Below are 264,503 nucleotides of genomic sequence, written 5' to 3'. Positions count from 1 at the left end.
CAAGGACTGAGTGCAGTGTTTAAATACTTCTGATCACCACAGCTCACACATGGCAGTCCATGCTGGTTCCTGTGGCTAACAAAATCCATGTACTGTGTGTTACATACCACTGGCTTCCTGCAGTAAGCAAAGGAATGTCCAATGGTAACAGTACATAGTACCTAGATTATAGTTTGTCACCTTGAAATTCCAGTACTAGCCTGTGAATATGTACACTCTAGCATCATGCCGATATCCATGGAATTAGATGAGTGTGTTTTCAGGATTAAAGCAGCACACTGGATAAGACTAAGCACTCATCCCATTCTTGATCCTTTATATGGGCCCTAAATTTATTTCTGTTACTGGATCACTGCCTTGTTGTGGCGAAGGGGCTTGCATAACTCAGTGAAGCCATAAGCTATGCCGTGCAGGGCCACCCAAGACGGACAGGTCATGGCGGAGAGTTCTGACAAAATGTGGCCCACTGGAGAAGGAAATGGCAACCCACTCCAGTACTTCTGCCAAGAAAACCCCATGGAACGTATCATGGGGCTAAAGGAGATGACGCCGGAAGATGAGCCCCTCAGGTCAGAAGGCGTCCAATATACTACTGGGGAAGAGCAGAGGGAATTTCCAAGGAGCGCCAGAAAGAGTGAAGCGGCTGGGCCAAAGCCGAAAGGACACTCAGCTGTGGATGTGTCTGGTGGTGAAAAGAAAGTCCGATGCTGTAAAGAACAATATTGTTTAGGAACCTGGAATGTCAGATCAATGAATCAAGGTAAGCTGGAGGTGGTCAAACATGAGATGGCAAGATTGAACATCGACATCTTGGGAATCAGCGAACTAAAATGGACAAGCATGTGCGAATTTAATTCAGGTGACCATTATCTCTACTACTGTGGGCAAGAATCCCTTAGAAGAAATGAAGTAGCACTCATAGTCAACAAAAGGGTGGGAAAAGCAGTACTGGGGTACAATCTCAGAAACGATAGAATGATCTCAGTACGAATCCAAGGCAAACCATTCAACATCACAGTAATTCAAGTCTATGCCCCAACCACTGATGCTGAAGAAGCTGAGGTTGATCGGTTTTGTGAAGACCTACAACACTTTCTAGAACTAACACCAAAAAAAGGTGTCCTCTTCATCATAAGGGATTGGAATGCCAAAGTGGGAAGTCAAGAAATCACTGGGATAACAGGCAAGCATGGCCTTGTACAAAATGAAGCAGGACAAAGGCTCATAGAGTTTTGCCAAGAGAACACGCTGATCATAGCAAACACCCTTTTCCAACAACATAAGAAGCGACTCTACACATGGACATCACCAGATTACCGCCAAGCGGAGCTACGAAGAGATCACGTCAGACTTTGAAGCTTTGGGAAGGAAACTCAAGAACTTTGGGGCCCAGATAGTTTTCTCATCCATCCTTCCAGTACTTAGAAGAGGGATAGAAAGGGAACGAAAAATACTCCGGGTGAATGACTGGCTACGAAGGTGGTGCCGACGAGAGAGATTTGGATTCTGGGACCACGGGCTATACTTCCTGGAAGATGGGCTGTTGGCTAGGGATGGGTTGCACCTCACAAAGGCTGGGAAGAATGTGTTTGGCCACAGCATGAAGAACTTCATCAGGAGGGCTTTAAACTGAATCCTACGGGGAAGGGAGATGTAATGTTGGGGGTAACAATGGACGTAGGCGCATGCACTGCAATGGAGAGAACAGCTCTGATAGCGCCCAATAATAGTCTTCAGACACAGGTAGGAAGAAAGCCAGACTATGAAGCACATGGTCTTCGATGTCTATATACTAATGCCCAGAGTATGGGAAACAAACAGAACGAACTTGAACTCTTAATACAGGAGGGAAATTATGACTTGATAGGTATAACTGAGACTTGGTGGGATGACTCTCATGACTGGAATACAGCAGTTGAAGGATATAACTTGTTCAAAAAGAACAGGAGGAACAGAAAGGGAGGCGGGGTTGCACTGTATGTGAAAAATACATATCTCTGCACAGAAATACAGGAGGAGGAGCTTGGTAGCCCCATCGAGAGCATCTGGGTTGAAATAAATGGAGCAAAGAATAAAAGGAACCTGGTGGTCGGAGTCTACTACCGGCCACCCAATCAAGGAGAAGACAAGGATGAAACTTTTGAAAAGCAAATAGCCAATGTTTTAAGGAAGCATGATGTAGTAGTAATGGGGGACTTCAATTTCCCCGATATTTGTTGGGAGACAAATTCTGCAAAACATGGCCCCTCCAGGAAATTCCTGACTTGTGTGGCGGATAACTTCCTCCTACAGAAAGTAGAGGAAGGAACTAGAGGATCGGCTATCCTTGACTTGATCCTAACCAACAGAGATGACTTAGTGGATAAAGTAGCAGTTACAGGAACTCTGGGGGAAAGCGACCATGTTGTACTTGAGTTCTTGGTTCTAAGGGAAGCAAAAGCCGAGTGTACTCAAACGCGTACCCTGGATTTTAGGAAAGCTGATTTTAATAAACTCAGAACAATGATCAGTAAGGTCCCATGGCAAGCAATGCTAGCGAGAAAAGGAGTCCAAGATGGGTGGGAACTTTTAAAAAAGGAAATTCTCAAGGCACAATCACAAACAATTCCAACAAGAAGAAAAGGTGGAAGACAACAGAAGAAGCCAATGTGGCTTCACAAAAAGCTTAGGGATGACCTGAAAAAAAAAAAGGACACATATAGGAAGTGGAAAGAAGGCCAAGTAACAAAGGAAGAGTACAGGCAGGTAGCACAGAATTGCAGGGATGGCGTCAGGAAGGCTAAAGCGGAGAACGAGGTGAGGTTAGCGAGGGATGCTAAAAACAACAAAAAGGCTTTCTTCAGCTACGTGCATAGTAAAAGGCAGAGGAAAGAAATGGTTGTTCAGCTATTAAATAAGGATGGCAAAATGATAACAGAGGACAAAGAAAAGGCAGAGGTGCTCAATTCCTACTTTGGCTCAGTCTTCTCCCAAAAGAGGGTCTATGACCCCCCTGGCAAAGGCGAAGTACAGGTTGAAGGGGCAGGATTGCAGCTTGAGATCGACAGGCATATGGTCAAGGAACACCTCATTACTTTGAATGAGTTCAAATCTCCAGGGCCAGATGAACTGCATCCTAGAGTCATAAAGGAACTGGCAGAAGAACTCTCAGAACCGCTGTCTATTCTCTTTGAGAAATCATGGAGGACCGGGGAAGTGCCAGATGACTGGAGGAGGGCTAATGTTGTCCCTATCTTCAAAAAGGGTAAAAAGGAGGAACCTGGGAACTACAGACCAGTCAGTCTGACATCAATCCCTGGGAAAATTCTGGAGCAGATCATAAAGCAATCCATCTGGAAGCACCTTGACAACAATGCCGTGATTACTCGAAGCCAACATGGATTTGTCAAAAACAAGTCCTGCCAGACAAATCTGATCTCATTTTTTGATCAAGTCACCTCCCTTGTAGACCGTGGGAATGCTGTAGACATCATATACCTCGACTTCAGCAAAGCTTTCGACAAAGTGCCCCATGATATCCTGATGAGCAAACTAGCTCAAAGTGGGCTAGATGAAACAACGATCATGTGGATCCACAGTTGGCTACAGAATCGGACTCAAAGAGTGCTTATCAATGGGACCTTCTCAAGCTGGGGAGAGGTAACGAGTGGGGTACCGCAGGGCTCAGTCCTGGGCCCAGTGCTCTTCAATATTTTTATTAATGACTTGGAGGAGGAGGTGCAGGGAATGCTGATCAAATTTGCAGATGACACAAAATTGGGAGGGATAGCTAATACTTTGGAAGACAGAAACAAAATTCAAAGTGATCTGGATAGACTGGAGTGCTGGGCAGAAAACAACAGAATGGCATTTAATAGGGACAAATGCCAAGTTCTGCACCTAGGAAAAAGAAACCAAATGCACAGTTACAAGATGGGGGATACGTGGCTCAACCACACTACGAGCGAGGAGGATCTTGGAATTGTCGTCGATCACAAGCTGAATATGAGCCAACAATGTGATGTGGCTGCAAAAAAGGCAAATGCTATTTTGGGCTGCATTCATAGAAGCATCGATTCCAAATCCCGGGAAGTACTAGTTCCCCTCTACTCAGCACTGGTTAGGCCTCATCTGGAGTACTGTGTCCAGTTCTGGGCACCACACTTTAAGAAGGATGCAGACAAGCTGGAGAGGGTTCAAAGGAGGGCAACAAAGATGATCAGGGGACTGGAAACAAAGCCCTATGAAGAGAGACTGAAAGAACTGGGCATGTTTAGCCTTGAGAAGAGAAGACTGAGGGGAGATATGATAGCACTCTTCAAGTACTTGAAAGGTTGTCACAGAGAAGAAGGCCAGGATCTCTTCTTGATCATCCCAGAGTGCAGGACACGGAATAATGGGCTCAAGTTACAGGAAGCCAGATTCCGACTGAACATCAGGAAAAACTTCCTGAGTGTCAGAGCAATACGGCAATGGAACCAATTACCTGGGGAGGTGGTGGGCTCTCCCACACTGGAGGCCTTCAAGACGAGGCTGGACAGCCATTTGTCAGGGATGCTCTGACTTGGATTCCTGCATTGAGCAGGGGGTTGGACTCGATGGCCTTGTAGGCCCCTTCCAACCCTACTATTCTATGATTCTAATATCGAAATCAGATTGATTATATACTTTGCAGCCAAAGATGGAGAAGCTCTATACAGTCAGTAAAAACAAGACCTGGAGCTGACTGTGGCTCAGATCATGAGCTTCCTGTTGCAAAATTTCGGCTTAAATTGAAGAATGTAGGGAAAACCACTAAACCATTCAGGTATGACCTCAATCATATCCCTGATGAATATACAATGGAGGTGAGGAATAGATTTAAGGGATTAGACCTGATAGACAGAGTGCCTGAGGAACTATGGACGGAGGTCCGTAACATTGTTCAGGAGGCAGCAACGAAATCCATCCCAAAGAAAAAGAAATGCAAGAAAGCCAAGTGGCTGTCTGATGAGGCTTTACAAGTAGGTGAGGAAAGAAGGGAAGCGAAAAGCAAGGGAGAAAGGGGAAGATATATCCAACTGAATGCAGAGTTCCAGAGAATAGCAAGGAGAGACAAGAAGGCCTTCTTAAATGAACAAGAACCTGCAGGAGAGGCCACCACCACCAGCGGGGAAGAGGCGGGCCTGCTGCTGCTGGGCCTGCCGCTGCCGCTGCCACCAGGCCTTCCCTGGAGACTTCTGCCTGGCAGACTGCCAGTCCCTGCAGGACCAGGCCCCCAGGTACTGAGCCAGCTGTGCTGCTCCACCTGCCCTCCCTGGAGGGGCTACATAAGCTGGCTGGCTGAGGTGGCCTGGGAGAGCCAGGGCCTGCAGGAGAGGCTACCACCATCACCGGGGAAGAGGCGCGCCTGCTGCTGCTGGGCCTGCGGCGGCGGCTGCTACTGCTGCTGCCGCCACCACCACCACCACCTGGCCTTCCCTGTGGACTCCGGCCTGGCATTATTTTTAAGGGGATTTTAATTGTTTTTTTGGTTTGTGTGTGTGTGTGTTTTTCTGGGGGATTTTGTTGTGTTTTTAGGGGTGGGTAGCCCCTGATAGGCGGGAGCGAGGGGGCATGTGTCCACCTGGTGGGGGGAGTGTTGGGGGCCAGAAGATACCGAGGCTGGGCGGCAGGCGCTGGCGGAGCGCTAGGGACAGGCCGTGCCAGGTAAGGGGAACGAGGGAGAGATGTGTAGTATCTGACCCCTGCTCCGGGCCTGTCCAGAGCCAAAGGATGGCTGGGGGAGGCGTGACCCCATCTTCTGGCCTTCGTTTGCTGCTCTGCAATGCCTGGTCTGTTACCCAGAAAACCTCCCTCATCCATGACATGATCCTGGATGAGGGTGCAGACCTGGCATGTATTACGGAGACCTGGCTGGCCGAGGCTGCTGCTCCAACCCTTGCACCCATGTGTCCAGCTGGATTTTCGTATGCACAGCAGCCGAGGGCTGGGGATCGGGGAGCGGGAGTGGCTGTTATCTACCGAGAGTCCTTGGTCTTCACCAGACCCCCTCTCCGGGAGACCAAGGTTGCTGAGTGCATGTACTGGAGGTTGGGCCCGAAGGGCAGTCTGGGGATTCTGCTCGTGTACCGTCCACCCCGCTGCATGACTGACTCCCTGGCCGAGGTGCTTGAGGTGGTCTCTGATGTGCGTGTGCAGTCCCCTAACTTACTGGTGTTGGGGGACTTCAACGTACATTCGGAGGCCATCCTCACAGGAGCATCTCGGGACTTCATGGAGACCATGGCCTCCTGGGAGCTGCACCGTATTCTAACTGGGCCCACCCATGTAGCCGGTCATGCACTAGACCTTGTGTTTGTTTCTGGAGAAGCAGGGAGTGATCTGGAAGTCGGGGGTATATCCACCACCCCCTTGTCATGGTCAGATCACTATCTGGTGACGTTGGACTTCTTGGTTCCACAACCCCTCCGCAGGGGTGGAGGACCCATTAAAATGGTCCGCCCTAGGCGTCTTACGGATCCAAATGGATTCCTGAACGCGCTTGGGGATTCTCTGGGGCATGCGAACGGCCACTCGGTCGAGACCCTGGTGGGTGGCTGGAATGCCGCAATCACTGGGGCATTAGATCAGGTGGCTCCGAAACGCCTTCTCCCCCTGAGGGCTCGGACTGCACCATGGTTCAATCCGTGGTTACGAGCTCTGAAACAGGAGGTGAGACGGCTAGAGCGCCGGTGGCGGAAGTCTCGCTCCAAAGATGATCAGACACGGGCTAGAGCTGTATCTTCAGCCTATCACGTGTCGGTGAAGGCAGCAAAAAAGGAATATTATGCTGCCTCCATCGCGTCTGCAGAGTGCTGTCCCAGGAGGCTGTTCCAAGTGGTCCGGAGCCTGGTCAGTCCTGTGGCTCTGGAACCACTGGAGCATTCTAAGGCCTCCTGTGAGGCCTTGGCAAGGCACTTTGCAGATAAAATTGATCAGATTAGGTGTGTTACTCTGCACGCTGTGGATACAGTTAGTGAGCAAGAGGCGGCCTGTGGCAAACCGGTTTTGTGGGATCGGTTCCAGCTTCTTCCTCCTGATGAAGTGGACAAGGTGCTTTCATCGGTATGGCCGACCACCTGCTTACTTGATCCTTGCCCATCTTGGCTCTTTATGAGCTGCAGAGAGAGACTGGGTGAGGGGATCAAGGCAGTGGTGAACGCCTCCCTTGAGGAGGGAGTGATGCCATCAGCCCTCAAGGAGGCAGTGATAAGACCGCTCTTAAAGAAGCCCTCCTTGGATCCTCAAGTTTTGAACAACTTTCGGCCAGTCTCAAATCTGCCATTTTGGGGCAAGGTGATTGAGCGGGTGGTGGCGGTGCAGTTGAAGGCACACTTGGAAGAAACTGATTATCTAGACCCATTTCAGTCGGGCTTCAGGCCTGGGCATGGGACAGAAACGGCCTTGGTCGCCTTGGTAGATGATATGAGGAGGGCTCTGGATAGGGGTGAATGCTCCTTCCTTGTTCTCCTCGACCTCTCAGCGGCTTTTGATACCGTTGACCACGGTATCCTCCTGGACCGCCTGGAGGGGTTGGGCATTGGGGACACCGTATTGCGGTGGTTCCGGTCCTTCCTCTCTGGCAGGTACCAGAGGGTAGCACTGGGAGAGGAGGTTTCGGACCCTTGGCCACTTACTTGTGGGGTGCCACAGGGTTCCATCCTCTCCCCGATGCTATTTAACATCTATGTGAAGCCGCTGGGGGCTATCATCAGGAGGTTTGGGGTGCAGTGTCATCAATATGCGGATGACACGCAGCTCTACATCTCGTTTAAATCTTCACCAAGGTTGGCCGTAGAATCCCTCTCCAAATGTCTGGAGACGGTGAGTGGCTGGATGGGGAGGAATAGGCTGAAGCTGAACCCTGAAAAGACCGAGGTACTTTTGGTGGGAGACAAGAGGAGGCTGGGGGATGTTGACCTGGTGTTGAATGGGGTATAGCTACCCTTGAAAGACCAGGTCCGCAGCCTGGGGGTTAATTTGGACTCCCAGCTGTCCATGAAGGCTCAGGTGTCAGCTGTGAGCCGGACAGCGCTGTATCAACTCCATCTGATACGGCGGCTGCACCCCTTCCTTCCCGACCATTTGCTCCCATCGGTAGTACATGCCCTGGTCTCCTCTCGTTTAGACTACTGTAATATGCTCTACGTGGGGTTACCCTTGAAGATGGTTCGGAAGCTGCAGCTGGTACAGAACGCGGCGGCTCGCCTGATTAAAGGCAGCCGCCGGCAAGATCACATCACTCCAGTGCTGAAGGAGTTGCACTGGTTACCAGTTGTTTTCCGGGCCAAATTCAAGGTGTTGGTTTTGACCTTTAAAACCCTATATGGTTCCGGCCCAGCCTATCTTAAGGAGTGCGTCCAGCAGCACCAGACAGGCGGCTTAACAAGATCAGCCTTGGATGGCCTTCTCTCTGTCCCATCAGCCAGGACAGCTAGACTGGTGGGGACAAGGGAGAGGGCCTTTTCTGTGATGGCCCCCACTCTGTGGAACTCCCTCCCTAGGGAACTCCATCATGCCCCCTCTTTAATGAGCTTCCGTCGTGCATTAAAAACGCTGTTGTTCAGGCAGGCATTTGGGGTGGGTTAGGGTATTTTAGAAAATGTTTTTGTTGTAGAATTTTATTGTTTTAAACTGTTTTTATTGTATGTTCTACATCGCCCAGAGTGGCTGGGTGACCAGCCAGATGGGCGATTAATAAATTTAATAATAATAATAACAATGCAAAGAAATCGAGGAAAACAACAGAATGGGAAAGACTAGAGATCTTTTCAAGGAAATCGGAGATCTCAAGGGAACGTTTTGTGCAAAGACAGGCATGATAAAGGACAAAGAAGGCAGGGACCTAACAGAAGCAGATGAGATTAAGAAGAGGTGGAAAGAATACACAGAAGAACTATACAGGAAAGATCGTAATGTCCCTGATAGCCATGATAGTGTGGTCACTGAACTTGAGACAGACATCCTAGAGAGTGAAGTCAAGTGGGCCTTAGGAAGCATTAGTAACAACAAAGCTAGTGGAGATGACAGTATTCCAGCTGAGCTATTTAAAATCCTAAAAGATGATGCTGTTACAGTGCAGCACTCAATATGCCAACACATTTGGAACACTCAACAGTGGCCACAAGACTGGAAAAGGTCAGTTTACATTCCAATTCCAAAGAAGGGCGATGCCAAAGAGTGTTCAAACCACCGTACAGTTGCGCTCATTTCACATGCCAGCAAGGTTATGCTCAAAATCCTACAAGCTAGGCTTCAGCAGTATGTGAACCGAGAACTACCGGAAGTACAAGCTGGGTTCCGAAGAGGCAGAGGAACTAGAGATCAAATCGCCAACATTCGCTGGATCATGGAGAAAGCAAGAGAATTCCAGAAAAAACGTCTATTTCTGCTTCATTGACTACGCTAAAGCCTTTGATTGTGTGGAACACAACAAACTGTGGCAAATTCTTAAAGAGATGGGAGTACCAGACCACCTTACCTGTCTCCTGAGAAACCTGTACGAGGGTCAAGAAGCAACAGTAAGAACCAGACATGGAACAACCAATTGGTTCAAAATTGGGAAAGGAGTACGACAAGGCTGCATATTGTTGCCTTGCTTATTTAACTTCTATGCAGAGTACATCATGAGAAACGCCGGGTTGGATGAATCACAGGTCGGAATTAAGATTGCTGGGAGAATTATCAACAATCTCAGATACACAGATGATACCACCCTAAAGGCAGATAGCGAAGAAGATCTAAAGAGCCTCTTGTTGAGGGTGAAAGAGGAGAGTGCAAAAGCTGGTTTGAAACTCAACATTAAAAAAACTATGATCATGGCATCTGGCCCCGTCACTTCCTGGCATATGGAAGGGGAAGAAATGGAAGCAGTGACAGATTTTATTTTCTTGGGCTCCAAGATCACTGCAGACGGTGACTGTAGCCATGAAATTAAAAGACGCTTGCTCCTTGGGAGGAAAGCTATGGCAAACCTAGACAGCATGGTAAGAAGCAGAGTCATCACCTTGCCGACAAAGGTCCGTACAATCAAAGCTATGGTTTTCCCAGTAGTAATGTATGGCTGTGAGAGCTGGACTATAAGGAAGGCTGAGCGCCGAAGAATTGATGCTTTTGAACTGTGGTGCTGGAGAAGACTGTTACGAGTCCCCTGGACTGCAAGGAGGTCAAATCAGTCCATCCTAAAGGAAATCAACCCTGACTGCTCATTGGAAGGACAGATACTGAAGCTGAAGCACAAATATTTTGGCCACCTAATGCAAAGAGAAAACTCCCTGGAAAAGACCCTGATGCTGGGAAAGATTGAAGGCAAAAGGAGAAGGGGACGGCAGAGGATGAGATGGCTAGATAGCATCACCGATGCAATGAATATGGACTTGAGCATGCTCCGGGAGAGAGCGGAGGACAGGAAGGCCTGGCGTGCTATGGTCCATGGGACCACGAAGAGTCGGACATGACTTAACGACTGAACAACAAATTTATATTCTGCCCTTCCTTCACAGAGCTCAAGGCAGTGTATTGGCTGTTATCCCACTGTGAGGTTGTTAGGTGAGAGACTAGCAACTCTGTGAGGTAGTTAGGCTGAGAGAGACTAACCTGCCCAGGGTCACCGAGGGAGCTTTAAGGTGCAATCCTATTCATGTTCAGACAGAAAAAAAAGTCCTACAACTCACAGCATTCCCCAGCCAGCCATGCTGGGCAAGGGTGCCAGCCAGCACCCTTGAGTGTCTTGAACCCAGGTCTCCCCAGTCAAAATCCAAACTGCTGTTGATTATGCCATGTTAACTCCTTGTTTTGTATGGAAACCATACGGACACATAACCTGTGCAAAGTATTCATTAAACTTACACAGAACCAACAGAGTGCCAAGAGCTGTACAGAGGTAACACACGCTCTTTCCTGAAGGCTCTAAATCTTATGGCTTGCACCAGTAAAGTTAATCAATATCCTATTTCCAAGTAGCATCCTATGACCTGTTTAGGCTACATGCCTTGGAACAATATTTTGGTGTGTTTCCAGTTTTGTGACTGTACAGGGGTCTTTGTTATTTATGGATCGGGGTTGCAATTAATGCTGCTCCTTTCTAGCTTACACTTACTTATAAATAAATGCTACTTTCTTCCAAATAAATGTATGTAGGAGAAGGATGCCAAGACTGTAGTTAAGAAAAAGTGAGGCTACTTGCATGCAGGGTATCCAGCTGTATTATTCAGTTGTGAATACACAGTTTTTCTTGTGTAAGTACACAAACAGCATTTCATACATAGGGACTACTTGGAGGGCCGAAAGGCAGGATAGAAATGATTTTATACATAATTTTTTCTCCATCAAAATGGATTGTATAAAATCACCTATCATATACACTGTTGTGAGACTCTATTTTTGGCTTACTGAGGATGCCTCTTGAAAAACTCACCTCCATTTAGTTACAGCTCTGAGGAAGAGAAATCATAGTTTTATTACAATACAGTGCTCTTCCACAATCCACTAAATATAAATATATCACTCTCATCAGAAATCACCCAGACCATATCTCCTTGAGTCATGGTCCATTATAACACCTATGCAGTTCTGGAGTTTTAGTATCATGCTCAGTGTGCACTTACCTTATTTAAGAGGAAAAGCCTACAATTACCTGGCTTTAAGTTACCCTGTGGAAGTAAGCCCCATTGAACTCAATGGGACTTACTTTCAAGAACACTTGTATAAAATTGCACTGTAATCCAGGGATTCTCAGTTCAAAGTAGATCTCCTGTGGATGGTGCTGTCCTTGGAGACCTACTGCAATGAGTAAATATGATACATTTATATTTTTCCCTGTTAATTAAAGCTTGGCATATGATTGCCATCTCTATAGCAAACACTAATTACTATGATGCATTTAATTGTCACAGGCATTAGAATAGTAAAATCTTTCTTGTCTGGCCTTTCGTCTTGACAGTTTAAACTAGAAGATGGCATCAAAGGCACCCAAGCAAAAATAAAAACAACTTGTCTGACACTCTTCCTGATGGTTAGAATCATAGAATAGTAGGGTTGGAAGGGGCCTATAAGACCATCGAGTCCAACCCCCTGCAGGAATCCAAGTCAGAGCATCCCTGATAGATGGCTGTCCAGCCTCGTCTTGAATGCCTCCAGTGTGGGAGAGCCCACTAGGGTATGTGACCTTCCAGAAAATGGTCCACCTACTTCTAAAACAAAAGAATTGTGTCCTTGAAGAGCTAAAATATCTCCCTGGTTTCCAGTCTGAATAACAGACATTGGATGGCTGCAGAACTACTACATTTTAGCAGCAAAAATACGCAAGGCAGCTTAAAATACAGTTTATCTTCAGAACTGAGGTTGCTGATGCAGTCTGCACACATGCTTGAGAGTACATATGTAAAGCAGACACCTAACAATCAGCCAATGGACATAAATCCCTTAGGGCACAATCCTATGCATGTTTAGGTAGAAAAAAGTCCTACAGCTCCCAGAATTCCTCACCTACCTATGCTGGCTGGGGAATGTTGGGAGCTGTAGGATTTTTCTCTCTGTAAACAAACATAGGATTGTGCCTTTAGTTTTATTATAAGTTAAGGCTAGGTTACAACAGCCCAGACATCTTCCATCCTTCCCAAAATGAATAAATATATTGATTATATCAAACCAACCTTATGAGCTCAGGGTAGAGTACAGCAATTTCACCAAATACAGCATATGAATCCTTGTCCCCAAAGGGAGCGGAAAAGCAAAGGAGGGGATTAATAATAATAAACAATTTTAAAACCATTTCATAAAGATAATTCTATGGCCTAGCTAAGATAGAGAGCTTCGGCTATTGGGCGGTATAGAAATGAAATGGAATGAATCAATGAATAAATAAGATAGCCACTGCTATGCTGGAGCTTACACTGGTGTGACTAGTTGATTACTTATACCTTTCTTTCTAGTAGCAACACCAGAAGTACAATAATAGCAGTAGAAAAAAAAAATAGCATAGAAACAGTGATGGCCACTCGCATAAAGATTTTAGCAACACTATCACCATCCACCAATCATGACATCACTCCTGTTACCATCCCAACACTAGCCATCCATAGAATGCCATGGTGACATCACTTAACCCATGGCATTGCTGCTGCCACCATCACAACCATCTGTTTATTGTATGCCACTTTCCCACAAGATTGTGCCCAAAGCGGCTCACAATATATCATCAAATGAACAGAATCAATACAAAATTAAAAAACATAATAGAAACATTCCAGATAACCAGAGTGTCAATAGTAAAATATCAAACAATACAGTTTTGCATAAAATACAAAGAAACTAACCTAGCCCTACAACTTAAAACTAAACAGAAGAGAAAAATAAATCCTAACAGAAATGTTAAATATATTAATACAAGGCCAAATGGCTTTCCATTTCATAAAGGAATCATAATATTAACATCCTTAAAATAGTATGTGTTGGATCCAGCATTGCACTGGATCAACTGCATTGACAGAAGTGGACTTCCCCACCCCCTCCTTCCCATGGCAGCCCCTCCAGCCACCTGAAAGTGCAACACAGGGAGTCAGGAGACCCCACTGAATGAGGAGGTATGTGCGGGGGGGGGGGCTTCTATGAGTAGGCCGCTTCGCCTTGCAGAAGGCAGATCCTGGATCCAACCTTATATATATATTACATGCTGTGATGGAACCCTCCCCCATGTCCGTCTGCCTCTGCTTTGGGACAGCTGTCCTCACTGTCCCACAGGCCTCAGCCCCTAAATTTAGCAGTTAAAAGAGACACCCAGTATGCCTAATTGGTTCCCTTTACCCAACCAGGAGAAGTACCCAGGAAATATGAACGTTATTAGTAGTGCAGAAAGATGAACAAGAAGTGAGATTTATAATTTAAAAACAAGGTAACATTTATTTTAAAAACAAATTAACAATTTAACATTTATAACACCAGAGATGTTATATCTTTATAATTAATCACTCAGTTCTCAGTTTACCCTGCCTTCTCTACCCCTTCTAACTCCTAACCTCACAACCCCACTATCTAGATGTAACTTAATCAAACCCTAAGACTCTGTCTCAGCCCCGTCCAACCAACCCTCTGGTCACGCACAAGCCCCTCCCACCTTTCACTCACTCACTACCAAACAGTAACCCTAACTTACCTGGGTTCTATTTAACACAGCAAACACATACAAACATTAATAGAGACTCCATATGGCAAGCATTGTGATTTTGTCACGCATGCTCTCTCCCAAACACAAAGCACAAGCACTCAGCCAGGCCAGGAAGAGCCCAGGATACCTCCTTCAGCACAGCTAAAGCCACAGCTTAGTGTTTGAAAAGTGGCAATGGAAGTCCCAAGCCATCCAGAAGTTCAAATGGTAGTACAGATGTAGGCAGCCTACACACAAATACCCTTTTTCCAGGGGAAAAATGTCAAGAGCTGCATAGAGAGGAAAGGACTGCCAGTTCTTTCATAAGATGGCAGTGATCAGGATTCAGACTCTGGTTCACAGGAATGGGGGTTTACCCCTTGTCCTGAGACCATGGTTTCAGTGAAAATCCCTCCTCCCTCACTGAAACTGCTGTTTACACCAGGAGAGTTTACTCCACTGAGTTACTGGCATCAATGGACGCTTTCTTCCCAAGGTGAATAGTAGTTTTGGGGAGGAGCAATATTCATCATGACTGCAGCATGGGGGGAAATGTTTTTTTTTAAGAAAACCTCCCTGCATGGCACAGTTCCAGTCCTGATCACCACACCTCTCCAAGGCTGCAAATGTAATTTTTTAAAAATAGACATGTCATTTGCAATCATGTAATTAATGTCATGCCTAGTTTGGCTCTAAATCTGCTGCAGGAGCAGGACCTCCACACAGGCACTCCTCAAATCCCCCCATGCAGCACAGCTGTACAGCTGCCTGTGTGAAGGGGTTAAGCTCTTTACAAGAAAGAGGGAAGGGAACTACATGAACTAGGAAGAATGGAAGTTCAAACAGCAAGCCCCGTGGCAGGTAGCTCAATGGACTTTTCAGCAACTCAGTGGGAAAGAACACTGCAAAGGGAAACAGATAGGGGGAGGTAAAAAGGTGGCCACCTCCAGACAAGGCCTGCCTTTTGGGTGGTCTGGCAGGCAACAAAAAAATTAGATAGAAAAGGGGGAAGGGAATACACTCCTCGCTTCTGTGCACACTGAACAACTCCACAGTGGCCTGTGGGGACAAGATGAACATGGGGAGAAGATACAACAGCTGTGACTAGGTGCTCATTAGGTGTTATTGACTTAGTAATTGCGGAAGAATACTGCCACATACACGCTACTTTATTCCAGAAACCTCAGCCCTGCTCTCCCATCGGGTGTGCCATCAATTGTCACTAATATCTGCTGTGGTGTTAATCTACAAGGGGAGAATATGGTGCTGTCAGGACAGTAATTATCTACCTACTGGAGGCCATTGCAAGCATCTTCATCTGCAGTTGCTGTTTGTTCTATTTCATGTAACTTGGCTCTAATCCTGATATCTAACTTCATATTAGACATGACTGCATGGCAGCAGTATCAATAGTTACAGTCAGGGACATTGTTAGGGAGAGGCCCACCTGGGCACCTAATTGCCTTTTTTTTTTTTTTTTACATTTTCCCATTGACTTGCATTGGAAAACAAAAATGGCCATATCTTTTTTAGTTTGTATGATACATTCATTTGGTAGCCCCCATGGAACTGACTGAATATGCCAAATTTCAGGCAGTTAGGTCCAGTGGTTTTTGTGCTAGTCACAGGTAAAATTTGCTATTTTCAAGAAAGTCTGTCAAAGCAAAGAGCTTTTTTTTGTGTGTGTGTGTGCTTCCACATACATGCATGGAATTTTGAAACCTGCCAGCACCCACAGAGCACCCACTGAGCCTGCCAAATTTCAGATAGACCTAGTGGCTTTTGTGCTAGCCACAGGTAAAATTTGCTTTTTCTAAGAAAATGTGTCAAGGCAAAGAGCTATAATTTCTTTGTTCTTCCACATAAGTGTATGGAATTTGGAAAGTTGGCAGCCCCCGTAGAGCTGATGGAACCTGCCAAATTTCAGACAGTTATGTCCAGTGACTTTTGTGCTAGTCACAGGTAAAGTTTGCTATTTTCAAGAAAATGTGTCAAAGCAAAGAGCTATATTTTTTGTGTGCTTCCACATATGTGCATGGAATTTGGGGACCTGGAAGCCCATATAGCGATGACTGAGCCTGCCAAAGTTCAGACAGGTGTAGTGGCTTTTGTGCTAGCCAAAGGTAAAATTAGCTTTTTCCAAGAAAATCTGTCAAAGTAAAGAGCTATAATTTTTTTGTACTTCCACATAAATTCATGGAATTTGGGGACCTAGCAGGCCCTATGGAGCTGACTGAGCCTGCCAAATTTCAGACAGGTCCAGTGGCTTTTGCACTAGCCATGTGTAAAGTTTCCTTTTCTCAAAGTCTAAAACAAAAAGCAAAAACTGTCAAGTCACCCAGGGGATTAGAGATCCTAATCAGAAGGTGTTCAAGGTGACCACTAGGAGGTCACTATCCCTAATCTCTGGTGTAGGGTTTTTTTGAGGTGCAAAAAACCTCTCTTCCCCCTACTTTTCTTTTCTGCTCTTATATGCCCACTGTTGTGAGCTTGCCTGCAATGAAATTTTGAAGAGGAAGAAGGAAGGGAACAAAGAGCTCCATGTGAAATACTGGTATTTCACACAGCATCAGATTTTACTGCCCCGAACTGGAACCTTTGAATTCTGCAGAAGTTTAGTAGCTTCAGTACAGCAAAGGATCCAATCAGCCTCCACAAACGTCTTTCTCCCCCTCCACTTTAATTTCTCCTAAATAGCTGTAGGACTCAAATAATCCCAAATGGAGGGTTAGAACTATGTGGCGTCAGGATCCAGAAACTGCTGGGGCTACCAAATTGGTTCTACAGTTTTTAAAAGGCTAGAAAAAGCCCTCAGCCACCTTACCTCATAAAGTTCATTTAAGTACGTGCAATCCTTACAAACCCTCCACAGCCTCCCAAATTCCTCTGAAGTACTACCTCTCTGAAGGAGCCATGTTTTGTCATTTGTGGGGGGGTTTCATTTTGCATGAACTCTAGCTTCAGTGGTGAGGGAAAGGCACTTAGTGCATGCTCAGAGTTTCTCCATAACTGAGCCCTAGTTTTGAAAACAGACTCATTGGCTGAATCTTGGTGAAGTCTTGGCACAAACGAAGTTATGGGGCGGAAGATACAATGGGAGCTTGTGCATAGAGAGGAGTTGCACAAAACAAGGCATCTGTTTTTATGAAAAGTTGCTGGAGGATGAAGAGGGATGGTTGCATGGAAGGGAATAGAGTTGGTAGGGGGAGAATACAAGTGCTCAGTGGTGAAAGAACATTCTGCACATGCTCAGGGGCCATCTCTATTTAAAAACATAAGAAGAGCCGTGCTGCATCAGACCAAGCTCCATCTAATCCAGCATTCTGTTCACACAGTGGCCAACCAGATACCCATTGGAAACCCACAAGCTGGACATGAGTGCAGTAGCACCTTCCCACCTATGTTCCCCTGCTGCAAACATTGCTGAAATGTAAATAAATTCTAGTAATTCTAAATTAGAATGCATGTATATCCTTCAGAAACTTTGCAGATTTCTTGCCTGGGGGATACCTGTTATGACCTGTGCATTTTCATACAAATTTACCCAAAAACTATTGGGGAAGGGGTGAATGGAAGGGAAAGCAAATCTCTCCCTTCCCCAAATGGGAGAATTCCCCTTCCACATGAACTGCTGCACCTATCCTTCTGAAACTTTGCTGGTTTCTTACTTAGGGACAACTGTAGGCTGTCTGTAACTTTCAGAATAATGGTCCACAAGGAACGTAGGGAAATAAGTATGTCCTCTTTTGGAGACCTCAAAATGTCAAGGCCACTCTTGCACAAAAACCCTTGTTGCTATCATTCTGAAATTTGGCAGACATGATTTCCTCTGATGGGGTAATGAATCCTGAAATTTTTATCCAATTCTTCCAAGGAATTAAAATGTTATTGGCGGTTCCCTTTCAAAGAAAATCAAAATATAAACCCTGCACCTATTTTTCTGACATCAGGCAGGTGTAATCCCCTTCTAGGGGGCTACTATGCCTGAAATTATCCAGTTCTGACCAAGAGAAAAAAGTTACAGGGTTTTTTTTTCTAATTTCCCATGGTAGTCAACAGGAAGCATAAAGACTTATTTTTCTCAACCTTGACTCAGGTTTGGTGCTGAGCTGAAGTGGTCCGACTACAAACTGGCCCGAGCAGAAGTTGGATGTTTTCCAAAATGCTGAATCGGGGTCTGAGTTGAAGTGGGGTGGGGGGTCAGTGTACACTTCTTATGTATGTATGTAATCTATACACACACGCAAGCACACTGCATGCACGCACCACACACACACACACACACATATTAGACGTGCGCTTAGGCTTGTGTGTGTGTGTGTGTGTGTGCAAATTTGTGTTATGGGCCTGTGCCCCGGATCTTTTAAGACCCTAGCAATGCCCCTGGTTACAGCAGAGGTGCAGTGTTCACCAACAAAGATTGCTCTTTTTCTATCCTTAGTGACTGGAGTTGTGAAGACTAGGGGGTGATCTTCTAGGGCTCCCCATTGGCTTCAATGTGTTTGTATTTCATTAACACAACTTTTTACATTATTTTTTAAACTGGCAAAAGAAGTGAGACTTTGCCTTGTGGAAGGATGAAAGGGGCACGAGAGTGCCCTTTTTGTTAAGGTGAACTGCAAAAAAAAAGGTTCCACTGTTATAAGCCTCAATTCTACTGCTTATAAAAATGACACCTGTTTAGTTAATACCATGAAACTTGGCATGCTTTTTTTTAAAGCAGGGAAATTCAATTATTTAAAATTCTGCCAGTTTAAAAGCGAAGTAAAGGCTATCTCATATTGGCTCAAGTCCAGAAAGGCTGACCCCTTAACAGATGTGTCCCGTGATCAGTAATGATGTTGTGCAATGTCACAAACGGTGCTTGCTTATGAGCAACAAATATATTTGGGTCAACTCACGGGACGAGGATTCCTCTAGCAATACCGTAAGGCTCAGTTGCTTCCTAAGGCAAGACAAGACTAGGACAATGTGGGACATTTTTGCTGGTCCCAGGCACTCCAAGACCCAGGGAAAATGTAGCAATTATGGTAGTGTAACAGTTTGCACTGGCATAAAGTTATTGATTGATTGATTGATTGATTAAATTTCTGTACTGCCCCATAGCCAAAGCTCTGTCAGTGGTTATGACAATGAGTGCTTCCAGATGAGGCTTTTATTGTGCAATTGTCCTGTCTTATTCATCTGATTTTACAGGGGTCCAGATTACATTGTCTTTCACTTGTAACTCTTCCATATTTTCCCTTCCTTCTTCCATCTTTTTTCTTTCCACATGAAAAAAGTTAAGGAGGAAAAAACGGATAGCTGTACAACTTCTTTTGACTGGAAGTGCTGTCTGGAAGCACCCATATCTCAGAATACCAGTTGTTGGATGGGAGCAACAGCAGTGAAGGGCTATTCAGGCCCATAGCCAGGGGTGGGGTAGGGGGGCCTGCTGCCCCCTTAATTTTCTCTGTCCCCCTAATTTTTTTTTTACAAACAATGATTTTTTAAAAATTTATAATTTTGTCTTTAAAAGGCCTGCAGACCAGATTAACTGCCCCCCTTGATTTTTTGGTGCCCCCCAACTTTTAGGCTGGCTACAGCTTTTGCCTTCATGTCCTGCTTGTGGGCTTCCCAGAGGCATCTGGCTGGACACTGTTAAAAAGAGGATGCTGAATTAGATGGACCCACTTTGGTCTTATCCAGCAGGGGTCCTCTTCCGTAATATAATGTTATTGTTGTTGTTCAGTCATTAAGTTGTGTCCGACTCTTCGTGACCCCATGGACCATAGCATGCCAGGCCTTTCTGTCCTGCGCTGTCTTCCGGAGGGTGCTCAAGTCCATATTCATTGCATCGGTGATGCTATCTAGCCATCTCATCCTCTGCCGTCCCCTTCTCCTTTTGCCTTCAGTCTTTCCCAGCATCGGTCTTTTCCAGAGAGTTTTCTCTTTGCATTAGGTGGCCAAAATATTTGAGCTTCAGCTTCAGTATCTGTCCTTCCAATGAGCAGTCAGGGTTGATTTCCTTTAGGATGGACTGATTTGACCTCCTTGCAGTCCATGGGATTCGTAAGAGTCTTCTCCAGCACCACAGTTCGAAAGCATCAATTCTTCAGCGCTCAGCCTTCCTTATAGTCCAGCTCTCACAGCCATACATTACTACTGGGAAAACCATAGCTTTGATTGTATGGACCTTTGTCGGCAAGGTGATGTCTTTGCTTCTTACTATGCTGTCTAGGTTTGCCATAGCTTTCCTCTCAAGGAGCAAGCGTCTTTTAATTTCATGGCTACAGTCATCGTCTGCGGTGATCTTGGAGCCCGAGAAAGTAAAATCTGTCACTGCTTCCATTTCTTCCCCTTCTATATGCCAGAAAGTGATGGGGCTAGATGCCATGATCTTAGTTTTTGTAATGTTGAGTTTCAAACCAGCTTTTGCACTCTCCACTTTCACATTCAACCAGTTGGGTTTTCCTTTGTTTAACTGCAATTTGTGGATTTAATGTATCTGCACTTTGTTCATATCATGCAGATTTCAAACCCTCAAATATCAACATTTTAATTTGATAGTGAACTTTTCAGCACCATATAGAAGAAGTTTAGACATAACCTTTCACTCTCACATGATTTAATTCTCATATGCCATTTTGAAGAAGAAGACGAAGACGAAGACGAAGAAGAAGAAGAAGAAGAAGGGAAAATTTTGCAATGGTTTCGTCAAGGACGTGATTACAAATATGTTTGGCCCAAGTCATTATGCTCTTGGTTGTTCCTTTTCCTTTTGAAATGCCAACAAAGTTGTGAAACATCACAAAGCAGCTAAAGGGAAAAGGGGCAGTTAAATGAAGATAATAATTAAAGCATGTATAAACTTTGTTCTTTCACAAACTGCAGACATTATCTTTCCACTGAGTATTAGTTCTAGAACCCAGTCAAGGGTCCAAGCATCTCATATTGGTTCATGCTAAATGTTTTGCTGTGGTTATTTGGCTTGAGTGACCATGGAGGTGAAAGGGAAGGGCTGGGGCATGGAACAAATCAGGGAGCAGAGGTGGAACCATGTCCAGGGATGAACATGGATTCAGAGAGTGAGTGTGACTCCACCAACTCAGGATGACCAAGCAAAGTTCAAAAATAGCAGCATCCACTATTGCACAAACAACATACATATAATTTTGAGGTAATTACTGCAATATAATTAGCAGTGCTGGCTTTTTATGCCCTGCTTCAGATCTGTCAGTGCTGCTGCTTCTTACTGTAACCTGGCTTCATGCCTAACACACAGAGTGGAAGCAAGAGAATGAATGCATTTGAAAGTTAGTAGAATAAGGAGATAATTTCTGGGAGTTTGGCAAATCAAGGATCTAGATGAGGGGTGGACAACATGCCCCCCCCCACCACACACACACATTTCCCCCAGCTGTGCTGCCAATTAAGAAAAATAGGAGAAAGTAGCAGTTTGCCACCAAATTTTAGTGGCAAACAGCTACAGAGGCTTAGATAATTTAAAAAATAATTTAAAAAACTGTGAACATCAGTGAATATTAAAGACTGTTCCAGTATAAAATTTATCTGTGTAATAACCTCATCCCCAAAAGAAGCAACTATGGGACATTGCCAAAACATATATTTAAAAGAAGCATTAACTGTATTGCACTGCCAGCAATTAGCTGAATTAGACAATCCCTTATGAAAGAGATGTTGTGGTGTCCAATAGACATAAAACAAAAGTTTTTGCTGAAAAAGACACAGCTTAAGATCCATAGACATGGCAGGTAGACGCCAAAGCAGTGATCCACTGATTAGGCATTTTGTGGTGGTGCCCACAACAGTTTCTCACATTCCCAAATATGCCCACAGGTCCAAAAAGGTTGGGGACTCCTGTCATATGCAGCTCTGCACTGCAAAACTAGACAGCTCTTGGTTCAACACATCTTTGCCCCCCACCCCTGGCCCACCTCATACTCCCATAGCGTTGGCCACTAGACAGGCATGGGAAGCAACAGTGAATCAGCTTAGTTTCAATGCATATGCCCCCAACAAGCTCACCATCTGGGGCAACCTTCACATTCTTATCACCCATAAGTCAGTTCTATAGAAAGCCTGGTACAACGGGACCATCCTGCAATTTTCTCAGCTGCTGACAAATAAAAATATAGTTAAGTCCTTTAACTTGCTTTAGGAGGAATTGCAGTTGCTTCTCACAATTGCATAGCAATACCTGCAGCTCTGCCATGGCTAAGCTATCCCTGCCCAGGAACAGCCAGAGCTGGCATATGAAAGAGGTTAGGAGGAGGGAGCAGAGGGCATTATTGGGGTAAGAAAGGAGGGGATTGTTGGGGAATTTTGTGTAAAAGAAAAGTTGGAAATGTTGAAATAAACTATTTATTAAAATCTGGGTAAAATAATTATCTCCTCTGTTTGCTAGGCATAATAAGACTGAGCTTCTGACACTAGTTTTTAAATCGTATCAGATCAAAATGAGAGCTGGGGAAATATGAAGCATCATACACTAGTCCCCAACATACCTCCTTATAATTCTTCTTATAATAACTTTCTTCCATAAACACATCCATTTGAAGGAATCGAGATACAACTGTTTAAAATGCAATGTTGGCTTTAAATGGATTCATTTCATGTGGTTGAATCTCTCAGTCTCAACCTCTAGAAGTGCATTTATAACAGTGGAAATTTACAGTGTTATTTCCTCATCAAACTTAGGATTGTCACCCAGTTAAAGAAAGTCAATTTAGGGTGCAATCCTATGGCTGCTAGTCAGCAGCTAGACGGCCATAGGATAGGTTGGTTCCTGGGAACTGACCTCGGAGCCCACGATCTGAGGTTGGTTCCCTGAGAACTGACTTCCACCCCGTCCCGCACTGCCTCATAGGCAGCGCGGAACAGCCCCACACTCCATGCTCGGAAGAGGAGTGCAGAACAGCAAAAACGGGGCATTCCTGGGGGTGTGCCGGGGCAGGGAAGTCGGAAATGCCAGTATGACACATCCTATGTGTCGTCCAGCTGCTGCTTTCCGCACTCCGAGGCTTCACGGCTAGACAGCCGGAATCGAAGAAGGAGAAGGAGAAGAATTATTTGTTTTTAAATGATACCTGCATCTGTTCATCGTGCAGGCCCGATCTTAGAAGAGGCATTCCTCCTGTGTATGAGACAGAAGGGGAAGATGCCTCTTCTAAGATGGTGCTTCCTACCACCCACAGCTTATGTTCTTGTACTTAAAATAATTAACATTTTAAAAGTGTGCTGCCCAATTAACTGGATGCATGTTTTTAATTGATTATCAGTGCAATCCTATGCATGTTTACTCAGAGGTAAATCACACTGTGCTAAATGAAGTTTACCCATAGGTAAGTGTTCATAGGATTGCCGCCCAAAAAGTTTTTAAGTGATTGATCTAACTATTGTATTGACTAAACACTGTAGCCCTTATTCAAAATTGAATACAGAAATTAATTACAGGAACATGAATCCTTAGACTTGGACAGATATGTAGGGCTGGTGTACAAAGAGCCTCATTCTCTTGAAAGCTGCTTGTAGTCCTCTCTTCTCCTCACCCCACCATAGCATCTAATGCAGCTTGCCATGTGGATTCTTCAAACTGCATGGAGAATGTTGTTTGCTAGCAACCTCCAAGATACATCCAACATTAAGCAAGGAATCCTTCCTTGGGGTTAAGGAGGATCCATGTGGCAAGCCACAATAAATGTTATGGCACCATTTTTACACGGTAAGGGGAGTCACCACACACTCACAGAAGCAGTTTCCCATAAAGACACAGCGTGGGGAGGGGAAGTAAGCCACTGTGAACATGCGAAACAGGCCGTAATATGTAGAACAGTCCTTAGAACAAAAGATCAGGTCTTACTGGGAAGTATTGTTGGGCTAGGATTGAGTTTTCAGCTCAGCTATGGACAGAGCAAGGCCCTCTGTCCCAATCAGATTACTATCAGGCAGTGGGAATATTATTATATAGCATATAGTTAGTGTATAGTGTGAAGATCAATAAAGTTCAGTTCATATCACTATTTTTAATGTGCTGGAGCCATTAGAACTCAATCCCCACCACCACCACACACACACACCTGTCTACTTTGTGGTTAAACCCAACATGATGAGGCCACCGCTTTTGCCAGCTGGGATCATAACATCCGTTGTTTCTTTAATCTTCAAAAGGAGACTGCTTAAAGCTTTTGCCAGCCCAGTTCAAATACACCAGAAAATGGAACCTTCACCAAAGCTGGTTTGAACTGATCTTGAAATAAGCATTGTAATGAGAGTTGCACACTATACATGACAACAGGAAAAACAGAGTATCATAAGCAGGACACAGCACTTCTAAAAGGCGTTCCTACCATTGCTTTAAAAAGAAATGTTAAGAGTACCTATTCAAGTGCCAGACTGATCTCCCTATCATCATCTCATGAGGATTCTGCCAGTTTACCTTCAAAGTAATAGTAAACATAGTGATCTGTCAAACATCTCATACTTGGCAACATTTGTTCAACAGGAGTTAAGACACAGAAGGAGGTGTTTGCTTAGCTTCCTGTCATGTCTTCCCCAGGCGGTCTGCCTCCTCATTTGTGGATTATTCAATCAAAAACACTTAACCCGCACCCTGCTCTTAGCCAGTGCACCAGTCAGGGGGAGGAAGTGGCCTTCAACAGCTCATTGCCACCCCCACTCCCACCCCCTATGTTCCTTCTGTTCCTTTTGGTATGACAAGCCCTGCAGTTGGGCTACAGCGAAGATGGACAGGGAAAGATGGATCACAGGTCCGGTGTGAAAATAACCAGCAGTTATTAGCAATTAACCAATGGCACATAAGAGAGATGTGGCAGGATGAGAGGAAGGGGACTAGGCAAGATGAAAAGTAAGCTTCCTGTCCAAAAAAATTGCTTGCTTCACATAGACAGGCTGGGAGGAGCAGTATTGTTCATTTGTATCTGAAACCCTTTGTCCCTCAACAGGCCTTGAGCCCTTCTCCTGCAAAGCCACTCAGCCGTGGCTTCTGCGTGTGGTTTTGTTATATATTTAATAGATATTCAGCCCACTTTTCAGAGTAAAAACCTCACAAAGCAGTGTCACGCAGACTTCCTCCCAGCCAAGGGCTATGGAGCTGTCTGACAGTTGGGAACCCCCCTTATCATTGTGGTCCTGGTCATTTCTCGAGCAACATGGTTCTATGGCTGCCTCTGTGTTTGAGTTGCCATGGGTTTTGGGCAGCCTTAAAGAAGCCTGAGAGCAGGGGCTGGGAACCTCAGTACCCCGGGTCAAATTGGGCCTTTTGAGGTTCCCCAGATGGTTATGCCCCCTTTCTCTCTCCCCCACCCACTGATCATTTGGTGTTTTTCCTGTGGTTTTGCGGTCCCCCCACCCCCATTCTAAATGGATGAAGTGCCTCTCCTTACTGGCAGTAAGAGCTTTAAGCTAAACTAAGCGGGCATTTTTGGGCCCACCCTTTTGCCTTCGGCCCTGCCCACCACTGGAACGCAGCCCCTGAGAGCCTCTCCAAAACTGAATTAAGCCCTTGGGCTGAAAGAGGTTCCCGAGCCCTGCCCTAGAGCTTGTTCTCTTACCACCGAGCTATGGCATTAGCTGCCCTGGAAAAGGGGTTGTGGGTTTTTCCTGGCAGCATGTTTACGCACTGTGGGTGGAAGAGAGTCTGGGATGGGTTGCACACTGTCATCGTGGCATGAGTGCTACCACTGTGTGTATATTGTAGGGGCATCGTCGGGAGTGGTGCTGGGATTAGTAAGAGTTACTAGAACTTCTGTGGGGGTGGCTGTCATAATTGCTATCTTGGCGTAGGATGTCAACTATGTGCGATCTGCAACAAAATGTTGCAGCATGGAATGCTCCAGTTTAGTGTTGCAGTCAGCCAGCCATGCCCTCCTTCAGGACACTCCACTCCATTCCATTCCCCTTCCCACTTGATTTTCCATTTTTCCCCTCAACTGTGAGTCAGTCAGCATTCTGTGGCAACTGAGCATAAGCAGTTCTCATTGAGTTTGGGGGGTTTCCCCCTCAGGTTTTTTTTCTTCTCTAAAGATGTTTTGTACTTCTACAAATGTTGGCGTTCCCAAAGCCTCCTGATACCTTCCTCTTGTGCGTGGATGGTGCCTATGGGGCTACATAAACAACAGCACTCACCGTCTCAGCAATGGAAATAGAGGAAACGAGTGGGACACTGCAACAAAATGTTGCACTATATCCTGGTGTGTGTATGTGTCAGTGTGAACCAGGAAATTATCTATCCTAGGGGTCCCTAACTGTTGTCTGGTGCAGTGGACGACCGCTGGTGTTCACAGAGAAACGTCTTGTCCTGAGATGGCAAGCTACAGATACCTCAGATTGCAACTGGCGGGCTGGGGGCACATCTGAAGCCACATGCTGAGAGAGACATTAACAGGCCCCTTCCTAACTCCCAGTAGACAATCTTGAAATTTGGCATGAAAATGAAAATTGTGAGGGACCAACCCAGAAACTGTGAAGAAATGGACTTTGAACAGCATTTGGCAATTAGCTGAGGAGGAGCGGGAAAAGAGCAAATGGTAGAGAATTAGTGGCCAAGATGGCTGAGACGACTGATTTCTCCTTTCATGTGCAGCAGTAATGTAAGACTCATGCATGATCTAATGCTCTGGATTTTGATTTAAGCACACCAGTATGTTCAGGACACTGTGTCCCACGAACAAACATAAGTAAATAATTTGTCAGTTAATTAGAGTTTGTCAGTTAATTACACCGTACGTCTCTTATCAGGTCTGTGCTGTTACAGAACATAACTTTATATACTGATCCTTTACAAAAAAAATTATTAAGAACTGATAACCATGTGAAAATGAATTTCCCTCAGCAAAGTTTTACCCATTGGCTTTAAGAAGCCACAATATATCTCAAATTGGAATGCTACAGGGATTTTATGGCATCAAAAATTAAAATGGGGTGCATCCCTTCTCTGTATTCCATGAGTGATCATTGAACAGTGAGGATTCACAAAGCAGTGTTGGTGATAACACAAAAATCCAGGCTTTGATAAGTTAATTAACATATGTAGTGTGATAAAAACCCACTATCCCTATTCAAGCCACAGCTGACAAAATGGAACCTCTTGATAAATTGTAACTCTGTGGTCTCATGTTGCAATCTCCCATCATTATTATTATTATTATTATTATCATCATCATCATCATCATCATCATCATCATTTCCATACTGCCCCATAGCCAAAGCTCTCTGGGTGGTTTACAATGATTAAAAACATAAAAATACAATATGCACAATTTAAAAACATAAATCACACAGACAATATACACAGAGACAACATATATCTAAAAACAACTTTTGAGAATCAGCCAAACCTAAAACAAATCCAGGACCACTTAAAACTTTGCATGCTGTCAAGTGCCTGGGAAAAGAGAAAAATCTTGGCCTGGCATTGAAAAAGATAATAATGTTGGCATCAGGCGAGCCTCATCGGGGAGATCATTCCATAATGGGGGGGCACCACTGAGAAGGCCCTCTCTCTTGTTACTGTCTTCCGAGCCTCCCTCCGAGTAGGCACCCGGAGGAGGACCTTAGATGATGAGTGTAGTGCAAGGGTATGTTTGAGCCAGGAGAGGCATTCCATCGGTATTCAACTTCCTTTGAAGTTTCTTTGCTTGAAAAAAACCATTGTAAGGTCAGTGGCAGGTTGTCCTGGGAGAATGAAATGTTCCCCCATTGTTGTTGTTTTTAAATATTGCTATTCTGATATCAGATTTGTTTCTGTTTATTCTTTTGCATAGAAACTGATCTGTTTGTCTTAATGGAGAATGCAACACTGCTTTGTGAATGATCACTGTTAATAACATAATTATCTCTGTCTGTACTTTCTGCATTTCATTTCCCCCTGACTTCCCTGCTTGTTTATGGTCACTGCCCCGCACCTTCCCTGCACATCAGGCATCTGATGAAGTGGACTGTAGTCCACAAAAGCTTATGCCCTAATAAATGTGTCAGTCTTTAAGGTGCCACAAGACTCATGGTTGTTTCTGCTGCACCATACTAACATGACTGCCCCTCTGGAAATTGTATTCCATGTGTTTCTTCAGCTGCTGTAATTGAACTCCCATAGGGAAGCATTTTTCTTTCCACTGCCTGGACCCATTTTTTCCCCTGGTGGCTCTTCCTAGCTCTTCCCCTCATGGTTGCTTCTTTGGGAACAAATATATTGTAGAGTTTCTCCCCATACAGAATTATATGGTTTCTCCTACTGCAGCACCATCTAGTGACCCAATATAAGTATTACATGTCATTATGACACCACTTGAAAGAAAGGGTGAGGAAAACAACTTAAAAATAGAATCCACAATCATCTGTTTGTCTGTTCCCAGATAAACCGAGATATATAATCACGGACATCATGATTATATGCATTAATGGCTACTAGTCATGATGGCTAGATATTACCTCCAGTATCAGAGGCAGTATGTCTGTCTGTAGTTTAATAAGACCTACCACCCCCTCCCTCCCAGAATCCCGCCTGGCCACAGTGCTGGCCTAAAAGCAGAGGTTCCACTAGTAAAGAAGATCCCGTTGACACGAGGCTTCAGACTGCGTAAGAGAAGGAAACACCCTCTAGTTTCCCTCTCTTCTGCAGTGTGAAGCTTCGTGTCAACAGGATCTTCTTTACTAGTGGAACCTCTGCTTTTAGGCCAGCACTGTGGCCAGGCAGGATTCTGGGAGGGAGGGGGTGGTAGGTCTGATTAATCTATCGTACATATTTAATGCTGGTTTGGGGCTCTCTTGTTCAGTTTGGGGCATAGACAAACAATGTTTTATTTCTTCAGGACCTGCCCAGCCAGTCAGTTTGTGGCCTCAGTTTGTGGCACGCACACATACACATACACACACACAGAGGCAGAGAGACAGAGGGAGTTAGTTATATTTCTCAGGCTCCTGCCCAGGCAGAAAGGCAATTTATGCCTCTGTCAGTTTGGAGCAGAGAACATTGATTATTCTTATTCTGAAGGCTAGACTGAGTTGTTATTTTGCACGTTATTTAGTTCACATCGACTACTTTAAAATTCCTGTTCCCATTTGGCTTTTTTCTAACAGGGTTCAGGTGCTTCTGCTCTGCCATCTCGGTTTGGGAAACATTATAGTCACACAGTTCTTGGGCAGTGACAGTCAGTAGCACTCCCTGTCCTGGCTGCTTTATTGGGGAACTGCTCTCTCAGTTTGGGGTACATTACATTCATTATTGGGCATCTTGTCCAGGCAGCTTTTCATCACTGTAATGCGCTCCGTGTGGGGCTGCCCTTGTGACCAGGGGCGGCCCTAGACTAGCTTGCCAGCAACTGGCACTCTAGGCAAACCATGCATTCAGCACCCCCAAACCCCAAGAGCAAATCTAGGCTGAGGTTTTTGGTAAACTGGGAAACATTTTGCCCCTATTTTCCATTTAATGTTTTTAATGCATATTTATTTAAATAGAGTCGTAATTATTCCTTTTTTCCGTCCATCTGTCTGTCCAACCAGTGTTTCTGAGATGAGATAAAATAGAGACATGAAATTTTCATTGTCATTTGTGTTTTTGTAATGTGTTCCCCCCCCACTCAAATTTGGCATCCCACTTAACTTGGTGCCCTAGGCAGCCACCTAGTTCACCTATATGGATGGGCTGCCCCTGCTTGTGGCTGGTTTGGGAGCTGCAGCTAGTGCGGCCCCTCTGCTCTGGCTGTGTATAGCGACCGAGCCACGTTCAAGTGTTGCTGTTGGTATACAAAGCCCTGAGCAACATGGCACCAGGAGACCTCACTGGCTGCCTATGTCCGGCCGACTCCTGAGGTCTTCCGAGGAGGCCTTATTGGTCATTCCGCAACCAACAAAGTGTCACCAGGTAACAGCATGCAAGCGGTCTTTGCGGGAGTGGTGCCCCCCCCGGAACACCCTCCCACAAGTAGCTTGAAAGGCAGAAAGTGTGGCAAGCTCTAAACGCCTCTTGAAGACCTGTTTATTTACACAGGCTTTCCCTGACTTGTGATGGATTGTGACACTGCACCATTTTACGATTTTGCTGTAATGTTTTAATTAGTGGTTGTTTTTATTTTTCTTATGCTTTTTTTTTCATTGGTTTTATACTGTATGTTATATTTATTGTGACCTGCTTAGAGATTTTAGGATAATCAGCAGTATAAAAGTAGCAGGTATGTATGTATAAAGAAATAAATAAAAATACTACATCCCTGTTTCCCAGCTGGACTTTCTGTCATGGACAGGTTCTTAATACAGGCTGGCTTCTGAGCACTTCCCTGCTCTGCTGCACAGCCCAAGGCCAGAGGGGCGGCAGATGCTCCGTCCGCATCCCAGACTCTGAAGGGAAGGGCTCCAAAGTATCCTGAGGACCCAAGCAGCACGCAGCCTGCGCAACCGCATCCCCCCTGTTAACCCAGTTCCACAGAGGGAGGTGGAGAGCTTCTGTACTGACTGCTACAAGGGGCAATCCCTGGCTGGAATAGTCAGTTTCCAGTGACAGGGTTTTCTGCTACTGTTGCAGAATATATTCAAAGGAGGAAGGTGGCACCCTTCTCTGTCAGTGGTTTTAGTAAAATGGAGGACTGCTCTAAAAAGCAAAAAAGGCATTTCCATGCATTGCTCATCCGAACCTCACACAATAGGGTGGGAAGAACAGGAGCAGAGGTCAAGTGCCGCATAACAAGGGGAATGGGTTGGAACTAGAGCTGTGCGCAAATGGCCTCATGAAATTCTCCACTTTACTAATGGGCAGAGAAATTTGGGAGACACTTTCACCGAATTTCTCCAGGGGAGGAGAAATTCTTCACAGTTCCTTCCAGGTAGGACTCCCCATTGGCAGGGATTGTAGCATACCTTCTTTCTTTTCTGGTAAGGGTTTGGAGGTCTTCGTGCTGCAACAGCCTCCACTGTCTTGGCAGGCTGGCCCCCAATTTGCATCCACCACAATGCAGATGGGGGCAGTGCTGTGTCGCTCCAGGGATGAGGTGGAGTTCGTGCTCTGCCAAAATCTGTCCTCCCATTTCCTGAAAGTTTTCTCTCCCCATGAAAGAGGCTTCCCTTGTTCTGTTTCATTCAGGCTGTCTTATAGTTTATTCTTGTGGCATTTCGGAGCTTCCCAGATCACAGCCAGCCTCCCAGGCTGCCTGCATATACTGATCTGAAAAAGCCCCATGGGAGGAATTACCTCATGGTGCCTTAAACTGGGCTTTAATTGAAGTGTAGGAAGCTGAGGAGGCTACAGGCGGCCAGAGAGATGATTGTAGAATGAAAAACAGGACACTTGTGCCCACTTCTTGGCCACCTCCTAAGTAAGGTAAGCCCAAGAAACCCAAACCCAACCCATGAGTATTTCTCCAAAATTTCTTCACCATCGAATTTCTCTTCGAAAGCAATTTCTCTTCTATCAGATTGAATGAGTATGGTCAAAAAATGTGGGAGAAATTTTCAGCACAGCACTAGCTGGAATGGTTTTATACAAGTCTACTTTTATTGAATGTCTTATCCAGACACTGTTCAACAAAGGGAATGCACTGGGTAGCCTCATCGGAATAAAGTTTTGTTGGAGTTCATGCTATGTGAAGCTTGGCTATGACACTCTTCTGACACTCAAATTCCTTGTCCTGCGGATTCTGTGCCATTCTGTGTTGGTTTCTAAAACATATGGAGTGTGACTTTAAGCAACAAAGCATGGGCATGCACACACAAGGACAACACACAGGAAGGCTGGAGCAGCAGAGGCCATGAACTTGCATCATAATACATCCCACTGTCCACTTCCAAATTTTCCTTTTAAAAAGCCCTGAAGTAGGCAGTCTCCTGATTTCTGAGGCTCCACCCATATTAAGTGTTCAGGAGTGCATGCATGCACACTTTGTCCAAAACAGACTGTCGCAGTAGAATTTTTTGGGCCCACCAAGACAAAGAAAAGGCAGAGGTGGTCAATTCCTACTTTGGCTCAGTCTTCTCCCAGAAGAGGGTCTATGACCCCCCTGGCAAAGGTGAAGTAAAGGCTGAAGGGGCAGGATTGCAGCTTGAGATCGATAGGCATATGGTCAAGGAACACCTAATTACTTTGAATGAGTTCAAATCTCCAGGGCCAGATGAACTGCATCCTAGAGTAATAAAGGAACTGGCAGAAGAACTCTCAGAACCGCTGTCTATTCTCTCTGAGCAATCATGGAGGACGGGTGAAGTGCCGGATGACTGGAGGAGGGCTAATGTTGTCCCTATCTTCCAAAAGGGTAAAAAGGAGGAACCTAGGAACTACAGACCAGACAATCTGACATCAATCCCAGGGAAAATTCTGGAGCAGATTATAAAGCAATCCACCTGTAAGCACCTTGAAAGCAATGCAGTGATTACTCAAAGCCAACATGGATTTGTCAAGAACAAATCCTGCCAGACGATTCTGATCTCATTTTTTGATCACGTCACCTCCCTTTTGGACTGTGGGAATGCTGTGGACATCATATACCTCAACTTCAGCAAAGCTTTCGACAAAGTGCCCCATGATAACCTGATGAGCAAACTAGCTCAAAGTGGGCTAGATGAAACAACAATCCGGTGGATCCACAGTTGGCTACAGGATCGTACTCAAAGACTGCTTATCAGTGGGACCTTCTCAAACTGGGGAGAGGTAACAAGTGGGGTACTGCAGGGCTCAGTCCTGGGCCCAGTGCTCTTCAACATTTTTATTAATGACTTGGAGGAGGAAGCGAAGGGAATGCTGATCAAATTTGCAGATGACACAAAATTGGGCGGGATAGCTAATACTTTGGAAGACAGAAACAAAATTCAAAGTGATCTTGAGAGACTGGAACGCTGGGCAGAAAACAACAGAATGAAATTTAATAGGTATACATGCCAAGTTCTGCACCTAGGAAAAAGAAACCAAATGCATACTTACAAGATGGGGGATATGGGGCTCAACCACACTACAAGTGAGAAGGATCTTGGAATTGTTGTAGATCACAAGCTGAATGTGAGTCAACAATGTGACGTGGCTGCAAAAAAGGCCAATGCTATTTTGGGCTGCATTAATAGAAGATTAGCTTCCAAATCCTGGGAAGTACTAGTTCTCCTCTACTCAGCTCTGGTTAGGCCTCGTCTGGGGTACTGTGTCCAATTCTGGGCACCGCACTTTAAGAAGGATGCAGACAAGCTGGAGAGGATTCAGAGGAGGAAAACGAAGATGATCAGGGGACTGGAAACAAAGCCCTATGAAGAGAGACTGAAAGAACTGGGCATATTTAGCCTTGAGAATAGAAGACTGAGGGGAGATATGATAGCGCTCTTCAAGTCCTTGAAAGGTTGTCCCAGAGAGGAAGGCAAGGATCTCTTCTCAAACATCCTAGAGTGCAGGACACGGAATAATGGGCTCAAGTGACAGGAAGCCAGATTCCGGCTGAACATCAGGAAAAACTTCCTCACTGTCAAGAGTAATACAAAAGTGGAACCGATTACCTAGGGAGGTGGTGGGCTCTCCCACACTGGAGGCATTCGAGATGAGGCTGGACAGCCATCTGTCTAGGATGCTGTGACTTGGATTCCTGCATTGAGCAGGGGGTTGGACTCGATGGTCTTGTAGGCCCCTTCCAACCCTACTATTCTATGATTCTATGAAATGTTCTGGAGGACTACAACATTTCTGGAAGTAGAGCCGACTTGGCAATACAAGCAACCCCAGTGTCATGCCCCTGCTGGATGGATCCTTCTCTGATGAGCAGCTAGAACTCCCAGAAATGGATGATACTATGGATCCACCCCTGTCAGGAGACATGGGATATCCTTGGTCCTCAAGGGAGAGGACCACAGATCCATCTCTGCTGGAAGAGGGAAGTTCTGCTTCTGAGATGGAGGCTAAATGACCACCCAGTCCCCAAGAGCATCATTGCTTCAAAAGGCAGACCAGGAGCGCTCCTTTAAATGCTAGACTCCAAAGGAGGACTCCTCAGGAGGAGGGAACTCCTCAGAAGCAGGTCCTGTAATGAACTGCAGCTGAACCCTGAGTGAGGCTCAGGAGGATCTGGTAATATAAGCCTGCAGTATAAATCTAGCTGTTGCTGGAAACAGCATCATTTCTCCAGCTCTAGTATCCTTTTACCCAGACTTGTGTTTGGACCTCCATGCTACTGACCTCTGAACTCTTGCCTCATGCTGTGTTTGGATGCTGATACCCATGCATTTGACTTTGGCTGCACCTCAGACCTCTCTCTGGAAAATCCCTACTTGCGTGATAAAACTGTACTTCACTATTTGCCTGCTAAATTGACTTCCTGATTGTATTCATCCCTGTATTTGTACAGCAAAGAGCTGGACCTAGTTGGAGCCAGACACCCAGGAGCTGCTTGGGTGGCACCATCATTTAGCGGTGCCAATGAAGCAGCCCTATGTAACCTGAGAGGTGCATCACAGGTCACGGTGAAACATAGCAAGGGATCCTGGAGTACACCTCTGCGGTGGAAGGATGGTAAATATGATGGGAAGGACTGAAACATGACAAAAATGGGTGGAGTAAAGGAGGCAAGGGCTTGAAGGAGGGAGGGGGCCAAAGACAGGAGCAGGGGACCAAGGAATGGAAAATGCAGAGAGAGGATGAGAAGAGAACCAAAGGATGGAGTAGCGAAGTGGACAGGGGCAGGCCAAGAGGGCAGGAGAAACGGGCTGAAGAAGTGCAAAATGGGAACTAAAGAAAGAATGGAAGAGGCAGAGGGAAGGAGGCTGCTCATCTTCATCATGTACTGATTTCAAATAACTAACCCAATCTTTGGACCAAGGTTTCTGTTCTGGCGACAAACACGACATGTGCTACATCCCTCATTTTTCCACTCATCTTGCCAAAATTAAAAATATTCATCAGCCTGGATCACATGCACTGTGTCAGCCTCCTGTGTTAGGGTGCACATTTATGCCTTTTTTCCAGAAAGCAGGTGGGAGGAGGAATCCATTCATCTTTGGCCTCAGACTTTATTAAATATTTTACTATTACGAACTCAAGACTTTTTAATAACCCCTGCCTCCATTTGTGCTCAGGATCTGTTTAAGGCTGGGCAGAAATAACAAGCCAGTTCTGAACAAAAATAACATGGTATAGCAGAAGAGCCAGGGTGCACAGTAATGTTTTGTGTGCTTTTTGTCTCCAGAGCACTGCTAAAACATGTCAGCTACTTAACCCTTGCAATGCTATCATGAAGCAAAGGCAGAGACGGAATACTATTTTTATGAGTGCAAGTTCTGGGGTGCAAGTTCTTGCCAATGCTTTCCTGCCTTGTCACAGGGCAGCTGGCTGCCAAGGACCCTGGCTCAAGAGAGAGATGGCACTTTAGAGCTGCTTTTGGAAGGGCTTTGTTAGAAGGCTGGTGCCCATCTCATACCTGCCACGTGGAGGCCACTTCAAACTGTTCTGTGTGGCATCTGACACCATGTGGTATGTTGGGTGGATTTCTGTAGGGGTGTTTTTGAAGTCTCTGGTGGAACTGAGACACACATAATGAGTTGCTGCATACTAAGCACCATTCGTTTTGGACCATGCTGCTTTTCAGGCATGTGCAAAGTGCTCTTTCCTCAATTGCCCCTGCTCTCCCCAGATATCTATGGTCCGTGGCAGTGGGCGGGGGGAGCAGAGATGTTGACTTCTAGGCAGACACACCTTATATCTCTCTTTTTAGAAATCCAGTTGCTCTGGAATTAAAATGTCAAATTAATCAAATTAAAAATTTCAAATTCAACTTAATCAAGAAGCAATTCTATTTTTTCATTATGGATGAGATATCAAGATCATATGAAAGAGTCCAGCACATCCCATTCTTGATTTTAAATGTTAGCCTCCACTTTCCTGGCCAGATATTTCAAAAGCAGCTGCTTATTTGGACTCCTAAGGGAAACTCGGCAAGAGTTTCAAGGCTGGCTTTGTTTTTTATTTTATTTATTAAATTTATTAATCGCCATCTGGCTGGTCACCCAGCCGCTCTGGGAGATGTACAGAGTACAATAAAACAGTTTAAAACAATAAAATTCTACAATAAAAACATTTCCTAAAATACCCTAACCCACCCCAAATGCCTGCCTGAACAACCACGTTTTTAATGCACGACGGAAGCTCATTAAAGAGGGGGCATGGCGGAGTTCCCTAGGGAGGGAGTTCCACAGAGTGGGGGCCACCACAGAGAAGGCCCTCTCCCTCGTCCCCACCAGTCTAGCTGTCCTGGCTGATGGGACAGAGAGAAGGCCATCCGAGGCTGATCTTGTTAAGCGGCCTGTCTGGTGCTGCTGGAGGCGCTCCTTAAGATAGGCTGGGCCGGAACCATATAGGGTTTTAAAGGTCAAAACCAACACCTTGAATTTGACCCGGAAAACAACTGGTAACCAGTGCAACTCCTTCAGCACTGGAGTGATGTGATCTTGCCGGCGGCTGCCTTTAATCAGGCGAGCCGCCGCGTTCTGTACCAGCTGCAGCTTCCACCCATCTTCAAGGGTAACCCCACATAGAGAGCATTACAGTAGTCTAAACGAGAGGAGACCAGGGCATGTACTACCAATGGGAGCAGATGGTCGGGAAGGAAGGGGCGCAGCCACCATATCAGATGGAGCTGATACAGTGCTGTTTACAACGGAGGGCTGAACTACGGCCTGTAATCCATTCCCTCTCCCTCTGAACAGGCAGGAATGCTGCCAACGATACCCTCATAAGCGCTGGACACCGGGACTGGCCTAACCAGCCAAGTTACCACGTTTGCAGGTCAGCACCAGCAGGGGGCTCTTCTCCTCCACACTCCTCTTGGATTGGGTGCTGGGTCCCCAGTTGATTTGGCCCTGGGCCTACCTGTCCTGTCCCAGACTTGCAACGGTACTTGAGCGGAGGAGGCGACCAGGGAGATGGGCCAGCGGGACTTTGCCTCCAGACATCTGATGGCCCAGTCTGAGGAAGCAGAGGATTCAACAGCTGACTGCTCCTGAGGCTGGAGGTTCAAGACCCTCAAATACTCCTTCACATCTCCATTCATCCAAGCCCTTCACTATTCTGTAAGCTTCTGGGACAGAAGGCAGAGGGTGTGGCTGGAGGCTCTCCAGCAATACTGGAGTGCCAGAGAGCTGCCCCTTTACATATTTGCTAAACCTGCAGCCAGGGATGGGGCACGAGCACTTGGTGGGGCTCCGTCACTTTTTAGATGCTAAGCAGAAGCCAGGCCTTTGTGAAAGCAACTTCAATGACAGAGTTTGTGCCAGGAACTGTACCTGGTCCTGGCTTGCCACCTGGGTGATACCTGCATCTGGACTCGCACTCCAGATCCATCTCCTCCAGGCCTTGTTCAGGATCTTGTAGCTTTGCTGGAACAGGGCTGTGCCCAGGCCAGATTCCTACTCCTTAGAGATCCTGGCTTGCTTCTTAGCCCCAGGTGGGGAAACCTGCTGTCTCCTGCTTCCTGGTCCCTGTTCTCAGTGCCCCTTAGATCGACTGCTCCGTTGTTGACTCTGGCAACTCCCTGACCACAGCCTAATGTCCACACTGGGCTGCTCCTTGGATGGGAGCACCGACTCAGTGCCTGTCTCTGGCTTCCTCCTGGCTCGATCAGGGGCAGGCACCCTGGCGCCCTCCAGGTGCTGTGGACTACAATGTCCATCAGCCCCAGCCAGCATGCCAATTGGTGGTGGTTATTGGAGTTGTAGTCCAAAATATCTGGAGGGCACCAGGTTGCCAAGCCCTGTTCTGGATTGTCCCTGTCCACACCCCAGGCAGCTTTCTCAAGGACGTCCCCCGCCCCCGCTGCAATGGCGTGGCAGCTCTGGCACAATGCTTTGGAGATGGAAGCCATGCCTGACCCTGGAGGAGCCGGAGGTCAACGCCAGAGCACCTGGCTGCAGGCAGAGGGGGCCCAGGCTCAACCCACCCCATCTCTAGTTCACAGAGGTCTCAGGTTCGGTCCATTGTGGCTCAGAACAGGGTCTTTAGTGTCCAAGCGCCCACTCCCTGGAACGCCTTACCACTACAAATGAGTGAAGGGCACCAGCCCTTCTGGGTTTTCAGCATCTACTGGAAATATGACTTTTCCAACAGGCGTTCTTGGAGGTGCTGGGGAAAGAAAGAAAAAAGGTCAAGGCAGGAGTCTCCGGTGCAGCACCCATGGGTGCTGCTGTTCCCACAAGGCCAGGCTGAGGTGTCCGCCAAGCTATTCCCCCCCCCCCGTGCAAGTGAATAGAGAGATTCCTCCATTCACTTCTGTGGGATGAGGGGGAGTCCTCGGTACCAAAAAATGGCTGGACCCTTGGGGCAACAGGGTCCTTGGTGGGGGGACTTTCACCCCCACAGCCAATTTTTCGCAAGGGGGCTTTTTCTCACCGCATGCGAATGAATGGAGAAATTGCTCCATTCTCTTGCATGAGGAAGAGGGGGTGGGGGGAGGAGAGAAAGAAAGAGGGAAAGAGGAGCCAGAGAGAGAGAGAAAAGGAGGACCCCCCAGAAAAACGGAAGGGAATACAGATGAGGGGATGATGGCAAATGTAGTCCAACACATCTGGAGGGCACCAGCTTGGGGAAGGCTGACGTAGACAATACCAGGCAAGACAGACCAGCACTTTGAACCAGTTCAGGGCAACTTCGTATGAAGCACGTTCCTGGGATTGTGGCAGGTATTATTACCATAGATGACTACTGGTCTGTAGCACATCTCCCATTCATGCAAATATAACTGGTCAAGAGAATTCCTTGGTGGGTTTAACTTTTGCCCTAAGCGAAGCATCTCCGATGGTAAATATCAATTTGGCTTCTCCGATTTGAAGCCGCACTACTGAAGCTGTTGGGGTTTCACTCATTCATATGGGGTTGCATTGCCCTCTAGTGGGCGATGGGAAGCGTGCAACAGTCTGTTCACAGTACACAGCACCAGCTACTTTCTCGAGATCTCATCCTCTTGAACAGGGGTCTCCCATTGATTTGGGCCTGCGGGCACATTTGGCATTTTGAAAAAGTGCCCTGGGCACCACCACAGATTGGATGCTGTAGGGTGGGAGGAGTCACAAAAATGATGGGAGCACCCCCACTATCTATGTTGGTGTGTATGTGCATGATTGTGCACTCACTCTGGCTCGTCTCCCCCTCTGGCTCCTCTCTTCTCTCTCTCCCTCTGGCTCTGCTTCTCTCTCTCTCTCTCCCCCCTCCCCTTCTTTCTCTCTGTTGCTTCTCTCTACTCTTTCTCTCTCTCTCTGGCTCCTCTTTCCCTCTTTCTCACCCTCCCACCACACCTCCCCATCCCCATGCAAGAGAATGGAGCAATTTCTCCATTCATCTGCATGGGCTGAGAAAAAGCCCCCTTACCAGAAATTGATTGGGAGGAGTGTGGGTCACCCCCACCAAGGACCCTGTTGCCCCAAGCGTCCTTGGTAGGGGGTGGACCAAGGACCCTCCAGCTATTTTTTGCCAGTGAGGACTCCCCCCACTGCCAGACACACACCATACAAGTGAAAGGAGGAATCATTCCATTCACTTGCAGAGGGGGAAAATAGCTTGGTGGGTGCCTCAGCCTGGCCTTGTGGGTGTGGTGGCACCCATGGGTGCCACATTGGAAACCCATGCCTTGACCGACCTTTCTTTCTTTCTTTCTTTCTTTCTTTCTACAGCACCCCTGGGAATGCCTTTTGGAAAAGTTATATTTTCAGTAGGTGCTGAAAGCCCAGAAGGGCTGGTGCCTAATTTGTAGTGATGAAGAGTTCCAGGGTGCTCTGACACTAAAGACCCTGTTCTGAGCCATGATGGGGTAAACCTCTGAAAACTTGAATACCACCAGGTTCTCAGAATACTGAAAAATTGGCATTCTCGGTCACGAGGAAGGCCTCCACAGGTTCAGGAGGATTCAGAAAGCTCTTCAGAAACCATTACAGGGTGAAGGACACCCACAAGGAGGGGGTGGGACGAGAGTGCTCCCCCTCCTCACATGATTACTGTACACAGATACAAAATGCCTGAATAGGGCTTGAGTGCCTGGCCGATGTCTTGTGAGAACTCCCAAGCAGAATGTGAAGGCAACAGCCCTGTTCCCCCCACCCCCCGCCAACACACTCTTGTTTGTCCCCAGCACATGGTATGGAAAGTGTGTGAACTCCCCATGTTGAAACAGCTTCATGGGCTTCTAGTTTGCTTCCAGGCCTAATGTAAAGTGCTGGTGATGACCTTTAAAACTCCTTACAGCTTGGGACTAGGTTAGCTGAAGGATGACCTTCTCCTGTATGAACCTTCCCACTTGCTGAGGCCATCAGCTGAAGTCCTGGTCATCTGTCTTGTCAACTGGGAGAGGGCCTTCTTGATAGCCACACTGAGGCTGTGAAACTCCCTTCCTGGAGAAACCCATCTTGCCTTCTCCATCCTGGCCTTCTGCTAGATGGTTTTAGAAAGGCCCCTGGGTGAGCCTTTATTTTAATCCTACCTGGGAACGATCTAGGTGCTGTTCTTTTTGCAGCCACTTCTACAGGATATGCTTTTATGAATACACCTTTATGGGAAAAGTTTTGACTTTGCTGTTCTTAAGCTGTTTTAATTTAATTTTTAATAATTGAATTTTTTTGCTCTTATCATATGCCATGAGCTATATTGGACTATTGTTTTGTTTTTAGAAAAGGTAGGATATAAATCTTTAAAATAAATATATATTGAAAGGATTGTTGCATTGGAGGTTCCATTAGGAACCTCCTAATGGAATCTAATCTATCTAATCTATCTAATCTTCCCATCTAATGGAACATTGGAGGTTCCATTAGGTGAACATGGCTAATGGCCATTGATAGACCAGTCCTCCATGAAAGGCTATTTTCCTAGACAGCTTTGCATCCCTGTGGTTCTGTAGAAAATCAGCACCAACAGCCACGGTCCAATTCCAACCTCGGGCATCCTCCCTCCCCTCCCCTCCCCTCCCCTTGAAATTTATCATGGTTTCAAAAATGGCCCTATTTCTCTGAGGTGCTTCTTTGGCACCTTACAGCACAGTGTCATACAAGTATACTCAGAAGTAAGCCCTATTGAGTTCAATGGGCTTACTTGCAAGGAAGTGTACATTTTATTTCATTCCACTTCCAGGGTCTTTTGTCTCCCTCCAGCTATTTGAAGGCACTAAGAAGCCTTGCTTTTCCCTTCACTCAGCCACTGACATCTCATTCCCCCTAATTATTTCATATTGCACAGGGTAAATCAGTTTCATAATTTCTAGTATATTAAGCACTTAATATGTTGTGTCATTTGAAACCACATCTTACAGTCAGCAAAGTACATTTTAATGAGAGCTAAGTGGTGTGAAAATACTAATCCCATATAACAGTTGGGTTTTGTTTTTTGTTTTGTTTTTAATTTTAACTCTCAGATTTTATAAGCTTTGGCACCCTGCACAGAACATTGTTTGAGCAGGTGGTTATGTCAAAATAAAATTGAAAAGTGTGCTTTGCTAAAGAGTGTATCATAGTGCTGTATAGGGTTGCCAACTTCTTTACTGGCTTCTGCTCCTGCACCTTTAACAGCAGCTTCATCTGCACACACTAATGCTTCAGCATCATAACATTTCCCTTATACCACCTAGCAACTCATTACCTGCACTGACTGGCAGCAGCGGCTCTCCAGGGTTTCAGACAGGAGTCTCTTCCCCAGCCCTGCCTGGAGACGCCGGGGATTGAACCTGGGACCTTCTGTGTACAAAGCAGCCATGGCCCCTCCCTTGGCAGAGAGCTCTCAAAATGACTTGTGTGCATATCACTAAGCCTGCAGAAACAAGGGATGCTGCCATAGAGGGAGTCAGGTCACCAGCCCATCTAGCTCAGTCTCTGGATGGCAACGGCTCTCCGGAGTTTCAGACACAATTATATACTTATGCAGAAGGCCTTTCCCAGCCCTGCCGGGAGCCGTGGAAGCACCCTTTGCGTGCAGAGAATCTGCTCTGCCACTCAGCTACAGACCTTCCTCAGTGCTTACTGCCCAATCCATCCACCAGCTCAGGTGCACAGGAAGCCATGACCTTTGACCAGGGTTTAATTTCAGCCCTGAAACCCATGTACAGCCTACCCTGGACCTACACCCTGGCTAGCCACATGTGACCCTCTGTTCTTTCCCTCCGAATTAGCTCCTTACTTATTCTGCCACCTGAGGAACTGTGTATCTCAAAACCTTGCATGCTTGAACACCAGCAGCCCCCAGCCTCATAGAAGATGGCACTTTATCTAGTTCTTAACTTTAAGAGGTTGTTAAATCCTTTTGATACCAAACAACACAGTACGAAGAACCCAGCGTCGCCCTCCTATGCACAAATGTGCTTGCGAACAAGTCCCATTAAGCTCTGTGGGGATTACTTCTGAGCAAACATGGATCAGGCAGGAAATGGGAATCTCTCAGCCCCTAAGAAACAGGCTACAAGTCCCCACAGTTCTTGCCTGGATTCACTAGATGGCAGCCTTGTGATATGAAACTCAATTAATATCATCCGATAGGCACAGTGGTTTGCTTTTGTTTTAAATGACACCATATTTTTCCTATTAATGTTTCATTTTACTTAATTAGAATTTTGGAAGCTAATTAAAATAGATACCAGAAACTTCAATCAGCAACAAATTGTATAATTATCAATAATTATGCACATTCCAATAGTTTGGCTGTTAATATTTCAAAGAGGTGACATTTCAACAGCATTAGAACAACAGGAGCTGCCTAAGAGGTGGGACTTGGGCCTCCTTATCACAAACTAAATCTTTTAAGTCTTAAAATGCTTCTATGTTGTATGCAAATGTGAAGTAAAATGACAGCAACAAGAAATGCAAGAGGCAAACTGGGAAACCATGTTTTGCCCCCTGATTCGGGGTTGCCGCGCTCTCCCTGGCACACACCCAGTGGCTTTAGCAGCTTCAGGTTAGGTGGAAATTTAGCAGGTGATGCTTTCCCCAGTACAAGGAAGCGATGAGAAGACACAACTGTACCACTGGATTCAGCTTGTTGTACAGCTATTAGAGCCGCATGAACTCTATCAGGGAAAAGGTGGCATCCAAAGCCATGGATTATTACCCTGTGGAACTCCACCCCACTTGGGTTTCCAGATTTTTGTCTAGACAGGGCGCCCACTGGATGCAGTCCTTGCTGTCCTCCCATCTGCTGCAGCAAACCAGTCTTTACTTTTGCCAAAACAACAATTGGGGAGTGGAGGCGAGTAAAAGGAGGACCAACAAGGTCAGAGATGCAATGGTTAACTTAAGTTCCACTAATTTAAGCACAGTTTACTTTCTTCGGAATGAGATCCATAAGTATATACTTGTGAGTGACTGGTGAGCATGCTCATGTCACATCTAGTTACATTCACATATTATGATTTGCTTGTTGATAGTTTGGATGAGTAATTACAGGAAGCTGATGATCAATACATGAGCTGATTGAGAAGGATGCTTGATGTGGGGCTACCTCCACCCCAATTCTCCCATTGGGAAGGCAGGAGGGCCCCTGTGTCTTTAGGATAATGTGGGCGGCAATGAGTCAGCTCACAGTTTGAGCACCCAGAAAGTGCAAGTGTGAGAGGTCCACAGATGGCATGGGCCTCTCTCTAAGCAGCTCCCACAGCCAATCTCTCCTCGCAAACAGTATAGTGCCCTCTGTTATACTGAAGGCTTGACTGTGGAAGATAACCCCCCCCCCCCCGCCGTCCCTGCTCCTTGGGCATTAACTGTGCCCTTGCTCTGTCCTAAAGAAGTCTGCTTTTCTCTTGCTCTGACAGGACTAAGCAGTTTTCATATTTGACCATGGAAATAGTGGATTGCAAGAAACTATTGCTCAGCTTAATCAAGAGAGACTCAAATAATTCAGCCAACAACCACCACATGACAACATTACAAAGGCCAATTCCAGATAAATGAAGTGTGTTTAGACAGGAAATCGTGCTCCATCTTCACCACCCTATTTTGTGCTCCCAACATTTTTTTGGAGGGGGACCAATACCACACTTCTCCAGAGTTTGTGGGTCTTCTACATGGGGCCTGGAGGATGTCCTAATTATATCTGCAATAGTTGGACCATTAAGACCACCCAACTTGTCCCCTTGTTTGGCTTGCAGAAGATCACAGGCTTTGCCAGTTCCAATAACTGGAGCCAGCCACAGCTGGGCCTTTGGAGGACTGACCCTCCCCATTTAACGTAGACTGTTGCACTGGGTATAGCAGTGCCGGCCCTACCATTAGGAAAAGGGGAGCAACCACCTCAGGCAGCAGAAGCTGCCCGCTAGCTATTCCCCTCTCTTGGAGGACAGAGTTGTGTGTGCTACACAAAGCCTATTCCACACCCTCTAAACTAGTCTTTTGCCCTTAGGTGAGGTGGAGGACACCTGTCCCAGTGCCACCATGGAAGTAAGATTCAGCCATCAGTCCAGTCAGCTTTTCTGTGTGGGGTGGGGGTGGGGGGTGGGGGTCTTGTCCTTTGTGGCAGGTAGCAAAATGTTTTGGGCCAGCCCTGAGGTACAGGCACCTGGGGTATCTCATGGCACACCCAAACATACCCATGATGGCACAGTGGTTCTGAGCTAACCTTGAGGGCTATTCCACACACTTGCAAAAACCCACCCCCAGAGAGAAGTCTTATCTCTGGGGATAACACCGGATAGACAGGCCACATTGACATTCACATCTCCAGGTGAACACATGATAACTGAAACTGTCACTTTCTAATCATGACTGTGTGAATCAACTTCCCTTTATATTTATTTGTGTTGACTCTTCTCTCTTTCTCCCCCCCCCCCTTCTCAAAGACTCAGGATGGGAAACCATTTTAGTTAAAATATAAAGGCTGCAGTCCTATACCCACTTAGTGATTTTATTTATACCCTGCCTGTCTACCCCCCCCCCCAAAGGAACTCAAGGTCTCTCACTTATCTGAGAGTACATCCCATTGAACTCAGTGGGGCTAACTTCTGAGTAGTCATGTATAGGGCTGCACTGTAGCATTGCACGCCTATGAGTGTCTAGTCAGAAGTATGCCCCACTGAGCTCAATGGGAGTTTCTCCCAGGTAAGTGGGCATAGGATCTCAGCTTAAGCCAACCAATTATTTTATCTTTGCTGTTTACTGCTCCAAAACATTTTGATGTGGAGTGGTATATAAATATTTTAAATAAATAATAAAATAAATACATCTAATGGGAAAGGAAGTGTATTTTATTTCTGAAGAGCAGAAATTGACCCCACAATGTCCTTCATGCAAATCCTTGGAGGAAAGGGAGAAGGAAACGAGTCAGCCTCCAACAACCAATCCATCGGTCAACCAACCACCCGGCCAGCAAGCCAGCCAGCCCCGCAAGGAAGGCTCCGCTTCCACCTCCAGGTCTCAAGTACCCCAACTCTGAAAGAAAGGGGAGGGCCTCTGCCCGGGGCATGCAAGCAGCCCTGGCTTTGACCAGCAGCAGCGGCACTCAGGCCAGCCTTCCCAGGCCGGTGCCCTCCAGACGCGCCGGACTCTGCCGCAGCATCCCCAGCCAGCTAGGGAATGCTGGGCGCCCACCGCGTCCGGAGGGCCCCTGTCGGCACGGCCCTCTGAGGAGCTGCCGGTGTGTTTCAGGTCGAACGCTGAGAAGGTCCCGCTGGGGCGGCGGCTGCTTCTGAGCGCCGGGGGAAGCTGCCTGGGGAGGGGGTGGCCTCCCCTCCCTTGAAGGCGTCCCCAGCGGCCTGGGCCGCACCGCGGAGGAGGCTGTGCTGTGCGGGGGCCTGTTCTGGGCGGGGGCCGACCACGCCAGGCGCAGCCGGCCCTGCCCCGCTCTGCTGTCCCGGCGGGTCTCGGGGAGGGAAGCCGCCGCACGAGCCTCCGCGGGGCCCCCGCGGCGCTGCCCTTCCAGGACGGCCCCGGCCCTCAGGCGCACGCCGCCGGGAGGTCATCGCTGCTAGGGGCTTGTTCCGACGTCTTGGCTGGAGCTTGTTTCTAACACTAGTCGGGCGGAGGGAGTCTAGACGGGATTGCTCCGCGTGAGAAAAATATACTCTGCACGTGCTCGGAGGTGCTTATTGTGACACATCCCGCGGGTAAGCCCTGCCCTTGTCAACGGGCAGGGTTTAACACCCACTGAAACTCGGTTCCCGTCCAGCTCTGGGTTAAACACGGGGGGGGGGGGGGGGTGCGCGTCACTGGGGCACCGCCGCCTTGCCAGGCCGGAAACGTTGGGCGGAACAGCCAGGCGTCGCCGCCCCAGTCACCCGATTCCAGCGCCCGCTGCTGGCCAAAGGGAGACGGGGCCTTGCGGTCAGAAGGGGGGTGGGGTGGCGCTTGACTCTGGGCATTACTACGCCAGCCTAAAACCCTGCATTTAAAACGGGGCTTTCTGCTTCCGTTTTAAATGCAGGATCACCACTGACTCCCTTTACACGCGCCCCCCCTTCCCCTCTTTCATTGATCTCGCTCCTCTTCCTGCCGCTTTCCATCTTTTCACGGAGGGAACTCGAGCGCAACACAGAACACAACGGGGTAATTTGATGGCTCATTATCTGCGATGTATTTAAAAACGGAGCAAAGGGCATTTAGTGCAGGAGACGCCTTGGAGGATCATGGCTTCATGTAAAGAGCCCGCAGACTTCCGTGAAGGAGCCGTCTCAATCGCAGGATAAAAGCTCCGTGTGAAGCCTCCGGAACCCGTGTGTAACGTCCGTTTTGGTCGCTTGCGGAGCGTGTGCGTGGGTGTGGGTGTGGGTGGGGAGGGCAGCAGTAACCCGATTGCAAGCAGGCAGAGATGAGCAGAGGACCCGTCCGGAGTTATTTAAGATTACAAAGCCTTTCCTGGGACCCTTGAAAGCCTAGGTAATGGGGGAGGGGCGAACCAATTGAAAGAGCACAAGCAGGAGAAGACGGGTCCCTTCGTTCTCGCTTTAAGTCGGAGCAAGGGCCTGGACGGGGTCCCTGCCACGGACAAGCAGAGCGTGCATACGGCGGGGCAGACGAGCGTGGGAAAGCTTAGACCGTCTGAAGGAGGCCGCTCCCGAGACAGGTCCCATCACGCCATTCCACCTCGTAGGATCTCCCCTGGCCGGCAGCGGCTCCCCGACTCGGCCCGAGCCGTTTCGAACTGGAGCTGGGAGAGACCCTCCTTCCTTCCGCCTGCTAAGCTCACTCTCCAGTTCCGCACGACTTTCCACCCGCGTGTAGGGCTACGACATCCCCTCACAGGTTCGGTTTCAGACAAGACGCAGGGCGAGAGACTTTGCCGGCAGCGACCAAACGGTGCTTGCCCCATTCGTCGGTGACGCGTTTACTTTTATTTTATTGATCTACTTGGGAAACGCAAACCACGTTGGACGCTCAACATCGTCAGTGCCCGCGTCGCCCCGGAGGAATAAATTCAGCGCCGGCCAGGCGGCCCGTTGAAGTCCGTTGATTTGTTCAAAAGTCTGATTTTATTAAAGAATAAAACGAAACGAAGGAAAAAAAATCACCTGACAGGACGGGCATTTTCTCCAGGAACCACAACTGAACGTCCCGGCCCTGAGGGCCCCGCTGTTGGCGAAGGGCTCAAAGGCGCCCCGGGCCCTCGTCCGAAGCGGCCTCTTCCTTTAAAGTGCTGTTATACATCAACCGTTTACAAGGGATGGTGGTCAAGGTGGGAGAAATAAATAGACAGCATAAAGAAACCAGGAAAGAAACAGCCAGATAAGAAACAAAACGCAACCAAGACTGGACCAAGAGAGGGAAAAAAATCACAGTACGCTTCTATCCATTGCACATCGCCACTTTGATGGGCCCCTCCCCGCCCCCGCCCCAGTCTGAGCGAGGGGGGAGAAGCGGGCGCCCAAGGTGGAGGGGGCCGGAGGACGGCCAGGTATCGGGGCAGCGGGGGGGGAGACCTCCCTCAAGGTAGAGGATCTGGCGGCCTACTCCCCCCCCCTCGCCCTCCGCCCCCCCCCCTCCAGCGGCTCTCCTCCCTCTCTGAGGTCTTTGAATCTGCAGACGGGCCCAATCCGATCGGCGGAGCAATCCGACGCAGCCTCTATTTACACGGCAGGGAAAAGGGCGCGCAGCTCACTCCGGATTCCCTCTTCTGTCTGCCATATGTACACGTGTCTTCTTTAGATTCGGACATGGCTTGTGTCTTGCGGGCGCTCCTGCCCTGTCCAGGATTTCTTGTGGGGAGGGGCATTGTGACCCGCACCCCTACAGCAGCGGCGGCTTCGGCCCAGACCTTGGCGGGCTCACTGAGGCAGCAAGGGGGGCTTGAAGGAGCAGTTGCCCGTGCAGTGGCGGGGGGTCAGCATTTTGCAGGAGAAATGGTGCAGCGCGTCGTGTGCCTCTGTGGGGCGGGGGGGGCGACAAAGAGAGAGAGAGGCGTCAAACCCGGCAGCCCCAAGTCCAGGCGCCCAGCACTGTTCCTCTGTCCAAGAGCCCTGCCGGAGTGAGGGGTGCGTGTGATGCAAATGCTCACACACGCACCCCTCCCAGCACGCCTCTGGAGCAACGGGGCGCCGGGTGGAGGCGGGGGGCAAATCCCTGGGAAACCCATCTCCTCCCGTCTCGAGAGCTGCGCGCCTTCCCGCGGCGATGCGCACCTGCCTTGACCTGTCTCCCGCAGCCCGCCCGCCCGGCTCTCTCGCCGGCCTCCCCGCCGACCCCGCGCCAAGGACATCGGCCGACGGAGGGCCAAGGGGCAGCGCTGTCCCGGGCGCGACCGCCCCCCGCCCCGCGCGGCACTGCTACGGAGGAAGCGCGCGCAGGGGGCCGCAGAGCGACCCCGCCACGAGCCCTGGGACCCGGCGAACGGGCCGGCCCGGCCCGGCCCGGCCCGGCCCGGCCGGCGGGCGGGCGGGCGGCGGCACGCAGCGCGCGAAGGGCTGCGATCGAGCACAGAGGGCGGCTCGTTACTCCCACCCGCACTGCGCCCCGGAGCTGAGCACCATCGAATGATCCTCATAATCGACCTATGGGAATCAGTGGGCGCAATAATGGCCACAGTCGACTGAACATCTCGATATCTTCGTGATGGTTGTTGCTATCAACAGCTATATTGATGCTAATGAGGCCAGTCCGCGGCAGCCTTTTGGCAGGCTGGGAAGGGGGCACGAAACCGGCGCCGGAGCGGGCGTGGAAGACTGATAAGAACGCGGGGGGGATGCTGAATGCTGGATTCTGGGAAGCGCCCCCCCCCCGTTCCTCTCCACCCCGACCAACCTTTTAGCTTCTGTTGAATGGCATAGCGAGCTTTCCTCTCCTGGTCCAGCTCATTGCACAGGGTATCTGGAAAGCAAAGGAGGAGAGGTTGGGGGCTGGGGCTGGGGCTGGGCGGGTCTGCCCCCCCGTCTTTCAGCGCCCAAAGACAAGAGAACCACCAGACATTCCTCGCCTACACTTTGGCAGCCGGGGTTGCTGGGGGTCAGATTGCAGCCGCCCCGCCCGCAGCCCAAGTGGCCGGCGGGGGGTGTCCTCGGAAGGAGCTTTGCCGAGGCTGGGCCTCGCGGGCCTCGAGCCAGGATCCCCTTGCGGCAGGGGAGAGCTGAAGCCCGGGAGGGGGCGGCGCTGCCTTGGAAAGAGGCCGAGGCACTGTGGGCTGGGGGAGTCGGGGTGGCGCGTTGCATTGTCGACGGGGACGGATCGGTGGCTACTCTTGGCTCGGCTCGGCTCGGCTCGGCTCGGCTCGGCTCGCTCGCCGTCACGGCCGGGCTGATGGCGGGATGCGAAGGGGCGAGTCGCGGGGGGAGACACCCCCTCCGGCCAGGCGCTCACCCCGCACGATCTGCAGCTGCTGCACCATTTCCTCGCGGTAAGAGAGCTCCCTCTTCATCTGGTCCTGGAAGTTATCTGCGGGGGTGGAAAGGCGGCGCTCAGGGGATTCGTCCTGCCACTCCAGGAAGTCCCCAGGCGGGAAACCGGGCACGAAAGCCAAGCGACCCACCCGCAGCGGGCTTGCAGAAGGGGAGGGGCACACTTTTCCCGGGTCTGCTAATCCGGATTAACTGGTGGGGTCCGCCCCCCCCCCCCGCCACCTCCAGGCACGCCGAAAGCATGTCCTCTGCGCGTTTTTATGGCATTCCAGGTTCCTGCTGCTTCTACATGCCCAAGCCGCGGGTGCCGGGTGCTAGAGATGGGGGGGGGGCGCGGTGCGGGGCTTCCTTCGAAGGCGCAGGGGAAGCCGCCGCCGCCGCCGCCTGATTCGAAGGAGATGCGGAAAGGGTGTGAAGGCGACCCAAGGACCAGTCTCCCATCGGCTCCCATGAACTGGCTGCCGCCTCTCCTCCCTAAAGTCCTGGGAGGCGGAAGAAGGGGGGAGGCAGCACGATCAAATAAAAGTGACCCCCGTGGAGCCCCCTCCTCGCCATAAAAGTTCCCGGTCGGAAGGAAACGCATTGAAAAGATTTCGGGAGTCGCTTCCTAGATCTTTGGATCGCTGAACCCAATATTATTGGGCGTGGGAGGCCTGGGTGGCTGTGCCACCCCCCAGCTAAATTTAAGCCGTCTCAAACCCCTTTGCTTCCCACGGGAGAGAGCGATTTCCGTTGATCCGCTAACGAATTACGCTAAAGGCTGGCCCAAGGGGCGGACGGAGGCGGTAGATGGGTATCCCACTTCGCATTTCTTGCTTTGTTGTTCCCGGCGGTTTTAAGATGCCATCGTTCCATTGAACACTTCAGTGAAAGTGGTTTCTTTAAGTGAAAGGGGCCACCCACCACCCACCCCCAAATTAGGAGGCCAGGCACTGGGCCCGTTGCTTGGGAGTGAAGCCCGTGGCTTCCGAGGGAGCTCACTTGGAAGTCGCGCGTGAGCCCAGAGGCGCCAGCCTAAAACTGCACGCCTGTACACACTTACCTGGGAGTCAGTCCCACTGAACTCAGTGGGAGTACTTCTGAATAGGCATGGATCGGATTACAGAGACTGGAAATGAAGCGTTAAGACGTCTCCTCTCCTCCCAGCCCCGTGGCGAGGGACCGGGCGCCTTCTACGGGCGCCGGCTTCGCAAAGAGCCAGGAGGCACCTCCCAAGGTTGGGAAGAGTTGACCCATCGATTAGCGAATTAATAATCGATTGGCTGATTGATTGCTCAGGAGATGGCGAGGGCCTCGCACCCCAGGCAGAAGAGGCGCTCTCCACGGGCGAAGCGTTTCCTTTCCGCCCTGCGATTTCTCGCAAAGGTCCCGCATCGCCTCCGGCCAGGAGGCTTAGGGAGAAGCGTCGCTCAGAGCGGCGTCCGGCCTAATGGCAAACGGGCTTCGGCCGCAGAGACAGGCGCCTTTGGAGAGGGCCATTTCCCCCAGCGCCTCGGGCAGCTCCCGGCAAACTTCCCCGCTGAAATCCACCTTTTGACCTGGCAGCCGGGAAGGGCAGCGCCCAGAGCTCTAGGCCCGAGCGAAAGTTGGTTTCCAGCCCTTGCAGAAATAACCCGCGACGGCGACGGAAGGAGAGCGAGCGAGGGAGGGAGAGAGATACCTTTGAGACTTTGGAATTCGCGCTCCAGTTTCTTCCGGACTTCCATCTGTTCCAAGAGGAGCTTTTGCAACTCATCTGTTAGAAAGAGAAGATCTTGGGATGAGCCAAGGGGTGTGTGGGGTGTGTGTGTGCGTGTGTGCTAATCTCCTCATGGCCAAGGGGGAAGGTGGCTCCTACCGCCAGCACGGGAAGCAAGCCAGGCCTGCTCACCCCAGAGAGCCCAATCAGGGCGCAGACTCGGACGGAACAAGGCCTTTTAATTCCGTCCGAAAGAATGCAACTGTCCCAGGAACGGCGGGGGCGCTTTCCAAAGACAAAATTAAATATTCCATCTCCATACATCTAATGGCCATGCCGTCTGGGGATGGTGGGAGTTGTACTCCAACACAAGGCTAGTTTGGGAAAGGCTGCCCTGGTTCCAGGACTGAGCATGCAAGCCTATGCACGTTTGCCCAGAAAGAAGTTCCACCGTGGTCAGTGGGGCTTCGCTCCCAGGTAAGTGTGCAGGGGGATCGCGGCCTTCGACAGCGAGAACCCAGCTGCAAAAGCTGAAGGGGGAAGAGGCGGAGAGAGACTGGTTTGCTTCCAAATCCTTCCGTAGATCCTTCATCCTGTGCAGAAGACATCGTCGCTCCTGCTTTGACACTTGCAAATTAATAATAATAATAATGGAAATCCCCCTCCCGTTTTAAGAGTCGCCATAAATTACACACCACCCCGCCCCTACGTCCTAAACATCCACAGGCCCCGGGAACCCCGAAGCGGCTAAACTGCCCGGGAGCGCTGGGAATGACGTGGAGCTAGTCAGAGAGCGCCCCGAGACCAGGCGAGACGGTGAGCGACACCGGCGCCGCTGCGAGCCTGTCCACCGGCAGGAAGGCCGCGGGCGGGCCTGGAAAGGGGCGTGAAGAGGGGCGCGCGGTGCGGGGGGAGGAGACTGAAGAGAGGCAGGCAGCTCTCGGCAGGTGGCTACGGAGCGTCTGGAAAGGGGCAAGAGAGAGGCGCTCTGGAGAGATCGCAGCGACGGGAGCGCGATGGACAGACAGACAGACAGACGGACAGGCGTTTTCTATCACGGAATGGCCACCTTTTTGTTTGTTTTTGAAAGACTGAAAATAGCAGAAAAGAGAAACGGGGCCGATTCCCTCTTCGTGGAAAGTCCACCGCCCAGCGATCATACCTGTTGTTGGTGTTTGACCGATGGCGTCTGGGCACAAACCCTTCCTTGCACAAGAGGCTCCCCGCCCCCCCCCCGCGCACAGCCCCCCCCCCGCCCTTACCTCTTGCCAGGTTGCCAATGTCCTTCTCCCCCAGTGGCGTCCCGGTGACGTCGATGCTGACCACGTCGTCACCTGCACCCCGAAAAGAAGGGCAGAGGGTGGAAGTCCCGGCCTCGCTGGCATCAGGCAGCCAGTTCTGCCCCCCGCCCTCCTCCTCCAGGGGGAGGGGAGGAGCCCAATGCAGGAGACCTCCTCCCCACCCACCGCTCCGCGTGAGAGAGCAACGACCCTGCTTGGAGGAGGCTATGAAGAAAACTAGAGAGCCCCCTCCCCGCCAGGGTACAAAAGGCATCTTGAGAGCCGTCGCCCCTGCCGGCACTTCCCTCTCGGATCAATAAAAGGGCTGGATCACACCTGATGGCTCATCACGCGATAACTATAACGTCAAATGACGACATACACGTGTGAACCGATCTGACGTGATCAATGTTTAACAGCGCAAAGCGAACTTCCGTTTCACCCCACATAACCTCAAGCGCTGTGCTTTTCTAAGGCGTCAGTTCACACATAGCTCGGCCAATTACTCGATGTTCAGTGGTCACATGCAGAGCAATCGAGTTAGGCACACGCATGTGTGAACCAAGCTTTCCTTAGCACTGCCATTGCTTCCAGATACATCCTTTTGCACAGTACGAACATCTCCTCTGTGTCCTGCTGGGGCCAATTTTCTTTGTCTTATTGTTTTATTCATAATCTGTAACTGTGCCTATATAGCGATCGACTTGCCTGTTCTATTATTTTTTCCAGCATTAACAGCATCATAAAGTGTACACCACCGGATTAAAAAGTTAGACATGAACCTGACACTGTTGGAAATGGAGTCCCTCATCTAATGGACTCTTTCTTCCTCCTCCATAAAATGAGAATAAGGATGACCTCAGGTAGTCAGGACAAAACTATTACAGATGACTTTGAAAATTAAAAGTGGCCCCCACCCATTTAAGAGGAAGTTCGTGGCTTCCCAGAAGAATGTGTCTGCTTACGTCCAAAATAAACACCAGCTGATTAATATGCATGTGTGAATGGCCTATAACAGATATAAACACCACAGCCAGGATCTGGATATTGCCTCAAATGCTTTTCTTTTGAGCCCTTGATTCCTACGACCAGCGAAATGTGATTAAGTCTACAGTGACCAACACAAGAGAAATAAAAAGAGTTTTGTGGCAACTTAAAGGCTAACAAATTTATTCTGGCATAAGGTTTGTTAGTCTTAAGTTGCCACGAGACTCTTTTCGTTGTTTTCGCTGCAGCAGACTAACAGGGGTCTTGCTCTGGGAAAAGAGAAATCACTCGAACTGCATTCCCGTTTGAAACATGCCACGGCTGAAGTGGTTTCCAGATCGCCTGCCCCTCTGTGGCAATACGACCTGCAGCACGCTCACTCCGAAAGAGGGGCCACTAGGCCAATGGGTCCCACTACCCAAGTCAGTGTGGATCGGACTGGCGCCTTCAATTAAGCCTGCAACGGAGTTATCCAACAGAAAGTCCCATTGAATCTAGCGGGATTTACTTCCGAGTAAACCTCTTTGGGATCGGTTTGTAAATGGGTTTAGGGGTCAGATGCCACAAAGGTGGTGGACTCAGGCAGAAGAGAAATCTCGAAATAGCTCGATGAGAAGATGAAGGAATCACCCTTCTGCGTTAACCACAGATCGCGTTGAAGGAGGTAGGTTTGGTTTGCTCCAAAAGCCGCTGAAGAATGGAACGGGCCTTTCCACAGCCAAATCCCGCTGCTATTTTGCGCGTAAAATTTATCACCGAAATTACAGAACCTCGTGGACGGGGGCAGAAAGAAACCCAGCGACTCGAGGCCTTTCACTGTAAGGACGGCTTGATTTGCGACAGCATCTCGTGTCTCCCCCCCCCACACACATTCTTAAATATTTATTTACCCGGCGCTTGCCCAGTCTCCAGATGTGCTGAATCGCACCTACGCTCACCGGGGGATTCTGGGGGCCCTGGCCTAACACCTGGGTTGGGGAAGAGCCTGTTCCTGGGGCCTCAGATTGCGTCCGGGGTCTGTCTTTCTTTTAATGGAGGGAGGGCTTTTTATTATTTAACTTCCGGCCAAATATTTCGAGCTTCAAAAAGGTGGAATTGTGCTAAAGCCTCGCTGTCCCCTCCCCCTTTCTTTCACGTTCTACCCTTTGGGAGTAAAAAACTTTAATCTGCGACTTGAGAGGAAAACTAGGAGGGGCCCCGAGGCGGCGGCTGCAGCTCAGCGGAAGCGTACAATTGTGCTGGCTTGCGGAGGGCTCTCATCTGGAACTTGCTTCCAAAACTTGGACGCGCAGGCCTAGGGCCGGGCTGCTTTCATAGCTTTTCACCCCCAGCCATATGGCCTAAGCACCATTTGCTCGGAAAGTAAGAGCGTTCCCAATAAATGACTTAGTTCCCAATAAAATGCTTCGGGTGGCAGCTCCTTCCCCGCCAAGCAAGCCCCGCCCGCGGTTAAGAGAACGCAGGTGAAAATAGGGCGAGGCTTGACCACCCACTAGAAACATAGACGGGCGTACAGAAGTTCAGTGAAACCTCTGGCTAGAATATTAGTCAGAGCAGAAGAGGTTGGATCCCTCCACTACCTTGATATCCATCTTGTCCTAATCTTGTTGTTTTCGGGGCTACATCACACCAGATGTCCCTCCAGATCCAGGCCATGCATCATTCGCTAACAATCCGCATCGAGAAACGCTTCTATCCCCTCCCTTTTCAAATGACCAGGAGCTCCTGATTCTCTCATTTCCAGCAGGACGAGCAAGGGCCCCTCGGTGCTGCTTGACGCCCCTGGGGAGGTCTCCTTGAGTGCAGCTGCTGAGATGAGCGGGGATCTTTCAGATCCAGGGACAGTCCGCCGGGTGGGGAAGAGGCTGGGCGGTGCCTTCTCCAACCTGGTGCTCTTCGGGTGGCTTTTCGCATTGCCCATCAGCCCCAGCCAGCCTGGCCAATGGCTAGGGATGCTGGGAGTTGTAGTGCCAGACATCTGGGAGGGGCAGGTTGGGGCAGAGCTCCCCACCACCACTCCCCAATAGCCTCGCCCTGGCCTTGCTCTACTTTTCGAGATGGGCCCCTGCGGGGCAATGGGCGCCTTTATGTAGGGGTGGGGTGCAGGCCCCCCCCCCCGTGTTACCTCGGTCGGCGTGAGCTGGGCTGGCCTGAGAGACGCTCCTTTGGTTCTGGAAGGATTTCTTGCTCTCCAAATCCTCAGCTGTAGAATGATTGTCTTCTTTATCTGGTTCTTAGAGAGAATAAACCGATTTTCAAGCACAAGCAACGAAAGTATGAGCCTGATATACCCTTAATTACATAATTAAGGACAAAGTCCTCGTTACAGCCTTCTTAGGGGACAGCCTAATCGCCTCACCGAGGAAAGGAGCTTGCTGCTTCGGAGGCTTTCATCCCAGCGCCCCCCCCCCCCAACGCCTCCTTCCTTCCCCAAGCAGCGTCCCGGCTGCCCCCGCTCTGAACTGGGCAGCGCCTGCCACCCCTTCGATGAGCAGGCCACCCGGGGAGGCAGTTGGCACAGATCTGGGGAGCCGAGATGCGTCTCTGTGAGGCGGGGGGGGGGGCAGTAAGGCTTCCCGCCCCCTTTGGACCAATGTCAGCAATATCCCAAGGGGGAATCTTGTGGGAACGTGGGCGACCAGGAACAGTGTCCCAGTGCCGCCGCCGCGCAAGGCCCCGTTTGTGGAAGGAAGCGCCTGCGCGGCCACGAGCCCTTTCCCCTCCTTTGGGCGCAGGAAGGGAGCCTAGCGAAGCAGGCGGCGGCATCCAGACTGGCAGGTGGGCGGGGGCCCTGTGGGTGGCCTGAAAGGACCCCCGCTTCTCTGGCCAAGTAAAGACGGGCGACGTAAAGACTTGGAGACCCCCAAGCAGGCCGTTCTTAAGCGGGCTGGAGGAAAATCGCGGGGCACTTCCACGCGCCCCCCCCCCCCCGCACTGAGGCTACAGGCTCCCTTTCGCCACGTGGCGCGCTCTCGCTCTTTACCATTCCTCTCCGGGGTGCAGAGGTACGCGGTGGCCTGGGGGGGCAAGGGGGCGCTGCTCTTGAGAGCTTGGGCGCAGTCCTCCCTGTCGTGGGCGGGGTACACCTGCAAAAGAAACAGCCTGAGAGGGCCGTGAGGACGTCTCCTGCCCCCGTTTTGGGGGAGGAGATCGGAATCCCTCAGAGGCGCCCGGTGCGGGGCGCCCCACCTCGAGGGTCCCTCTGCTCCCGAGCCCACCGCCCTGGCACATTTTCGGCAATCTCGTGGAAAGGGAACGCCCCCTTGTCATTTGGGGAAGGGGATGCTTTGTCAGGAGGGCCAAAAGGCCTCTTGGGCTGCCCAGGAGAAGCCGCCGCAGCAGCGGAGAGGCCTCATTGTGGGCGCTCTCGAGAAAAGGCGCCCCTTCCAAGGCACCCCGGAATGCCAGAGCTTGTCACGGCCTTCAAGGCCCCCCCCCGCCATCACCCCCCCTCGTCACCCCCTACGTCTTCCAGCTCCTCCAGTTCAGCAGTACTTTAATTCCAGACCGGGGGGGGGGGGTGTCGCCTGTCCCTTTCTGTGCCTTGCCGGGGCTTGGGTCCAAAGAGCCAGCAGCAGGGGGGCGGATTTAAGGGAGTTACTAGGGGGCTGCTTTGGATCAACTCTCATCGCAGGGCGAGGGGCTCAGGGCCTGTGGGGTAGGAGAGAGAGACCCACTTCCAGTCCTCGAGTCCTGCCTGAAAAATCCGGAGGCGCTCGAAAAGCGGCAGTCGCCGGGGGCGGGGGGTGTTCGGCTGGCAGCCTGTTGATCCCAGGTCATATTATATTAGTTCGATTAGGCTTTCATCCCCCCCCCCCCACGCATAGATGATTCTCCCGCTTGTCGGCAGTTTTCCGCGGTGGGGGGGGTGCACCGCCTCGCTCCTGGCACGCGCGCTTGGCGGCGGATCCCCAGCTGGCCTCTTTCCGACGACTCTCTGGCTCCCTTGGTAGCTTTTGCGGCTGGATCTCCAGCTCCTGTCCTCCCTATCCGGATTGGGCCTGCGCCAAAGGGGCCCGTGCAGGAAAGCGATGCCCCCTCCCCAGAATGGTGGCCTTTGCTTTGACGCCGCCGCGCCCGCTCGCAGTTGCGGCATATCTGGGCCGGGGTGGGGTGGCGGGTTCCTCCGGCGCGCTCGTTTCGTGGCCGGGCTCGCTCCTGCCGCGGAAGCCAGCATGCCCGCGCGCGGCAGGGCGCCAAAGGCCGGCGGGGCTGGGATCTGTCCGTGGTGCTGAAGCGAGCCAACGGCCGGCGGGGCTGGGATCTGTCCGTGGTGCTGAAGCGAGCCCCACGCCCCGCACGGGACAGGCAGAGCGGAGACCGGGGGGGCTGCGTCTGTCTGGGTGGTGTGCAGGGCGGGGCCCCCGCGCCGTGGGGCGCCCAAGGCTGGGGTTCGGGAGGCTTCACGGGTCGGCTGCTTGCTACAGTTGGGGCCTTCGCCCGGTCTACACGCTGGAGCATCGGGCGGGTTCGGGGTTGGGCGGACCTCGTGCGTGTTAGATCGCGAACGAGCGTGCAGACTCAGGAAGGCGTGCCCGATTGGCGCTTGGCGCCCTGGTTTTGCACGCCAGCTTAAGCAGACACGGAGGGCCTTGCAGGATCAGACCGTAGTGCAGGAGTCCCAGCAGTCGGCAGGCACTGGAAATTGGACTAGACTCATCTAGACCCCCGTCTGCTCACTCCTGGTGTGCCCCCCCCCGCTCCGGGACAGGGCGGCCTGTGCCCGAATCGTTGCTGGCAGGGGCCTTCAGCAAAACACAAAAGGCAGGCTCCCCAAACCTCCTTTAGCAGGACCGGTGGACTTGGGAAAGGCTTCCCCCAAAACGGCCCCCCTCCTACGAAAGCTCCCTGCCTCCCCCTGCTCCCCGGGGGCCAGGGGCCCACTCTTCTCTCTGCTTTCCTCCGAATCTGCCCTGGTGTCTCCCCTCCGCGATCCTTCCTCGGAGCGCAGTGAATCCTCCGGCTGCCGCTGTCCCTCCCCCCGCGGCCCCCTTCCACGCTTGCCAGGCGTCCGGGGCCATGCGCTCCCGGGCGGGAGGCCGGGTCCCGCAGCAGCGCCGGATCCTCCCTCCGCTCCACGACAGAACGGGGCCTGCCTGCTCCTGGAGGACTTTCCCCAGCGGGGCCTAGCGTGAGGCGAGCCGGCCTGGCCCGGAGTTCCTCCCGGCTCCCCCCCCCCTCCTCGCACCTCATAGCCGCCCCGGCTGCCGCTCCTCTCCGGGGGGCTTCCCGCCGGCTCAGGCGCCTTCTCCGCAGCTTTCTCGGCTGCTGCCAGGCCGCCGCCCGGGACTGCCGGAGGCTCCTCCGACGGGGGCGAGAGCAGCTGCTGCGGCGGGGACGCCTCCTCCTCCGCCGCCGCCTCTTCGACGGGCGCCTCGTCCTCGTCCTCGTCCTCGGCGAAGCGGTTGGACTCCACGTCCACCTCGGGCTCGTCCACCGTGTCGTTGCCGGGCGAGAGGGAGCGGTAGCTGGAGCTGCCCTCGCTGAGGAAGTCCGGGGAGAGGTAGCCCGGGCAGCCCCGGGGGCCCCCGTAGGCCTCCCGGGTCCCGTACAGCTTGGCGATGCTCTCCGCGTCTTTCACGACGGGCCGGAAGGCCGAGAGGTAGCTGCCTTTCCGGGGCAGGGGCAGCGGGGCCAGCAGCGCCTCGTCGCCCGAGCGCTCCTCTTCCCCGACGGCCGCGGCGGCGGCCCTGGAGAGGGCGCTGGCGCACCGCTCGCCCTCGGCGGCCCCCGCGCCAGAGCCCTCCTGCGGGGTGGCGCTGCCGCGCTCGCTGCCCGACGGCTCCGAGCCCTCCAGCTCCACGTGGCCGTGGCCGTGGCCGCGCAGTCCCAGCGGCTCAACTGCAGCTGCCGCGGCGGCTGCGGCGGCCGCCACCACCACCGCCGTGGCGGCCGCTTTGGCCTGACTCTGGGCGGGATAGGGCGGCACCGGGAGGCTGCCCGAGGCGGGCCAGAACATGGGGAAGGACGGGTAGACGCCGCTGTCCTTGGCCGAGGCGCCCGGCTGCTGCTGCTGCTGCGGCTGGGGCGGGTGCGGGTGCGGAGGCCCCCAGAACATGCCCTGCGGCAGCCCTCCAGCCTTGCCCGGGTCGCCCCCTCCAGCTCCGCCCAGCGAGTCGTCCTGCTTCTTGGGGCACAGGCCGAAGGCGGCGGCGGGGAAGCCGTAGGGCGGCGGGAAGAGAGGCGGGGGCAGCTTCTGCAGCATGCCGAAGCCCTTGCTGGGCACCGGGATGACCGGGTAGCTGCGCACGGCGGCGGCGGCGGGCCCGTGCGCCCCGGCCGGCAGGCCCAGCCCCCCGCGCTCGCCGGGCGGCTCGTCGGCGCCGCTGCAGCGCAGGCTCTTGTGCACGGGCGCCAGGTCGGCGGCCGCGGCGGGCGGCGGCGGCGGCGGCTGCAGGGCGCTCTTGGCGGCCGCCGAGGCGCCGCCCGCGCCGTGCAGGGAGAAGGTCCGCTTGCGGGTGCCGCCGTTGAACATGGCCTTGACGTCCTCCCAGGCGTGGCTCAGGTCCTCGGTGGCCGTCTTGTCGCTGAGCTTGAGGTGGCGGCGCCACGAGTTGAAGTTGGCGGCGTCGGGCTGCGTGTACTTGGCGTCGGGCGTGCGGTGCGAGTGGAAGATGAACTTGTTGGGCGAGAAGTACATGCTGCAGTAGCCGCACTTGATGCACTTGGCGCGCGAGCTGTTGTAGCGCGCCGGGATGAAGCTGCCGCGCGAGCCCCACGCGCACTCGTGCACCACGTCGAAGGCGAAGTTCTCGGGCAGCTTGGGCGGCTTGTGCTCGCCCAGGAAGGACTTGCACAGGCGCTCCGCCTCGCGCTTGGTGATCATGCCGCAGCGGCGCGACGAGATGGGCATGGCGCCGGCCCGCCGCAGGATCTCCAGCTGCACCGGCGTGCACTGCACGCACGTGATGCCCAGCGCCACGCGCCGGTTGTGGATCTCATTGTAGCTGTAGTTCTTGAGCAGCGTGTTGGAGATCTGCGCCAGGCACAGCCGCTCCTGCCCGTCGATGACCAGCGACACGATGGGCACCCCGTACAGCGACGTCTCCCCGACCTGGTTGGGCTTGAGCGGGCTGGAGCCCGAGTACGGCTGCAGCTCCTGCTTGGAGTTGGGCGACGACGAGGAGGAGGAGCCTGAGTCTCGCCCCGTCCCCAGCTGACTGGCGGCGGCGGCGGCGGCGGCCAGCGACTCCATCTCCCCGCAGACGGCCGAGCTCCTGCGGAGGGAAGAGGAGGGGAGGCGCTCAGAGGCAGCGGCCGCGCAGACGGGCCTGCCTTGCGGCGGGGGCGCCGGGGCGCGGGCGGGGCGGGGCGGGGCGGGGGCGCGGGCAGGCTGGAGCCCCAGGTGCCCCGTCCGGCCCCAGAGAGGCGGGCGCAAGAGTCCGGCGGCGACCGTCCCTGGCCTCGGGGGAAAGGGCCCCGTAACCATCCCCCGTAAGGTGCGGGCTGCGGGGACCCCGGCAGAAACCGGCCCCTCCGCCCATGAGCCACTTGGAAAGCCACGAGACGCAGGCAAAGAGGGCAGCCAATGCCGCGGGGCAGCGGGGAGGGGCCCTTTGCCAGGGGCTCCCGGGCGGGCCCTCAAGGGCGGCTTCCAAGAACAGCGGCAAGAAGGGCGACACACACCGACGTCCCGGGGCGCCACATGAAGGAACGAACGCCTGGGCAGGGAAGTCCCGGGAGCCGTCTGGCCGGAAGCCCCCGGTTCCCGATGGCTCACCCGCACCCAGCACTAGACCCTGTCGGAAGCCGCGAGATACATGATATCGATATGTCACCTCTGTCTGTATCTCACCTTTGTCTACATCTCCCTTCGAAGATGGTCTGTTTTTAAGCCACGACTGGGGAAATGGCCATTGTTCCAGCGGGAGGGGCGGGGGATGCTTTGATTAGAACAGCCCGCAATTGTATTTACACGTTAGAGGAGCTGTCCAGCGAATCGGGGGCCAAAGTGCCCGCTCCCGCTGTAGCTGACCAGGCCGGGGCTTAAGGGAACGGCTGGTTTAAATACACTCACCGCCTTTCTCAGCCCGAACAGTAATCCTACCCAACATGGTGCCAGATGTATTTAACCCAAAATGCAGGGTCCCTCCTGTTCGCAAGGACTCCCCCACTGCCAAATCGAACCAGGAATGAAAATTAGGAAAAGATCCAGAACCTTCCAAACTACACGGGGGGGGGGGGAGCCGAAAACCCAGTCCGAGATACTTTCATTCCCCCCACCCACCCCCGCCTCATTGCGACTCTGTAATTTCTAAATAGGGTTGATGGACTAGACCTGAAAGTAGTTGAGCATCCGTGGAAAGTCCCCCCTCCCCCGCTTTTCCTAATGTCTTTACAGGAGATTAGGAACAAGGCAGATTACTTAACCGTGCCAGTTAAAGACTCCACCAGCACGTTAAAGAAAATAACAAATGGGGGAGCTGACCAGAAGGAGACCCTGAGCCAAGCCAATGAGCTTACCTAAACAGGATCTCCACGGATTAAGTAAGAGGCTTTCGTTGTAATTACACAAAATAGTCCAAACGGTTGCGTCCCTCTAAAATGTGAATACAAACTTCTCATTCTTCTCCTCCTCCCTCAGTCTCAAATCTCTTTCCCCTTATCTTCGATTCTCCCCCACCAAAATCAAATAAGCAACAACCAGATTTTAACCAGAAAACTGATTTTGAAACAACAACAAAACAACGCAACAACAACAACAAATTTACACATTCACATACAGATTAATTACATTTCCTAGAGGCATCGATGCGCAAAGAAAGGAATGCTTCTCTTTGCTTGTTTTTATTTATTTCTCCTATGGAAAAGTGACCAACCCCCAACAGCCGGTCTCCGCCGCGGAGCCTCTATGAAAGCCAGAGCGAACGCCGAAGCGAAAAGAAATATTCCGCTACCACCGCCGCACACCCATGCAATGAAAATAAAAATTGCACAGACAACCCGAAGTATGTAAAAAGCGAGGAAGGCCGAGAGACGGAGAGGCATAAAAGCGACGAACGACCCAGGGGAGGGCAGGCCGGGCTGGCCAAGGCGCCGCGCGGAAACCGGGAGCCTGCGGGAAGGAGGAGCGGGGGCGACAGAGCCCCTCGCCTCTGCGGAACCAGCCGCGGCGCCCGCCCGGGGAGGGGGCAAGGAGAGGCGACCCCCGACCCCGCCGGAGGGCCGAGGCGAGGGACAATCGCTTACCGTTGCCAAGGGGCGACTTCCCCTCGCCCCAATCCGGCAAGAGGCAGCCGGGCCGCAGGAGCGCTAGGCGCGGCGCCCGAGCCCCCTCGCCCAGGCGCGGCGGAGTTTCATGGAGGGGCGTCGAGGCGGGCTCCTGCCCTTCGCCGCCGTCCTCCGGGTTGGAGAGGCAAGCGGGAGGCTGGCCACATGGCCAGGCTTGCAAAAAAGCGAGAGAGGCGGGAGGAGAGGCGGGGGGAGGGGGAGCGGAGGAGGAGGAGGAGGAAGGAGGATCCTGATCCTTAGTTGCAGACGCCGCACATTGATCCGGTGACAGCTAAAATAATAGGGAGGCAACACCCACTTAGCAGCACCAACATATTTACACGAAGTGCCGTCGGGACTGTGGCGCGTGTCAATCATCCGGCGGCGCCCGTCAATCACGAGGCAGACGGGCTTCTTTGGGAAAAAACAGATTGCTGGCTGGGGGTGGCGGGGGGGAGGAGAGGACGCGGTACGAAGGAGCCGCCGGCGCCGAGCAGGTAAGCGCGCTGCCTTTTCGCCAGGCCCGACCTGAGTCAGGTGCCTTGGGGGGGCGCCCCTCCACCATGCCACTCAGACGCGCCAGGCTGTGGAGCCCCCTCCCCGCCTGCCCGAGGTCTGGCCAGCGGGGCTGCCCTCCGACCGGCGTGTCGAGCTCTCCGCGCCCCGAGGGCAGCTGGTTTTCTTAAAGGCGGGGGGGGGCTGAGATGGGGTGAAAGGAGGGGGCGGGGGAGGATCAGGCTGCGGAGGTGGGCTGTGGGGCTTCGGTCCTCCCCCCCATCCGACGGAACTTTGTCAGAGCCCCCAGACCTCTCTGCCCCGCGGGACGGCGCATGTTCCCCGCCCCGCGGAGAGGATGGAGGCTGCGAGGGCGCCGTGAGCAGGGTGTCGCTGGGCCCAGCAGCCCTGGCTGCTCCGCTGGTGCTCAGACGCCCCAACTCGAGCGCCTGCGGCAGCGGTTCTGGAGTGCCTTGGAGGGCTCCAGATGGTCTCTGCCCCGCAACCCCGACTTCGCCTTTTCACCATCCAGGTGGGACCGAGGCCGACCCCGCCCTGCTGCTGCTGCTGCTGCTGTTTCTCTTTCTTTTTCTTCACGCTTCTGACCTCTTCCTCTTCTATCTACTTTCCACATTCCCCCTTTTTCCTTTCCCTCCCTACAAAAGGACCCCACAAAAAGGTTGGGGGCTCTCAACAACACTTCGCCCCCAAACGAATTCGTTGCTCTTTCCTAAATCTGGAGCAGATTTTCCCGGAAATGGGACTGTCCCTGGACCTGACGGTCGGGGTTGTTGAGGGTTTGGGCAGGAAAAGCCTAAACCCGGGCGGGGCTCGCGGCGGGGGGATTCCGGCTGGTTCTGCTTCTGTTCAGTGCTCAGGGCGACCACACACGTCCCCCCACCGCTTCTGGCGAGGCCAAGGCGCCGATTTAGCTGGTAGTATTCTCTGGCGGGGGCGGGGAGAGGGAGATGCAACGAAAAAGATGCCCAATTAACTCTCCCGGCGGCGATCAATAGGCAGCCCCCCGCTCGGGGGCCTGTGTGAGGCCGGCTCAGTGAGCCCCTCGCTGTAGAGGAGGTGAGGGCCCAACATCGCTCCTCTCAAGGCCGTCCGGAACCCGCCGCCGCCACGGCACAGCGTCTGGCCAGCCGCAGAGTGATGTGAGCGAACCAAACTCTGGGGAAGGAGGCGGCGGCGGCGCTTAAACTCAGTGTTTAGAGCTTCCTTTGTCTTGTTTGCATTCAGGACATGTAGATAAGGAAGTAAATATATCTGCCTATACATTCATAATAGACACCCTGCGACTTAAATTGAAAAGTTTCCCCTTGTTGGGAGTGTGTGTGTGTGTGTGAAGAAAATCATTTGTCCTTAGAAAATTATCCTAAAATAGTGGTCGCTGACATGAGATATAAGTTTCATTATCTACATGCCTTTAAAAAAAATTATCTGTCTTTCTGGATTTTGATGGATACATGATAGATTGATTTATTCCCAAGAAACACTTTGCTACATAAAATATATCTTTATCTTTAATCTAGATTTTAATCTACATATATGGGAGGGCAGGGGATACAGCAGGCAGTTTTCTAGTGCATTTCCATTTAAAGCCAAAATCCCGTTATATTTCCCTCTTGCTTTACTTGGCACTTTCCTAAAAAAATGAAACCATTCCAATCCTAAATTTGATTTGGATGAAATCAGTGGGACTTCCAGTATATAGGCTGTTCATATAAAATATCCCTATTGAGATATGCCTGGAACTACATTTCCACTGGAATCAATGGGACCCCCTTCAAGGAAACTGTATTTAGAAAGGTGCCTGCAAATCAAACACGGGATGTATAAGCCATCTCAAATCAAGGCTGGTTGCGACTGTTGTTAAAAGGAAGGAAAACATTTAGAAATCTTGTATTCAAGTAGATATTTCGATATTATTATTATTATTATTATTTCTAACCAAGCGTGTCTGTCGTTTCCTTTTGTATCATCTACCTCCCCTCCCTTCCTTAACATGGAAATCTTTCGGGGGATTCCCCCCCAAAAAACAAAATAAAATCCTGGAAAAATTAAAATGAAAAATTCCTCCCTCCCCTTTTCTAGAGCTCCATTCCTCAGGCTGTTTCTAAAAGCATCGTGGCATTAACTGCTCTTAATGGACGCGTTAATTAAACTGTAATTAATCATACTGTCCGGCCCCAAATTTGAGCAATTACACTAATCAAACAGAAGTTAATAACGGCCCAGGCTGGCGCCCTCGGGCGAGCACTTCGGAGGAGCGGGCCCGGTCGTCCTCCTGCAAACAGCTTTCGCCCTTCGCCCAGCATATGGGCTCCATATTCGAGCGCGCATTGTTATGAAAATGCTGTCGCCTACTTGAGAGTTGATGTATCATTAAACGCACTTTGTCCTTGAAAGCAGATTTGGGGGCATCAATCTCTTCCCAGGAAAATGCGGGGGTGGGGTGGGGGACCTGGATTGAAAACATCTCTTTCTTGAAAGGGGCAGGACAGGGTTCATTACGATCGGCAAGGGGGGGTTAGCTGGAAAAACACAGGGGGGGGGCGGGCGATCGTTTGGGAGAATTTGGCTCGCTCAGGTTGGAGTTGAGACTTCTTTCGCAGCAAATTCCGGGCGAGGTTCCGAGGAGGCGGCTTTGGGGCTGGCGCTCCGGCCTAAGGAAGCCCCCCTTGCCCCTCGCCCCCTGCCCCTCGCCCCCTTCCTCCAATCTCGCCTCTCTTCTCCCGGCCACCGCTGGGAGACAAAAAGTGAGCTGGAAAATTCGCGAAGGCACTTCGGTAACCCGGCCCCGCTCACCCCCGACGCGGCTCCCGTTTCCAGGAGCGGATGGCTCGCCATAATTACAATGTGATTCGGTAATTATTCCTCGCCTTTTAATTATTTAAAGCCGACACACTGAATCCTGCATTGTGACCAATAAATGTGGCAGCCCTGGACGTCCCCCCCACACACATTTGCCTTTAATTAGACTTTGCCCTTTGCAGAGGAGCGAGCCCCTTTCTGTGGTACCCCCAGCCGGCTCCTGAACCCCCTGCAAACCCAGTCTCCTCCCCCCACCCCCCAAAAACCAAACGTGTAGTTAAATATTTATTAGCCGTTATTATTGTTGCGCCAAGCGCCGGGCCCGGCTGCGAAGCGAAGCCGCCCGCCCTGGCGAGGAACTTCAAAAGATGGAGCCCTTTCATAAGATCCAGCCGGAGAGGTTGGGGAGGGGGGCGCAGGCCGCCCCCCACGGAGACAGGCGCTTTATGCATTATTTTAATATGTTTTTTTTTAAGACAAAAGTGAGGCTTTTGGTATTAATTTGATGGAATGCTTTTTTGATTCAAAGGAAGGGGTGGTGGGGGTGTTTCCTTCGTGTGTGTGGAATGTTAAAAAAAATTATTAGAATAATTCACAAGCCTGGATGGTATCATGAGCTGGTTTGAGTTGAATATCTATGCAAAAAACCCCAACAACAAATAAACCTGGAGATTAAATATAATTTTAAATACTTACAAAGCGCCCTATTAATCCGATCTCCCCTCTCCCCCTCCCTCGCCCCCCCATCCCCGCCCGCCCTTCGCCCCAGGCCTCTTAACCTCTGCAGAGCAGTTGATATTAGACCCGTCTGTTAGCCCGGAGTGTCAATTGCAAAAGCAACCCCGAGAAGGGGTGGGGGTGGGGTGGGGGTGGGGAAGCGCAGAGGGAGGGAAAGTTTGCAACACGGAGGGAAGTTGCTCTGGCTTCCTGACAGACGATCGAGTCATCAGGGGACCCCGAAGTGTTTCAGGGAAAACAATTTAAAATCGTAGCAGATCGTTTACTCCAGTGCCACCCCGGGGCGGCCCATTCCGAGGAGTGGGGAGGGCAGTGTAGCCTCAGGAACGAATTTGGGAGGCCGACGAAGGGCCACAGACGAAGCAAGCGCCGCGTGTAAAGAGACCCATACTCCTTGCTCACGTTTAAGTAAAAATCTTTTTCAATAAACAGCTCACGAAGATCGGCCACGAAGCCCCCGACCCGCCCTTGAACTGCCCGGGTTGCGTGTCAGGAGAGGACTCGCGAGTCTGGCTGAAGGGGTCGTGAGTCCAGACAAGTCTGGGCACAGCTCTGTAGCTCTCTTGGGAAAGGGTGAGGCTCTTAGCTACCCCGTGGAATATCGCGGGGAGGCGAGGAAAAGAAGCAAACGCCACCGGCCGATCGGAGCATTCTCCTGCCAGGTCCCGAAGGCCCGAGATGAGAAGCAGCCCCGGTCCTGTTGCGGGTGAAACCACCATCGGAACCCGAGCACGCCCCGCCCCGCCCAAAGCCCCCAGGCGAGCAAAGGCCCCGCCAGAGCAGCCTTGCTCGGAGGCAGGCCTCGGCTCGGCGGCTCGCCCAGCGACCAGGAGGCGCGAGGCAGCCAGCCAGCCGGCCAGCCAGGCCTGTACGCTCGAGCCGCGGGGCTTCGCTTGGGCCCGCCAAGGCCTCGGGGTCTATTCCGACCCCGTCTGGGCAGCTTTGTGGGGGCGCGTCGCGGGGATGATGGGCCGTCCAGTCCCAGAGGCTCCGAGTGGGTGGCGACAGCGCAGCGGGAGGCCGAGGCCGAGGCCGCCGGCGCAGGAGCTGACCGGCCCTTCGGAGCCGCCGCAGGAGGTAGCGCAGCCCTCGCCCTCGGCGCGTTGCCCGGCGATGCTCTGTCCCAGGTGCTGAAACGAGGCGCCGCCAGGCCCGGGGGGATGCCGGGTGGGTCAGGCGAAGGGCTCTGGGTCACTTGCCTCGTCCCCTTAAGAAAGGACGCGACACCCCCACCCCCAGTGCTTTCTACGAGCTCACAAAAGGGGCGAGCAGGACAGGCACTGCCGGGCCACAACGCCAGCCTTTTCAGCCCCCCCGTCTCCCTTACACAGGGATTTAGAGGAAAGAAAGTTTGGGGACAACACAGAATCCAGAATACACATTCTGCGGCCCCTCACCAACCAAACCCGCAAAATATGCCATGCTCAGGGAGGGATGGGAGCGGGGGCGGGGTTATACGCTTGCTTGCGTTTCTTTCGCCAGTGCTAAACCGCAGGCTGAAATAAACTTATTTCTAATTCTGTTTCAGGATTATGGGGCGGGGGGAGCAAAGCGGGGGCGGGAAGAATGAACAAGAAGCCAAGCAAGGAGTATTCAGATTCTTTCTTGTGACCTTCCCGCACCCCGAGCTCTTGGATTTCTATCCAGGGAAAGCCAACAACAGCAACAACCAAGGAGTGGAAACCTGTTGTCTTGGCTAGCACAGGATCGGGGCCCAGCCTTATGACCCTCTTCCCTGCCTCCACCCAGAGCACAGAGGAAGGGGGGGGGGCCTGGGAAGGTGTCCGCTCCCTGCTTTCGTTTCATTGCTTCTCTTAAGCTCCTTGCTATCCCATATCTTTTAACAGTTGAATTAACTGCAGTTTTTTTTGTCAGTTAATTAGGTTTAATTTACATAATTAGTACAGTATAAGGAGTATTGGGGATAATCAGGAGGTACGTCTCGCTTACTGTGTAAACACGGATTCGGAATTAAAAATCAGATGTAATTAAGGCGTGGACGTGCGCGTGCGTGTGTGCTGGATTTAATTGTAACAATTTCTAATTAAAACTCAATGATCACCCAATGCAAAGGATTGGGGGGTGGATATACATTTGGTGGGGGGAAGAGTTGAGGAGATGGTGAAAGTCTCCAGTTTTATTTCTTGTTTTGAAATATGGGTGCTTGGAGCTCAGGGGACTGGTACATGAAGACCAGCGAAGTTTGGGGTGGGCTGGCCCGGGCCTAGGTCCTGTATCTTTAACCAGGACATGCAATAAATATGAACTTGAGCACGCTCCAGGAGAGAGCACAGGACAGGGAGGCCTGGCGTGCTACGGTCCATGGGGTCACGAAGAGTCGGACACGACTGAACGACTGAACAACAACAAGGGAAGAAAGTGCAGGCATGAGCTGGGCCTCTTGTGCGCAAGGAAGACAATCTTTGCGCAACATGTACAATTAATATAAGGGAGTCATCACCTCAAGATGCTGCAGTTGCAACCTGTGTAAATGGATTTTCAAAAGGTATTGGATGAATGTAAGAGGGACAGGGCCTCAGTTGCGACTAGCCAAAATAACCCGAAGTGGAACTCAGTGTTCATAGACACAAGTCTGTCTCTAACTTCCAGATGCTGGAAATTAATAGCAGGGGTGGAATCTCTGGACCTTCCTGAAGAATCTCTTTGCCCCATCAGATGAGGAGGGAGCTGGTCTGACTCTGAGGGCCCATGGCCACTCTTCAGGCTTGGACACACAGACGCCATCCTTGTTGGTATACCCTCCCCCGGGACAAATTAATGTCCCTCTAAATGGACTGACTTTGAAAGCCAGGGAGGCTGCTCGTCTGGTGTACAACTGAAAGGAAAAGTGGGGCCTCTCCCACACCTCTCCAGTCCCGCCTCAGCCAATAGCCTATACATTCCCACCATCCATCCATCCATCCATCTATCCATCCATCCATCCATCCATCCATCTATCCATCCATCCATCCATCCTTCCACCCACCCATCCATCCATCTATCCATCCATCCATCCATCCATCCATCCATCTATCCATCCATCCATCTATCCATCCATCCATCCATCCATCCATCCATCCATCTATCCATCCATCCATCCATCTATCCATCCTTCCATCCATCCATCCATCCATCCATCCATCTATCCATCCATCCATCCATCTATCCATCCATCCATCCATCCATCCATCTATCCATCCATCCATCTATCCATCCATCCATCCATCCATCCATCCATCTGCGATAGAAAAAACTACTCCGCAGTGCCCCAGGCCTGTCAGACTGATGGGGCGTGTGGCACCGGGCTCGGTGGGCTGGAGAGCCAGAAAGGGGGGGGGGGTGCAATTCATTCCCTCATCATGATGGCCACCTCTGGCCACCCATTCAGTCGCAATCTGATGGTGTCTGGATGGTTGAATTCTACCACCACCACCACCACCCCTTTTTGGACGAAGCGGCAGGGCCCTCGCTTCTCGTTGCCTGGGCCCCGGTCCTCCTCTTGTGGGAGGGTAGTTCGCACAGGGGAATGGATGAGGGGTTTAAAATTTGTGGTGCTAGCCCTTGCACGTTTGAAGCACACAGGAAAAACCGGTGTTAAATGCAAATCGGCGAGGGCAGGGGCAAGGGATTGTGGCCTCGGTTTTGCTGTGTGCACTTCAAAGGCCCGACCGTTAATTGGGAAGGTGGATTCTCTGGGGGGTTAGGGGAAGTTTCAAAAGTCCCTTATTCAGATTTTAAAAGGGGTGAGATGGGGATGGGGGCTACGTCGCCTATAAACTGCTTCGTATCTTTCAGCTCATCCTGCATATTCAGTGTGTGTGGCGGGTGTGTGGGTCTGCTTTGAACCCTTTCCCTATTCGTTTGTATTCCAAAACAAAGCAGAAGGGAGTATGGAAATATTCCTACGTATAAATTCACACTCCTTGTATTCCCTGTTTATTAATCCAGCAACCCTTCTCCCCGGCTGGTAATCCGTATTTTTTTAGCCATTATGGTAATCACAACAACAGCAACAACAACAGCTGCAACGACATTTGAAAACATACTGCATAGAACTGAAATCTAGAAACTTTCCCCTCAAATCCGTTGGAGGGGAAAGTGCCAGTGGGCGCCCACTCTTATTAGCGCCGATTGACAGTCCTTGGTGTGGGTTAGACGTCTCTGCAGGCCCATCAGCATGCACTGAAGCACAGTGAGGAGCTCGTCCTGGTATTATGCTTTTGGTGCCGAGTGCATATAACGGGGTGCTAAAAGGCTGCCGTGGGGGGCACGAACGGGTCTCCTGACTTTGCCCCTAGAATGTCTGGGCTTCAGCCTCTCCGTGCTCACTCAGAGGCAGGTTCAGCGGAACTTGCATTGCAGCAAGCCTGTTTCGGACTGCAGGCGTGCAGTGCAAGTCTAGGCAAGTTTACTCGGAAGTAAGACCCGCTGCGCTCAATGGTACTGACCAGCAGGCAAGTGCGCTAGGATTGGATCGCAGCCTCCCTTTATTGCCCGAAGAGGATGAGGCACTTTGTCGTCCTTGGGGGGACTCTCACGCTGGGCGCGGGGGGGGGGGAGTAGAAGAAGGGACTTCTAAGCCCCCGGAGCCCCCCGCTTTCCCAAGAGCTGCGACCTCCCCATCCCCCTGAAGATCTTCCTTCCTTTCTCCGGGTTAAAACTCAGGGGCCCGTGTCATCTCTGTATAAATATCCCTCTATCGCGGGGGGGGGGGCGGGGGGAAGGCCCCCCTCGCGCCCTGCTCGTTCCTGGAGGGGCTCCGCGCCGGCGGGAGATTGGCCCATAAATCACGGCGGTCTAATTCAGTGGAAGTTTAATAAACGCCTCCTATTGGAAACGAATGTTCCCCATTTAACAGTTGTATCAGCACCATATAAAACCATGACCCCAATAAATTTCATTTTAGCGGCAGATCAATCCAGCCCTCGCCGATCGATCCGCGCTGGGGCCTCGCTCCGCCGCTGCTGCCCGTCTGCCGGGCCGGCTCCTGGCGGGGAAAATAGCCTTTCGATTAGACTCTTTATTAGGAAAAGATTGCTCCGAGAAGGCCTGAAAATTAAACGCTGACATTTTAATTACTGGACATTGATAAAAGAATCCGGGTAATGGCGCTTCACAGCCTCGGCACACCCGGCCGGGCCTGATGGAGTAATCAACCTGGACGGGGCGGGCGGGGGTCAGAGGCGCCGGCAGGGAGGGGGGCGGCGCGGCGCGGCGCGGCGGAGACCCCCGGCGGGGCGCGAGGGAGGAGCAGCCCCCTGCAGCTGGCCGAGGAGCGCCGGCTTCTGCCTGGCCCCAGGCCCAGACGGGGCGGGCGGGGGCCTTTCAGCACGTTGGAGAGCGGCGCGGAGACCGAGGGGCGCGGGACGGCCCGAGCCTTGAGCAGCTCCGCCTCCCCCAAGTCGGACGCTGCCCCTTCCCCACCCGGCCCTGCCCAGCTCTTCGTGCTTGTCCAGTAGGATGCGGGGGGGGGGCTGCTTCCATCGCGGCCAGCGCCCCTCGAAGACTCGTACAGGAGCCCCCCTCCACCTCCCGCGGCCATTAACTCCTCCGCACAGCCCAGAATTACTTCGGTGCCTCCACGCCCGCCCCCCGGGGGTCGAGGTTTAGAAACACCGTCTCCCGTAGTGGGAACCAGGAGAACTCTTCGAGGACCGCGACTCAGAAGGAGGCAGGGCCGCCGCCCCCCAGACTCCTCCGGGAAAGTAGCGCCCCCCTCGCCCCCCCCCCACGCCCCAACTGCGACTTGGCCCCCGCCTCTCTGACTGCTCCCTCTGGCTGGGAGAGGCGCTGCGGGAGATCTTGGGAAGTGAGGGTTGCGAAATGAAATTTACACGATCAATGGACAAGAGTTTATTGATTAGGTTAAAACAGCGCCTTCTTCGGCAGCCGGGCTAGGCGAAAACGAGCTAAAAGGGAACAATTAATGCTTTCGTTAGCCCTCCTTTCTACACACGCACACACACAGAGCCCTTTGACACGCGGGGGAGAGATGGAGGTGCGTGAAGGAATGACCCCTTGGGAGGAGAAGAGAACGCTTGGAGAGGTGGCTGAAAAACCAGGAGAGGGGGAAGAAGAGGGGAGGAGGGATGCCAGCTCTTCTAGTCCAGGATCTGCTGGAAATCGGTGCTGGGGCCTTGGTACACATAACCAAATATGCAGAGACAGGCAAACCAGAGGTGGTCTTTCACTCACCTGTCTTTAGAGTTGGTTCATCTAGTCTGTCTGATTGTCTCTCTCCCTCTCAGCTGGAATGTGGAGTGGATCAGCTGTTGAGAATTCCTCCCCCCACCCCAACACAAGCCTTTTAAAAACCCTAGACATTCATTTTCCATTAAAAATCTCTTGGGCTGACCAGCCACTTATAAACCTTGAACTTTCTCTCTAGGATTCCAGCTCAGAGCTGCTGCGGCGGTGAAAAAGCTGGGGTGAGCGGCAAGGGTTTGTTCTTCAATAGCAAGGAAGGCTCAACTCATAAATCCTGTCTTTAGCTTGCACTTGTAGTTTATGGGCCTACCCTTTAGTGAAGGTAAAGTCCCCAGTCAGTACAAATCTTTGGCAATTGTACAGCCACAATCCCACTCCTATAAAAATTAGACCAGGATCGTCCACAACTCTGCTGAGAAAGGAAAAACAAACAAACCGTGACTACAATTACTGTGGCAGCATCCTGTTCAGAATGTTAGATAAAGGTCCCTTGCCCCTTCTCACCTCACTTGCTGCCCTGAACCAGTTCCCAAGTGGAGACATGGTGCATCCAGCCCAGGACTTAATTTGGGGCCAAGGCTGGCCAGGTGACAGTCCTGGAATCTGTTTCCAGTGCCTTGGATCAGGTAGCAACAGTAATAATGTGATACTTAGCATTTATATAGCCCTTTGAACACTCAAAGACATTTAGATTTTATCTTATCCATCTTTCCAACAATCTTGTTACAGATCGCAAGTTCTGTGCTTCCTGAGGTTATGGCAGAGGTGAGATCTGAACTTCTAGATTCACAGTAGAGTCTCCATGTCACACTAATTCTGTCATTTGAATGCAAATAGGAGTACCACTGCGCATGCGCAGAATGAGTACTTCCACCACTAAATAAGCACAGCCGGCTCTCAGGCAAGTAGAATTCGGGGGCTGAGCTTCCAGGTCAGAGAGCACGGCCATTGGGCCTTGGCGCCTCTCTCATGCGATATGTCCTGATCAGGCCTGCGTAATGTATACTTACCCGGAGTTCATCTGCACTGCAGATAGGGCTGGTGTAGGGTCAGCGCTGCAGGAGCAGTGTTAGCTTTTTTTAAAAAAGGGAGAGATCCCATTTGTGTGATGGGTCCTTCTAAGGCAGTCTCAAGAGAAGATAATTTACAGACATGGCCTCCAGTGTGAATGAGGGGTGGGGGGGGGACAGGGACGATAAAGAATGATGGAATTTAAACTGGAAAACACCCAAGGACCATCTCCGCTAACTCTGTGCCAAAATGCATCCACTGACTCCCCAAAGATAAATCCACACGATCCACTTAAGGGTTTGTGTCAGACTAGGGTAGGCTAGAATAACTGCTGACATGATGCAAGTTTTTTTTTTTTTTAAGACTTTCTTTAACATTAAACTTCTAACTTCATGAAACCTGGCAGAAGATGAGTTCTGGATGAGAAGATGCAGAAACAAGAACAGAACAAAACAAACCTCAGCTCAGGGAAGATTTGACCATCTACCTACTCACCGCATGGTGAGTGCCAGTCGTGGTGCCTGGCCGACGCTCAGCTAGAATAAGGGGTTATTATCTGGCAGAGTGACAAAGTGCCAGCGGACTCACTTTGTAACATTTTTAATTCCAAAGTAGCCTCTTGGTTGTAAAGTATCAGAGCACTGTGGATTTTGAAGGCCAAAACTTAATCATTTAATCAAATTAATATTCTAAGAAGCAACTAAAATAACACAGAGATGACATCGTCTAAATAACTGGGTGGGATTTTATGAGGACAGATGATACTTTATATTAAATAAAGGAGTTTTATCTTCCTGTTCAGAAATAAAGTGAAAAGTAATCTTCCTCCTCTGACAGTTCTGAACATTCTATCACTGCCCCATCCCTCTTGCTTAGAAAAATCAGGGTGTTTCCCATTTGAATAGGCAAGGAAGCATTCCTCCCAACCCGGGATGCTTCGTGTGGATCTGTTACCCTGAACACTTTTTAACTACCTTCCAGTCCTTGCATCTGAGGAAATAGATTCTAGGCCACAAAAGCTTATGCAACAGATCGGGCCTCAGAAGTTTGCCATCTAGTGGAGTATATTAAGCAGGAAAAAAGCCCAGAAAGGCTGGAGGGAATTAATGCGCTTATTTCAAATTTCTTTGGTTTGTACAAATATACAGGTGAGTGTATAATGTGAAGTCATGTGGTGTTATGCTGTGCCATGTTTTGGAGGGGGCAGTTGTATATGGGGCCAGTGTGGGTGTGCTGGCCAAGGTGGGGTTCTGAAGCTAAAGTTCTTGTCCAAAGGCTTTTTGAATCAAGAAGAGCAAAATGGACAGAGAGCTGCTCATTACAACAAGAATCCAGGAGGTTGCTCCAGTTTCTTGGAGGGTTGAGATTTATTGCTTTACTTTCTGGCAACACTGCTGCTGCCTGGGCCAGGACCTGCGTTGTTTGCTTAAGGGAATAAGAGCACCACCTGCAAGGAGCCAGAACCCATTTTCCAGACCAGGGTTTTGTGTTTTCTACAGAGCAGGAGTCTGGTGGCCCCTGAACCACGGCTGAGAGTGATTATCTCTTTTTTTTTGGTGGTGGTGGTGGTGGTGATGGTGGTGGGGAGCTACTAGGCTCTGGTTTGTGACATCTGTGGCCCATCCACAGATGGAAAATCTGGAGAATTTTGTTAAGCTGTAGTTGGTTGCTCCATGAAGGACTCACCGAGGTTATCTCATTATGATACTCAGCTGGATGGGCTACATGTGTTTAATGTTGTCTTTTAGTCAATCTTTTGTAATTACTTTGTCCTTGTCCACAGAATCATAGAATAGTAGGGTTGGAAGGGGCCTGTAAGACCACTGAGTCCAACCCCCTGCTCAATGCAGGGATCCAAGTCAGAGTATCCCTGACAGATGGCTGTCCAGCCTCGTCTTGAATGCCTCCAGTGTGGGAGAGCCCACCGCCTCCCTAGGTCATGGGTTCCATTGTCGTATTGCTCTCACAGTCAGGAAGTTTTTCCTGATGTTCAGCCGGAATCTGGCTTCCTGTAACTTGAGCCCATTATTCCGAGTCCTGCACTCTGGGATGATCGAGAAGAGATCCTGGCCTTCCTCTCTGGGACAACCTTTCAAGTCCTTGAAGAGTGCTATCCTATCTCCCCTCAGTCCTCTCTTCTCAAGGCTAAACATGCCCAGTTCTTTCAGTCTCTCCTCATAGGGCTTTGTTTCCAGTCCCCTGATCATCTTTGTTGCCTTCCTCTGAACCCTCTCCAGTTTGTCTGCATCCTTCTTAAAGTGCGGTGCCCAGAACTGGACACAGTACTCCAGATGAGGCCTAACCAGGGCTGAGTAGAGGGGACTAGTATTTCACATGATTTGGAAGCTATACCTCTATGAATGCAGCCCAAAATAGCATTTGGCTTTTTTGCAGCCACATCACATTGTTGGCTCATATTCAGCTTGTGATCGACAACAATTCCAAGTTCCTTCTTGCTTGTAGTATTGTTGAGCCACATATCCCCCATCTTGTAACTGTGCATTTGGTTTCTTTTTCCGAGGTAAAGAACTTGGCATTTCTCCCTATTAAATTTCATTCTGTTGTTTTCAGCCCAGCACTCCAGCCTCTCAAGATCACTTTGAATTTGTTCCTGTCTTCCAGGGCACTAGCGATCCTGCCCAATTTTGTGTCATCTGCAAATTTGTTCAGCTTTCCCTGCACCTCCTCCTCCAAGTCATTAATAAAAATGTTGAAGAACACTCAGCCCAGGACTGAGCCCTGCGGTACCCCACTCGTTACCTCTCCCCAGTTGGAGAAGGTCCCATTGATAAGCACTCCTTGAGTCCGATTCTGTAGCCAACTGTGGATCCACCGGATTGTTGTTTCGTCTAGCCCACTTTGAGCTAGTTTGCTCATCAGGATATCATGGGGCACTTTGTCTAAAGCTTTGCTGAAGTCAAGGTATATTATGTCTACAGCATTCCCACGGTCCACAAGGGAGGTTACTTGACCAAAATATGAGTTCACATTCATCTGGCAGGATTTGTTCTTGACAAATCCATGTTGGCTTCGAGTAATCACTGCATTGTTTTCAAGGTGCCTACAGGTGGATTGCTTTATAATCTGCTCCATAATTTTCCCAGGGATTGATGTCAGAGTGACTGGTCTGTAGTTCTCAGGTTCCCCCCTTTTACCCTTTTTTAAAGATAGGGACAACATTAGCTTCCTCCAGTCATCTGGCACCTGTCCTCCATGATTTCTCAAAGATAATAGACAGTAGTTCTGAGAGTTCTTCTGCCAGTTCCTTTATTACTCTAGGATGCAGTTCATCTGGCCCTGGAGATTTGAACTCAGTCAAAGTAATTACGTGTTCCTTGACCAATCAATTTCAAGCTTCAATCCTGCCCCTTCAGCCTGTACTTCGCCTATGCTAGGGGGTCACAGACCCTGTTTCGAGATAAGACTGAGCCAAAGTAGGAATTGAGCACTTCTGCCTTTTCTTTGTCATCTGTTATCATGTTGCCATCCTTATGTAATAGCTGAACCACCATTTCTTTCCTCTGTCTTTTACTATGCACAGAGCTGAAGAAAGCCTTTTTGTTGTTTTTAGCGTCTCTCACTAAGATCAGCTCGTTCTCAGCTTTAGCCTTCCTGACGCCATCCCTGCAATTCTGTGCTACCTGCCTGTACTCTTCCTTTGTAGCTTGGCCTTCCTTCCACTTCCTATATGTGTCCTTTTTTGTTTTCAGGTCATCCCTAAGCTTTTTGTGAAGCCACATTGGCTTCTTCTGTTGTCTTCCACCTTTTCTTCTTGTTGGAATTGTTTGTGCCTTGAGAATTTCCTTTTTAAAAAACTCTCAGCCATCTTGGACTCCTTTTCTCGTTAGCATCGCTTGCCATGGGACCTTACTGATCATTGTTCTGAGTTTATTAAAATTGGCTTTCCTAAAATCCAGGGTATGCATTTGGCTACACTCAGCTTTTGCTTCCTTCAGAACCAAGCACTCAAGTATAACATGGTCGCTTTCCCCCAGAGTTCCCATAACTGCTACTTGATCCACTAAGTCATCTCTGTTGGTTAGGATCAAGTCAAGGATAGCCAATCCTCTAGTTCCTTCCTCCACTTTCTGTAGGAGGAAGTTATCTGCCACAGTCAGGAATTTCCTGGAGTGGCCATGTTTTGCAGAATTTGTGTCCCAACAAATATCGGAGAAATTGAAGTTCCCCATTACTACTACAACATGCTTCCTTGAAATATTGGCAATTTGTGTCTTGAAAGTTTCATCCTCGTCTTCTCCTTGATTGGGTGGCTGGTAGTAGACTCCGACCACCATGTTCCTTTTATTCTTTGCTCCATTCATTTTAACCCAGATGCTCCCGATGGGGCTACCAAGCTCATCCTCCTGTCTTTCTGTGCAGAGATATGTATTTTTAACATATAGTGCAACCTCACCTCCCTTTCTGTTCCTTCTGGTTTTTTTGAACTAGTTATATCCTTCAATTGCTGTATTTCAATTTCTGTTCCTTCTGGTTTTTTTGAACTAGTTATATCCTTCAATTGCTGTATTCCAGTCATGGGAGTCATCCCACCAAGTTTCAGCTACACCTATCATGTCGTATTGTATCAAGAGTTAAAGTTCATTCTGTTTGTTTCCCATACTCTGGGCATTAGTATACAGACATTGAAGACCATGTGCTTCATAGTCTGGCTTTCTTCCTACATTTTTTTGAAGACTGTTATTAGGTGCTATTAGAACGGTTCTCGCCGTTGCAGTGCATGAGCCTTCGTCCATTGTTACCCCCAACTTTATGTCTCCCTCCCCCATAGGATTCAGTTTAAAGCCCTCCTGATGAAGTCCTTCATACTGTGGCCAAACACATTCTTCCCAGCCCCTGTGAGGTGCAACCCGTCCCTTGCCAGTAGTCCATCTTTCAGGAAGTAAAGCCCGCGGTCCCAGAATCCAAATTTTGTATGTCGGCACCACCTTTGTAGCCAGTCATTCACCCAGAGTATTTTTCTTTCCCTTTCTATCCCTCTTCTAACTACTGGAAGGGTGGATGAGAAAACTATCTGGGCCCCAAAGTTCTTGAGTTTCCTTCCCGAAGTTTCACAGTCTGACGTGATCTCTTCATAGCTCTGCTTGGCGGTATCATTTGTTCCCACATGGATGAGAAGAAAGGGATACCTGTCAGTGGGCTTTATGAGTGCAGGCAACCCTTCAGTCATGTCTCTAATCTGTCCTCTCGGGAGACAGCATACCTGGTGAGTCCATGGGACTTCGCAACATACTTGGGTTTCAATCCCACGCAGCACGGAGTCTCCCACTACTAGTCGTCATCTCTTCTTGTTGCTGCAGGCCTTGGTTTCTTGCCTCTGCTTGACTGACTTTCAGTCTCTTGTCCAGAGTGCGAGTGGGGTTGGCTGCCTTGTTTGTCAGTAGTGGGGCTTGGATTGCACCTAGTCTTAGTCTTCCAGGTGCTACGTGACTGCCGTTTGTGCTCTGATGACCTTGTCCCTGAAGAGCAACCCCTCCCCTTTGACCTCTCACAACCTTTACAGTACAGATGGGCTACTGGCAGCCTGGGAGCTCAGTCTTGTACCTCACCCCAATCCCAACAACCCCATCATCATTCACCTCTACCAAACTGCTCTCTCCCCCACATTGGCAAAGGCCTCCTTGGTCCCTTCCCTCTCAAGTGTGAACAGCAGCAGAGTCTTGGGCAGAGTTCATGCCTTCTTTTGCACCCCACTTACTGACTTCCATGCATAATCCCAGCCCAGGAAAGTGCCTAGCGGAAGCATAAGGGCAGAGCTCTGCCCAAGCCACCCTGGGCAGGAAAGGGTTAAAGAACCCTCTGATTGTGCAGAACAGACATTGCCGGCCTTTCTGCCTTTGCACTGTTCCAAATGTGGCCTCTGTGAATCATTACTTGCAGACTGGAGGTCAAGAGCAAAGCTGACTCCTAGTAATGCCCAGTGTCCATCATGTGTCAGTTCTACACTCAAAGACAAGTGGACCTGCACTGGTGGCCGCTGCTCTCCCTGGCTTTGGAACTGTTCCTCAAGTGCCCAAGCCACAGTATACTCCTGATGCAAGAGCCCTTTTGGAGGTAAAGTTGTGCAATTCTGTAGCGAGAGATGAGCAATGGCTCTTTCAAGAAGACACGTGTAAGCTCTGGGGGTAGCACTGTAGAAATACTAGGTATTGTTGTCTGGGGACAGAGTGGCCAAAAAATCAACATAAATAATTCAGAATATCAAGTGATAAACTGCAGTTATGACATGGCAGATGTAACCTGTCAACTTGCCCTAAGGAGGAGAAATTGGCCTCAGCTGGAAGAGTTTGGGTGTTGTTTTTTGGAAGCTACAGTTTGATCAATTCTGTGAATTGTTTTCTTTGCCAATAAATCCGCACACCAAGAGAGCTTTTTCAAACTGCTGTTGAGAAAACAAAGAATGACGCTTTGCCCTTGGCAAACTGACAGCAGGGCGCCTGGAAAAAGAAAGGAAGAGACATTTTTTTCCTCAGCACCCTGCTCTTGAAAACAACAAGGCCAAATCACAAGCATTTGGGGGCTTCAGGGAAGAAAGTTGCATCTTTAAAACAGTTTCTTTCTTGGGAGCACAGTTTTAGAAACAGCAACATTTCAACCCATTTGGAATGTGGCCAAAACACCTCTGATGACTCTGTCCACACTTCACTCATGAGCGCTTCCACCACAGAAGCGTGGATTAAAACAAACACAACAACAAAAACAAACAACAACAACAATGGACAGTTAAGTGAGAAGTGGTGATTCTAATCTGTAGCAGGGATTCTGAGTACAGATCCAGGGACTAGTACTTAACTGAGATTAAACTAATGCGCAGTGGAATATGCTATTCTGGGTGGAGGTATAAGGCATGAGCAGGACAGGCAAAGCAATATTTACAGTTGTAGAAGATGTTATGGGACATAAATGCACCTGTAACAAGAACTGGTGAGAAGTCATTGAACTTTTGCCCCACCTCCCCCTGAAATATATCAGCCATTTGATTTGCTAACATTTATTGATGGCTAGCAGGACTGCCATTTCAGATTTTGATATGGGGGTGGAAAAAGAGGATTTGGCTGGGAGTGGTCCAGATTCACAGCATGGTTCAAAGGCCTGCTCTGGGATGTATTCAAGATTAAATTACAAAAGCAGTGTCCTTTAAGGACATTTGTTGTGCTTATTTTTATACCCTACAACCATGGAAGATATAAGGGCTCCTGAGTAATAATCCCACGTAGTCTGAAAACAGAGAATAAAGAGGTTGGATTCTCTGTGTAAATGGAGGCCTTAATAACAAACTGAATATCTGCACTAAGAAGGGGGGTGGGAAGGGGAGAGAGACCGTTACTCTCAAATTGCCCTGCAGGAGGCTGAGTGGTAATAGAGGGTCCTGAGCTTTTCAGGCATTGTCATTTGGCCATCATTGAAAACTGAACTGAAATTATGGTCAGATGAAAGTTTGTTGAGAGCTTTAGAGCTGTAATAATTCGGGAGGGACTGATAGTGTAGGGCCACAGTTGTGGACTTATAATAAGGGTGGATCAGAAGAATCACATCCTGCCATTATAACCAGAAATGGGGGAGGGGGCTCTATGGCTTATACTCAGAAAATGGCCCAATGGATTGATCTGAAACTTGGCAACGCAGGAGAGGCCCATTTGAGGATGGTCTGTGCTGATTCTGAGGTAGAAAGGATAAGAAATGGCTTAATTGAAACCTGATGAGTGGCTTCCATCAGTTTGACAGGTATCGTTTGGGGTTTTTTCCCCCCCTCATAGTCTTTTAGGTAAATGGCTGGTTGTGTCAGGTGAGAGAGAAGGTCTAGTACACGCTCTGGCCTAGTAACTGTGTGACGTGTTTGCAGTTTTTATTTTAAAAATTTGATTGCATTTATTTATTTGGCCCATTTTATCCCATGGGAGCTCATGAGGCAGGGCTGGGCAACTGGGATTGGGTGGGCAACTGGAAGACCCTCCACAGGCCAAAGGACATAGAAGGGGGTGTGGCCTCCTGACATCACTGGGTCCCCAGCAGGGGCACTGCGCGGATGTTCCCCTGATGCATTTGCCGGGAGCTGGTGTTGCTGTGCGCGGCCTTCTCCTGCTGTGGAAAGGACATGGGGGAGCCACACTCCACCTGTCCTTTGTGCCCCCCATGCAAGGAATATGAAGGACAAGTGACGCTCACAAGACAAGTGCCTGCGGAGAGTCAGTGGCTGGGCCCCCCCGCCAAACCGTGCCACATAGAATCATGGAATAGTAGGGTTGGAAGGGGCCTACAAGGCCATCGAGTCCAACCCCCTGCTCAATGCAGGAGTCCAAGTCAGAGCATCCCTGACAGGTGGCTGTCTAGCCTCGTCTTGAATGCCTCCAGTGTGGGAGAGCCCACCACCTCCCCAGGGAATGGGTTCCATTGTTGTATTGCTCTAACAGTCAGGAAGTTTTTCCTGATATTCAGCCGGAATCTGGCTTCCTATCACTTGAGCCCATTATTCCATGTCCTGCACTCTGGGATGATGGAGAAGAGATCCTGGCCTTCCTCTCTGGGACAACCTTTCAAGTACTTGAAGAGCGCTATCCTATCTCCCTTCTTCTCAAGGCTAAACAGGACCAGTTCTTTCAGTCTCTCCTCATAGGGCTTTGTTTCCAGTCCCCTGATCATCTTTGTTGCCCTCCTCTGAACCCTCTCCAGCTTGTCTGTATCCTTCTTAAAGTGTGGTGCCCAGAACTGGACATAGTACCCCAGATGAGGCCTACCCAGTGCTGAGTAGAGGGGAACTAGTACTTCCTGAGATTTGGAAGCTATGCTTCTATGAATGCAGCCCAAAATAGCATTGGCCTTTTTTGCAGCCACATCACGGAGAAATAAGAGAATTCCAGAAAAATGTCTATTTCTGCTTCATTGACTACGCTAAAGCCTTTGATTGTGTGGATCACAACAAACTCTGGCAAATTCTTAAAGAGATGGGAGTACCAGACCACCTTACCTGTCTCCTGAGAAACCTGTATGAGGGTCAAGAAGCAACAGTAAGAACCGGACATGGAACAACCGATTGGTTCAAAATTGGGAAAGGGGTACGACAAGGCTGTATGTTGTCGCCCTGCTTATTTAACTTATATGCAGAGTACATCATGAGAAACACCGGGTTGGATGAATCACAGGTCGGAATTGAGATTGCTGGGAGAATTATCAACAACCTCAGATACACAGATGATACCACCCTAATGGCAGAAAGTGAAGAGGATCTCAAGAGCCTCTTGTTGAGGGTGAAAGAGGAGAGTGCAAAAGCTGGTTTGAAACTCAACATTAAAAAAACTAAGATCATGGCATCTGGCCCCATCACTTCCTGGCATATGGAAGGGGAAGAAATGGAAGTAGTGACAGATTTTATTTTCTTGGGCTCCAAGATCACCACAGACGGTGACTGTAGCCATGAAATTAAAAGACGCTTGCTCCTTGGGAGGAAAGCTATGGCAAACCTAGACAGCATAGTAAGAAGCAGAGACATCACCTTGCTGACAAAGGTCCATCTAATCAAAGCTATGGTTTTCCCAGTAGTAACGTATGGCTGTGAGAGCTGGACTAAGGAAGGCTGAGCGCCGAAGAATTGATGCTTTCGAACTGTGGTGCTGGAGAAGACTCTTACGAATCCCCTGGACTGCAAGGAGGTCAAATCAGTCCATCCTAAAGGAAATAAACCCTGAGTGCTCATTGGAAGGACAGATACTGAAGCTGAAGCTCCAATATTTTGGCCACCTAATGCGAAGAGCAAACTCCCTGGAAAAGACCCTGATGCTGGGAAAGATTGAAGGCAAAAGGAGAAGGGGACGGCAGAGGATGAGATGGCTAGATAGCATCACTGATGCAATGAATATGGACTTGAGCACGCTCTGGGAGAGAGTGGAGGACAGGAAGGCCTGGCGTGCTATGGTCCATGGGGTCACGAAGAGTTGGACATGACTGAACAACAACACATTGTAAACTTATATTCAGCTTGTGATCGACAACAATTCCAAGATCCTTCTCGCTTGTAGTGTTGGTGAGCCATGTATCCCCCATCTTGTAACTGTGCATTTGGTTTCTTTTTCCTAGGTGCAGAACTTGGCATTTATCCCTATTAAATGTCATTCTGTTGTTTTCTGTCCAGCACTCCAGTCTCTCAAGATCACTTTGAATTTTGTTTCTGTCTTCCAAAGTATTAGCTATCCCACGCAATTTTGTGTCATCTGCAAATTTGATCAGCATTCTCTGCACCTCCTCCTCCAAGTCATTAATAAAAATGTTGAAGAGCACTGGGCCCAGGACTGAGCCCTGCGGTACCCTGCTTGTTACCTCTCCCCAGTTTGAGAAGGTCCCATTGATAAGCACTCCTTGAGTCCAATTCTGTAGCCAACTGTGGATCCACCAGATGTTTGTTTCATCTAGCTCATTTTTAGCTAGTTTGCTAATCAGGATATCATGGGGCACTTTGTCGAAAGCTTTGCTGAAGTCGAGGTATTTTATGTCTACAGCATTCCCACAGTCCACAAGGGAGGTTACTTGACCAAAAAATGAGTTCACATTCGTCTGCCAGGATTTGTTCTTGACAAATCCATGTTGGCTTTGAGTAATCACTGCATTGTTTTCAAGGTGCTTACAGGTGGATTGCTTTATAATCTGCTCCATAATTTTCCCAGGGATTGATGTCAGAGTGACTGGTCTGTAGTTCCCAGGTTCCTCCATTTTACCTGTTTTGAAGATAGGGACCACATTAGCCCTCCTCCAGTCATCTGGCACTTCACCCGTCCTCCATGATTTCTCAAAGAGAATAGACAGCGGTTCTGAGAGCTCTTCTGCCAGTTCCTTTATTACTCTAGGATGCAGTTCATCTGGCCCTGGAGATTTGAACTCATTCAAAGTAATTAGGTATTCCTTGACGATATGCCTATCGATCTCAAGCTGCAATCCTGCCCCTTCAGCCTGTACTTTGCCTTTGCCAGGGGGTCATAGACCCTCTTTTGGGAGAAGACTGAGCCAAAGTGGGGATTGAGCACTTCTGCCTTTTCTTTGTCATCTGTTATCATTTTGCCATCCTTATGTAATTGCTGAACCACAATTTCTTTCCTCTGTCTTTTACTATGCACAGAGCTGAAGAAAGCTTTTTTGTAGCTTTTAGCATCCCTCGCTAACCTCAGCTCGTTCTCAGCTTTAACCTTCCTGACGCCATCCCTGCAATTCTGTGCTACCTGCCTGTACTCTTCATTTGTTGCTTGTCCGTCCTTCCAATTCCTATGTGTCCTTTTTTGTTTTTTCAGGTCATTTCTAAGCTTTCTGTGAAGCCACATTGGCTTCGTCTTCCACCTTTTCTTCTTGTTGGAATTGTTTGTAATTGTGCCTTGTGAATGTCCTTTTTTAAAAGCTCCCACCCATCTTGGACTCCTTTTCTCATTAAAGTCGCTTGCCATGGGACCTTACTGATCATTGTTGTGAGTTTATTAAAATCAGCTTTCCTAAAATCCAGGGTACGCATTTGACTACACTCGGCTTTTGCTTCCCTTAGAACCAAGCACTCGAAGTATAACATGGTCGCTTTCCCCCAGAGTTCCCGTAACTGCTACTTTACCCACTAAGTCATCTCAGTTGGTTAGGATCAAGTCAAGGATAGCCGCTCCTCTAGTTCCTTCCTCCACTTTCTGTAGGAGGAAGTTATCCGCCACACAAGTCAGGAATTTCCTGGAGTGGCCATGTTTTGCAGGATTTGTCTCCCAACAAATATCAGGGAAATTGAAGTCCCCCATTACTACTACATCATGCTTCCTTGAAACCTTGGCTATTTGCTTTTCAAAAGTTTCATCCTTGTCTTCTCCTTGATTGGGTGGCCAGTAGTAGACTCCGACCACCATGTTCCTTTTATTCTTTGCTCCATTTATTTTAACCCAGATGCTCTTGATGGGGCTACCAAGCTCATCCTCCTGTATTTCTGTGCAGAGATATGTATTTTTAACATATAGTGCAACCCCACTGCCCTTTCTCTTCCTCCTGTTCTTTTTGAACAAGGTACCTTCCTTAATGGGGGAGGGGCTGCACAAGCCCAGTGGCCACAGCTGAGTTTGGAGCTGGAGGAGTGCTCTGACTGCTGGCTCAGCTATGGCTGCTTCACTCATGCGGTGCCTTTCCCATGGAGGGAGGCGGCACACAGGGGAAGCATCTTCCCCACACACAGTGTTATCTCCAGTCTGCTCATGTGCAGGGGCATCCTGTTATCTCCCATAAGAGATCGCCACTGTTATCTCTGATGAGGGATAACTAGGGATGTCAGAGAATTTCGCCACGAATCTCGGGGAGGCCGAATGCCAATGCATTCGGCCCCCCGAAATCGGTGGCGAAACAGTCTGCCCCACCCACCCACCCCGGACGGGACTTACCTTGGGCGAATCTCCCTGGCGGCGGCGGCTTCAGCGGCGGTTCGGCGGCGGTTCGGCGGCGGCGGCGGCGGCCGGTCTTCCGACCGGCTGCCGCCGCCACCATTTCCAAGTTAAAAAAAAAAAAGACGTGATAAGCTACGTAAAGATTTACATAGCCTATCACAGCTAGATGTTTAAAAAAATACCGTGATAGGCTATGTAAATGTTTACATAGCCTATCACGGCTGAGTTTAAAAAAAAACAAAAACCCGCGTATTTGCTATTTGCGTTCCCCTTATTTTCGCCATAGTCTACGTAAATGTTTATGTAGACTAGACGTGCCAATATAAGGAACGCAAATGGCGGCGCCCATGGGCGCCGCCATTTGCGTACGCGCGTTTTTTGTTTTTGTTTTTGTTTTAACTCAGCCATGATAGGCTACGTAAACATTTAAGTAGCCTATCACGGCTGACTGCAGGGATGCAAATGGCGGCAGCTATGGCTGCCGCCATTTGCAGACCCGGCCGACCAGGATTCGTGGCGGGAGGGACGGGGCACCTCCCCCCCGGCCAGAATTTCAGGGGGGGGAGGGATGGGGCACCTCCCCCCGGCCAGAATTTCAGGGGGGAGGGATGGGACGCTTCCCCCCCGGCCAGAATTTTGGGGGGAGGGACGGAGTGCCTCCCCCCCCACCGCGAATCAAATTTCGTAAAAGGTAAGGGACTTTCGTACATCCCTAGGGATAACAGGATGCCCCTGCACATGATTCCTGCAGGGGGTGGGGAGATGATGGCTCCATGGGCTGGCTGGGGAACCACCACGGACTGGATTTGGCCCACAGGCTGTAGGTTTCCCTCCACTGTCACAAGGTGTGCCATTAGGAACCCTTGGAATGATCCCCCAGGAGGGAGGGTACAGAACAGGAGTGTCTGTGGTTGGTTCCCAGAGAGATCAGACAGAACACAGGTGAGAATGTCAGATAATGTTAGTCAGTCCGAAAAGAGTGCTGTTTATTCTACTTTAAAAATTGTTGTTGTTGTTCAGTCGTTCAGTTGTGTCCGACTCTTCGTGACCCCATGGACCATAGCACGCCAGGCCTTCCTGTCCTGCACTCTCTCCCGGAGCGTACTCAAGTTCATATTCATTGCATCGGTGATGCTATCTAAAAATATATGCTATTTATTTATTTGTTTGTTTGTTTGTTTGTTGCTGTTATACTGCAGGGGTGGGGAACCTTTTTCAGCTGGAGAGCTGAATTGGCCCTGGGCAACGTCAGGGGTCATATCCCAACAGTGGGTGAGGCCACATTCCAAAGTGGGCAGCGCCACCCCATGTCCCCCCCCGAGGAAACACCACCAAAGGATGGTCTGGAGCCCCCTGAGCCAGATATCCCTGGGGAACAAGATGCTTCAGGGGACCCTGGGGCTGACCAAGATGCTCCTGGGCCCTTGGGAGAGATGGCTTCAGGTCTTTCCCCTTGAAAGGGGTAGCGCTGTGCTTCTGAGTCAGAGGGGGTACTGAGCCTCCACCTAGCCCCCAAGAATGCCAGCACCTGAAGGTGCAGGCTCAGACCATGGCCAGGCAAAGGAGTGCCCACTTGCAGAAAAGGACTCCTCAAGAATAAAGGCATCCTCAGGAGCACAGCCCTGCTCATGAGTAGGACTGTTGCCATAGGGCCCATGAGGAACTGCAGCTGAGCCCTGAGTGGGGCTCTGGAAGCTCCGGCTGCATTAGCTCTCAATGGGAACTTGAGACCTGCTGGAAACAATGCCTTTCTACCAGCTTCAGTGCCCTGTATCCTGGACTTGCTTTGTGACTGATCCTCTGTGCCGCTGACATCTGGACCCCGGCTGGCCTCTGCTCCTTGGACTTTACTTGTGTTGGGCTGCTTGCTGTGCTTTGACCTTGGCCATCCTTCTGACCCTTGTCCTGGAACCCTCCTTCTTGACTGGCAACACTGTACTCTTGACCTTTGCCTGTTTACTTAGTTTGCAGGACCCCCCTCTGAGAACATTGGCCCCCCTCATGTAGCTTCCCAGACCCCATTCACACTCATATGCAAACACTCATACTCAAATGCGCTCTCTCTCTCTCTCTCTCTCACACACACACACACACACACACTCTCTCACTCACTCACTCACTCGCTCACTCATAACTCACAAGTCTGAATATTTGGTCTGTCTGATTCCACCCCACCCCTGGAGGAACTTTGTGACTTCAGAGTCAACAAGGAGTGAAGCTGCTTGAACTATGTAATGTGGGTCCTGTTTTGGCAGGATTACAAGTTTGTCTCTTATCTCTCCCCCCACCCCCGGTCACCCCCAGTTCTCTTCTTTCAACTAAGGAGAGGATTGTACATGCCATTTGAGTCACTCTCCTTCTGCTGGCAGTTGAGCAGTTCAGATGTGGTTTCTCTGCTGTCTAATGTGGGGTTCTCAAACTTTCTACCCCCAAGGTCCCCCTGAGATAGCTGCGAATTACTGAGTCTTCCCAGTCACAAAATGACCGATAGAGTGTGGTACTAACAACACCAAGATTCATGGGTTCAATCACTGTACAGGCCAGGAGTATTTTTTTTAATCAGAGAAGCTGTTTTAATCATGAGAATTAACAGCAGGGTAGGCCTTTCTTCAAGTCAGTTGGCAGAACAGAATTAACTTTTGATTTTTGAGAATATCCAAGAAAAACTTGCAAAGGATAATTCTGAAAAGACCTGGAACAAATACACAATTAACCAAGTGAACTTTATTTATTTGTATTTGATAGATTTATATACCACTTCCCATATTTAAAAATATCTCTAAGCTGTTTACAAAGACAGTACATTAAAATAAAATATTTATAAAAAGATTAAAACCAAGTACTCACAGTACCATTGTTAACAAACCGGGGAGCACGATCCACCAGGAAATGCCTGGGGAAAGCAATGGGTCTTCAGCTGGAGTCAAAAACATGCCACAGTTAGTGACTCCTGAATATCGAGGGGAGGAATTTCATACGGTGGGTGCCCCTATGGAAAAGGCTCTCTTCCGAGTTGCCGCAAAATGGCAATTTGCAGGTCATGGTACAACCAGCAAGTCCTCCTCCATTAATGTAATAATATTACAGGTCTATATTGGGGAAGGCAATCTGCCCTCTATTAAAAGAGGGCAGCTCAACAGAGCATGTGCAGAGTGTCTATCCTGAGACCCTTGGGAAGAATCTGTTACATGTTTAAAACATGGTAAAAACTATCTCTGCTAGCAGTTTTCAGAGTAGTGTTGTTGGTGTGTGTTAAGATGTTCCTGTGCAGCTCTGCCCAATCGGACCACTTGTTGTTTATTTCCAGTCCCCTCCCTCCCAGCTCTGCCCTATCAGCTCTCTCCTTTTGGCCATGAAGAGTATTCTGGATTCTGTCTGAGTTCGTCTTCTCCTGTTGGTGACTGAGTGATTCAGATGTGATTTCCCTGCTATCTAGTTGCTTTGTACTTCGTAGGCAGAGACTGAGAAAGCAAGATGGACAGAAAAATAGGAAAACAATTTTAACAATCCTATACATGTCTACTCAGAAGTAAGTTCCTGTGATTTCAATGACACTTACTGCCAAGTAAGAGGGTATAGGATTATGGCCTAATTACAGGAGAAATTCATAGAAGTGTGTGTACTTGCAAAATGTCATTAGTTCAGATATAACCACCTGAATTGAAGAGATTGTGGGAGAAACAGAAAATATGACAAAAAGTATGTGTGTGCTCATGAATTATTAATAATTCATATATTCCTATCTGTGTTGGTAGTGAGTTCATTCAAGTAAAATTCATGGGAATAATTTTATGCACAGAGCAATTATACATTTAGTGACAGTGTGGTAGAGCAATTCATGTACTTTTTGTTCAGTCAACAGTTGTAAATTAGGGATGATGTACATTAATTTAATACCAAAGAAAAATAAATATGAAAGTGCCCTATTCATATTTAGGAAAGGAAAGTTTCCTCCTGTGCAAGCACTGGGTCAGTACTGACCCCTAGAGGGCCGCTGCTTGCACTGGCGTTTTCCTGGCGGACTGTAGCGCGGTGGTTTGCCATGGCCGTCCCCAGTCGTGACCACCTTTCCCCCAGCAAGCTGGGCACTCATCTTACCGACCTCGGAAGGATGGAGGGCTGAGTCGACCTGAGCCGGCTACCTGGGACCCAGCTTCCGCCGGGATCGAACTCAGGTCATGGGGAGAGTGTCGGTTGCAATACTGCCGCCTGCCACTCTGCGCCACACGAGGCTCATTCATATTTAATTTGGATGTAATTAATATGAATTAAAATTAATCTGAATTAATGAAATATGAATTTAAATTACATTCTTTCTGATTTTTCTTAATATTTATTTTCATTTGGATTAATTTCTCTTGAAAATGTTTTGCATTTTGCACAGTATTGCATTGCTTGCTCTTCGGCAGTTGGAAAAGTTGAAACAATCAAAAGTTAAGAGGGAGGAAGCTACTCAGCCAGGTCTAAAATGGACAGACGTGTTTTCCAGTGTGCAGCATCAGGAATGCATTGGTCTCATATATACCAAAAAGTCTCTCACCATTTGACCGTTGTCCTTCCATGTCTCCCAACCAGCAGTCCCAGTGCAAACTTCCCCACCACCTGTACAGGTGATCTCCTGGGGCGCCCCTCCCGCAACGCCTGGCTCTGAGGAAGAACCCCCTCAGAGCCAGGCAGTCCAACTTAGCTGGGTCTCTGAAGAGCCATGCCAGTCACTTCCACCGGCCAGTGCAGCTCTCCAGATAGCCCGCCCACCCTCTGGCTTGTGGTGAGAGGATTCAGCACGAGGATCCCCTGAGGCTCCTCAGGCGTAAGGATTCCCTCAGAGCGGAACAGAGTGTGGGTGGCTGCTCCAGAGACCCCCACTGGCTGTTCTCTTGCTATGGCATTTGCCTCGCAGGGAGAGTGGGAACAGCAGGGCTCTCCGGGGCACCTGCTAGCATCGCCACTCTGGAGCACTCTGCAAATGCCATGGCAGGAGGACGGTTGGCGGAGCTTTCTGGAGCACCTGCTGGATTTGGTGGTGACAGGCCCCCCGGCAGGGGCGGGAGGGGGAGTGGTGCAATTTGGCACTCCTCCCACCCCTCTGCCTGAAGTGGGGCATTCATCCCACCTCACGAAAGGCCTGGCCCTGCCAACCAGACCTCTTCCAGAATCTCTCCAACCACTGTGGGCTCAGGGTAAGTTGGAAACGTCAAATGCCAGGTTCTTCCTCTGCTGCCAGGGTCTCTTATATCTTAGGGCTCTCCAATATTTTCAGATTGCTCCCTAGGGAAATAGGGCAGGCTGCTTTATCTGGGGCCAACCCCAAATCAGACCATTTAATATGGTCAGAGTCATAACAATGTAACGATCAGTCAGATTGGATATTTGAAGATACAGGAAGGTGATCTCTACTGAATGGTACCAGCTTCAACCATGTACCCTATGACAACATTAACAGTCCCCTTTCTGGAGGGGTCAGAAAGGGGGTACACCCCAGCAAAGTCAGTCAGATTAGACAGTCTGGAATTATATATACCATTCTGCAACAGATGCTGCTCGTTTCATCCATGCACCTTATGACATAATCACTGGGACTGAACATGGGTTTTGGGGGGCTGCCACCCGCTAAACCCCCAGCAATTGCTCATAAGATGGGCAGTTTTGGATATGCCCCAACTTTTATAAGATGTCCAGATAGTCAAACCTTTTGTACCTACTAACGTTATGTATTTTGAGATGGTTTCTTGGACTATTATTTCATGCTGGCATTTTCTGTGCATTTGAAGACATCAACAAGGCAGCCAACTGGCTGCAGACAAGGGAACATGGACAGCCAAGCACAGGCAGTGATTCTAGTAAGGGGTGGGGGGATCAATTCTGCTGCTAAATTTACAGGACCTAGAAGATATGTCCAGAAAGGGGACTGTTAATTATGCCATAGGGTACATGGTTGAAACTGGTACCATTTTTGGTAGATATCCCATTCCTGTACCTTAAAATATCCCTAATGCACAAGTTTATAAGCCTATCAGGGTTTAATGCCAGTGGGCTTTTGTAATAAAAATTATTTCAGAATCCTGGATATTTTTAGTGTAGTGTTTAATTTCCTGGAATAATAATCACCAGTTCATATTAAAACACATGCATCATTATATTTCTTTATTCAAATGAATGTGTGTTTTAAAAATGCATATTAAAGTGCCTTTATGTAAATTCTTACCCTTCTAAATGGTGTGTGATTTCTTATTATGATACTTCTTCCTTTCTTTTTCCATTCAGATTCTCATTTTTGGTTTCAAGTTAGCCTGATCAGAGACATAGCCTTGTCAAAACGCAATCAAACTCAATTAACAAAACCCCTTTTGGTTTAACATGTTGTGTTAAGGGCTTTCAGTGCGACAGTGCTGAACTGAAGTCCCAGGTTTGTTTGTTCACTGGAATAGACACAAGGAGTATGTGCAAGGAGAGCTATCATGAAACTGAAGCTATCATTCCACATTACAAGTAGCCAACTGGCAACCAAAACCATCCACATAGAATGATTGAGTTTAAAGAGACCTGTCATCTCCCTTCATTTTGGAGCTTCAGAGAACATAGAAAGCCCTTAATGCACGTTAAACTGAAAGTTTTTTTGTTGAGTATTATCATATTTCAGCTTCCACCCCCTTTGCTGATCAATTGTGTACTTTTTTCAGAGAAGCACCAAATTCACATCACTTGTGGAGTAACACATGGTGATCATTTTCAAATATGGAGGCATGTGTTATTGCATACCCCCAGCTGACTGACATAGTATAAAACACAGTAATTCATATAACAATTGTTTAATTAAAGGCACCAAATGTACAACATATGTAGATTAATATGATTATATTCAGATATGGAAGGATGTGGTATTGCACGTGTGTGCTAATGCACAATTAGCACGTGTGTGCTAATGAGCCAGGGCCTGCAGGAGAAGCCACCACCACCACCGGGGAAGAGGCACGCCTGCTGCTGCTGGGCCTGCTGCTGCTGGGCCTGCTGCTGCTGCTGCTGCTGCCGCCGCTGCCACCACCACCAGGCCTTCCCTGTGGACTCCGGCCTGGCATTATTTTTAAGGGGATTTTAATTGTTTTTTTGGTTTGTGTGTGTGTGTGTTTTTCTGGGGGATTTTGTTGTGTTTTTAGGGGTGGGTAGCCTGCCTGATAGGCGGGAGCGAGGGGGCATGTGTCCACCAGATGGAGGCAGTGGGGGGAGCGTCGGGGGCCAGAAGATACCGAGGCTGGGCAGCAGGCGCTGGCGGAGCGCTAGGGGCAGGCCATGCCAGGTAAGGGGAACGAAGGAGAGATGTGTAGTATCTGTCCACTGTTCCGGGCCTGTCCAGAGCCAAAGGATGGCTGGGGGAGGCGTGACCCCATCTTCTGGCCTTCGTTTGCTGCTCTGCAATGCCTGGTCTGTTACCCAGAAAACCTCCCTCATCCATGACATGATCCTGGATGAGGGTGCAGACCTGGCATGTATTACGGAGACCTGGCTGGCCGAGGCTGCTGCTCCAACCCTTGTAGCCATGTGTCCAGCCGGATTTTCGTGTGCACAGCAGCCGAGGGCTGGGGATCGGGGAGGGGGAGTGGCTGTTATCTACCGAGAGTCCTTGGTCTTCACCAGACCCCCTCTCCGGGAGACCAAGGTTGCTGAGTGAATGTACTGGAGGTTGGGCCCAAAGGGCAGTCTGGGGATTCTGCTCGTGTACCGTCTACCCCGCTGCACGACTGACTCCCTGGCCGAGGTGCTTGAGGTGGTCTCTGATGTGTGTGTACAGTCCCCTAACTTATTGGTGTTGGGGGACTTCAACGTACATTCAGAGGCCATCCTCACAGGAGCACCTCGGGACTTCATGGAGACCATGGCCTCCTGGGAGCTGCACCATATTCTAACTGGGCCCACCCATGTAGCCGGTCATGCACTAGACCTTGTGTTTGTTTCTGGAGAAGCGGGGAGTGATCTGGAAGTCGGGGGTATATCCACCACCCCCTTGTCATGGTCAGATCACTATCTGGTGACGTTGGACTTCTTGGTTCCACAACCCCTCCGCAGGGGTGGAGGACCCATTAAAATGGTTCGCCCCAGGCATCTTATGGATCCAAATGGATTCCTGAACGCGCTTGGGGATTCTCTGGGGCACGCCAACGGCCACTCGGTCGAGACCCTGGTGGGTGGCTGGAATGCCGCAATCACTGGGGCAGTGATCCAGCTTCTTCCTCCTGATGAAGTGGACAAGGTGCTTTCATCGGTACGGCCGACCACCTGCTTACTTGATCCTTGCCCATCTTGGCTCTTTATGAGCTGCAGAGAGAGACTGGGTGAGGGGATCAAGGCAGTGGTGAACGCCTCCCTTGAGGAGGGAGTGATGCCATCAGCCCTCAAGGAGGCAGTGATAAGACCACTCTTAAAGAAGCCCTCCTTGGATCCTCAAGTTCTGAACAACTTTCGCCCAGTCTCAAATCTGCCATTTTGGGGCAAGGTGATTGAGCGGGTGGTGGCGGTGCAGTTGAAGGCACACTTGGAAGAAACTGATTATCTAGATCCATTTCAGTCGGGCTTCAGGCCTGGGCATGGGACAGAAACGGCCCTGGTTGCCTTGGTAGATGATATGAGGAGGGCTCTGGATAGGGGTGAATGCTCCTTCCTTGTTCTCCTCGACCTCTCAGTGGCTTTTGATACCGTTGACCACAGTATCCTCCTGGACCGCCTGGAGGGGTTGGGCATTGGGGACACCGTATTGCGGTGGTTCCGGTCCTTCCTCTCCGGCAGGTACCAGAGGGTAGCACTGGGAGAGGAGGTTTCGGACCCGTGGCCACTCACTTGTGGGGTGCCACAGGGTTCCATCCTCTCCCCGATGCTATTTAACATCTATGTGAAGCCGCTGGGGGCTATCATCAGGAGGTTTGGGGTGCAGTGTCATCAATATGCGGATGACACACAGCTCTACCTCTCGTTCAAATCTTCACCAAGGTTGGCCGTAGAATCCCTGTCCAAATGTCTGGAGACGGTGAGTGGCTGGATGGGGAGGAATAAGCTGAAGCTGAACCCTGACAAGACCGAGGTACTTTTGGTGGGAGACAAGAGGAGGCTGGAGGATGTTGACCTGGTGTTGAATGGGGTACGGCTACCCTTGAAAGACCAGGTCCGCAGCCTGGGGGTCATTTTGGACTCCCAGCTGTCCATGAAGGCTCAGGTGTCAGCTGTGAGCCGGACAGCGCTGTATCAACTCCATCTGATACGGCGGCTGCGCCCCTTCCTTCCCGACCATCTGCTCCCATCGGTAGTACATGCCCTGGTCTCCTCTCGTTTAGACTACTGTAATGCGCTCTACGTGGGGTTACCCTTGAAGACGGTTCGGAAACTGCAGCTGTTACAGAACACGGTGGCTTGCCTGATTAAAGGCAGCCGCCGGCGAGATCACATCACTCCAGTGCTGAAGGAGTTGCACTGGTTACCAGTTGTTTTCCAGGCCAAATTCAAGGTGTTTGTTTTGACCTTTAAAACCCTATATGGTTCCGGCCCAGCCTATCTTAAGGAGCGCCTCCAGCAGCACCAGACAGGCGGCTTAACAAGATCAGCCTCGGATGGCCTTCTGTCTGTCCCATCAGCCAGGACAGCTAGACTGGTGGGGACGAGGGAGAGGGCCTTCTCTGTGGTGGCCCCCACTCTGTGGAACTCCCTCCCTAGGGAACTCCATCATGCCCCCTCTTTAATGAGCTTCCGTCGTGCATTAAAAACATGGTTGTTCAGGCAGGCATTTGGGGTGGGTTAGGGTATTTTAGGAAATGTTTTTATTGTAGAATTTTATTGTTTTAAACTGTTTTATTGTATGTTGTACATCGCCCAGAGTGGCTGGGTGACCAGCCAGATGGGCGATTAATACATTTAATAATAAATAATAAATAAAAAACAAGCACCACATTAACACCAATTGTGGACTAATACATGGTGATCATTTTGGGATATTGGGGCTTGTGGTATTGCATTTATGTGTGGATGCACAGCCAACTGAAATAATTTTTCTATTTGAGCATGTATAAACTGGGGTGGGGAACCTGTGGCCCTCCAGATGTCTTGGCCTACAGCTCCGGTGATCTTTCACCATTGGCTAAGCGGGCTAGGGCTGATGCAGCTGTACGCCAAGACACCTGGGGGACCACAAGTTGCTCACCCCTGGATAACCGCCCAGTAACTTTGCATACCGCAAACAAGATTTTTAGAAATCTGACATAACAAGTGTGTACACAGGCGCCAGGGACAAGGCCAGATTCCAGTGGCCCCTAGGCACAGTGTTGCCAACGGGCCCCTGCCTCTGCCAAAGCCCCCGCCTGCCCACACGCCTGCCCACCCGGAGAAGCCCACCACCCACCGAAGCCCCGGCCCACTGCCTGCCGAAGACCCCATCCTCTGCCTGCTCGCCGCGCACTTCCTCCTGCCTGAGGCTTGCTTGCTCCACCCACCCCTACTCTCTGTGTGTTTTTTAATCTGGTGGGGAGGCAGCAGTGCTCCCTTCTCCTGCTCTCCCTCACCTGGCCTGTCTGGCCCTGCTGGCAAAGTGCCACAGCACCCAGCTGGCTGAGCCTGAAGGCCCCAGGCGTGCTTACACTTTTTAAAAAAACTCATGTTTTGAGTAGCAGCACTCTGAGCCATTCAGATGCTCCTGGGAGGGGGGGAATTACAGGAGTGCCATAAAGACTGTGCTGTGCCCTCATTGGCCAGGTCATTCCCAAAGGAACCATCTGATTGGTTCAGATCTCTGTCACTAAAAATGTAAGTTTGTGGGCAGGGGGGGGGCTTAGTAGCACTCAGCCAGTGTGCTTCATCCCGCCAGCAGGGCTAGCTGGCTGGCTGGGAGGGAGAGCGGGATGGCAGCTGCACAAGCTCAGGGGAGGAATGGGCCCTTCTGAGCCTCTGGGCCCTCGGCAGCTGCCTGCCCATCCTGATCACTGGCACTGGGCCTGAGAGGGACAAACGTTTGAAACAATACGCCTATGTTAGCCACACATAATACTAGACAGGTTCCTAGAACTCACGTCCAAATGTGAACATTCATTGTTCGAAAGTTATAGTAGTTCTTAACAAACATCTGAAAAATGTTGTTTCGGGTTATCAAATGTATGAAAAAGCATATAATTGTTATGAGTCACTGTGTTCTATACCATGCTCAATTATGTGGTGCATCATGTGCCCCAATACCTGAAAATGGGCACTGCATTTCAGTCCACAGCTGGTGTAAATGTGGTGCTTTTCTGAAACATGCACCCCACTGGCATGCCTATCCAGCAGCTGTTAAACACATCACTCAGCCATCTGTCATGAGAATCATGGCTTCTTTCGATGCGACAGCAGTCACGTGGAAACTGCTGAGAAATTATTCCACGAAGTTGTGTCACACCACGTAGCGCCACTTATCACTATTTCCCAAAGTGCATAGAGAGCTCTATGCCAGCATCAGCCCGGAAGAGGAACGTGCACAGAAATAAGAAGGCACTGGAGGGCTGTTGGATTTCCCCCCAAACCTCGATCTCCTCTGTTAGGGCTGGAGTGTTGAACCTTTTTCAGCTTGAGGGCCGAATTCCATTTTGGAGAAGCTACTGGGGGGCCCATCCCAGGCGTGGGCAGGGCTAAAGGCAAAGCGGTGGGACCAAAATACCAAACATACCAGCGTATTGTATATGAAGAGAGCAAAGCTAGAGTGGCCCAGGGACCACGGGGCTTCTCATAAAATCCTTTGGAGGCTGGAGACAGCACCCTAACCTTGGAAGGAGGCGTTGGAGATCCAGCCCCCTCCCCTGCCTCCTTGCAGCCAGCGTGGAAAGACTCACACTGGCTACCTCTCTGAGGTTGGACAGGGGGAAAGGGGAGCATTCCAGTGGACAGGGAGGGGAGGAGACTGAAGAGGCCAAGACATGGTCTATCCTGAGCCTCCTCCAGCCTTCTTCCCTCCCCCTCTGAAGTGCCTGGGCTAGATGGCCTGAAAAGGCTGGCTAGCAAAAATGCAGGAGATCCAAGGATGGGGAGGTGAAGATCACCTCTGCTGTTCCTCCTACTCTGCCGGCTTCAGCCTGGCAGGCAGGGCACAGGAATCTTGGAAGCCTCCAGGTTTGGAGGCTTCTGAGCAGTGAGGGTGCAGTCCATAGTATTGCACCCTAGCACTCTTATTGCCGGTCACCAAGCCTTTGGAGAGGCACTTCAACCTTTTAGAATGGGGGGAAACTGCACTACTGTTGGGAAAACACCAAATGATCGGTAGTCAAGGGGAAAGGGGTGGGGCCAGGGGGAGGGGGCATGGCCATCTGGGGATGGGGCATGGCCATCTGTGATAGGGGCTATGCTTATATATCCTGGGAAACATGCAGACATTTTAATATTTTCTTAATGATGAAAGGCCACCAAAAGCCAATTTCTTCTGCTTTGTTCTCCCTTTCAGTAAATTTCACAGCAGACCTAAGTTAAACAGAAGTCTTGAGGCATTTGGCCCAAGTGATCTTAAGTAGCACATTTCACTCACGCTAGGAAGAGGAACATCAAAGCAATTATGACAATGCATGTATAGTCTTTCTGGAGAACCAGAGAAGAGTTTTAAATGCAGTTAACAGTGGCAGTTGGTACAGGCCACACCACTTCCCTTTGAGGCTGCCAAAGAATGGTCAGATAATGGTCCAAAGGATCATGAAACAGTTGCACTGTTAAAACTAAACAAAAGTGTTCTGCTGGTCTCATAAGCAGTCTGAGAGATTGCCAGGGAACCATAACAAGGCCCTCAGAGCTCTTTGGAGGAAGAAATGCATATAACAAACCAGTAGAAATTCATGTTCATTCATAGTTATATGTGTAAACTGTTCTGCTTGTGGAGAGAGATGGTGTAGCTGTATCAGCACTCCTTTCAGAGAGAAAGAGACGAACACCGAGGGCTAGTTCACAAATGAAGTTGGTATGACATAAATGTGGGCTGAGTAGGTCCAAGTGATGCTCAGCAAAATTGTGTGATGGTTTCAGCATTTCCACTCTCACTCTCTCACTCTGTATATAAACTTGATGCATACATGTAATTTTTTATACAATTTATAAAGGGTGAATGCATGCTTGATGAAGAGCTGTTTGAGTAAATGCCTAAATAATTACTATAAATTATAGTCAAGTTGAAAAGGTCATTTTTAACCTTGTCACCACCTTCTCTCTAAAACTGCTAATGGACACTTTTAGAACATACACTCTCCACTTAAAACATGCTTAGACCATTGATTTGGATTCTTTATCAATCTTTGATGTACGGCTGATAAATGGACATTGGTGTGTAAAAACTATAGTCTCGCCAGTAGGCTACAGATTAAGAACACAGTATTCTTGGAAAAAATACTTACTTAGACGAAAGCAAAAGGAGAACACTATTTAGGTGGACTTCTGAAGTAAATTTAATGGAAATGCCTTTTATATAGGAGTATATGCAAAGTGTTTGGAAATAAATAAGTGAAAGAGCTGCCTCAGCCCAGTTCGCTCAAAAGAAATTTGTCTCACTTTTAGAAAAAGCACCTGCAGCTACTGGTCACATCGAGTCATTCATTGTACTGTTATCTGCCAGAAAGGTTGTGACATTGGAGCAATTAAGACAAACTTTAGTCTATAAGTTCATGCCTGCAATCTCTATCCTTCACCTGAAGATTGATGATCCCTCCAAGGAAGGAAGCAAAGTATTTTCCAGACTACCTCTGAAGTAATGGTTAGGATTTGTAATTGTTCAGCAGATATTTTTCACGACAAGAGGCCTGTGTACCTCCAATCCTTTATAACCCTTCTCAGATTTTTAATGGTATAGCAGTGTAAATAGCTACTTCAGTGTAAACACTTTTTATGCTGTCATACAACCACCCAAGTCAGATTTCTGAAGAACTTCCTGAGGAATAATGGTTTAAGAAAAAGGAATTATGAGACATTTTAAATATATTGTTGTTGTTCAGTCGTTCAGTCGTGTCCGACTCTTCGTGACCCCATGGACCATAGCACGCCAGGCCTTCCTGTCCTGCGCTCTCTCCCGGAGTGTGCTCAAGTTCATATTCATTGCATCAGTGATGCTATCTAGCCATCTCATCCTCTGCCATCCCCTTCTCCAAAGTGGAATACTTGTGAGAGTGTTTATAATTTTTCAACTTTCAAGGCAGTTACTAACTTGAAAGTCTCGTATTTGCATGATGGAAATTAGAAACCTTTTTTTTTTTTTAGGATATGACACTGTGACTGTCTCGCATGGACCTCATAGTCTCTGCTTTAGGGCAGGGGTGGAGAAGGTTTTTCCTGTCAAGGGCCACATTCCCTTGGGGGTAATGTTTTGGGGGCTTGATGCTGGTAGTGGGTGGGACTAACCCCTTCTCTTTCTGCCGCCCCCTTCTCTTTCTCTCTCCTCTCCTCCTTGCCAGCAGAGGGGCTGATGGCTGTTGCCAGAGATCTGAGTGGACTGCTTGAAACTAGGCTGAGGGCTGTAGGTTTCCCACCTCTGCTCTCAAGAGACGTCCTCCATTTGGCACATTTCAGTACGGTGGACCATTCATGCACACCACATTACCATACAGATCATGGCGCCCACTGGTGGTTTATCTCCACAGAGCCAAAAGCCACTGCTAGAAATGCCTGACAGTATCAAGGAGACATAATGTGTGTTGGAGGCTGATCTGCATGATGAGCTGGCCTTGAATGGCAGAGTTGCTGTGAAGAGACATGTCCAGCCATGTCCATGGCACAGACATGGTGTGAGATGGTGTCCTTACTGTACACAGCAAGAAGTATGGAAACAGCTGAACTGAACAAAGGAATGATGTGACACAGGGATTTCGGACCTTTGTGCTGAGTGTATAGCCCAAACACAGAGTTTGCAATTTCCTGCATTTGCTGTGTGGACACACAGGGAATCAGCTGGTCAGGCACAAACTTTCTGGCTAGTATATCTCCTATGTGCTGAATGAATGCACTGACAGGCATCTGGATAGCCAGTGTGCGAAACAGAGTCCTGGGAGGTATGGACCTTTGGGCTGATCCACCAGAGGAATTGCTACATTGGTACTGGACAACCCCCCCCCCCCCAACCAACCACCATTAGGCTATTCCACTAAAAAGGACACGGAACTGTGTGCTGTCCTCATTTCCCTCCACCAAGCACGCCTCCTGGGGATACTCTGATTAATAGCACGCTCATCTATAATGAGTATGAATTTAGCACACATGCTGCAAATGATACTTGTTATACTTTTTATTATTTCAAGATCATTATTGTCACATTTCCTCTGGCTAGTCAATATCCACTTCGTTCTGATATTTACAATTTAAAACCAAAGGAGATATATTACTGAGTTCACAGGACAGTTAATTTTATGCCCAGGAATTTATTCATGCTGCCGATGTATTTTTTTAAGCTAGCAAAAGAATAAAAGGTGTATAAAAATACTCTGAAGGAACATACAGTAAGTTTAATAAAATATATAATATTGTCTTAAGGATGCAGGATACAGCGTGAAGGATGATGGTCAGAGGGTGAGGTGTGTCTCTGTTGAATCTTTACTGCATAAAAAGCCACCACACACATATCCAAATGCCTTCATCCAATGAAATTCAACACGCAAAGTCTCCCATTAAAGCATTATGAGTCCAGGTGAGCTTTGGCTCACATCAGAATCTTGTTCCATACAGTATTCTCTTCCACTCACTGAGATCCCTGCTGCTGCTGCTGCTGCTGCGAGCGCCTCTCCTCCAACATCCGGCACACCCACATGGAGACAACCTCGGCATTCCCGTCATTGTACTGGACGATGAAGAGGTGGCCCTAAGAGAAGCAAAAAGGGACTCAGCCAAGGGGCCCGAGCGTCTTACAAATGTATGTAAGAATACATACATATGAAGATCTCCCAGTCTTGTACCTAAGACCCTTCCAACTGGAGATTCTAGGATTGAATCAAAGACCTTCTGCAATGCAAGGCCAGTATTCTACCACTGAACTCTGGGCCCTGCCTGGTGTGCTGTCACTGAACTAGGATTTCCTTTTCTGGGGAGAACATTTGTTTAAGTTTTAAAAACATATAACTGGGATTGGTTTTTTTAAAGCCCAATATGAGAATGGGAATCAATACATTGTAGGAAAAGAATGTGTTGGGTTTCCGGTCCAGCTGAAGGGCAGAAGGCAAAGAGGTTTTCCAAGTGCCTAAAATTACCCTATCTTTTTACTTAGGGGCAGGATTCCCAGGACAGATGTTGCTGCTGTGAGGCAGGTGTGTGCCACGGAACTTTCCCTTTAGTCATCCCCTGGCACATTCTCATATTTCTTTATTTCAAAAAATGCAGGGTAGGCTAAGAAATACTGACTTGTTCAAGGCTATTGTCTGAGCTGGGAATTGAACCTGGATCTCCCATGGCCAGACCTAACATGCTGCCTAGTGCGGGGCTCATAGCCTTCCCAGGCCTCCTCTACATGGTCTTTCAACCCAGCAGCACACAGCTCCAGATGAACTACGCAAGATCAAAGGACAACAAAACAAAAGTCAAGATGACTGCACTCTGGAATAATTATACCAACCTCATCCATAGTCTGAGGAAACCGCTGGCTCTCATTTCCTTTGTTCCCCAATAGTTAGTTGCAACAATTAAACTGGTGTGGACTGGAGCAATATGGCCCCAAAGTTCTTAAGATAAATCAGAAGTGTAATAAGCAAAAGAGAGGTAGGTGGATGGGTGGGGGAAAGGGTGTGATTAGCAAAAAGCAGATAGAGACAGAAATGGTAGAACAGATGGTGGAGGGATGGTAGGAAGAGGTTGGAGATGTAATCACATTAGCAAGATGGAGATTTAGCGGTTGACCCTTTGACATGAAGAAAAAACCCTATCTCTTGTGCCAGAAATACTTCACCTGCCTGTTTGCAACTCTGTAACCACTTATTTTAGTGTTAGCGTTTAGGCAGGCAAGTCCCTTCCATGTCTCCTCTGATGTATTTATTTTTTAAGCCTCCAATCATTCTGGATGACACAAAGACCCCAAAGTATTTTTAGGTTCATGCTAAATTTACACCAGTTCTGCAATGTGAATCTGACTAAGAGACAGACTTGTCCCTCCCTCCTCTTCTCTACCTCCCAATCCCGGGCCAGGGGCTGCACGCCTCTCCCCCTTTGGACCAACAGTGCTGGGAAAACCTCTTTCTTCCTCTAACCCCTAAAGGCTAATTCCTTTTTTCTCCTCCTCTAGTTCCTGCTAAGAATATCAGCTTTTGACAACAGGGATTAGGAAAAATAAACAATTCTGCATTATTTTTCAGATTGCCCATCTTGGTATTTGTGGGTCAAAATCTGCCCCCTCCCTAGCACTGCCCTGGTCAGTCTTGGTGCTCAGTCTTTCAGTACCCAAGTTTCTTACAGTAATTACTCTTACTGACTTCACAGAATGCCACAAGGTTAAATTCACTTAAGTGTTTGTAAAACTCTTGGGAGATCCCTGGAGGAAACGAACGAATGTCCTTATTCACAATAAAGCCTACAATTACCTGCCTGGCCTTTTAAATAAGCCAACCACAAACAAAACTGGCAAACAAGGGTCAGGGAAGAATTGAGAGAGAAACAAATCAAGATCCTGGAGACAAAAGGAGAGCACATGCACTGGGCCAGTAAAACCAGCCATTAAACTAAGTCAGTCAGTTTCTACCATGAATCTCCTTTACAATGGAGCAGCTCCCTGCTGCGGAAAAACCCATCTCACACCAGTGAAAAAGGAACTTGCCTTCTTTAGTATTAGCCATAGCACATGAGAGAGCAAGGAAATCTGGAAATAAAGTGGCAGCTAGCAGATCTGAGTATGCCATGGAGTGGAAAGACTTGGCTGCAAAGATTAACCTGAACGGCAAGGAGTCTGAGCTTAAGATAATTTCACACATTATCACATACTCCTTCCATGATCTCATACTCCCACAGTCATCATTTGAAGACAGGAACGCTTGCTTGACATTGTGCAAAAATACTAGTTCCTCTGAAGGAGGTGGAGGAAACCTGCTGTTTTCATGGAGCCTGGTGGCTGGCAAACTCTGCTTAAGGATTTTGGAAAACCTTCCCTTCAAAACAGATGTTTCCTTACCATTTAGAATAGCAGAAATTCATGCCTACAAATACTACAGAAACTTTCCTTGGGGAGGGGCCACAGCTCAAAGGTCAAGTATATGCTCTGCATGCAAAAGGTCCCAAGTTCAATCCCTGGCATCTCTGAGTAGGGCTGAGAAAAACAAACCCATTTTCAAGATATGGATGATGCTAAACAAAGCTTGGCCAGTACTGGTAGTGTACGCACCAGGCAACACAGTGACTGTAGGAAAGAGAGGACTGCTCTGGCTAGGAATTTGGAGGGGGTTGTAGGTTTTGGTCGACGTCGTTATGCTTTGCAGGTCAAAGTGATCCCAGACCAGCGAGAGGGGCCTTCTCCGGGTGGGCAGACAATTGTGGAAAGCAGAAGGATGCTAGGAAAGGTGGAAACAGACACACAGAGCAGCCCTCTTGATTATACTTCTTTCAGTGTTTCCCCCACTGCTGAATAGTTTCCACTGAGGCAGAAGAAAAGCAGGAGATAACATGAGATACAGCTAGAGGGACTGAAAGAAGGCGGCGGGGGGGGGGGGGGAGAAACAAGCCAACTACATCAGAAATGGAACTGGCAGTTTGTGCAGGTATAATGAAGTTCCAGGCTGTTAGAAAGAGACAGAACCCATTTGTTAACCAGGCACTCTCATTCCTAAGGAAAAAAGAAACAAATACAACACAGGGAAGGAAATAATTAAAAAAAGGGAGAGAAACAAGAATGTAAATTCCAAGGGAATCTTGGTCCTTGTGCATTTCAGCAGCAAATAAAAGTCACCAGCATCAGTGGGACCCACTTTATCCATAGGCAATATTGGTCAAAAATCAGATGGCAGCAAATCTATGGCACTTAAATATTCCCATATTGATTTCCTTCATTTTTCAAGGTAACGTTGCAGAAACGTAAATGCATAGAAGTTTGAAACACGTTTTTTCTAGCAGTGAACACTTCCCCAGACAAAAGGTGACCTTGAATTATCTGCTTGGCATGGGGTCAGGACCCACCAGCATCTAGAGCTCCATTAGGACCAGACATCCAACTTCAGGAGACAGAGGATCTCACCACAAGGCGTGGGGAGAGAGACTGGGGTAACACCATCCTATGGGGAGGTATCCTGGGACAGCATCCTGGAGGATGCCCCACAATCAGAATCTGTGGACCCACTGCTCCCCCTCCGCCAGCTGAGCTTGTTTTCTACTTTAGGACCCCCCACTTTCCCCCCGCCGGGCCCGAAGAACAAAGATGTATATGAGTACAAGTAGGAGCCCACACCAGGAGGTGGAGCATTGGCCTAGCAACACAAGGTCTTCCTTCCCATTGCACTAGTACTGTTCCTGAGGAGAGATTCCCTGCCTGAAGTGCCTTCAGGTTCAGAGACCCACCAGTGCACCCTTGAGTTGTTCCCTGAAAGCTGCTAGTGCAACATCCATATAGCCCAGGTCCTTGTGCCTGACCTTAGCTATCAGTGGGCAAGCTCCCTTGGTGTTCACCTGTCTCTCACCTTCGCCCACCTTTCCAGCAGAACTGGACAATGCATCTGTATTTCTTGAGAGTCGTGAACTGACCACACAGCTCCAGCAAACTGGCAGGGTTGCAACACATGGTGGTTTAAAAAAATGCCAGATAGAGTTAATTCACAAGCATGAATTTCTGTAACTAATCTCTGCCTGGAAAGGTCATAGTCAAAGGTCATAGTCATAGTACTACTGTACATTGTATGAGCTTAACCAAGAAAGTGGAGGTGGGTGGAATAGGGCTCCCAGCACTGAGATGAAGAACCCCATATGTAAAAGAAGCATTCTAATATCAGTTCTAGGAAAATGAAATGAAGAAAGAATGCCAACATTTGTTAAATTGCTAAGAAATGTTAAGAAGCTCTATTTATTTTTTGTTCATCTTCCTCCTATTTCCTTTGGCCAGTGCAGTTCTTACACCTACAAAATAGATCCATTCCCTTAGCCTCCACCTCAATACTTCCAGGAGAATCGGGAAGGAACACACACAATTATTATACTGTCCACCCATATTTAAACAGAGAAAAATATTGCAATTTCCCCAGAATTTTGCTCCTAGCTTATCCTGGGATCACAGCCTGGCCAGAGTGATGGCCAGAGCATCTCTGTTAGAACAACTTAAAAGACTCTAGGGAAAGTTCACTCTTCCTGCAGTAAGAGGTTCAGCCCTGGGAAAGGTCAGGTCAGATGGGTCTGGGGGTGGAGGTGGGTGAGTGTCAGCCAGCCTAATGTTCTCTGCCAGCTCTGAAAATGAGATAAACAATGACAAACCGGGCATTTTAAATGAACTTGTCACATCTCATTTTCTTGAGCAGGGCTGCCTTTTTAAAGCTGCTGGGTTTGTGCAAGAAGATTAACCCGTTCCAAGATGAACACCTATTGGTGGATGAGGACAAGATAGTCCAGGGCTGTCTGGCTTCGTTTAGTAATGACTTCAAAGTGATACTTTATGGATTCCCTGCCTTTGTGGGTTTCTCCTTACTCCTGGCTGTTGCACTTCCAAAGGGAACATATATATTTAATTTCTTGCTCTGCCTGTGAAGGAACTTTCTTGAACTTGAGTTTCACCAACAAGGTCTTTAAACAATTAACAGTGTTTGCACGGAGTTCCTGTCTTCTCCTCTGAGGACAAGGCAGCTGGGAGCTGCTCAGTGAGATGGCCTGGTGTATTCTGTCAGTGGGTGAAGACCTTTTCATATCCAAAAGCTTTCCCTGGCTAATGATAATGGATGGGAGTTGACTTTATTTAAGGCTGTTCTGCTCCTATTTTATTCTTACTGACAGTATATTTAAAAGTATTCTTTCAATCTTTGCATTTATTACACTGTATACTACATTGCATCTTGGTTTGTGTTTATTTGTAATGGTTTATGAATCTTTTTTATAGAAGAGACTAATCTATATATGAAATAAATATATGGATTAAGACAGTCATATATGGCAGGGGCAGGGAGTGTTTTTCTCTCTCGAGGGCTGTGCTCCCGTCAGGGTCTGCAGGCTGGCAGTGAGCAGGGCTGCAGCTGAAGTGGGCAGAGTTTGCCAAGTGGACTGAGGCCTACATGAAACTTGGCTACGGTCCACATGTGGCCCTTGGGCTTGCAGGTTTCTCACCTTGATGTACAGAATTCTTCAGAAATAAATAATCGAAGTGAAGGCTCCTCTTCCCTCAACTGTCATCTCCAGAAGCCATTCCAACAGGCTGTATTGAGGGAAATGAGGAGGGGAAGCGGGGCCATTCCATGAGCCCTGCTAAAAGACTCCCCCCGCTTCCCTCTCAATTCCTTTCTCCTTGTGTGTCGTGTCTGTTTAGACGGTAAGCCTGCAGGCAGGGACTGTCTTATTTTACGTATTATTTGTAAGCCGCTCTGGGAGCCTTTTTGGTTGAGGAACGGGCTAAAAATACTCTAAATAAATAAATAGAGTGGTTTATTACTCAGCATAAACATTTGAAAACACATTTTGTTATAAATTGTACAAATACGATTTAAGATGTTAAATACCTCAACAGCATCTACGAAACTACAAAGCCGAGGGCAAGCCAAAAGTGCTTTTACAAAAAAAGAGGAAAAAAAGGGCCTTCTCTTCACATGCGTCTTAAAATGCCCCTCATGTCAAGGAGACCTTGGGCAGCCTCCTCCATGAGACTGGAGTCATCACAAAGAACACCCTTCTCCTAATCCAAGCAGATGATATTACTCTAAGTGAGGGAACTGAGAGCAGAGCCTTCCCATTAAAACTGTCGGAGCTCACATGGGGAGAAGCATTCCCTAAGGTCGGGTGGAACAGGCTGCTTAAGGTTTTAGAGATCACAACTAGCATTTTGAATTGGCCTGGAAACTATTTGGAAACCAGTGCAATGCAATTCTCGAGGACTGCATTGATCCCACTAACTTCATCCCATCAAATATTGAGCTGAGGTACACTTGACTTCCCCAGAAACACCCAGTGGTGTCCACGGCTGCTGTGAGTTTTAAAAGCAGGACAAGCGCTGCCAATCAACCAGACAGATTCTCCGTATTTTCAGAAATGGTAAATAAAGAATAAATGGGGCTGACTCAATTTACCTATAAAAAGGGCCAGCCCACGACACTGTGTTGCCTGAGCCAAAGGACAAGATGCCCCCCAGTTCACTTACAGAAGCCAACTGGGCTGGCAGCTGAATCTTACTTCAACAGTGGTTGAACAGTGGTTCGTCCACTGCGCCTGAGGGCAGCAGTCTAGCTTAGGACGTGCAGGACAAGCTGCCTGGAACATAGAGCGGTGTCCTCCAACAGAGAGGAGTGGACAGGGGGCTGCCACCATCTTACCATCTAACATCTGCTGCCCCCGGCAACCATCTCAGTCTGCCTAGTGGTAGGGCTGGCCCTGGATAGAACAGAGGGGACAGCTGCATTTTCATTAAACCCAGGTCTGAGGAAACATCTGGCTCCAAAACAATAAATAAAATGGAAGATCCTAACTGTTGCAGTTGGAAGCAACCTTATCAGAAGGATCGTGGTGCCCTCCGACGGCACTTCAAGTACAGTTTATTAGTGTGTGATATTAAAAGGGTGTTTGTATTGCATGATATAATGCAATGGGACCGTGGGCACTCTGCAGAAAGACCTTGCACTCAGAAGCGTAATGAACCCAGAGCCCAGCAAACATTATACTGTACATTAACCTATCGTTAACAGCACATTAGGGCTAGGGGCATCGCACGCTTGCTGGTCAGGACTCCAGTCAGGACAGCACAGAGAGAGAGAGAGAGAAAAACACACCGTGCCTTCATAAGCTTAAAGCAAACAGAGAAAATAAGTATTCCTTATGACTACAGGGCCTGATTTGTAAAAGGATCTTCTCACAGCTTAGAATGTGATTGTGAGACTCTGTTCTTCTCACTGAAAAAAGAACAGAGCAGTTTGACCTGAAGTATTCAGAACTGGTAGGCTGGTGTTCTCTGTGTGTGCAATAGTGCAGTGTGTGGGGTTTTCATTGGACAGAATATGGTAGTCGCAGGGTCTTTTCTGCCTGGAACTTGCCGCGCGTAGCTTATAAGCGTCTTTGGCTCAGTCCTGGCACATTTCTATGACTATCACGCTTTCCTGTCCTGCTCGGATTCCAAAAGCAGTTGGCTTTTGTTTTCTCCTGATCAGCAGGCACAAGAATTGGCTGAACCTCAGTGGAAAGGTCACGCGGGAGTCAATTCTAGTATTGCCTTGGAGATGTCCTGAAGAACACGGGGACACTGCTGATGCCAGAGACCTCCACCAGCTGGTTGTCAGCACCCTGTTGCCGCCGCCTCCTCAAACTCCTGCCCTGTGCCTCCTGTGGGACGGCTTCATTTGACCAGAGAAGCATCCCCTCCACACACATACAAGCCGGGTAAGCCACTTCTTCTCATTAATTCAAGTCCCTCTTTAAAATCCAAAACATTTTAATGGCTTTCCTGAGCCATCTCACTCTAGTTTGGTGGCAGTGAATTTCTTCACTGCCACCAGATCTCCACAAATAAGTGTGTATTACTCATTGTCAGTCTATAGTTGCTCCCTCAAATGGACTATAGGCACTGTCGATATTGCATGAAGGTTAAACAGTATCCATACTAGTAGTCAAAATCAACAGCATCTGGCCTATTGTATGAGTATGCAGCTAAATATAGACTTTGCTATTGCTATGCTTGCCCTCAGTACTAAAGAAACAGAGCAAGCAAGACAATAATAGTTTATTTGGACAAATTAGTGTTCCGAAAATTCAGAATGCAAGTTTTTGAGCGACACAACACTCTTCAGAGGGTTGGAGGTCTGCAAGTCAATGCTCAAAGCAACAACAACAAAATAGAGCAACCAAGGTGCAACCGACTTCCTTCCACTGACATTTTAAAATTGTGGCGTTGGCCTTTTGCACAGTTCAGTGCCCTACCACACACTGTAATTAAAATGTTCATTAGCACACATGAGAGACAATAGATTTGAATCATCCAGTAAGCTCAAGATGAGACGTCAAGAGTTGCCATTTTAAAATCTCTCCTTCAAAATCACTGCAAACATTAATCATCCCCGCACTTCAAATGTTCTGATATCCACCTGGCTACACTATTAAAATAAAACTTGCTGCCCCAGGGAAATCCTACTTATTCTTAATTGTTTTGAGGCTTTGATGGGCTTTTAATCTAAGATTAATTTATGCAATTTTAAATAACTCTTCTTATGATTAATAAGCTTGAAAATTAAAAGCAGTCTAAAGCAATTATAATGAGCATTTGGTCATAACCTCATTACGAGAAGGAGTGAAGGATACAACGCTGGAATTCTTACAAGATTACAATTTAAGGTTACTTCCAGAGAAGTCACACAAAACTCTCCACATTGCAAAGGCAGATTAGGCCAGGTCAGTTGGGGAGAAAGAGTGACTATGGATCATCGTACTAATGGTACTGTCTCACAGGCACTGTAAGACTCAGTATTTCAGATGTCCGTGTGTGTTTGAGAGAGAGGGGGGCATCTCTAGGTAGGGTTGGCAAAATGCTGCCTGGAATCCCAGAGAGCCACTGTTGTCTGCCCAGGTTGACAATGCTGGGCTAGAGGGACCCATGGGCTGAGTCCGTAGAAGGCAGGGCCCTGTGTCCCTATGTGAGTAGCATGTCCTCTTTCTCTGAAGAGCCCCCCCCCCCCCACGCACACTCACAGAGGACTAAGTACATGCTAATAGTTGTGGCCGGCAGTGTCAATGGCTGTGTCTTTAAATTATAATGAGCCATTTATATCGGTAAAAGAGGAGCTAATTCAATTTCTCAAATTCTATTCCAAATAAACAGATTAATTTTAATGACACAACCAACTTCTATCAGTAACTCCCAGTGCCTAAATAAATCCAAACTTTATGGTGCTGCTTTGCCTTGTCCTCAGTGGAAGTTAAAATCAGGGACCTGAAACAGGCCACACCACAGCCTTTTTTATTTTTATTTCTTAAAACATGTTTAATTTAAAAATCAGAAAGTGGAGCAGGCTGCAAACACAGAGGTTGACTGAAACAAAATTGAAATTCTCGTCAAGCCCATTTAAACACAGGGGCCCTTCATAGCCAATTAGTTGCTCCGTGTGAATGCAGGATCATCTTAGGCCTGGTCACTGTCAGAAGACAGCCAGCCCACTGTGAGGTGCTGGGGAGGGAAAAATTAACTAAAATCAGGAATGTACAAAATATTTATTCTCTCATTTTATCACGATGGGGTTTGCAAAGTGTAAATGAGACAAAAATCGATTCCTTGTCACCCTCAAATCAATCCCCCCAAATGGTTTGGGGCATCTGTTTCCACTAAATTTTGTTTACTATGGCAGATTTTGCCTTAATTGTAGTTGTTTATCTCTCTCAGTCCCTGGGGCCCTAATCTCCCGATAACTAATACTTAACACTCATTCCACATCTAAAGCTACTTCGAATCCTCAACAGGTTTTGGGGGCTCTTAAAATTATTGAAACGGTGGAGGCAAGAGACAGAGTTGCTTTGTGAGAGGAGCATTCTCTTATCTACAACCAGCTGGGTCCAATCACCACAAGGGATGGCAACAACAAAGGTGCTAAAAGGCTCTTTCACAATTGCGATTGCGCCACTGGGAATTCAGGGGATAAAAAAGAGCTTTGATGGAGAAGGGGGGGGGATCCAAACAAGATCCCCCCTTCTTTCAGCCTTCACTCTAGCCAAAGAAAGTTACTCCCATAATGAAATGCTGTCAATCACCATGAAAATCCAATTAAGAACCTTTCAGCATAAGCTCCCTATAGCAGAAATATTTAAGATGTAATTTTGTCAACTCTACAAATTAGATAGTGCTTCCGAGGCATTAAAAAAAGATTAGGAGCTCCTCCCACACGTCCTGTGTACACACATCAGCCCCCCACAGGACAGAAATGTTTCAAATCCACACACACGCACCCACTTTGTGAATGTTGGAAATGCAACCTGATTCTGTAACTAGATCCCACCCAGGACCAGAGGGCTCATGCCTCAGCCCAAAACTTCGCTCAGCAATGTTTTAAAGGCATAGCACTGTATTAAGACAATACAATAACTAATACAATACAATATTAAGACAAGACAATAACTGATTAAGACCTTTCTTTAATATTTACATTGCCCAACGGGACATGAAGATCCATCACAACCAGGTTTTTGTTATGTAAAGGAAAAATGTCTATCTCTGCAACCAACCCACCCACCCCACATTTAGTATCTGCCAATTCAATGCATCCCGTTCCATTTGAAAGTCTATTTTTATCTGTTTATCTGTTTAGACAAATCATTAAGGGACTTGCATGCAAATGCTGTTAATTTCAGTGGGGCTTGTGTAGGAGGAGTCCCCAGTGGACTGTGTCCTAGATTAACAAGTAAGTGTTGGCTTATCTATCTACTGTAACAGTGCATGCTTTCAGACCAATTCACACAACCATACAGGGAGTTCTGTGAACATTACAGCATGCCATATGGCACAATGGTGGCCTGAATGTGCCCTCACACAGCTAGACCAGCTTTCAGCCTTCAGTGAGATGTGCAGAAAAACCTGCCATATGAGGCACAGTGGGTGGCTATTGGGGAAATGGTCTTTTCGGTGGTGGTGTCTCTGCTGTGAAATGCTCTCCCAAGGAGCTTTGCCTGATAATTAATCTGTTATCTTTCTAACACTAGGTGAAAACCTTGTACTCCCTGTCAAACTGATGTTATGCGGCTTTTATTTTGTTTTTAGTTTTAATTTTTTTAACTAATTGTTCTGCTTTATCTCTTCTTAAGCTGCCTGCAAAGATCTTTTTGAAGGGCAGGATACAAATATTATAATAAATCAAAGAGAAAAGGTAACCTTATAATGTGTTGCAAATCACCCCGACCTCTTGGCAGAATAATCAGCCAATTGCTTTGCTACGCAGCTAGCAGCAATGACTGAACTGGTTATACAGCCATGACTAGTTTTCAGCTGCACAAATCAGATCATGTAGACAGCACTCCGCCCCCTGCCCCCATTGCAAGTGTGGCTATTTTTTGATTTTCTGATGTTATTAATTCAAACTGGTAACATGTGTTTTTAAAAAGCACAGGCAAAAGCAAGCCTGGAATTATATTACATAATTCATCAAGTGCAGGTTTTAAAATGTGGGATTTAATTGGAGAGGTTCCATTTTGATGGCACTGTGGTCAACGACCTATGTACAATACCCTGCCATAAAGATTCTTCTAGACAGTCTATGGGGTTGTATCAATTCTGAGGGGAGGAAAGGGCTGTTTCTAGCACTCAGAAGGGTGCCAATGAACTGGAGTCCCCATTTTGCAAGATATAAAATAGCTCATCACTCTGCATCTTACTTCCTGCCCCTTTAGCGTAGGTGGTGTTTACATACAAAGATAGGGCAAGACGGCAGAGGATCCTTTGCTGCCTCCCGTCACTAGATGAATTGGCTTTTGTAATCCAAAAAGTAGGCTCCATTCTGTTTGTGTTCCTCTGTCCTGTAATTATATAACAGAGCCTGCCTAAGAGTCTGAAACGTATTATTTGCCAGCACTGCATATATCACAGATTTAGACACCAGCTTTTGCAGTCACACAGTTTATGCAACTACAAACTTTTAATGGAAGACAGGGGATTACATTACTTCCTCTCTCTAGCGAGCTACAAAACTGCACGGACTTCCCAGTGGTTTTAAGGGAAGATAATAGCATTTGGTTAGCATGGGATCCCACAATATAAAAACATTAAAGAGGGCAGTAAAAATAAAAATAAAAATGAATATGCAACTAGCTAAAAATGCTTGATCTGTGAGGTAAACTAATCTAATCAAAGGCTGTATCTGCAATATTGTTTTGGCTCGTCTTCTTAGTTAGAAGTATCTGCAATTGGTAACTGTTTCCCAAGGTTTTGTAAAAATTAGATACATTTTGATAATCACATAGGGATTGGAAACAGATAGGACAATTTTATTTCGTTAAAGGTGTATTGGTTTATTATTATGGCAGATTTTGCTAGGGCTGGTGTTCAAAAAAGCTACCAGAGTGCAACAAGGAACATCGGCTCAATTGCATGGGCAATGGGAATAAGGCTCCTGACTCAGAGTGAGGGTTTCGTTTGCCTCGACTGGCCACATGAAACCATCTTACCATCATGTCCACTATGTGATCCCTGACTGGCTGGGATGATGCAGTGAAGAAGCTCTTTCAAGAAAAAAGGCACTGAAAAAGCAGCAAATTCAGAAGTGTGAAGAAATGTGTGAAAGAGCAGAATGTGATGTGTGTGTGTGTGGGTAAGAACTCTTTCATACCCACCCACGAAATGGCAACTTTTGTAGCACAAATCAACCCTCGTGCAAATTTGGCTCAGCACATCTATAACCCCATAGCCAACCCCTTCCATCCCCCTCAGGTGCCCAGCTCATCCTGCTCCTGCACTGAATTCTGGGTGAATTCCTTCTGCTGAACTGTGGGTCTCTGGAGTACAATCTGGCAGGCAGGAGGTCCTCCACATTCTCCTTCCCTGTGGAATTTCTCGGTAAGGGAGGGAAGGCCTCCCCCTGGAGAAGCAGCCCCAACAAATTCATATGGACAGACACACGTGAGCGAGACCTGGAGCAAACAAAGGGCAAGAGGACAGAAGGGGCCCAGACCTGGCCGTCTTCTGTGGGGGACAGATAGGCGGAGGAGTGGGAGGAGGAGGAGGAGCGAGGGCTAAGCTGCTATCCTGCTAGGGGCTCAATGAATATATTCCTTCTCCGCCTCTGGTCCTGAAGCACAGGGTGGCTGAGGTGTGGGACAGCTTTAAGGAAAACTCTGGGTTGCTCTTAACTTTCTAGCAATAGGACACGCTTCACTAGGAAACTCACCAAGGGAACGCAACAGCGTCTCAAAAACACGGCCATGCAAAACCCCCAGAAACGGGGCCATCTTTTTAAACAATTCTCAAAAGCAGGCTAGCGCTACTGGGAGACAATTTCCATGTTAGCATGCTTGCTGAAAGTCTCTCTGCCACTGAACAGCGAGAACAGATAATAACCATTAGTAAATCAAACTCCTTGGCAATATCCAGCTGTGCCTCACACATTTACATACAGATAGAATGGGTATATGTTTTTAATATGTATGCGATAACGCACTTTCCCCACAGCTGAAGTGTGTCTTACAAAAGGAGGAGGCGAATGGGAACGGCATTGCCATGAGATAATAAAGTGACCTAGATAAAGTATTAGCCAGCGATTGATCTCAAACAGGGGAAGACTGCCTCTCTTTGACCTGGTTACTTACTATGCATAGATTCCATTAAATAGAGCTTAGGAATTGAAAGCTTCGTGAAAATGGTGCCACCGAGGCCGAGATCAACGGTGTCCAGATCAGAGTGCGCAAATGCATAACCTTGGGTCCTATGCGAATCCCTGTGGCCTTCAGCCATGCCTGCAGAACCACACCTGCCTGTCTCTTCAGATAAAAGCAAGAGGGAAAGATGGCTCTCTTTCATTTAATCAACCAGTGATTTAAGAATGAGGCAAGGTTTCAAGGTTCACAGACTCTTCATCAGGCAAAATGAGTAAGTAGCATGGGCGAAGCAGACAGTAAGGCTTGGAACAGAGAGACTTAACTCTGAATGTCCATTTAGATATGAAGCTCACTAGGTGACCGTGGGCTAGTCACATACTCTTTGCCTTGCCCACTTTGCAGGGCTGTTGTGAAGATATGGAATAACTGTCACTGTCCTATCCTTCCTTAGGGAAAGGATAGGATACTAATATGAACAATAAACACATGGAATGTGCTCTAATGTGACCAAGTCTGGGCTGGTTCTGAAATCAAAAGGCAGACATAGTTGCTAATTAGATTTCCTCAGGAACTTAGGTCAAGGTGGTTGATTTTACTGCTTTTCAGGTTATTCACTTTATATTCAGATGAAACTTGCATTAACGCTCTCAAAAAGCTCTCTTTGATCCTTTCAGTTCAAATACACACAAAGAAAGAGATAAAACAAAAAGGACTGGGTATTACCAAATCATCTTTCTATTGCCTTGCTTCTGCATTTCAATCAATCTTAATACAGAACATTGTGAAGGAGAACTTCCTGATAGATCGTGCCCATACCAACTCCTGGTGGAACTGATTTCACTGACTTTGATGGGAGTTGCAGCAGGAATGGATTTTGAAATATGAGGGTATGAGCATTTAAAAACTTGGCTTTTTGAAATGCATTAAATAATTTAGCAACCGTTAACTGAGAGTGGGAAAAGATTGGAGCTCAGCTATCTTCATTTTGCTGGCACTCTTTAATTGTACTAAATTGCCTGTACAATCCCAATATCTGCAAGGACTAATATCCAGAGAGCCAGGAGCAGCTATTTTTATCCTCCCCTTCCCACCTCACTCTGTATGAATGTTTTACAAAGGACCTAGAGTGTTCCTTTTATCCAGGAAGCTTTCAAAAGTTGGAAAGTCTTGGCTTACCTCTCAGCTCCTGCCCCTCCCTTAATCTGTTGACCAGATCACTGACCATCTCTCTCCGGCCAACTCAAAGGCTGTAGAATGTTTTGATAGTCATGAGCTATGGCTTTCCAAAAGGTTTAGAGTGATTCATGGAGGCAAATATGTCAACAGATATTAGCCATGACAGCTCAAAAGAGCGTCTAGGAAATATATCTGAGGGCTGGGAGCAACAACAGGGGAAGTCACTTCCATCACTTTTATGCCCTACTTGTGAATAACCAGAGACATTTGGCTACTCACAGTTGTAAACAGAATGCTGAACTAGATGCACCCAGATCTGATCCAGTATGGTGATTCTTATGTTCTTGCTGGGGCCAAACATCTGATCTTATTGACGCTTATGCCACTTCAGTCCCAAAAAACTCCTGGGGGCTTGACAAGCCAGCAAAATGCAGAGAGGTGTGTGTGTGTGTGTGTGTGAGTGAGAGAGAGAGAGAGAGAGAGAAATATGTATCGAAGGGTTGCTTTTCTGTTATGTTCAGTAAACAGACCTATTTGAACACATCATGATTTGTGTATTTCCTTAAGTTGGGAAAGGTGGCAAGAATAGGAAACATAAATTACGGGTCAGTAATTTACTGGTTTCTGAAGCATAAACAAGAATGCTGAGCCAAGCCAGGAAGAGGGGCATAATCCACCAGGAACATCTTCCCAAGTCCCACTGGAATTAAACTGGACAAGGGCCATTTGTGGCCCTGCACGAGCAATATTCCCTCCCCCTTTTGGGTCTGTAATTGCAGAATCAAGCAAGGCATCAACTACACTTCCCTCCACAGCCAGGGCCTCCTCCCAATATTGAATGACCAGGCTTGCTGGCTAAGAAGCCCATCTTCAGGGAAAGGAAAGCAATGTGGGAGAAAGTACTAAATCTTTAAAAACCCATGTCTCTTTTTGGAGCCGTCATGCTTTTTTTAATTATTAAAAGGGGCGAAAAAGATACTGTCTTTTGAGTAGAACCAGGCACTTCAGGGCAGGTAGTTGGAAAGATATATAACTCGGCGTCGCTTTTCCTATAGGCACTCACCCCTTGGCCTCCGTCTTTATGACTTTACACCCTGGAGTGGTGTTATAGCTTCTGAACACGCACATATATATTGAGGGTCGGAAGTGCGATCTGCAGATGTTTTATTTATAAGTGGCAGGCCTATTGCATCACAGAAAACATGCATTTACCAAGAGAAACAGGTTTTATGAAACCCCATTCTGTTGGTTTAATAGTCAAGCTACCCAGCCATAGAATAATAACAACGCATAAGGTAAATGCATCTCCATCTCTAGAACCTGTTCCAAGTTCTCTCAGATGTGACTAAGTGCAGGAACCTTCCAACCATCAAAAGTTAATAAAAAAAGGCAAATTAAGGCAGCCTCAACCATCACTACCCAGAGAGAGAATGGACAGTGTGGAGAAAAATACAAAGTTCCACATACTAAGGTGTTTCAGCAATTGCCTAAATGCTCTCTTCAACATCAACAGAAATTACTGGCATCCAAATTTAGATACATGGTCAAATAACTCACAAACATGATGCACATCCAGAAGGAGGGAGGGAGGGGTGTGGCATCTGTTGGAGGAACACAAGCTGAACGCTTCCCTTGAGAGTACAGGACTAGTTGTGCAATTCTGGGGATCCTGGCCACTGTTCTTTAATTTTGATGGGGACACGTAACCCATCTTATCTTCCCACCACAGTTTTATTTATTCACTTACTGATATTTATGAACTGTTTACATTAAAAGAAACAAAGATAGTTGTGCTTGTCTATGAGAAAAAAAAACACCAAATCCACAGTTGGGCAATACCTTTATTAGGACCTACCAACATTCCACAAAAATGTGCAAGTTCTCCATAACTCTTCATCAGGCTCGGTGGTACAAAAAGCAGGGGATGGGGAACGAAATAGCAAAGTCCAAGAATGTGGCCAGGTGTTTTGGCCATAAGGTCTGTAGTATAGATTGACCTAGTCTCAAAATAGAAATCTGCAGTCTGAATGAATTAGTCAGTATTAAGTGTTGCAGGTATCAGATTACACATATCTCAATTTCTGTAAACACTAAAGACTGGCTGCAAAGGCTGGCAAGAGGCAGATCAGAGTTGCAGCCAACGTTTAGCGTTCACAGAAATTGAGATCATTACTTCACTATCCCAAAATGCATTGCTAGGTGTAATCTGATACCTGCAACAATTACCACTGACTAATTCATTCAGATTGCAAATCTCCATTTTGAGACTGGGTCTATCTATACTGCAGACCTCATAGGCACATTCCTGGACTTTTCTGTTTCTTCCCCCATCTCTTGCTTTTTGTACCATCTAGCCCAATGAAGAGTTCTGGAGAACCCAGAAGCTTGCACATTTTTGCTGAATTTTGATTGGTCCTAATAAAGGTATTGCCCAGCTGTGGATTTTGGGTTACATTAAAATAAATGTCTAAGCAATATTCAAACAATATATAGTAATAAACATAAAAATAATGTATAAAACGTAGAGGAGATAATAGACCTGTTCGCACATAATGGCAGCAAATCGTGGCTTATTTAACCCACAATTTGCCATGGGGCATTCTGGGTATGTTCCATACCCTTTATGAATATTCAACCTCCAATCGGGTTGACTGGAAGTTGCTACGTGACATCTGAACTTGGACATTATGGTTTGCATGATACAGCTGGCTCATCGTGGGTTATTTAACCCATGATGAACTGTGATGTGTGCTGGACATGTGTGGCCACCATTTTGAATATGCAACCCCTGATCAGAGCAGTCAGGGGTTGCGCTGTCTTGTGTGAACCTGGCCATTATGGGTAATTTGAGGGTTAAACAACTCTCACATAATCTTACTACTAATTGAGGGTTATGTGAGGTTTGTTTCACCCTTGAATAACCAACAATGGCTAGGTTTGCATGACACAGTGCAACTCCTGAGTGACCAGATGGTGGCTGCATGTGCCTGGCATGTGCCATAGCTCATCATGGGTTAAATAACCCTTGACAACCCAGCTGTGTTGTGTTAAACAACCCACAGTTAACCTAACTACTAATTGTAGGTTATCTGTGGGTTGTCTGACCTATGATTAACCTATAGTGTCTGGGTTCAGATGTTATGTAGCAACTGCCAATCAGCCTGATCGGAGGCTGAATATTCAAAATGGCTGCGGAACATGCTGGCATGCACCGTGGCAAAACATGGGTTAATTAACCCATGATTTGCTGCCGTTACATGTGAACCAGGTCAACAGAATGACAACAAGGAAAAAGACAAGCTCACAATTCTGGAAAAGCTTGTTGGAACAAGTAAACTTTCAGTAGGTGCTGAAAACTCAGAAGGGTGAGTGCTTATCTTGTATATACTGGTAGGGAGTTCTGGAGAGTGGGTGCTTTGATACTCATAGAAACATAGAATAGTAGGGTTGGAAGGGGCCTACAAGACCATTGAGTCCAACTCCCTGCTCAAAGCCATCATGGACCGGATCTTTGATACCCTAGGCATCACCAGGAGGGCATCTCCTGCTGAGTGCAGAAACCAAACTGGCAGGCAATCTCTTAAGCATCCTGGTCCTGAGTTGTTTAGGGCCTTGTAAGCAAGTGCCAAAACCTTCAAATCTTATCCACTGGATAAGTAAAAACTACCCACTCATCCCCTACCTAATAGGGAACAAAGGTTATTTATGGGTAGATGTGTATTGATGGTATCATTTTTAAAAAGGAAGAAAATGGTTCATTATTACATAATGTTAGCAACCTGGAGAAATAGAGACATTCCTCTTGGAGCTTTGGCTAGGCAGAACCTGGCTCTCGCTTAATACGGTAATCTTAAACCCAAAGATCAGTTTTATAATAGGAATGTAGACTACTGCCCATCCCATGAATGCTATAAAAGCTGATGCGAAGTTCATAGAAATTGCCGTCAAATTCAAGATTTATTTATTTATTTATTTTTAAAAACAGTTCAGTAAATTAAGGAAGAAATCCGAATACCTTCTAATACAGAAAGCCTCTTGGTTTGACCTGAACATAGACCATAATTAATATCAGCAACAGTCCAAGTTTCAAAAAGCCTTTTGCTGAAATTGTCCCATACTCACTATTACAATCTTTATGGAAGAGAGCTTAAAACGATAATGAAACTAAGAAATAAGTTTATGTGTGTCTCGACAACGTCTGCTGGCTGTCAGAGCTGGAAGCAAAACTTAGATTTAACGTTAGTCATCTTATGGAGAAAAAACAATCAACAAACTTTCACGTGTAATAAATTAGTAAAACTTTTGTTGTTTGTATCTCAGGGAGAACACTGTAGATTTACTCACCATTAACTCTTCCGGGGCTGGCCGTTCCTTTGGTTGCTTTCTCATACTGTACACCAAAAGAGCAAAATAGATGATATATTAGGCAGCTTAGAATACTGAAGAATTTTTAGTCTCTGATTATGGTTGACCAATGGAAACAAAGTAAAACAACCCCCAAAGGTCTTATGTATAAAGCTTGAAGAATGGCTCCAAATTGTGCTTAAAACGTTACTACTATTCTTTAGCTTGAAAATTTCTGCCACAATGAAATACTACAACCAGCCACCATCTCCCTCATTTCGCTTGTTCATGGGCCATTTCATGCATTACGTTTTTAAGTGTTCACTTAGAACCTCTTAGGTGTGCATGTAAAATGTGTGAAGTGTGAATGTGACAAATATGTGTCATACAAGTTGACTCATCAGGGAGCTCTGACTGCCCAACTCAGGTTTGCTTCTGTGTAATGTATGAAATGGCCCTTCAAAATCAGCAGACTAAGAGAAGCTTCACACATTACCTTTTGCCATTTATTTCAAATTTTGAACTCTTATGAAAATGGATGAGCCTGCTTGCAGGAGCTGTACCATGTGAAAAATCACAGGGAGGTCAGCTGTGCTCCATTAATTTTTTTTCTGATCAAGGAAGTTGTAGCGATCAATGTCTGTCTCCTCCCATATTAGAATACTTACAATAGGCACTTATATTTCAAGCTTTCAAACAATTCACACACATTATCAGTTCAGTAATCCCTACAACAGCCTTGTAAAACCCATATTATTATCCCCCTGTTGCAGATGAGAGAGTGAGATTGAGTGAAAAGTGGCCTAAGGCCAGTCACTGAATTGTGGGTGATATGAGATTTGAACTGAGAGCTCACCTTGCTTGCAGCTCATACTCGTAACCACTATGCCACTATGCTACACTTGTGAGAAGCAAAGAGAGAAAACAGGCAGGTGAGCACATGAATTGGGCAGCCTCACCTGTCACAAAACCAGGAGGCCACAGAGAACGCTGCCCCTGGAAGGGTCTACGGTGCTATTAAGGTTGCACAGGGCAACCATCCCCCACTGTATATAATGCACCAGGTACCAGCGCTTTGTAATTTCCATTCATTTCAGGAGATTTGTGTAGCTCTCAGGAACACAGGAAGCTGCCTTTTACTGAGTCATGGATCCATCTCCTGTCGATACTGACTGGCAGCAGCTCTCCAGAGTTTCAGGAAAGATTTGTCCTGCAGCTCTCCAGAGTTTCAGGAAAGATTTGTCCTGCCCTACGTGGAGATGCTGGGGATTGAACCTGGGACCTTCGGCATGCAAACCATGTGCTCTAACACACTGAGCTATGGCCCATCCCCCAGCTACAATCCCACACAAGCCCCAGTGAACTGAAAGGAGAACTGGGTGGCGGCAGCAAGAGCAGAAGCACTTGGTGGGTTGCTCCCCTTCTAACTAATAACCATGCACAGCCCAACTGAGGGTTGCATTCTTGCAAGCCATTCAAAGCTGCCTTGGCAACACTCTTAATCTGACATTCCAAAGTAGCTGGATCTCGTGGGAGAACAAGGCCATTATCTGCCATCATTTATGCTTCAGCCTGACATCTGTGGACATTTCTACAGAGGTTAGCCCTCCTCCTGCCTCAATTAAAAAAATATAAAAACGATATGCTCTCAGATTAATCTCTGGGTAGAGACAGAAAGGTACAGCCCCCTGCACCTCAGTTTGCAAGAGCAGGACAGATCACCAACAATTATGACTCCAACATAAAAACTTCATCTATCTCAAACTGGATCAGTTTTCTAATAAACATAACATATTTATGGTTTCAATTAACTCTAAAGTCACACTTTTAATGCTTTTGTCAGAACACCAGCCTTTGGGACATGCCGGGGGAGGTTCTCTCACATTAATTTTAAGTTCACATCATCTGCATTTATCCAAATACTTCTTCCTCTTAGGAACAAATCTTTGGCTGCCTCCCTGGGGTTCAGTTGTATTGGCATTAACCCAACTTTTACTTCCAAAGAAAAGGGAAATTAGAATCAAGGCATTAAAGGTGTTTTCAGTTTTGACTGTCAGCATCAGTATACTTTCACATGCATATCCTATCAACACTACAAACGCTTGGCCCACTTGTGATAGTGAGCATCCTTTTCCTTTACTGGTATCTGCAAGAAAACACTTCTACCTCTCCCATAAAAGAGAGCAGATCCTTAGTTTACTTAAAAGTGATAGAACTGGATTGGCATAAACTGATGACCTTCTTATTGCAACACAGGGGGTTTTGGCTCTGCTAAATTATAGCACTGAAAAAATTTGTCAAGTAAGCTCAATTTGACAGAAAAAGGAGTAATTCTCCACAAAATCCACGAATTTAGACCATTCTGTATCATCTTTTATCACTCAACTTCCTGCTTATTAGTTTTCCATAGAAATGAGGCATTAATAACATATCATTATAATAGCTTGTACTTAGATCTTTAACCTTTTGGTGCTCAGGAGATTCCTTTTTTTAAACTAGTTTCCTTTAAAAAAATCCCCTAGTTAATTTAAGTAGTCTTCCACTGAACAAGGCAGTTTGTCTGGAAGAAACAAAACATGCCTATGGTGTGGTTTAAAATACAGCCCCTACCAACAAGACCACCCTCCTAAAGAAGAACCCCATAAAACCACCTCTAAATGAAAAGCCCACGAATTAATCAAGTGCACTGTTTAGCCCATTTTAAAAGCGGGGCCTGTTCTTCTAAGTAATATGAGAATGCCTGAATAATGGAGTTATAAATATGATTATCTGTCATCCTTCTTCTTCAAGTGATTTAAAACACACACACACACACACACACACACACACACACCACCACCACCAATTCCTTGAGAATACACCCAGATCCCCAACCGTTTATTAAAAGGGGTGGGGGTAAAAATTCCCCCTCTGAAGTACTTTTATGACCCTTTGTGTAAATAACGTTTACATAATTTAAACAGTTTGCTTAGCTTTGCTGGCCCAGCTGCCCAAGGCCTGCCAAGTCCCTCTGGAAGGATGCAGAGAAAGCCATAAGGTCCTGTGGTACTGTGGAGTTAATGGCATGTATCATTTACATTGAGGGCACGGCACATTTGCAAACGAAGCTTACCATTGAGTGATGAAGTGTACAAACGGCTCCGAGAACTCCCCAACCGGAAGGACAGGCGATTCCTGCAATTGAGTTTGGATTGGGTGGAGGGGGGGGGGGTTGGAGGGAGAAAAATAATCAGAAAGTGTGAGCCCAATTTGTTAATTGTATAGTTTTTCTCAGATGGAAAAAAGCAAGAGATGATGCTGATTTCAAAAAATAGGCTTTGTGTATGTGTAAGAGATGAAAAGAGATGAAGTCTTGGGAACGTGTTAGAAATCCTGCATTTAGAAGTAATGAGTGTTATACAATGGGAAAAACATGTAGAAATAAGACTGAGGGGAGGTAAAAAAGGGACAATGATAGCCACAGGGCAGAAAAGAAGGTAGGGAAAGTGTAAATGAGAAATTAATGATTATTTAAGTAACACCCAAATGGTCTTGTAATTAACAAAGAGCTGGGAAATTATTCTTGTGTTGACCTTTGCTTCCTACATCATAGTTGCTATTTATTTACACTTAGCAATCCCAAATCTTGTTAGATTTAAGCAGGAGAGGCCAGGAGAGTATGGAGAACTTAAAAACAAAACAAAAAACAGAAAATTGCGAGTTGAGCCAATTAACAACAAATCCATCCAAGCACAAAGCTACAAATACATTCAAAACAAGAAACAACCTGATTATTCCAAGGAGGAATATTTCAGCTGCAAAAGAGGGATTTACAAACTGAGGAGGCTCTGCCCCCCCCCCCCCATGCAAGAATGACAGAGAGACTTGCCAGTGTTTATAGTGTAACAGCTCAGGATGTAATGAAATTGCACTGTGGAGTACTTTAACAGTCATCTCATTAGACCTACAGTTGGAACAAGAGAGCCACATAAAACAGGAGTCAGCTGCAAATGACTCCGTTCTCATCTATTCTCATTTGCTATTAAAAATACCTTTCGGCAGCTTTTGCAACTGTTTCTCCCTCCCCCCACCCCCCCCATCCCTGAGTGCTTTGCAAAGTATGATGCATGCACCTATTTAAATTAACAAAGGAATGACTTATTTTAATCTCGCCGTGCTTTGGAGTGCTTTGGCCATTTGCAAGAGTCATATATCATCACATACAACCTTCCAGTGCTGCAGGCAAGAAACTCAGAGCGTGCAGCATTTGGTGGGAGCCAAACAATTTCTCTCGCACACAACTGTGTCAAATGCATGTGTGGGGTTCATTACCGTGGGTTACAAGGGAAATAGCTTTGATGTGATGGGGAGAAGGGGGAAAAATTAAAAAAGAAGAGAGATGATGATGATGATGATGATAAAAGCACCTCCACAATATGTGCGTGCATGTCATTATCAATGGCGGCAGGGAGATGCGACCACCGAGCTGCTGACATGATTAGTAAATATACATATAATTGCGACGTCCAATTATCAGAAAAATGAGAGTGGTAATTACAAGACAGAAAATTAACTAGAACTCTTATTAAGGCTTTGTTTCCAATTCAAACAATCGGAAATTGCAGCAAAACACAATTAAATCAAAAGTAACTGAAGAGTAAAAGGCGACAGTATTCCAAGGGCTGCCTTTCACACACATTTTGAGAATTCTGCCATGTGGGAAAGATTACTTTGAACTTGGTAGCTGAACGAATAGCAGAGGGTATGGGTAGCATTTCTCCTATTTGGCATACTAATGACATCAAGAGAAGGAGGCTTCATGACAAAGGCGTATAGAAATCCCACTTATTCAGTAAGAATAATTAGCATTTCTGTAGTGCAGGTCAAGCATTCAGATGTACTTTATCTCAGTAATCCTAAACACAGCCCTGTAAGGTAGACCAATATATTGCAGATGGCTCAAAGTGGACCTTGGACTGGTGACCCGGGGGATATCAGCTGGGGATGCAGCCTGTGTGGCACCATTCAGCTCTGGCCAAGTGAGACCAGCAAGGAAGCCTCTTTGCACCTAGGCCAGAAACAGTCAGGTGATGCTCTCTATAAAGGCTTCTGGGTTAGTTTGCTCACTGAGCAACTAGGAGGCCTGCTCTTGCTGGCTACAGACCACTCTCACCTTGCTTCACTCCACCCTCAAGTTCACATCAACCTGGTGGAGGTGGAGACAACACTGGCTCGGCTAAGGCCACTCAGGGAGTCTGTGGGTGAAGCAAGATTTGGAATGCTCAGCTTCCACATAGTTGTGGAAGTGAGAACTGCAAAACTGATGATTAAAAAAAAAATTAAAACTCCACTGCAATTCCTCCAAAGACTCCCAGCTCTCCATAAATGTATCTGTTTGCTTCCAATCAAATTTGGGAGGACTGATCACAGGGTCAGCCCCAGTTCTGGCAAAAAAGAGAAAGAAAACCCAACCAACAGCTATATATACCTACAGCAGGAGTACAGAGAAGGGCAATTCGAGGGGCGGGGGATGTTTTGAGTGATGCCTTTGCCTTGTGAATAATGAACAGTTCAGGAAGGTCAACCCATTACAACGGAAGCTGTTTAATTATTAATTATGCACAATCTATGAGCAAAAGGACAAGTTCAGAATGTTTAATATGTGGGAAACTCCAACCAGACCCTTGCTTGGCATTTTGCTATTAGCAATCGTCAGCAAGGTGCTCAAGCGGAACAAGCAAAGCACAGCAGCAGAAAATCTGAGCGGGGGGAGAGGGAGGAGGTTGAACTTTAAACTCCCTCCCTAATATTTAATTTGTGGAAGTGACAGCCCTCCAGGTACAGAGCTAAGTCATTTGACCAAAGTTGTGTATTTCAGTGGCTGCCAAAGGCAGCAATATTTTTAGGTGTGCTTATGGAATTCTTTGCAACACTGCAGCAGATGTGCACAATCCAAGACTTTTCCTCCAGAATCTTTTAGTCCTTTTTCTTAAGGCTTCTGATCACCCAAGCACACAGCTGATCAGCAAGTTCTCCATTCCTTAAAAAAAATAATTATTTCTATTTCCTAACTTCACAGGATGAGTGCTGATGCTTATGTAGCCAAAATGGTACCACTCACACACAAGAGTACAACATGCTCAGAGAAACGTTTGCAGAAGTCCCCCCACCCCCCTCAAAACAGGATAAAGAAATCCCAAACACAAATGGGTGGTGCCATTCATGAAACCTGAACATGAATGTTCCTGCACAAGGGTGAAGTAGGACGGAGCAGAAAAGTGTGTCCTTCTCTCAGGTGAGGAGGATTTTCCTACTCTAAGCAGCCTTCTACCTGAGAAGGGAGAGTTCTGAGGGCAGGAATCAGGCCAGCTCATGGCTGACAGGATCTGCACTTTCAAGGGCTCCCAGGCAGGGAGGCAGTCCAGGCGTGACAGTTGACATGATTTGCACCTTCAAAGCTTTCCTTTCCCAGGCTGAAGGCTGCCGAACTGTGGGAGGAGCCCTGGGAGGCACAGACTGGGTCAGTTGGTCCAATCCACACTTCAAAGCTCTCACTTTTCACCCCCAAGGACTCTGAAGTCTTTATCCCTACCTGAAGAGATGTTTGTGCCTGTGATCCAAGAGTTATTTCTCAGAATCCTTTAATCTGTTTCCTTATTGCCTTTGATGGCACAAACACACAGCTGATCCACATGTTCTCCGTATCCATGGGCTACATTTTCCCCTAGTATGTAATATATACATCATGTAAAAGCCTCAGGAAGATGCAAGATTAAACTATCAGGACAAATATTTATTATTATCTACTTAATACATCTCTCATATTTGGTCTAGGTCAGACCAGATATTTCAGGATGTCTCACAGCCAATTTTTTTCCTACTGTAAAGTGGTTTTTAGAACTTATTGAGAAGTGAGAGTGCAATTAAACACTATCAGTGAACAACGAGGATAAGCAAGTGTAGGCCCCAGGGCCAAATCGAGCTGCCTGAAGAGCCTACCTAGAGCTGGTGGCTGTTGCCAAGGAGCATGCTGGCCGCCCACTTGGGGGCATGGGCAAGGCCTTGGCCCATCACTCTCCACAAAGCAGCACACCAGTAAAACTAGCTGCTAACAAGAGCTCTTTGAAGCCTATTCTCAATTTCTAGCTGTGGTCAAATGTTAGGATTTGCAGGGTGGGATCTCTGAAAGATTTGGTTGATGGTAGACTGAGTGGTGCCATTCACAAAGTGCTGCTACTGAACAACATTCATACACACACCGGGACCTGGACAAGTGAAGGTAGACTGAGTGGTGCCATTCACAAAGTGCTGCTACTGAACAACATTCATACACACACCGGGACCTGGACAAGTGAAGGAGACCTGTCACTGGAATGAAGGGAGGCTGCACCACTACACTCCTTTGTGGATCAGCATCTCTTATGCCAGTAGCTTGAAAAATGGCTATTCCAGTAGTTTTCGCCATTTCATACCTTCAGAGAACACTTTCTGTATTAACTTGTCTGTGGTGGGCCTGCTACATATTGCAAGGGACTCTGGGGCATATTCTAGGGTGGATATTTGGAAGCTCACTGAGAAGATCAGCAATAGGCTGAACCAATGGAGATTTTTTTGACTGCTGATGAACTGGATTTTCTTGACTACTCTTGTCTGTTTTGACTGCTAATTTTATTATTATAGTATATTATTAGGCTTTTGATATTGTTCTAATTATCTGCTTCTATGCTGTTAGCCACTTTGGGTTCCTTAGTGAACAAAATGGATGTTGTTGTTGTTGTTTAGTCGTTCAGTCGTGTCCGACTCTTCGTGACCCCATGGACCATAGCACGCCAGGCCTTCCTGTCCTGCGCTCTCTCCCGGAGCGTGCTCAAGTTCATATTCATTGCATCAGTGATGCTATCTAGCCATCTCATCCTCTGCCGTCCCCTTCTCCTTTTGCCTTCAGTCTTTCCCAGCATCAGGGTCTTTTCCAGGGAGTTTTCTCTTTGCATTAGGTGGCCAAAATATTGGAGCTTCAGCTTCATTATCTGTCCTTCCAATGAGCACTCAGGGTTGATTTCCTTTAGGATGGACTGATTTGACCTCCTTGCAGTCCAGGGGACTCGTAAGAGTCTTCTCCAGCACCACAGTTCGAAAGCATCAATTCTTCGGCGCTCAGCCTTCCTTATAGTCCAGCTCTCACAGCCATACATTACTACTGGGAAAACCATAGCTTTGATTAGACGGACCTTTGTCGGCAAGGTGATGTCTCTGCTTCTTACTGTGCTGTCTAGGTTGGCCATAGCTTTCCTCCCCAGGAGCAAGCGTCTTTTAATTTCATGGCTACAGTCACCGTCTGTGGTGATCTTGGAGCCCAAGAAAGTAAAATCTGTCACTGCTTCCATTTCTTCCCCTTCTATATGCCAGGAAGTGATGGGGCCAGATGCCATGATCTTCGTTTTTTGAATGTTGAGTTTCAAACCAGCTTTTGCACTCTCCTCTTTCACCCTCCACAAGAGGCTCTTGAGATCCTCTTCGCTTTCTGCCATTAGGGTGGTATCGTCTGCATATCGGAGGTTGTTGATAATTCTCCCAGCAATCTTAATTCCGACCTCTGATTCATCCAACCCGGCATTTCTCATGATGTACTCTGCATATAAGTCAAATAAGCAGGGTGACAATATGCAGCCTTGTCGTACTCCTTTCCCAATTTTGAACCAATCGGTTGTTCCATGTCTGGTTCTGACTGTTGCTTCTTGACCCTCGTACAGGTTTCTCAGGAGACAGGTAAGGTGGTCTGGTACTCCCATCACTTTAAGAATTTGCCACAGTTTGCTGTGATCCACACAATCAAAGGCTTTAGCGTAGTCAATGAAGCAGAAATAGACGTTTTTCTGGAATTCTCTTGCTTTCTCCATGATGCAGCGAATGTTGGCGATTTGATCTCTAGTTCCTCTGCCTCTTCGAAACCCAGCTTGTACTTCCGGTAGTTCTCGGTTCACATACTGCTGAAGCCTAGCTTGTAGGATTTTGAGCATCACCTTGCTGGCATGTGAAATGAGCACAATTGTGCGGTAGTTTGAACACTCTTTGGCGTTGCCCTTCTTTGGAATTGGAATGTAAACTGACCTTTTCCAGTCTTGTGGCCACTGTTGAGTGTTCCAGATTTGTTGGCATATTGAATGCAGCACTTGAACAAAATGGATACAAGTGTTCAAAAATAAAGCAAAACCAAACAGGTGCTGGGCCTCACCTGTCAGCCTGTGTAAACTAAGCATGCAGTCTGGAACACACCCAGAACTCCCGTGTGCCTGGGCATTGCAGGTGAAGATTAGCAAGCTGTCTTTCATGAAAGCTGGTCTACCATTACTGAACTTCTCATTGAGAAACCCCTAATAAGCTTCTGATGAACCCTGGGTTTTCCTGGAAATTGCTACAGAAAGTACAGAAGCACTTTCCACGCTTCCCCCTCTCTCACAGATTTAAATAGCTAAGGCACAGCAGCATAAAACACCACTGGAACCCGGATCCACCAGAGGGCCTTCTCTGGAAAAACTAAACCCATTTATTGTTCGCTTTCACCCCTCTGTAAACGACCTATGCAGTCTTACTGCTTTTTCATAAAACACTGCCACAAATAATCAAGCATGACCGTTGACACCTGCAAGATTGAGTTTTTAGGAACCATTAAATGAGTTCAGCCTCTTGGGAGGGTTTGTTTCTCAGGTTGGTCTAAAGGTAATTATTCAGCTATTCCTACCTGTAGTTTTACCTTGTTCCCATCTAGCCTTTGAATCATGCACATGGATAAGGTCACAATTTCTGGTTCCAGTAAAGAGAACAGCAGAAAAAAATTGGGGCAGGGTGGAAGCAGTGATGGATAGATACATTCTGACACTTGACTCTCTTCTGTACACATGCATTTAACATCTCAGACATAGAAGTGTATTCTGTATGTGGTATTACATCTCCCTGCTCTATTTTTTTTTTAATGTTAATGCAATTTCTGAAAATGCACCCTTAAAATATCACTGGTGATTTTAACATGAGAGTTAGAAACAAGCCACAGGGTGACTGCTATTCCAGCCTAATCAATCCAGAGTACTAGATGGTGATTTTGAGAAGGCACCTGTTTTGCTGTTGTTCCTCTGCTAGGTAAAGTTGTAGATAAAGGGGGCACATTTCAGACATATTCATCTTTATCACATGCAGAACAACTTGAACAGCTTGCCAGAAGGTGAAACAGCAAAGCTTCAAAGCTACATAAAAACAATATTTTTGCACAAAGCCCCAAGTCTACTAAGAAATGTATCTTGCCCCCCACAAGGGACCAGATCCTGAAGCAGTAGAGAACCACACAGATGAACACTACTGGAGGTTCTGATCACAGTTTAAGTCAGGGGTAATTGCATGCTCTTCTCATCCTTTTCAATCCAGATTGAGCCCACTCACCATTTCAGGGTTGTTCTCTTTAGAGTAACTTTGAAGAGCCTCCCAGTAAGCAGCTCAAAACTGGTTCAACAGAGAAGGAAAATGGTGCAGCTGCCAAACAGAGGGAGGGAGGCAAGGTATCAGGGTAGGTGAGCAACACAGGCCGAAATCACAGCCAACAAAGAGGGAAAGACAGCAGGGCAGAATACTGAAATGCTCCCCCTACCCTAGGCTCTAGAGACATGAATTACTACTATCACTTTTGATGTGGCATGGTTTCCGATGACCTACTAATATTTTATGGTGATCCAACTTGCCACTCAGGAGCTCCCCCCCCCCCGCCCCCATGATGGCTACTGTGGTGCTTCCTGGAACTTTCAGTTCTTCACCTTCACTTCCAGTCACCTTAATCATTGGCCCGGAAGTGCTCCCAGGTACCAGAACTGGTGTACTCCTAACTGCAAAGAATCGGAGTTAGCCTCTCTTCAGAACCCCTCTCCCTATGGGTTGGAAGTTTCTGGCAGCACTCCCAATCTACCAGCCCAGAACATCTTTTATACAGATGCCCAATTCCCTCCCACCCCCAGTCCTGGAAAGCATCAAAATATTCAAAGCATTAGTACAGCCAAGACCACAGAAGTCCAAGTTGGGAAATGTGCTTGTCTATGAGCAGGTTCAGGAAGAAACTTGCCATGCAAAACAGCTGCAGACTGAAGCGGAGGGGAGCAACTTCACTCCCCTCATCCTGTGAGTTTTAGGACCTTCCAGCCCTTATTTGCTCTCATGAAGTTGCCACAGAGGGGAGCATTTGGCCCGAGATAATCAGTCTTAGAACACTAAACACTTCTAATAGCTAACACTCGCGTTATCATGAATGCACTGAAAACAACAGCAGCTGCACCATACCGGAAAGCAAACAGACCTTTTCTCATGAGGTCCTTATTTAGAAAGAGACACACACATTAGCACAATAAGTGGGGACTATTATTCTCCCCCAACAGGGCTGCATCTTAAAAAGAGCCGAGGGAGGGGAGCAGGAAGAGAATGAAGCAAGCAAGGAGGGAAAACAGAACTGGGCTGCTATTAAGCTGACGTACGAGAGAAAACTGTAGGGCACCCACCAGGGCCTGAGGAGAAATGGAAATTGTTGTCAGCCGAAGGCAGGGTGTCTAGAAATCAGCATGGCTTTCATTGCACCAGTCTGCACAGAATGTGGCTCGAAAGCAATGGCATTCCTTAGAATGTTCTCTCATTTTACAAAAAACAAGCTTATAGTCCTCATGGCTGGAGAGAAAAGCTTAAAACTGAGCAGGGCAGCTGTTAAAATTAATCTTTGAGATAGGAAAAACACATAAAATGTAGCATATGAATGTGGTCACATGAGAGTTTGCTCGTCTCTGGATACGTGTGTTGGAAAGCTGAGGCACACATACTTTGCACAGCCCTTATTGGTTCAAGGCACTATATATATATATATGTATGTATGTATGTATATGTGTGTGTGTATGTGTATATATATGTGTATATATATATATATATATATATATATATAATATTTTCTCTAACATGGGCACCCCAAAGAGAAATGGGACACCTGTTTGCATGCAATGATTCACACATTGCATGCAATGTGTCTAATACTTTCTCTGTCAAACATGACCCTGTTTCTATTGTTTTTGCCTTCCCTTAAAGGATGTGGCTTGCTTTGACCCTGCAGGAGTCCTTCGGGTCAGCGGTTTGGATGTAATGGGATTTCCAAGACTTGCAAGGGTATGATTCCCGGGACACAGAAAGCCATGCATGAATCAGTCCTTGCAGCTCTGCTCCATATTATACTTGTGCAAAATGGTGGTTCTCTCTCTCTCACACACACACGTTTATAATTTCATTGCAATATTAAGTAATATCATGCATGTGCGAATGGAGCCATTATCACAGATCTAAGATCACAGTTAGAACTTACATATCACCTCAGTCACAATGCTTCTCACAAGCAGGTCAGTTCACAAATTCAACTGCCAGTCATCAAGTGTACAGTAATCAAGTGTCAAGAAATCAACAGGTTTTTATATATTATACACATGCAGATACCCAACCTGCTTTAAAGACATGAACTCACCCTGTTCTAGAAAGGGTTTTGTCCTGCCGGGCATACTTGCAAATTAGCAGCCCTACCCCACACATCCCAACTCCTCCCAACTCACTTTTCTGTTTCTATAGCATTAATTTAAGCCTGTTTCATCAGAAGGTTATCCCATACATGTAGCTCCCTGAAATAACAGAAATTAGCTGCAGCAACTTAGCAGATGCAGGGCCACCTAATCAAAGCCCACTAGTTCTGTCCTACTTTCTAGGCGTAGGGCTGAATTTCAGCAGCTATGGGGTAATTTATCATTTGAGCTGCTGCATTAAGGGATTCAGAGGTTAACACACACACACCTCCCACCTTTCTGTCCAAACAGGGCTCCCAAGGTGGTGTACAAAACCAACAAGAACATTAAAATAAATTGAAACAAATCATATTAACAGCAGGGCTATCGTTAAATCTCAGAGAGCAGGATCAACCCCATATTAAAAATGATAAAAAGCCAACTAAAAATGTCTTCAGTGACTGCCTAAAACTGAGCAAAGATGGGGCACTCTCACCTCCCTAGGGAGGGAATTCCACACTCAGGGTGTTGCCACATTCCCACTAACCTATCCACTACCATAGTATAAAGATGTACAATGTGGTTAGCTTTGAAAGGGAGAATCTGTTGATTCTTGTGATGCAAACTGCAACAACTCTGAGACTCTGTGATCATCCCATTCAGTCAGGTCTCCAAAAGACACGGTCATCAGCAGAATAAGCACATAAGTGCTGCTGTTGCCGACAAGTATATTAATAAGCACTGCATACACAACCAAATTTAAGTTGAGTAAAAAAACGCAGAGACAAAAATGTGCCACGCATGGTTGAGATAAAATGCAACCTTCCTGCCTTTTGAGAAGAAATAGGTTGCTTACCAAGAAGCTCTAGTTCTTCAAGTGGTCATCTGTGAAGCCACACATAGGGGTTCTGTGCCTGCACTGAGCTCCGTTTTGTCTGTAGCTAGACTAGAGTTTTGGTAGAAGCCCTGCCCCCAGCCTCTGGTCGCATGCTCAAGGGACACGGCTCCTGCCTTCCCTCTCAGTTCAACTTCCAATCGACACAGCGGAGACTAGCTATAGGAATGGCTCTGTCCACTGGTAAAGGAATATGTTCCCGAAGGAGTTCTGTCTCAGCCCCACTCTGCATTGTTAAATACATTCAACAAACACTTTTCAGCTACATGTAGAACACCTTTTATTAAAATTAAAAGCAAGCAACGTAACGCATCTCTAAATTGAATAAACATGAAAAAGCTCATACATAATAAACACCAAGTAGTTCCCCCAAAGACTGCCCATTCCTGACTAAGTATGAATCATTAGAGGAACCTTCACCATAGTTAGAAAAAAACCACCTGTTATTGATGTCAGTCTCATGGCTTGTTTCAAGCTGTCTATCAAAGGACACTGACTTACAGGTTCTGGTTGTATTCATTCCCCAGCTATAAACCCTACTCTCCACGTAATTTCTGAGGTCCCTCTGATTTTTTTTAACTTTTAGATCTTTCAATCTGGAATTAGATGAAGTAGGTTTAAGTAAAAAGCCACCTTCCTTATCTTATATGCAAGTAAAGACTCTCTATTCACTTAGGTGCTGATGGTACAGAGTGGGGCTTTGCCCACAAATGCTTTGCTACCTGAAGAAGGGCAGGCATCTGGTATTGAAGAATGTATACATGAGCTCAAATACTGGGTCCTGGATAGGAGGTCCAAGTTACTGTACCTTCAGCCCTAACAACTTAGCCATTTGGATGATTTGTTCAGTGTATGACCTAGTATCTTCCAGTGGGGAGATCGGAGTTTGATCCCCAGAGTTATTATCAGGGAATGAAATGAATGGGGTGACTGATGAGAATGATTCAGAGTCGAAATTGAGTCTTTATTCCTGAAGAGGGAAGGACAAGTAGGGCTGCAGTCACAGCACGGATAGACAGAGAGGTTGGTACAATGCACTTGTGTCCTATTGATGGCTGGATACTGGAGGGGTCTGATCCGAGGGAACTTCACCAAAGTAAATTACAGAGCCCAGAGAACATCTGAGGTTCTATATGTTGCGAGTGAAACTGAAGTATACTTGGGGCCGAGCCCAACACCAAGGACTTGGTGGGGGATGGAACTGGTGCCAGAATTGCTGGCATGAAGCTTGTAGGTGCCAGTGCCATCAAAGTACATGTGGAGGCTGGAAGAACAAAGGGCACCTACTTAGGTAGCATGACCAGTGGCTGTTCTCATCAACCTTCACCCCTGGGAAGTGATGCTGATGCTCTTGAATGAATAGCAGAGTTTGGGCATCACCAGCCATGATATCACGGCAAAGACAACAGACTTCGACAGCAATGATCATGTCAGGGTGGAAACTGAGCCAACAGAGCCCCAGAGCAGTTCTGATTCTGAGAAGGAGCAGCAATCTGTGGGAGAGGAGCTTGCTCATCTCTCACAAGCACAGCAGCTGGCAGAGATTCCTCCTGCCAGCATTCCTGGGAGAGATAGTGACCCTGGCAGTGAGAGAGCGCTGGAGGGGGGCTTGCTGGGCGCTCGGCGCAGACGCAGGGAGCGATGACAGATGGAGGGTGTGGAAAGGAGGCGTAGTGCTTGCTTGGCGCGCAAACAACGGTCGCATCCTGAGGACCCAAGGGAAAGAGGGAGGATCTCTCCCTAGCCCATAAGTTCAGGGTCTTCCCGTGATTCTCCTTCAAACAGGGACCAACTGCCTTACCTGGAGTTTAGGTAAGGCAGTTATCTTTAAGTTTAGGTAAGGCAGCTATCTTTCCCCAGGGCTGTTCCTGGCTTTGGCGCTAGCGACTAGTATTCTGAAAGAGTCATAAAGTAATAAAGGAATAAAGTCTTGGAAAGAATTCCTCGTCATCTGTGTCCTGAGTTGGCTATTGGTGGGGACTGCAAGAGGCAGCTAGGGCGCTCCTGACAGAACATGGGGGGAGTAATACAATGAGTGATGGTAATCGGTATGGCCCCAATACATGTCCTTTGGTGTGTAGGACTACCACAATTCTGCTATGGAATATTGAGAAGGAGAGTGACAATCCCAACATCCTGCTGACTGAGAGGTCTAGGGTCGGTCATACTTTTGATAGCATTGTTCCGAAAGCAACCACAATGAGGTGGGAGGGTGAGCATGAGGTGTGATGTGGGAAATGATACCAAGAATGAGGAGGATCACATTCCAAGTGAATGGTATGCAAGTCCTCTGGGCAAGGTCAATAATTTCCCCCTCTGACACAGTCTACATACTTACAGGCTGGTTGGACTTGAGTAACAAAACTGGAGGCAACACTTCCACTGGTGTCATCAGTGGGGAGGGGATAGCTAATTTTTCTAGAACCACTATTCTTGGGTAAAGAAGCGTTGGTCCTGACATCATCTGCTGCATAAATTTCTTTGGCACTGGGGGCTTCTTGGACAAGGTTGGACCTGATGTGTGTGTCGATCTCAATAGCGCATCCACAGGATTTATGGACTGCTTTGAGACAGAAGACTGGTCCTTTTTCTTTGTAGAACTTTTGGAAGAAGCTGCTCCATGATGTTGCAATGTCAGTTAAGCAGGAAGCTTTACCACCAGGTTGGAGCCAGGACTTGGAGGTATAAGGTGCGGGAGGAGGTGTGTCATTTGGTACCAAGTCCGATATTGATCCAGATGGTTCTGTCACCAAAGGAGGTGTCAAAGACCTGACAGGGTCCAATGAGCTGCTGCATGTTTCCCTGGAAATTGAAGGATCAGCTGAGCTGGAAGCTGTGACAGCCTGTTAGTCCATTAGGATGCTGCTTGACAGAGCCAGTGTGGTGTAGAGCATCAATAGGCAACCCTGAGCAAATTTACTTGAGTCCACTACTTGGAGCACCTTCTCCCACAGGAAGCACAAAGCTGGGAGGCCCTGTTGTACATCTAGTTTTCCTAGTAAAGACAACGTGTGTGTGCGGTGGGGTAGGGCAGGGCAGGGCAGCTCCATACAAGGTTCAGACAATGTTTGCAGAAAAGGGTGGTCTTTGAGCCATAGGCTCAAGAGGTGGAATAAATAAAAACAAAAAATGAACCAAGTGTCAATAATAAATAAAAACAAACAGCACAGAAAGACCAAGAAGACAGACAGAACGAATAAACAAAGAAAAAAGTAGAAAAGAACCAAACTTGTTCCTTGCAAGTTTTTTCTTCAGCCTAGAGAGAAAGTTCTCTGAATTTCTTGGTGGTGGTCAAAAGAGAACTCAGCAGGAGGGTGGGAGCCGTGCTCCTTCAGTATACAGCTGTGAGGTGGGAGTGGACCTTCTGCCGAAGCTGTAGCCTAACTACAGACATTTCCTGAACTGGGCTCTGCACAGGCACAGAACCCCTGTGTAGGATCGCACAGATACCATGAAGAAGAATGTGGTATTTTGACAAAAAGCCTAGTGGGGGAGGGAGATAAAATGTGGTGCGTGCACAGATCAAACAGCAAGAGCATTTGATCAAGACAACACAACATACATCATGACTTTCCATGGCTGAGAAGCACAACTTTGGATAACTAGAAATCCAGATAAACAGGAGTATTATTTCCATAGGACTGTGGGCACGGGGGAGGATAGATCAGGGATCTCCAACCATTTTGGGCCATTGGGTACATTTGGAATGTTGAGAAAGTGTAGTGGTTGCCATCAGAAAATGACTGCCATGGGGTGGGAGGGGATGCCCATTCACAAAATGGCTGCAGTGGTGGACACAGGTAGTCATAAAACACACATTTCACAGAAAATCAAACTAATGATGCCAAAAGGCAAGTGTCTTGCCCAAGAACGTGAATACAGATGCCCCAAAACACAAAAGAACCTTCCTTTCCTTTCTGAACAATGTATTGGGCTGATACAAAACCCAGAGGCATGCTGGGGGAGAGGAAAGGCAGCACGCAGGGCAGCTGGAGGTCACAACTCTGCTGCTTTCCAGCCATCCAAGATAATTAAAAAATAATATTTTTTTTTTTAAATTAGGAAGGACAGGGGCCTCAGCAGGTGTCAAGAGAAGAGTCCTGTGGTGCTGTGGTGCCTGTGGGCATTGTGTTGCGGATGCCAGGGATAAATTGTTCCCAGACCCAGAGCCCCACAGGTGCTGCAAGAGGCACATAAAGCTCTTGCACACACAGGATTCACTACTAAATTCAGTGCCTGTAGCTATACCAAGGACAATTTATGTAGAGTTACTTCTTCCACTGAAATGGACAAAGCAGGCCTTGTGTGTGGGGAGCTCCATACAAGCATCAGAGCTTCTGCTCCTCTAAGCGATGGCTGGATTAGGATTAAATGAATTCAGAGAGTCAGGACTTCAGATAAGAGAGATATAAAGAGGGTTCCTACTGTTTTGGTTTTCTCCCTTTGGCAAAACCAAAATGAGAACAGCATTCAAATCTACCCTTGTTTGCAATTCAACTCTGACCCCTTTTAACAGGGTCCCTGTTGCTGCACCTAAAGCTCAGCTAAAGCGTGCCTCCTTTAAAGGCAAAATGACAGCTTTTATTTCTTTGCATTACCACATCTGGCAAGGTGAAGAGGTGATCAATTAACATGGGGGCTTGGGGGTCTCTGTTATCCAGAAGAAAAAAAATGGACTTCCCTGGAACTGGTCTCATTTTTCCAAGGATTCAATAGGAAGAGTCAGAAAACTGCACAAAGCAGGACAAGGCCAGCCCGCACTCGACAGCTCAGAGCTGCACAAGGCAACTTGTCTCGCAGTTGAGGACGTCGGGCCATTGTGCTTCATTAGGAAACAAAATATAAGCTTTCCAGTCCATTAGGAATGACTTTAGGAGTGAAAGCACATAAGACGGCGACTCACCTCATCAACAATGCACTGGAGTAACTGGAGAGGCTGTGATGGAAAGGAGAGGGTGGGGGGAGAGAGAAAGAGAAGTATTAGGCTATATGCAATATCTTTACAGTGGAGTGGAAAGAAAAAATCATTAATGCAATAAAATATAGCAAGATTAATCAACAGCAGCAAACTCTTATAAAAACATCGTGGCTCAGGATGTCCTATTATTTCTAATGGTACCTAATCTAATACAGGCAGTTAAAGGTTTGCATTTTCCACAAAATGCAATTTGCTAAGTTTAAAACAAGGCATTCAAGCATGCAAAGGAAGCAGCCATCAGGAAAAAGAAAAGTGAATTTTTTTCCCGAACTCATAAAGCTTACCATTAAAGATCCCTGGTTTTTCTGAATCTGAAAAGAAAAAAAGGGGAGGCAATATGTAATTAGCATGTCATAATCAAAATGACTCACTTGGACACATTATGATCACTGAGAGAAAATTATTGTATCGCTGGTGGCAATTTGTGGGCATGTGTTAACACAATTTACATAATGAAAATACACAAATGTTAATAGCTCGCTTCTCATTTATAGGCGAAAGTCAGCAGAATGTTAATTTCACACAACACTTTTTAGTACCCTCCAGGTTGTATTAGAATAGGGAGAAAAACCATAATCCATTTCAAAAGGCTGTTTACGATTCAGATATAAATAATGTTTTATATTGCTAGATTGTGAGCACTGCGCTTAATGTTGCAATCATTGCTAATGTTATGAAGCTCACTCTTTTTAAATTAAAAACCGATTTATTTAAAATTGAAATTAAATCATAGTCAGAAATTAGAATTTTGGATTACTGCCAGTGTCTGCTCACAATCTCCCCCCTCCTTGTTTTTTTTTTTTTTTAAGAAAACTTTAATTATGTGGCTGAACTATCTGCCTCTTCTTGGCGAACACTGGTTTATGTTCCACTTTTTAGAATTCCTTATGTGCCCCCAAATTCCCACAGTTACTTTCTGAACACCAACTTTTTGGTTATGGCTCTGGTTTAAGATCACCGGCTGGCCTGCCCCTCCCAAGCCTGCAAATCCATAGCACTTACTCAGAAGCACTCCCATGAACCTCGAAGGGGCTGCGCAAGGGGCTCACGAAGGCAGCTTGTACACTGCCAGTATGACACAAGTGCCACCGTGGTAGGACTTCTGCCACAGCGACAATAACATTTAAAGGGTGGGGCCACTGATGAGGCCATATCCCTGTAAGGCTGGAAGACAAATGGACTCCCTTAAAATTCTGCAGTAGAATATACAGTTGGTATTTTCCAGAAACATATTTGACTATGCGGTTCTGTGCATATATCAACATGTCCCTTCCATTTTGCAGTTTGCTTCCTTGCCTAAAACATCGTGGGTTCACTCACAGTTAACTTGGCCTGCCCCTTCCATTCAATATTCTCAACTGAGTAGTGCCAGGGATGATGAATGGCTTGTATTTCTGCCACTGGCTTCAACAGCTCTCCTTTCTCCCTGGCTAGCTACAGGCATTATCCTCTAAGTAATAGCTTACACAGGTAGTGAAAGGCCATACAACAACTGCCACCCCACAAACCAAACCCCCCAAAAGGGTGGCGGGGGAGGTCAGATTCTGGAAAATTGGCTGTACCATTATCAGGGTTCTCTTGCACCTTTTACCTCTATGGTGATATTCAGCAAATGAAAATAGAATGCACTCACTGTTCTTGGTTTGGTGATGGGGAATTCCCCTCAGAAAATATGCAAGGTAACACCAGTGCAACCTTGCACCACAAATGCTGGTTGAGCTTCATTTTATTTACTAAGATTTCTAACCCATAAGCTCAGGATTATTACATTTGAAAACCTAACTTTTAAAAATGAAAGCAATACATACACAGATATTTTGCGATGTGAGCTACTGTATCAATATGGGCTATTAAGAAGTGTCACCTGTACATTGAAACAGCAAAATAAATCTCCCTGGTAAGATTACCTTCTCCATTCTCTACACATCCCCAAACACTTTAAGCCAATGATAAACTTCATTTTGGGGTTGGGACTGAAGTACTTCTATGATCCCGTACAGGACTGAGGACACTATTAGCCTTAAATAGATTCTAAGCAGTAGTAATAAAATATTACTACTGTTGAATGAAACGGATGATCTAGATCCATTTCAATCGGGCTTCCAGCCTGGTTTTGGAATGGAAACTGCCTTGGTCACCCTGTGGGATGACCTCTGCCGGGAGAGGGACAGGGGGAGTGTGACCCTGTTGATTCTCCTGATCTCTCAGCAGCTTTTGATACCATTGACCATGGTATCCTTCTGGACAGCTTGTCTGGGTTGGGAATTGGAGGCACTGCACTGCAGTGGTTCCGCTCTCACTTGGATGGCCGATTCCAGAAGGTGGTGCTGGGGGATTATTGCTCTGTGCCATGGCAATTGTGCCATGGGGTTCCACAGGGCTCTATTCTATCCCTCATGCTGTTTAACATCTACATGAAACCGCTGGGGGAGGTTATCCGGAGGTGTGGGCTGAGGTGCCATCAATATGCAGATGACACCCAGCTCTACCTCTCTTTCTCATCAAAACCAGGTGAGGCAGTGGCTGTTCTGAATCAGGGCCTGGGCACGGTAATGGACTGGATGAGGGCCAATAAACTGAAACCCAGTCCAGACAAGATGGAGGTGCTGTTAGTGGGTGGTTCGTCTGCCCGGCTAGGTGATATTCAACCTGTTCTGGAGGGGGTTGCACTCCCCCTACAGGATCAGGTTCGTAGTTTGGGATCGTAGTTCTCTTGGATCCAGAACTGTCACTTGAGGCATAGGTGAACTCAGTGGCACGGAGCACTTTTTATCAGCTTAGGCTGGTATACCAACTACGCCCTTCCTTATTGATTGATTGATTGCATTTATACCCCGCCTTTTTTCCTCTTGCAAGGAACCCAAGGTGGCTTACATTATCCTCCTCCTCTCCATTTTATCCTCACAACAACAACCCTGTGAGGTGGGTTGGGCTGAGAGTCTGTGACTGGCCCAAAGTTACCCAGTGAGCTTCCATGGCCGAGTGGGGGCTAGAACCCGGATCTCCCGGCTCCTAGTCCAACAGTTATCCATGCTCTGATAACTTCTCGTCTGGATTACTGCAATGCGTTATACGTGGGGCTGCCTTTGAAAACGGTCTGGAAACATCAGCTGGTCCAAAATAGGGCAGCAAGACTGGCCAGCAAGCTCATATTACGCCAGTACTTTTTCAGCTGCACTGGCTGCCAGTCCATTTCTGGGCTCGATTCAAAGTGCTGGTGTTAACATTCAAAGCCCTTAACGGCTTGGGGCCAGGTTATCTGAAGGATCGCCTCCTCCCATATGTGCCTGCCCAGACCTTAAGATCATCCCTAGCGGCCCTTCTCCGTGAGCCCCTGCCAAAGGAAGTGAGGCGGGTGGCTACTAGGAGGAGGGCTTTTTCTGCTGTGGCACCCCGGCTGTGGAATGAGCTCCCTAGTGAGGTTTGCCTGGCACCTACATTGTATTCCTTTCGGTGCCAGGTGAAGTCCTTTTTATTTTCCCAGGCGTTTTAGCATTTAGCTTTCTAGACTTTTAGCTTTGCTGTTTTAAATCTGTATTTCAAATTCCTGCACTGCTGCTAGGTTTTATTGTGGTTGTATTGTTATATTGTGGTTTTAATGTTCTATATATTTTATATTGTTTTATTGTGTGCCATTAGGTTTTAATTTTTGTGAACTGCCCAGAGAGCTTTGGCTTTGGGTGGTACAGAAATGAAATGAATGAATAAATAAATAAATAAATAAATATTTCATTTAATAGAAGAGGCTGATGGCAAATAAACAATATTTGATTTACTACATTTATATCCCAACTTTCCTCCAAGTAGCTCAAGGCAGTGTACACAGTTCTTCTTCCTCTCCATTTTATCCCCACAACAACCCTGTGAGGTAGACAAACAGCAAAGGAAGCTATATTGGTCCATACCAAAAGAATACCTTTATTAGGATCTACCGACATATCACAAAAAAGTGAGCAAGCTGTATGAACAGAATGCTGGACTAGATGGACCCTTGGTCTGATCCCGCATGGTTCCTCTTATGTTTTTAACATCCCACTTGATGAAAAGTTCTGGAAAACTCAAGCCTGTGAGGTTTATTAGGCTATGAGCTGATGACTGGCCCATGGTCACCCAGCGAGCTTCAAGGATGAATGGGGATTTGAATCTTCCCAGTGCTCATGTGACACTCTTAACTGTTACACTACAGTAAATTTACCAGTGCATTTAAAATGCCTCACCTACAGCAGCAAGTACAGGATGTTAACGCATGGGAGTGCAGGAGAACTTCGTGGGGATCTCCACCTCACAGGCCATAATCCTAAGAAACGTGGGCACTTGGGGCTTGCGGAAAGTCTCAGGAGAAAGCAAAACATACTGTGCCACTCCCCTGTGGCAGCAACACCCTCCATGAACTTGCAATCTGGTGCAGCTAACTCCATCTGTCTAAAACCTTTCCTTCAAAGAATCCCATGCATTCCCCTCTCCAGAGCGCAAAGGGTGTGTGTGGCATGCTAATCAGACACCACATTTGCATGTCACACCCCACATTAGGGGGTGGAGGGAGGCAGCAACACAGTGCAAGTGGAGCACGCTGTATCTATATTTATTTTCAGCTACACACAATTTGGAGCTATTACGATCCAGCAGAATACAATATGCTGTTTACATTACAGGGGGCAAAATATCTGGCCGACAACCTGTATTGAATATTTACTAGTAAGTGAAAGCTAATTGGGTTTATGAAGAAGGAGGATTGACAGTTTCCTCTTTAATGTATTGGGGGCAATGCTCCTCAAAGTGGGGTGCAGTACCCACGCTGCATGCAATGGAGGAGGATGAGGACATAACATGGGGGAGAGGGCAAATGAAGGGAAAGCGTTATCTGTTCATTCCTACCGCAGCACCCGGCTGAAGCCAAATGTGGGCTCGACTTGAGTCTGTTGGCTAAGTGGGAAAAGCACATTGTCAAGTGGGGTGATGGGATTCAGGAAGAAGACACACACAGGATGCCAGATTCTATTAAGAAGTGCTGGCTAAACGTTTTTTTAAAAAGATGTTCAGCAAATTAAGAGATTCTAATTTCCCACAAACCCTGTACGTCAAGCAGGATTAGGTACAGACGAAACATCACAGCCCTTGAAATATTCTAGTTGTACCCTTTCCAAATGCCATAAGCCATTCATGGAAGGCTGGGGCAGTGGAACATGGGAACCTGCTGCCCAAGCTGCACCAAGCAACATAGGCGTGACTTGCTGCTCATAGTGGAAGGAGCTATTTGTAAGCGTCCGCAGCCACCCCTCTGCCCACACTAGATGACACAATGATGTCACTGTAAGCAAGACTACTACTCCTTAAGTGTGTGAAAAACCTCCCACTATCACTTGTAAACCTTCAATATTCACAAACAGGAAGGCCTAGGCCAGGGGTTTCTAATGTGCTGTCCGTCGGCACCAATGTGCTGTGGACACCTCTCTTGGCATCAGTCAGGATCCTGGAAATTGTATTTCTTAGGATTTTTTATTTATTTTTTAACTGGGAGGCTGGCATGCTGCAAAGTGAAATGTTGCCCTTCAGCATAACTTTTAATTGGGTTCAAAAGGGTGGTTTCGTGTTTTCGAGCTCAGACCTCACCTCTGCCTTGTAATTAGGTTCTTGGGCAAGTTGGTTTTCTTTTAATCTCACTAGTTTGCCTTTCGTGACCAGTCATGTCCCCCATGGCAAGCCCCTCTCCATGGCAGCCATTTTGTGAAAGCACCCATAGAACTCTCTCAACATTCCAAATGCGCGCACTGACCCAAAAAGGTTGGTGACCCCTGCTCTAAATCTTTGGAAACTGCATGCATTCATTCATTCTCTCTCTCTCTCCCCCCCTCACACACACTCACTCCACCCCCATGATCACACACATGGAAAGGCAACCAACTGTACACTGCAGCAGGGAAAGAAAAAGGATTGCCCATGGAGGGAGAGAACAAACTTTCCCTTCATAGGAAATGCACTGCCACTGGTAAAGCAGGAAGAGGCAGTGCACTTCCTATGGAGGGAGATCACCCTCTCCACGAGCAGTTCCTTATCTTTCCATGCTGCACCATGCTTCCATAAGGTCCAATTCTCCTTTGAGGTCCAACAGGTCTCAAGTTCAATCCTGGATAAGCCCTGCCAACGGAATACGCTGCCTAGTGCAGTAGTAGGATCCCCTGCCATGGAGGCTTTCAGAAAGCTGGGCAGATGCCTTCTTCCTGACAATGTCCCCTCTTTGGATATGAGATCAGAGCAGGGGAGGGCAACCCATGACCCTTGGGCCACTTGCGACCCTGGGTCTAATTTCAAAGCTGTGTGAAAGCAATCAGTTCAGACCTGTCCAGAGTGATCTCTCCCGATCCCCGCTTCATCACCACCCAGCAGGCTTCTGGGAGGGAGAGGATGACAGAAAGGGGGAGGGAAGTAAAAGGTGGTGGCCCCACCTATTTTGGGTCTGGCCAGCCCACCACTGGCTTCTGCTCCGTCCACTGCCAGCATGCAGCCCCCAGCATCTCACCCTTCAAGGGAATGCGACCCTGGACAGAAAAAAGGTTAGATGAGCCACAGGTCCTTTCTAGGGCCTGACTCCTCTTTCTTCAGGGGAGAAAATAACCCCCAGGTGGCAAAACAATCCTTGCTTGTACTTTTAAGGTCTAGAGGGACTTGCCTGAGCATATTGCTGCCACTGTACAGAAAGTCCCTGTTCCACTGGATGCCACTTTCAATGAACATGATTCACTCACCATGAGAAGGGGGTCACTGCCTCCATGGGAAGAGCAAACTGGTCCTACTTCCTTGAAACTGAGATAACCTCAGTTGTCAGTTATGGAAGAAGAACACAATGTAGTCTGGAACTGAACAGAACTGGAGGAAAAGATGCTTGTAGATGCTCTTACAGCTACCGCTACGCATCAGCATCAGGGGCACACAAACGGAATTACTGACTTTTTAATGATGTGGCAGCTTTACATTAATAGCAAAGAGAGAGGCGAACCTCAAACTGGTGCTAAAGGAGACAAGCGTTTTCTTCAGCGGGAGAATTACAGTTCTCCCATTTCAAAGGGTGCTTTGGAGGAACATGCAACATGAAGTATAACTCTGGAGCACCTTGTAATTGTTGCCTCTGGAGAAGACATTTGTTGAAACCTGTTGTCAGGACACTGGAACCCATAAATTCTTCTTTAGGCAGTGGTCTGAGGGTCTCTTCCCATTTTGCTTCTCTGGCCTCTGTGGGTGTGTTTGTAGTAGCTTTACACTCATGTAAACCTTTTCAACAGAAACACACACACAGCACACGATTGCTGGACTGCAGTGGCTGATTTTGATGGCAACATAGTACCACAGCCCCTTCTTCATACATTTTGCATTAAGGTACCTAGACCTGATTCAAAGCTCATAAGACTCTCAATTACTTCTTAACACCACTACTGAGAAGGGCAGGTTGTTATGCTTTTTTGCCATGTGAATACTACAGAAACACTAGGAAGATGGATGTATTTATTGCAGTCTACAGCACTGGGTAGATTGCTTGTATGGCTGTGCTCTCTCTTCATCTGTTAACTCTGCTAGAAAATCTAAGTGCTACAACCATTTTCCCCCCACGTCCTCAGTGGCAAGCTCTTCAAGCTGTATTTATATTAGGCATATTTTTCACTGTAAAACTATGTTGTTTACCTTTTCCAAGCCCACAACAATGGAGTGTCTTAGCAAACATAAAACAGTTCTACAGGCAGCACTACTGCCTTTGCACACAGTTCACGAAAAAGCAAGGCATCTGATTATATGGTGCATTGAAATACTATCTTTTAAAAAGAACACCCAATATAAAACGTTACACAGTTGGAGGTCCCCGCCGCCCATGCTGCTGGACAAAGTGCTCTTAGAAGCTCTGATCGCCCAGTCCTTTTGCCCCATACTGTGAGGTTTAATATCAGGAAGGGGCTTTGCATGTCCTCTTCTTTAGAAGCTACTTCATGAACTCTGCTAGAGCCTGTTTTTCCTAGAGGGCTTGAAGCGTTCCTAGAACTGATGCTCTCTGGTCTCCCCTCTTTCCCATCTGTAGTGTAGGGTAGTGGTTAAGAGACTAACCTGTGCATCAGGAAGCCCCTGGTTCAGACTCCATGTGTGCCACAAACTCATCAAGCTCCTTTACGCAAGCCACCCTCCCTTGGCCGTAGGCCTCGACCTACAACATGCACACATCTTGCTCTACCGCACTATCATTCTTGCAGTGATTACAAAGACAGTGTATGTGAGGCACTTTGAAAACGTTAAGGCTCTATATAAATGATTATTTTTTATTATTATCATCAATACTACTACCACTACTAATTTCTCCCATTTTTAACACTGGGTGATTACATTTCAGAAATGCAATTTTGTATAGCATATAGAACAAAGCTAAGAAAAGGAGGAAATACTATATTACGTAAGTTCCTAGGTTCTGGCAAGCTGGACAAGATGCTTAATAAATTCTCATTATTTTTTTGTCTGGAAGGACAATCACTTGGTCAGAGAAACTGGTTAGAAATGCAAAAGGTTTTTCTTATGTCTCATATACTATTTAATTAATGTCTTTATTTTGAAAACCATGTTTGAGATCCACCCAGATCTACTTCTGCCTCTTCAGAAATACTTTTGATGGGAAGTGGCACAGAAAGTGGCTGGGTTCACACAACATGCTAACTCATTATGGTTTATTTTCTGGAACAATCCATGATGGGCTAGCGTGTTGTCTGTGGGATGTGCCCTCCCACCCCACGGTGGGGTATTTCCCCCAAATAAACAACCCTGGCAACCCATGGTCTGCAGTAAGGGTTAATTTACCTATGGTGCCACTGCTCTGCTCCCCTCAAGCGATCTCTATTCCTGCTCCAAAGGAACCTGGGATACCTGCCTGGCTGGGTGGGAGGACTACAGGAGGAGGAGGGGTGAGTGAAATAAACGACTCTGTGTAGCTTGTTTGCCTGATTGTCTGATGGGAGCACAGTAGGTTGCTTGCATTACCACCTACTCAGCGTAGCTTGCCACCCACCATGGGTTAGCATGAACCTAACCACTCTCTGCTAGTCTTTTCTGCAGTAGGGCATATACAGAATCAAGTAACTTAAAATGAATTCCTACTTCTGTAGCTTACACATGCCACTGTTGCTATTTCCTCCTTTTCTTAATTACATTAGAACCTGCCCTGTAGCTTTTGTTGGAGATCATTGTGGACAAGTGAGGCTAGCTCTTCCCAGAAAGAGGGAGAAGGAAGGAAGGAAGGAAGGAAGGAAGGAAGGAAGGAAAAGTAAAAGAAGTACCTGGAAAAATCATGGCCATTTTGAAAGCATCTGTTGTACCTCTTTCTTCTCAGGCTCTGGGCAAGTCTGGATTCTAAAGATGAACCTGCCTTATTTTTATATGCAAAATGCTCCATTCCCCCTAATGAATAATTGATTTTTGGATCAAAGGAAGCACTAGTACATTCTTCATGCCAATATATGAAACCCTCATCATTTCTGTGTTTTTATTATGGCATAATGGAAAAAAGATGTTGTCTTACAGTTAAAGAATCTCTATGCCTTTCTATTTTCTCGTCTTGATCTTTGTTTTGTGCTATTCTTAACCACAGATCCAGCGTGCGTCTCATAAAGTCCCCATTATTTATTTTTGAGCTTGCTAACTCCAGCCAGCTGGTCAAAAGAGACAATAAGCCTAGAAATATGGGAAAGCTCTTCTGAAATAGTTTGAAAACAACCTTCCAAGAGTTTCGTTCTACTACACCACATGTTATTCCAGTTTTTGTGAGTGCTCTGTGTTCAAAGGATATGTTTTTCCATGCTCCAAAGTAGTGAGGAACTATGACTGTACATCATGGCAATAGCATCAGCAATAAGGCAGAATTTTACTGCCTAACCTTGGCTCACATGGGGCTTTGCTGGTGCCCCTAAATAAGATACTCTCTCCCCAGCATCCATTTCAGTAACTTATGCAGCTTGGTAAACAAGGCTTTTGCTTTTAGTTATTTTCAGCTGTGATGTACTCTAAAATATATGACCTATGGGTAAAATCCAACATATGTCCTACGTAGAGTAGACCCATTGAAATGAATGGGACAAGATAGTCATGACTAACTTACGTCCCATTCATTTCAGTGGGTCTACTCAAAGTAAGCCTATGTTGGATTTTCTTTTATTATTATTACATTTCTTATCTAAAAAGGTAAAGGTGTCCCCAACCAGTCGTGTCCGACTCTAGGGTGCGGTGCTCATCCCCGTTTCTAAGCTGAAGAGCCAGCACTGTCCGAAGACGCTTCCGTGGTCATGTGGCCGGCATGACTGAATACCGAGGTGCACGGAACGCTGTTACCTTTCCCGCCAAAGCGGTGCCTATTTATCTACTTGCAATTTCTTGCTTTCAAACTGCTAGGTTGGCAGGACATTTCTTATCTACCCAATAACTAATGTTCTCTAGGTGGATATTTTCCCTATATTTAGTTACTCTATAAGGGCAATGCCAAAGAGTGTTCAAACTACCGTACAATTGCGCTCATTTCACATGCCAGCAAGGTTATGCTCAAAATCCTACAAGCTAGGCTTCAGCCGCTTGTGAACCGAGAACTACCGGAAGTACAAGCTGGGTTTCAAAGAGGCAGAGGAACTAGAGATCAAATCGCCAACATTCGCTGCATCATGGAGAAAGCAAGAGAATTCCAGAAAAACGTCTATTTCTGCTTCATTGACTATACTAAAGCCTTTGATTGTGTGGATCACAACAAACTGTGGCAAATTCTTAAAGAGATGGGAGTACCAGATCACCTTACCTGTCTCCTGAGAAACCTGTACGAGGGCCAGGAAGCAACAGTAAGAACCAGACATGGAACAACCGAGTGGTTCAAAATTGGGAAAGGAGTACGACAAGGCTGCATATTGTCGCTCTGCTTATTTAACTTATATGCAGAGTACATCACGAGAAATGCCAGGTTGGATGAATCCCAGGTCGGAATTAAGATTGCCGGAAGAATTATCAACAACCTCAGATACGCCGACGATACCACCCTAATGGCAGAAAGCAAAGAGGATCTAAAGAGCCTCTTGTTGAGGGTGAAAGTGGAGAGTGCAAAAGCTGGTTTGAAACTCAACATTAAAAAAACTAAGATCATGGCATCTGGCCTCATCACTTCCTGGCATATAGAAGGGGAAGCAATGACAGATTTCTTGGGCTCCAAGATCACTGCAGACAGTGACTGTAGCCATGAAATTAAAAGACGCTTGCTCCTTGGGAGGAAAGCTATGGCACGCCTAGACAGCATAGTAAGAAGCAGAGACATCACCTTGCCAATAAAGGTCCGTCTAATCAAAGCTATGGTTTTCCCAGTAGTAATGTATGGCTGTGAGAGCTGGACTATAAGGAAGGCTGAGTGCCGAAGAACGGATGCTTTCGAACTGTGGTGCTGGAGAAGACTCTTACGAGTCCCCTGGACTGCAAGGAGGTCAAATCAGTCCATCCTAAAGGAAATCAACCCTGAGTGCTCATTGGAAGGACAGATACTGAAGCTGAAGCTCCAATATTTTGGCCACCTAATGCGAAGAGCAAACTCCCTGGAAAAGACTCTGATGCTGGGAAAGATTGAAGGCAAAAGGAGAAGGGGATGGCATAGGATGAGATGGCTAGATAGCATCACCGATGCAATGAATATGAACTTGAGCACGCTCCGGGAGAGAGCGGAGGACAGGAAGGCCTGGCGTACTATGGTCCATGGGGTCACGAAGAGTCAGACACGACTTAATGACTGAACAGCAACAACAGCAGCCTTTTCACTCACTCACTCACTCACTCACTCACAGAAAATGTATAAACCATCCTTACATAAGTGAGTGGATGGGTGTAGAACAGACATCCATTTCCAAATATAAAAACAATATCCCAAAGAATGGTATTTTTGATATGGACTTAGAATGTCTAATCAGATCAGGAAAAATCTATACACATATAGATCTTCTACATTTACAGGATAATAATATATGCTGTCAAATAAACTTTACATTATTCCCCTGGATATAAAATACAAACAACAGATCTCTTCCAGTACTTTTTACAAAGCAAACCATAGACTATGAAGACTGACAAATCTTGCATATAATAAAATATGATCTTAAAGATCTTTGATTAGAAAGCAGCCAGGATGGAAAGCAGCATCACTTTAGCATTAACATGTGAACAATGTTTAATATGTTTTAAATAGCTTAATATTTTATTCATTCATTCATTCGTTCATTCAGTCATCCTTTCATTCATTACATGTCTATACCGCCCAATAGCCAAAACTCTCTGGGCAGTTCACAAAAATTAAAATCACTGGTACAGCATAAATAATATAAAATATAAAAGCTTAAAACTAGGTTATTATGTACATTAATGACAACACAGAATTTCACTCTTATTTTGAAACTGACTGCTGCCACTCTTCAATTTATTCTCACAAAATAAATGAATGTTTAAATGACATTTCTGCCAACTGAAAAAGAAAATCCTAGCAAAACAGCTTTTCTATGCACCAGTTAAACAAAATTATGTTTTTCCCCCTCTCCTTCTTTGACAAGTGGATCTTGCATTGAAATGAAAACAGGCCAAACTTGGTCAATATTATGGATTACATATAAGAAAAAGAACCTTGGACCTTGCTAATATCAAGGAGCAGAAAGCAACAGCTTCAATTAAAACCAGCCAATTATTCAGCCCTTTAAGATGCAGCAAATAAATGAATTGCTTTTAAATGGAAGTCCTTGGATGAAGAGCTCTTTGACCCACAATTCAATTCCACTAGCCAGAATCATAATGAGGAAGGAATTTGCTGAAACAAAATATTTTTTTTCTCCCTAGAAGGGGAAAAAATGGTTTTTGAATTAGCAATCAAGAGGCATTTGCAAAATGTTCTCTATTGCAATGGGAAGAGAAGGACTATATTATAAAGTGGCATGGGTCACCTTGGGCTTTGTTTACAAGCTACTTTTCCATCACTGAATTCTTACCTCCCTGTGGCTCCCTCCACTTGGTAATGCTGGGCAGAATTTCACTCCAATCTAGAAGCTTATAGCACAAGTGGAAGCTCCTTGTGCACACAAGGCCTTCCCCACAATGTCAGGGCATGCATGCATCCCTGTGGCACACACGAGACTGCTCCAAACAATGCAGTGAATGTGTGTGCAAAGGAACGCCTGGGGGACTTTTTACTAGGGTATCAAATCTTTGGCACCAGAAGGAGAAATCCAATTCCTAAAGTTATTTTTTCCCTACCCTGTCATTAGTGTATATCATGGAAGAGGAGACAACAAGCAGCTCATGAAATATCATCCAACAGCCTCCCTCAAATGAAACTGGGAAGATGAGAGTGGCCAAGAAATCTCAGGAACAGGGAAGCTTTAGACAGGCATTGTTAAACCACTGGAGAAATTAGAACTTTCATTCACAACCCACAATGGGTCTGGAAGTTTTACTCCAACTTTTGCTATACTCTCTCTCATGCAGTGTGTACCCTATTTATGACATGCCCAGAGTAAAATAAGAGATTCACAACTAATAGTTATGAAGCCATTTATATCCCACCCTTCTGTTTCACAAAGTGGGATCTCCTCAGCAGATAAAAATCTGAATTAAAGTAATAAAACTCATTAGAACTAATAAAAATAAATGAACATTGTGAATTTCTACGGTATGAGGGAGCCCTGAGATTTGCTGACCTTAGCTGAGTGATGCTACCATTTTAGTGTGACAGCATAAGACAAAGAATGAGGAGGAGAAAACAGTCGGCCCAGTCTAGTGATTGTCCATGCACGCAGAGCTATTATCAGCAAGATCTGCCTCATGCATGCATCCGAGTGCACACATGTGCACTTGGATGCCCACATGGGTGAATGTATGCATACAGCATGTGTAGAGATGCTCCCACCATTGCTGTAAGCTGCCCTGGGAGGGTTCCTGCACTGAAAGGCAGCCTAGAAATATTTTATATAAATAAATAAAACATCACACCAGAACCCACTTAGGGCTCTGGATCAGGGTAATTCTTGAGAACTGATCCAATACAGGATTTCCACTCACACCCCTCCATTAATAATATTTTGGATTGCTGGCTTCCTTTGTAAAATCAACCCAATAGAGGAGCATGCTGTATCTTGCTCTTTAACATTCTCTATTATTCACTTTTGTTTCCATCGCGCTGGGTGCCTCTACCCGGAGAGAAGCAATATGTCATCATTTTGTTGAGCTAACCGGCCTAACAGTCTTGTCCCTTTGAGTTAGGAACAAGACAGCAACACTTCATCAAACCGTTGGCAAAAGCCAGGCAGAAAAGGCTGGCAGAAGAAATGGGAAGCAGCCAAGTTCGCAAATTCAGTTACTTTATTGGCCACTATTAAGAAAAAAAAAGTGTTTGGCCACAAAAGTTACCCTTTTTGAAGGAAAAGCTCACATAGCACCACCTACATCAGTCTCACCACTGAAGCATTGTAAAAAGTAATTTCAATGCTTGCTAGATGAATATTTGAAAATGCATCTTCTCCATTTGCCAGAGTTCTCTCTCCTCTTTGGGGGGATTCCTCCCCTCCCCTACTTATCATGTTCCTTATTTGAAACAGATTTTTAACAGATAATCTTGCTCATTATAACAATATCTTGCTTGCATTTTATTCAAATAATTCTTAAAAACAGCTTTAAAAGCCGTTTGGAATAAACATCAAGCTCACCATCAATCAAAAGCAAAAAAATTTCCGCTGGCGGTTGTATAAACATCAGATCAACTCACTGATGTCTTCAAGGATTTCAGACTGAACCATAAAAAACTCCATTAACTTCTGACAAAGAATGCAAATTAATCGCAACATGGGGTGAGATGAAATTAAAGGCTCTTTTCTAATCAATGACAAGGCAGGATGAAATATTTACTCCTCTCTCTCTCCCTCACCCCACCCCCCATGCTTGCCTGTGTTCAGGGTTGCACTCCCCAAGCCAAGCCCAAATGGAAGGTGAGAGTGCAAATCTGCTCACATCAAGAGCTGCTCAGATCTCCCCAGCCCTGGAAAAATCTGCTTGCAAGTTGCGGAGATTCAACACACACAAACACACACGCACACACATATCATCCCAATCTCAGGTGCACCCAATTTGTTATTCACACTCTCCTGTGCCAGTGGAAAATGGGGGTGGGGGGGAGGGAGAAGGCTGGCACAGACAGATGCACCAGGAACCTGAAATGACAGTTCTGCCCTCCGGAAGTGCGATCACTACAGAAAAATCTAGTACAGCCTCCAGGTGAAATGTCTGGTGCTCCATATGGAGCAGAGAAAATTAACAACAAGATGGAAATCTCGCAAGCAGCAGGGAGCTGGATTTTTTTTTGGGGGGGAATGAAATTTAAAGATGAAGAAGGAGAAGTAATAAATTAATGGGGTGTGAAAACATTCAAAGCTTTACAATACCAGGGGCACTATTTGTTCAGATTTTTTTTAAAAGGAAGGGGGGCAAGCATCCTCCCTTCCAAACTTCAAGTCATTTTGATGTAATTTATTAACAAAGATCTGCAAGTGTATCCAAAACCAGGGAAAGGGGTTTTTAGCCAGATTCAGGAGGACTAGTTTAAATACATTTCTCAGAATCCTCCAGTCGTTAAGAAGCACAGAGACTCTTGATGGATTGATTCATCCTTCCCCTAACAGGATGAAGAGTTTGAGCACAAGGACAGACTATTTGACAGGGGCAGCTCTTGGCATTTCTCTGCAATTTCATAACTATAAAACACGTCATTGACTTCTGTTTTGCTCTGATTTAATCAGGGCAATCTTAATCTCTGGAAGAAGAAACTATACAGCTATCAACTCCTTCAAGTACCTTCGAAGAGTTGCAGTTTGCAATCTGTGATCTTTTCGACACAGCACTGTTTCTTGGCTTTGTACAATTCTTTCTACAGAATCAGTAAATGCTGCCAAATCCACATTAAGATGATATACAACTTAGCTAGCTGCAGCTCTGAGGACAAGCTAGTTGGTAGATGTTTTGATTTCATGTTGACACACACAGAAAAAGGCATTTCTTGCCATGGAACATGTGTTTACGGTACATACTTCACTTTGAGCTTTAGTAGATGTTTGCATATAACCAGGACAGGAATATTAAACTGCATCCATTGAGAGAAAATATGCCAGGCCTTGTACTGCTTCCTAAAGAATTCAGAATTTCTAAAGGACTATACCTGACATCTTCCTAAAGGTTTTTTTCTTAACAGCAAATGAGTGACAATTATCACAATTATAGGTTAATAAAAACATCAAGCGAATCAGGAATTTGCTGGATTGATCAAACCATAGAGTTTGTTTGTGTAAACACCTGGCAACAGCAGTGCCTGGTCTAATTATCACAATATTTAAATGTTTTCTCTGCAAATTGACACATTTGCAAGTGAATTGCAAATGAAAAAAAATACAATAAAATTAATCATTCATCAAAACAAAATCCTGAAAGCACTTACTTATGTGAAAAACTTGGCTTGCATAAGCAATTGTTTTTCATGCTTAAGAGTGAGGTGTAAATTGTACATAAGGCTGATAAACCTTCATTAGGAAAATCTTCACTAGGAAACTATTCTTTGCAAGTTCCTGTTGAAATTGTCATGTAGCACAGGCTGTGATACCCTAAGGTGTTATATTTTTATCTATCCGTCTGTCTGTCTGTCTGTGGAGGAAGACTATGATTCCCAGTTTAGGATATCCATGCTGTTTTAATCCTCAAATGCCTCTGAGTTCAATCATATTCTCTGCCCCCAACCTGAGAGGAATGGAGGGGGCTACACATATACATGATGCAACAAAAGGTTAATAGCAGGAGGCTACAGGTGAACATGGTGGCCTGAAAAAGGGGTGGCAAGGAATGGCCCACTTCGGGAGAATTTCATCACAGCCAGGCTACCACTAACTGAATCAAGGCATGGACTAGGAAGCCAATTCTGCTTCTGGATTCTGATCCTTAAAATGAGTCAGTGTTCCATTGGCTTACAATTTGAAGGCAATCTTGGGACTTAAAACATATTTGATTAAATGTGCAAATACATGTAGTCCAAGATCAAGATTTTTCAGTCAGGGGTTAAGTCACTCCTGTGTTATTATGGCTGTCAAAAGTGATAAGTGGAAGGAAACAGGTGAAGATGTGCCCCACATCTCCCAGTACAACTGAAGACATCTCAGTCCTAGCCTTCCTCATGCTTTTCCTGATTTGGGCAGGTTTTCATGTTACCCACTCATTGATATACACCTGCTACTAAACTACATACCCAACACTTGGGAACATTCCTCCCTCTCCTCCCCAGCTGTTTCTACCTATGCATTTTGCTAGGGCGCTGCCAAAATGAATGCGCATTTAGCATGTGTAACATGCGCAGCAACCTGCTCTCACCCTGCATCCTCGCCCACTCCCCAGTAATAACTGCACCACAGATTGGGTTTGGGTCCACACAACTAGGCCTTATGTAGCCACAGTTAGGTATAATGTGATGTTTCTGCACAGTTACTTTACATCAGACCACCACCTGTTTAAATATGGATGTACTTCCTGGCTACCCAAAACACCTTTTAAATCCATAAAAGTGTCAAAGAATTTTTTTCGAAAGAAGTGCTCCTAACCACAAGGAAGATAACAACACTCTTCCTATTATTCAATAACCACAGTGGTGTGGCATCTGCATAATCTAACCATGCATAAATTAGTATGTGTTATTTGCATAATAATAACAAGTTAATAGATGCTTAAAGAGCACAGACCAACACCCGTTTTAAATCAGACATGCCTCCAGGCGCTTTGGCCTGTCTCAACCAGGAAAAGTGGCACAATCCACCAGGGAATGGTTCCTACACATGGGCCACTGAAATGATTGGGTATTATGCAAGAGCTCCAAAGTGCTTGTGTAGGGCATCCAATCATTTCAATGCACAGGCGATGCTCCTGGAGAGTTGTATCCCATGTTCAAAAAAGAAAAACACCCCCCAAATGACTCATTTTGCCCATGAACATCTCACATAATTCTTCTAGAAAAAGAAATACTTTTCTAGAAAGAGTAACAGCAGGCCTCCATTTTCACCATGATGAATATCAGCAAAGAAACGCAGTCAGAAAGCTGATTAATACCATTAGTTTTGGAAACTTCCCCCCGCCCCCAGCTTTTACTATTTTTAAAGAGTATATTCAGTAGGGTGTATGTTGTGGGGGAAGGGGTTCTATGTATCTAAAACAGCATTGCCTTAACAACAGTTACAGGAGAGTTGAAAAATATTTTCTCATTGAGTTCATGCGCAGTATTTTAGGGGGGGGGGGTTTACTTAAGAAAGATGGTGGACAAGAGAGATCTTGATTTGGGAGAATAAGGAAGTTGCCCATATAGGATGGTAGGTCCTACCATTTTAGTCAGCAACTAAGGCCTAGTTCTTATTGAAATGGCAGGCCTGTGTCTGGGCTGTACCACTTCAGACAACAGTTGGAGGCCTCTATGACTGAATGCTCCCCTATTACAAACTACACACACCAAACACACGTTAGACATCAGAGAAGGGTTCTAGTCTCGCTATTTCCCAGACAAGCTAATTTTCTGTTTGGTATAGAGGAGCATGCAGTTATGAGAGTCACCACCTGTAATCTGATATGGTACGGCCCAGATGCAGGGTTTACCACCTCAGTGAGAACAAGGCCTTGGTTGCACTGGGAGGTCAATAAGGACATATTCACTAGACCATGTCTAACAGGTTTTTTTTTCAGCATAAGGTGGCAACATTTTAGCCACTTCATGATGGAGATACACATGGTCTTGCAAATCACTCAACACATCTTGAATGTAACAGCACCTTTAAAAATCAAACCATTTCTGAACAAGGGTTAGTTGACACCAGTCTGTTATGCACTGACCGCTTCAGAAGTACAAGAAGTATGTAGGCATTTGCCCTACACATATACATACCTACTGCACATTGATTGCCAGGTGAGCCTTAAGGTACAAGTCTTAATGATCATGTGGACAAAATATCCTTTCTCAGATCACTCTGAGCTTGTTGCAACATCCAGCTTTTGCTATTTGAGGCGCAAACAGCAATACTGCCCACACTTCAGTTTAGGTACACAGAGAAGCAGAGACAAAGTGAATTCTTCCTTTGGAGCGGTATGCACGGAGCGCTTTTCTCCCATACCAATGAATGATAACATGCAGGAGCACTTCTACTGTCAAGCCATCAGAAAGGAAAGTGACCAGGACTCTGGCTAAGAGCAGCCGACTTGGACGTGAGCCTGAGGATGGTGGGAATTGGGCCTAGTTGCTGGGGGTTCCATCAGGCATTAGGAGTGACCATACACTGGAGTTAATTGTATTAGCAGCTGTAGCCCTATCCCAACTGCGTACTGCAGCTTATTTAAAGCAAACCCATTTAAAAGAAAAAAGAAACATTTCAGATCCTTCCTACAGCCATCCCCACCCACCCACCCACCTACCTCGCCAAACAGGTTTCTCACTATTAAATTTGCATCAAGAATTCAAATAATTAAAAAGGTAACAATCTCATTCTGTCCATGAATGCAAGGCTTCATGTCCCCCACAACTCATTTCCAAACCAATTGAATGGCCTCAAGTATATAAAATAAATCTCGAATTTAAAAACAGAACAAAGTCAATGGCAGTTTTGGACAACTCTGAAGATACCACTTTTTGATTTAACAGGGCAGTTTTATATGAACCTGGTTACAAGGCTCACAATTGCTCTCTGCAACTTCATACATAGGAATGAACACCGCAGTGGCAGGCAGCGATAATGAACATTCTTACCTGAGGATACGGGAACCTCCCGAGAGCAAGCTGGGAAAGGAAATAATATTTGTCTAGTTAGAGAGATTTGCATTAGCGGGTGGGCAAAGGGAGGAAGGGTGGAGAGAGGAAGAAGAATTTTCCTTGTGGGGGAGAACTAAAAAAAACAGTACATTACTGAGTGCAAAAATGTGCAGACAGAAGGAGATAATGAAATAAATATAACCTCTAAACAGGAACAGCTACATTTAGAATAGACAACCATATACAAGGAACACATTTGTAACACATCTGCCTGCCCATCCACTCTGCCCACCCTACCCAAATTCTGCACGCACAAATTAATTGTGGGGAAATTTGGAGATGATTTACATCATCTATTTGGATTTCAATAGGGGAGTTAAGGAATTCAAGATATTTGGATGAAGACAGAAAACTGTGAAAGTGCTAAGAAGATAGGGAGTTGACAGTGCCAGGAGTGGAAGCCATAACTGGAGCCTCTTTCATTTTCAAAACCCAACATACCTAACACCACAGCATTATACTCCACACTAACATGGAAGAACCATCACCCTCTGCTTCAATATTTAGTATCACAAAAATGGATTAGAATCCAGCCATGTGCATTCACTGAAAGGATGGGAAAGTATTTATCTTATTGCCCTGACTCCAAGTCTTGAAGCATACTTAACAAAGTAATAAATCCAAGAGAAGTAATTTTTCCTTCTATGGGGCCCACACAGGTTCACTCCAGCTAGTTTTGTTCACCTCTGGCTCCAGCCCTTCTGAATACTTCGAGCAGCCAGATGTTGTCTCTCCAAAGTGGACACACAGAGCTAGAGCAGCTCACACAGTTCCTCCTCCAGCATGATCATGGTTGCTTAGCTTGGGCCCAGGCCTTTCCTTTCCAGGTAAGGGTGCTTTCCCCTCCCGATTAGTCACAACAAAATGGCCAAACTTCATGGATGCCTTTCTACAGATGCTAGTAGTGCTTGTGTGGGGTAGCAGTTAGGGTGCTGGATGTGTGAAAGCACATTTCAAATCCATACAGTTTATTGGGTGGCCTTGGCAAAATCATTCTCTCTTCTAGCCTATCTTACAGGGTTATTTTAAAGAGGGAAACAGAACATATTGCAAACTACCTTGATCCTTTGGGGATATGGTAAGAAAGAATTCAAACTAGGTACTCATAAAAACAATCTTTTGATATTTCACTTGTTTCCTGAAGTGTGAACTGAAGGAGGGCAGACACCTGGCTGTTCCTAAACACAAACTGCAAAAACAGTTCAACAGTCCAAGACAACAGTGATATTCTTAAATAGCATTCAAATTAATGCAAATGAAGCATGCTTATGCAAATTAGGCACATCTATGCAAATATAATTTGTTTTGCCTGCAGAATTGGGTTTCATTGGTATAGAAATTGTTATTTTTTAAGATAGAGTACATACAAACCTTGACAATAACAAGTTAAACAAAAATACGAACACCTCTGTTGGGAGCTATTTTGTACATATGAAGAGGAAATGCCACCAAACATGCCAGCAGCACCCAAGCAGCAAGAAACCCAATTCAGTAGCTCCAAGAGCCATTGTTCCATTGGGCTATACTGTGTTCTCCCCCTTTCCAAGATTGTCAAGGTATTATAAATTAAGAAACTCACAAAAGAGTCTGTAATCTTCCCTGAAATAGCCTGCAGATATGTCACTGTACTAAATGTGTTTCAGATTTAATGAAGCTTTAATGTCCTTTTTAATTTTGCCTGTTTCAGTATCACCAGGGGTCGAGCAAGGCAATCAACACTCAAGAGGATGGTTTGGTTTAAAACTAGGAAAAACTCATTTGCTTATGAGTTGCACTGTATTTTCTTAATTAAATTTACTGAGTAAAATGGTTTTAAGTTCAGCCAACCAATGACCTCTGTATGTAGATTTAGATTTATAAATAGGCTAACAGCATAGATGCCAAAAGAAAAAAAGAGGGGGTGAGGGGAAACACTCACAAAAACAAACAGATTAGAGCTTTGCCAATAGGAGCATTGTATCCACACAACAGAAGCCATTTGGACATAAAATGATATATAATCCCCAAAGGAAAATTGAAAAGTTAAAAGCACACAAGTTAAGGCAGTCAATCAGAAAAGTCTTCTGCTTTCTGTTGCACATTTGGGAACATCGTCTCATTGCATTGCCCCTCTTAGCTTTTGAATCCTTGTGGCTTGACAAGCGAATAGAACAATGCCTCAACACAGTGGAACCTTTCTTATTTGAATCTCGATTATCCAACTTTCCTATTTAAATTCATCACCTCCCACTATATTCCAGAATGTCACTGAACCCAGGTTGGAAGCCTACAGGTGCAGACTCTTCCTCATAACTGCCACACACCCAGATAGTTGTTTCTGTGTGAAGAGGTCCAGATGCTGCACATTCTGTAGATAAGCAGAAAAGTAAGCACTGAATCAAAACCTGTTTCCACATTTGACAAAATGGCCTAGTTTGCATGTAATGAAAACCCAGAATATGGGCTGTCATTAAATCGTGGGTTGTTGTTGAGTCGTAGGTTGCCATTATGTGCAAACCCTGCACTATGGTTTAATTGTGGGTTGTTAATCACGAACAATCCCAGTGAACCCATGGTTTGTTGTTGGGTTGTAAACTCTGATGAGCTGTTTGTGGTTAACAGCCCATCACACTTAACAACTACTCATGATTCAACAACCCACAATTCAGCAACAACCCATACTCAACCCTGTACTCATTATGTGCGAATCAGACCAATGACAAGCATTCCCAGTAAGGGCAAATAATTGCCACAGTAGTTCTATTATTGAAAAGCAAGAATCCTGAGTATGAAGGGTGGGAAAAAACCTCTCCTTGAAGAGCCACTGCGAGAAGGAGCAGACAGAAGTGGGCTAGATAGACCAATGGGCAGACTGTCATCTTTTCAGATATCTCTGTTAAACAGGCATAATGCCTTAAAGGGCATTAATGAATGACAAAGATTATTGTGAAGCCATTAGCTGTGTCTATGATTAAGAATAGTAATAGTTTATAATGTTAAAAGCTTTAACATTCACAGAATCATATAAAAGGTACTTTACATTAGGCTTTAGCTGGGAACACATTTTTATACACCTCTCTTTGCATTCTACCATAAAACTTTCAACATGCCTTGAGCTATGTTGCTCAATGATCTTCCAAGATGCATACAGCTGCTGTAATTCTCTCTACATTATCAGAAATATAGCTAGCATTCCATACCCACGCTTTTCAACCTTCTCTGGCAGTTTCTTAAAAGCCAGAATCTAGAAAATGAACTTGAGGCTACTTTGATCTTACTTCTGAGTTAGTAAACTCTGCTCAATAGCATACCAAATTTATGCCCAGAGAATCCTAAAGTGAAACCAGAAAGAAAGAAAGAAAGAAAGAAAGAAAGAAAGAAAGAAAGAAAGAAAGAAAGAAAGAACTTGCAAGACATGAAGATACATTTCACACATGAATACTGTGTGGCCCTTCTTGGGGAAAAAGGCACCGACCATCCACTGCAGATGGGATTCTGGAATCTGACCCACCTTTTCTCTCTCCAGGGAGCATCACCTGCCCCTCTCTGGTTTATTGGCACCAAGAGGTGGCCTTGGGTGCCCTCTCTGCAGTTCACTACTTTGGCCTGATCTGGGTGGTAATGAAGAAGTTGAATCCCAGCCTGAGGTCTCTCATGCTGCCAGTTCGACTGATTTTAGGCTTGAATCCTGACAATTATCATATTCAGGAAGCAACTGAGGCAAGGACATTTTGAATGTTGTTTTTAAGGACAATTACCCTATCAAGTCCCCTGCCCCCCTTTCCTTAGATTACTCTACACGACTTGCAAGTTTGTTTTTTTAATTTACAGTTATACCGAAGAGCACGGGATGGCTTTATTTAGTCACATTCCATGTTTCTCAGCATAACTGCAAATTGAAAATAAGCACTTACGATACTGCTTGTGATCGAGCTAAAGAAGGACTTTATAGTCTGAAATGTTCTAAAATTTGTTCTTAATTACTTTGTGCACATTTTACACAATTAAATTTCCATCTCAAGATTTTGCATTTAGATTGTGCACTGCTGTTAAACCCTCAATTTAGAGGAAAGCAGCCGCCAGTTTGGAACATTCAGACATTGGAAACTTTTTTTTTAACGCAGACCTAACAACTGGATTACCTGAAACTCATGGTAAGATTTCATTTCCAAGACCAATTTGTAGATTTCGAGATACAAGGTTTAAAATCACTTTAACATTTCACTGACAAAGACCCTGATAAATATTAAATACTGCAAAGAGAAGCCCTATCAATTTTCCTTCTCACCTATACCAATTCCACTGTCCTCTTATTGCACAGTTTAAAAAAGAATCCAGGAGGATATAACTGCAATTTACCCATGTTAAAGTGCTTTGGAGGTTAAATTGGCAACAAAGAACAGAGACACAAACCACCTTGAAATAGGGTTTCAATTAAATGAGAAGGATTTAGTAACTCAGGTCCAAAAGAAGGGGGATGGGGGTGGGGAAGAGTTACAAATTAATTTAATCTTCTGCCTATAGTTCGCAGCTGCACTCCAAACTGTCTGGGGCTTAGAAACAAAGCAGCGCAAGGCCACAGAGCAAAGGAGGCTTCCATTTTTAATGTACAAGACCATTAGCTGGTAACTTGTGGAACGTGCGACCCCTGCAGAGGGCCATGAGCCCGAGTAACAGAGACAGATGAAATGACATGTCTGTTTGGGTCTGCATCTAGACTAGGGAGAAATGCCAACAGACCAAGCAGAAAACATGCTCTCTAGGACCTCTGGGCAAAACCCGAAGCTTAATTCACCTTCATTACAGAATCATCATCAAAAGGACTTATGTAATACTACTAAATTCTACATACGTTTTCAATCCACAACATAACTTTACGATTATTTAAGGTATGGAAGTCCAGTTTCTGAAAGGGTTAAAAAAGGTTTATTGATGTAAAGTTACCTAAAGTTATATAAAGCTGGTAAGTCAAAATCAATGTGTGCAATTCAGGATCTGAATGGGATTTTCTGTGGTCTAGAGGATAAGGCTTTGATGCTCTGCATAGTATACTGTCCCTCTCTTTAGCTAGTAGAAAAAGAATAAATCAGGCAACATAAACAAATATATGCAACAGTGTTTAATTCAAATAATCCATTTGGATCCTCAAATTTGTGCTATCTTGGAGGAGAATTGTAATTGCTGCCCAGAACACCTGTGCCACTTCTTTTACTTCCTTCAAAATCCACCTTTGCTGTGAAGACTTTGGTGCTTTTCCTAATTTCCATGACTGACTGTGATTCAGGCCGTAACTAAGACTTAGCACATGCAACTGAAACAACTGCACATTGCTTCCCTGTTTACCCCTGGTAGGATCTCCATTTCCTCTGTTGTTTTCCCTGTGTCAAATTTAGACCGTAAGCTCCTCGGGGCAAGGACTTATTTTCTCATATGCTGTAAAAGCACCATTCACACTGATGGCACTATACAATAATTCATAATTAACCTAAAAATGACGTGCCCAACAAGTGCAAGCACATTCCCATGAGTCCAACTTACAATTTTCTGACTGTTATTTGTGCAGTCTAAGCCCCACCAAATATGGGCAAGGCTTGGAGCCAACGAGTAAAGAGCCAGAGATCAAGATGCTGCTGGTGACTTCAGCACCATCTGGTTTCCTCCTATCCATCCCAACTTCTTTTATTGGGAGAGACTGGGGAGAGATGGGATCTGAGCTCCCATCCTGCTGCAGACTTCTTCAAGGGGTACTAGAATGAGGTGCTGATCTCTTTGTACTCTGGCATGCCTCAGCCGTTTTTGTAACAAAAAGAGCAATAGTAGCAATAAATATGCCTAATCATTTGAGTTTTAGAATCAGAGTTTGGTTTATAGATGGATTTGTGTGATAATCGTATGTGTTCCTTTCCTTGCTTGTACACCTCCCTGTTCAAATAATTATGTTATTTATTTCCCAAGTACAAAGCCTGATTACTGATAGCCAGCAATGAATGCTGGAAAAAGAATGATACATTGAGGTCTCAACCTGGGCAGACTTTACCTAAACTTACACTTTATTGCAGCTTAGTTCACAATCTTCCCCTAATATAGGGTTACCTCCCAGCGCAGCAAGTGGATAAATCATCCTGGAATATTACTCTGGCTAAGTTTTGCTGCGACTGGAGCATATGCGCTTCCAAGCCACTGAAGCAGAGCCCCATAAAATACACTAATTACTAGAAGTTATGGTCACTGGGTGATTGATAGCACTCTGCAAGGCAACTTCTTCATTCCCAGCTTTTCTGATGGCCTCACCTGCCACAGAGGCAATTATTAATTCATGACCCGGGCCTTAGGCACTGGAACCTTTACTTCCCATTCTACCACCATGAAAATACCACTAAAGCTGGACATCAGCTTCCATTGTCACAATGGAAAAGTGGATTTCATGCAGATGACCTTTATCTGGCAAAAATCGTAACAGAACAACAACTATAATTGTCAGTTTCAGACCTACACACCCCATTGTTTGAAAAATGCAATTGGTTCAGAATGCAGCTGCTGCATCCCAGTGTGAATATCACACTTACAGGGAGCACTGAATATTGGTGCCCCAACACAGCCAGTAGCTTCCTAGTCTTCCAGCAATGATTTAAAAGTGCTGGGTTTAGACCTACCAAATCCTACATGGTTTGACCTCTACATAGCTCAATGAGTCCACCTTCTTCCCCTACACCCCATCCATCACAATCTCCAAGACCAAGCAAGAGCGCCCTCTTAAGTTTACCATCTGTGTGGCAAGTCAGAACAAAGGCACACAGAGAAGCACTCTTCCTGTGGTTGCTCATTAGCTCTGAAATGCTCTTCAGTGTCCAAACACCTGCCAAAGGCAAGGTAGACTTTCTCATGACAACAGAGCTAAGTAAAAGCTACACAATATATTTTTAATGGACAACTTCCTCTCTTTATTCTGTATTCATTTATTAACATTTATATACCACCTTATTTGCAAAAAGCCATCAGGGCAGTGTACAACAATTTAAAATAAAACCGTAACACAGTTAAAAAACAATTTTAAAACAGTGAAAATTAAAACAAAACTACATAATTTAAAAGGCTAAATTTTAAAAACATGTCTCCACACCCTTTCTAAAAGCTTAGAGACTGGGGATCGATTGCGGTTCTTGAGGGAGTACATTCCACGGTTTGCGAGCGACACAGGAGAAAGCCCTGTCATGTGTGCCCGACGAACAGCTTCTGCGGGTCATGGTGCCCTTAAGAGGGCCGCTCCTGCAGATCTTAATAACCAGGAAGGTTCATAACAAGATCAGCTAGCCAGGTCCTGAGCCATTTAGGGCTTTAAAGGTTAAAACCAACACTTTGAATTGAACCCAGAAAGCAACTGGCAACCGGTGCAAGTGTAATATGGTCCCAATACTATGCACCAGTTAGCAGCCTACCTGCTGCATTTTATACCAACCAAAGCTTCCAGACACTCTTCAGGTATAGCCCCACACAGAGCCCATTGCAGTAGTTTAAACATGATGTAACCAAGGCATAGATAACTGTTGCCAAGTCAGACTGTCTCAGGAAGGGGCTGCCACTGGAGCACCAAGTATAATTATGCAAAACACACTTCTTGCTACCACCACCTCTTGAAGTTCCAGGGACAGCACAGGATCAAAGAGCACTCACAACCTATGAACCTGGCCCTCCATGGTGCGTGCAACTCCTTCCAAAACAGGAAGGGATTATGCAATCCCCAGGTCAGGCTTTCTACTGACCAAGAACACCTCCATCTTGTCTGGGTTTACTTTCAACTTCTTCACCCTCATCTAGCCTATTACAGAACACAATGTTCAGTGGTTTTGACTGCTTCCTTGGTGTTAGGTGAGAAAGAGCAATAGAGCTGGGCATCATCAGCACACTGGAGGCACCTTACTCCAAAGCTCTGAATAACCTCTCCCAGCAGTTTCATGTAAATATTAAGTAACATTGGGGACAAGATAGAACCCTGTGGGACACCATAGGTCAACAGCAATACAGCACCCCTAAGTTTCAGCCCCACTAGGTGGTCCAGAAGAATACCATGGTTGATGGTATCAAAAGCCCCTGAGAGGTCCAGGAGAACTAATAGGGCTGCACTCCCTCCACATCCAGTTCCCAGTGTGGGTCATCTACCAAAGCAATCAAAGCAGTCTCAGTCCCATATCCCAGCCAGAAGCCCGACTGAAATGGGCCCAGTTGATCAGTATCATCCAAATGCATCTGGAGTTGCACCACCACCACCACCTTCTCGATTACCTTAGCCAAGAATTGCACATTTGAGACTAGCCTATAGTTAGACAGATCTCCTGGGTCAAGGGAAGGTTTCTTTAATAAAGGTCTTATTACTGCCTCTTTTAAGCAAGACAGAACAACTCCCTCATGGAAAGAGGCATTAATAACTTCCCCTAGCCACAACATCAGTCCCACCTTGGCCAATTTAATTAGCCAAGAAGGGCAAGGGTTGAATACACAGGTGGTAGCCCTCACCAGTCCAGGCAGCCTGTCCACATCCTCAAGATCTACAAGCTGAAAATAATCCAAAACAACTGGACAAGTGGTTGCCAAGGTTACATTACTCTGACCTGCTCCAATATTGAAGTCGAGGTGAATCCAAGCAACTTTAGCCACAAAGAATGAAGCAAATTGTTCACAGTGAGCTGCCGACAGCTTTGGCTCCCCACTCCAGCACTGTGGCAAATAAGGCCTCACACCACGTGGAAAAGCACTGTTAGTCTATTCTGTGTGAACGCAAGAAGGGAGCAGTAAAGAAGTGGCAGGAGAGAAGTGAGCTTTCTTCTATGCCATTACTGCCATGGTACAGGTCTTTCAGTGGTGTTTCACCCATGTTCGGTCAGACTCATCCAGAGCTTGTCTCCAACAGCGCTCTAGCCAACATCCCTCCGGTTTCATTGCCCTCAACTCCCCGTTTAATCAGGGAGCTGAACTGCCTCCACCAGGAGGGAGATAGCACTTAGGAGCAGCGCTGTCAATGGCCTGGGCCAGTTCTGTACTCCACAGATCAGCCAGAGCTTCGACAGTAAATTTATGTTTAAATTTACAGTTTTATTAGAAAACTCAAGGTGTTTTATTTGTGCTCTAAATCACGGCTGTGCAGAAGGTGGATCTCTACACACTGGTAGATCTCTGGGTGATTTGCAGTTCAGAAAGGATTTCTGACTACCAACTGTTTAACAAGAGCAGCAACAAAATCACTCCCCGCCCTCAATTATCCTGCTGCAATAAAGAAAGCTTGGGGTAGCCAGGAGTGTTTTTGTGTGTGGAAGGACTGTGAGCTGCATTCAGTTCTCATCACCAATTACTGGGCTCAAAACTCTTTAATTCTAAATGCATGTCTTTTGCACCAGGCTCCAGTTGGTGGATCTCAGGGTTCTAGTAAAACACAGAGTAGATCCCAGAAGCCTGAAATTTGCCCAGCCCTGCTCTAAATGGTTTGGAACCCAAATATCTGGGAAGTGCCTCTTCCCATACCAGCCTGCTCAGGTCCTAAGATGTTCTGCTGAGGTTCCTTATCAGAAATGTGCTGTGTAATCACAATGGAGGGGGCAGGGGTGACTTCCCAGTTTTGGAATAGCTTCCCTAAAGAAGTACACCTGGCACCTACTTTATCATCTTTTCAGCACCAATGAAGGTGGTTTCTGGTTTTTTAATTTGAATAATTCCTCAGTCTGCCTCATAATTTTATTTGCTGTCATTTATTATAGTTGTTTAATGGTAGTGTTAATACCGTATTGTATTATGATTTAAATTATTTATTATCTACACTATTGTACACTTCCCTGGAATCCAATATGATGAAGGGTGGCATAAAATATTTTAAACAAACATTTTATCTTGGATTGTGTGTACATGGTTGTTATCGACTTTGAATACAACTAGATATAAACACAAATAAAAATAAATAACATTACACAGTAACTACCAAAAGGTTAACTTGTGTATCCAGAAATAGTCCAAAGACCACCCAGGGGGGCCACCTGCATTAAACTTTATGAGTTAGAGATAAACTCTTCAATAATGCAAAACAATCAACTGCGAAAGAGAAAGAAATGAGGTTGGCTGTTTTTTTGCCAGCTGTCTTGTCATCTCAGCAAGCCACACTGACCAACTATCGGCTCAATGAAACCATCTCATTTCCTGGCAGCCTAAACAGAACGACACAATCCTTCTGCCTTTAGCAATGCTTGTGTCAATTTTTAATAGGTACAGAATCTGACACCAAAACAGAGTTAGTTCCCTCTCAGAATGTAGTATTTCTCCCTTAAGGAACTGGCTCTAGCTTATCTAGGGTTGCAGGATCATTCTTGGGCAATCACCTGTCTGATGCCTTTGCTGGTCCTGGTGGCTGTATGCATGCACATAGTATCAATTAGGAACTGGGCTAACTGGAACTGGGATCAGCAAAAAAACAACAACATGGAGGCAAAGGTCATGGAAGGGTGGGGAAGGAGTCAGAGGCTCTAGAGGTCAGAGCAGCTCTGTAGGCTGGATGTTTATGGGATGCCCTTTGAAGCATCAGGCATTTTATTATACAGATATTTTAAAGACTTTAACACATCCTTTTGGTCTGACTGTTATAATACAGGGATTTAAAGCCACCAAATCACTGGCTGGTTCCTTGGAGAGTTGGTTATAAAAGGGTGACTTTTATTAAAGAAGGTTGGGAATGTGGTATGGAAAGTAGATAAAGTAATTTAAAACAAATTGTACCCTAACTACTGAAATGTACCCAGATCCACCTAATGTGTTCAGTTAACAACTACTTGAAATCTTCAAAGTAAGAATGGGGAAATAATGCAACTTCAAATGGGATTAGTTAATACTGACTGTCTAACCTTGAAGAAGCAGATACGGAGTTACAGATGAGTGACTTTAACTCATCTTGAACGTCCAGTAGTGAACTGAAAGCTACCATCGGCCATGATTCTTTAAGGATGCAGACAGGGGCATCGCTTGACTACACATCTCAATGGTGCAAGCCCTGTTTGCCTGGTACTGGAAATTTGAGTAGTGAGAATATTTAATTTAGCACCGGAGAATATTTAATTTAGCACCAGATGTGCCAAACAGAACTGTATTGAGTCTAGGACACTGTGCCATAGCAGCAGGATCTACTGGGTGGTACAATGGCAATTCTTGATTATGATGGTGATAATTCCTTTAGCACTTTTCAGTGCTATATCCTCAGCTCCTTCACCATCCTGTGGTTGGATGTTAGGACAAAAACTTTTGCTAGAAAAATGCCATACTCTGGGGACCAGATAGGAACAACAGCACAGGATGAAGCTCAGGCAAAACACCCCAAACAATTGTTGCAAGAAACTCTAGGGAGGATTTACAACACAAAGGCAACAACAGTGGCCCCAGCACAATATTACATGATTCATAACCAAATCCTAAGAGAAGGCTCATGTCTCTCTTGTTCCTGTCCAATTTATCTTTTTTAATACTACCCAGAAAGAAAGAAAGAAAGAAAGAAAGAAAGAAAGAAAGAAAGAAAGCAAGCCCGCCCAATCTTTACATTTTAGTTCACATTTTTTTCAAACCCGTCAGTCAAACAGGCTGAAGGATAAAAAACTGAATAAAAAAAACATAGGTACTGGTAAACCTAACTACCTCCCTCTTATGTAACCTATCACCCAGAAGAACAAGATGAAATCACTGAGCAAACAGGATGGGTCAAATGCCCTCCTTACATTCCCTAAAACAGGAGATTTATGGTAAGAAAATTCCTGTTTTATCTGGTAGAGTAAGGAAGGCATTCAAAGATCCTTTGGGATAAAGTAAAGCAGAGACAGAAGCTATAGGAGGGGATTTGGTGATTTCACATGTTTTCACATCAGCTGAAGCGGCCTTTGGTAGGAGGGTGCTTCAGAGGGTGATTAATTCACAGGGTGGCTACCACCCCCTGAAACACCAAAGTCCGCTTCAGCCGATATGAAAACATTAATCTTATAATGATGCGTAAAAGTATGAACTGATGTCCAGGTGGCTGCCCTACGAATCTCCTCTAGGGGAGCCTTACTCCAAAATGCTATGGAAGTCGCAGCTCCCTTGACTGAATGAGCCACTGCTCCTTCTGGAGGTGACTTGCCCAGAGGCTGATATGCTTCCAAGCTACACCAGTGTAGCCACCTAGACTGAGTCGAAGTGGAAACTTTCTTCCCCAAGGAAGCTGCTTGAAAGAAAATAAAAAGACATTTGGACTTCCTAAGAGCTGTGCCAGGGTCATAAGTGGCACTTGATTCACCTTGTCCTGGGATCACATCATCTCCACAACCTTCTGAACTCTTTCTTCAGAGAGGAACATTGAAAAGGAGACTGTGTCTAGCAGGACTCTCAGGTGTACCAACTGCTGGAATGGAATCAGGAAACTCTTTTCCTCATTTACCATGAACCCATGCTGACATAGGCATAGAAGTATGGTCCGGATGTCCTTCAGACTCTGAATTCTGGAACTAGATCAAATGAAGACATTGCCCAAATAAAGATAAAGGAGTATTTCTTTCAACTGACTTGGATTCCGGCCTGACTTGGACTCCTGCATTGAGCAGGGGGTTGGACTTGATGGTCTTGTAGGCCCCCTTCCAATCCTACTATTCTATGATTCTATGACCCTCACATGGACCACCAGCAGTGCTGACACTTTGATGAAAACTCTAGGTGCCGTGGTGAGACTAGAAGGAAGAGTTGTGAACTGAAAATGGATGTGACTGTAATAGAAGCGAAAAAACCTCTGATGGTTTTTTGGGACTTGGATTGGGACATGGAGGTAGTTCTCCAAAAGGTCTATAGATGCTAGGAAATCCCAACATTCTATCACTGCCACAATAGACTTCAAGGTCTCCATACAAAAAGATTTCTTTACCATTAACTTGTTCATCCATTTCAGATTGAGAACGGGCTGAGCACCCTCATTTCTCTTTGGTACTAAAAAGAGAACTGAGTAAATGCCTGAGTAGTGCTGTCCCATTGTTCAATAGCTCCAATATCCAACAGGTGATGAATCACCTGGAGCTTGAGGAGGCGAATTTCCTTGCACTTGGATCGTGGAGAAACCCAGAACTGATTTTGTGGGCACTGTGCAAACTCTAATGCATAACTCAGCACAACCATCTCCCTGACCCACTCTTCAGTGGCAATCCTCTCCTATCTTGTAGCGAACGACAGGAGACGACTACCAATGCAAAGGGGAGAAACGGAAGGCAAGGCGTCAATTGTTATGCCAGGCTGACCATGGAAGAAGAGGACATACTGGGATTGCTCCTTGACAGCTGTTTGCTGGAAGTCCTAGAGCATTGCCACTTGGATTTGAAGCCCAAGCTCTCTTTGAGCCTGAAGGACTGCCTAAAGTGATGAAAGGACTGAAAATGAGATCTGTTTCTTTGGTCCTCTTTTTCAGTAGTAGGTAAGGCTTCCTTTTTGTCCCTAGTCTCTACTAGGACTGGCTCTAGAACTTCCTCAACAGCTTAGATCCCACAAAGGCCTTGCTCGCCAGACAAGATTGAGACCCAGGATCCACCTCCCAATGATGGACCCAGACATTCCTTCTAGCCACAACATTAGCCGCTACAGCACGAGCATTTAGCTGGATGGTATCCAAAGATGGGTCAAGCAAGAAGAGCTGCTGACAAAGAAATTTTGTGCAAAAAATCCTTGAGAGTCTTGGACATATTAGTGTCTGCAGCCACCAGCTCCTCTACCCAAATATAAGCGACCCGAGCAAGAAGAGAGTTAGTTACCAAGGCTTGAAAGCTCACAGACGAGGCCTAAACCCTTGCTTTAGAGCTGACTCTATGCGTTTGTTGCAAGTGTCTTTGGGACCCCCCTCTCGTCCAGTGGGTAAGATGGCTGGCAATGAGAGTATAACCAATGCCACATCTACCAAAGGCATCCTCAGACAATCCATTACTGTGTCTGGAAGAGAATAATGTTTGTTAACCAAATGATGAAGAGGCTTGGGTTGAGCTGGAGCCACCCATTTTGCTGACAAAATCTTGTTAAAAAGTTGGGGACAAGGAACTGTAGCTGGATTGTCTGGCTCCTGAGGGAAAATTGTCTGAATCCCTGAAGATAGAGAATCAGCTTCTCCTTTGGTGGATGCAGGAGCTGAGGAAAGATGCAGAGTTTTAATCACTTTAACTAAAAGTTTAGGGGAAAAAATCTGCTGTGAACAACCTACTCATATGTTGTTCTGGCTCTTGTTCAGTGCCATCATCAGAAAGCTCTCCTGGTTCCTCCCGGGAAACCTCTGAATTAACTGACTGTGCTGGGGAGACTGAATGTGAAAGGCTGGGGCTTCCCAAAACAACCCCACCCAAAGCTACTGAAGAGGTATGCAGCGAAGACATTCCTGCTTTAGTTGGATCCCCACCCACCTCAGGGTGCTTCAGCCTCTTTCTGCGTATATGGCTATTGGCACCGGAAGAGGAAGTACAGTCAGAATCAGAAACAGAAGAGGAACTGGAGGAACTGTGTCTCTTCTTGTAATGCTTATGGGAGGAATAACTCCTGGGTGGGCTCCTTTTTTGGTGTTTATTATATTTTCAGTGTTTTCTGCCAGGCAGGGGAGGTCTACTATCCCTGAAAGCTGTTGTAAGGGCTCTACGCACCTCTTTAGCCACCAGCCCTTGAACCCAATTGAGGAAATTCTGTTGGACGTGGACACTGAGAGATCTGGAATCAGAAGAAGGGCACTTGATAACTCCCCCATATAACCAGATTTGGAGGACATGGCCTCCCCAGAATGGCTTTCTGTTCTAGGTGAGCCCCCCGGCCCAAGCTCTCTGCCTCTGAAATACCCCCTTCTCTCTGTTTCCTACCGGAGTCAGATGGTAACGTAAAGAGGCTCCATCAGGCTTCTCCTGAGCTCTACTACCTAGACTGGAGAATAAGGCAGGACCAGTTGGGAAGATTACTGACACTATGCCTGGCCCAGAGAATAATGCAAACCAAGGCAGCGTCGAACAAAAAAGCTTCAAAGCTGAATTCAGAGAGAGCAACCCACCAGAGTGCCTGCCCTTGAATTCTTTGTACCCACACAGCCCCATCCTGAGAAAAAGGCTGAGAGGCCGCTGAAGAGGGATGCCATGCAAAAAGCACTAAAGTAACGCTCTGGGAACCTGCTCTTCTCAGGCTGGCTCAGAGCAAGCTCTAACTGAGCTGTGAGGGAGTCGCCGTCTCGGGTTCTTTATTGCCCTGACTGCGGCAACGAAGAGCTCAGCCCTCTCCTTCCAGACACTCCTGCCTGAAACTTGAGGAGAAGGTTGGGACAGTGTATGGCAACTGAATTTCTGCCTGGTGTGACAGAAAGGAAGGCAGCAGCTTAGCTGAACCAACCACTTACCAAAAAAATAGCGGGGTAAGGAGGGGCAAGCTACCTCTTAGCCCTGTGAAGAAGAAGAAAAATAGAAAACAAAAAATAAAAAAGCTGCAACCACTAAGTGATGGGCTGAAGACAGCCCACACAGACAGTCCTGCTTCCTAATCATGAGGCAGAGCCAGTCTCGGAAGTTGGGATCTCCTCCCCATGCAGAACAGTCAAAGTTGCAAACCATCCCAGCCTCCCACAGAGGCGAGGGACAACCTGAATGATCTTTGAATGCCCTCCATACTCTACCACAGAAGATACAATTTTCCTGGAAACCACTGCACTCCGTGATGGAAGACGGCATGCTGGATTCAGACCCCTTTAACATATTGTATCCTTGCCTCCCAGTGCCCGTGACATGGTGGTGCTCCAGAGCAGAGCTATGCAGGGGGCACAGGGAGGAGAAACTAGAATGGTGGCCTGCTTTTTCGCTTAGCACAGCTGCCCAGTGCACCTCTCAGTGCGAGTGCTGCCGCTCGCCCCGATGCCTGGTAAGTCAGAGGAAGAGCACACAGTGGCATGCGGGGCAGGGGAGAGAACACTTTGCCCAGCACCCCCTTAAACCTGGAGCCAGCCCTGAAGCTGAAGCTCAAATATTTTGGCCACCTAATGCGAAGAGAAAACTCTCTGGAAAAGACCCTGATGCTGGGAAAGACTGAAGGCAAAACGAGAAGGGGACGGCAGAGGATGAGATGGCTAGATAGCATCACCGATGCAATGAATATGAACTTGAGCACACTCCGGGAGAGAGCGCAGGACAGGAAGGCCTGGCGTGCTATGGTCCATGGGGTCACGAAGAGTCGGACACGACTGAACGACTGACCAACAACAACAAGTAGAATACATGTCTGGCATGCAGAAAGTCCCTAGCACAGTCCCCAACATCGCCAGTAAAAAAGGGTGAGGTAGCAAGTGATGTGGAAGTTCTCTCCACAAAGGCAAAATGACACATTACATTTTTTTTGTTTTTGTTTTTTTAAAAATGTTTAAAAATGCCACTTATTTTGAGGAAAAAGCAGCCATGGGGCCCTGATTCAGAACATGCTCCTGATCAGGGCCCAGCACCAGTTTCCTGCTGATAGTCCCCTCCCCCATCTGCTGTTATTTGCCCCGATAGTGCTGTTTACTGGAGGAGGTGAGGGGATTTTCAGCAGTAAACTGGCGTGGGGCCATTCAAACAGGTGAGTTGAAAATTCCAGCATAAACTCCAGCTGCCCTCTCTGAATGCTGCCTGACCCATTCCAGTGTCGACAGACAGCATGACTGTAATGGCAATGACCTTGCATGGATTCCTGGAGCATAACCTTCACCTTTCCAAAGACAGTTTCCCTCACTTTCCTCATTTAACACGTCACTCAAACCACTTCAATGAAACAACGATCATGTTGAAGAGAGGTCTCGGAGGAGCAGATGACACACCAATTAACAAAGCACACGGAGACAAATTGTTCCATGCATCTGACTCAGGAAAAAGCGGCAGGCAAAAGGAGAAAACGAGGGAAGGGAGTTTGTGCGAGAAGAGGCAGGAAGTAGGCCCTCCCTATACAAAAACGATGGCATTGCCCAGGCCCAGTGCTGTAAGAGGAAACCCTCTGGCGCCAAGGGCTGCCCCAACAAGACTCAGATACCGAGTTGTGCGGTAGCAGACAATTTATATGATGTCACCATGCAATGATAACGAACAGGACATAAAAGCGTTCCTCCCAATTTATTAGTTGCTGTCACAGCAACTATGTAAGTGAGTTCGGTTGGGCTGAGAGAGGAGTTTCATGACTGAGCCACACAAGCCAAACGCAGTGTGCCCCAAGCAGGAAAAAAGCTGCACTGTCCAGCCACACTAGACACAGTGGCCAGAAGAGAAAACAAAGTCCCCCACTGCAGATGATTAGCCCATCTGACCTGGGAAATACCTGCTAGGTGGGAAATACCTGCTAGGATGATGATGCTGCTGATGATCCTAGCCAGCATATACAAATTGTACCTAACATGCCTGGAAAGCTTCTGGAAATTAATACTCTTAACTACAACTGTAATTCTAATATGGATATCCCAAATATTTAAAAAACCTGGTCCATGGATTTGTTCTAACCAAGTAAATACACATCTTGCCCTGCACCCCCATCCTCAACATTCTCCAGTGCTCTGGCACTGGAACGGCCCATATAAGTTGCATGTCAAGCAAACCAAACCTACCACTTGGCAGCCCAAGTTGCAGGCATGCATAAAAGGAGAGGCAGGCTGAATTCTAAGTCCCCTCTATGGCTAAAAGATGGAGTAAGTATGGGGACTTGAATGGTAGTTTTATACCACTGAACATGTAAAAACACACTCCAAATACAGTCACATAGCAGTATGTTTAGAAATCCCTCATTCAGAGCAGCCCTGTCACCTCAACTGTGCAAGTAAACACCTGGTCCTCTAGACCCTCCCCCCTTAAAATGATTTCTGTCCCTCCAAAGAAGGAGCATGAATGGAGCTCTTCTGGTTTGGGCATCAGCATGGACACCTTGGCTCATTACGTTACTTTCCGTGCAGCAGCTTCGCATATAGGATGCAAAACCACTTTTAAAAACCTGTATGAATCAAGGCTCAAAGTGCTCTCTGTATAGTTGAAAGAATGCACTTACCTCCATGAAGGAAATTCCTAGACTCCAAACGTCGGAGTGAATGCCATATTGCTCTCCTGAAATTCGTTCTGGCTGTTAAAAACAAATCCAGGGGGTAGGGAAGACAGAGAAGATAGCTGAACCTAATGAAATGTCAAGAGGTGATAACATGACATATATTTTGCAAGGGAAGTAAAAGCCCAGGGTCTCAAATTTTGGTTGAATGACTGAAGGCATTTACTGTACTAATTTAGATTGATAACAACACTTGATTTTCTCAGATTTTCATTTTTGGCAGATACTGGCACAATGTGGAAACTAAGTTAATTGTTTATGCAGATGATTTCAGAATCACAGGGTGCATTTGAATGCAGAGTTCTAGGACAAAGCCCCTGCCCCACACTCCTACGTTGATGCCCTAAATGAAATATTTACATGGTTTCATCTTCTCCACCCATTAAATCCAATTAGCATAGGGCCTAAAGACTCCACCTTTCACCCATCTGACTGGGCTCCATGATATAAGCATAGCCAACATCGACAGGAGGGGAGGGTGCACAACCACAGGATGAGTGGCAACTCCGCAGGATGCAATTGCATCACAAGGGGGGAAGGTCGGCAGGCTTCACTGGAGAAATCAGTCAAGGCTATACATGATGCTGTAACTCTGCCCAGAACTGCTATCTAATATTGTATGTCACATGGCAGTTAGGTTATGATGACAGGCATAGTCCTACCCTTTGCCACCATGTATGATGCTATGTTCCCCTTCATGGATCACTGCCTTGTTGTGGTGAAGGGGCTTGCGTAACTCAATGAAGCCATAAGCTATGCCGTGAAGGGCCACCCAAGACGGACAGGTCATGGCAGAGAGTTCTGACAAAATGTGGTCCACTGGAGAAGGAAATGGCAACCCACTCCAGTATTCTTGCCAAGAAAACCCCATGGAATGTATCACAAGGCTAAACGAGATGACGCCGGAAGATGAGCCCCTCAGGTCGGAAGGTGTCCAATATGCTACTGGGGAAGAGCAGAGGGTATTTCCAAGTAGCGCCAGAAAGAGTGAAGCGGCTGGGCCAAAGCCGAAAGGACACTCAGCTGTGGATGTGTCTGGTGGTGAAAAGAAAATCCGATGCTGTAAAGAACAATATTGTTTAGGAACCTGGAATGTCAGATCAATGAATCAAGGTAAGCTGGAGGTGGTTAAACATGAGATGGCAAGATTGAACATCGACATCTTGGGAATCAGCGAACTAAAATGGGCAGGCATGGGCGAATTTAATTCAGGTGACTATCATATCTACTATTGTGGGCAAGAATCCCTTAGAAGAAATGGAGTAGCACTCATAGTCAACAAAAGGGTGGGAAAAGCAGTACTGGGGTACAATCTAGAATGATCGAATGATCTCAGTACGAATCCAAGGCAAACCATTCAACATCACAGTAATTCAAGTCTATGCCCCAACCACTGAGGCCGAAGAAGCTGAGGTTGATCGGTTCTATGAAGACCTACAACACCTTCTAGAACTAACACCAAAAAAAGATGTCCTCTTCATCATAGGGGATTGGAATGCTAAAGTCGGAAGTCAAGAAATCACCGGGATAACAGGCAGGCATGGCCTTGGTGTACAAAATGAAGCAGGACAAAAGCTAATAGAGTTTTGCCAAGAGAACATGCTGATCATAGCAAACACTCTTTTCCAACAGCACAAGAGGCGACTCTACACATGGACATCACCAGATGGTCAATATCGAAATCAGATTGATTATGTCCTTTGCAGCCAAAGATGGAGAAGCTCCATACAGTCAGTCAAAACAAGACCTGGAGCTGACTGTGGCTCAGATCATGAGCTGCTTCTTGCAAAATTTCGGCTTAAATTGAAGAACGTCGGGAAAACCACTAAACCGTTCAGGTATGACCTAAATCATATCCCTGATGAATATACAGTGGAGGTGAGGAATAGATTTCAGGGATTAGACCTGATAGACAGAGTGCCTGAGGAACTATGGACGGAGGTCCGTAACATTGTTCAGGAGGCAGCAACGAAATCCATCCCAAAGAAAAAGAAATGCAAGAAAGCAAAGTGGCTGTCTGATGAGGCTTTACAAGTAGCTCACGAAAGAAGGGAAGCGAAAAGCAAGGGAGAAAGGGGAAGATATACCCAACTGAATGCAGAGTTCCAGAGAATAGCAAAGAGAGACAAGAAGGCCTTCTTAAATGAACAATGCAAAGAAATCGAGGAAAACAACAGAATGGGAAAGACTAGAGATCTCTTCAAGAAAATTGGAGATCTCAAGGGAACGTTTTGTGCAAAGACAGGCATGATAAAGGACAAAGAAGGCAGGGACCTAACAGAAGCAGATGAGATTAAGAAGAGGTGGCAAGAATACACAAAAGAACTATACAGGAAAGATCTGAATGTCCCCGATAGCCATGATAGTGCGGTCACTGAACTTGAGCCGGACATCCTCGAGAGTGAAGTCAAGTGGGCCTTAGGAAGCATTAGTAACAACAAAGCTAGCGGAGATGACAGTATTCCAGCCGAGCTATTTAAAATCCTAAAAGATGATGCTGTTAAAGTGCTGCATTCAATATGCCAACAAATCTGGAACACTCAACAGTGGCCACAAGACTGGAAAAGGTCAGTTTACATTCCAATTCCAAAGAAGGGCAACGCCAAAGAGTGTTCAAACTACCGCACAATTGCGCTCATTTCACATGCCAGCAAGGTGATGCTCAAAATCCTACAAGCTAGGCTTCAGCAGTATGCGAACTGAGAACTACCGGAAGTACAAGCTGGGTTTAGAAGAGGCAGAGGAACTAGAGATCAAATCGCCAACATTCGCTGCATCATGGAGAAAGCAAGAGAATTCCAGAAAAACGTCTATTTCTGCTTCATTGACTACGCTAAAGCCTTTGATTGTGTGGATCACAACAAACTGTGGCAAATTCTGAAAGTGATGGGAGTACCAGACCACCTTACCTGTCTCCTGAGAAACCTGTACAAGGGTCAAGAAGCAAGAGTAAGAACCAGACATGGAACAACCGATTGGTTCAAAATTGGGAAAGGAGTACGACAAGGCTGCATATTGTCACCCTGCTTATTTAACTTATATGCAGAGTACATCATGAGAAACGCCGGGTTGGATGAATCAGAGGTCGGAATTAAGATTGCTGGGAGAATTATCAACAACCTCCGATATGTAGACGATACCACCCTAATGGCAGAAAGCGAAGAGGATCTCAAGAGCCTCTTGTTGAGGGTGAAAGAGGAGAGTGCAAAAGCTGGTTTGAAACTCAACATTAAAAAAACTAAGATCATGGCATCTGGCCCCATCACTTCCTGGCATATAGAAGGGGAAGAAATGGAAGCAGTGACAGATTTTACTTTCTTGGGTTCCAAGATCACCGCAGACGGTGACCGTAGCCATGAAATTAAAAGACGCTTGCTCCTGGGGAGGAAAGCTATGGCCAACCTAGACAGCACAGTAAGAAGCAGAGACATCACCTTGCCGACAAAGGTCCGTCTAATCAAAGCTATGGTTTTCCCAGTAGTAATGTATGGCTGTGAGAGCTGGACTATAAGGAAGGCTGAGCGCCGAAGAATTGATGCTTTCGAACTGTGGTGCTGGAGAAGACTCTTACGAGTGCCCTGGACTGCAAGGAGGTCAAATCAGTCCATCCTAAAGGAAATCAACCCTGAGTGCTCATTGGAAGGACAGATAATGAAGCTGAAGCTCCAATATTTTGGCCACCTAATGCGAAGAGAAAACTCCCTGGAAAAGACCCTGATGCTGGGAAAGACTGAAGGCAAAACGAGAAGGGGACGGCAGAGGATGAGATGGCTAGATAGCATCACGGATGCAATGAATATGAACTTGAGCACGCTCCGGGAGAGAGCGCAGGACAGGAAGGCCTGGCGTGCTATGGTCCATGGGGTCACGAAGAGTCGGACACGACTGAACGACTGAACAACAACAACAACAATGATGCTATGTTACCATGCTGGGCAAAGCTACACTTGAGGTTGGCATGCAGTGACTGGATCAGTTGTGAGCAAACCCTTTAGTTCCCTGTTTGTAACTAGAAAGGCCTCACAAGCCTGCTGCTACTCATATAATCCACCCCAGTCAAGCTGGCCATTTGCTTTATGTTTCCTTTTCCCCTCCTCCACTTCATTTTCAAGGAGTGCTGGCCCTCAAATCCCAACCGACTTACTCTACTCTCTGGCCGCTGAACTCTTTGCCCAAATGTTTTCATTTGGGGCTAAATTTCCTTGTGTATTCCTGCCTACAGCATGAGGACCTCCATCCTCTCTTCATACATTTCTATATATGAGCAGTGCATGGCCCCAAGTGTCCCTGGGGGGCCAATTTCCCTCCATTTGCAGCACTCCTAAAAATGCTACAATTAGGGAACTTCTTGGAGGTCCCATAGAAGTAAGGCCAGTCCTCACTGTATGAATACTTCCATGCTATTTATTTATTTCTATTTTAATTTCACTCAATCCCAGAGGCTCTGATCAGATTATAAATGTAAACATATGCAACAAAACAATTAAAATAAAATTAGGTGTCTTGAACCACTCAGGACCACTTTTCCACCTCCCTCCTCATACACACTCCCAGTCACATGTCTCTCATTTTATTCAAGTAGATAGCATATTTGTGAGCATGTATTTTGTAAGGAAGGAAGGATGCCACAGAAACCCAGCTTTCATTTAAATGCTCCCAAGCTAATGTACACTGCAACTAGAAAATGAAAGAGGCTTGGATCACACCAATTAGCGGCCAGTTTAATACCGTTCCAGGAATGCAAAATAGCCAGCCAGCTCTTTTACTCAGAAGCTATGCTCTAGGTATCGCCAAGGTCAAGTACAGTGTGAAATGGAACAATAAAAAGACTTGACGAGACTCTCTTTCCCACTGTGCTGTTAATGCACCTGTCTAGTTCAGGCACCTTGCTCAACTCCTCCTCCCTCCATTCTATAATAACCCAGAAACCTTTAGAGAAAAACAAATGTGCCCAAATTAGTGCCAGTCGAACGTACTTGAGGATGCTTCCTTGCAGCCGCTAATCCCAGGTCAGGAGCTTTTAGCGCCAAGTAAATGTTAAGTAAAAAACACAGACACAATGGCCTAAATGATCTTTAAGGCTCAGCCTTCTAGACACTACAGAGACAGAACAAGTAAAACCCAGCAGAGAACAGACTTGCGCACATCTGAGCTGAGTTCCTATGAACAAAGGAAAACTGTTTATTTGGGAAGGTATGCCTTACTCCTGATCTCGTCTGGTACTGTAGGGCTTGAACTGGGGGCCTGTTGGGTCAGACACCAAGCAGATGATCCTGGAGAGTGAATCCCAGCCTCTGTAAAGCTCCCAGGTTCTGCTGCTGTCTTCTCAGTCCAGGGAAATTCCACAGAGAATGGACATCAGGCTGTCTAGACAGGCAAGAATCCCTCCTTTGTGGTGCATCATACATCATTAAAATGTACAATACATCACAAAACAATACATCATTAAAAACCTAACAGCATTTAGATAAGTTAGTTGCTGGGTAAACAAGTAAATTTTTAGTAACTGTCAAAAGCACATGATTGTCAGTGCCTGCTGTATCGCAGAGGGGAGGTCGTTCCAGAGGGACAGCGCCACCACAGAGAAGGCCTGCTGGGGAGATGAAATGGTATCACAGGAGCTGGGAAGCATCCAGTTTGGACTGAATCTTCCCTAGGGGCTGAAAGTGAAAATGTTTCCGATTGCCCAAATGGGAACAGGGAAGAAATGGGCCAAGAGCATATGGTAAAACATCATAGCCAATCAAAGGGGCCTAAGAGATAGAAATGCATGTACCAGAGACATCCAGAGAGGGACACCATGTATAGCTGTTTGTATGCTAATGCTAGAAGCCTCCAAGCCAAGATACAAGAGTTGGAGTGCTTGGTTTTAAATGAGGACTTAGATACAATGGGCATAACAGAAACCTGGTGGAATGGAGGAAACTAGTGAGATACGGTCATCTCTGGATGCAAACTCTATAAGAAGGGCGGAGAAGGGTGTACTGGAGGTGATGTCACTCTGTATGTCAAAAAGGCCACAGCGTCATGCCAACTAGAAATTTTTAAAGGGGCAGACTCCTTCACAGAACTGCTGTGGTTGACAATACCAGGTCCCACTGGTAAATTAGTACTAGGGACATGCTAGCATCCCCTGATCAAAATGCTCTGTGTGACATTGAGATGGCTAATGAAATCAGGGAGGCATCTGGAATTCGGGATGATCTGGAATTAGGAGTGACCAGTGAGTTGGCCAAGTTTGCTGATGTCACCCAATTATTTAGGGTGTTTAAAGCAAAAGAAATTGTGAAATACTCCAAAAGGATCTCTAAAAACTGGGAGAATGGGCATTAAAAGGCAAATGCAGTTCAGTGTAAACAAGTGTAAAGTGATGCATGTTGGGGCAAAAAATCCCATCTTCACATATAGATCTAATATCTATATCTATAATAATATAGATGGGATCTAAGCTAGCAGTGACTGACCAAGAAAGAGATCTTGGGGTTTTGGAGGACAGCTTTATGAAAATGTCACCCTCGTGTATGGCTGCTGAGAAAAAGACAAATTCCAAGATGGACAAAATTAGAAAAGGAGTTGAAAATAAAACTGTCAAGATCATACTGCCTTTATACAAATCTATAGTGCAGCCAGCCTTAGAATACTGTGTACAGTTCTGTTTACCACCTGGCTTACAAAAAAGGCAAGCAAGGAGAAACATGATAGAGGTGTACAAAATTATGCACAGTGTGGAGGAAGTTGATAAGGAGACATCTTTCTCCCTTTCTCATAATACTAGAACCTGGGGTCATCCCATGAAGCTGAATGGGGGGAGATTCAGGCCAGATAAAAGGAAGTACTTCACAAAGCACATAGTTAAATTATGGAATTCATACCACACGATGTAGTGATGGCCACACATTTGGATGGTTTTAAAAGGGGATTAGACAAATTCATGGAGTATAAGGCTATCAGTGGCTATTAGTCATGATGGCTATATACTACCTCCAGTATCAGAGGCAAAAATCAGTTGTTGGGGAACATGAGCAGAAGGATGCTATTGCACTGATATCCTACTTATGGGTTCCCATTGGTGCATCTGTTTGGCCACTGTGTGAACAGAATGCTGGATTAAATAGGATTTTGGTCTGATCCAGAGTGGCTCTTGTTATTTTTACATTTGTGAAGTACACATGTTCAGGCACAGCCAGGTCATTACAAGCAAAACACAAATAGAAATGTATGCTGCATGTATGCTGTAACACTGAGGGATCACATAAAAGGCGGAGAGTGTAGTATTGGTGCAGAATTTTGCTTTCTGAAAATCTCAGTTTTTGTTCCTAGCCCTTATGGTTGCAAACATATGCTTGAAAATGTGTGGACAATCTCTGTCAGAGTACAGTGTTTCAGTGTCCATATACCCCTGCCCCCTGCTCTTCTATATGACTATCAGAAGTAGAATTGTGCAAAATAACAACTGCAGAAAAGATTATGCAAATAGGCTAAATTTGAATAATTCATACAGGATCCAGCTTTTTTACACAGAGTTTAAATTGCTTGGGTGCAGAATTCACACACACAGAGTCATGGAGAACACACAGCTCTGGAATCTGTCTGCCACCCAACTTTTGAGGACACTTCTTTTAAATAGTGGAATTACAACCACATCTTCCACCACACCTTGACTAAAATTTGGCAGCCTATTAGGGGATAAACAGAATTGCTCCGTGTGCCACATCCAACTGTCAGTTTGCCATCCCTGTTTTGGACTTGAAGCTGTTGGGCAGGCATTTGTCCATTTTTAACCTTCTGTACAGTGCTAAGTACAATTTTAAGCATATAATCATAATATTAAGAAAAATGCTTCTGAGTAGAAACTTGTAGTGGCGACACAGACGTGTTGCTTATGCATCACCTTGCAAATTTCTTAAAGCAGGTTGCCAATAACACAGCTGAAGGGCCAGAAGGAGGGAAAAAGCACTTCTGACAGCTTGAGGCAACATTTCTGAGTTGCTCACATGCCAAGCAATCGCAGGCCAGCCATGAGACACCTGATCCACTATTGAAGATGTCTCTTTGTAAATATTTTTGAGCAGGAAGCTTGAAGCAGTTGGATGCGGGGCAGGAATTTTGTCATAACAAAAACTGGTATTCCAGTCTTTGGAAAGAAATGTGTTTGTGTGTATATTCAAGGCAAGTCACTCTTTATGTAGACCCATGTGGGGACTGACTGCACTGTTGTATTTGTTTTGTGTTATAAGCTCTTCCTTGTTTGAGGCGAGTCAATTGGCTTTTGTTGTTTGCATTTTTTTCAGCCCCATGTCAGCACTCCAAACAAAACAGGAACTGTAAGGGGCCCACAAAACAGTTACATCAGTCCATCGCATTCCCTGTGCACCAGATGGAATGGGATACAGTTTTGCTCTCTCTTCATTCCTCTCTCTTCATTCCTAGTGTTATAGATTTTTTCTTTTAAGATTAACCCACCCCCCGCCCCAAAATCTGATGACAGGAACCAAATTCTTCCAAGAAGCAAAACAGTCCTAACAAAGAACTGATGAAACATCTTATAGCTTTAATCCTCACTTTTTTCAATTAACAGATGGATGTATCACAGTCATCCGTAAACAATAAGAAAAAAAGTAATTTCTTTAATGCACACCTGGGAAATAGATGTGTAATTGAGGTTTGTACATTAAAAGGAATAATACAATTTAATTATTACTGCTATTTAAGGAAATCAAGAAGAGGAGCTGGAGTTAGATGAAATAATTTGTTTGAAGTCTCCCCCACTTAAATCAGAGTGTTCCAGCTCTTTTGGAGATTGGAGATGTGGCCACCAGAAAGGTAGATTACCAAAAAAAACCCAAACATTTCAGCTCTTCTACATTCCCCCTTCCTAACGTTAAGAGATTAAGCTATGTAAATACATCGATCAGAAAACGAAAAGCAGATCCATGACTGGAAAAGCAAGGAAAATTGACTGTTCGCAATTCAAGATTGCTCATGTTCTTGCTCGCACAGTGGGAGTACAAGAAACCTCTCTTCATGCAGGAACAAGGTGGCAGTGGGGATTCCGGCACTGACATCAGTCCTGTGAAGGTGGACATTGTGCCCGATGTGCTGGCACCGCCATCCATTTTATCAACAGTATAGATAGGGTTCCAGTATGACACCAGCCCCATCTACGTGGGCTGGATGCACATCTGAGCACACCTAGCCTGCAAACATGCCTAAATGCAATTATGGGTCACCTATTATATCTTTTCTGAAAGCAGTTGGAGTACTGTACAGAGAGCTTTGGCTATTGGGCGGTACGGAAATGAAATAAATACATACATACATACATACTGAACTGTAAGCTGGAGCCACGTCTGGAAACAGGACTTGCACTTGAAAACAAGAGCAGCAGCATAAGAACATCGGAAGAGCCCTGCTGGATCAGACCAAGGGTCTGTCTAGTCCAGCATTCTGCTCACCCAGTGGCCAACCAGCTGTCAACCAGGAACCCACAAGCAGGGCATTAGCGCAACAGCACCCTCCCACCCATGTTCCCCAGCAACTGGTGTACACAGGCTCACTGCCTCTGGTACTGGAGGTGGCACAGAGCCATCAAGACTAGTAGCCATTGACAGCCACCTCCTCCAGGAATTTGTCTAGCCCCCTTTTAAAGCCATCCAAACTGGTGGCCCTCACTACATCCCGTGGTAGCGAATTCCATAGTTTAACTATGCACTGTGTGAAGAAGTACTTCCTTTGATCCGTCCCGAATCTCCCCCCAGTCAACTTCATAGGATGACCCCACGTTCTAGTATTTTGAGAGAGGGAGAAAAATGTCTCCCTATCCACATTCTCCACAGCACGCATAATTTTGTAGACCTCTATCATGTCTCCCCTTACCCTCCTTTTTCCAAGCTAAATAATCCCAGTTGTAACCTTCTCTCATAGTGGAGATGCTCCAGCCCCTTGATCATTTTAGTTGCCCTTTTCTGCACCTTTTGCAGCTCTACAATATCTTTTTTTAAGCGTGGTGACCAGAACTGTACACAGTATTCCAAGTGTGGTCACACCATAGATTCGTATAGGGGCAGAATGATGTTGGCAGTTTTATTCTCAATGCCTTTTCTAATTATGCCTAACATGGAGTTTGCCTTTTTTTACAGCAGCTGCACACTGGGTTGACATCTTCATTGAGCTGTCCACCACAACCCCAAGATCTCTTTCCTGGTTGGTCACCACTAGCTCAGACCCCATCAGGCTATAGCTGAAGTTGGGATTTTTTGCCTCAATGTGCATCACTTTACACTTGCTTACGCTGAACCGCATTTGCCATTTAGATGCCCATTCTCTCAGTCTGGAGAGATCCTTTTGGAGCTCTTCACAATCCCTTTTTGTTTTAACACCCTAAATAATTTGGTGTCATCTGCAAACTTGGCCACTTCACTGCTCACTCCTAATTCCAGATCATTTATGAACAGGTTGAAAAGCATTGGTCCTAGTACAGGTCCCTGTGGGACCCCACTGTTTACTTCCCTCCATTGAGAGAATTTACCATTGATTCCTACTCTCTGCTTTTTGTTCTTTAACCAGTTTCTGATCCATAAGAGGACCTGTCCTCTTATACCATTACTGCTAAGTTTTCTCAGGAGTCTTTGGTGAGGGACTTTGTCAAAAGCCTTTTGGAAGACCAAGTAAACAATGTCTACCGGATCACCCCTGTCTACATGTTTATTGACACTCTCAAAGAACTCTAAAAGGTTAGTGAGACAGGACTTGCGTTTGCGGAAGCCGTGTTGATTCTTTTTCAGCAGGGCTTGTCGTTCTATATGCTTACTCATTTTATCTTTATAATGCCTTCAACCAATTTACCCAGAAAAAGACATTAAGCTAACAGGCCTGTAATTTCCCAGATCCCCCTGGATCCCTTTTGGAAAACTGGTGTTACATTGGCCATCTTCCAGTCCTCTGGTATAGAGGCTGATCTTAGGGACATGTTGCATATTTTGGTTAGAAGATCAGCAATTTCATATTTGAGTTCTTTGACAACTGTAGGATGGATACCATCTGGGTGCAGTGATTTATTTGCTTTCAATTTATCAATATGGTTGAGAACTTCATCTTTTGTCAACACTATTTGCCTCAGTTCTTCAGACTCCCTTCCTGAAAACATCAGTTCAGGCACAGGTATCTGTCCTATATCTTCTGCAGTGAAGACGGATGAAAAGAATTCATTCAGCGTCTCTGCAATCTCCTTGTCCTCCTTCAGTACTCCTTTAACCCCACTGTCATCCAGTGGTCCAACTGCTTCCCTAGCTGGTTTCCTGCTTCTGATATATTTAAAGAATTCTTTATTGTTGGCCTTGATGTTGTTAGCGATATGCTCTTCAAAATGCTTTTTTTGCATCTCTTATTGTCTGCTTGCATCGTCTTTGTGCAAGCTTGTGCTCCCTTTTGTTTTCCTCACTTGGGCAAGACTTCCATTTTCTGAAAGAAGCTCTCGTTTCTCTAATAGCTCCCTAAACACTACTCGTTAACCATGCTGGCGACCTCTTGGACTTGGTGCTACCTTTCCTCACCTGTGGCATATATTTTAGCTGGGCTTCTATTATTGTGGTTTTGAGTAATCTCCAAGCATTTTGAAGAGATTTAAACCTTTTGACTCCCCCTTCTAGCTTCCAGCAGGCAGCAACAACATTGTAGGCAAGAGAAGAAGGCCATCCCCCAATCCAGAGTCTTCATACTGCCTGCTAGTTGCAGAGGCTGATTTGTTCTTGAGGCCTCAGCTCCCAAAGAAGCTCATTAGGTTAAGCCCCTACCTCACCCTAGGAAGTTCCCTGTTAAATTCTCTAACAGCAGGAAGTCAAGAATTACTATCTACTGCATCCTCACCAGTCACCTTTCTGCATGGCTAGAGCCTACATGTTTCAGCCCAAGAACTTCACGATGCAAGCTAGAACCATTTCTCTTGGTTTTATGCAAATCTATTGTACCTATTATTTCCATTGCACTTTCCAACACTGCTAGTAGTACTTCTAGAGCTATTATCATTCTTCTTACAACCCCAGGTTACACTGAGGCAGCACAGAATGTCAGAGATCACCCATGGCAGAGCACAGATTCTTACATAAATCCCCCTTGGACATACCCAAATCAGGGGCTTTGCTCCAGAGCTACGCATGTCCTCCTATGCCCACACAAAACCCGTGTATATACATGGGCTGTTCTATTTGTTACAGCGATGCACACACTGTGCTGCCTCATCTATCAAAGTGAATGGGTAGACCTTGCAGGCATGGGAGCTTTATATGTGCACTGTAGGTTTTTATATTAATATCTTGCATTTCACATTTTTATAGACTTTCTTCTTAGTTTCATATATACTTACTGGGAAAAAAATTCAAGACTCACATGACAGAAGAACAGTAGAAGAACTAGAGGCTAAACTAAACTGCAGACAAAACTGAGCAGCCCACAAAAAGCTTTTAGCTTATAATACAAGTATCTGCATAAATTTACTTACCGCCATATATGCATTTGTCCCAACATACGTTTTGGCTATGGAATTCACCAGCTATCAGACAAAACAGCCTGTTAGAGCCATATAAAGATAATGTGGGAATAAAACGGGCAATTATTTCTCATTTAACCTACAATCATTCTATGTATAAATCAGCTAAAAATTATATAAAGCAGGGGATGGGGACAACACACACAAGTTTGCCTGTGAAGGCATTAAAAATGATTAAAATCCCCCTTTCTTTTGAACAAGAGCCCTAATTTAAAACAACCACAACATTTAAGTTTATAGCAGATAACCTTAAAGACAATTGTGTTTTAAACAGAATGCTTAGAGTTTTTAGTACCCCACCAACCAGTTGGATATAAAAAGTCTATTGGAAGAAGGTTTTTTTTTTCTTTTGCGGCATATTCAGTCAGTTTTTCACCTCCTCCTCCCCCCACTGTCAGCTGGCTCAAGATGTGAATAAAGCCACCTTCATTATCAGGCTGGAATGAACACTAAATATGCTAGAGGGACAACAGACTTTGACAACGTATAATGCAGCAGTGACCTCCTCTTTGGTCCTCATGTTTGGCTGGGAGGAAAGGTGGCTGCAATTCAATTCAACATCGCAGCAAGCTCATGGGTCAGTATCACAGAGGTTCTCAGGGGAAGCCCAAAATGGAAATTAATTAAAATTTGTGCTGCACATTGTTGAAGCCCACCACTATTGTTGCTCCCAATATTAATTTTTACTGTGGGCCAGTCAGTCTCCCCAGGCGCTTCTCTCGTTCTGCCCTCCCTTTTGTTTGGTCCAAACGCTTTCGTAGCCAAGCTGCATATCAATGAAGTTTGCTATTCGTAAGTAGTAATTACAATATCAGCAGTTTTTACTGTCATTAAACAATGAACAATCATATTCTGATGAAGAAAAGTCACCAGGAGATTAAAAGGATAAATCGTACATTCCCAGAAGAGGCGAGCTGGCTGCAGGGGGCTCCGTTTGTCTTGTGGCAAGTTTGGAAAGCAGAGTGAACAGTGGTATGAAGGGGAGGAAAATGGGGGTGGGGGGGAAGAAAGCTAAGGAACCATACCTGTGTGCTAACCCCAAAGTCGCATAGCTTGACCTGTCCTCTCGTATTCACCAACATATTTGAGGGCTTCACATCTGTATGGGAAGAGCAGAACATGATCATGAAACAAAGTCATACAGCTTTTACTTTACATTAAATATATCTTATTATAATGTGTTATAAAGTGGTGAACGTTTTCTAGGCACCGTGCTAAAGTTAAAAGAACAGCAACAATACAGCCCATGCCCACAGGCTTACAATCAAAGAGATACAACACATACAAGGTAAAAGGGATGGGACAGGAAATCAAGCAAACTCAGGCACTAATTGTCAGGGTTGGATCTGAGCCCATAGAGTCCCAAAGTAGCTCTGATTCTGAGGAGGAGATACAATCCGTGGGAGAGGAACCCTCTCAGGTTTCAGAGGCGCAGCTGGAGAGGGAGCCCCCCCCCCCCCCGCTCACATTCCTGGGAGCGATACTGACCCTGGCATGGAAAGGGAGGGACAACTTGAGCTTTTAGACGCGAGGTGCAGGCACAAGCGAGAGGTTGCGGGAGCTGAACTGAGGCGCTCAGCCTGGTTGGCTCGACGTCAGCAGCTGCGCCCCAAGGCCCCACGGGAAAGGGGGAGAATTTCCCCTCCTACTCCTTAAGTTCAGAGAGTTGCCGCACTTTTCTCCAAATGGAGACCAACTGACATCCTAACTCTTAGAAACCCCTGGTAGGCTGTTCCTTTGTATTTCCTCTGAGTCTCAGGCAGTTAGCATCCGTAAGCCTCACTAGGTTGAATGGAAATAAAGCTTTGGAAAGCAGCCCTTTTGTCTGACTGTTGATTCTGGCTGTTGGAGGGTTCAGAAGACAACAGGGGCAGTGCTGACACTAATTTTTCAAAATGTTACATAAATATTTAAAGAGCAGGAGGAATAACCACTGAGAAAGAGAATTCTGGGAGAGGAGGAGTCAAATGGCAGTTCAGCTCAGCTAAGCAGATAGAGGGGATCATGCTGTCTCATCTCTCATCTTGTAAGCAAAGTACCACAGTGGGCTTCCTCTGAGCTAACTTTCTCAATGGCTCAGGGATGGGTAACAATAAGATGTATCAGTGCTACCATGTCCTAATAGCTTAACATAAGGACAAGATCTAGCTAGTCCAGCATACTTTTTCCAATAGAAACCAGCCAGATGATACTGGAAAGCTCACAAAGTAGGGCATGAAGACTATGACTTCCCCTGGTAGTTTGTTCCCACCATTTACAGGTATACCACCTCTGTTAACATAGAGGTCCCATCTAGCTATCATGGCTAATAGCCATTGACAGTGTCATGCCTGCACTGGAGGAATCTTCTTCAGAGAAAGAACTAGAGCTCCCAGAGAACAACAGCATCAAACAACAGCCCATGCCAGAAGACTGGGAGGAAACTGGGCCCTCAGGGGAAATGGTCATAGGTTCATCCCTGCAAGAGGAGGGGAACTCCACTTCTCAGACAGAGGCTGAGCGACCACCTACTCCTCAAGAGCATCAGTATCTCAAGAAGCAGAGTAGAACAACCCCTGTGATAAGGAGTGCCCATTTACAAAGCAAAGCTTCTTATGAGTAAAGGACTCCAAAATATTTATTTATTTATTTATTTCATTTCTATACTGCCCAATAGCCAAAGCTCTCTGGGCGGTTCACAAAAATTAAAACCAAACAGCACACAATAAAACAATTTAAAATATATAGAACATTAAAACCACAATATAACAATACAACCACAGTAAAACCTAGCAGCAGTGCAGGAGTTTAAAATACAGATTTAAATCAGCAAAGCTAAAAGTTTAGAAAGCTAAAATGCTAAAATGCCTGGGAAAATAAAAAGGTCTTCACCTGGCGCCGAAAGGAATACAATGTAGGTGCCAGGCGAACCTCACTAGGGAGCTCATTCCACAGCCGGGGTGCCACAGAAGAAAAAGCCCTCCTCCTAGTAGCCACCCGCCTCACTTCCTTTGGCAGGGGCTCACGGAGAAGGGCCGCTGAGGATGATCTTAAGGTCCGGGCAGGCACATATGGGAGGAGGCGATCCTTCAGATAACCTGGCCCCAAGCCATTAAGGGCTTTTTTAAAAAGCTTCTGATACGTTGCAGCTGAGTCTGAGTGGGATCCTGGAAGCTTCAGCTCATAAGCTTCAGTCCTAGGCAGGGAGAGTTGGTAGAACAACATCTTATTTCAGCTTCCAATCCCTTAAAACCTTGCTTCCTTGCCCTTGGTTCTCCTTGGCCTAATTTCTTGTGATGCTGATCCCTGGAGTCCTGTAAGACCCTGTTTCTTGGATTGTGCTTGTATTGGACTCTTTGCAGAGGTGTTTCTGACCTCTGCCTGCTTTTTGACTTTTGAGATGGACTTGCCCCATAGACTGCTTTAGGACTGATCTTGAACTACCCAGACAGGCCAATTTTGCATGAATTTCTCCAAGCCTTTTAAAAAAAACATCTAAGCTAGGGGCCATCACTGCATCCTGCTGCAGTGACTTCAATAAATTAGTTATCCACTGTGTGAAACAGTGCTTCTGTTTAGGACTGAAACAGTCCTAAACCTACTACCAGTTTGTGGTGCTTACCACTGTAATACCCTGTGTTAGGTTCACATGTAGGTGAATACTATGGTTGTGATCTAGAGGGTGCATGGGAGATGTCCATGCAACAATGCTCCCCTGTTGTTCACCATGCCCCCCCTCCCCACCCCGACAGCAGTATTGGAGGTCACTTCCTGAGATGTGGAACAAGCTACATGCATGGCATGGGGGCCTGCAGTTAAGAGGGGAATTGGAAGTCCACAGCTTCTATGGAGCTCCCTTCATGTCCTTAAGACTGTATCGAAGTAACACTATTAATGCTGTTAGCATCAACCACATTACAGTTTTAATTAACCCATTAAAATAATAGCTATAAAAATCTGTATTAGGAATTTATTCCTTCCATCTATTTAGCAGCCATTCAACTAGGCTAACTCTAGCTGGCTTTGGAAGGGGGCACTAGCTTTTTGAAAAGGGCTATGTTTTTCCTCTTCTGGAGCAAGAGGGTTCACTAGAGATGAAGAGAGACAGGCAGTGGGGAGCCAACTAGGCATTAGAAAATCCACTACAAAATATATTTATGTTTTTTTTTTTAAATCGCATGTATAATTTCTTTGTATAAGGAAAATAAGCAAGAGAAAGCACTGTGTGCGTGTGTAATGCTCTCCCAGAGCATCTGTTTGTGATTAATACTTCCATTTTGAATGTGGAAGAATTTAAACAAGAGCCAAAATGGGACATTATGTTCCCATCATCACAAGTGCTTCCTTAATACAAATTATTTATACGAGACAAGCCTTGTGGAGGATGAACAGACGCCATTTCATTCCACCTCCATCTGAGCTGTTTTTACCATACTACTAGATGAATGGGACATGGGTGCTCTTTCCTTGCCATTACTGAACTGTCAAGGAAGGGGGTCAGGATGCTGAATACAGAAACATTTCAGTCGCCTTATTCAAAAGCAAATAGATTTTTAAAAAACCCACACAATCCATTTTATTCAAAATCATTTTTAAAAACCACACTCTCCACCTTGATTGCACAAGCATTAGAGTGCAGAATTCCAAAGTTCAAGGAAGCTGAGCAATACAAACCCTAGTTAGAGATGCGAATTGCTAGGAGATCATAATCAGCAGCAACACAATATATGTGTACGCTTTTCTTGTCCATTAGCAATTTTGTTGCAGTTCTGATCCTGCTCACACGCTTCTTCTAAAGGTTGTTGGTTATTTTAAGAACTCAACAGTGCGTGCACAAATTAGCTCATTTAAAGATTAGACGGCTATGTCATCAGGAGCAATTGTGTTCTGGTCAAAATCTGCAGGTAGGGTTCACACTGAAAGTTTTTCACTTCCCTGGCTACCGGGTCTACATGTTTCAACAGCTGATGGCGGATGTGCGTGCTCCAAATGAAACTGCAGCCCTATGTTGAGTCCTTAGCAAGGGAAGTTTGTCAACATATGTATGTATATGTGCGTGCGTGTGCATATATCTACCATACAGTCTCATCTGGGCATCAGGTTGAGTACAAGGCTGATCCTAAGATAAATGGTGCCCTGGGTAAGGAACACTTCCAGCATTCCCCAGCAACTTACAGAGTTTACAAAAATTCTCTCTCTCTCTCTCCATACACACACACACACACACACCACACACACACACATTGCTCATAGTGTTTATAGCATTTGTAGTGCTTATAGCGCTTGGTAAGGTTGCCTCAAAGTAAAGCTGTGTTCTGCTGATTTTTCTCTAGAATGAATGACATCAAATTGGAAATTGAGGGTGGGGGATACGTTAAACCTAACTGATGGACATTCATTTTTGTAATTAGTATCTAAACAACCTGTAGAACTTTGAAAAAAGGTTAGAGACATTTACTGCTTTTTATCAACCTACCTCACTGCAGACAGTACACTAAAAAAAACTCCATCAACAAGCTCAGCTCAGTGCCCAGGGCAAGCACCCAACTCACCAACCCTTAGAGCCGGCTCTGGCAACTAGTCAGTCCCCAAAAAGAAGACTGGCAAGACAGGAGTCAACCAGGCTCCAGAGCAGGGAACAATGAACTATATGGGGACCTCAGGAGCTCCAGGAAGGTGTTAAATTACTGGCAAATTGTGTGGCTGGCACACCCCTCTGACAAATTACTTTTGATGGGTCCATAGAAATATCAAAAGGTAAGCTGTTTCTCATTTGCTTATAGATTGTATTCACAATATTTAGCATACCAGATATTAGAAGCAATTTGAATTCCCATAATTCTCAGTTCTGTCTTGAAACCTTGGTTTATTTGTATCCAGCCTAATTTTCATGCAACAGATGAAGTAAATCGATGCCTTAAAAAAACTAATTTCAACATAAGCCAGTCTTTAAGACTTCATAGTGATTCCTCTTCTGAAATTAAAATGAACTGTGATATTCACATGAAACATGTAAGAACAAATCCACAACTTACCTCTATGTAAAATTTTTAAGCTCCATAAATATGTAAGACCTTTAACAACCTACAAATGAGTGCAAGAGAAAGAAATGATTGAAGGTATTTAATAAATATATAACACAGATATGCATTTTTATTTTATAACCTAGTGTTAAAATTGAAATCTATTTTATGGCACCGCAAAAATAAATAAATAAATAAATATGTTTTGGTCCAATTTTGAGGAGATGAGTCAACATATACCCTATCTACATTTCTTGTTCACTTCTGACTATAATTAGTAGCCACTGATGGCTGTGATCCTTTTTTAAAAGCAAATTACTAACACTACATCCTATGGCAGTGAGTTCCAGGCTTTCTAACATTACTGCCAGGGAGCATGAAGAACCCACAGGGAAGCTCCTCTGTGCATGCACATACATACATGCCAAATTGCTCTCCATTTTATATCTATTAGTAACATGCGTGGCAGATGTAAGGAACAGGTACTGCCCAATTTTCTTCATATCGCTATGTTGAGAACACTTCTGCAACTTCTGCAGCAAAAAATATGAGAATGCACTTCCTTACTTGGTTAGAAAAATGCACTTCTTGACTTTCCGTAGAGGTCATCCAATCAATAACTAAGAAATTAATAACGTGATCCAATACATGACTACTCACAAGTATGTTCCACTAAGATCAGTGGGGCTTACTCCCAGGTAAGCGCAGTAGCGTAGTGGTAAATCTTTAAGTACAGGCGCTCAGCGTGACAGCCCCCACAACAACACCCCAAGGGCAGTCCAAAAATGGAGGCAGTTGTGTTGATCCAGTGTGCATATGTGTGTGTCTATTAAACTATTAAATAAGGATGGCAAAATGATAACAGATGACAAAGAAAAGGCAGAGGTGCTCAATTCCTACTTTGGCTCAGCCTTCTCCCAAAAGAGGGTCTATGACCCCCCTGGCAAGGGCAAAGTACAGGCTGAAGGGGCAGAATTGCAGCTTGAGATTGATAGGCCCCTTCCAACCCTACTATTCTATGATACTATAAAACCCCAAAGAGCAGCACTACATAGTATAATATCCTAAATCATTATGACCAGCAGAAAAAAGTGTTTGAGCTCTGCTGTCCCATATTCATGCTCCACTACATCACTCGCTAGGTGGTAAGTATGTATAGGGTTATAAATTCTTTCCCACCACCCTGCAAATTTTATAAGTCTCATCTATAATGACACCATAATCATTTGAGTCTTTTGTTGTCTCACTTATTTTCAACAACTCTGCTGGCTCATTTTCATTAATCTGTTTTATGTATTATTTATTTATTTACAAGATTTATACACCACTCTACATCCAATAAAATATCTGAGCAGTGAACAATTAAAAGGGAGAAGAAAATAATGATAATAATAATACACAGAAATACCTAATCAAGACCTTCAAAATCAGGTTGTATCAATAAAACAATGGCTTGTTAGTCAGGGAAGTCTTGTTTAAATAAAAATGTCTTCAGCAGGCACAAAAAATAGAACAATGTTGGTGCCTTCCTGACATCAACAGGCAGGGAATTCCATAGAGAGGGAGCCAGTGTACTAAAAGCTCTATTCCAAGTGGACTCCAAACAGACCACAGGTCATAGAATCACAGAATAGTAGGGTTGGAAGGGGCCTACAAGACCATCGAGTCCAACCCCCTGCTCAATGCAGGAATCCAAGTCACAGCATCCCTGACAAGTGGCTGTCCAGCCTCATCTTGAATGCCTCCAGTGTGGGAGAGCCCACCACCTCCCTAGGTCATTAGTTCCATTGTCGTATTGCTCTAACAGTCAGGAAGTTTTTCCTGATGTTCAGCTGGAATCTGGCTTCCTGTCACTTGAGCCCATTATTCCATGTTCTGCGTTCTGGGATAATGGAGAAGAGATCCTGGCCTTCTTCTCTGTGACAACCTTTCAAGTACCTGAAGAGCGCTATCACATCTCCCCTCAGTCTTCTCTTCTCAAGGCTAAACATGCCCAGTTCTTTCACTCTTCCCTCACAGCGCTTTGTTTCCAGTCCCCTGATCATCCTTGTTGCCCTCCTCTGAACCCTCTCCAGCATTCACCCCTATCCAGAGGAGGGCTCTGGATAGGGGTGAATGCTCCTTCCTTGTTCTCTTCGACCTCTCAGCGGCTTTTGATACCGTTGACCATGGTATCCTCCTGGACCACCTGGAGGGGTTGGGCATTGGAGACACCGTATTGCGGTGGTTCCGGCCCTTCCTCTCCGGCAGGTACCAAAGGGCAGCACTGGGAGAGGAGGTTTCGGTCCTGTGGCCATTCACTTGTGGGTTGCCACAGGGTTCCATCCTCTCCCCGATGCTATTTAACATCTATGTGAAGCCGTTGGGGGCTATCATCAGGAGGTTTGGGGTGCGGTGTCATCAGTATGCGGATGACACGCAGCTCTACCTCTTATTCAAATCTTCACCAAGGTTGGCCATAGAATCCCTCTCCAAATGTCTGGAGACGGTGAATGGATGGATGGGGAAGAATAAGCTGAAGCTGGCCCTGACAAGACTGAGGTACTTTTGGTGGGAGACAAGAGGAGGCTGGGGGATGCTGACCTGGTGTTGAATGGGGTACGGCTACCCTTCAAAGACCAGGTCCGCAGCCTGGGGGTCATTTTGGACTCCCGGCTGTCCATGGAGACTCAGGTGTCAGCTGTGAGCCAGACAGCGCTGTATCAACTCCATCTGATACGGTGGCTGCGCCCCTTCCTTCCCGACCATCTGCTCCCATCGGTAGTACATGCCTTGGTCTCCTCTCATTTAGACTACTGTAATGTGCTCTACATGGGGTTACCCTTGAAGATGGTTCAGAAGCTGCAGCTGGTACAGAACGTGGCGGCTCGCCTGATTAAAGGCGGCCGCCAGCAAGATCACATCACTCCGGTGCTGAAGGAGTTGCATTGCTTACCAGTTGTTTTCCAGGCCAAATTCAAGGTGTTGGTTTTGACCTTTAAAACCCTATATGGTTCCGGCCCAGCCTATCTTCAGGAGCGCCTCCAGAAACACCAGACAGGCCGCTTAACAAGATTAGCCTCGGATGGCCTTCTCTCTGTCCCATCAGCCAGGACAGCTAGACTGCTGGGGACGAGGGAGAGGGCCTTTTCTGTGGTGGCCTGCACTCTGTGGAACTCCCTCCCTAAGGAACTCCGTCATGCCCCCTCTTTAATGACCTTCCGCCATGCATTAAAAACGTGGTTGTTCAGGCAGGCATTTGGGGGGGGTTAGGGTATTTTAGAAAATGTTTTTATTGTAGAATTTTATTGTTTTAACTTTAAACTGTTTATTATACGTTGTACATCGCCCAGAGTGGCTGGGCAACTAACTAGATGGGCGAATAATAAATTTAATAAATAAAATAATAAATAAATAAATTGTCTGCATCCTTCTCAAAGTGCAGTGCCCAGAACTGGACACAGTACTCCAGATGAGCCCTAACTAGTGCTGAGCAGAGGGGAACTAGTACTTCCCGGGATTTGGAAGCTATGCTCCTATGAATGCAGCCCAAAAGAGCATTTGCCTTTTTTGCAGCCACATCACATTGTTGGCTCATATTCAGCTTGTGATCGACAACAATTCCAAGATCCTTCTCGCTCGTAGTGTTGTTGAGCCACGTATCCCCCATCTTGTAACTGTGCGTTTGGTTTCTTTTTCCTAGGTGCAGAACTTGGCATTTATCCCTATTAAATGTCATTCTGTTGTTTTCTGCCCAGCGCTCCAGTCTATCAAGATCACTTTGAATTTTGTTTCTGTCTTCCAAGGTATTAGCTATCCCGCCCAATTCTGTGTCATCTGCAAATTTGATTAGCATTCCCTGCACCTCCTCCTCCAAGTCATTAATACAAATGTTGAAGAGCACTGGGCCCAGGACTGAGCCCTGCAGCGCCCTGCTCGTTACCTCTCCCCAGTTGGAGAAGGTCCCATTGATAAGCACTCTTTGAGTCCGATTCTGTAGCCAACCGTGGATCCACCAGATCTTTGTTTCATCTAGCCCACTTTGAGCTAGTTTGCTCATCAGGATATCATGGGGCACTTTGTGGAAAGCTTTGCTGAAGTCGAGGTATATGATGTCCACAGCATTCCCACAGTCCACAAAGGAGGTTACCCGATCAAAAAATGAGTTCAGATTCGTCTGCCAGGATTTGTTCTTGACAAATCCATGTTGGCTTTGAGTAATCACTGCATTGTTTTCAAGGTGCTTACAGATAGATTGCTTTATCATCTGCTCCAGAATTTTCCCAGGGATTGATGTCAGACTGACTGGTCTGTAGTTCCCAGGTTCCTCCTTTTTACCGTTTTTAAAGATAGGGACAACATTAGCCCTCCTCCAGTCATCTGGCACTTCACCCGTCCTCCATGATTGCTCAAAGAGAATAGACAGCGGTTCTGAGAGTTCTTCTGCCAGTTCCTTTATTACTCTAGGATGCAGTTCATCTGGCCCTGGAGATCTGAACTCATTCAAAGTAATTAGGTGTTCCTTGACCATATGCCTATCCATCTCAAGCTGCAATCCTGCTCCATCAGGCTGTACTTCGCCTTTGCCAGGGGGTCATAGACTCTCTTTTGGGAGAAGACTGAGCCAAAGTAGGAATTGAGCACTTCTGCCTTTTCTTTGTCATCTGTTACATGTGGAACTACAAGGAGTGCCTCATCTGATGACTTCAATGACCAGGCAGGCTGTTAAAGGAAAAGGCACTCTCTCAAATATCCCGGTCACAAGTTGTTTATACATCTATAACAAAAGCTTAAACCTGGCCTGGAAGCAAATAGGCAGCCAGTGCAGTTCCCTCAGTAGAGGTGTTACATGATGAAAAGGGGCAGCTCCTGACAACAGTCGAGCTGCTGCATTCTGCAACTGTAAACAGGAGCCCCACATACAGCACATTGCAGCAATCCAGTCTTGAGGTTACTAGCACTTCTACCACTGTGGCCAAACTATCCGTGTCCAGGAGAGGCCATAGCTGGCGCACCAGTCGAAGCTGGTTGGAGGTACTCCGAGCTGCTGTGGCCACTGAGCCTCTATTGCAAAGATGAATCCAGGAGTACTCCTGAACATGATCTTTCAGATAGTGCAAACCTATCCAGGATAGGAAATAAGTCTATCTCCCAGACTTGGGAACCACTCACCCATGGGGCCTCCATCTCGTCAGGATTCAGCCTCAGTTTATTAGCCCTCATCCAGCTCATCCTCAATGGAGGCACTGATTCAGGACTTGCACAGGCTCACCTGATTCAGATGTCATAGGGAGACAGAGCTGTATGTCATCAGCATACTAATAGCACTTGGCTCCAAACCTGTTAACGACCACTCCCAGTGGCTTCATAGAGATGTTGAATAACACCGGGGACAAGCAAAACCCTGTAGCTCAATTGCCAAGGGGCCAAGAAATAATCACCCAGTGTGATTCTCTGAAATTGACCCTCGAGATAGGACTGGAACCACTGTAACATAGTGCCTCCAATGCCAAGCCCAGGAGAATACCATGGTCAATGGTATCAAAGGTTGATGAGAGATGGAGCAGAATTAGCAGGGTCAGGCTCCTCCTCTCCCTCTCTCGATAATGGTTATTCATCAGGGTGACCAAGGCTGATTCAGTCCTGTAACCAGGCCAAAACCCAGATTGAAATTGGTCTAGATTATCAATATCCTCCAAGAGTGCTTGCAATTGCCCTGCCACGATCCTCTTCCCCTCCAAAGGGGTATTTGTAACTGGGCAGTAGTTGTCAAATACTATTGGGTCTCGAGCAGCTTTCTTCAGAAGCGGTCGCACTACTACCTCGTTGAGGGCAGCAGGAACTACCTCTTTGTGTAGAGATGTATTTACCACTCCCTGGACCTATCCAGAGGTATGCCTCTCATGGAGTCTAGAAATTACATTATTTGACTTCTTAGAACAAGTAAAGCTGTTTCTTTGAGATCCAGAATATAGCTTTCAATTTTTTTTAAAGTGAACAAGAAACAAATGTCTAGTTCTCATGGTAGAAGAAAAATACCAGAAACTAGATATGTTTTCAGACTGAGTTTTCACATACTACAGCAGAAGTGGAGTTTAAGTGGAAAAAATCAGTTACATCCCATAACCAGTTACATCCCATAACATAAGAGGTGATAAAACATCCTCGTTTTTCACTGTGTGTATACTGCAGCAACACATCAGGGAGCTGAGCCCACACCAAAGGCAACTGTATTTCTCTGTTCATTACAGTACAGGTATACAGTTTGCATTGATTTTTAATTATAGATTTTTAACAGCAAATATAAGAATGTTGACGATCTAAAAACCTACTCAACTGAGTTCATAAAGTACTTTTGTGGTAAGGTATGTCTGTTGAATGAGTAGAACGCTGTTAACCAAATAACAGATAGTTTTCCATTTCAACTTTGTTTTGTCCAAGGATGCCCATAACCCCTTCTACACTGATCAGAAATCACAGCTATTTATTTATACTACATGAGAGGCCATTTTCCAATTCAGAACATAGACACAAAGTATTAAGTATTATGTTAAAGAGATGCTGCCATAGAATTTCTTTTGACTGAATACTCTAGAAGGTATTGCTGGCATTCAGTAAAATAGGTTTGACAACAATGACTTGACAAAGCCTTGACACAAATAGTAGTTATATCTGCCATCAATCACTCACTCTCTTGACAGTTTAAGTGCACATCTTTTGCAGGAAAAAACTTCAATCAACATTAGCAGTCAAAATACAGTGCATGGTGTCACTGCTTCAGAAATGAAAAAGAAAATAAACATGTGAAGTGGCAAGCAAAAGGCAGCTTATGAACATGTGGTAGCCCAGCTTCAGGAATGTACTTAGTAGGGGTGGTTCTATGGCTGCCTCCAAGCTATGCTTTCATAGGCTTAAAAAACAACAACACATGAACAGGTGGGGTTTCATCACTCAGTGGCAAGACTGTTGCCTAACTGGTTTTAAGTTAGAACTAAAATGGATTTGGAGACCAAACCCCCCCCTGAATTACTTAGCATTTGCTTGTGTAAATTCAGACCTACTTTCTCTTAAACTGGATTCCTATAAAAAGGATGCTGTTCTTGAATTTAGGGATTTTTGAGGCGGGGTAGGGGGAGATGTAAACTGAATTTGGCAAGTTGATACTTAACACTGATCTCTTAAAATGCATCAGCAAGACATTTGCCCTAACCCAATTGGAGGCTTTCCGCCTGCATATCTCTAGCTGGAGGGGAAACCCATGTTCAAACAGCCACTGCACATACTGTTCCCCTTCCCCATTCTAACAGCCTAAATGCCCACCAATTGGCTGTTCAAGAGGCAGAGCAAGGGAAAGATTTAGATCCCCCCCTCTGCCTTCTCTGTTACACACCTGACTGGTAGTTTGTTTGTTTTTTAAAAGACACTGATCCCACAGATCCCACTGCTCTATGTGCACTAGACTGAACTAGAGCTTTAAGATTTAAATTACCTAAAACAATCCCTCAAAGTCAAATATTTAAAGTTTGTTCTAATTTTCATTTCAATTTAGCCACAGATTCATTGTGTGGCCTTGGACACACCACAAGCTACATGCCTGTAAAATTCTTACAGGATGCCACCTCAAGTTGCTTACTGATAGGATGCAAAAGATGTTCAGGACTGTAAAGCAAATTTTTTACTTACTGTGAGCTATATAAATGATTATTTAATAATATCATGCAAATCCTACAAACAGCAAAAATGAAACACTTTTATTTCACTTTAGTCTTGCCTAAAAAAAAAAAGCCAAACACTCTCACGTACCAAAAGAAACCATACTAAGCCTAAAAAATAAGCCCATCTGGACCTGGTCCAAAGAGACCGCATCAGATGAAAAGATGCTCTTCACACATGCAGCTAAAGCGGAGAGAATGAAGCCGAGCTGCGAATTACAATGAAAGAAGCCTAAATAGCTGCCTGTGTTAGATTAAAGGATTTCAGTTGTCAGCTTGATGTATAATGAGTGTGGAAAACAGGCATTTAATTAAATGGTACATTATAGAATAACTTTGTTATGCTTTAACCCACTTAAATTATCAAAGCCTGCTTCAGATTTAGCAATTGTTCAGCAACACCCTACCCCATGACATTTAACCAAGGCTTTCTTCCCACTGGTCTTCACTCCAGCTTTAAAATTATGATACATTCTCTCCTTATACTTGAAAAATTCAAGTTGTGAATATGCCATGGCATGGTCTGAAGACACATGACACAGTATCTACACAGCACGTTTTTCTCTTTCCAGAGGAGTAGCCACGTCTAGCCTGTAGCAGCAAAAACAACACAGGATCTTGGGGGCGACCCAAAGACTGTCAAATTCATTACAGAATAACCTTCATGGACTAGAGTCCACTTCATCAGATGCATGTAATGAAGTGGACTCTAGTCCATGAAAGCTTATGCCATAATAAATTTGTTAGTTTCCAAGGTCCCACAAGACTCTGTTGCTTTTTTCTCTTTTTTTTGGCCTCCTGTATTATTTTCATTGTGTCCACACATTTCAGCTGTGCGAAGCTAATATTATTACAATAAAAACAAACCCTCAAAGTACTCACAGCTACGGCTATTCTTCCAAGTACGTGTTCTGGAATTTTTCTGTAAACATCCAAAGAGCCCCCTGCAAGGTCAAAGAAAATACACTCAATTAATATCAAATTAAAACAACAACATATCACAGGGTAAATCTGTTCATCTGGGTTAAGTGAGACTCCCAACACATCTTGTTGGCCCAGGCGAGAAGAACAGTGCTACAACAGCACTGCAGCATTCTTTGTGACATAGTGTCCGCGTTCGGGCAATCAGAGGGAGAAATAATGCAGTGTCGGTTGTTTCCCCCACGCATGCTGGTTGGGCGACCGGGATTGCCCTAATTACCCCCGCCGCATCACAGGTTGCCGTGTTGTCTGAACCCAGGGCGTGGAGCGGGTATAGTACATTTTCACCCACCCTACAACCCATGGCTTGCAGTATGGGTTGACGGTGGGTGAAAATGCACTATGCCTGTGCTATGCGGCAGGTTTGGACAACACGGCAACCCGCAATGCAGCATGGGTAATTACGGTAATCTGGGTCAAGCGACTGGCATGTGCAGGATCAGGGTAACAACCGATGCTGCGTTGTGTCCCTCACTGATAATCTGAACATCCTCAGTAAGGGTTATCAGGGCACACCTCTTCTTTGGGTCACCTGTGCAGGTGTATATGCCTTGCTTGTCTGATACATTTATAATTTGATGAACACTGGGGTTAAATTGCAAAGCCAAACAGTACAATAAGCCTATCTTATGAGAGCTGGACTAAAATGCTTTATCTTGCCATTCCCAATCAATTGCTTGCTGAAAACACACAGGACACTGAGTGAGCTAATAGGCTTTCTTTGAAAGAAAATCTGTGTTGGCGACTGAAACATTAAAAGAGGGAACAGCTGTTTTGTCAGTAAAGACAGATTGCATGGAAGTGGCAAATATCAAACCACAGATAAACCAGCATTTACTTCTGTTCTGTTTACATTTTCAATAAAAGTCAATGCAACTCCATTCAGGAAAACATAACATACTTAATGTCGTGTAATCATAACTCTTGCCTGCCTGATGTGTTAAGGCTCATGAATGGTTATTATTATTTTTAAAACACCTTCTTTTAAAAATAAAAATCACCATCTCGCACCATCTGTAGGGATCACTTTGTGCTTTTTTAGGATGTGTGCTGAACAAAACATTCAAACTGATTTGCCAATTACTTTTTTTAAAAAATAATCGAGACTTTTCAGGAATATATAACATACCACTCACCATCCATGAATTCGGTACAAAGGGAAATCCTGTTTTCTACAAAAAAAGCACCATAAAATCCTATGATATAGGATGAATCACACTGTAAAAAGGAAAGGAAGAAAGAGATTGTTAATGTATTTTAAAGAGAAACTACAGATGTTGAATTAAAATGCAAATCCTAGAAATAACATACCTTGTAAAGAATTTCTAACTCTGACATAATCTGCTTCTGAAGTTCCAGGGTAATATCTAAAGGGATCACCTGAAAGTAAGCATCGAAATATTATCTCTCCAGAAATCAGATGTAAACATTATGGCTACTAACAATCCTATTACTGATTTTTCTTTTAATTTTAAGCCCTAAGCTACAGTGCCTTGGCAAAAAATGATCACCTGATATATTTTTCACATCCTTCTGCCCCACTACTACTAATGTCAACTGGCCACCACCAACTGACTGTCAGTTTGTGGCTGACAGACAGGGCCACTCAAGTGACATCACCACCTCTCAGGATTTTGGCTATGAGCACTTAAGGCTCACTCCTAACAAATTATAGACTGAAATATACCTGCATTGTATCACCTGTGTTGCCCTAGACAACGGACTGCCTGCAGGCAGCCACCAAATCAATTTTATCAGGCCATTGGCAATTCATTTTTAATAAAGTATGGTTTGCCCACAGTTTTATTTGTAAATAAAAGGAACATGTTTGAGTTGTAAAAGTAGATATATTCCATTCTAACATTATATAGCTCACTTTAACTTTGTATACAATGTATATGTATGCGTGTGTGTGTGTGTGTATGTGTATGTATGTGTGTATGTATGTGTGTATGTATGTGTGTATGTATGTGTGTATGTATGTGTGTATGTATGTGTGTATGTATGTGTGTATGTATGTGTGTATGTATGTGTGTGTGTGTGTGTGTGTGTGTGTATATATATATGATTGAGAACATGTGCTGTTTAACTTGGAAAGTCTGACTGTTAGTCCCAATTTTATTATGTATCCTGATCCCTCACGACAGGTGGGTTTATATGGCAAAATACACTTCCAGCCCCCTGTCTGGAGAAATGAGTGACCCCCTCCCCACAAAATGAAGAAGCTGATTATCTCTGTCCTAGAAGGAATAACTTAAAGAGCGTAACATGTACACTGCCAAGGATTTGGTTAGCAGTTTGAGGCTCAAGCATGCTTTGCGGAATTTACACAACCCACAGTCCATGCTGTCGATGGGGGAACACACAACCAAGGAGCCTATTTGCAGACCTACATTTTACAGTATTGATGTCTGTCTAAATGGGGAAAAAAGAGCATAACCAGTTTCCATCAAGAATTTGCTTTAGGGTTATTTATAAAAGCTCTCACTAAACTAAATTGTAACTGTAATAGAAAGGCTGCCAAGAAAACATTTAACACATTTCTCCAGATCAATAGTCATTTGCCAACAATATTCACTTACATTTTTTTTCCCTGGGTGGAAAGCTTAAAACAAAGTAACCTGCTGGAACAGTGTATCAATTGTGCCCATTAAAACAACAACAAAATTTAACCCTCTATCATATCTAAAAGAGATTGCTTTCCAATTGTTAAACCCTGCTCAAAACCAAGCTTCCCCACTGCAAAAGCTTTAGCTAAATATTGACTGAATTTGATGTCATGGATGGCAAATGCTGCATCAGCCAAGACATGAAATGAAGAAAGGAAGCCCCTAAGCTGATGTGAATTACAGGTACATTGATTTTTAAGAATGGAAGGGACTAAGTCCTGCTTTATACAAAATGGCTGCTACTTTAAACTGTAGCCGTGTTGGCAACTGCTCCACACTGCACTGTGTTTACAAGCAAAGGCTTGCTATGGGGATTGGCAGTGGCCACCCTCCACCCCCCGCCCCAATCTGGCTCCACACCACTGCAAAACATTGTGACTACAGCATGCTATGTGGACCACCCACCATGCAATTTTAAGGCGCTTCCATGAAGTGGCCATTTTGCTTGGAGTACATTGGAGATGGTAATAGCAGATGGATCACTCTGGTCTTAACTACAATTCTATTTAGGGGATGATAGGAAACTGCATGGAATTCAAATTACTGCCTGATCTTTAGTCAGGTATGCAGAAACCCATTGATTTCAACATGAAGTAAATTCCTCTAAACTCACCGAGGCTTGCTAAAAGTAAACATGTTTGGGATTATGCTGTTAGATATACCTGAACTGACTGACTAAAGCACCTTCAGATTTGCATGATTTTAGGGCCCAATCCTATGCATGATTAGACAGAAAGAAGTCCTACAACTCCCAGCATTCCCCAGCCAGAAATGTTGCCTGGGGAATGCTGCGAGTTGTACAGCTTTGTCTGTCTAAACATGCATAGGATTATGCCCTTAACTCTAAATGCAGACATGGATAATAGGCCTTGAATGTTGGGGCTTGCATTTATATTCAGCCCCCTAATATTTTATTTTATTAATTTATTTGTGTGAAGAGTGAATCAGGAAAAGCAGCAGTAAGGAAGGAATGGGGTTAGGGGAAAATGTCCATACTCTGATGTATGTCCTATTTCCAAATTTAAAATGGACAACATGGGCTCCAGCCCTAAAACTATTCACCCTCCCCTACGTTAAATAACAGGAGCAACAGAAATAGCAATCAGCTTCCTATCTACAATGACTCTGACACAGCACACTTCAAGGGGAAAGGGTTAACCCTACACAAAATACCTGAGCCCGTTTTTTCCACTTCTCTGCTACACCTCCAGGACAAATAAGGATGAGTTGTCAAGTTAAATACAAGCAGTCAAGTGACTGAATTATAATTTACTTGGTGCTCAATTTAAATTAGTGAGAGGCTATTAAAATATACAGTATAGCGATGGCAATTCATCACCAGCTGTCATGGATGACTTCATCTATTTGCTGGAATGGTGTGTGCGCTACTAAAGGGAATGAGAGCAAAATCACAGGTCAAATTAAGCTGCAACTCCATTTTAATTCACTTATTTAATCTGTGGCAACATAATTGTCTTTTACAGTATGTACAACTCAGAGGAAATTTGGGAGTACGATAGTCAGTATACAAATGATTAATCAAATGGACCATTTAAATGCTAGGTTAAGAGCAGAGGAAACTCACGGTAGATGCAGAACGGCATGCAGCCACAGAGAACATGATACAAGGGAGGGGCTGCTATTGCCTCAGTTGTGTGCCTCCCCACAATAGAAAGTAAAGCATATAAGGAAATCTAGTAAGTCCCACAAGCATCAGCAGACAGAAAGGGCTTTGAGAAGATACAATGAGCTCAGCCAACAAAGCTGCATTTTTGTTTCCTTCTACTCTGATTTCTTGTATATCCAATTTATACGGAGTTCTTTTTTTCTCCCTCCCGCCCCGCCTTTTTAGTGGACTGAGAAGGTTTCTTCCACTATCCACAGCCAGTCTTAATCATTTTCACATCTAAAGCAATAAGTTAATGACATCTGTATCCCCAGTGTAAAATGCTGTGGCCAGTCTCGACTTCAGAACTTTGCTGGATAAATGAAGTCATCTCACAGTGCGAGCCACTGTGATGACTTGCCAGAGGAGAGAGCATCTGCTCAGGTCTGGGCTTATGTGCCCCCACTGCAGGTAGTCAGAAGATGGGTCAGATGACAGAAGAGACCAGTGAGGTCCCCTCGGTCCCATTTTCTGTTCTAGCTCCTCAGCCCGAGCAATTTTTTGCCCAGGTAAAAGTTCTTGCTGCTCTCAGACCACCTACCTATGCTTACCAGCTGGCCTGCCAACCAGCTTTCTGGCTCTAGCTCGAGTGCTTGTCTCGTCGTATTACCTTTCCTCCAAGGACTTCAACACAGCATACCTGGGTCCCTCCACCATTTTATCACAGCAACCCTTGAGGTAAATTAGACTGAGAGATAGTGAGTGGCCTAAGGTCACCCTGTATGGACCAGGACCCCGAATCCTCATCCTCAGAGGAGCCTAACCTCTTATCCTCGGAAGAAAAGGTTCCTGTTAATGGCTTAGGAAGAAGACTCGGTTATGGAAAAGCGTCATGAGGCTTCCACCTCCTCAGTACCCAGTTCTCCAGAAGAGGTTGCATTGCCATCCTCAGACTCTGAAGATGCCATCCATGAAAACACCAGCATATCACAGCTATCCCTGCACTGGCACTGCTTGAAGCGGCTAAATCAGACCAAGCCCCTTTAAGAGAAAAGGCCTTAATCACTGTGGAGGCGGGGCCAACCAGTTTAAAGAAAGCCAAACCCTTACTTAAGGCTCAGTCAGGATAGGCTGCTTGCTGCAGTAACATACAGATAAGCTTGTCTGGCTTCCAGCCCCACTTGGAGATCTCGTGGTGCTGTCCTATTCCCATTCCTGCCTCCTGGGAAACCTGACTTGCCCCAAACCCTGGTAGAGACCCAGTCTGTAGTGGAACCATGTAGCCCAGGCCTCACCAGTGCCCAACAATGCTAAGGCCTTGCCACATCAGAGGCAGAACAGAATGCCTTCCTGGCTGATTGGGAATCTGAATCCAGTTCTCCACAGTCCTCACGCAATGATCTAGCCACTACCCCACACTACCTCTCCCTGGTCAGTGCCTACTTTGCCTCCAGCCCATCAGTCCTCACACTCTCTCATAGCTACAACGATCCTAAATTTGTGCATCACTACATCTGAACACAATGCAATGGCTGTGTTGGCACTGTAGTTAGCGCACCACATCCTAAACCTTGATTTACTGGCACAGACAGTTTTAGGATCAGGCCTTTGGGAATATTTGGTTCGCCATTATTTGACAGAAGAAAGAAGATTTTATTTTTCCAAGCAAGAAGCGATAAATTGCAAGAAGGAATTCAATACAATGAATCTAAGAGAAGGCAATTGTAAGAAGAATTTGTTGTTCTCCCAGAACATCCAGGTGGAAGAGAAGGCTTTTGAGGGGAAGCAGGGAGGGAGACCCCACTATGGAAGGAAGCTGAAGAAAGCACTCAAGAACATGATCCAGGAACACTGGAGGCCTTGGCAATGGAACAGACAAAGATGGCCCAGGATGCCCTTTCCAACACTTACTTACGTATGTATTTACTTAAAGTGTCTTAAGTCACAGTTCTTAATATCTATGATTTTCCAACTGACCTAAAACCACAGTTGCCAGTTCTTCAACTGATATGTATTTTCCATTCTTCACAGAACTACTTGTGTGAGCAAGGAAGTGTCATGGTCCTATATAGGTCATCACTATATAGGGGGTTGGACTCGATGGTCTTGTAGGCCCCTTCCAACCCTACTATTCATAGAATCATAGAATAGTAGGGTTGGAAGGGGCCTACAAGGCCATCGAGTCCAACCCCCTATATATTCTATGATTCTATGACTGTATAAACTGTATTCTTTGCCATGTGTTTTTGTTGCACTACAGCAAACAATATTGTATATGATTTGCTGTAGTGCTACAGAGCTTCCATTCATACAAGGAAGCAAATTAAGAGCACCACAGAAAGAAAAGCATGGGGCGGGGGTGGGGGGTGGGGACAATGACATACCTTTACTGCTAATATTTTTCCACTGGGGACATGGTTTGCTCTGCATCCAGAAGAAAAGAAGTCAGGTTAAGTGAGCGCAAAATCACATACATACTCTGATTTGGGACTTATATTTGTTAAGGTTTATAGCTAATAGCATCCCTGAGCTATCCAGCTTGTTCATTGAGGTGATACAGGTAACAAACTCTAGTTTCTATGAAGTAGCCAGCTTTAGACCTCCTTCCACTTCTGGAACCCAAATCAATCCTGCACAACTCATGACTCACCAAATTGAATACAATCCATCATCTATGTAATACGGTCAATTAAGAACCACACAAATCTCCCATTTTTGCTGCCTACCTTGAACTGCAAAAACAAGGGGGTTATCAAGCACATAGCAGGGTACAATACATGGGCTGTGTTTGACTTGATAGGTCACAAAATGTGCAGGACTGACCTAAAGAATGAGGCACCCACACAAAAAAATGCACAGAGGCTCCCCAGCTGCAAGGGCTGGAGGACGGCATCTTTAGTGGCTTTGTTCTTAAAGTTTATATATGAGAGAGGGAGAGAGAAAGAAAGAGAGAGAGAGAAAGTGCACAATACAATCACACTCAAAACAGACCTTTACGTTATTATCCTGTTTTTTTTATTTACAAGAGTGGTTTCCCTTAAAAATTGTGCATGAGAGATGACAGCTTGTCTGCAAACATAATCATATGTTTTAAAAATTAACAGTACTTCGTATAAACCTTAAATATATCTGAAAAAAGCATTTAAGAGCTGAAAAAAATAATATCCACCGAAGTGTTAATTGAGAGATTGACAGTGGGAAGTACAGTCAATAAACCAAGATGGATAAGGCTAACCATGAAGTAACTATGGATGAACCAACAGTGGCAAAACATTTTGACTTTCACAGCAGCAGAAACGATAAGAAAACAAGCAGCTGAGGTAGCATGCTTAACGTCTGTTAGTTTAATATGTACTGTGCCGGGCAGTTTGGCAACTTAATTAGCTTGTCAAGAAAGCCAATCCTTTCCCCCTTCCCTTCTTCCATGAAAGGAAGGGGGGGTCTCTTGTTTCCAAGTGAATTAAAAGGAAAGACTTGATGATTTAATTATGATGCACGCCAATTCATCCGTGGAAGTTTGGGTTAAATTTCCAGCAAAGAGCAAGTACCTGGTTTGGTTTACAGAGCATTGACAGTAGCAATTTAACATTTAATTATCATTGAGAAAGAGATCAGAAAACAGATACCATGCCCAAGGGGGCAGAGCATCCCTTGGCTTCTGCAAGTGCCACAGTACCTGGAAGAAAGGAAATTTGTTTACTCCTGGCCGCTATGGCATCTCAGTCGGCTTGACCTCCTCTAGCACATTAACTATAAAGTGATTAATGGAGACTGAATGGGAGCTTTGGTTACACCAAAAGAAAACCGGACACCTCGGCAGTGTTTTAATTAACAGCTAACACTTCAAATTAGGCTGTAGCTGCTGCAGTAATTACCTGTCCCAATTAGTTTGCTGGGAAAACATTTTCTGCCCAAATACTAAGTAGAACTATGAGTCAACAATGGCCATTTAAATTATGTAGTTGCTACCTTGGTCCAGTTACCTATCCCAATTCAGAGCTGCGTGTATACTGCTATGCACACATGGCACTCTTAAAACTATTGATTCCTGCATTTGTTTCAACAGAGAGAAGAGTCATTCATACAAGAGAATGTATGCACCATTCTGCTCCCCCGGGAAAAATGAATGGGAGCAGAGCTGTTCCACGCATGGTTTCAGAGACATCATGCTTGCAGCGATTTGCTAGATCCGGGTGAATATCTTTAAGATGACTCTCTTAAACAATACATGATTTGCTTGTGTTGTGATGTGCTCAAAATATGCATCCTCAATATATAATATTGCTTGAGCTAAACAACTAAAACATTTTGACACGTTAACAGGGCGCTAGAAGCCCTTTAAAAGAATGTCCAGTCTAAACGATCCTCTCAAACAAAACAGCATTATTTTTAAATCAGGAGAACATGCCCTTCCACTCACCATGTCTCTGAATCCGTATTGGTCACATTTTGCTTACCCAATCAGAAAGGTTGAAAAATGGTAAATGTGGGAAGTTTTTATCCTTCCAGACAGCATTTAATGGTTGAAGTGGTCATTTTAATCTGCTGTAAGATTACATCTGACTTTCCTACCCCATTTTCCTAATATAAAATAACTACAGGAAGGACAAGTGCCAGTTGCTGCCCTTTTGACACCTCCCCACCAGGAAAACAAAAATATAGAACTCTTTTGCTTAATGTTACCTATTAGTGTTCATTACTCTGAGCCTTCTATATCCATTTACAAAGAACAGCTTTAGAGCAGGACTGGCACAATTGTGTCAAATATTTTATTAACCTTGACTATTAATCATATCCCCAGACATTTGAAACCCTGAAGGTACCAATGTGGGCCAAGTCCATTTTGCAAAACTGTTAGCTTCTACAGCTTGGAAAATTCAAATGCTTCCCTGCAGGGCGTTCTGAGAAGGCAATGTGCCCAGACCTGCTAAGATAGCTATTTTAGGCACAGAAGGACAGACTGTGTGATTGGAGGCACACACATAACACCCCACTTGAGCAGAACCTTCCAGATTTCCCTTCGAAGTTCCTGATGGAAGGGGTTATACATAGACTCACTGGTGAGATCATCAGTTATTTGGGGGTGGGGGGGAGGATCCAGAACAATGGTCCCAGCAGGCAAGACGGTGAAGAAAAAGCTCTCAAGTGCTATTTACTTCTATTGTTTACACTGTAAATCCTGCACTCAAGCCCATAAATGTTGACAACTTCTACAGAGAAAACAGCCAAGTGAAGGTTGCCTCTTGTGACCAGCTTGTTCAAAGCACAAGAGAGTGGTAGCTCTCAGCTACCAGTGTTTCTCCCTCCTGACTGAAGCTGTACTGCTCCCCTTGATTCTTTGGTTATGGCACTGATGGGTATTTAAAGCTCAAACAGAGTTTTATGGAGTATATGGAATGTATGTAAACAATTATGCCACAGGCTGCCCAAGAAGAAGGAAGTTGCAACTCGGTAAGCCTGATGGAAGCAAAGATGCCTCCAATCATCTCCACCCTTTTGTTTGGATGCAACACAACCACAAGGCAGCTGTTGTCTTGGCTCCATCGTATATATTCAATGACAGCCCTCAGTGCTCAAAACCTCCTGAATCAAACAAATATGGAGCACTGCCACAGCAGTACTGAAATAAGAGAAAAAACAACAACTCATTACAACCTCATGCATAAGTTCAGTTTCTCTAAGCATTATACATTGTGCAAGGATATGATGGTCACCAGCTGCAGACAACATGCAGCAAATCACATACAGATTTCGTTCGAGGCCTTTATGTGTGTGCTAGATTTAGCACTCTGCTCTATGCTAATGGCCAGAGTTTGGGAGTTTTAATGACAATATTTTCATGTACTGAAACAGCCATCTAAAAAGGAAGAGGTTCAGATGGCTTCCAGGAAATTAGCACTTTGACAGTTGTTGCCTTCGGTAATAGGCAAGCCCATTAGCCTGACTTGCTGGTTGTTAAAAAGAGGAAATTCAGAAGTGAGCAGCGCTAGTAAAGAGCAGCCCTTATTGGGACTCTGCTCATTCAAAGCAATAATCTATGCCAATCTTCCTTCTGTCCAAAATCCCACCGCAGATGCTTGAATGATGACCACAAAATGATTTGTTATTAATTTGAAGGCACCCTCTAGCCCACAGATTGCTTGCCTCTAAATTGTAAACTCTTCCGACAACTCAAGACTAGCTACACAGGCGAGTCCTGAGGTGACAGAATGGTCAGTACCCTTTCAGGCTGCAAGTCAGGGATTACATGTTTTAATGGTCCAATGTTTTGTTTTTTAAAACCTTCCTATAAGTAGAAAGTGAGCAAAATGGGGAGAAGGCTGGGATAATTTTCTACTTGCAAGGTGTTTTTAAATATGAATATGTATCTATTACACATTCACACACACAAGTTCAGTGAACCATAATTGATTAAAACAGCCAACTTGTGACATTCACTTATATCATAATGCCTTTAAAGCACACTGACAAGCTTGTAGGACTATCCCTAGTTCTTTGGGGAACCTGAAAAGCAACAGCCAGAAAAGAGCTTGCTGTACATGGAAGCAACTATATTTCTGCTTGTTCTTATGGGGAAGACAGCCAATTAGGTTACAGGTTACTAAAGGCCAATCATGTAACTGTTCTTCACCTAAACTCAGTGGAATTCGAGAAAGGTTACAATAATCCACATTTAGTTGGCAACGTGAGCTCCCATGCAGGGTGGTAAAGAGTACTAGATCAAATCTTGTGACATTGTCCTAAGCAATAGTCTTCTCTTGTTCTTTACCAAAATACCTGGCCTATTTTTAACCAAGAACAACTTAACTTTTTGCTGAATCTTCAGGAGGATGAGTACACAATGCAAAAAAAAAAGAAGAAGTTTAATTTAAGAATCAACCAGTTTCTAATTAAGCTGCCATAGGCAGCTGGTTGGATAAGTTTTAATCAGTTTCAGTCACCTATTGATTGGGATACTGAAGCTTAAAAAATTAAAAGTAAAAGATGATTGGGGAATTGCTCCATCTCAGAACAACAGTGCAGCCCTCGGTAAATAACTCCTATTTTAACCATCAGCTAAATGAACACTTCAATACTGCAGTACAAAGTCTTCTGCAAAATTACTTTAACTAACAAGCAGAAATTTATCAGCTTCAGCCAAAATCAATGCTGAAATCAATTTGAACACTGGTTGTGTCTAAAGGGGCTCATTGGCAATTTAGGGAAATTACACCATGTAAATGTCTGTGCTTTAATTGAACAGTTTCATCAACTAGGCTGTGATTGCTGTCCATTCATTTATTTACTTTCACTGCAGCGCCAGTTCAGCAGAAGGAACGGTTTTTGTCAAGGCTGGGAGGAGGCACTTCATCTTCATTTTATGCACTTTTGTGCATAACAGATTTTATGAGCCGGGTAGCAAACGGCTGGGGTCAATGGAAACAAGTGAACTACAATCACCGGTCAGTCTTGGTTAACCTGTAACAATTGTCCACAGGAATTTGGTGGGGTTGTAGCCCAGCTAAAGTTGAAGCAATCAGACAAATCTGAGACAGTAAAAACAGACAAGAGGGACAGAAAAATGCCACGTGGAAAAAATGGGCTGAGGGTTCAGGGTCTGAAACACAAAAACTAGAAGGACTATTTGCGCACATGATTTGCTAAGCCAGGTTAAGAAGAGAACAACATAAGAACTGCCCTGCTGGATCTGACCCCAAAGGAATATCTACATTCAGCATTCTGTTTCTAGCAACAGCCATCCAGACACCCCTGAGAAACTCACAAGCAGGATGGTCTTTCCCTGTTGTTTGTCCCCCGCATCAGGTATACTGCTCCTGAATATGGGAGCTCTGTTTAGCTATCACAGCTTATAGCTACTGATAGACCTATCCTCCATCAATCTGTGAAGCCCTTTTAAAAAGTCACCTAACCTAGTGGCCTTCTCCACATTTTGTGGTAGTTGTACACATAATCCCTTCTCATTTTCAGGAACTTCCAACAGGCACAAGCCAAGGGGATTTTTCCCTCTATGCACAGGCTTGTACTGAAGATATTCCTGGATATCTTCAGGAATATGGATTCTCCATGTTCAGAGGCAGCACAGAGGCATGAGAAACAGATGAGGTTCCCGGAGACATCTGTTGGCTGCTGTTGGAAACAAGGTGGGACTAGATGGACCCACTTTGTCCAATCCAGCAGATCAGTTCTTAGGAATGTAGGAAGCTGCCTTATACTGTGTCAGACCATTGGTCCATCCAACTCAGTACTGTCAACACTAACTGGGAGCTGCTCTTCAGGGTCTCAGGCAATAATTTTCCCAGCCCTACCTGGAGATGCTGGGGATAGAACCTAGGACCTTCTGCCTGCCAAGCGGGGGCTCTGTCCCTCAGCCACAGCCCCTCGTTGCTAGAGCCAGAATGCTATCTTACAAAAGCTTAGATAATGTGAGTCACGTGAGAAATATTATGTGTTATTTACCAGTGACACAATTTTATATGATACTTAATACGGTGTTTTTGTTCTAAATAATTTAGTGCTGTTTCTGCTCAGCCACAAATGTTAGAAAGGGGATGCTGCATTATATATCACATTGTTAACATATTTCACTGGAAATGAGGAAGCAATTTTGCAAAAAAACGTGATGTCTTCGAGCTCTGTAAAGAAGCAATGGAGTTAAAAAATGTGGAAGGAAGCAAACCCACTTTTCGTGCTGTTTGGCCTTTCCAGTGAATTATTTTTCAAAAAAGCAATTTAAGTAAATACCCTAGATGCTTCAGTATACAAATATTTTCCAATATATACACAAGAGCCTGTATGCGCCATCATACCTGCTTTTAGAAAATATTTGAGGGGTAAAAAAATTACAATACCTTGTTTAAATTAGGTAAAGTAATAAATCCACAGTATAGCTACATTGAACTGAATTCCAAAAGCAACTCAACTGAAATCAAATATAGTTCAGTTTCACAGGTTTGGGCGTGTCACGGGCAACTGTCAGCAAGAGAAGGGAAACGTAGCCTGTGATGGACAAAATTCTTGTGGCAAATTCTACTAAATAAGATATCTGGGACAGGGAGACAGGAAATGTGTGTGGTGCCTAGAGCAGCTCTGAGGTGTGGAGTTTGCCAGGTGATGCTGAGAGGCAACTTCCCCACCTGGATGCAACACCTGAGAAGCTTTCATACAGGCCTGGTTCGCACATAACGCTAACCCATGGTATGTGTTCTTGAATTGTGGCTTGTTGTGATGTGTGAATGCAGCCATGCTAACCAACTATGGTCTGTTAACCATGAACAACCCAGAAAGACAACCCATGGTTTCTTGTTGGGTGGTGAACTCTACACTGTTTAAGCCATAGGTTTTGTTACATGTGAACCTAGAACCGTGGATTCTTCATGGGTTGCTTTGCCAGGCTACAGAGGCAGCAGGCAAGAGCAGTCCAAAAAACCAGTCACTCTATATGCCAGTACTACAGCACCACAAAGGAATTTGAGATGCAGGTAGGGAGCAGGAAGAGGAGGAGGGAAACAAACAATCCAGGGATTGAGAAAATAAACCATGGTTTGTTTGTTGGCCAAAGTCTGGGTAGGGCAACAAACCATGGGTTAAATAAACCAAGTATTAGTGTTATGGGTAAACCACGCTACAAACTGTCCATATGCAGAAAGATACAACTTGTGGCTGCTTCGCTGCCTCAGCAGCTTGTCCAAAGCCACCTGAACTCAGCAACACTTAAATTCTGTGGGCCAAGATCTAAAGAGCCAGTGTGGTGTAGTGGCAAGAGTTTAGGGCCGGGAACTGGGAGATCCAGGTTCTAGTCCCCACTCGGCCATGGAAGCTCACTGGGTGACTTTGGGCCAGTCACACACTCTCAGCCCAACCTACCTCACAGGGTGGTTGTTGTGAGGATAAAATGGAGAGGAGGAGGATAATGTAAGCCGCCTTGGGTTCCTTGCAAGAGGAAAAAAGGCGGGATATAAATGCAATAATAAATAAATAAATAAATAAATAAATAATGCTTACCATCCTTTACTTAAGAAAATGGGAGAAATAAACTTAACAGGAAGCTAAGAGCTATAAACCACCTTTTATTTAAACAAACAAACAGAAGGGCAAAAAAATGGATTCAGCAAGTTCTCCCTAGAAATATTGCTATAGAAGTATTGATTTTTTTTTACCCAACTCAATTGACTGAAAAGTTGTTTGTATAGCAGTATTGGCCTAAGCAATGCACTGGAACAATTTTGCTGCACAGAGTAATCAAGTGCATTTCTGAAGTATAATTATATTGTCATAAAAATGAAGCAAAGATACCCTTCTCGTCAAGCAATAAACCCACAGAGGCAGTAAAAACCCTGAACACACACACACTTCAATAAAATGGTGTCTTCCAAACAGCCCCCCCTTCTTTTGCTCTTCCCTTAAGCCATGGTTAGCACGAAAGTGATCAATATCTCAATCTCCATAAACTATTTCAATAATAGTTAGTTCACCTGGAAACAGAAACAGAATGCTTCTGTTCAGCGACCTGAAACGTGCCTTCTTGTTTGCTGAATGTGGGTAATATTTCATTGCCATAATGGATATGACTTCGTGCAGGGTTTTAGGAAGACACACACACAAACATGCATGCTTTTGTTCTTCAGTTACAAATCAATATGAGGTGCACACGTTTCAGAAACAAGCCCAGAGTGTGGAAAGCTGTCAGCCAGAAAATACAAAACGTATCAGCAGAAGCATTTGTAATTCATTTTATTTGTCAAAACCATCATCAATTGCCTCCATTGAAGTATGTGTCGCTTCTACTTATAACCAGACCAGAATCAAGGCACCTGTAAGCTTTTCAAATGTGGTAATTTCAATTGGGCTTCTGCAACAACACAAAGGCAATACAATCCAACACAGGATATGTCTTCAGGGAAGTCCTCCACCCCAATACCAGAAAATATCCCAAAATAAATTTCCACATCTAAATTCTGTTCTAATAAAGCTGATAAAGTTTGTTATGCCATGAGTTTTAACAGGTAATGGTCAGCACTGAACACATGAAATGGACCAAGTGGTTCTTAGCTATGAGCAGAGGTACATCTTACATGTGACAAGGATGCCATTGAAAAGAGCACCCCAGGCATCACGTTCTCCACCTCCCTCTGTAACATTACTTCCCCATCCCACCAGCCAAAGATGTGGAAAGGCGCCATGGTTCAGCATGTAAGTCAGCCTTCCCCAACCTGGTGCCCTCCAAATGTATGCTGGTTGGGGGATTATGGGAGTTGTAGTCCAACACATCTGGAGGACCCCAGGGTGGGGGAGGCTGTGGTGAACGGAACTGAACAGAAATACATCATTTTAAAAACACACTGTGGTTTTAAAATGCTCTTTATAAACAAAACTTATACTGCCTTTTAATATAACTAAAACATGTATTTTGTATATGGAAAACAGTTCTTTCTTGAAGAAAACGTTATCATTCCCTCAGAGCTTTTCTTATGAAGTTTTATTTTAACTCCTAGTAGAATATTTTTCACATGCTACTGCAGAATATTAAGTGTGAACGTTTATATTATGGGACTTAAACTTTTGCACTATGCAGGAGATAAAGACTTTCCTGTCAAGTCAACCACCGCTTTGCTATGGTAATCCTTAATACATTAAAATTAATAAGGGTTTATGTAGGTGGCTTCTTCTGGAAAATGGCTGGGGGAGTGAGTCCATAGCATACGGTTCCCACTGGGATGCATGTGCAGATTCTTATTTTTATTTTACAGTGGGGAGAGGCAAGACAAAACAAGAGCATCAAGGGAGTTGTAAACATAAACAATGCATTAACCTTCCAGGCCAGTGAAAGCTGAAGAAGTATAACTGGGTATGGTGTGGTGAACACATCTCTTACTTTCAGGTTGTATGAATAACCACAGAGTAAAGGCCCAGTTTTGAAAGAGGCATTGCCATGCCCCATCACCATGTATACACGTGATCCCTGTTAGTGGCCATCACAATAATCTGTGGCCCTGAGTTCCACAGGATGATTATGCCTTATATGGTTACTAGCTGCAGATTGCCCTATATCCTCCATGTATGCATCTAACCTTTGCATAGCCGTTTATACCTGTACTCATCACGGCATGTAGTAGCAAGGAACTACATAAGTGTGATTCTACATTCTGTAAAGAACCTGGGGTGGGAGGCTTCTCTTAAGCCTACTGCCTAACAAGATATGCAACAAGAAGAGGATATTGTCTGGTCAATGGAACCACACAGGGCTGTTCTGCTCTCCCCACCCCATGCTACCCCACCTGAAGCTATAGTTGCATCACTCCAGAAACAGCATTTTCAGATTACTGTAGCTATTTTGCACATCCACCTGGGATTTAAACAATGACGACATACAAGATATATTAAAATAGGGGTAGTTTTTCAAGTTCTAAGGTAGTTATGAAGGCAGCTCCTAGAAACATTAAATACAATCAGCACTTCATAGAGGAGAAATAAAGGCCAGTCACCTTATGACACATTCATGGGGAAGTGGAAAAATGTTGCTGCCTTTTCTTTCCCAAAAGTTGGAGCAAGAAAAAAAAGGGGGGGCACTTACTTGTAGACAGTTCCTCCATTGCCATGACCGAGGATGTCTCGATACCGTATGTCTTGTTCATTCATCTCCACAAGGAAGGAAGAAAAACAAAAGAGATGTCATGCCGTGGATGGAAGTGTCAAGGAAAAGCAACTCTAGGCCATAAACAACCAGCCGTCTGGGTCATTTCAAGTTCAGCTGCAAGAACGAGGAGATCAATACAACATTTGCTGTCCAATTTATAAAAGACAATACCAAGGGACAAAGTGATGGAAAGTTTAATGACAATTTGTTTGCCTGGGTCATTTCATTAAAGTTTGATAAAAGGTGTCAAAATGGAATGATAACATAGCTCAAGAGGAGCAGATCACAGATATGGAGAGGAGAAAAAGGGTCTTGAGTACAGAGTATAACCAAGGCCTAGGTTGGGAGGGGGCTAGCGAGCTCCTTGGCCAATACTTTGACTTTAAATGAGGCCAGGAATGTACTGCTGCAGCCCACACACTTGTTCTAGAGCTGGGGAAGTCACCAAGAGCAAGATGCAAAGGCTGTTGCAAGGCTGGTATGCTTAAGAAGGCTGACCTGAGATCACAAATGAAGCAGTTTCCAAAGCAGAGAGAGTGTGAGCCAGTCTTTTTGCAGTTAAGTGACTGAGAGTCAGCAGGTTCAAGTGCTGTCACCACACAGCAAATTCGCTCCTCCTGCCTTAACCACATCTATGGCTATAGCAGTTAAGATATCAACCCTGTTACACCTGTCAAACCTTAGGGTTTGAGGTCAAAACTAGCACCTTGAATTGTGTTCAGAAGACAGATGGAGGGCCGATACTGGCACTTGGCAAAATGAAAGCATATTGATGTCATGAGAGATAAAATCCTGACACACTAGTTTTGTTAGGAAAAAAAATTCAGCACACTTTCAGCTGTAGAAAGCGGATTTTAGTAACAAATCACATGCTAGGGTAAATTTAAAAAAATAATCTACTTGAAGACCACAAAAGCCATGCTTAAAATGCTCTCTGTTATACTACAACGCAATGATTATTTATCCAGGGAAATATTTTCCTTCTATAAATGTTCAGGTCTAAAGCTTGGGCAATCTGTGATCATTAGAAGCCCAAAGGCACAAAAGTGGACTTCATATAAATTGCCTGTTTAGTTTGTTGCAGTAAACTTAATATATTGAAATTAATTAATACACAATGGACAGCCATGAATCAAAATTAAGGCTTATGTTATGGGATTTTTTCTGAATGATTTCCCCCCTTTTAACAAAGACAGGCCAAGAAGCAGCAAACATTTTGAGAAATCCTGCCTTTCCTGAGCTAAAGGTAGGCCTACAAAAGCCTTAGGAGAAAATGCTACCTAGACTAGGAATTTAGAAGACATCTGAATGTCTTCTTGCCCCACGGCTAGAACCATGGCATGGGCACAATTCACACCAACGTCTCTTGAACAAGTCATGAAAACCACATGAGCAATTGCCAATCACTTCAATGAGGCTTGTATTGGAAAAGTTCCCCCAATGAATTCTGATGTAGGTCACTTACTTTAATCTACCTTTGTTCAGAGCCATCAGAAGGGAAACACTTCAGATTTGCATCGCTGCAAATACATTCACATCCACAATGAGAAGCAAATCCTTTTGGGAACAGCAGTTTTGAGGCTTAATTATGTGAGCTTTGATTCAGGAAGGACCAGTAAAGGTTTCACAAGCACAATTGTATTGGGGATTCTGCAAGAATGTTTTCTCACCCCGTTCATTTAACTTGCCTTTGGTCAAGTGGTGTGGAGTGAATGGTCCCCACCTAGATCACCTATTTTAAAATGACTTTATTGTTTTCCTCAACCACTCCTTAGACTAGAGCATATATTCTTCATTGTGTATCCTTCTAAACTTTCTTATGCATGGAACTGATGATGGAAGAAACAGAAGTACCTATGCACCAGAAAACATGTACAGCTACAATTCTCAAAGTGGGGCGAGGGCTGGACTGAGACATTTTGTGCCTAGGCAAAATATTCCAAATGGCATTCCCTTGCCCCACCTCCACACCAACTAACATGGAGCATAATCCACCAGGAAATTCTCCACTGAAATGGAGCTGCACACATGTGTACAACTCTGCCGCCCCTAAAGAATGTAGAAAATCCCCTGAAAATCTCCTCCAGAAAACAAAGGCAGTTGCATCCAAACTGCTAGTCTAGAATGTCCCAGATTATTCCCTGCCATCCTCTCCAGGTGGCTCTGTAAAACTGCATGTGCATATATCCTTGCTGACTGATCAAACTGGGGTTGTCAATTGAATGAATCTGTTTAATCACAGGATTTTTTCTGCCAAGGAGTCCCCAATTCAAAGATTCTCCAAATCAGTCCAACATATCCCTTGATGAGATAGGAGACCTAACGCAGCCCATCTTTGCTTTGGCGTTCACAATAAGTCTGGAGTCTCAAATACCTCAAGAATGGTGCTGAAGCTCTACTTTACCCAATTTCTCAACTCAGAGATATATGTCAAAGGTACTTAGCAATTTGTCTCTTGTATTTGGGAAACAGGAGGCCTCGATCAAATCACAACTACAACTTCATAGCAAGTGCTGGAATATTAACTTTTGTGAAGCAAACTTGATTGGCTGCTGATATTAACAGAATTAATGGCAAGTGAGAGAGTATCCAATTACGGATCAACAAACAAAACACTCTGTTTATATCTACTGTCTTGGAGCGAATCAGCATACATCTCTTATAAATCATTACAAGCAAAAATGCTCAATTAATCCTTATTTGATACATAAAGCTCTAGCAGAAGTCTGGCCCTATAAGCTATACCTCCTCTCTACCAATCGAAGCCCTAATGGCTTCAGAAAGCAGTCTCACTCTATGAGCAGACAATTGAAGAGATTTAGTAAATCCCACTTTATAGAGCAGAGACTAATCGGAAAACACAAGCCAGTCAAATGTTTCTTATGAACTGTTGACACAACATCAATGCGGAATCAATTGGCAGCATTTTCTCTGAGTGACAGAAAAGAAATAAATATTTATATCACATAACCTATATCAATGAACCTAGGCAGAAAGCTATTTCTAACCTGTCAATATTTGATTATGTTGAAGAATCGTGTCCCCTTTTTTTAATGATTAATATGAATTCCTTATTAAACCTAAGTGGAGGCTATCAGGGAAAAATGTCTTTATTAATGCTTTCAAGCAGAAGGTGCAAAACAGCACAAAATAAAAAATATCCCTTGTACTAGTGTGTGGCTGAAACCACCTAAATTATTTTTGTAAACCCTAAAAGTTGCAACCAAAGAAACCACTGCCTTACATATGTTATACCTTTGTATTAAACACAGCCCATAATAGTAAGAAGACCACCATGATCTCTTAGGAAACCTAACAGTTTAGGGCCTAACCACACCCACACCCCTGTTAAGTATGTTCAGCTCTCACTGACATCAAGAGAACTTAGCAGGATAGACTTGGCATGGATTATACCCATGACGCCCCCTGCCCTGCCCCGACCCCCACAGAGAGCTCTGTGTATGTTCCCTTGTGCAACAAGGCTTTCTCATGTGCCTCAATTGGGGTGGGGGTGGGGATATCTACACCCACATCCTTCTGCCCACAAAGAGCTCACTGCTCTGCTGAAGTGATTGGTGAAAACATGTGATTGGAAGAACTTCAAATGCACGCTGGAACTCCTTAAAGAACAGCTGATCAACATACCCAAAGTAAATTAAGGGAAAGTTATTCATCCAATCAAACAGCCATTTGTTCAATTATTTTTAAAGCAGAGCATTCAGCAACACCAAAGGAGCATGGCTAATGCACAGCAGAGTTTGAACATTAAAAGCAAGCCTCCACACTCTACCATCCCCCAATGTATTCCTGAGAACTCTACATGTGTGATGCGCTTCCCAAAGTAACCTACAAAGATCATCTTCTTTCCCTATCAGGCATTAAAAATCCTCTTAATTTCATTAAAACACGTGTGTTCTCAGGCAAGGATTTTAAATTTTGTTTTCCTAATTTCACCTTTTTCATCTCCTCTGCCCCATAATTCCTAAATGTTTATTACAGGAAAACATTTGTGAAAGATTAAATAAAATACTGGGGATGGGTTAAAAACAATAGGCATGTATTTTATTTTTATAACAGAGGGCTGGATGTGCTTGATCTCATCTGATCTCAGAAGCTAAGCAGGGTCAGCCCTTGTTAGTACTTGGATGGGAGACCGCCTGGGAATCAGGCTTCCTGCATTGAGCAGGGGGTTGGATTCAATGGTCTTGTAGGCCCCTTCCAACCCTATGATTCTATAAAGCTTAAAAGAAACTCCATACCTAACTTTAAAGAAAGAGTAATAATCTATGCTTCAAAAAGAAGAACGGGAATCCATATTCCTAAGTTTTATTTAAACAATTCTGATCACAAATAAGCAAAGCTGAAGTGCAAGTGACACTAGTGGGACCATTCCCATCTATTAAGAGCACAATGTTACAGGTGATCCGCTGAAGGACAAGCGTGAAGACCAGCTTTTATCTTCTTGACACGCTCAACTACAACTACTTGATTCATGAAATGCCAATGAGGCTTGGAGAGGTCACTGTGTGAAGGCACTGAATACGCATCTGAGATAATTAAGATTTCAGCCTTCGAAACATGGAAGGGAAGTGAACAGCAGTTAAGAAAATCAATAAGAGTCTTTTATTTGCAGTGACACAGATGTCTCAGTCAATAGTGTCTAATAGGCAAGCTTGATCGCAGTGGACAGGTGCCTGCCTCCAAGGCTATCAAAGGGCTTTCACCATGACAAACATTAAAACTTATTTATGTTGCTATTGAAGAATCCTGCTGCCTTGCAGGTACTTTCATTTAGTGGTGTATATTTAAAGTCATTATGCTACTTTGGGCCTTCCCTGCCTGTTTGAATCAAAACTGGCCAGAAAGGACGTGCCCTGAGGTGTCCATTTGCCCATCAATTGTGAGGCTATTGCATTCAATTGCAGATGCCAGAGGAAGTAAGTCAAGTAAGCCATCTACGATTTTCCTCTTTTACAGAGCAAACCGATAACATGGGGCTCCGAAGAAAATGACAACACATACCTTCTACTACCACCTTCATTATTCTTTACTTCGCAGCATGTGCATTTAAGCCTACATGCAAAGATCTAACAAGCCAGAAATCCTATTTTGCTATTCAAAATTGATTATGTTTTCTTCCCTAAATTGAGGCAGCAGAACAACGAGTGCGAATAGCATTTCAATCTATTTGGAGCTAAATCTGATTAGTGCGTTTTGAGAAAGGAGAAGCAAATTGGTGTGCCAATCCAAATCAATCAAGAAAGAGGCTCCTCCACAAGACAAGCTCTTTCACAGCCTCTCCTCTACTTTATTAAAAGAACACATTACTAATAAGCGAGCAGTAAGCATCTCTGAGGCTATCCTAGAACACGAGGCATTTCTGTATTCATGCGGAAGCTCATCTTGCCTATACCCAGCCCCAATCCAATGCACCTACCTGGCCATTAGCTAGTATCTTCTTCAGTTCTGCAGAAGACTTCTTCAAACTGCAGAATTGGGAAGACAAAAAAGGGGAAATTATATTTAGTGACTGCACAACTGCACCTTATTGCATGGAACCTAACCTCGTACCCAACTAAAAGAATACGCCCTTGCTTATTATTGCACCTGCCTATGATCACAGTGGTGTGAACCCAGCACCTAAATTAGCAACTAGAATTATGCAAAGGATGCCTCCACAGATTTATCTCATTTCATTTATTCTCCTCTCAAGATTCAGATCCTCCCCCCTACAAATGTGAACTTCCTTGGAGAAAGATGGGGTCACAAAGAGAAAATGGAGATGGTGGTGGAGAGAAGAGCAATGAGAAAGCCAGAGTGATTCAGCAGACAGGAAGTTACTAGTTGGGAGGCCCTAATTTAAGATTCTATCCAAGGAGTCTCTGGATCATCTCTGTCTCAGTTCTGTATCTGTAAAATGGGAATTGTTGCAATGTACCATTCATGGCTACTGAGAGGATAAACATGCCAAATCAGTTTAAGCACTAATGCTTTAAATACAGTTTTAATAGGATATTCCTAAATTACTGATATCCAGTTGAAGCTTTAGGATGGGTGGGCTACAGGCACAATTCAGTAGAAAGTTGGCTGTGCATGAACAAAGAGTTGCTTTTTCACAGGCCCCATTCATCTTCGTAGGGCTTGTGCAAGAAAACTTCCTGCTGGATTGTGCCCCCCAAAGTTAAATACCCATCAAGCTACCCACACAAAACTACCACAGAGAAACAGAATGGAGAAGCAAGTCACTCCTGAAACATAAAAAAATTAAAAGGAAAAGATATATTTTTGACAGGCACAAGTGTCTTGATCATCGATCATGACTGAAAATAAAACACATGTATGTGGTGCCTTTGTTCTTTAATAAGCCTCTTGTCTGCTGGACTACTTTAAAGAAAGTGTACTTTGCCAAATGAAATGTATGCTGATCTTGTCATCTCTTGCAACCAACTGTTTTGTGAACATGAAACAGAGGAAGACTGTCAATGACTTCAAAACAGTCATTCCTAATGCAGATGGGTTTTGGAAAATGAAAGCCAATTAACTGCCCCATTAGATGTCAGCTTCTACTCAATGCATTGTTCATAGGGCACTTTCAGAACCGGCTCAAAGTATGTGGAGACAGAAAACAAACAACCACAGAACTGGGAATGGAGGGACAGCTTTGCAAAGTTTGACTATTAAGCATCAAATGTTTAATAATAGACGTTACACTCCTAATACTTTGCTAAGGATCCTTCTCTTCCTGATAACCAGTAGTTTTATTTTCAACCCCAAGTTAATCAATTTAAGCTCTGGACAAACACAACACAGAATGATTTCTCCTGGGCTAGCTAGACAAAACACATCATCTTCCAATACTTGGATGGCAATTGTAATTGTATGAAAACCCTTCTTGATTCCCTAAAACAACATAGCTTTTGCTATGCTGACAAAGACATTTCCTTGCACTTCTTAAATGTAACTGGTAATAGAAAAACTATCCTTGTATCTCACACCTTTTCTTCTATCTCCTTCTGTGTCTCTTTGTCTTCACCCCCCATATTCAGCAGGTTCCTAGCCTCAGTCCTTGACAACTTACTTGAATTCATCTCCAGTGTTTCTTCCTGTGACCTCCCAAGACTTCAATCATTGTCACAGCTTTGTAATCACCTTTATACTAAAGGAGAGGAGGGCAACCTTTTTTCTGTGGAGGGCTGCATTTCCTTGCAGGTAATCTGTTGTGGGGGGGAGCACATGTTGACAGTGGGTATGGCTGAACCTAGCCGTGGGTAGGGCCAGAGCCAAAAGTGGGTGGGTCACCCCTATTCTCTCACTTTCTGCTACCCCCTTTTCTTTCCCTTCCCACCCAGCAGTCTGCCATGGAAAGGACAAATTGCTCTTGCCAGAGGTCTAAGTGATTTACATGCAGAGGGCTTGTGAAATGAGGCTGAAACTGGGCCAAGTTGCCCACCGCTGCACTAAAGAAAGTCTGTTTTGTCCTTCATCCCTTTGAACTTCTGCCCAATTTTGTGTCTTGCAGAACTGTCAGCAAGACAGATGTCCTGAATTAGAAGACAGAACTCATAAACCTTCTAGCTACCCCTCCATTTTCCTGATGAAGCTCCAACTTACAGGCATCCAATATTACAGGCTTGCAAACGTGAAGTAATCTTTGACTCCTCCCTTTCCTTCAACCTGCCCCAGCCAAGCTGTCCACAAATCCTGAAACAATTTCCATTCCCCCATTTCCAAGATCCACTCCTTCTTCCGGTTATTAAAATCCCCTGGCCATGGATCTTGCTCCTGTCTTCAGCTGATTCAGGTGACCTCTTATCTTTTTCTCCTCCTCATTTCCCTCCTCTCCTTAGATCTCCAGTGACTGACAAGTGACAAGAACAAGGACTGCCACTTAAATGCAATGAGATCAGATCACAGCAGAGCACTATTGTCTGCTTCACATATTCCAGAAAAAGAAAGGAACAGTCTTATCATAATGTATACATGCAGTTTTACAATCTTTATCCTGTTTAACTTGCAACCCTTCACCAGTGATGTCAGTAATATTCCCATTTTACAGAATCTAACCCGAGGTTTAAAAATGGTGACTCGCTCAGAACAACCCAGTGAATCCATAGCTAGGCAAGGACTTGAAACCTGGTCTTTGAGATCTTTGTCCACAATGCCTCAAACTGCCTGCCTGATACCTCACATTTATGCAGAGACAACTTCTATTCAGCACTTAAGAAGCAACTCTTTTACCAGTAAAGCAAAATAACTATAAGCTCAGAAGGTCTGTGGTGTACGCTACAGTGTATGTAAAGTTTTGGACTGGGGCAACTGTGCAAAGAAATCCTGATAGAATTAGGTTGTCCAAAGGTGCTCATTGTATAATAGGCTCAAAGACTAACATTGCTTTCGACAAGTCACAAAGATCTTGCTGTAAACTGGTCAACTGAATCCGCCTGAAGTTATCCAGCATTTCCTCATTTGCTTCTGTTAATTACTATGCAGAAATCACTTCTGGAGTTCTGCTTTAATAAAATGCATGCACACTCTTCTCCACGATTCTTACCTATTGCTTGGAAGGGAGTCTGGGACGGCTGCACTGCTATTGTTAGCAGAACCTGCTCGTGTATTTACCTGCAGGCAGGAAAGGAATCTTTATCAGTTGTTTCTATTCTGAGGACGTGGTTCTAATTAACCTGTAATTTGCCATGAATTTCCTATTTCGCTGGGAAGGTTAATTAGCTAGTTGCCCATGGTAGAAATCCAGCCTCTATGTAGGTTACCACATTGTGTTATTGAGGAATCATGCTCTTTTATTCACTCTGCATTTGAAATGCTTGGTTAAATAATACAATCAAGAACAGGCACACAATAAGGCTTTCATTCAGTTCCTATTAAATACATCTCTCTCCTCCCCTCCCCACAACCTTTAAGCGCTAATATATCAATTACATTTGTCTAATGTCACCAGAAAGGCTGAGACATACCCTGTGCATTGTGTGGAATTCAGAATTCAAAATACACATAGCATTACAGAGACATGTATCAATAAAATGAACGTTAAAACATAAATATTATACAATGTTGGGGCTGTTCTTACAGAGGTATTGATTAATTACATCAAAATAATGTGATCTTCTTTCTTTATTATGGATTGTTGGCACAGTTCAGTAGTACACCTCCTGCACAACTTTCAGATTTGAATGGGGCACACAGGAGGAGCAGCAGGGTAGCTAGCACCTTTTAGGTTTTATATGCTTATTTAAGAACTGTATTAAGAAAAGCAAGAAAGGAATCAATTTCATTCAGTAATAAATCAGCACAAGATATTCAGATAGCACAGTCAACACCCCACAGAACGAATCTTTTCTCTGCACCATTTTTTTTTAAAATCTGCTTGTCAAGGCCCAGAAAGTGCAGTTTTATTTGACATTTCAATAAGTGGAACACAGCATTGCAAATCCATCTAAGTTTACTGAAACAATTATTGAAATTCCTACCTTCAGGCCATGTATGTTCCGTTTCCCAGGAGGTTTGCAGGCTGAAACAGTAATTGACTAAATTGTAGAACACATCAGGGCCATTTACAAATTTGCTCAAAATGAAGTCTTTTTTTTTTTTTTAATGAGGGCAATACAAAAATTAGTGAAGAGAAATGATTGTGAAGTGGCTCCCAAAACCCAAAGCAGGAATGATAAAGCAGAGTTTCTAGACCTGCAGAAGTGCACTTAAAAAAACAACCTAGTAAGAGGTTTTTGAAACCAACTGATATAAATTCTAAGTTATCAAAATCAAGGTAAATTGTGAGCAACATTCTGTTCCAACTTCCAATAACTCCTCTGTGTTTTCCATTCTTCTTTTTCACACAGCTTAGCTCAACATTTTTCAGGAGATACTATATTTGTGAGAAATGACCAAACAAAATTGAGGGAATGAGGGATGGCATTGGCATATTTCCATACCAGACACCCCAAAGATCAATGGTTTGCATTCTATGCTATCAGCACATTTTATTCTATATTTTCACGTGGAAAATTAGAAGCTGGGGACAAAACTCAAGCATCTCAGGGCATTGAGGACCAGGTACATTATAAATGGAGGTGATCTCCTTGGTTATTTACACAAAACGTCTGACAGGCTGTTGTTATTAAATATAGGTTTAAAGATGAACTACTGCAGAACAAGAAAAAATTACTTCCTTAAAACCTCTCAAATTCCACACTGCCTTCATCTCCCCCACTCTATGCAGTACATGTGCTTTTGCCAAATGTTAAAGCTGCAAAGGCTTCGAGCTAGATGTTACGGACAGTTCCCATTTTAAAACTACAGTGCCCTACAAATTGTATGTTAAAGGGCCTGTCAATTTTGATTGATTGTCTGGGAAAGGATGAATTTGGTTCCTCCCCCCCCCCCTTCTTTCCCCCTTCCTCAGAAATACATGCATTTCACTCCTGGTTTTGACAGCAGGAAACAAAGCGATTTATTAGTCAAAGGGACACAGATGATAGTTATTAAACACAGCAGTTAGAGTAGGCTCATGCAATTTAAACTACATTAAACATTACTATTATATTCTTAAATAAGGAATACTGGGTTGCTAGTTTGAAGGCAGAAGATGAGGCTATGTGGAAAATTTGAAAAGTATCCAGTGAAACTGACATCGGCCATTCAGAGAAGTGCAAAATGGAGCAATTCTAAAAGCCAACAACCATCACAGTATCTTTAACTCTGGAGATACCGGCGCAGTTCTCACTTAATGGCAATCCATGGGTTGTTGGGGCCACACGGGAGCGAGCAAGTGTGCTGTCTTGAGACTACTCGCTACTTCCGCTTTGTTTCCGGATTACAAAACAGCCCAGGAACAAACCATGGGTTAAAACTCGGGGCTGTTTCTCCTTCAAGAACCTAGAGTGTCGGCTTCAGACTCTGCAGCAAATAACTCAAGAGTGGCGCTGGAAACAAAGTGGGAAGTGGTCACGAGGCAGCACGCTCGCTCCCGCACAGCCCTAGCAACCCAAGTTGGGTTATTGTAAGGAAATGTGAACTTGCTTTTTGGTGTTTAAATCATTTTAATCCTTTGACTTTATTCTGCACTCAATGGATTTTCCCCATTAAATAAAAGCAAAATGGCTTGAAACAAATTTATCCAAACGACTACCTGCACCTGTACAATCCTACCCATACTTTTATATCTCAGGGACTTGGATGCCTGCTGTTAAGAGCAGTCAGGTTAGCAAGCAGAAGGCATACGGCCTTCTTGGCAGTGGTTCCAAAACTGTGGCACTCCCTTCCTATTGATTTGCCCATTATGCACAGGTATACAGCTGGGAGTTGAATATCTTCCTCTTCATAGAATTATAGAATAGGTTGGAAGTGGCCTACAAAACCATCGAGTCCAACCCCCTGCTCAACACAGGAATCCAAGTCAAAGCACCCTTGACAGATGGCTGTCCAGTTTCATCTTGAATGCCTCCAGTGTGGGAGAGCCCATCACCTCCCTAGGTCATTGGTTCCACTGTCGTATTGCTCTAACAGTCAGAAAGTTTTTCCTGATGTCCAGCCGAAATCTGGCTTCCTGTCACTTGAGCCCATTATTCCATGTCCTGCACTCTGGGGTGATCGAGAAGAACTCCTGGCTTCTTCTCTGTGACCACCTTTCAAATAGTTGAAGAGCGCTATCCTATCTCCCCTCAGTCTTCTCTTCTCAAGGCTAAACAGGCCCAGTTCTTTCAGTCTCTCCTCATAGGGCTTTGTTGCCAGTCCCCTGATCATCTTTGTTGCCTTCCCCTGAACCTTTTCCAGTTTGTCTGCGTCCTTCTTAAAGTGTGGTGCAAAGAACTGGACATGGTACTCAAGATGGGGCCTAACCAGTGCCGAGTAGAGGGGAACTAGTACTTCACGTGATTTGGAAGTTATACTTCTGTTAATGCAGCCCAAAACAGCATTTGCTTTTTTTGCAGCCACATCACATTGTTGGTTCATATTCAGCTTGTGATCTACAACAATTCCAACAATTTAAATATAGCATTTAATCAGCTATTGTACTTAGTGTACATATCTGAGAGCAGCTTTTCAATATATCCTGTAGTTTGCCAACGTGGCAATTTTTATCTTGGTTTCTTGCCTTTCCACTTGATTTGTACACCACTTTCTGAGGGTATAGCCCTAAAAGATTAAAAAATGCTTTAACTAAATAAGTAATCAGCTTGACTTAATGGGTTACATGCCCTAACCAATCTCCTGCATGCCTTTAAACCATTTCTCTCCCACAACCAGATTTCAACCACTCGCTATGGAAGGTGCTTTCCAAAAAAGGCAGACAAGTTGTGGGCCAAGTCTGCACTTCAGACATTATCTTTTTATACCTGCATTTGGGGAGCACTGAAAAGAGCTTGGAAATTGATGTGGTGAGAGATGAACCATCTTCCCATTGGTGGGATCCACAGGCATTTCATGCTTCCCTGGCCTGGAACGAAAAGGAGCTTCTATATCCCTCTAAACCAGAGGTGGGCAATCCCTCAGCCTTGTTGTATGCAGCCTCAGCGCACAACCCAGCATCCCCCATTCCTTTCCTTAATCCCTGCAGAGGTAGCAGTTAGAGTCAAGAGAGGCAATGGAAAGAGAGGCAAGCACATGCACAAGCTCAGGACTCAACCATGGAGTGTGGCAGCTACATCATCCTGTGGAGAAATGTTCTACCCACTGGTAAGATCTCTAAGCTCACACGTGTGCATCCTTCAGCTCACTTCCCATTTCCTCTCCGGACCACAACTGCTGTCTCCTTGGGGATTAAGGAAAAGAAGAGGAGATACCAGGGGAAGAACAGAGGGAAGGAAGAGCAACGGGGGGAGCAGGGCAGTGTGTGTATGTGAGAGACAGAGGGAGGGACAGAATGGATGGATGGATGCTAGGAGGGCAGTGTGTATGCATATGAGAGAAAGAGAAAATGAATAGATAGGGTGTGGGGTTTAGTATGTGTGTGTGTAGGGGGAGTAATGAATGGAGAAATGGATGATAAAGTTGAGAAAAAGGAAGTAAGGGGAGAAAGAAGTGAGGCTACCAACCGCTTTACCCTGAAGGAATGTGGCCCTCAACTTCAGAAAGGTTGCCCATCTCTGCTCTAACCACACATCTTCTCCCACATAAATGATCTCTAAACTGCCAGTGCCATCAGCCTCCTTTTGAGACCTTATTAGCATGTGTTAGAGAATCCTGTTGGTTAATTGCCCAGTTCAAACTTCAGAGAGTTTTAAGTAATGAAGAGTCTACAGTGTTTTAATTGGGAAGCAAGTGTTATGATTATTTGTATAGTATCACTTAACTGAGGAAGAGTTTAATTTTTAATTATTTCAATTAATTTATTGCAAGGAGATTTACTTGGATAATTTAAAACCAACTCTCTTTCAGCAATTAACTACACTTTCAAAGATGGGAAAGGGGGAATGCTTGAGTGAATGGCAAAAATTACATAACATGCCCATGTGTGTGTGTTGAAAAAAAGACCCCTTATCCCAGGGTCTTGTAAATATTCCCATTTTTGCAGCACAAGGTAGGCAGTATATATGTAAGCTAATGGCTAGTGGGCTATGTTTGGTGGTTGCAAGTTGCGCAGGCCTGGCTTAATTTATTAATCTGCATCGGATCTGTATACACACACACACTTTTCTTAAATGCACACAAGTTGCACAATGCAAACTCAGTCTTGTTAGCCTGAGTTGCTCTGGAATCTGGCTTGTTATCTGAAATAACTGCAGCTTTTCCAGAACAATGGATTCCCCAACCCAAAACTAAAACATAAACATGACATTGCGTGCCTCTGAACCTCCAGAAAATGTAACTGCTAATGGAGCCACTTACAGATGTCATTGCTGGTGATTAGAAATTATTTAAACATTACCTCTTGGGTAGATCTGCAGAGGCACTATTAACTGTCCATTTACTTGTTGCTCCATTACTGTGGTGTAATACTGCAAAAAAGATGAGAGAGAGAGAGATCACTTAGTACCATACAAAGACTGACAACACTGCTGCTGTGCCTTGCTGAATTCCCAAATTCCAGAGTAGCCATGTTAGTTGCAGTAAAGTTGGCAAAGACACTGAGCAATACTCTTTCAATTGCTACAAGACATTGGCCTAGTTCACACGTAAGGATAAGCCATGCTGTGGTTTGTTGAAATCTGGCTCATCGTTGTGTCTGAATTCAGCCCCACAAACAAACCATGGAGTGTTAACCACCTACAAACCACAAATAGAAGCCATGGTTTGTTGTAGGCTTACAAAGCCTGGTTTGTTAAAATCATATCTTATCATGATGTTGGAACCCAGACCTGTGCCTTATTCATTGCTTGTTTGTGCTGCTGTCTCCCCTGAAACAGAGGGGTCCACCACAAGCAGCCTAAAAATGAAACCACTCAGAATGCAGGCAAAAGGGGTGGGAGAGAAACAAACTAGAAACAGAGAAACAAGACACAGTTTGTTGCTGTGTCTGCAAGACAATTCTTGCAGACACAGTCTTGCTTGTCTGCAAGAGAATTCATGGCTAAAATAACAAACCATAATTAACATAAACCATGGCTTAGCATTATGTGCCCTCTTTGATGAATTCAAAGCATTAAAAAAAAAGACTGAATTTTTGTCTACTATTAACTACGGAAGAACAGCCACAAAGGGGCAAACAGTATACTCTGGTGGCCTTTGTAAGTGGATCCCCCTCCACCCACCAACCCAGAGATTTGTAGTCACATCCGCCCCACTGGAGAGAGTAGCAGGCAAAGTGTACAAAAAGGTGTAATGTGGGCAGAGAGTGGTTATGCCAATTCAAACCCACTTCAATCTATGGCTACGCCCATTTTAAAAAAATCAAAGTTACACCAGGGCAAGTGTTCCAAATTCAATGGGAGGGGGAAAGGGTGGCCAAAATTGCCCTCCTGCCATTTCCACCCTAGAATCACAAAGCTCCAAATGCAATGCAGTTTGTGACCCGCACACACACCAGTATATAAACTCCACATGATCAGACCATAACTCAGCTAATGGTGGTGACGGTAGCCTAAGGGAAACTGCACTTTGCCCAATATAGGGGAGCAGTGCAGGCAATAAGGGGCCAGGATCCCCATGGCAGAAAGAGAAAAGGGTTGATCCACTCCTTTTTGGCTCTGGCCTCACTCAGCAGTGATGTGTAGCCCTTTCAACAGATTACCAGCAAGGGAATGTGGCTGTCCACAGAAAAAAGGCTGCCCACCTCTGGTCTAGAAGGAATGTCTGGATGCATTAATTGTCAGCTAGTGTTATTTGTTGATTATTAACATTTATATACCGCCCTATTTGCTAAAACACCATCAAGGTGTTCTGATGCACACCACCCAGGTTTGCTTCTGTTTCTGCCCATGTACACCTCCAACAGTACCATGAGGAGGCAGGTCTGCACTGAAAGTGGGGACAGGCAGGTGTGTAGCTGGACAGATGTCGCTCTTCGTGTTGCTGGTCTATTGGTGAAATAGCTGTCAGGGGAAGGAGATGTGGCTGGCAATGCAAGGGGTCCTAACCCCCCCTGCCTTCCCACCACTTTTTGTGCAAGGGAGACATGGGGGGGGGGGTTCTAGGCATGGCAGATGGGATGGCTCCCCTCCTCCCACATCCTTGCAACCCTGCATGTGGCCCAAGGGACACATCATGGGCCTCCCGAGTTTTTCACACATCCACCCCTTGACTCATGGGTTTGTGGAGGAGGGAGAGTCTCACCCAGTACCTGCTAGCCAGTGTGTCTCTGAGCATCCATTGTTGCCTGTCCTGCTTCTTTCCTTGTCCAAGAGAGTGACATTCCTTATCTGTCTTGCCTGTCTGGTGTGGCCCTGGATGCTATTCTGAGTCATTTGCGCTCAGGGAAGTTTTCCAAAGCCTGATCCATTGGCCATACCCTCACCCAATGAAGGCCCATCAGAGGGCATACCTGCTCAACAGACAGGCAGACCCAAGAAATGGGAGCCGAACTGGTGAGCAGAGAAGGCCCTGCTGCACCAGCTTCTGGTGACAGATCATCAGACCATCCTTTGCACCCATGGCAGGGCAGCTGCTGGGAAGCACAAGGCAAAATGGTTAGGGAAGCCTCCAACAAGATCCCTTGGCATCATCGTCACAAGCTGAAAACCACATGGAAGTAGTGGAACAATCTCTATGGAGGCATTCATAAGAGAACCCAAGAGGACTTACATGCCAGGCTGAGCTTCAGGGCTGCTACTGGAGATGATTCTGGGCTAGATCATGTCGCCCGAGGTGATACATGGCACTGGAGTTGATTCCCTGAGTGGTCAGCGTTATTGATAGGCATGGAGGGGCTCTGATTATACGCCTCTATGGCCACCTAATGTGGCTTCCCTCTTCTCTGCTCAACCAATCCCTTCTACTGATGAGGGCATTCCCATCCTGTGCAAGGCCCTGCAGGAGTCTCCTGTCGAGGTGCTGAGATGGCGATCTCCTCGCTGTGATGGTGCTGATGGGGATTTGACTAGTGGGGAAGCATCTTCTCAGGATGTGTCACCTGCTGCCGCTTTGCTAGCAGGGGCTGCTGTCTAACAGTTGATGGAGCAGCCTGGACAGCCTGTGCCAGCAGATTCTGCCCCCTCCCAACTGACCGAGCAACTCCCAGCTCTACAGTACCTATGGTGCTGCTAACAATGGGGGATGCAGCTGGAATGGGGGGGGTGTCAGTGGCCAGGTGAGAGGGCAAGGCCACTTGTACCAGGAGATGTTCATGCTGCTGCTGCTGATCCTTTCAGAACAAGTAGCCTTGAAGTGAAAGGGGCTGATGACATCATGGAAGCACTCCTAGGCCTGCCTCCAGATAAGTGGCCCTGTATGTTGGGCTGGACTCCTCTGATCAGGCAGCTGCTCCTCTCCCTCCAACGAACTGCATAGGTGGTCGTCTCTCCTATCGTGAAGCTGTTGCCTAGAGAGTTGATCTTCAGGTGGGAGGAGATGGCCTTTACATGGCAGAGATGAATGACGGCCTCCTTGAAATGGATGTTGACGCCTCTAGCTGCGAAACAAAGACCAGCTCTGAGGCCCTTGGGGATCGGCAGCCTCTTGCCTAGGCAACTGGGACCCGGGACGTGGATCTCTCTCTCTCTCTCTCACACACACACACACACACACACACACACACACACACGGGCCCATAGGCAAGAGGGCCTGCCCCTGCCCACTCTGTTTCAGCTCTCTGGGGGCATTTCGAATGTGCTTGGCTTGAGGCCAGGTGCTTGCAGCAGGAAGTCACTGTGGCTTCTCAACTGGCCCTTACAAACATCCGGGTGGTCTGGCGGCTCTGATAGAGATGCAGCATGGCAGCCAATGCCATGCAAGGGTTACATAGATCTGTGGATGGGGGCTTTACGACCTTCCAGGGGTGCAGCAATCAGCTCCTGTGTGCCATTGACACAGTACGTAACAGAGGGGGTGGCCTCACCACTGAGCTGGAGCAGCTGGTCCCCCATCTCTGTGTAGGAGTTCATCTCTGAAATGTTGGGCACATTGGCACAAAACAAACAGCAACTTGTGATACTTTTGTTTTTTGGCCCCCATTTTTTAAATGATAATAACATACTTATTTATTTGATTTATATCCCAACCTCCCTCACAAGGAGCCCAGGGCAACTAACAACCCATATAAAACAGTACAGCATATAAACACCATTAAAATCATAACTCTTAAATTACAAACATAATGCAATACAATACAATCATTACTAAAACAGATAAAATGCTTGCCTATACCCCAAAAGCCTGTACAAATAAATACATCTTTAGCAGGCGCCTGAATGACAACAGTGTCAGTGAACTAAATCTCCCAATTGGCTAGGAGTCCTACATAAACATTAGTTGAACCATTTGTTTTCCTCAGAATGAAAAAAAATGCATGTCATTTGTGCACAAACATGAGGATGGCTTAAACCTGATGATGGCAAATGAGAATAGGTATCTGCAACTATGTATCAGTGAAACAAGCCTAAACTGAGCCTCCTTGTCAATATCAGAACTGACCTCAACAATCACAATACATATTTAACAAGACAATACAGCTAGAAACACAAATCTTAGTACACAGGAAATACTTAAATTAGTAAAATTTGGGCCCCATTTTTTGTAACAAGCTGTGTCCTGGCAGACCACCTCCTGCTTCAGCTTCAGGGTAGGGAGGAAATGCAGGTGGTACCCCCCACCTAACTCCCGCAGCAAGGTGGCCCAATGGAGGGGAAGGGCAGAAAGCTCACGGCTTTCTCTCCATCGTGAAGGTTGGTCTCAGCAAAGTGAGGCTGTGATGCTCTGTCTGGGCTCATCCTCGCCCAACCTCTGCTTCCCTGCGGTCAGGGCCGTGGTGGCAGGAGCACAAGGTGGCCTCTCTCATCAAGGTGGGATTCCTTCTTCACCCTATGCCAGCATGCATGCCTCTCCCCCTCACTTGCCCAGCTTGGCCCCTCTGCACCTCAGCACCCCTCCTCCTTGCACAGCAGTCCAATTGCTGGGAACTGTTATCAAGGGGATTTCATTTGGGGTGGGTGGTTTGTGCTGCTCCATGGTTTTCTGCCCAGGGCTGGCTTTGTATTACAAGGGGGAGTGGGGGTGTCCTTGTATTAAACACTTAATATTTTGAACAGCCAGACGTGCTGTGTGGCTCTGTAGTGTTGGCTGTGTGTTTGTGTGTAAATGTGTGTGGGGCTTTCATGAGGCTGCAGACTGGTTTTTTTCTGGGATGGGGTGGCCAAAACATAACCCAAGTTCTCCGCAGGATTCGAACCAGCAACTGCTACTGTGTTTGGTCACATTCCTAAGTGGAACACCACAGGGCCTGGCTTGCTGTCAGCCACATGGCTGGTGACACTGCTGGGAGTGTGTGTGTGTGTGTGTGTGTGTGGTGACTTGCAGCCCCTCAGTGTTTGCTAGTGTTGCAAGGCAGTCTGTGGGTGTGCTGTGGGTGGTAGCTCCTGGTTGTTTGCTGACGGCACAATTTCCATGGTCACAGCAGGTGTGGCTGTTTCTTCCCCAACATGCACTGTTTTCCTTTTGCTGGTGGGCGCCCCTCTGACGTGGAGCCAGCGTGGCTGGATGCAGCAGATCTTGCACCAGAGTAACTCCAGCTGATCTTGCTTGCCACTGGTCTGTGGGCTTACTCTGTTATTTATCATTTCTATAACATAGAACGAGCTTTACAATTATAATTTTGAATTGTCTTTACTACAAGCCTGCACAACAGGTCGGCAATATCCTAATTTACTGACAGGAGACCAACACAAGATGCAGTGATGGCCACTAGCTTTTAAGTAAGATTAGACAAATGCCTGGACTTCTCTACCAATAGTCACGATAGCCAAATGGAGCCTCCTCCAAGTACAAGATGCAGAGGACAAGTGGGGATGGCCATCACCTTTACACCTGCTGACCAGGCTCCAGAAGCATCTGGCCAGCCACTCTTAGGAACATCGGAAGCTGCCTTATACTGGTCCATCTAGCCCAGCACTGTCAACACTGACTGGCAGCAGTGGCTCTCCAGGGTTTCAGGCAGGAGTCTTTCCCAGCCCTACCTGGAGATGCCGGGGATCAAACTTTGGGTAACAGAATGCAGAACTCAGTGGACCTTTGGTCTGTTCCAGCAAGGCAGTTCTTAGTTCTAACGGAGGATAGGAAGCTGTGGCTTGACTAAGCTGAGCAAAGTTTGAACCACTATATATCTGCCCATGCCCTGGAGGAGCAGAGAAAAACAGTGGGAGCTTAAAAACCTGGTATCACAAACATGCTCCAAGGCCCCACACCAGCTTCAGAACCAGATTCTTACACAACTCCCACTCACTTCACTGGGGTGTACAACAGAGAGGTTCCCAGTAGATTTTGCTGTATATTTCTTTAAAAATAAAAAAAGGAATGTGGCCTTCTCCATTACTCAAACAGAGATGACAAGTAAATGAAATATCAATCATGTCAGCTGTCAACCTTTTGGGACAGCAATAACTGTTAACAAGTAGTCTGGAAAAATTGTCCAAAAATGATTTGTCCTCCACATATGAGCACTTGAGGTTGCCATGGAAAGTTAAGATGCCAGTGGCTATTTGGAACCCTGTTCAAGTATTCTTTTTAATGGAAAATTTGCCAGTTATTGATCCAAAACATGTACCCTTTGCTTCCAGATGGCTGCAAGCAACTTTCCAATCAGTGGCTGTCAAAAAAATTACTGCCTTTTTATACCAACAGAAGACTACAGTGGCAGTACAGCTCCACGTCATTTAATGCCTTTTTTAAATTAACCAATAGTACAATAAGAAATTAATTTTGATTATCTCAGTATAAGGCTTCTAAAATAAGATATTTAAAAAAAAAAAACCTTTGTGGTCTATACAACAAAGTACAGCCTCCCTTTTAAACTTAGCAACAAATAGCCTCGGAAGATAAGAGGTTCAGAGGAAACGTGTTTTTTTGACCACAGAACCTTCTCCAAAGCTCAGTTCTACTGTATCATCTATTTTTCAGTTAAATTTTAACATCTAGAAAGATGAAACTGAGGGTTAGCTTTTAACTGTTAGTTAAAATCGTCCTCTTTCTAGATGTTTGCTTTGATTATAGCATAACAACATTCTTGGAAATATTTCCTCCTACTCTGAAAACCCTCAAAAGCACACCTTGGACTTACAACTGCAGGCTGCAACTTCTCGAACTGTGTGTCATGCAAAACCCAACCCAGGGTGACTCCTCCTCAGATCTCAAAGAGCTAGGGGACCCTGGGAGGCAGGATGAGCCCCTCAACTCCATCACTGACCAGGAAGACCCAGAGAGATACCACGTATCCAAGGAGAGACCTCATCAGGCCTGTCTCCAGAGGATGTCCTGGAAGGACCCTTAGGGTGGGTCCCCAGCTTACCTGCACCAGAAGAACCCCTTTCCAAGTCAGAGGGAAGGCTGATCTGCCTTCTAGCCTCAGAAAGTACAGACGCCAGAAAGTGCAGACTCAGGTGGCCACCCAGCTGAGGAGCAGGTGCCTGAAAGACCAAAGCAACAGAGCTACTGGGAGAAAACAGCCCTTTGAGAGCAGAACTAAGGGTTTGCAGTTGGACATGGGCAGGTCCAGAAGATCAGACTATATAAACCCACATCTGAAGTCTGGTAGCTGCTGAAACAACACTTCTTCCAGCTCTCAGACTCATGCAAACCAGCTTGCCTGCCTCTGCTCTACTTGTTGACTGATCTCCCGTGCTGAAGATGAAGAGCTCATCTTCCAATGTTATATATGCCATCATTTGCCAGTAATGCCCTACACTGCATTGTACATAGGACAAACAGCCAGTCTCTATGCAACAGAATAAATGGACACAAATCTGATATCAGGAATAGCAATATTAAGAAAAACAGCAGGGGAACCTTTTAACCTCTCAGGTCACTCTGTCAATGACCTTAAGGTGGCTGGTCATGAACAAAGGAATTTCAAAGATGTATCAACATAAAATTGCTGAAGTACAATTCATCAAGAGATTCAACTCTTATTTCCTGTGATTCAACAAGGACAAAGGTATTCCTTTTTTATCACACTACATATGTTAATCTGCTCACCATTGCAATAATGTCTGTTATCACCCGATAACATTTTGTGAATAGCAACTGTTAAGGTAATTATCACTGTCTTTACTTTTTGTATTCCAATTTCCTCTGACTATACGGTTTACACATCCAACCTCGCACAGCATGTGTATATAAAACTGCCAATTTGAGGTTAACACTTCATGAATCTCATGAAATGGGCAGTGCCCACAAAAGCTTATGCCAGAATAAATGTGTTAGTCTTTAAGGTGCCACAATACTTTTTGTTGTTTTTACAGACATTGAATTACAGTTTTAGCCATTAAAAAATTCTAGAATCTATACAGAAGTTCTATGAAATCTTAAATTCCAGCACTGTCAATTTTAAAACATTCAGTAATAATATTACAAGCTAGCATTCATATCTTTCCAACTCCTGGCGATCAGATAAGAGAACTAAAAGGAACCAACATCAGGATTTGAAGGGAAAGTATTTTTAGCCTGTGCAACAGTTATATTACCAGCCACACAGCGGTTGCTAAAAGATCTCAACTGGGCCCTGAACAAGCCCACTGAAATTAAGGGAGGTTGTGTGGCAGCCATGATTAGCTCTAATATAAAGTTCCACTGGCCTGCATCTGAGGAACTACTTCAGGCGTGCCTAAGGGCCTGTGCTAGCCCAGTGGGATTTTTGACCTTTTTCTTTGAACACAAGACTTCCTATGCCATACCAAAACCTGCTTTGGAAACTCTTGTCTGTTTCAACAGCACTTTGCCATGCAGTATGAGTGCGGTAGTATTTAAGAAACACAAATCCATAGCCCTGTTAGGTACACAGAACCAGCTACATGGTTTTTCAGACAATGGCTGTAGAGTTCCTGCCTGCATAAGTTTGCCCCTTTACTTCAGTGACAAGGGCAGTGGGTAGATGTATTCCCAGCTGTTCCCTCTTCATTGAAATGCACACACTGAAGCTCTAGGTGTATGTTGGAAACTCCATGTGCCTAAGAAATCACTGGGCTGGGCTCACAGAGCACAATGTAAAACTCAGGCCTGCTTTGAAAAAGAACTGTCGATCATTACTCCCTTTAAAAGAAAAGATGTGGAAGATCACTGAACAATATCATGTTACTCTATTTTAATTGAAAATAAACGCTAATGGCTAAACTCATAGACATTTATAAAACACAAAGGACAAAGTCATTTATAAAGATATACATAAGTCATTGCAATTCAATAAGTAACCTTGTTTTCATATTTTTTGAGTTGTTAACAGACAATGCATCTTTAAATCGTCTCTGTATTCTGAGCCTGCAGCTAAAATATAACTCTTCTGAGAGAAGGGGTGAAAAAGTCTCCAGATGAAAGCAGATTTTGTTTTTTGTTTTGTTTTTTAAATTTAGAGCCAGGGGGTTCATTTTTAATGAGCCGTTACTTTAAGTACTGCATAAAAAATACAAGAAATTGATAGTCCATTTAGCTTGCACTATATCTAATGCAAAAGTCATTAGGATGCATTACTCTTAATGTTCATGATATGATCTGTAAATGTACTCTTTTTTTTCTAAAAAAGAGAGTGCACTTCAAACTTTCATGCGAGATCCATGCACCAACACATTTAACCATTACACTAAAAAACATCAGAAGTTCCAATGTTTGCCTTTTAACAATTTGGTACTGTCAGAAAAAGGAATTAATAAAGCTGATCACAAGTCTCCAGAAGGTTCTGCACAAGCCACATTGAAATGAAGTCACGTGATCCTGCACAGTTCCCCTTCAGTTCAAGGCCTCTTGTGAAGAAGAAATTTGCTGGTGGATAATGGCTGACATCTCACCCAATTTGCTATAAGATATACCTACATAGGACAGCATAGCTTTCATTTCTTCATCACTTCGAACAGTAATCCGATCACCATCCTCATCCTCATCTGCAAAATAAATGAATCCCCCTGTGTTTAGAATGACTAGTTTAAAAGAAGAGCACACATTTAACAGAATTGGAGGAATCTGAAATATGAACAGAGTAAGGCAGAAGGATAAGAATGCATTCCTAACCAAATTTCAGATGAGCCTAGACATAAAACTGCCGATTGGATGAGGAGGTATGAAAGAGAGAGATGACGACACCAAACAAAATAAAGTCATATGAATGTTATGTCTTTAGATACTCTGTGGTGATCTAGAGCTATGCCTTCCTCAAGGATATCAAATAATTGTAAAAATGTTTGAATTATTTTACTTTCTTCAGTTGGAATTAAATTTCAAGGTCATAATACAACCATTATGTCTGCAACAGGTGTTCACACAGGCAGATTTAGGTCAAACATTTGGTGACATTCCCAACTCTCAAAGCAATTCAGTACAAAGACGTTGCTTTGAAAAGCTGTGGCCATTCCTCCTTTGGAGGTTTTCAAAGATGACGGCAAAGGCAACTGTAGGTGATGCTTTTTATTTTATTTTATTTTATTTTATTTATTTATTTATTTCATTTCTATACCGCCCAATAGCCGAAGCTCTCTGTGCGGTTCACAAAAATTAAAACCAAACAGCACACAATAAAACAATTTAAAATATATAGAACATTAAAACCACAATATAACAATGCAACCACAATAAAACCTAGCAGCAGTGCAGGAGTTTAGAATACAGATTTAAAACAGCAAAGCTAAAATTTTAGAAAGCTAAAATGCTAAAATGCCTGGGAGAATAAAAAGGACTTCACCTGGCACCGAAAGGAATACAATGTAGGTGCCAGGCGAACCTCGCTAGGAAGCTCATTCCAGAGCCGGCGTGCCACAGCAGAAAAAGCCCTCCTCCTAGTAGCCACCCACCTCACTTCCTTTGGCAGGGGCTCACGGAGGAGGGCCGCTGACGATGATCTTAAGGGCCGGGCAGGCACATATGGGAGGAGGCGATCCTTCAGATAACCTGGCCCCAAGCCGTTAAGGGCTTTAAATGTTAATACCAGTGCTTTGAATCGGGCCCGGAAATGGACTGGCAGCCAGTGCAGCTGGAAAAGTACTGGCGTAATATGAGCTCGCAGGCCAGTCCCTGTTATGCTTTTCCTCTGTCGTCCCTCATCCTGCCCCTCCCACTTTTTAGATTTAATGCCTTGGGGCTTATTTTACTCTGTAAACCGTACATACATAGATGGCGCAGTAACAATAACAACACTGTAGGTAACAGATATCCTGGGGGCAAATTAGACCATTCACTGGGTCTCAGTTCTATCACTCTGTAACACTGTTCCACAATAGGTGAGAGGAATACAAGACCTCTCACTTCATATACAAATATATTTTTTCTATCTTCAACAGAAGTCATTAGAATAGTAACTGCTATGAAAATTCTCAACACAATCGAACTCTAAAATGAAAAGGCTAATAAAAGAGCAGAATAGGGAAGAGAATAGAAGCCTTTTAAAGCAGATACCTTGGAGGAATATTTTTGTAGTGAAGGGCCACAATTTGAGAAGCTCACAAAAGCAACTTAGAAAGCACCTCATTACTGTAGATTAGCTCTAAAAGCAACACTAAATTTTGGAATTCTCAGGTGAAGTGGAGTGCCTTTCCTGTTCTTATAGCACAGACATTTATGTACAAGACAGACGGTTGATGGGTATTAAAAGAAGCTGTGTCTGTCTAAAACAAATTAGCATAATTTGTATTTGATGGGAGGGAACCCCCCACCCCCACCCTACATACTGTATTTCTCAGATTAAGTAGGAAGATTCTTTTACCACCCCACTGGAAAAAAGATGGAACCTCCCTCAAAATTTTTTTGCATGACACAGAGGTTTAGAAGGGGGTTACCAAGCCCCTCTGCTTGCCTAGAGCACAAACATGATCTTCCGGGCCATTAAGGAAGCAAAAGTAGAACTAAAATAAAGCCTGGATTTTGCTAATGTCACATCCTCACAAGACACCAAATAGAATGCAGCAGATGGCAGCCAAATATTCCAGAGCAATCTTTGCAAAAGACGCAGTGTGTCATGCGCGCGCAAAATGGTTTGGGATAAAAGGGCCATAACGAGCCATATGTCGTTAGTCGTTTTATTTGTAGCAACATGGCATACAACAGCGAAAGGCCCATCAAGGTCCAATGGTGAGGGAGAATACAGCCCCAGGTAGAGGCAGCCACAGAAGACACACCGGAGATAGCAATAACTAAGCAAACAGGAGAGGAAGCTGCTGTGGATAGCAATTAACTGCCTCCAAGAAAGCCATCAAGTAGCTGAGAAGATGTTTAAACTAGTAAATTTCAGGCTTTCAGCATGGAGAAGATAACCCAGAAACAAAGCAGCATCAATATACGTTAACATATTTTTGATGCTACTTAAATGGCAGGGGAAACAATGTCATGCTGATGTAAAATGGCAGGCTAAAGACAAGAACTGGAAAGCAAAGCAGCAGATGTTGAAGAGAAGCAATGAAATCTATATTTTTCAGGCATATTCTGCCTAGGATGCTAGTAACAGGGGTGCTGCTCTGACTGCAGCGCTGGCTAGCGGAACACAGAGTTCAGCGGAGACTGAAGCACAATGCAGGAAAGCTGAAAGGGTTGGGTTGGCAGCAAGCAGATAGGTGCACACAAACAATTACACCGGCTTGACCAACCCAAACCCTTTAAGCCCGACCAGTGCCTTAAAAACTCTTCCAGAGCAATAATAAGGATACCAAAGTGGTGCTTATCCTAAATGTTGAAAGCACTTCACATATATTATCTCAACAATTGCTGTACAATAAACCTGTAAGTCAGGCCAGTCCAATAATACTTCCTACATATTATAGCTTGGGGCAGGGGGTGCCTGAGTAGAGACGTGAAGTCTTGGAAAAAAACTGATGGGGAGGAACAGAAAAATTGGGAGGGGACACATTTTCCCCCAAATTTTCCAAAAATCCCTAGGAAAAATGTGGTTTTATTTTTTTCTGGGTCCTGCCCCCCAAAATTTTTCTGTCCCCCCCCCCAGGCCTTAAGATCTCTAGGGCTGAGAGATAGCAGCCTGCTTAAGACCACCCTCTGTGTCCACAGTGGAGTTGAGGTTTGAACCCAAGATATTCAGTTCATAGTGCATGCACTTAACTAACATGTTACACCCGTATGGATGGTTCTGCCATCAAGGACTTGATGTCAGGAACTTACACTGATTAAGCTTTTTGGAGTCTGAGCTGTCCTCAGCTGTTCTCCCACTAACAGGATGGTCAGGGGTGGGGGTCGCCTGAATCTAGAGAAGATGACATTTCAGCAACTAATTTAATGTCTATGTTTGAAGACCCAACTCTTCTGAAAGCTAGCTACTGATTTCTGCATTTAATAATAAAAAAATCTGAAAATTAAAATCTCAGCCTACAAAGCCTCCAGGTACTTTATACTTTTCATTTAATTTGAGCAATATAATTGAAGTACGTATGAAGAGCACTGTAAGGTCATGCTGGTAATTAAAGCTATATTGTAGAAATATACGCTCTCAAGATGTGATTAAATAATAAAATATTACTTAGCTTGGAATCGTCATTAAACTTGCATCCACATATAAATATTTAACTGAAACTTATCTGAACATAAACAATATGACAATATGCAGTTGTCATTTTTTTTTAAAATAATGTGAGCACAGACCCATTCTCCCAGACAAGCCATACTCACATTCAAAGGCTGTTGTAGTTGCATCAGGCAGAACCTGACTGATCACATCCTGTAAAAGAATGGAGGTAGACTTAGTTATATTTCTGACTCAAAGAGTTTTTGCAGCATAGTTCATATTCAGCTTTTATTGGCACTTCATCAGATTACTCTCTCATTGTTGGAAAAGCACATAGCAAAAGAGAAGCCATCCATTTCGATGGTCTTCCCTCTTGGAAAAGATCCAAGAACCTCATGGGATTTAAATTTGCCACTCCATAAGATTCAGGTTAGATATTTTATTGATCTACAGTGCCATAGCTATCAGGAAGATATTTGCAAATTTGGTATAATTACCTCACTAACAGGCTGCAATTTTTCACAATGACACAGTTTGCACATAACAACAATTCCTGAGTTGTTTAACCCAGGAATTTTTGGGGCCAAGCAGCAGAGAGCAAGTGCGTTGCCTCCTGGACACTCGTCACTTCTGCTTTCAATCAACAATCCTGGATTGTTATTGTGATGTCTGAACCTGGAACTCTAGGATGTTTAGAGGTTAAACAACCCAGAGTTAACCCAACAATTGCCCATGTTGTTGGATTAACTCTGGGTTGTCTAACAAATAAGCTTTATGATATAAACAAAGACCGGGAAAATTAAATCCCCCGTCTTTAATTGACAACTGCATCTTCTTCAATTAAAAAGGGAGGGAGACCCTCCCCAAGTAAACTTCTGAATAGGGAATAGGGAATTCTGTTAGAGAATTCTGAATAGGGAATAGGGAATTCTGTTAGAGAATAGGGAATTCTGTTAGAGAATTCCGCCACGGATCCCAGGGGGGCCAAATTCCAGTGAATTCAGCCCCCCTGGGATCCGTGGTGGAACGGAGCCTCCTGCCCCTCCACCCTGTGAAAGCCCCGCGAAATGGAGCCTACCTGGCTGTGGCTCTGGTGGTGGCGGCAGCTCCGGCTCCTGCCGGGCTGGTGTGGACGCAAATGGCGTCCTGAGTAAGGGACGCCATTTGCGTCCCTGTGGTAGCCCGTGATAGGCTATTTACATAGCCTATCACGGGCTACCAGAGGGACGCAAATGGCGTCCCCTACTCAGGACGCCATTTGCGTCCGCACCAGCCTGGCAGCGGCTGGAGGCCCCGCTGTGGGTTGGCCCAGCTGGCGGCTCAGCGGCCTGGCTGTGGAGTGGGGACGGCCGGGCAGGATTCTGGGGGGGAGGAACGGATCGCCTCCCCCCACCTGCTGAACCTGGCGGAGCCAGGTAAGTGGGGTTTCGTACACCCCTACTTCTGAAATGCTGCATCACGTTGTTAAAAATATGTTTGAGGGATATATAAAGGAATACTACATAATACATAAATTACCCATAACAAGATAGTCATCTTAAGTATGTTAACCTTACCCCAGATATTAATTCAAGTGATGCCCATCTTTCCAAGTCATGAGATATTTTACCAGATATTCAACTTAACAGTTCGCGAAATATCTCTAGACCAGGAGTCCCCAATGCTTGGACAGGTTCATGCAACCACTTCCGTACTGGATCCTTCCCCCTCTTGGCTTATAAAAACGGGCAGGGAAGGAACAGCTGGCTGAGCCAGGGAAGTGATTAATGCCTCCTTGCAAGAGGGAGCGGTCCCAGGCCGCCTCAAAGAGGTGGTAGTGAGAGCACTCCGAAGGAAGCCCTCCCTGGACCCGGAAAATCTTAGTAATTCTAGGCCAGTGGCAAATGTTCCTTTCCTGGGTAAGGTTCTTAAGTGGGTGGTTACCAACCAGTTCCAGACACTCTTGGATGAGACCAATTATCTAGATCCATTTCAGCCGTGGTTCAGGCCAGGTTTTGGCACGGAAACAGCATTGGTTGCCCTGTATGATGACCTATGTCGAGAGAGAGACAGGGGGAGTGTGACCTTGCTGATTCTCCTTCAACTCTCGGTGGCTTTCGATACCATCGACCATGGTATCCTTCTGGGACGATTGTCTGAGCTGGGAGTGGGAGGCACTGCATTGCAGTGGTTTCCTACCTCACTCCTACTTTGAGGGTCGGCTCCAGAAGGTGGTGCTTGGGGAATATTGCTCGGACCTGTGGATTCACCAGTATGGGGTTCCACAGGGGTCAGTTCTGTCCCCCATGCTATTTAACATCTACATGAAACGGTTGAGTGGGGTCATCTGGAGTTTTGGGGTGCGTTGTCATCAGTAAGCTGATGACACGCAGCTCTATTTCTCCTTTTCATCTTCTTCAGGTGAGGCTGTGGATGTGCTAGATCGGTGCCCGGCTGCGAGAATGGACTGGAAGAGGGCTAATAAACTGAAATTCAATCCAGACAAGACCGAGATACTGTTGGTGGGTGGTTCTTCTGAGAGGATGGAGGGTGCTCAACCTGTTCTGGATGGGGTTGCACTCCCCTGAAGGAGCAGGTTCGTGGCTTGGGGGTTCTCCTTGAGCCATCTTTGTCACTTGAGGCTCAGGTGGCCTCAGTGGCATGGAGTGCCTTCCACCAACTTTGGTTGGTGCCCCAGCTACGCCCCTATCTGGACAGGGATAACCTGGCTTCAGTTGTCTATGCTCTGGTAATCTCCAAGTTAGATTACTGCAATGCACTCTATGTGGGGCTGCCTTTGAAGATGGTTCAGAAGCTGCAGCTCATGCAAAATGCAGCAGCTGGATTGATGACCAACTCTGGCCCGCTTGCACTGGCTGCCTGTATGTTTCCGAGCCCAATTCAAGGTGATGGCTTTAACCTTTAAAGCCTTATAGAGCTTGGGACCACAATACCTGACAGAGTGCCTCTTCCGACATGAACCTACCCATACACTACGATCAACATCTAAGGCCTTCCTCCGGCTGTCTACACTGAAGGAAGCTTGGAAGACAGTGACAAGGGAGAGGGCCTTCTTTGTGGTAGCCCCCAAATTATGGAATGATCTCCCTGACGAGGCCCGCCTGGTGCCAATATAGTTATCTTTTCGGTGCCAGGCTAAGACCTTTCTCTTCTCCTAAGCATTTGGCAACAAATTATAAGTTTTAATCGATCCTGGAATGTCTTAGGGTTATGGTTATTTTGAGAATGTTTTTTGGAGTTGTTTTAGATATGTTTCTTTTGTGTATATTGTCTGTTCATGTGTTTTTTATGTAAATGGTTTTTAATCTCTGTATGCTGTATTTTTAGTGTTTTTAATCTTTGTAAACGACCCAAGATCTTTGGCTATTAGGCGATATAGAGATGTAATAAATAAAAAAATAATGTGGCGCCTGCAGGCACCCACTAGACTCCCCCCCCCCCATTTGTAATATATGTACATGGATTTGTATATATCCATAGCAATTAATACATATGAAATGAATACAACTTTCTAGCAATTATACACAGGCTTCAATAACAGCAGACCAAATATCTAAATAAGTATCAATTTAAGGTGGCATCTATATGCCACTCATTGAAATATTGAAAGCATCATAAGGTCCTTCCAATGTTGTAATATCAGCCTTTTAGCTGTCCAAAGGGTTTGGAGAAACCATTTATGCTGACTATTTGTGAATTTCCATGAAGCAGGTAAATAATTTAAAAGAGTGTGTACACCAGTGAACATTAAAGACTGTTCCAGTACAAAATTTATCTGTGTAATAACCTCATCCCCCAAAGAAGCAAGTACTGGACATTGCCAAAGCATATGTTTAAAAGAAGCATTAGATGTATTGCACTGCCAGCAATTAGCTGAATCAGACAATCACTTATTAAAGAGACGTGTCTGCTCTTGCCACTAATATAGCCAGATATTTTATCACTTCTGGACACCAACAAAATTGCCAATTAGTAACTACTTTGGGTATCCTGATACTACCTGCAGGCATTAATTCAGATTTTGACTAATTAATAGTATAAGCCAAAAGTGTACCAAAAGTATCAATTAATCTCATTAATTTTGGTACTGAACACTCTTACTAATAAATAACAAATCATCTGCATATAAAGCCATTTTAAACTCAACCTGCTTATGCACAAAGCCAAAAACGTATTTGATAACCTGCACTAATGATTAGAAAACAACCTTTTCTTTTAATACTCCTCCACGGGTAGTTTTGAAGTCAAATTATTTGGTATCCCTGTCTGGCTGGATGGCATTAGAATCTAGTTAAATTAAAAAGAAAGGAACAGCTCTACTAACAATTTTAGAAGAGAGAGAGACTTGGAATGCAATAGCTCATCAGTTGCAGTTTGATCCATATTCTCATGCTAAGCTAACTTTAAGGGAAAATCCAGTTTTGAAAACACAGTCGTCTTTTATGTGAAATTTGGCTGATGGAATTTATACTTTAGATCAGTTATAGGTTTGGACAATTAATTTTTACCATTTCCAGCATCGCAGATAAGATATCATTTATCGTCTAGTGCTAGCTGGCAGTAGGGATCAGAGAAATCTGCAACAGGTTCAAATGAGTTCAGATTTCTATGAATCTGACCCATGGCTTCCACAGCAGACTGGCTTTTTCCGAGTCACACAGATTCCGTAGAACTGCAGACAGTTTTTTTAGTTTCGGGGAACTGTACAAACATCTAATCATACAATAATACGAAGAAAAAAAGACCACTGATCAAAAACGTGTATTTCCCCCATATATAGGTAAAGCGTGAAAATGCAGATTGGGGTGTGTGTGTGTGCATTTTTCCCCACTTTGGGGGAGAGTTGTACAAATTCACATTGACTAATGCAGATTAGCGCCAATGCATATTAGTTAATGCTGATTAGCGCACTTGTGCAAGTGCGCATTAGTGTACATGCAAATTAGTGCAAGTAGAATGAAATTCTCCTACAAAAAATCCAAGTCCATCAATGAACGGACAATGGGACAAAGGATGCCTGACAATCCATGAAACACAGGCAGAATGGTTTTAACAACATCCGGACATCCATAGTTGGCAGTATGTTTAGCTTTAGTATTTGTTGGAGTCTATATACGAACTATCAGCGATAAGTGCTTCAGTGCTTCCTGCACTGTTGGAGGAATTGGTTCCATACAAAAAGCTATGCCTACAATAGCTGTTTATAAGTCTTTTGGAACGTAGTAACATAAATGTTCAGAAGGTCAGATATGAATGGAATAAGGAATTGATATAGTCTAACCAATGGAAGGTTACGTTAGCTTCCAAAAGTACTATTTCTGTAGACTTAAAACTGAGACCGATTCAACAAAAATTGATGTTTTGCATATATTGGACACCACGGAGACTTGTTAAGAAGAAACTGGTTAGCTCTGCTAAATGCTGGCTATTTAATGAGGACAATGCCTCACTGAGGGATACGATATGGGCATGTCCTGTAGAGGCTTCCTTTCGGTTGGAAGTTATTGCTTGTATATATTTTGTTCTTGAAAAATCTGTGATAACAGCGGATGTACATGTGCTTTAAAATTACATCCCTGTGATGTGGGGATTAACAGCTGGACAGCAAAAGTGGACACGGAGAGCCCTTAGAATTGCAAAGAGAAGCTTGAAAGGAAAAACACCCACCACCTATCACTCAATGGACCCTTGCTACATTTGAGTGTATCTCCTACAACCATCGAAGTCTTGAGCAGGGGGTTGGACTCGATGGTCTTATAGGCCCCTTCCAACCCTACTATTCTATGATTGAAAGTCATATGGATGCCTATGTAGATATATGAACTGCTTATATCAATGTATATATGTATAGGGGAGAGCCAGTACTTGTAGGAGAAGCTACCATCCAGGGAAGAGAGAGTGCCTGCTGCTTCTGTTTGCTGCTGCTACTCATGCCGCCGCCACCACTACCACCACCGCTCTCTTCTGTGGACTTCTGCCTGGCAGACCACCGTTCTCTACAGGACCAGGCCCCCAGGTACTGAGCCAGCTGTTGCTGACCACCTCCACCTGTCCCTTCTCAGAAGGAATATATAAGCTGGATGGCTGAGGTGGTGGGGGTGCCACCAAAGGGGGTGCGCCCCTTTGGGTCGCTCCTTCAGGGAGTGACAAGGGCAGTTTGGTGGGGGGGTTATGTTTTTTTGGGGGGTAGCCTGCCTGATAGGCGGAAGTGAGGGGGCATGTGTCCACCTGACGGAGGCAGTGGGGGGAGTGTTGGGGGCCAGAATATACAGAGGTTGGACAGCAGGTGCTGGCGGAGCGCTAGGGGCAGGCCATGCCAGGTAAGGGGAACAAGGGAGAGATGTGTAATATCTGTCCCTTGTTCTAGGCCTGTCCAGAGCCAAAGGATGGCTGGGGGAGGCATGACTTCGCCTTCTGGCCTTTGTTTGCTGCTCTGCAATGCTTGGTCTGTTACCCAGAAAACATCTGTCATCCATGACATAATCCGAGATGAGGGTGCAGACTTGGCATGTATTATGGAGACCTGGCTGGCTGAAGCCGCTACTCCAACTCTTGCGGCCATGTGCCCAGCCGGATTTTCGTACGCACAGCAGCCGAGGGCTGGGGATCAGGGAGGGGGAGTGGCTGTTATCTACCGGGAGTCCTTGGTTTTCACCAGACCCCCTCTCAGGGAGACCAAGGTTGCTGAATGCATGTACTGGAGGCTGAGCCCGAAGGGCAATCTGGGGATTCTGCTTGTGTACCGCCCACCCCGCTGCACAACTAACTCCCTGGCCGAGGTGCTTGAGGTCATCTCTGATGTGCGTGTGCAGTCCCCTAACTTATTGGTGTTGGGGGACTTCAATGTACATTCAGAGGCCGCCCTCACGGGGGCACCTCGGGTCTTCATGGAGACCATGGCTTCCTGGGAGCTGTACCCTATTCCAACTGGGCCCACCCATGTAACTGGTCATGTGCTAGACCTTGTGTTTGTTTCTGGAGAAGCAGGGAATGATCTGCAAGTCAAGGGTATATCCACCACCCCTTGTCATGGTCAGATCACTATCTGGTGATGCTGAACTTCTCGGTTCCACAACCCCTCCGCAGGGGTGGAGGACCCATTAAAATGGTCCGCCCCAGGCATCTTATGGATCCGATGGATTCCTGAACGTGCTTGAGGATTCTCTGGAGCACGCAAACGGCCACTTGGTCGAGACCCTGGTGGGTGGGTGGGTGAAATGCCACAATCACTGGGGCATTAGATCGAGTGGCTCCGAAACGCCCTCTCCCCCTGAACAGGGTTCAAATTGCACCATGGTTCAATCAGAGGTTACAAGCTCTGAAACAGGAGGTGAGGCAGGTAGAGTGCCAGTGGTGGAAGTCTCACTGAGAAGATGATCAGACATGGGCTAGAGCTGTATCTTCAGCCTATCACGTGGCGATGAAGGCAGTAAAAAAGGAATATTATGCTGCCTCTATCACGTCTGCAGAGTGCTGTCCCAGGAGGTTGTTCCAAGTAGTCAGGAGCCTGGACAGTCCAGTTGCTCCGGAACCACTGGAGCATTCTAAGGCCTCTTGTGAGGCCTTGGCAAGGAACTTTGCGGATAAAACTGATCGGATCATGAGTGTTATTCCGTGTGCCGTGGATACAGTTAGTGAGCGAGAGGCAGCCTGTGGCAACCTGGTTTTGTGGGATCGGTTCCAGCTTCTTCCTTCTGATGAAGTGAACAAGGTGCTTTCATCTGTAAAGCTGACCACCTACTTACTTGATCCTTGCCCATCTTGGCTCATTATGAGCTGCAGAGAAAGATTGGATGAGGGGATCAGGGCAGTGGTAAATGCCTCCCTTAAGGAGGGAGTGATGCCATCAGCCCTCAAGGAGGCAGTGATAAGGCCGCTCTTTAAGAAGCCCTCCTTGAATCCCTAAGTCTTGAACAACTTTTACCCAGTCTCGAATCCGCCATTTTTGGGCAAGATAATTGAGCAGGTGGTGGCGATGCAGTTGAAGGCACACTTGGAAGAAGCTGATTATCTAGATCCATTTCCATCGGGCTTCAGGCCTGGGCATGGGACAGAAACAGCCTTGGTCACCTTGGTGGATGATATGAGGAGGGCTTTGGATAGGGGTGAATGCTCCTTCCTTGTTCTCCTCAACCTCTCAGCGGCTTTTGATACCGTTGACCACAGTATCCTCCTAGACTGCTTGGAGGGGTTGGGCATTGGAGACATCGTATTACAGTGGTTCCGGTCCTTCCTCTCTGGCAGGTACCAGAGGGCAGCACTGGGAGAAGAGGTTTTGGGTCCGTGGCCGCTCACTTGTGGGTTGCCACAGGGTTCCTGATGCTATTTAACATCTATGTGAAGCCGCTGGGGGCTATCATCAGGAAATTTGGGGTGTGGTGTCATCAATATGCGGATGACACGCAGCTCTACCTCTTGTTCAAATCTTCACCAAGGTTGGCTGTAGAATCCCTGTCCAAACGTCTGGAGACAGTGAGTGGCTGGATGAGGAGGAATAAGCTGAAGCTGAACCCTGACAAGAACAAGGTACTTTTGGTGGGAGACAAGAGGAGATTGGGGGATGCTGACCTGGTGTTGAATGGGGTACAGCTACCATCGAAAGACTAGTTCCGCAGCCTGGGGGTCATTTTAGACTCCCAGCTGTCCATGGAGGTGCCAGCTGTGAGCCGGACAGCGATGTACCAATTCCATCTGATGCGGCAGCTGCACCCCTACCTTCCCGACCATCTGCTCCCATTGGTAGTACATGCCCTGGTCTCCTCTCGTCTAGACTACTGTAATGCACTCTACGTGGGGTTAACCTTGAAGACAGTTCAGAAGCTGCAGCTGGTGCAGAACGCGGCAGCTCGCCTGATTAAAGGCAGCCACCGGCGTGATCACATCACTCCAGTGCTGAAGGAGTTACACTGGCTACTAGTTGTTTTCCAGGCCAAATTCAAGGTGTTGGTTTTGACCTTTAAAACCCTATATGGTTCCGGCCCAGCCTATCTCAAGGAGCGCCTCCAGCAACACCAGACAGGCTGCTCAACAAGATTAGCCTCGGATGGCCTTCTGTCTGTCCCATCAGCCAGGAAGCTAGGCTGGTGAGGACGCGGGAGAGGGCCTTGTCTGTGGTGGCCTCCACTCTGTGGAACTCCCTCCCTAGGGAACTCCGCCATGCCCCCTCTTTAATGAGCTTCCACCATGCATTGAAAACTTGGTTGTTTAGGCAGGCATTTGGGGTGGGTTAGGGTATTTTTAGAAATATGTTATTTTAATGTTTAATTTTACTGTTTTAGACTGTTTGTACTGCTGTACATCGCCCAGAGTGACTGGGTGACTGGCCAGATGGGTGATTATTTTATTATTTATTATTAAATTTCTTAAATAAATATATATGAAAGAGAAGTCTTCAATCCTACTTTCCCCCTTTTGTGTTTTTTTTCTTCTCCTTTTGCCCCTCTATATCAAGAGTTGTTAATGATTACTGTATATTGGTAAGTTTTATGATAGGATTCCCCCTTCTTGCTTTTGTTGTTGTTGTGGCTGTTGTTACTGTTGTGCTGCAAATAAAAAGATTTATAAAAACCCAAGCCTCTGGGCTGTTTAACAACCCAGAGTTCCGGATTCGGACATCACAATAACAACCCAGGAACAGGGCATTCCTGAGTTGTTCATTAAAAGCAGAAGTGATTGATGAGTGGGCAGGAGACGACACACATGCTCAGTACTGCTCAGCCATAACTATGGATTAAACAACTCATAGTTAGTAGTTACATGCGAACTGAAACAGTGATAGGTTGATAAACAGCCTAAGTGCAGAATTGAAGCTATGGTGTACCTAAGCCCACACATACACACTCTCTTCATTTCATTCCATGCATCTGGATGAAGTGTGGAGAATGTGGATAAGGAGATATTTTTCTCTCTTTCAAAATACTAGAACTCAGGGTCATCCTATGAAGCTGATTGGTGGGAGATTCAGGACAGATAAAACGAAGTACTTCACACAGTGCAGTTAAACTATGTAATTCGCTACCACAGGATGTAGTGATGGCCACCACTTCGGATGGCTTTAAAAGGGAGTTAGACAAATTCCTGGAGGAAAAGGCTATCAGTGGCTACTAGCCTTGATGGCTATGTGTTACTCCAGTACCAAAGGAAGTGAGCCTGTGTACACCAGTTGCTGGGGAACATGGGTGGTGGTGGTGCTGTTGTGTTCATATCCTGCTTGTGGGTTCCTGGTCGGCAGCTGGCTGGCCACTGTGTGAATGGAATGCTGAACTAGATGAACCCTTGGTCTGATCCAGCATGGCTTTTCTTATGTTCTTAAGTGGTCCGTTGCCTATGAAAGCTCAAGTCGCTATAAACTGTCAGTGTCTAAGGAGGCGAGCGGAAATAATTTCATATTTTTCCTGCTATAGGTCTACACATGAACCTAACTTTCCAAACAGATGTGGTTTATTCCAACATGCACTTGTCTTCTGTAGAGTTTCACATGGCTAGTTCAATTAAGTTTAAACTTCTGCTGTCCCTGTTTGCTTTGCCCCCATACTCAGATTATGGGTATAATCTTGTAGCCTTGTAGGCCCCTTGATGGCCTTGTAGGCCCCTTTCAACCCTACTATTCTATGATTATATGATTAGAAGTAGCTACTCTCTGTTCCCATCATGCACCCAATAAGAGCGTGTCAAGGATACTGCTTATGAAGAGGGCATTCTATCCAACTGTTTCTGCCCAGGAGAACAGAACTGCTCACACTCTACTTAAGAGCCATCTGTACTGTCTCTTTCAAGCAAATTTAATACTAAATTAATGCTGAAGTTCACACTTGGCAAGTGTGGACACAGCAACAGTATGTACATGTCCAGCCGTGAGCCACAGGCAAACTCAAGTATGGATACACATAGAGCTACTTTGCCGGATTTTTAAAAACTCAACATGTACCTTCAGAGCCCCATTTCCAAAATTCATAATAATGTTAACTTTAGACGCATCAGATACCAATTTGAAGTCAGTTTCACCAGGGAAATAAGCTTTTGGTGCTTCTTAAAATGACGAGAAACGGTTACATTGAGGAGAATCTTCATATACTGATCTTGAAATCCCTGTTGAAGAAATAGCCCCCTTATCTACAGAGTATTAAGGGTTAATTAATACATGTTAAGTGGTCTTAGGTACAGGCTCACAAATATACAATATAACAGCAGGGAGGAACCTATATTTTTACCACTGATTAGCTGCCTTTAAGAACAAGTACAAAAGGAAGGTTGAACTGCATTAAAGGGTTGCCAATCCACATTACATAATGTGTACAAGCATGAGTACGTATTTGTTGTTGTTGTTGTTCAGTCGTTCAGTCGTGTACGTATACTTCCAAAAAAAGAAAACCAGGGTGCTCAAGAGCAACACTCTAAGAGGGAAGATGACAACTACAGCTCAAGGATATCATAGAATCATAGACTAGTAGGGTTGGAAGGGGCCTATAAGACCAGAGTCCAACCCCTGCTCAATGCAGGAATCTAAGTCAAAGCAGGTGGCTGTCCAGCCTCGTCTTGAATGCCTCCAGTGTGGGAGAGCCCACTACCTCCCTAGGTAATTGGTTCCGCTGTCGTATTGCTCTAACAGTCAGGAAGTTTTTGCTGATGTTCAGCCGGAATCTGGCTTCCTGTAACCTGAGTCCATTATTCCGTGTCCTGCACTCTGGGATGATAGAGAAGAGACCTTGGCCTTCCTCTCTGTGACAACCTTTCAAGTATCCCAAGACCAAGCATGATAGATATGGCTAAAGACCTGTCCTTTCTTTCAAAAGGATCGTTTAGTTTCTAGAGAAGTAGTTTTCAATCTTTTCATACCCAGGATTTACCTTTAGTCTTCAATATTTAGCCCAAACATGCCTTTGGGGACCCCCTTAATTTCTTTTTACCATATATTCCTATGGGGTAGTGTTGCTTTGTGAGCCAGATTAGGTCAGGCTGCAACCCAGCAGCAGGTCTTGACCCACGGGCTGAAGACCAACATCACAGAGCATCTCAAGGCCACTCCACATAATATTTTCTGACACTGAAATTAATCTTTGTGATGGAAAAGTGTACTTGTAAGGTTTGAAGGATAGTCTCTTTTTTGATAGCCTCTTTTCAACATAAATCAAAGTGCTACCACTTATCATCTGCTTCCTGGTCTACATATCTGCACTGTGAAAGAATATGCCATCATTCAAAGGTTACAGTTTTAACTATTTATTTTAAATATTTAAAATATTTCTAGGCCACCTTTCATGGCACAAGCCCTCCCAAAGCAGCATACAACAATACAATTCATAGAATTCCTATAACAAATAATCAAACAGTAAACATTCCAAGGAACAACAAACACCAAAATAAGACAGCACCTACAACACAATTACGAACTTGAGCACGCTCCAGGAGAGTGCGCAGGACAGGAAGGCCTGGCGTGCTATGGTCCATGGGGTCACGAAGAGTCGGACACGACCGAACAACAACAACAACACAATTGCAACCCTGTGTGATAAAACATAATCGAAGGAAGGCCAGAGTAAACAAGTCTTCAGGGCCTTTCTAAAAGCCTACAATGATGGGCCCTGGTGGACCTGACGGCAACTTACTCCAGAGGTATGAGGCGGAAAAGCCTTCTCTTGTGTACTCACCCATCTAACTGCCCTCAAAGCTGGGCAAGTGAGAAGGGCCTCTATTGCTGATATTTGAGTGCAGACAGGCTGATATGGGTGAAGGCGGTCCTCCTAGTAATTTGGCCCCAAACCATCTAAAGCTTTAAAGGTCAAAATGAGCACTTTAAATTGGGCTTGGAAACACACTGGTAACCAATGCAACTGGTGCACTGTAGGCATAATATGATCTGTCGCCTCACCCCCCCAACTCTTGGGTGGCCAAATTCTGCACCAGCTGAAGTTTCCGGACATCTTCAAAGGCAGCCCCACATACAGCGCACTACAGTATTCCAGCTTGGACGTCACTAATGAATAATTGAGGCAAGGTCTGTCCTCTCCACATAGGGCCACAGCTAGCATGCCAACCTGAGCTGATAAAACACACTCCTGGACATTGCAGCCACCTGAGCTTTCCCAGTTAGTGCAGAGTCCAGGATGACTCCCAGACTATGCACTTGGTATTTCAGTGCAACCCGTTATAAGACAAGTTGTAAATCTCCATCCAGAGTAGTTGGTTTCCCAACCCACAGTACCTCCATCTTGTGTGATTAAGTCTCAGCTTACTCATCCTCATCGACCCCCAAACAGCCTCCAGATATTGGGTCAAGAGTTCCATAGCCTCCCTGGGATGTGTAGATGGAAACGAGAGGTAGAGCTGGGTATCATCCGCATAGTGATTACACCTCAGCCCAAGCCTCCAGATGGTTTCACGTAGATGTTAAAAACATGAGGGCCTAGACGGAACCTTGCAGTACCCCAATGGCTAACGACCATGGGGTGGAGCAAATGTCCCACAGCACCACCTTCTGAGACCATTCCTCCAGGAAGAGCTGGAAGCACTTTAACACTGTGCCTCCTAAACCCAACCCCTGCTAAGAGGTCCAGAAGAACTAATAGGATTGCACTCCTTCTGTCTGTTCCAGGGCATAAGTCATCAACCAGGGCGACCAAGGCTGTTCTGTCCCCTAATCATTAGAATGAAACTAAATAATCAGTATCACCTAACACTGCTTGGAGTTGTGAGGCCACCACTCACACCTGCACCTTGCCCAAGAATGGCAAATTTGACATAGGGCTGTATCATCCAAAATCATAGGATCTAAATTTGGTTTCTTCAATAAAGGCCTCACCACTGCTTCTTTAAAAGCTATGGGAACATCGGAGGTCCAGGTACCAGCATAGAGATTAACTTTAATAATGTGTGATGCTACATTAAGGGCGCAATCCTATGCATGTTTAGACAGAAAAAAGTCCTACAACTCCCAGCATTCCCCAGCCAGACATGCTAGCTGGGGAATGCTGGGAATTGTAGGACGTCTTTCTGTCTAAACATGCATAAGATTGTGCACTGAAGCTGCAATCCTATGCACACTTGCTTGGGAGTAAATCCACTGGGCACGGCGGGATTTACTTCCAAGTAAACATGCACAGGTTTACACACAAAACCCAGGATGAATGTTTGTTATTCTCAGACACCACACCGCATTTGCAAAAATAAAAATCCCTTATCATTAGAATTGCAATTGGGAAGCTCTCTGCCCGCTAAGGAAAAATGGGAGTGAAAGTTTTAAATGTTTCTTACATTTCTAACCCCCCCTTCTCTCATCCAGGCACTGACCAAATCCAGCCAACCTTTCTGCTTCGCTTCAGAAAGGCTGGTGCTGTCCGGGTCTTCAGATTTCTAGATACTAGATTCCTCAATACCGTTAAGAAGCACTTTGCACTCACGGAGTGTTTCCACGTCGAAGTGGTGGTTCTAACCCAAGGTAATAACAGAGAGGGGGTCCAGACTATTTCGCCGTAGTTGTTCCGGGTTAACCAACGTTAATCCGGAGTAAAGATGCAACATAAATACCACAGAACATACCAGATCTGCCTTCTCGCACAAACATCACAGCTCCCAAGAGTCAGTTGCGAGATTTTGAACCCTAAACCCACCCCCGTCAAACCGGCATAGGTGGGGCGGGGGTGGGAAAGCGGGGGCGGCGGCGCCAAGGGAGAAGCTCCCGGAGAAGGGGGCGTTCTGAGCCCCGCGGTCCGCGGGGAGCGCCACAGCGGGGGCCAATGGCATCCCCTTCCGCTGGCAGCCTAGATGGGGGGGTCCCCGAAATGCCTCCCACGCCCACACTCACCAGCACGTCCCTGAAGAGCAGCTGGGGCGCGGGATGGACAGTCCAATCCACGGCGCCGCCGTCCGGGACGCGGATGCGGATAACCAGCGCTGGGTTGGGGGGCTCCATGGCGGGGTTGGGGCCGCCCACGGCCAGCAAGAGCATCCCCGGAGCAGCCGCCGGGGCTGAGGAAGGGAGAGCGAGGCGGAGGCGTCCTCACATGGCGGCCGCGGGGCCGGGCGGCGTGCACTAGGCCGAGGCGGGCCTGAGGAAGCGAGCGAGGAGCCGGGCTTCTCCTCAGCCCGTCCGGACTAGGCCGGGCCGAGCCGAGCCGGGCGTTGCCGCTGCGCTGGGAACCGAGCTGAGGGGAAGGCCGGAAAGGCGGAGGGAGTGGCGGCGCTGCCGCCGCTGATGCCGCGATGCGGGGGGGGGGCAGGCACTCGCCCGCCCGGACGGAAAGAAGTGGCCCCTTTGCCCAGACTCCGCCGCACGCGGACAGCCCCCGCTTCACCTGCGCCCCAAGCCAGGGCCTCGTCTATCGCCCCTCCCTTCCCACAAGAGCCCCGGCGTGGGGG

The 264,503-nt window shown here is 45.9% G+C and overlaps 2 protein-coding genes across 9 annotated transcripts; both read right to left on the bottom strand.

Annotated features, from left to right (window-relative positions):
• Positions 1–48,324: 48,324 nt before the first annotated feature.
• Positions 48,325–61,261, bottom strand: SKOR1 (SKI family transcriptional corepressor 1). The gene is made up of 8 exons (XM_084816384.1): positions 59,021–61,261; positions 56,816–56,918; positions 55,958–56,065; positions 52,828–52,899; positions 51,548–51,622; positions 49,850–49,924; positions 49,298–49,363; positions 48,325–48,422 (listed from the first exon to the last, which is right to left on the bottom strand). Exons 1-8 carry the CDS (start codon positions 61,259–61,261, stop codon positions 48,325–48,327), a joined length of 2,838 nt encoding a protein of 945 aa, XP_084672510.1.
• A 40,683-nt stretch (positions 61,262–101,944) lies between these two features.
• Positions 101,945–264,242, bottom strand: MAP2K5 (mitogen-activated protein kinase kinase 5). 8 transcript variants are annotated; one of them, XM_084817524.1, is made up of 22 exons: positions 263,950–264,242; positions 249,314–249,362; positions 245,528–245,595; positions 236,010–236,079; positions 231,613–231,653; positions 230,679–230,746; positions 227,565–227,613; positions 222,065–222,129; positions 211,878–211,917; positions 206,530–206,598; positions 206,355–206,436; positions 205,120–205,181; positions 196,559–196,607; positions 191,570–191,643; positions 190,497–190,547; positions 177,947–178,018; positions 159,866–159,895; positions 140,319–140,345; positions 139,960–139,992; positions 124,735–124,796; positions 121,623–121,668; positions 101,951–102,537 (listed from the first exon to the last, which is right to left on the bottom strand). In XM_084817524.1, the coding sequence occupies exons 1-22, from the start codon at positions 264,091–264,093 to the stop codon at positions 102,418–102,420; spliced, it is 1,371 nt and encodes a 456-aa protein (XP_084673650.1). In that variant the 5' UTR covers positions 264,094–264,242; the 3' UTR covers positions 101,951–102,417. The 8 variants fall into 8 exon arrangements, with proteins under 8 accessions (XP_084673653.1, XP_084673650.1, XP_084673655.1 ...); XM_084817529.1 differs by lacking the exon at positions 263,950–264,242 and adding an exon at positions 263,685–263,719; XM_084817525.1 differs by lacking the exon at positions 159,866–159,895.
• Positions 264,243–264,503: the final 261 nt, after the last annotated feature.

The sequence above is a fragment of the Heloderma suspectum genome, chromosome 11 (assembly GCF_057233095.1).
Source record: "Heloderma suspectum isolate Gila_16-S chromosome 11, 16-S_ref, whole genome shotgun sequence".
In the NCBI taxonomy this organism is placed as follows: domain Eukaryota; kingdom Metazoa; phylum Chordata; class Lepidosauria; order Squamata; family Helodermatidae; genus Heloderma; species Heloderma suspectum.
Note: the sequence above shows the minus strand (reverse complement) of the source record. Positions and strands in the feature narration are given on the sequence as shown.

Bases quoted from the DNA above. Each gene is read 5' to 3' on its own strand.
- SKOR1 (XM_084816384.1), bottom strand. From the start codon at position 61,261: ATGGTTACGGGGCCCTTTCCCCCGAGGCCAGGGACGGTCGCCGCCGGA. The intron at 56,066-56,815 runs GTAAAGAGCGAG...ATTCTCTCTAAG, and splicing joins CTGCACCCCGGAGAGGAATG to AACCAGATAAAGAAGACAAT. The intron at 49,925-51,547 runs GTATCTCTCTCC...CCACCCCCGCAG, and splicing joins CGAATTCCAAAGTCTCAAAG to ATAACTTCCAGGACCAGATG.
- MAP2K5 (XM_084817524.1), bottom strand. From the start codon at position 264,093: ATGCTCTTGCTGGCCGTGGGCGGCCCCAACCCCGCCATGGAGCCCCCC. The intron at 245,596-249,313 runs GTGAGTATGGCT...TTTATTTTGCAG, and splicing joins AACTACAACAGCCTTTGAAT to ATGAGGATGAGGATGGTGAT. The intron at 205,182-206,354 runs GTGAGTGGTATG...TTGACCTTGCAG, and splicing joins TTGTACCGAATTCATGGATG to GGGGCTCTTTGGATGTTTAC.